This window comes from Trichosurus vulpecula, chromosome 7, assembly GCF_011100635.1.
Source record: "Trichosurus vulpecula isolate mTriVul1 chromosome 7, mTriVul1.pri, whole genome shotgun sequence".
In the NCBI taxonomy this organism is placed as follows: Eukaryota; Metazoa; Chordata; class Mammalia; order Diprotodontia; family Phalangeridae; genus Trichosurus; species Trichosurus vulpecula.
In genome coordinates, this window is record NC_050579.1 from 81633621 (window position 1) to 81921978 (window position 288358).

Here is a 288358-nt window from a genome sequence, read left to right on the forward strand (position 1 = left end):
AGGTTCCTTTCCAGCTATGACATCCTAGGACTCTGGATTGTGAGTCTTCTAGGACCTTATTAATGGCAGTTCTAGCATCTCCTCTAGGAACCAGGAACAAATACTTATCTCCCTTGAGTGGTGAAGGTGCCATCTTGCCTGGAGGCAGAGGACTAATGTACCAGAGGAATGGTTCTCAAACATTTTTAGACCTGAAGACAACCCTGGCAGGACAAAAGACCCACACCATGTGCACTAGAATTAATGGGAAGAATTCAAGAGATACTACTGATCAGGCATATCGAAGTAAATGATTAATTTAAATCATAAGCAAAAATTTCATTGGTGCCCGATTATACCACAGCTTCCCTGAGGACTCTCAGCATTGTGAAGGCATTTTGTGAACCACTGGAGTAAAGATCTCCCAGTGTCCTTTTCCAGTCCTCTGATTCTTGGACTTGGTCTTTTGGTGCCATGCATGCTTCTTAAAATATTGACCTGTTGGAATGGGATGAAGGTTATTCTTTCTCCCCTTTTAAACAAAGGACCAGCAAAGCTGAGGGATATGAGCTGCCCTTGGCTGCAAACTCATTCATTCTCTCTTCTTTTATTATACATTTAAGTGTGTGATTCATAAAATAACACACACTTTTTTATATTACTTTGCCTCTTTTTTCTTTTTTATGCAGGGAGACCTCTACACAGTCAGTGAATAATTATCTCAAAGGTGTGATTTCCTATTCTGCTCTCCATACTCACCCCTCACCCCTCAAACAACTCTCAGCTTCTTTCTTGCCTGCTCTAGTGATCTTATTTCCATGTGGAGGGGCTGAGGTGAGAGTGTGTGCACTTCAAAGCCCTCTAAGCAGGACCTCCAGAGGAGGAGGAGGAGGGGGAGGTAGTGCTGGGGTAGACCTGGCATCAACATCAGAATGTTATCCTAACACCTCTCCAATAATGGGAGCTCGAAGCATAAATGTTTATTCAGGGACAGAGGGCTGGTCCTCCCGATCCCTGTATTATTTTCACTTTTAAAAGCGGGAATGGACAAAGTGTGAAGCAATTTACAACCCCCAACATTCCTCTCCTGCCTTGAACCAATAAGCTACTCTGGTGCCAAGGAAAAATGAAACACGTTTCCCAATGTGTGGTTGAAGTTAGCAGCTCACAATATGTGATTTTAAAAGATTTTATTTAGACCAGGAAACTAAAGCAAGGTTTCTATTTCTTCTTGCTTCCTTCTCTCTCCATAGCATGCATTTTCCCCTTCTCGATCCTCCTTACCAAGCGCTCTCTGTCCATAGTAAGTGCTCAATAAATATCTAAATTAATAAATCAATGTCAAAACTGATCAATGTCTACATTGTCTAGAATGCTGAGACATTGGTTGGTATTTTATCTTATGATATTGGCGATGTTATAAATCTTTGTAGAGTAAGAGTCAGTACTCCCACTCATATTGGTGAATTATATCCCAGTATCGAGGGAAACTCTAAATTGTGAGTCAAGGGAATCTCGGTTCTGACCCCATTGTTGCCCCTAGCTATATGACCTCAGGCAGTAACTTTACCTTTACGGGTCCTCAGTTCCTCATCTGTAAAATGATGGCGTTAGATTAGCTACTTTAGTGCTAAGATTTTGTCAAGCTGACGTTTGGCTAGTCTACTGGGTTCGGAATCTATGGTATAGGCAACAAAAACCATAATAGTAACAAGTCATACTTATTACTATTACTACACTTTAATTATTACTATTATTATTTAATTATTAATATTATTACACTTAAGGATTTATATCTGGCCATCACCAGATGTCTTGACTCTTGTCTTGCCATTGGACTCTGATGCCTCTGGAGGAGAGAGTAAAGCTGATGACTTTGCTCGGCTCTACCTCACTTAAATCTAATTCACTCAAAAGTCAAGGCATCACCCTCATGATGTCATTGGTCCTTTAGCACTTTGCTTTGTGAGAAGTATGGCAGCCCTGCTGTGCACTCTGGATAAGTTACTTAGCTTTTTTTCTCATTTACATAATGCAGAGTTTAGGCTTTGCTCTTCCAAGTCTAAATCTATGAGTCTGTGAGCCTATGGAAGCCAAGACCATGGACTGTGGAGAACAAATGCCTGCTGGGAAAAAAGGCGGCAGCCAGGCCTGGGGATGAGCGGAAAGTCTCTAGTGGGGTCCCCTGAAATAAAATGCCAGCAAATTGGGCAGCTCTTCTTAAAAAAATGCTTTTTGGCCATCTGTTTAGTAAAACCTACAAGCATTTTTGTGCTTGTTATTGGACCACTGAGAATATTAATTATAGGCAAATGATAATAAAAAGCTGAGGCCTGAAAGTCTGCTAATTCTCAGGTTTGTTAGGAAAGGAATATATGGTTGGTGTTAATGTTGAAAGTTAATAGTTAATGTTAATTATTAATAGTTGGTGATAATGCTGAAATGAAATATTCCTTTTTTTTTTTAACGTGCAGGGATTCCTTTAAACCAAAGGCAGTGGTAAAGACTTTAAGAGGTATGTGTTGCAGCACAATGGAAAGAACACTGGCTCTGAAAGAAATGAGATAATATTTGTAAAGTGCTTAGCACAGTATCTGGCATATAGTAGGCCCTATACATATGCTCATTCTCTTTCCTTCACAGAGAACCTGAGTTCAAATCCTGTCTCTGAGGCTTACTACTGGTGAGAGTTGGGGCAAGTCACTTAACCTCCATAGGCTTTGGTTCCCACATCTATACAAAGAGGGATCTGGAGCCTTAAATCTATGATTCTATGACTCTCCTCTCCTTCCCAATCCCTCCCCTCCCCACTTAGTGAAACAGGCATTTGATTGAGATGTGGGCCACAGATATGCTGGTAAATGTTTAATAACAGGATCTCTGAAAGAAAAAAAGAAGCATTTACCCATGACACACTTTCAAATTTAATCTGTCCAATTAAATTTTCTCCATCACTTTCTTAAGCCTATACAATCAACAAAACAATAAATCAAGCCTTGATTTGAAGTATTTGCTGGTTTTCAAGGTATAAATGTTCAAATTGAAAATTTAACAATTGGCTTTCCTGAGCCTGTAGGAAGTAACTCCAACATACCCCTGGCTTGGCCAAGCCTTATGAATTTGGATTGTTATGGGTTTCTGTGGCTTGTATGCTTTAAGGTAGAGCAACACAAAGATTGGGAGTAGAGGGGAAGGGGTGGGTAATATGTTGGCTATCCAAGGTGACTACCAATTTTGAGAACCTTGGAGAGATGAAATTGTTTCTGAAATCTGGTCCTTTCCTACCCTGCCTGGGGATTGGAGTTGACGGCTATTGAGGGTTCAGGTTTTAGCACTTGGTGATTTCAGAATTAAACATGTTTCCCTGGTGCTTGGGGATCTCGGAATGGAACATGTTATCCTGGCTCCTCAGGACAGGATGAGGATGATGTAAAGCTATTCTAGCCAGAACTGACAGGGATTGATGTTCTGTGGGATCCCTGAGCCAAACTTATCATGATCTATACCCTAGAGGTATCCTCAGAATATGAATAGTTTAAGGAATGTAGGAGTGTCAAAGGACTCTTCACTGGGTACTTTCCATAGGTGCCAGCCAGTGTATTGTCCTCATTAACAGACAGTACTTGTGCTAGTTTGTGTGTCTTGGAGGATGGGGTTAGGGGAGCCTTTTTTTCTCAGCACTGTGTAAGTTTTTAAGATATAATTGAATAGGGATAGTGGCATTTGGATGAATTTATGAGCAGATTATAGCAGAACATTAAAGGAATCCAGATGCTTCCTACATACTCTGGAATCTCTTAACACTTATTGTGTCTCTTGTGTATAGTATAAGAGAAAGAGAGTTCAGTATCTGGGAGCATCTTTCTTGGGCTTCATCCAAGAAGCTTAAGTTCCTAAACCACAAGAAAAACCTCGAGTGATTAAGTTCAGTGACCTGAAATTCAGTCTTCCTCCCCATCCAATGACCCTAAGAGGCCAAAGACTAATTATAGTAAGACAAACCAGTACCCCTTTTTGAGAATTATGAAGATTCTCATAGGATCATAGAGTTAGAGGTGGAAGGTCATTTAATCCAACCCCTTCATTTTTTGATTTTTTTATTTTTGGAGGCAACTGGGGTTAAGAGACTTGCCCAGGGTCACATAGGTAGTAAGTATCTGAGGCCAGTTTTGAACTCAGATCCTCCTGACTCCAGGGCCGATGCTCTATCCACTGTGCCACCTAGTTGCCCCTGATCCAACCTCTTTAAATGTACAAATAAGGAAACTGAGGTCTGAAAATGTTAAGTGGCTTGCCTAAGTACATTTAGGATATATCTGAGGAAGGATTCAACTCCAGATGATGTCGACTCCATGTCAGTACGGCACTTTGGAATTTTCTTTCTTTTTGGCTGCTGAATACAAGTGACTTAATTCACATCCTTAATCTATCCTTAGAGCTGTGAGCTCTGGAAAGCCCTGCCACTGGGGGTTCTCATGCAATCAATAGGAAAAGATAAGCAGGGCTAGCTTTTCCCACATAGAGAGGTGAATCCTAAGACCTGTCAATGGAAGACTAATAAAAACCATTACCAGCCCTCTCCTTCAAACTTTAAATCTCTGCTATTGCAGTTATTATTGACTTAGCCTATGAAAGCAAATCAATTCAATTCAAAAGCCTTTATTAAATACCTACTACGTGTCAGGCACTGTATTAAGTGCTGGTCAAGAAGGCTGCTTTGCCAGTTTAAGTATTTTTTTTAACAAAAAATTATTTTAAAACAAATAAGTAAATAAACAAAAATAAATGAATGAAATAAAAATATTTTACAACTACTTTTAATAGTTCCTGCTATGTGTATATATCTATGTAAGGCTGCAAGCGAAATGAAAAGTTTTCATGAACTTATGGAAGTTGGGTATAAAACACACACATACACACATACAACTATAGTACAAAACAGTATACAACAGGCGTTCAAGCAAAATGAGAACCAAGGCAGTTAAGATTATTACTGACTGGGGGATGGGTGAGGATGTCACTGGAAGGTTTCTTGGAGGAGGTGGCATTGTACTTGAGGTTTTTAAAATTATGGAAGAATTCATTCAAGCTAGGATTGAGAATTTCAGGCAAAGGGAAAGAGTGTGAGCAAATACCCTTTGCTATTTAAGATGTTTACCAATGATACTGGTGAAGATACCTTCGTCATACCTTCGATCATGTAATTTGCTCATCAAATAGCTGACAGTAGGCTGGGAGGGACACTGTCTGAATGATAGAATCAAGATCTAATTAGAATGTTGGGTCACATATAATAAGATAAAATTAAATGGAGGATAGATTTATAGGGCTACATTTAGGTTAAAAAAAAAAACAACTTCCCAAGTGTCTGACATAGGAAGTAAGTCTAGAAAGAAGTTCATGTAAAATCGTGGGAATTGAATTGGCCTTCCAACTTCATATGAGCCAGTGCAGCTGGATGGCGTCCCAAGCAACCAATGGCTGATCATTCAGAGAAACGTCCTGATTGGTCCAAGCTGAGGGACCTCAGCGATAATCTCACTGTCCTCTTACTTTGTCAGACCACTTCTGATGTTCAGTTTCAGGTGCCGCACTTTAAGAAAATCTTTACTAAGCTGGAGAGTGCCCAAGGTCAGGGGACTAGGATGGCACAGTGCCTTGACCTCCTTCATGCCATAGAAGCATGGTAGGAAGCACTGGGAGAAGAGAAGATGAGGGGCTGGCTTCAAATATTCAAAAATTTGCTATATGGAAGAGGGATTAGATCAGTTCTGTTTGCCTTTGGATGGTAGAACTAGGAATGATGAGTAGAAATTCTAGAGAGGAAGATTTCAACTCAGTGAAAGGAAAAATCCCCTTAACAATTAGGAAAATAAAAAAAATTAAAAATTAGGAAAGTCAAAACAATTAGAGCTACGGGAGGTGGAGACCTCTCAGTGAAGCGAATAAGCGTTTATACAGCACTTACTATGTGTCAGGCATGGTGCTGAGCACTTTTTACAAATATCTCATTTAATCCTCACAACAATCCTGCAAGGTAGGTGCCATTATTATCCCTGTTTTATAGGTGGGGAAACAGGCGAACAGAGTGACTTGCCCAGAGTCACACAGCTAGTAAGTGTCAAGGTCACATTTGAACCCAGGTCTTCCTAACTCTATCCACTGTGCCACCCAGTTCCTTATGTGCCACCTAGCTCAATTCCCTGATAATACAGATTTAGAAATTATCTGTGTGGAGGTGATAGTTGAAGCTGCGGGAGTAAGATTGTAAAAGATTTAGGTAGAAGAGACATACAGCTTAAAACGTATACACAGGTATGGCCAATTTTATGCCTACGTGTTATGAACTGAAGGACCCTGGAAGGTTCCCCTCCCCAAGAATAATTCCAACCTCATCCCTTTCCCAACCTGAAATTCTTTGTATCAAACCATTGTCCATGAGAAAGAAAACTGAAAATGCACACATGCTTCCTGAGAGAATTAGCATGAGAAGAATGTCTTAACTCTTTAGCCCGCAGCAGCCCAGGGACACCAAGAGAGGCATGGCTTAGTGATTGAACAAGGTTTGGGGCTTGCGGCCTAACTGGGGAATATTGGTCTGGGCTGGGGTCCTATGCAAGGGGATGTTGGTACTGAGGGATAATGGGTGGAAATAGGGGACTGCAAGGGTTGGGGTAGTTGGAAACTGAAGACAAATCTTCCCTTCACAGTTTTGTCCATGACTTGTCCTATTCAAAAATATGGATAAGAAATGGACTTATGATTTCATTGCTAAGGGAATATTTGGATAATGAAACATCTCTGACCAGTGTAGACCTTTTCTGCAACTTACAGGCATAGAGAAATTATCTATATCACCGTACAGTTAGGTAACTTGCCCAGGGTACACAGTCAGTATTTGTCAGAGTTAGAACTTGAACCCAGGCTTCCAGGGTTCAAGGACCTGCTCTCTATCCATTACCCTTTCTGTATTTGAATTGACACAGTCTCTAGGCAAAACCACAGAGTGGACAAAGCCGTTTTCTGGAGACCTCGCCTACTTCTGCCATACTGGCAATATTCACCCTTATCCTCTGTATGCTCAGCATGAGGTTGAGGTATAGAGGAATGCTTTGTTCTTCTCTTTCCCCCCTCAGACTTCCCTTGTCTCATCACCTCAGCTCTTCTGTTCTTGTTATATTGATCGATCAATCAACAAACATCTATTAAGTGCTTACAATGTGCCAGGCGATAGAAATGTAAAGACAAATATGAAAGTCCCTGCTCTCAAAGACTTTTCATTCAGTTGGGGCAGGATAAGATGTACACATGTAATTATATGCAAAATATACTTGAAAATTCAAGTTAACTTTGGGATGGGGTAGGGTGCAGGCCTCTGGCAGAATTGGGAAGGATCTCATGTGGGAGGCAGCACTGGAAAACTGAACTTGGGGAGTCCATGAACCAGAAGGAGTATATTCCAGGCACAGGGGGCCAGCTATGCAAAGACACAGAGACGAGAGATGGAATGTCATGTGTGAAGGATAAGTGACTGGGTCATGGAGTGTGTCAAGAGGAGTCATGTAATATATCCAGAAAGATAGATCAGAGCCTGGTTGTAAAGGGTTTCAGAGGAAGTGACAATGGTGTAGTGAGGAATTGATCTGATCTCTCTCTCTCTCTCTCTCTCTCTCTCTCTCTCTCTCAGTCTCTCCATATAAACACACACACACACATATGAGCATTTTAATTGAGTTACAGCACTAGATAATTAGGTATGGATCTCCCCTTAGCCTGATCACATATATGCCTCTCTTGTTCTCTGTCATTAATGTGTTGAGTGCCCATGGCCAAACCACTCCACTTCTCTTTGTGTGAATTTTCTCATCTGTAAAATGAGGGAATTAGGCTAAGTTGTCTCTAAATAGCTTCTAACTCTAGAATTCTATGATTGTGATGCCCCACAGGTGGCTCGGTGGTTAGACTGTTGTCCTTGGCATTGGTAGAGAAGCTCGAGCTCAGATCTGGACTCTGACACTTCCAGATGTGTGAAGCTGGGCAGGTCATTCAACCTTTCTCAGCCTCAGTTTCCTCATCCGTAACGGGGGAGGGGTACCTACCTCACAAGGTTGTGATGGTCCTATATGTGTGTGTCCAGTGGTATGTATGTATACATATACGCGTACATATATAGTAGCAGCTAGCATTTACACGATGCTTTAAGATTTGCAAAGTTTTATATATAACATGTAATATGTATGTATATACAAGTTATATGTATATTTGTATATAGACATAATGTCACAAATGTTAAAGCGCCATGTAAATGCTAGCTGTTACATGTAATATAGAAAATTATTTTTGTTATATATTGTATCATTTGATCATCACGACAACCTTGTGAGGTAGGTGCAATTATTTTATTATTATGCAACTTTATAAACCTCAAAATGCCACATAAATGCTAGCTGTTACAATTATTATTATAGATGAGGGAACTTACATTATATATATATATTTTATATAATTATACTATGTATAATCATACATTTATATATATGTGTACATACATGTGTATACACACATATATACATTTATGTCTTTGCAAACCTCAAAGTGCTGGGTAAATGCTAGCTGTTATTATTACAGATGAGGGAACTTACATTATATATACATTTTATATAATTATACATTTATATATGTGTGTGTACATACATACATATGCACACACATATATACATTTATGTCTTTGTAAGCCTCAAAGTGCCATATAAACGCTGTTATAATTATTATTATAAACGAGGAAACTTATATTATATATACATTTAATATAATTATACTATATATAATTATAAATATATGTACATACATACGTATGCATACACATATGTACATTTATATGTCTTTGCAAACCTCAAAGTGCCATGTAAACGCTAGCTGTTACAATTATTACTATAGATGAGGAAACCGAAATCCAGAGAGATGAATTAGATTGTGAGTTTCTTAGTGGGGGCAGAGATTGTCTTTCTTTTGCCTTTTTTGGTACGCCCAGTGCTTAACACAGTGCCTGGCACATAGCAGGCGCTTACCAAATATTTATTGGCTGACTGACTTGATTTTTTATTTGCCAAAAGCAGTGGTGGATGGGCACTCTCGCTCCCCGATCTTGCCTTGGGCTCAGTGTTTCTCTTCGTGGACACAGGGATCAATGTGATGACTTAGTTTCCCAGAATCGCAGAGTAGGGAGATCACCTCATTTGGCTGAGGAAACCGAGGTTCAAAGAACTGACATTTAGTAGCAGGAGGCAGCTCAGTGGTGCAGTGGATAGAATGCTGGGCCTAGTTCAAATCTGGCTTCAGATGCTTACTAGCTGTGTGACCCTGAGCAAGTCATTTAACCCCTGTTTGCCTCAGTTTCTTCTTCTGCAAAATGGGGATAATAATGGCACCTGCCTCCCAGGGTTTCTGGGAGGATCAAATGAGATAATAATTTTAAAAGAGCTTAGCACAGTGCTAGGCACACAGTGAGCACTATATAAATGTTAGCTCTTATTATTATTAATTCCCTCAGTTTCCATGTTGTAGAATTATAAAAGCAATATTTTGTTTTGATACGGGGTTTTGTCAATTTAGCCATCACCATATACAATTTGTGACCAACCAATTATTGCACCTTAACACGCCTTTCCATAAATTTGGCTTCAGATTCCTTTTAAAAATGATGGTAATTGAGTGGCCCTCTCAGTCCTCCTAAACCAGTTGTAAGCGCGCGCGTACACACACACATGTAAAGGACCTGATGTAGGAGCTCACCCGAATCTGAGAAGGTTGAAATGTTCCTTGCTTAATGTTTCTATAGGGAGTATGGGTGTGAAAGTAACTGCAAGAAACATTGGATTATAGATTCCAGGCCACCAAGTGAAACTTTTCCAAAGGAGTCTCCTATCATTCCAAAGCCTCCAGAAACTACTTTGCCATATCCCCTGAGGAACCACAGGTTCAAAAACACTCCATCAGGAAGGGAACCTACCGGTCATATGGTCCACCTCCCTTCGGTATTTGAACACACTCCTTCCAACTCCAAGTCTAGAGTCCTAGCCAATATGCATACTGCCTACTTGTCCTATTCTCACATTAAAATGTAAGCTCTTCAAGTTTAGGAATTATTTTGCTTTTTGTATTTGAATTCCAAGGGCTTAGCACAGTGCCTGGTACTTGGTAGGCGCTTGATAAATGCTCCTTGATTGATTGATCAATTACATACTTTGTTTTGTTATTTGTTCCTGGGTTCTTCTGAGTTTTTTTTCATCCTCTGCATTTTCTGTGTGATAAAATAAAAGCTATCTTTACTTAGAAATTTCCTCTGAACTGTCCTGGTTTCTTTTAGGGCCTCGGAAGAGTGCTGCCTCTCATTGTGTAAATCATTGCTATCCCAGCAGTCAGTTCTGAAGTTCAGAGACCCAGCGAGCCAATTAAGAGGGGTGAAAAAAAGATGGTCATGAGCCTAGAGCAAGGTGGAACAGAGGGGAAAGTCTGCCCCCTCCAAGTAGACAGAGTGATTCTATATGGAGCCGCCACCCATGTATAAACCCTGACACAAAGCCCTAAGGGGAAATAAATAATTTCTTAGGTCGACTTGTAAGCTTCACTAAGTGTCAAGTTTGGCAACCACTTAGCAGCTTTATTGACTTTTCTTCCTCTGACCTAGAGTGTAGAGAAGCAAAGGTGGGGCACTCTCCTCCAAGGAGAATAATAACTCACATTTATGTAGCACCTTAAGGTTTGTAAAGTACTCTACGTACATTATCCTTTGTTATTGAAGATATATGTTGTATGTAGACAACTAACAGAAATATATGACTCAAAGCCATTCCCTAATACTTAAGTGGTGAAGGAATATGAATAAACAGCTCTCAAACAAAGAATCGCAAACGAATGACAATCATATGAAAGAATGCTCCAAATCATTAATAATATGAGAAATACAAAACAAAATCACCCTGGGATTTTACCTTATACCCAGCAAGTTGGCAAAGATGACAGATGACAGGAATAGTTAGTGTTGGAGGGGTTGCAGAAAGACAGACACTGATGCATTGTTGGTGGAGCTGTAAATTATAGAACTCTTCTGAAAAGCAATTTGGAATTATGCAAATAAAGTAGCTAAAATAGCTTACCTTTGACTCAGAGATTCCACTGTTAGAATGTGCTGGGATGGAAGTCACTCTCAAAAAGAAGGGCACCATATACATAAAAATATTTACAGCAGCATTTTTGTATGGAAGCAAAAAACTGTAAACCAATGGATAACCATTGACTAGAAAATGAATTAGCAGATTGTGGTTCATGAATATAGTGGAATATTATTATACTATAAGAAATGGAGAATATATTGAATACAGAGAAACATGGAAAGACTTAGGTGAATTGAAGCAAAGTGAACAGAGCCAAGAAAATAACACAGACAATGACTACAACAATGAAATAGAAATTACAACTACGAAACAATGCAAAAAGGAATGTTGTGGAAGTTATAAAGAACAAGTTTGCCCCCAAAGAAGAAATATGAAAAAAATCTCGTTTGCTCCTTTCAGAGATGGAAGGAGAAGGAGGAGGGATACATGCACACAGAACATTGCATATCTCTATCTCTGTCTCTATCTCTATCTCTGTCTCTATGTCTATCTCTTTATTTATATCATTAGTTTAAAAAATGCATTCATCAATTTTGCTGAATTTTTTTTCTTCTCTTCATCCTCTTTTTAAAAAATCTTTTTTTTAAATAAGGGAAGACTTTCTGAATGGGGAAGGAGAGCCGTGCAAAAGGAAATCTATGGTATGGATTGATAAAAATCTTTTTTAAATTTTTAAAAAATATCATTCAAGCCTTGCATGAACCCTATAGGAGAGGTGCTGTCATATTCCCATTTTCCAGATTAGGAAATTGAGGTTTGGAGTTTAAATAACTTGTCCAGAATCACATGCCTGGTAAGTGGCAGAACTGAGACAGGAATCAAGTCTTCCTGACTCTCTATTCCATGATGTAACGTAGCTTCTAGAGCATCTAGGAAGAATTAAGAAGGAACAAGGTGTGATGGAAAGAGTCTTGGAAACAATAATCAAGAAGCCTAAGTTTGAGTCTCAGTGCTCCTATTTGCTAGTAGTTTGAACCTAAGTAAGCCACTTAATAGCATTGTGCCTCAGTTTCCTCATCTGTCAGACGGACGGGTTGTACAAGACAAATGGGTCCCTTACAGCTCCAGCCATCTATGCATCTATTTAGAAGGAAAGTGACCTTAAGCTTTCTTTCTCGGGGGAAGTGTGACATTAAAGGAAAGACGACTGGACTGGGGGAGTCATGAGATCTCTGTCCAAGCTTTGGCGATGTCATTAACTTTTACTATGGCTAGGTGACTTTGGGAAAATCACTAAATATTTTAGGGTCTCCTTCTAGATGAATGGGGCCCAGTTTTGTCATGAGTCTTCTCTGATTGGTGCACTTTGGTGTCACTCCCTTGAATGTCTTTGGTCCTATTGGGTATTATGACTTCACAATTACTATCACAATCAATATTGTAATTGTAGAGGGCTAGCAATTTAATAATTACAGCATCAAATAGAATAGAAATAGAATAGAAACATATCTCATAAATTAATCTTAAAATCTGTTTATATGATCCTTAGGGTTATTATTTCTGGCAATCCTCCTTACTATAACACATCTTACAGTAGTATTTACCTATGTGCTTCCACTAAATATCCTAATAGATCTGCTGTGACTATGAAGAATTGTAGCAATTACCTTCATTATAGAGAGAATATGTAATTAGTAAATTGAATAGATTTTAACACTATTTTGGGAAACTGTTGATGGCAGCAATTGCAATGTTGCCGTATCTGGGCGCCATTGCTTTTGTGCGTCTGTGTTTGTATATTAATTATATACCTCAACAGCTGCCACTAAGTGTAAGACAAACCAGTTTTTCTTTTCTTTTTATTCTTTCCTCCCAGGAGACCTAGGCTCACCCTCTGTCACAAAGAAATAGCATTTCCCAATTCTGCAGAAGTTCATCCAGTGTCCATTTGAAGCTTTCCAAGGCCATCTGAGGGGTCACAGAGATGGGAGTCCTCATCCCCTTTTCCTCAGTCTCACGCAGATCAATTCATCTCCCCCCACCCCCAACACACACACACACACACACACACACACACACACACACACACACACCCCTTGGGGAATTCCTTGTGGGAACTGTCTATCAGAAATGTTTACCCTCTTCCCCACCCAAGAGTGTCTGTTGCTATCTTGTGAGGGAACCTGGATGTTATCATTCCTGGCCCCCCTCCCCTTCTACCCAAGTCAAAGAGCTGGCAACTGAACCAATAAATAAAGCACTCAGGAGAAAGTGGATGCAAAGGAAGCTGGGGAAGGAGAGAAAAACCTGCTTAGACCAGACCCACTAGGGATGCCATCTTTCGTCCTAGATGAGCCACCGGTATTCCATACAGTTCCTGTCTAGTCGCCATCCATTACTATGCATGTCATACAGCCAGCAATTAGAGATATAATTAAGTCTCTGCCTTTAGTCCTCCCTCTCTCCATCCCTGCCAGTGAAAGGCAATGTCTCCACCCTACACTCACCAATGTGCCTTCCAGGCCCAGCTCAGATAATCACTGGGGAGTTGCCAGTCTTTTTACCCGTGTTCCCTAATCCTTTAGGCCACAGATGTTCTTCATCTGTCTGTGTGAGTACATGGGGAGCGGTAGTGGGAAGGAGGGGGGAAAGAGACGGAAAGAGGAGGGGAAGGAGAATATTCTCCCAGGAAGCCAGTGTGGCATCATGTTTGGATCTAGCATTTATAGAACACCTACTATGTGCCAAGCACTGCACTAAGCACTTTACAAATATTATCTCATTTGATCCTCACGAACAATCCTGGAAGGCAGGTGCTTTATTATCTCCATTTTACAGATGAGGGAACCGAGGCAAACACTGGTTAAGTGACTTGCCCAGAGTTGTGCAATTCTTGAGATTCAAGAAAAATCATCCTTAGTGAGAGAGCTAAGATCCTGGTCTCAGGTGACACGCAGGCTCCCGACAGGCTTCGGGGCGTTTCCAGGGGGAGCATATTCCCCCGGAACTGTAGGGAATCTGGCTTCAGGCCCACCACTGATCCCACAGGTATCAATACTAACAGCTAGAATGTGTCTTGAATTGTGCAGTAGCTCTTGAACCACTTAATTCTAATCCTTGGGTTCTTAACTCTTTTTTTTTTGTAGAAGGCACCTGTTGATTTGACTTTTTCGACATTTTGTGATACTTCAGCAGTCGGGTAAAGCCTATGGAAACCTCGGAATAATGTGGTTTTGCATATATGTATGTATATGTCTATATATACACACTCATACACAAATATATGTATAATGTGTGTATATGTATATGTAATATATATGTATGTTTACACACACATACATAGCATTACAAAGGAAAACAATTATGTTGAAATACAGTTATCAGCAAGTTTTTTTTAAAACCAAGTTCACAGACCCTGGGTTAAGAACCCATGTAACCCATCTCCTGGACCTTGCTTCTTTCCTAGAAGGGAAACTGGCACAAAAGCTGAGAGGGCTGAGAGCAAGGCTTTGGGTGTGGAGAATGGAAAAGAAAGAATTAGTGAAAATTTCCCAGCCTCCGTGGGAAGCTGGAAATGTAAAGGCACATTGTTGTAGGTGGAAACAAAACCAGAGATGATTTTTTAAAATGTCAGTCTTTTAATCTTTCCTAAACTAATTTAGAGAACAGCAAAAGGACTTGGCTATCATTAAGGTCTAACCGGACAATTCACATTTTAAAGAATATGAACGAGTTTTGAGTTATCATAAAATTATTGTATAATATTACATAAGAGACAAGAGAAAGAAGTCAGAGGAGGTTGCACGTAATAGCTGGAGGGCCCTGGGTATACATTCACTCTCAGGAGTGGTTGGTTTACCCTTAAGCCTTATGCTAGCGCTCCCCCAAATGAGAATTTTTTTTAAACAAAAAGTTCTCAAGAACTTCTGATTTATTTGGTTTCTATGTTGTGGAGGTATGTGTGTGTGTGTGTGTGTGTGTGTGTGTGTGACCTCTACCACATCTATGTAAATTTTCATTTTCAATGGACATCATTCCCCCAACATAGTGGAAAAAGACCTAGGTTCAAGCCCTACTTTGAACACATTCTAGGTATGTAACCTTGGGCCAGTGAAAGAACTTAGCTGAAAAAGTCTCCCACCGCATCTGGGGCCATCTGTAGTAATCCTGATCTATATCTTGCCATTGGACCCAGATGGCTTCAGAGGAGAGAGTGAAACTGGTGATTTTGCATAGTCCTGCCTCACTTAAATCCAGTTCACTTGCACGTTGTGATATCACCTCCCTGATATTATGGTTCTCTTCCAGAATGACGAACTAATAAGAACAACAACAACGTGAACCAGGCAACTCTCTAAGACTGCTGGTTGCAGGTAAGTTGCCACTTTGCATGGATAGATGGAGTTTCCTCATTGGAACTCTCTTATCTCATTGAAATCACAGGTTAGGAGGGAAAAGGAAAATCACCACATGGTTACCCAGTTGCTCGAACTCATTTCAAATCCAGGGCTAGTTTTCAGGATCCTAGTTTTCAGATCAGAGACATTTTTTTAGGGGAGCTTCAAATAAGGCTGAGTGGAATAGTGAAAAGAACCCCAGGCTTTGGGTCAGGAAGACCTGGGTTTAAATCCTGCCTTGCTAGTTATGGGATCCTGAGCAAGTCAAATGAACCCATCTGTAAAATGGAGTTACAATTGTATCTACTTTAGAAGATGTCGATGCTCATTAAAAGTTAATGTATGTAAATCACTTTGTGAGCCTTCAAGCATGATAAAAATGTTAGCTATTATTGTTATTATCCAGTTTCTGAGGGGTTTGGTTCTTAAGTCTGTAATGCATGAAAGTAGGATTTTCCAGATTTTCCCAAGGGTCAAACGACAGTACTAAGAACCTTTAACTCACCTCGCTGAGGTCATGGTCCTCCTCGAGAACAAAGGGCAAGCAACAACAATGGCTATTCTTCTTCCAAAGTTGCGCTTAGCTGTTTTAGTTTCTTCCTTTTCTTCTCTGATTCCCCTCAAGAAGACCTCTAGCTTCTGTCATTGGATTCAGTGGAAGGACACATCTTTTGGGAAGATGGAGACAGAGGTTGCAGGGCACCAGAGGAAGGCGCCTGAAAGCCAAATGAAACCCATCTTGAGTCAATGCTACTCAAGAGAGGGAAGGACTTAGGACCACCATTTGAATCATAGAGTTGGTTGAATTTGTGCCCTTCACCCTTGAGAGCTAATCATTATGGGATCAGTTTTCTTGAGCTCATTTCTCTGAATTGAAAGATGGTGGAAAATTGGTATATCTTTGGAAGAGGGTGCTCAAAGCAAGATTCCTACTCCTTCTTTCTCCCTTCCTTATAAGAAAGGGCAACACCCGACTTCTGCAATGGGCTGTGGGAGGAATGCAGGACAGAGCACAGAAGTACATGTAACCGGCCCATTTTTGGTTAGCTACAGCCTAGAAAGATATCACCAAGGGTCAGCAATACCTGTTCCACAAGGCTTTGTTAGGCCTTATTTCTTTACCAAAGGGAATTTAAATCAAACCAAATTAAAACACAACAACCAAACAAAGTCTTTCCCTTTTCTCTTCTCCAACTCCAACCATTGCTCCCCATCCTCTCCCCTCCCCTTTACTCAAAACTAGGGCAAACCTTGAATCATTTCGTGGTTAAACATGGACCAGAAATGTTCTTTCTGTTTTGTTTTGGTACAGGCCTATGATTTCCCTAGGGGTAAGGACCTCCTCATTGAGGAAACTCTCTCTACCAATGCAGATTCATGTGTAAAGCACACACAATTAGTCAACAAGCTATTAAGTACCTACTATGTGCTAGAAACATAGAGAAGGGCAAAAAACCCACAAAAAACCCCAGCCTCTTTTCTTAAGGAGCTCACAGCCTAATGGTAGCATGTAGCAAACCTATTAGCATTATATAAATGTTAAATCTTATTTTTATTAGAGTTACCTATGAGCATACAGGGGTTAAGTGACTTGCCCAGTGTCTCATAGCCAGTATATATCTATATCTGTATCTGTATCTGTATCTGTACCTGTATCTATGTCTATGTCTATATCTATATCTATATCCATATCTACATCCATATCTATATCTATATTCATATCTATGTATCTATATCTGTGTCTATATCTGTATCTATATCATCTATATCCAAATCTATATCATGTATATATGTGTCTATATATGTGTATATGTGTGTGTGTACACACACACACACACACACACACACACACATATATATCATTGGTGGGATTTGAACTCACACCTTCCTCATTATCCTCTATGTCACATTACATGATCGGGACCAGAAATGAACTGTGACAAAAAGAATCGAGTCTACCCTTTCTTTCCCTATCCTCCCACTGCTGTCAAAGGCCCTAACTATATTTTTGATGCTCAGGACCCTTAGATCATTATGACTACATCTGTCTTTCCCAAACTCGGCTGTATTCCCCACCACTGTAGACATTTACAGTCACGCTGAGGATTATCCAAGTGTGTTTACCAAAGAAGTTTATTGAGAAGCATCTGTTTCATTTAGCCTAGAATTAAAAATAATAATAATAATCATAATCATACAGTCAAAACAGAATATCTACCCCCTGGGGGTGATACTAAAATTAGGTTGGGCAATTAGGCCCTGGCTTCACTACATCAACTGTATTTTAATGAATAATTGAAAAAAAAGAGAAAAAAATCTTGCTGGTTGCCTTGTCTATACCAAATCTCCTAATGAGATTTGCTGAGCCTTACTGCCAGCAACAGAAGGAACCTGTGCCAGCCATGTATCCAAACGAGCATGATTTAATTCCCCAGCACAAAACAGACCGTGCTTTTCTCGAGCCACATTTAGCAGTCGCTTCTAATGGAGCACATTAAACAGGGTTTCTCATCAAAACATAACTGGCTCCCAGGCATTCTGGACACAATCTGAACACTCCCATAGGCCTGAGGACACCATATTTGATAGTTTCCTGTACCAAAAAGAAAAAAGAAAATATCCTACCCCCAAGAAAATAGAACACTCAAGGGGAGAAGTAAAGTGTGGAGTGAGGAAGAAAATTCACATCTATACCCCACCCCTCTGCTTGCTTATTTTGAGAGACTGTGGTTTTCAGCTTATTATAGATAAACTGAAACTAGAAAAAAAATTAGGGTCTATGAATTTCCTTTGTCTGCTTTATAAAAGGCCTTGGTTTCTTTTCAATTAAGATGAAGATTTCAAGTATGAAAACCGCTGAATCTTTAAGAATTTATAATAAGCCCTCTGAGTAGGGCTTTTAGGGGAAGATAATTAAAGGGGATGGGGAAGAGAACAGTAGAAGGTCAGAAGGGTGAAGGGAGAAAGCATCCAGCAGACTCCTACTTGACTGATAACCCTCCTCTTTGGGCCATGATATATTTTTGGAGCTGGTGTCCATCCTATAAGAGGCCTTTCTTGGTTCCCCCCAGTTGTTAATGCTCCCCCACCCCCTCAAAAATTACTTCACATTTGGTACCATGCAAAAAGCACTAACTCCAGAGTCAAAGGCCTTGGTTTCAAATCCTGATTTTGACACTTACTACTTGTGTTACCTTGGACAAGTCAATTAACTTCCCCAGGCCTGTTTCTTCATCTGTAAAATGAAGAGGTTGGACCAGATGGCCTCTGCCATTCCTTCCAGCTCTGGCTTTATAATCCTATATATTTTGTCTATTTATCTGTGTACATGTTGTTTCTCACTGGTAGAAATATAAACTTTTTAAGACCAGGAATTATTTTGTTTTTGTCTCTATATGCAAAGGGTGTTCTGGTAACTGTTTAACAACCGGTTCTCTGAAAATAAAAAGTAAACACAGTGGACTTTAAAAAATGTAGTCTATATTATTAACTTCCCCCCACCCCCAACACTTTCTTAAGTTTAAACAATCAACAAAACAGTAACTCAAACCCTGATTTGGAGTATTTGCTGAGATCCAAGGTATAAATGCTTATACTGAAAATTTAACAACTGACTTTCTTGAAACTGTGCCAGTGCCAGCTGTCTGTATCCTTAGCACTTAGTGTAGTGCCTGGAACATAGTAGGTGTTTTATAAGTGCTTTTTCAGTGGAATTGAATTGGTAAGGATACTGAGGCCTAAAGTCACAGAGCTGGTTAGATACCTAGCTGGGGTGAGAATATCAATCTCCTGAATTCTAACCCAGTGCTTTTTTTTTTCAAGATAGTATTTGTGCTCCCTCAAAGTGTAAAGTAATCCTAATTCAGATTCTCTTCTGCAGCTCCCTGGTAACAACCCATGATCTAAGTTTAAATTCTGCTTGTTGACTCCATTTGGGATTTTCTTGGTAGTTAATGGAGTGGTTTGCCATTTCCTTCTCTAGCTCAATTTGCAGATGAGGAAACTGAGGCAAACAGGGTTAAGTGCCTGAGGCTGGATTTGAACTCAGGTCTTCCTGATTCTAGGTCTAACACTCTATCCACCCAGCCACCTAGCTTTCCACTAAATTCTGTGGCTCCACGCAAAGCTTTAAGGCGTTCCTCCCTTTGCATACACAAGCATGCTTGTCATTATAATAAGAGGTTCTCCATAATTTTCAATTTGAATCTCAAGCTTCAAAGTTCATTTGAGTGACAGCTTCATCTATGCTGCTACCATCACTACCATACCATAACTGTCACTTATAGTTAGTTGGAAATAATGGTGATACAGTGCATAGAGAACTGGGCTTGGAGTCAGGAAGACCTTACTTAGCTCACAACTAGCCCAAGATCTTTACTAGCAAGTCACTTAACCACAGTTTGCCTCAGTTTCCTTTTCTGTAAAATGAGAATAATAATAGTTTGTGAGGCTCAAATGAGATAACACATTGTAAAGCATTTTCCAGATCTTAAAACCTTATACAAAATGGTAGCTAGCTACAATGGCTAGGGGCCAATAGTTGCAATAAAGTGTTGGCCGTCAGGAAGAGAGGAAGTTTACCCAGTACGGTAGTAGCATGGAAGGAACGATGGACTTTAGACCTGGGTTTGAAACCTGCCTCTGGCCATAATTGGTGGTATGACGGAGGGGCAGTCAATTCACCCCAGTTTGTTTGACTATAATATCAGAAAGTTTGACTATGTGAACTTGGAGGCCTTCTAGCTCTATATCCCATGATCAATGACTTGGGGATGAAGAGGACGGGGAGCAAGAAAAGCCATGATGATTTCAACCAAATTTGTGTTAAGTGGGTTCCATGCTTTGGGGGTGTGGAAGAGGCACAGAATCTAAACTTGGGACCCTTGTTCCATGATATTGAAATTGTCTTCACATTCAGTTCATCACAGGCCATGCAGATAATGGCATTTCTCCTATCTATCCCACTGATTCTGTCTGCAATTTCTTTTCTGAAGCTGAATTATATTAAAGGGGAGGCCGGTTTGCTACCAGGCCAATAGTTAATGTATTCCCCAATGGGAAAACCGTCTAGCATTCAGCCAGCCCTCTCCAGATTTACATTTTAAATGCAGAGCTCTAGGATAATTCCTTTTATTAGGGGAAAAAAAATCTCCACAGTATGTGTTGAAATCTAAATAAACGGCATGTGCTTGGATGTTACACACAAACACACGGGCACACAGGAACATGCATACACACAAAACAACCATCAAAGGCCCATTGGTTTGACACTTTGTCAGCGGCCACCAGTGGGAAGAAGCCAAGCAAATGCATTTCCAACTGCAAATTATCCAACAGTTGGGGATACACCAATTATGTTCTTTGAATAAATTAGTCAGGAAATTTAGATAGGAGGTTTGGGGGGGTATTTGAGAATATGCATGTATTTTTTAAAGGTGGGGTGTTTGCATGAGTGAGTGCTCAAAATAAGTATTTGTTTCTCTATTACGGTTTGTTTTCCCTAGTTGCTAATTCATGGGGAAAGAAGTCTTCCACCCAGATAGATGCTGAAATGTAAATAAGGAAGGAGAGGCTTCAAATTTTGTGTCAAAGACTTCAAAACACTTCTCATAATTTAACTTAATAGACTTTAACAATGTGGAAGCCAAATAAAGTGCCCCGGCCTGGAGTCCTCACACGTTTAGGCAAAGAAGTGGCTTTTGCAGCTGACTCTGGCTCCATTATTTCTACTAATTACATATTCATCTGCTGTAAGGAGCAGTTTTCCACTGGTTGAGCTGAAAATTGTTTGTACAAAATCAAATATAAAAAGCATTACAGTTGAACCCAATTTTTGAGTGCAATTATATATCAAACCAACACAATCTTGCATTCATATCAGGCTCCAATCAGTAACCTGAGGGTACATGGCGTTCAAGAAGGGATAAATAAACAGCATGAATGCTAGGAGCTATAGACAAGGCTACTGGCATTTTTTAAATGTGCTTCAAAAGTGAGTTTAATGAAGGGGCCGAGTTGTTTCTTTTGCCTTTGACAATTAAACCTACTTAATGTGAGGGGTCAGAGTGGATAATTGGGGAGTTGAAAGCTGGAGAGGTGACTTTACCACAAATTATGGCTCTTGCAAAGATACCCATGTGTTTCCTTTCCCATCATCCAAACTCTGGTTGAAAGGATGTCTTTGGTAAAGTACCCCCTAGCCCTGAGTTTGCTTCACCAAGCTGCCGCAGGTAGTTTAAGCAGTCTGTTCTCTTCCTTAACGGGGTGCTGATATAAAAAAGAGAAGCAGGCATCTTTGGAACAAACAGATCCTTCCTGGCACTTCAGCAAATAGGAAACACCAGTGGTCTCAAGATGGGTACTGGGAGAAAGGCAAAGGGTGTATGTATGGAGCAGGTGGGCTAGAGAGTGGGAGGGCTTTGTAAATGCTGCCCACTTAGTATCTGAGCCTTCTCTCACAGTTCAGTGTTCAAGCCAGACTAAATTAGCAGCCCCTCTCCCTCCCTCCTTTCCTCCTTCTCTCTCTTCTCTTTTGCTCCCTCCCTCCCTCCCCTCCCATCACTCAAGTCATGTCTGTTTACCCTCAGTAAATGACTAAATGTAGACAACTGTCTGCTTGGACTGTGGTGGCATTGGCACACACATACCAGACAAGCAGATTGTTGTGGGAAACTGTGACTGAAGCATCCTGATATACGAGAACCAGTTATCATGGGAATTGTTGTTTCTCGAGCTATAATAAATAGTTGCCATATGCTAAGCACAGATGCTGCCTTGAAAGGCAGCCCCGGATTGGTAGAACCTGGTTTCTCCAGAGTCTGGGACCTTTATTCAATGCATGATTCTTTGCAATCTTGGGCTGAACTCTGTCTGACTCATTGTATGGAAAGGTAGCTCATTCTCTGTTTTGGAAGACTCAGGTTAGAACCTAAGGCACATCATTTTGAATATTCTGTACACAAAAAAAAAACATGCAGAAGGAGAAATCAGAAGACTCTTGTAGGATTATGATGTTGTTCCTTGTGGTTGGGGTCCAATCCTTTGCAGAGGTAGGTGTGAAATCCTGAAGCCTTTATTAGAAACAATTCTCCTAGCCTTTTGGGACACTTGCAGATATGTATAGCATAATCCAAAGAAGCACGGGATAGAATTATTAATTATTCTTTTTGTCACTGCTCGGAGGGACAGGGAGCCAGAAAGACTCCAGGTTTAAATCCTTTTTCTGACACGTGAACTTGCTGTGTGAACATGGTGGTCCCATAATCACCCAGATAACCGTCTAAGGCTGAAAGTTAAAGACATTTTGTCAAGAGACATTTCTGAACAAGTGAAATTACAGGTCTGTATACTTGGACACAGAAAAGGAGCTTGGGGGCATTTCAGGACCCTGGTTCTTCATATGATCTCCAAGATCCCCTTAGCAGAGAGATTAAAGAGAAACAGATGAGGTAGCCAGAGATTATGAGGTAATTTGAGATTATTTGAAATTATATTATTTGAAAGTACTTTAAAATCATTGATTAAAAAACCCCAATGACGACCATGAATTGAAAAAATTGGCCCGATCCCTTCTTCCCTCTCTCTCTTAAACCAATTCTCAACAAGTATTTATTACTTACTGTTTATTAATCAACTGCTATGTACCAAGCACCGTGCTATGCTCTTCTTGCTCTCTAGGAGCAACCTACCTATTGCTAGTAGGACTCAGTTCTTTTCAGGTTGGCTTGCTCAGGTTTCTTTTTCTTTTTTTAATTGAAATCACACTCATTTCTGAAGAATCTTTCTCACAGTTTAGAGGTAGGATATATATCTATACTGCATATATTGCCTGTGTGAATTTTGTTGCAAAGATTCAATACCTTCCATTAGATAATGTTGTACTCAATTCCATTAAAAAGCTGGGTGCAACTATATCATTGCTGTAATAGACAGTACAATATTTTTTATCAAAGTTCACATTTTGACTATTGATTGAGCCTATAAATGCTCTTCAGTCAAGCAGCTTGTTGTGGATTTTAATTTTTTTTCTGAAAAATATACAAAAGAAAAATGATTTTTCTGACTATTAGGAAAAGTTCATTGTTGCAAATTTCTTGTTGAAAAAGTCAAAGTGAGAAAAAAATTCAGAAAAGTCCATATTGTCGCTAGGATCTAAGCATTGTGTTCCTCAAATCAGACCAAAATTTGAAGAGTCTTTTCTTAGAGGAAGAGAAACTCCTCTGTCTCTCCCCCTTCCCCTCTCTAATGATGGGTCCTTACTTGTTGACTCTGAAGATCTCCTTTCATTTATAATCAGATTTAGGAAATATTTTTGTCTGCAGAAACTGAAAGTGTTCAAGCAGGCACTCCAGGCTTTCTTTCTACCCAGGCCTCAAATTCCTTCCAAGTACATTCTGTCACCTGAGGTGATACATCTGCTTCTGGTATTGTCACGTCCATTTTTGTAGCCATGGAAACTAAGTGATGTGTCCAAAGTTAGAAGAGGAGGAGGCTGGGGAGGGGAAGAGCTGGGGTATGAACCCTGAACCCTGATTTTCGCTTTTACCTACTCAGAAAGACTGAATTTTCACCCTTTTACCAGCACAAATTTCTTTAAAAACCTCCCAAACCCAACCTCAAATATCAAATTTACTGCTGGATTCTAAACATCAGTTTAGCATTTGAGTCTTGGGCAAGTTTCTGTAAGAAAACGATAATTAAGCCCCCCTTTTTTAAAATGACATTTTCCTATAGATCTGCTGCAGTGGTAAGGTTTTGTTTGTGTACTAAGCCTGCTATATGGTCATTTCACAGTCAATGGATGCTGAATAATTTTAAAAGATTTTCTCATTGAACCTAGCAGAAATACTTCTTCAAAGGCAATGCAAAAATCAATGCCGACCTACTAGTGTAAGTAGTGACCTACTATTGTTAAGAAGCAAGTCTTTCTCTAATTGCCTTAATTCTTTTAATTCTCCCTACCTTCGCTAACAAGAGCCACTCAATCCCTAGGAAAGTTACTCAGCAATTTCTTTTAGCCTTAGTTTCTTTTTCTGTAACATGAGAGGAATCAGAATTAGGTCTAAGATTCCTTATAGTTTAAAATTCTATTATTCTATGATTATATACTTAAGAGCTGTGTAACCACAGGCAAATCCCTTTAGCTCTCAGACTCAGTTTCCCCATCTGTAAAATGATAATGTCTGAACTACTGGTTTCTATGAAGAAAGCTCCATGTAAACCTTAAAATGCTCTATTAATGTGAATTTACAGTAATAGTAATAGTACTCTTTAGGAGTAGTAAGACTTTGTATCAGTAGTCATCATCTTCACAAAGTTTTTGGGAGTTTGGGTAGTGGTATTTCTCTACAAAGTCCTGCTCCAGTCATGGCATGGTGGTGACTCTTTTATAGGTTCTTCTATGCTAGATAGGCTTTTAGCAGTATTGGCAATGGATTGAGTCACCTAGAAAGAGCAGGGTTCAAATACCACACACTACCTGTGTGACCTTGGGGAAGTCACTTAACTTACCTTGATCTCCATTTACTCATCTGTAAAATGAGGGAGTTGGAGGTGGCCGTGAGGTCCCTTCCACTTCTAAATCTATGACCCGATGAACCTAAGCTTGCAACCAGTAGGGTGACCATTAGGTGACAAATCCTTTGGCCAGGGTACCCCATAAATTGTGATAGTAATAACAATGCCTGACAGAGGCCAATACTCTAGTGCAGGGCTGTCCAAAATGCAGTCCACTGGCTGCATATGGCCTGCAGTGCGATTTATGTGGCTGACCTACAAGCATAGAAATTTATATAAATGCTTTAGTAAATGAAGCTACCACAGAGCTCTCAATGAAATGGCAAATCAAAATATATTGTCTGTTGTTTCAATAAAAACCTAAGGTTGGACAGCCCCGCTCTAGGGGATCACCGATCTCACTGATGTTGGCATATCCTTCAGAAATGTAATGCTGCATCTGTGCCTACTCAATTTGTGTATCTCTTGTGTGTGTGCATCTGTGTGTGTTGGGGGTGGGGGGCCCCAGGAATCAGGGGCTACAGTCTTGCATGTAGTAGATGCTCATATTCATTGAATTAATATGAATAAAAATAACTGTCTCCTATCTATCTGAGAAGTAATTTTTCTAGAAGAAAGTTATATTTGGTCTGATTCTTCATTTGCCTACTTTTTTGGGGAAACATATTTACACAAGCCAAGTGATGCTACTCATGAACACACACACATACACATACATATTGTCTCTTCACTAGATTATCTTTAGGGAAAAGGGTAATGCTATTCCTCTTTCTATTCCTTGCTTTCCACAGTGTGACCAAAGATAAGACATTTTATAAAGGTGACATATGTCTAACAGACTGAAAGATAATATTGAAAGAGTCACAGGCTTCTCTGAGCTCAGGGACTACAACTAGTGGAGAGCTTCAGCCGGCAATAGGGGCATGTCTGTGCCTCTGCTGGTGACTGCTACAGAAGCTTGGGCAGTGAGGCTAATGGGATCTCTCAGCAATGAAGGCATTGTCTCTACTGTGCACCTCAAAGCTTCTGGACAGTAAGCAGGCCCCAAGCTGCTGGCATGGACAGTCTGACAGACCATAGGACTCATTCATTGTGCTCTCTCTCCCTCTTTCTTTCTTTCTTTCTTTCTTTCTTTCTTTCTTTCTTTCTTTCTTTCTTTCTTTCTTTCTTTCTTTCTTTCTTTCTTTCTTTCTTTCTTTCTTTCTTTTTCTTTTCCTTCCTTCCTTCCTTTCTTTCTTCCTTCCTTCCTTCCTTCCTCCCTTCCTTCCTCTGTGGCCACTGTCCTTAACCTGGAATCTATAGACAGGTCCAGGGATAGATTTCAGGGAGTCCATGAACTGAGATGGGGGGAAATGACACCTTTTTTCTACTAACCTTTAACCGAAATTTAGCATTTTTTCAATTAATTTGACAATTAAAATTTAAAAATAAAAATTTAATTTAAAAATCTAAATTAAAGAAATTATTCTGGAAAGGAGTCCATAGGCTTTACCTGACTTCCACAGGAGTTCATGATGTAAAAAACAAACAAACAAACAAACAAACATGAAGAAACTCCTTCTCTATGGCTTAGGAAAGGGTTTCTTTGGGATTTTGGGAAGGAATTTTATAGAATTCCCTACCAAAGAAGAAAAATGGATTGTTTTTAGTGGCTCCCCAATGGAAAACAAACATAGAAAATACTTAGATCTGGCCCTTTGTAATCATAGCCTTCATAACCTTTCCTGTCTTCTCTCCCTACCTTCTTCACCATGGACCTAATGTGGACGATAACTGTGCCATTTTACTTACCCTGCTCTCATTTGGTTTTCCCTTGTCTTGGAGCCTCTGTCCTCCAGATCAGGAATAGGTTCCCTCAGCCACCCTCATTATTTCTGTCTCTTAAAAATCCTTACCTTTCTTCCAAGGCCCTACTTAAATGCTACTTCTCCCATGAAGATGTCTCTGATCCTCCTAGGTAGAATTCTCCCTCTTAAATTCATAACAATGTCTGGACCTGTCTTTGGCACTAATTGGAGTTCACTTTGTGTTCAAGTGCCCAAGATCATAGTTTTAGAACTGAAAGGGACCTCTGAGGCCATCTAGTGCAATCTCCTCATTTTATTGAAACTGAGGCCCATAGAGGTTTGGTGACTTGACCACACAGGTAGTTAGAATCAGAGGTGGGATTTTAACCCAGGACCTCAGAATCCAGAACCAGCATCCTTTTTACTCTATTGTAGCTGCCTCCTTATTTGTTTCTCGTATACATATCTTATCCCCCCTATTCCATTGTAAACCCCTTAAAGAAAGAGACTGTGACTTTACTTTTTTGGTATCTCTAGTACCTAAAACAGGGCATCTGTAGGTGCTTTCCCAAATGGTTTTTGAAATGAATTAAATTGTACTGAAGTGGCAGCAATATTGAATTGGGACAGCTAGAAAGTGGTAAATTGAACAATGAACTAGGAAAAACTAGGATTTATTAGTTTCTCCTATGCACCAATCTTCATAACTTCTATTCAGTTAACTGTAATTTCCCAGGCCTACAGCCTTTCAGAATTCAGGTCATAAAAACACAAACAAAAGGCCTGCTTTGAGGTTTTGGCTAATATGGTCTGTGGTGATGTCTTTTTCTTTTTCACCAGAAATAAAATTTTAAAGCAACTTATTTTTTGACATGACAGCCTAAATTGTGTAACATCTCCTGGGTGGGCAAGGACTCTATCAGCTCTACTATGTTCAGAACCACTGATCAGGTTTAATCATGCTTTGCCATCACTTTTTTTTCTTTTTAAAAAATATATTTTTATTGAAATCTTTTGTGTTTAAATCACCTATGTTTCCCCCACGTCTCTCCCTCCAAAATGTCATCCCTCCATAACAAAAAACAAAAAAAAGGAAAAGATTGTCAAAACCAGTCAAATGTCAAAAAAGTCTAACATGATATGTGGTGTTCTAGCTACATACTTCTTCAAAGGAGTAGGGGGAAGCATCTTCTTATGTCTTTTGCTGCAAGTAAAGCTTGTATATTATCATTTCTTGGAATTCAGTTTTGATTGTATTGTTTTCTTTCCACTTACATCGTTGCAGTCATTTTGCATGTTGTTTTCCTGGTTTTGCTTACTTCATTTCACATCAGTTTACCCGAATCTTTTTCATGATTCTGTCTATTCATCATTTCTTACAGCATGGTAATAACCCAGTGCTTTCTTGTGCCATATTTTTTTAGTCAATGGGCAACTTATTTTGTTTCTAGTTTTTTGTTACAGTCAAAAGGGCTGCCATAAACATTTTGATGTATGTTCACCATCATTTTTTTAGCCTGTGCCGTGTGTGTGTGTGTGTGTGTGTGTGTGTGTGTGTGTGTGTGTGTGTTTTTGTAGGAGGGTGGGGGTGGGCGGGAGGGCAAGGTAATCTTTTGTGGATTGAGATAGTTTGTTATTTTGAAACCATTTGTGCCTGTAAAGTCTTTGCTCTCAGAGCCATTGTTCCACGCAAATGCCTGGAGTTCCACCACCACCTTAGACAACAGGAAAGCATCCACCTGTTTGGTTTCCCACCATCATTAGGCTGTTTACCCCAGGTCACTTGGTTGTAGGGGAGGGGTGTCAGGGGCCACTCCCCTTTCTTCTGCAGCTGCACCACAATACCATTTCAGAACCGGTAGCCAAGCAGAATGTAACTGTTTCCAAGGGGGTGGGCAATATCTGACAGCAGGTTTTCCACTCCAATAGTAAGCTATACTGTGTAGGTGGAGAGCCACCCATACCAAGTAGGGCCACAGCTGTGCTCCTGTGGTTGCCTGTGGCATGTAGTTTGGGGAAATGATGCTTCAAGTGATCAGGTGGCAGGGTGGATCATGGCAGGAATCCAAACAGGTGGGGATGTCCCCAGCTATGGCAATTCACCACTGAAGCAGGGATCTGAGTTAGCTCAAAGCTCTTCCTTTCTGTATTCTTTGGAAGGCTTGGTGGGTGGGTTCCAGCCCAGGATGATCTGTGTCTGGGAGAAAACAGGAAAGCCATTCTTCAGGGCTGATGTGCTCAGTTCACTGACATGAAACCAGCTTTTTAAAAAATGAATCAGAATTTTGCTCTATAGGGCCTGGAACATAGTAGCACTTAATAAATTGTCTACTATCTATCTATCTATCTATCTATCTATCCATCTATCCATCTGTCTATCCATCCATCTATCATCTATCTATCCATCTATCTATCCATCCATCCATTATCTATCTATCTATCCATCTATCTACTTGTCCACATGATTCTCTGTCTCTGTCTTTGTCTCTCTTGAGCAGCAGCAGCAGCAGCAGCAGCAGCAGCAGCAGCAGCAGCAGCAGCAGAGTGGCTATTGCTCACTACCAGCTTTGTACTGGTAAATGTTTAACTGGCTCTCCCAAAAATGCAGACACATATATAAGAGGGCTATCTCCTGCATGTAGCATGGGGGTGTCATTGTGTGGCTCAAAAGGAGGCAGAATAGATATCTGTAGCCTCTTCTCCCCCCACCCTTCTCTATGGGAGACTATTTCCTGTCAGGTGGAGGAAGCAGGAGGTTGGGGCTAGAGGCCTCTCTGCTCTCCTGAGAGAAGGGAGTAATGGACTAGAATTATATCTGTTTCCTTAAATATTATTAGTCTAAGGAATATGATTTTCAGGTTTAAGCTAATTTCTGATTCTTGTTTATTATTAGGAAGAAACAGGAGTCCAGGCTTTATATCCAAGGCTCAACTCCTTTCTCATCAAACACCAGTTTTGTAAAGAATACACATAGCAATTATCAAAGAAGCCTGTTTATTTCAATTTGAGAACAAAATAAATTCAGTGAAAGTATACATAAGAGAATATATACCAGACAATACAGAGTGAAGGAGCCCTCCCATTGAGAGTGATGTAATTAACAGAGAGACAGAGAGAGAGAGAGAGAGAGAGAGAGAGAGAGAGAGAGAGAGAGAGAGAGAGAGAGAGAAAGAGAGTTTTGTATCTTATCCAAGGAGAAGTTCCCCAAAGTCTAGTATGGCAAGTTGGGGATAAAGACTTGATAGAGACTGCCAGCTCCTCTCAAGTCTTCCTGCAGTCTTTTCCTTCACCTATCTGAAGTGGGCATCTCCCATCTTCTCTTGGGGAACCAGAAGCCCCTGAAATCCAAAGAGACTTAATAGCAACTTGAACAGAGTGGAAAGAAGCCTGAAGAGCTCTCCTCTCTCCTGTTTTCATCAATTCTGCCTCACCCTTCACACAGGTACATTGAGATACACACTTTCACGTGCATTTGCATACGCAGACATATATGTTAATAATGCAAATAAAACTTCAGAAGTGTGTCGAATACTATATCTATACTCAATACACTAAAGTTTTATTATATGTACTTACTTTATACACATGTGTAACATACTTTTAAGTTTTGTTATATATATACTACATATGCATATACTCAACACACTTTTAAGTTTTATTATATATCATATATACTCACTATATATGTTAACACACTTTTAAGTTTTATTACATATTTTATATTTTCACTTTATATCTATGTAACACACGTAAGTTTTATTATATGTTATATACTCACTTTATATATGCAACACACATAATTTTTATTATATATTTTATATACTTTATATATAACATACATAAATTTTATTATATGTTTTATAATTACTTTATATATAACACATAAGTTTTATTATATATTATATACTCACTTTATATATATAACACACATGAGTTTTATTATGTCATATACTCACTTTATGTATATATAAACACACGAGTTTTATTATATATCTTATATACTCACTTTATGTATATATAAAACACATAATCTTTATTATATGTCATATACTCACTTTATATATAACACTTTTAAGTTTTATATGTATATTACATATATATACTCAACATACTTTTAAGCTTTATTTGCATTACTAACATTTTTTTCCATCACTTTCTGAAGTCTAGACAATTAGCAAAACTAATCAATCAAGCCCTGATTTCCAAGGTGTAAATGCTCACACTGAAAATTTAACAACTGGCTCCCCTGAACTCCTCTGGGTCAGTTTCCTCATCTGTAAAGCAGAATTGGGTTAGATGATCCCTAAAATCTCTTCTAGTTCTAAATCTCAAGACCTAATGCAGATTCAGTTGTTCCTTGGACTCCCACATCCCCCAGTTTATCCTTTAGAATTCAAACTCCTTGAGGGCAGGAACATCTTCCTGTATAATTGTACGTCTTCATTAAGTACATTAATTGTATGCACTGCCAAAAGAAGAGAATTCCATTAAGGTGTGGTATAATGAACCACATTGGAGTTGCCTGCCATAGTTCACCAGCACAGTGCCTGGCAAGCAGTGCAGACTTAATAAATGCTTGTTAAATGAATGTGTAGCACCATCTGCAAGCTCTCACAGATGAATGAGATAGGTAAGAGAGTTTGGGGCTGTATTACACCGGCTTTGACGAGGTCTCACTGGGAAACAAGGAAGAGACAGTTTAATAGAGGGGGAAACAATCAGGCTCCTCCGGGGGTAACCTCAGAAAGCAGAATGGACTGAGCCCAATTGGAAGAAGGGCCCAGCTGATAGCAGATTCTCCACTTTCCTTTGGAAGCAAAGTGGCTGAAGAGACATTGAGAAACAAAACAACAAAACAAAACTATGTTCTATTTTGCTACCCAACGCTGCTGGTGGTATTTTGCAACCTTATTCTCTTTTCATAAATTAGCTCATTCTCGCATCTATGGATATGTTGTTGAGATCAGAGCAGGCACCAAAGGATGGCCCTGAGGAATCTCGTTTTTCACAATAGGACTCTGCAATTCTAGCATGGGAGGTTAAGACCTCCTAAGAGTCTGAGTCACAGTTTTATGAATGGTCCAACTCTTCCAAGCAGAACCGTAAAACTGGGACTCACTTAGATTCCCCCATTGGAATATGGTGCTGTTGAGGGTGTGAGCATAGGACCAAGAGGCTAAACTCTACCCAGAGAGGAGAACACAGACCTCTGAGCTTCACAGTGACACCTAGTGTTTCAAATGGATAAATTTGTGAATTCCAGCTAAGCACTGACCCTAGCTCCTGTTTAATAGTGAAAAGGGGCATTCTTTGGATTATATTGCATTAATTCTCTTCCCCTTTCCCCCTCCTAGCATATAAAATCATACTATTGGGATTGGAGACGGAGTGTCTAACCATCTCCCCTCCACATCATCCTGTCACCTCTGCCTTTGCCCAGGAGGGTCTTCCCCAAAGCACTGAGTGGCAGAGGAAAACTAGGGGAAGTGTTGTGGGAATTTCCCAGCAGAAAGAAGGCCAACACAAGAATCTCAGCATTGCCCACATTTCCTCCATCTCAGCAGCAGCCAGGGTTCTTTTTTTGGTATACACCTTATAGCTCTCTTTCCTTTTTAGCACTTAAAGACCAAAAGATGGATCTTCTCAAATGCCCTTGAAATGCTGGTCAAAGACAAGTGGTGAAGGTTTAAGGTGGAAGGGAAAGGTGAGATTCTAAGATATCCAATTAAAATTGTAGCCAGTAATTGTTCAGGATGATAGAATTTATGCTTTTGACTAAGATTTGAAATATGCGTATTAGAGTACAAGAATTTAAATCCATACTGAGTCCAAAACACCCTTATTACCTAGTCTGAAGACTTTTGAAAGTGATTTAGTAAACAATAAATGTTTTTTCATTTATTTTAATTTCATTGAAAACATTCCATGTTTTCCCTTAAAACAATAAAATCTTATGTAAGTAGTGTTCTTAATTTAATACACTCATTCCTACCAAAAAAAACCACTAAGAAAGCCACAAAATTTATATTCTATAAACAAAATTTGTCATATTTGAAAACAAAATATTAATTTTCAGTTAATTTTGTGTCCTCCTTGGGCATTTAGGTAAATCCTAATAATAATTCTTGCAATAATTTTATAATATACTCTTTTACTTCATTTTTTGCTATTTTATTTATTAGTAAGACAGTTTACTACATCAAATGTTTCCCATTAACTGCATTAATTAATAGTGGCTGCTAAAAAAGACTCTACCAGAAGAAGAAAATTACATTTGACTGTAATAAAATGAACCACATTTGGGTTGCTTGCCCTAGTTCACAAGTTTTAAGAACATAAGCATTCTTTCATTTGTTCATAATGTACTGAAGTTGCCACTAACATTGGTGCAGTAAAACAGCTAGACCATTAAACACAAGCAATGGGTGGAGAATAGGAGGACAGAACAATATAATACAATAAAAGGCGTGGTCCCTACCCTTACAGAGCTTCCAGTTGAGGTCAAATAAGGTACATGCACAGACAATACCTAGACTATCTGGCTAAACATATGCAAGACAAGAGGCAACTGTAATGCCTCACAATGAGGAGGTCCAATGGTCCGGGGAAGTCTTCTGCGGGAGGCTTGGTTTCTTGGAGAAGCCATACTGGGAGCCTGGTTTTTGAAGAATGGGAGTGAAGTAAGCCTGGCATTAGAGAGAGTCAGGTCTTCCCACAGAAGATGGAGTGGGTTTCACAAAGAGCTAGAGGCAGTCTGGAGAATGTGGGGAGCAGCAAACCAGTCTGTCTGGGAAGGAGTCAATGGTTGATGCAGTAATTGAAAAGGAACAAGCTATAGCTGAAAGGGTGGACTGGTGGTTATCCCCTTGCACATTTTGAAAAGGAATATTGAGAAAATAATGACTGGAGAGCTGCCATGTTTAGGGGGACGATTGTGCCAGTGTTCTCTTAAACTAAACAAAGCCCAGTCAGGATCAGAGCAATACTGTTCATATTTGTATGTATTCGCAGATGTAATTTCTTCATTTCTTGCCTGGGGTGGGGTTTGTTTGGCATTTTCATTTAATGCTAGGAATTAACTCCTTAAGCAGATTTAGTATAATACTCAGGGTTCTTGCCACCCACTAGCAAACAAAGGGATGCTCTCTCTTTTCCTTTCAGACACAGAGAGTTGGGCTAAGAGGGCCATCTTTTCAGTGCTGGGCAAGGCAAATTTGGAAAAGGCTTAAAGCAGGCATCGTGTGTTTTGGCAAATGAGGTGAACTGAGTCTATTGAGAGAGGCCAGCTTGTCATTTTCTTCTGTGGCTGTCTTTCAGGGACGTTTGCTTTCCAACGAATTTGTTAAATTAGATTATATGCACCCCACGTACTCTGTATTCCTCACACTTCTGCAAGTAAAACTCTTCCCTTTGCCCTGACATCCATGAGGCTTTGGCCTGAAGAAGGACCTGACAGAGGTTATGATGATTATCTGAACAGATCCCACAATTAGCCTTCAGTATCTGGTTTTGACTCTGCAGAAGGCCTTGGTAATTTGGCCTATTTTAGCAAATGAGACCAGATAACCAGATGCATTCTTTCCTTGTCAAGTGTAATAAAAATATGCTTTGCCCTTTCATAATGCAAAAATTGAACCTTTGGCACATTGAAGTATTCCCAGATGTTTTATAGTTTATTCTATCATGGAAGCACATAGGACCCAATGCAATGTCAGAACTTTAAGACACAAAGGGACATTATCTTCCTCCCTCTCCCTCAATTTCAGAGAGAAGGGGAAGGATTCTGGAGAGGTCATGTGCTCAGTCACACTGGTAGTAAGTGTCAGAGTGAGATGGAAACCCAGTCTTTGGATCCCAAATCCGCCTTCTTTCTAGACACCACAACATGGCTATTAGAAATTATGGTGGGGCAACTAGAAGTACAGTAAGTAGAGCACCAGCCCTGGAATCAGGAGGACCTGAGTTCAAATCTGGCCTCAGACACTTGACATACTTATTACCTGTGTGACCTTGGGCAAGTCACTTAATCCTAATTACCCTGCCTTCTCCCTTCCCCCCCCCCAAAAAAATGATGGCAAATCTCTTTAAGGCCTATCACTTTAAAATCTAGGAATTTTGAGAAGCTCTTTCTATACCAAACTATAAGTAAAGAAACTATGATTACTTCTGTAAACTGAAGTACAGCTAGATGAAATAATCCTTCCTTACCTCTAAAACTAGACTGAATTCATGAAATGAACAGAACCTAAGATTTCCGAGTATCAGTTCCCAATTTGAAAACAAAGAAAGGGAGAGAGAGAAAGAGAGAGAGAGAGAGAGAGAGAGAGAGAGAGAGAGAGAGAGAGTGATGGGCTACATTTTACTCCATTCTTGTGCCTAGAACTCCTGTTAATATGATGAGTAGGGACAGAGGCTGAAGTAGTTTTAATCACTGCCTTTTTTCAAAGTCAGTGAGTCAGTCAACAACCATGTATTACGTGCCTACTATGTGCCATGCACTGTGATAAGCATAGGGCACCGGGCTAACAGTGTTTCCAGTCATATGATAGGTGATTACCCCCTACTTGGGGGCTGCTAGCTTATTGCTCCCTAATATGATCATGGGCTGTGTATGAGCTTCTCTCAAGTGCTCTCCGCCCTCAAGTTAAAGATACTGGAATTAACTCCATGGGCCTGTGGGAATGGTATTGCATACCTCCCAGCTGCAAACATATCCAGGGGACCTTATGGTGCCTTAGAGCAAAGGGTTTTCCCAGGATTACAGTCAATGTAACAGCTCCTGTTAATAGTTAATAATAGCCTATTTGTTCCCATCAAACTAGCTCTCCAAAAAAGCATCAGGAGTGGACAGATGTTCCATCCGCCACGCCACGGAGCCTGCATCTTGGCCAGTTGGTAATCTGGAGTTGGAACTCCCTTGGAAAGGCTGAGCGCCCTCAGATCTTAGGAACCAGCCTGCAGTTTTGGAAAGGTTTCATTCTGGAGTCACGCGCCGGGCGCCAGGCAGACATAAATAAGCTTTCCCACCCTTTGGCCCTCGACTTGTCGTCAATGGAGCTCAGGCAAAAGTGCTTCAGCCCTGGTGGGGAAGGGGCCACCACTGAAGGAAGGTGTGTGCGTGTGTGTGTATATGTGTGTGTGTGCGTGGGGGGGGGCGGGTGTTGGAGGTAGAGAGAAACAGGAGAAAAAGAAGGTGGGGGGAGCAAGAAAAGGTTGAGCCTACCCCACCCCACCCCACCCCAGAGCTGCCATTCCAGAGCACAGATAAAAGTGAAACCTGAGCGGAGAATGTTTTCGGTGCCACCGGCAATCAAGGGTTCTGTTGCCACAGTAACGGGAACACTTCATCAGCTCCGCGAACAGATGGTCAGTGAGCAACAGGCAGCATATGTTCCAATAAGCCCTGACATCAGCACAGATGGAGGGTGGGCAGGAGGCTGGCTCTGAAACATAACCTGACATTTCCTTCTCATTTGGTGCTGCATTGTTAGAGCTCGCACAGGAAGATTAGCAGGGAAAAGTGAAGAGCGTGAACGGGAATCTGCTCAAGCCCCGATTACTAACACTTCAGTGCAGTCTTAGAGTTTTACTTAACCAGAGTGCAACATTGTTAACAACACCCGGCAACACAAAGGGCCCTAACGATGGGGGCTTTATTTTCCTCGCGGGCAGGTTTTCCCCGAGAACGCTAATTAGCAGGCAGGCATTGCCACCTTCTAGGTATGCACCGGCTCCGACCGATGCCACCGATTGCTGTGGCTTCTTATGGCAGGCACCCAAACCTCCACATGGGATCGAGAGCGGACTAAATCTCCCTAACACATTTAAGGCTCTTTGGTTGGGGGAGGGCGAAAGAAGGATGGGGAATGCTGAAATTATCCTAGAACACTAAGAAAGTTTAAAGTGTTAGTTACTAACCACAATCTTGGGGAAGTGGATTCAAGCCAAGTCACTAAGCATTTATTAAGCACCTACTATGTGCCGGGCCCTGTCCTAAGCACCAAAGATGCAAAAAAAGAGCAAAAGTCAGCCTTTGCTCTTAAGGAGTTCACAGTCTGAGACAAATGTGTAAAAACTATGTACAAAAATATACAAACATAACACATATTCACAAACACATAATTGTTCATCTTTTGTTTAGAAGAGGATCAATGACATCACGGGGTGATGACTTGAGTATGAACTGGATTTAAGCGAGGCAAAGTTGCACAAAGTCTTACTCACTCTTCCAGTAATTGAAGTCTAGTGGCAAGATAGAACACAAGATAACTGGCAATGGCCTGAGTTGCAACGGATGACCTCAGCATCTTTGATGTCTAACCAAGCTCTAAGCGTTCCATATTGACTGCTTCACAGCCATTGGAACAATTTTTTCTCATACACCCATTCTGGTGGAAGTCTTCACAAGCTTGGGGTAGACATTCCCCTCTTCTCCCCCATATACACACATACATAGACACGCATACACACAGATATATCTATATAGCACTAAGGGGGATTAGGAATGATTGCTTGTTGAAGGTAGGATTTTGGCTGTGACTTGAGTTTTTTGAGCTTGGCCGAGACAAACACAGGTCCCAAGTCTGAAATAGACTTGTTCCAAAGATAGACCTTTGTTAGTTCTCAGAGAGCCACCTCCTTCCAGACTGTGGAACTTTGGCTGATTTGGGTGTGGAACACAGACAGAAGACCCCACAGTGTAAGCAAGTCAGTGGGGAGCGATGGAAGGATGCTGCGTATGCAATTGGAGGACCTGGGTTTAAAATCCCATTCTGCTATTTTCTGTCTGTGTGAACGTGGGCAAATCCCTTAAGTCAATTTCCACATCTGTAAAACAAAGGGGATGACCTCAGAGGTTCCCTTCCAGCTCTGATGATCTATGACTTATGAGAAGTAGGTCCCATGATGCAGTGGAAGGGCCAATGGATTCCAGTTCTAGCCTTGCCACCTGCTACCTTTGTGACTTTGGGCAAATCACTTAACCTGTGGGACTTAGTTCCTTATTTGTAAAATAAGAGGATTGGTGTGTATATCTTGTAGATGTGTTATTCATATGTTGTCTCTTCCATTATAATGTAATCTCTTTGAGGGCAGGGAATATTTTGGGGGTACTTTGTTTGTATCCCTAGTGCCTGGAACATAGTAAGGTCTTAATAAATGTTTGTTGACTGACTGGCCTAGGTTCCTGCCAACTCTAAATCTGTGATAGTCTGACTCATAGACAGCATTTGGGCTCATCGTCTGCCTTTGGATAAAATCTCAAAATACAGGGTGTCCCTTTAGTGCAGTTTTTACCCTAAGACTTTTGGGACACCCCCTATTGGTTTCCCTGCAGTCTGATGACATAATTTTACATTTATATAGACTTTTGTGATTGATTTCAAAACACTTTGCTCATGACAACTCTGTTAGGCAGGTGGTGTAAGTATTAACTATTGTTTTCAACTCGAAAATTATTCCCTTTCATGCACTCTTTGCTTTAGCCAAACTGGCCAACTTAGGACATTCCATATATAGGACAGACATTCCATATTACCACCCCCTTTCCCATCGGTTGTCTTCTAGGATTGTAATGTTCCACCTCCTCCTCTTGTCCTCTGGGAACCCCTAGTTGACTTTGAGACTCAGGCTCAAGTTCCATCTCTTTTGAGAGACATTTGCTAAGTACCCCAGGTAGGCCTCACCCTCAAACTACTATGTATTTATTTGGTATATGTCCTATATTTGCTTTTCTGTGACCCTGGATACCCTCAGTAGATTAAGCTCCTTGAGGGCTGACACACTGTCTTACTTTTATATATCCCCTGTTGAGACCCAGTATAGTGCCTGACACATGGTAGGTACTTAGGAAATTCTCATAGATTGATTGATTAGTGGTTAAACTGTGATTCAAGCTCAGATTTGCCTCCCCCAATCCAGAGTTCCTGTTACTGTCACAACTGGAAAATGTCACCCCTTTTAGCTTACTCCTAACACTTTCAATGCCTCCTGGTAGAGATTCTCAAGCTGCTTAAAGACAACAAAACAGGCTTTAAAAAAAAAAGGCCAAACTATCTTGAGGGCTAGGGGAAGATAAAGGAATGGATAGGATCTTTGCTTGAGGTAGACAGAAAAATGTGAACAGATAATAAATAAAAGACAGAGCCACTTCATTCCTACTTTATTTCTGTTTTTTCCCACCACAGAATGTAATCTCCAGACTGCAAAGGATTTGGTAAATTAAAGAAACATTTATTAACCACCTGCATATACAAGGCACTGTGCTTTGTATACTGGTATATACTGGTAATATAAAAGCTAAACCGTGATACAAGCCATGTCCTCAAGCAACTTAAAATGCAACCTCTTCATTACTTCAAGATTCTGGGATTTTGTTAGTGTGGGTATTCTCTCCACTGTGCCGATGACAGCCCCTCCCCCCCTCCACAAGTTAGGAGATGGTCTTCAAGAGTATCTATGGATGAATAAATCGTTATCCTGTAGGCATCTTGGCGAGCCTTTCCAGATTTAGCTAGCTGGGTCCTCAGTTGACAGATATATATTCCAACATTGGAGCCATTCTCAAAGCCTGTTCAGCTTGTTAGGACCTGCCTGCATTTGTGCTTTACTGACAATGTCTTTGAGAACCCAGGGTCATCTTTATAGCAGAATAGTAACTGGAGTGGGACAACTGGAGTTTTGCCTGATATGGATAAATTTATAAGGTGTCAGTTTGGCACCATGGGTATGTTGGAAGCAGCTTTGTTCTACTTTGGGATGTGATGTGAAAACTGTAGGGCCGCTAACATTCTGGGCTCATTTCCTCTACCAGAACATGGGGAAATCAGACATCTCCTCTTTCCTGGGACCACTAGGACTTCAATACTGTGGCCATTTTCTGCCCGGAGGGAGGTTATGGATGTGTGAGTGGTGGGCTTCTCCCAGTCTTCAAACCTCTACACTAGAGACAGGCTAGGTACCTGGGCACAAGAAACATGGAATCAATCCTCCTCCAAATGCTGGGCTCCAGAGGGTCAGCAGCCTATTTCTCTGCCCACTGGGACATACTCAGCTTCCCCATCCCACATTAATGCATAGTCAGCCAGCATCCTTGGACTTTCAGAGAAGCAGCACCTAGGCCCTGGCTGTAGGGGAACAAAGGCAGGGGAGAGTGGACATTTGATAAGAATTGAGGGCATCTGTCATAAGCTGCCACCTCCTTCCTTGGGTCTAGCCCTTTCCTTTATAAAAAAAGTCTTAAATCACAAAGCTGGATATATTTATTTCTCTTAAACGAACCCAAGAAATAATTACACAATAGTAAATCTAATTTCTGTTCAACAATGATTTGATTCATAAACACTTGAAATTTACATAATTTCAATGAATATACTTTCATTTTAAAATACTGTAAAAGGCCCCCCATTTCTAATATCAGTCTTCTTTCTATGCAACCACACTTTAAAAAGTTAGAAACTGAACATTATAAGGATACCTGTCATTTTTTAAAACCTGAAGTTTAAATATCATTGCTTCCCCACTATTATTCAGGAAAATCCACAAACTGACAGATAATACTAGGTATTGAGGCAAATTGGTGGGTCTTGAAAGCCTTCCCACCATTTCCCCTCTGCTTCCAGGCCTCTCCAAGAGCAAAGTTGGACACTGGTGTCCAATGGATGCCACTTACAGGCACTAAGAGGATGCTATGTGTCCCAGAAGGAGGCGCTTTCTTCCCTCTTTCGCTTCCCTTCCCCATAGAGAGCAGGTAAGACCACCGAAGCAGATCTGCTAGGCCTGGACCCAGTTGTGGGTCAAGCTCCCATTTCCACTCCTACTCTCACTGCCTTTAGGCTTCAGTCGAAGATCCTAGCTCTTTGGAACCCCCTACTCTGGAGCCAGCGTTCACCCACCATTAACTTGAAGGGGGTGAGAAATGTGGTTAGCTGGAAGAGAATATTGGATATTTCTCTTCCCATGCTTGCTGTCTCAGTCTATTCAAGCATGTCCTTGAAAGTACCTGGTTAACGAGAATAATTATTTAAAATAGGAAGTTATCATTCTATAGCTCTTTTCCCTTTTGCAGTCAAACTCCTGGCAAAGACCATCTATTTTCTTTTCCTTTCTTCTTATTCACCTCCCAACCCCTTGCAATCTGACTTCCAGCCTCACCAGTCTACTGAAACTTCTCTCTCTAAAGTTTTCAGTGATCTTTTAACTGCTAAATCTTACTTCTTGTCTTTTGTGTCCTTTCTACAGCTTGTGACACTGTTGAACATTCCTCCTTCCTGGATATTTTCTCTTTCCTTAGCTCCAATTATACTGCTTTCCCTGGTTCTCCTCATTCTCAGTCACCTTTGCTAGTTTATTATCCATGTCCTGTCTTCCAACCATGGGCACCTGCAAGACTTGGTCCTGAGCCCTTGCATTAAGTGGGCACTAAATAAACCAAGTAAATTCAATCCAAAAAAGCATTTATTAAATGCCTACTGTATATATCTCAGGCACTGTGCTAAGTGCTGGGGATACAAAGAAGGCAAAAAACAGTCTTTGTTCTCAAGGAAATCATAGTCTGATGGAAGAGTTTAATGAATGTTCATTCAACAAGCATTTATTATTTTTCAATAGAATTAGAGGCTACCGGGTGATCTGCAGAGGTGTCAAAGACTGTAGAGGTCAAAACAGGTAGCCTTCTTAGATCTCCCTTATTCTTAAAGCAACAACAAACAATTTTCCTTTAACTATGCAACCTTGGACATCTCTCCTCCTTTTCACTGCTAGGATCCTAAAAAGAGTAATTCATACTCTCTGCTCCACTTTTTCAACCCCCGTACATCCCTTTAAAAACCATAAATCTTGCTTCTATCCTCATCACTCTATTGAAAGGACTTCCTCCAGGATCTCTAGTGATCTTCTCATAGGCAAGTCCACTGGCTTTTTTCTGTCCCCATTCTGCTTGGCCTCTCCAGCATTTGATGTTATTGATCAAACCCTCTTTATACTGGATAATTTTTCCTCCCTCGACTTCAATGGCACTTTGTTCTTCACCGATACCACCTCTCTGCTCCTAATCTGTCACCTTACTTTACTTCTCCTCCTTATTCTGGTCTATTAAGTAAGGGTACTTGCCCCCCTCCAAGATTCTGTGTTTGGTTCTCTTCTCCCTCTGTACTTTTATTTTCTAATGATCTTATCTACTCATGTGGCTTCAGGGTGGATGGTAGGGATTAAAAAAATCCCTATTTTTATACCCTCCCCCATTCCCCTATCTCTCAGTCTCTGCCTGCTGGATAACTATACCTAGATGTTCTGCTTGTATCCCAGACTCAATTATATCCTAAACCAAGATTATCTTTTCTTAAACATCTCTCCCAAACTTCTCAATTACTACTGTTGTTTCCATCTTGCCAGATTTGGCAATTTGAAATGGGAAGGTTCCTAGTGGAGTGCTGTATGGCTCTGTCCTTGGTTATAGTCTGTTCAAAAAATTTTTTTAGTGAAACATAAAGATACACATGGCATACTTAGCAAATTTGTAGCTGACACAAAGCTAGGAGAGATAGCTAATAGATTAGATAGCAAACTTAGAAATCCAAAATGATCTTGAAAGTTTGGAATAGTGTATGTAAATATGTGTGTGTGCCTAAAGCTAATGATGAAATTTGATAATGATAAATATAAATCCCTAGTTGGATTAAAACATCACCTATACAAGTATAGATGTGCATTGAAAGCAGTTCATGTGAAAAAGACCTGAGATTTTCATGGATTGCAAGCTCTGTACGTCGATAGCATGAGGAGGAGACCAAAAACACCTAATGTAATCTTGGTCTTCATAAAGAGGCTAGTGTCTAGAGTAAAGGAGGTGGTAGGCTGACTACATTTTGTGCTGGTCAGGACACACCTGGCATACTGTGGTCAGTCTGGCTACCATGTGTGCATTCAGAGGAATCCAGGATGGTGAGGGGACTCAGAACCATGGCACGTTAAAAAAAAACCCCAGCAGAAAAATGACAAAACTGTCTAGTATCAACGTTTAGGAACCTTGGGTTTAAAAATATGATTACACAATTTATAGGAAGATTTAAGAAAGGCTGAAGGAACTAGGGCTTTTTAGTAGAGAGATATCTTAGAGGATAGCTGTCTTTGAATATGGGAAATGGAAGAGAAATGAGATTTTTCTCGTGGGCCCCAAGGGGCCAAAGAGGCATTATGTTAGACACTGGAGATACAAAGACAAAAAGCGAAACGGCACTGGCCTCAAGACGCTTACATTCTACTGGAAGTTAACAGGCTGGAAGATATTGACTTAAAAGAAAGAAAAACTTCACGATTAGAGCCATCAAAAAATGAAATGGGCTCCTTCTGGAGCAGGGAATTCTTCATTACTGGAGGTCTTTGAGAAGAAACGATCTGTCAATAAACAAACATTTATTAAGCTACTAGTATGTGCTGGGTGCTGTTTTAGGTGATAGGGATACAAATATACTAAAAATGAAAACATTTCTCTTTTTGCATTTACATTTTTTTGGGGAAGGGAGAATAACATGTACAGATATACGTCTGTACAGAATACACACACACACACACACACACACACACACACACACACACACACACACAGAGTCTCTAGAGCTTATTTCTACCTTCACGGCATTTCTTATACGTGTCTCCTGTTCACCGACACAGCCACCACCCTTAGTTCAGACCCTCATCACGTCTCACCTGGACTATTACAATTGCCTTCTAATTGGTCTCCCCACTTCAGATTTCTCCCTGTTCCAATCTATCCTCCACCCAGCTGCCAAAGGGAGTTTCCTGAAGTGCAGGTCTGTCTGTGCCACTTGGCGATTCAATAAACCCCACTGGCTCTAGGATCAAATTAGTAGAGTATCCATTTGGCACAGTTGTGTGACTTCCTCCTGGCCCATTCAGCAGTATGTGAGTAATAGAGGAAGCTGATAGGGAGAATAATCTAGGTCTGGGGTCTTGTAAAGGATGAGTATCTGTTGGACAAGGGGGTGAGGGATTCTGTGGTTAGACAGAATGTTAAGAGTTTTTGATCAGGGAAGTAGAATGCAGAAACTTGATAGTTTTGGAGTATTGCAGAGGAGGTCCCTGCTCAGGTGTAAGTTAGCCCACATGACCACTGAGATCCTTCCTATTCCTCCAGTTCTATGATTAAGATGCCTGTCAGTCGTTGTGTAGTGGCTGCCACTGGTGTCAAACTGAGATCTGCTCAGCACTCAAAGACCATTCCATTGTATCTTTATGGCCATCTTTCTATCCCAGACCCGTCCTAACCTGCATGTTTTTAGAAGGTAATCTGCCTCAGTTAGCTAGTTGTTTCTGAGCTCAATGATAACAATAGCAACATTGGCCTGAATGTGATCTTTCTTTGGCCAATAAATTATAGCCTGGATATAGACTGTCTTATGTACAAGAACAGAGGTTTCATAGGATTCAGAGCTAAAACAACTCATATTTACAAAGCATTTTCAGGTTTACAAAGCGTCTTCCTCATAAAAACCTTTCAAGCAAGTAATATGTTGCTTATTGTCCCCGTTTTACAGATAAGGGCATTGAGGCCCAGAGTAGTAAAGTGAATTCTTTAACAAATCCACATCACCTGACTTGAAAGCCAGTCTTCTTTCTAGAACATCATACCCTATCCCATAAGAGACGTCGTTAGTGACGTCTAGTCCAGGGGTGGGGAACCTGTTGTCTCAAGGTCACATATGACCTTCTAGGTCCTCAGGTGCGGCTTTTGACTAAGTCCAAGTTTTACAGAACAAATCCTTTTACTAAGGGGACTTGTTCTGCGAAGTTTGGATTCAGTCAAAGGGCCACATTTGAGGACCTAGAGGGCCATAGGTCTAGTCTTATCCCCTCATTTTATTTTATTTTTCTTCTTCTTGCTGTTTTTACTCAGAACCTCTGTTTCCTGTCTTCTTACTCAGTTTTCAAGCCTTTGGGCAAGGGAGGATAACATTTTATGTTTCTATCACTTCTTTGTTCAAAAACCGACCTTCTTCTATCTGACCATGACTTCTTACCATTCCATCCCTCCTGTTGCTTCACCCCTTTCAAACCTACTGTTTGCCCTTGTCCCTTCAGTCCTTCCACTCAGCACTTTCTCAAGCCATCACCCATGCTCTGACTTCAGTTCCCTTCTGCACCCCCATAGTTAATGAATTGAATTCTGCACTGTCCTCTACTCTAGAATTCCTCATCCCCTTATTCATCTCTTACCAACCCCAGGCTAGATTACTCCCACCATGTGCCTCCTCAGCTCCTACTCACATGCTGCTGAATGGGCCCAGAGGAAATCACACAACTATACCTATCCTAAAACTGGGCCCTCACTGCTGCTAGGTAATCCTTGTATTCCTCTTTAGTCGATTCTGTCTCACTCCTTGCTTCTGACCTTACCACTCCACTGAAACTGCTCCCTTCAAAGTTACCGATGATCACTTAATTGTTGCATCTGTTGGTTCTTTCTCAGTCCTTGTCCTTCTCTATCTAGCTGCTGCATTTGGCCCTCCGGATCCCCCTGTCCTCATAGAATCTGTCTCCTTCTTGGGTTTCAGGACACTACTTTCTCTTGGTTCTCCTCCTGTCTGATCACTCTTGGTCAGCTTTGTTGATTCATCATCCGCATCAACCCCCTTAACTGAGGAGGATCCCCAAGCCACTTGTTTTACAAATAAGGAAACTGAATCCCGTGGAGATAAGGTGGCTTGCCTAGCATCATGGAGTTAGTAAGTGGCAGAATTGGAATTGGAACCTGAGTCTCCTGACTCCAAATCTTGTGCCCTTTTATATTATATTATACCACCCTGGGTCTTATCCCTCCCCAAAGAATGTCACCAGCAGATTTCTGCTTTGGCTGGACTTGTTCCAGTGCAGATCTTCCTATTTTGCCAAGAGTTGCCCATGTTGAGATACCTTCGAAGCCCTGCCTTTGGGCCAAACATCAGGGAAATCAATTTATAGATCAAAAATTATTATGGAAGAGGCCCACAGCCGGCAGTGCTCGGAGTTCTTCTTTCCATAACAAATCAGGTTAAAAATCCATCCAGCAGTCTTGAATGGCCAGAGGGAAAAACTCAATTTGTTTAAAAACAAATTTCCTAGGTTGCTTGGGGGTTGTGCCCCCTGGGCAAAGACTATCTTTGCATGTACTACATGATGCCAAGCACACCACTGGTGCTCAGTGAATAATAACCACAGACAATTATAGCTTCAGGAAGAGAAGCTGCTCCAAGTGGATGAAGCATCATCGTTATGATTTTGAAAAGAACCTTTGGCTTGTTTTGTGGGTTTATTGGTGGTGAACATTAAACAGCAAAGAAGCCTGCCCCAGCACTACCCATTGGTAATGTGGGGGATGTTCTCTTTAAAAAAGGCCTTCTGAGGTGCCTGGGAGATTAGCTTGGGCAAATCCAGGAAGCAGGTATAAGTAGTTATACGCAGACAAATCCAGAACTAGCCCCAAGCACATCACCCATTGATTTGGCACTGGCAAGGAAGGAATTGTTCCACAAAGAGGATTTTCTAAATAGCTTCCTTGTCAAGTGCCCAAACTGTTACTATTTTTACTATTTTCATTGCAAACTTTCTGTTACTCACTTCCTTGACTTCCTAAAGGAAGTACATGGAACATCATTTAATCTTTTTTTGATCGGCTCAAGGTTGTTTTAGGCCACAGTTTTAGACCAGGTATTGGGCTGTAAGATGGCTCTCTGGGGTTACTGTGGTGATTAGTTTCTACCCTAGATTGCTGTAATGTGGAGTTCCTATGTCTCCTTTTTACTCCCTCAATATCAGATTGTCACTGGTTCTGGCAGCCTGCTGGTCTCTAACTGTAGGGCTTCCCTCCATCCTGGGTTCTCATTTGTTGCTTCTAATCTGATGTCATTTGAGAAAATAGATGATCAACCTTGTCAGATTTGTGCCAGAAATACGAGCAAAGGGTTTCTGATTGAAGGCATGAGCTCTCCTATAAAGGGAGGAGGTACCTCTGAGAGGAGGTACTCTAGCGTATCTCCCAAATTTGCAGATGGAGTTGGGGGAGGTAAGAGGGTCTGGAAAGGAGAGGGGTGGTAACTGTTCGCAGGTTTAAAGGTACTCTATACGTCTATGCTCCCAAAGCAAGCCCCAAATGGTGACCTTACTTTAATAGCCAGTAGACAAAATTAGCTCAAAGCAAAGACATTTATTAAAATGGCATAAGAAGGGTAATTCTAACACATCCCCCATCATAAACCTGGGATATTTTCTCCCACAAATACAGCATTTGGGGGATGAATGAGCAAAAACTTAAAGAAGTAGTCCAACTTAAATAGAAACAAGTTCTTCTGGTGGCATGTTGATTTAGAAAACCACAAATCAACATTATCTATGTAATATTATATTTTTATATATTTTGTTAAATATTTCCCAGTTACATTTTAATCTAATTCTGGCCACACTTGAGAGTTTTTCCAGGGAGTTTGACATTGGTAGTGAGGCATACCAGAAGAGAACACAGGTATCCAAGGTAATTCATGTTCAGTACATCAGAACCCTGATGTTTTTTCTCTTCTTGTGATGTCCTCACACTGTTCCTTCCCGGTGCTAGGAGGGTCACTTAGCTTGGCTTCTCAGCTCTGAGCTAAGTTTGACTCTTGATTTTAAAGTTTAGCATTCTCTTCAATCCATAGTGGGCTCTCTTCTCTGCTGCCAGAGGTCATGCTACTTGAAGACACAGTCTTCCTCCCCTGACTTTATCTATGTTTTTTACACTTAGTTTAACATATTGACACTTTGTTACCATGGTTATCTTGCCCCTTACTCTCTGTGATTAAGTACATCAATTGGACTGGAGATGTGAGCAGGGAAGGGCCCAAAGCAATCAACTCCTCCCCACTCACACTGTTAAAATGAATGGGCTTTTTTTTGGGGGGGAGAGGATGTCCAAATCTTAAGCATGTAAAATTCTACTTATGAAGATTAGCAACTCATCTATAACTTAAAACTTATAGTCTTGGAGATCTGCCTAGAGTAGAGTGAGTGGTTAAGTGACTTGCCTGTGGTCTCATGGCCAATATGTGGTAGAGGCAGGGTTGAATCAAGTCTTCTTGACTCCGAGATTAGCTTTCTCATGCCATATTGCCTCTCATGCATGGGCTTTCGTGTATGGAGTTTGTGTCTCTATTTGGGCAGTTAAAATGTCTTTTAAAATAACAATAATAATAGTAATAATTATTACTTTCTGGTTCTTGGCTAGTTTCTAGATATCTGAAATTGCCAAATAAATGGCTTCCTCATAATGTGAGTGTTAAAAATAGATGTAGGAGTATCTGTTCATCTAGGTTTAAGGAAACAACAAATTATAAGAATTGTTTCATTTGCATCAAATCACTTCCTTTTAAAGATAGTGTTTCTGATTTTAAGGATAGGAATTTTATAAAACTGCTTACCCCAGGTTTGGGCAAAGGTAGCAAATTTTGCAGAGTTTCACAGAAGTTTTGTAAAAATTTCACTTGTGATAAATAAAAAAGCAAAGATATTTACTCATACATTTGTTTTTGATGAATAAAACAAATTAGAACCTGAACATATTTAGGTCATCAGTGGAAAATAAATTAGTTTACATTTTTATTTATTTAATATAGTAAGATGCATGGTCAAATCCATATAATTAGGACATTGTGTGAAAGAAATCCTTTTGGAATTTAGGCATATCTGAATCTGCCTGGCCCAAGGCTGCATATGGTCAAAACTATGGATCGTAGTTGTCTTAACTGGTTGTTATTCCTAGTGTGACACGTGGGGATCTTCCCCAAATGATGAATCATAGTTAGATGTGTGCTAATTTGCCCACGGCCAAATCAACATTGCTTACATTTAGTGTTCAAGCCAAGGAAGGATGAAGTGGAAAGAAGAAGGTGATGGCATAAGGCCAGGCACTGGGGTCAGTAGGGCTGTTCTTAAAAGGGCTTTCAGCTTATTTCTTCCTTTCGTGTAGTTATTTATGGGATTCAGAGGCTTTTTCAGGGAATAGGAGTCTCTTTATAAGGATGTTTGTGAATCAGAACGGAGGATATGGGGGGCGGGGCCTAGGGATTGTTGAACATCTCACTTTTTTCATAGGATGGGGTTGAAATTGTTGACCATGGCCAACATGGGTGTTCCTAAAGCATGGCATTAATGTTGAGACCTCCAAAGTCTAAGCTGATTCTAAGAGCCCCTATGGATGCTAGTCCAGAAATGGATAAAGAAGAAACTGAGGCCAATTACATGCTATTATTTAAGCAATTTTTTTTTTCTAAAAAAGAATGAGAATATCACGGGTTATGTACTCATATGTATGTTTGGGGAAGGGAATCTTATAAGGGGCAGGAAAAAAAATTGAAGACCAGATAATGTCTAGTATTAGTGGAATTTCTTTCACTTTCTACTCTATTGAATTATTGACTTAAATAACCTTTCCCACACTACCCTCCATTCTGGTGGATGAGATTGGTGTTGCCCTTCTCTTTAGATTTACTGGGATTAGATTTAATAGGAAGATGGAAACACATGAAAGTCAATGTGGCATGGGGGATAGAGAGCTAACCTGGAGGTGAAGACCCAGCTTCAAGCCCTGTCTCTTACACAGACTGGCTTTGTCATCCTGGGAGAGTCACCAAACCTCTCAGGCAAGAGCTTAACTCGCAGAGTAGGTGGTGCCAGTGAAATTATAGATTAAACCCCAGAAATGGGAGTGTGAAATTCCCCTGAAGTGTGTGTTTGTGTGTGTATATGTGTGTGTGTGTGTGTGTGTGTAAGCCAAGTAGGGAAGATGGGTCTAGTCCTTGACTATGGAACTTACTTCCTTATTAATCTTATTGAGACTTCTAAAGGTGCTATACATTTTTCCCACTATGGATGAAAAAGCTCCTACTAAGTGTCTACTCTGTGGGAGGCACTGGGGATACAAGTACAGAGGTGAGATAGTACCTGCCTTCAAGGAGTTTACATCCTAACAGGAAGACAGCACATGTAGGGGAAGGGAATTTTAGTCTGGGGAGGGTCATAAGGATGGTGAGTTGATGTACAGGGCAGTCCATTATCATGCCCTTTTCATAAGGAATGGTAATATTGAGTTGATTTCTATTCTCAGGAGATCCAGAGATGGAAAGTATATGTGTGTGTTGGGGGGTGGGGTTAAGGGAAGAGGAAGGTATGTGTGATGGCAGGACAGATGATGAGATGTTCCAGGTGCTTGTGAAGTATGGTCTGGGGCCATCTAGGTATCATGAGTTACGTGAATTTGCTTTCACTCTCGCACTAGTCAGAACAGCTCAACCCCAGGGAAGAGTTCCAAAAGTATTTTAAATTTCACCTTTTTTCCTCCTCCTCCTCCCCCAACCTCACTCTTTTTACACGAGATTTGTTGAAAATCATTTCCCCACTGAATTAAGCTTTCCTATAACCGAGTTAGTTATCCTCTCCTTCTTTGATTTCTGACCATTCCAAAAACCATACCAAAAACAAGTTTGCCTGAAACATCTTGGATCACTGTATTCTCTTTCCTGCTACTTCTCTCCCTTTTCTCCAACTGTCTCCTACTCTTGCCCAACCATCCAGTCATCTTTGATTCTACACATTGTTCCACCCTGAAGATGGCACCATGTTAGAGCACCCCAGAGGACAAATCCTCCTTCTTCACCTTTTTGTGGGTTTCCAGTATAAACCTCCCACAGCCCTGACTTCACTGCATGAGATCAGGAGAACAGACACCTTCTGTCCTGGGATCAGTGGTTATAATCACGTTGTGTTATGTGTACAGACCTGCCTATCTGTGTTGGTCTCTGGGACACTGCTTCTGGCCAGCCCTCTTTGGAACCTATCTGTTGTCTCTTGTCTGTGCTAAATTTGTCAGTACCAGCTGATACTCATCAACCCTAGATAAGTGAGACAGGCCTGAAAAGCAGATGGCTACAGCAGCTCTGGAGCAAGCCATACTCAACTCTGCTGCTTCTCCTCTCTGTGGAATCTGCTCTGGCCACATCAGATGTCCTCTGTTTCCCGACTCCTGGTGGCTAATTGGTTGAACCTGCTACTGTCCTGATCTCTCCTGACTACAGTGAACCAGCCCTGTTTACTTAGAAACAGTTCTCTGTTTGTTGCTAGCCTATGAATTGCTTAGCTTGGTTCTGGTCTCTGGACCTAGGATACTCCTTTGCCCTTTCCTATGGTAGCTGACCCTCTGGCCAAGACTTCTTGACAGTATAGAACCTCAATATCTGCTAGACCCTCTGCATCAAGCTGTATTCTTGTTTCAAGCTTCTTCTAGCCTTCTCCATTGTACTGCTGCCCAAAACCCACTGTGACATGAGCCTACACATGCTGATTTAATGAACACCTGCCCAACACCATCTGGATTACTATAGGACTCACTTTATTTAAGGACAGGGCTCAAAGGCGATGGACTAAACACGCAAGTCAGGGCAATACTGCAGGGTTAAATAATTGTGCATTGGTCTTTTCAGCCACAATCATGCACATGGGAAATTAGAAGTTAAATGTATTGTGTTTATTCTGATGAATCTGCAATTTATTTCATTGATGTGTATACTCACTCCATTGCTGCTGATCACAACTTCTCTGTATATTAAAAAAAAATATATACATATATATTTATCTTGAATTTGATAAACAACAAATAAAATGGACTCTATATATATTATATGTGTATTAGAACTAAAAGAGAGTTACAACTGAAGGTGTGTGTTCAGTATAGCTTTTCTTTAAATAGATAATAAATTCAACCTGTAGCTTTCAAAGCTCTCCTCCTTATCTGTGATTTTTATTCTGGCCTTCCTTCTCTTCTATGCAATTTTAAAAAGATGCCTCAATGATCCTCTTTTCTTTCTTTCTTTTATTTCTACCCTCTTATCTCCCCCACTTCCTCCCAACTCCTCCCCAATGAGGAAACAGAGAGAAAAATCTTTCTATATGTTCTTGTCCTACGAGACTGTGTCTATGTGACTACTGTATCTATGAGTCTGTGTCTCTCTGTAAAACCTCCATAGGGAATCTACCTAATGTGTTGGGGGTCTTTATTTCATTGTTTCCAATGTATCAGTCAGATGATCAGTCTGTTATCCCTTGTTCTTACTACATGACAGAGGAAGGGTGGGTGATATATGGAGAAAGGATTTGGTACCCATGAGATCTGTGCTCAAAACCTGCCTCTGATCCTCACTGGCTATGTGAGTATATCACTGTAGCTCTTTGAGCCTCAGTTCATTATTTTTAAATTAAAATTTTTTAATGAGCAAAAATTGATTGACTTTGCTTTCCTTCATCACTACTGGGGAAAAGCAGAAAATCAAAACCCTTGTAATGAATGTACATAGTCACACAAAACAAATTCAGTCATTTGAAACTCAGTTTCTTTATCTGTAAAATGGGGATCTAGTACCCACCTCATAGGGTTATCATGGGGCTCAAATGAAAGAACATATCAAGAGTACTGTTTATTTTAACATCACAATGCTATAAAATGTCAGCGACTATTATGATATACCTGAAAGCTTTTCTGATCATGGCACCAGAGTGCTTAAAGATGCTAAAAGTTTTGTTTGGGACGCAGAATCAGCACTTCAGCCACTGGATTCACATACTAAGTAGCCTACAGCACATTACTAAGGATGCCTTTCATGCACCATGTTAGCCACTCACATACTTATTAATGGAATAGACCGAAAGACGAAAGACCTCCCACCAGGGAGGTACTGGGTATCATATGGTGAAGAATAGATCCCTAATATTAAGGTTCTGGTGGCTGTGTGGAAGGAAGTTTCTATCTGAAGACTGACTAATTTCAAACTAAAAGCTCAGCAAGAAAAAGGGCATGTAGGTGGCATAGTGAATAGAGCACCAGGCCACTCAGGAGAACCTGAGTTCAAATCCAGCTTCAGACACTTACTAGCTATGTCCTCCTGGGCAAGTCACTTAACCTTGTTTGCTTCTGTTTCCTCATCTGTAAAATGAGCTGGAGAAGGAAACCTCACATGAGGTCACAAAGCTGGGCATGATTGAAACAATGAAACAACAAAACCAGCAAGAAAGGGGCTAGTAGGAAGCAACCGGGTGGTACCATGGATAGAGCACAGGACTTAGAGTCTAGGAGACCAGGGTTCAAATCCAGCCTCACACACTTACTAGCTATCTGACCCTGGGCAAATCCCTTACCTTCTGTCTGCCTCAGTTTTCTCATCTGTATGATAGGGAGAACAATAGCACCTACCTTCCAGGATTGTTGTGAGAATAAAATGAGATATTTGTAAAGTGCTTTGCAAACTTTCAAGCACAACATAAATTCTAGTTACTATTAGAATTGTTATTATAGTGGAAAAAAATGGGCCTTGGCAGTGAGGAGACCTTAGTTAAACCTTCCTGACCCTGAGTTTCTTATTAGGTTGTGAGCTCCTTCAAGGCAGGGATTGTTCGTGCTTTTCTCTGCACCTCAGCACAGGGTCTGGCACACAGCAAGCACTTAACACATGTTTATTGTTACTTCCTCATCAGTAAAGTGAGAAGGTTGGACTAGGTGGTTTCTGGGGTGATTTATTTGTACGATGCTGGCCAAGTCGCAGCTTTCTGTAAGTTTTAGTTTCTTTGTCTAAAAGATAGAGAGGCTAACAATACTGTCCCTAACTTATCTCATTGGGTTGCCGCGAAAAAAGCACCTTGTAAATTTTTTTAAGGCTACACTATCTGTTGCTCCCAATCATATCTCTTCCCATTTTACTTTAGGGTCCACAAAAGCCAGAGTGAGCTGTCCAGCCTGGAGGGGTGGGGCGGGGAGTGAAACAGAGATGTAATTGCGAAACCCAGATCATGATGTTAGGTTGGTTTAGATTGTTTACCTGAAACATAACTGATTATAGTCTGTGCCTTGAGGTCCTGTGCTATAAGGTAAAGTAGTTTTGCAACCTAACTTCCTGACTGATCATAAGTAGTTCTGAAGACCTTTTATACTGAAGGGATACTGGAATCATGTGATCAGGAAAGGTCCCAGCCTCCAAAGTTTGTTCATTCATTGGTTTAATATACATTTAAAATTTTTTAATTTTTGGAATAAAACAAGCATTCCCAACATAGTATAATAAAAAGATGATTGCATATGAAAACTGCACTTCTGTTATGTATAAATTGCTATTCCTTTTAAATATATAATAAAGTTATCATGTAAATTTCATTTTTCCTTGTTTACCCCACCCCCTAGAGATGGCTACCATTAGACACAAATAGGTAGATACATGTAAAGTTATTCTATACATACTTCTATTTATCAGTTCTTTCTCTGGATGAAGATAGTCTTTTTTGCTGTATGTCCTTTATGGTTAATTTGGGTCAAAACTCAAACTCATGTTGAGTTGGTTAATAAGCATTTATTAAGTGCCTACTAGGTGCCAGACACAGAGAAAAATATAGAATAGAAAGGTACTATCAAAGACAGTGTCTTCTGTTGGAAGTACCTTTGCCTGTTTCTTGCAGAGTCACCATACCTCAAAGAGAAGGGAGAGATCATGAAGAATGATTGTCACTTGGCACCAGGACCTTTCCTTAGACAATTTCAGTCTCCATATGCATATATTTGGGTTAGTGTGCAGGCACACACCCGGGTCCCTATTAATACTTAATTATTCACTTTGTGGATTATGACTCTAGACTTCATCTTCCAGTAGTAAACTGATAGATACCCAGAGACTGAAAAACAAATTTAAGTATTAGCTGAGGCAAACCATAATTATAGAAAGATAAATCTGCTTGCAGAAAAAAGCCTAAAATCAATTTCAGTTGAATAAACAGCCGCTGAACACATGTTGTGCCCACAAGGTACCGTTCCAAATTCACAAAGGTAAAATTTGAATTATTGGCTGATTTGGATTATTTCTCAAAAAGCAGCCCCACATTGGCATTAATAATCGAAAGCAGACTCTGTGTGCATTTTGGTAAGTTTACTAGACCAGGTGAAAGATGGAGTATAAGAGGTTTTCAGTTTATGTGTCCTGCTTTCTAAATGACTCTAATTTCCCCTCTAACAAGATAGATGTGGGTAATATAATGGTTAGTTCTCTCCATTCCTGACACCATGACTGCATTAACGTAGCCTACCAAAGTGTTAGCTTTTGGGCTGCCATATTACACTGTTGACTCATATTGAGATTGAAGTCTACTAAAACTTCCAAGCTTTTGTCACAGAAATAGCTGCCGATCCATACCTCCTACTCATACCTCCCTCCCACCCCATACTTTATTTGTGAAGTTAATTTTTGGAATTCGGGTGTTTTAGATTTATCCCCACTAAATTTCATCTTATTTGATTCAGCCCACTGTTTTAGGTTGTCAAGATTTTTTTTTTTGGTATTAGATTCAGTCCCCCCTGCCCCCAAGCACCATACAATCTGCAAACTTGATAAGCATATCATCTATGCCTCCATCTAAGTCATTGACAAAAACGTTGAACAGCAAAAAGGGCAAGAAGAGATCCCTGAGACACTCCACTAGCCTTCCTTCCCAACTGATGTTGAATCATTAAATGACTGTTCTCTGGGTCTTGTCTTCAACCAGGTTCAAATCTCCCTAATTGTATTGTCATCTAACCCATATCTCTCCATCTTATCTAAAGGCTTAGCATGAGAGGGTTTAAAAAATATTTTGCTGATATTTAGGTTTGTGAAGTCTATAGCAGGCAGTTAGTTGGCACAGTGGGTAGAGTGCTAGACCTGGAGGTCAGCAAGACCTGAGTTCAAATTTGGCCTGAGACACTTACTAGCTGTGTAACCTTGGGCAAGTCACTTAACTTCTGTCTGCCTCAGTAAAATCTGTAAAATAGGGATAATAATAAGCACCTATTTCCCAAGGTTGTTGTGGGGATAAGATCTATCTATCTATATATGTGTGTATGTATTTGCTGTTCCAAATATTTTAATAAGAATTCTTTGCAAGGCATTTAAATCATCAGTTTGTGAGGATAAACTCCATTGGAGAGAGAGAATACAGAATTCATGGAGCTTGAGGAATTTTCTCGATTTTGGGTAAGATCTGAGAGTCTGCTGTTTTCTGATCAGCCTTACACTGCTCTGTAATCTTGTATTTCTCTTTTTCTGTGTCCAAAATCTCTCCTTCTTGGGGTGTCTAGGTTTACATGGCTTCTTCTTTTTCTTCTCCTTGAAGTAAGCATCTGTAAGACTATTTGGAATTTTTACACCCAAAAGGTTAACCTTGGTAGAGGTGTTAATGATAGATTTCTGATGGGTCCTTTGCAGAGAAACATGGCTGATGGTTGGAAGTCCAGTTACCAGTATCAAGCCACTAAGCAGCCGCTTACTCCCATAGCAGCCAATAAGCTTGAACAGAACTCTGCCCAGGGTGATGCTAGCTTGGAGTGTCCTTACATGCTGGGTGAAGGGCTCTTTGCCATGATAACAGCTTTCTAGGCACATCCTCAATAGGATAATACCTAGGCATTTTGTGAATCTTGACCACTTGGCTTCCTCCATTCTTATCAATACCAACTGGCTTTGAGATAGTAGCAGGTATCTCATTTTTTCTTCTTCTTTCAATCTGGGTTTTTTGGTGCAGCATATTTCTACTTGTTATTTCTGGCTCACCAGGAATACATCACAGACCACAAGTATCTACTGATCCCTCAGGCCAAGATGGGGTTCCAGCTGCAATACTTTCAAGGCTTTCCCACCACATTTTTGTTCCTTTTTGTTCTTTTCCTTTATTTTCTTTTGAACCTTTATGTTTCCTTTTGGTCCTTTTGGGTTTTTGGTCAACCATCTTGAAAGAAGGGAAAGAGTTGAGATAATATTTATAAAGTATTTTACAAACTTCAAATCGTAATATAAATGCTTACTATTATTATCATAGTATTCTTCTGTTTTACCAATCTAGTTACCTTGTGGGAAAAAAAGTTATTCTGGAATAATCTTTTCTTGATGAAGCCATGCTGGCTCTTAGTAATTGCTGCTTCCCTTTCCAAGTGCTCAAAAAGCAACCCCCAATGATGTGTTCTAGACTTTTGATGGGAATGAGTCAAGCTCAGGGGTCTATAGTTTCCAGACTCCCATCCACTCTTCTGGTTTGAAGCCTAGGACATATGCCCTTCTCTGCTGCAGCTCTCACCTCTACAGGAAGACCCTGATGCCTATTATAGAGTTTAATATGTTCATTGGTCTTTCTTCTGTCCTCCTCTGTCACATTCTTCCACCCTCCAACCAACCTCTGAACACAAGTGAGGACTCCCCTCTGCTTTATCATATTATCAATGCTATTCTTTCAGGTGACCTCCATTTTCCCCAATAACTTGGAGAATAAAAACACATCCTGTACATCTTTCACTTTCTCTTCACACCAGACACACCTGTACATACAGCTTTGCCTGGGCTGAGGCACAGGGAGGCTAATAACTAGCCTAAAATAGATTTTGGACTAGAATCTGGGTCTTGTCATTGACCCTTGAGTCAGTGCACGTTTTACTCCACAATCTGCCTTTCTAGACATCTCCGAGTGTCCTGGCAAAAGCTATGGTAGTCCCACCTTGTGGATTGTGGCTAGAATAAAAGAGGTTTCCAGTTGCATAGCTGCTTAATTAGGGCATGGCAAAGCCACAGGTCCTTGGTTTCTACACTTGCTTTCGCTTTTGTTTGTTCGTGGTGGTTTCCCGCATGGATTCCCCGGGCATTCCTCCTGAGAGTGGTACACTGATAGCAACAAATTCTAAGTGTGATAAATAAGATACAGAAGGCAACAGAATGAAGATGAACTACAGTTCAGCGAGGCAAGCAGACCAGAGCATCTCCAGTTCTTAAGCTCCGGAGTCCTTATCTTTCTCTCCGACTCACTCTTACTCCATCATGGTGGAAGGGAGGGAGAGGAGAAAAGCCCAGGGAGAGGAGAAGGAGAAAGCGGGTGCTTTATAATGAAGGCATATTGTAACATTTCTCTCCAGGTGGTACTTTGTTAGCAGCAATTAGCTCTTCATTGATCTTTGAAGGGCTAATTCTTATGTGGTTTGCAAGGGCCCTAGAAGGTCTGAGTGTTGAGTGGGTGCACTTTAAAAGTATTTGTGGAAAAAAAAAAGAGTGGAGCTGTAAGAAATTTACAATACAATGAGGTAATCTCCTCTGCACCCCAGTTAGCGGGCATTAGCCATAGCGGTAATTTGTTTTTATTCCTGTTATTATCCCCTTGGGGCACTAATGGTCACTTTATTAATTAGTTCAAAATTGCATTGTAGGTCAAATGGCAGCTCTTTCCATTGTGGCAAATTGCTCCTGGGACAGACAGCCCAGTAAATGGAAATGTTTCTGCAAAATAGGACCTGAGGTTTTGCTTTTGAGCTAACGAGCCCAGGAGGCCAGCTGCACTTCCAGGGGACACAGAAGGGATTTGAGATGGGAGCTTTTCTCCAAATCCACTTTTAGGCAGTCAGAGATCCATAGAACTATATTTCCACATTAAAATGTCTAATCCCGGGCTGATTGTATTTTGTGGTGCTTTGCTATCTGAGGTTTTGCTGAAAGAAGCTAATGATTTCATGTGGAGTGGGTTGACTATTTATTATTTATTTTGGTCTTTCACTGTTTCTCCCTTTCTCTAAATGCAAACTCATTGCCATTAGTATGGCTGCTTTCTCTTCTCAAAGGCTCTAGCCTCTTCCCTCCTAAGCTCCCCTCTTCTCTAGCCCCATCAAATTGCTTCTCTTTATTTGTTTGTGTGGTCTTAAAGATAAGGTTGATGGCTAGGGGAAAGCAGGGTTGGCTCTGGTCTCCATCTGCTATAGACTCACTGTGTGGCCTTGGGAAAGTCACCCCTATGGTCTGATTCTTGCTTGAAAGGGGTCAATTTACATACTAAGAATTATACTCCTGTATTTAGGTGTTACTAAACATCGAGTACACCAACCCAATCCATATTATTCATTCATGCATTTGACAAACATTTATCAGAGAGCCTATCTCAAGTCATCCAACTCTGGGCCTCAGTTTCTTGTGAGGAAGTCTACTGATGAGGAAGCAGAACTAGATCAGGGATCCTTAACCTGGGGCCCATGAAAATTTTTTTTTTTTAGCATTTTGTTAACTGTATTCCAATATAATTGGTTTCCTTTGGAATCCTATTTTTTTTATGTATTTAAAAACATTTGGAGGAGTCCATAGGCTAGACTGCCAAAGGAATCTGTGACAGAGAAAAAAACCCATTAAGTCTGTGATCTTACAATCTATTCCATTCCACTCCCATCTAATAAAATCCAATTCAATCCAATCCAACAAGCATTGATTAAGCACCTACCATGTTGGAGGCACTGTGCTATGTCTGGGAATACAAATTGAAAAACAATTCCTGCACACAAGGAATTCATATTCTATTGGAGAGATAAACATGTAAAACATGTAAAAAGATGTAAAAAGTAACATACACACATATATGTATTTATGAATGTATGTGTAGGCACACACATAACATACATGAATATATGGGGTGTGTGTGTATACACACATACATCTATCTATCTATAATTTGAGGACAGGGCAAGGCGATGATCTGGGTACTAAGGGTGAATACAAAGATAAATGAAATGAGTCACTACTCACTCATTGTTAAACTAGATTACAACACAGCAGAATGGTGATTTGAGGCCATATTATCATTCAGTAGAATAAAGACTATTTCAGCATAGCTCTTCTCAGGGACCAGTATATCTTTTACTGCAAAAGCAATGCTTAGCAATGCTGTCAATGGAAGATCCTCTCATTCTGTCTAGACCCCTAGGAAATCTGGGGGAACAGTGTATCCGATTTCTGCAAACTGGAAGTATGTTCAGAGTCGTGAGCAGAGGTACTGGGGACCAGCTTGTATGAAGTAACCATAAACTGGTCTTTTTACAATCCACCAGAGTCTCAAGGTCTATACCTTTTCCTTGATGGATACAGTGAGAAAGTTTTGGATTTTTCCCCAAATCAAGAACCAAGAAGATGAAGCCTTTAGGCACTTTGATTTTCAGCCAAGTCTTGAACAAAGTCTATGAAGAGCCTTGGAACTACTCTAAGCTCCATAACTATCTTACCTACCCTCTTTCCAATGTTATTTCTGCTTCCTTTGGACCTAGGGGACTGATTTTCAAAATCAGTATAGTGGAAGCCCTTTATGGATTTGGTCATGCTGTGAGTCAAATTATGCTATACAAATATGACTATAGGCAATAAAATCCCCATATAACAGTTTATTTTAGAGATGATGTGCCGTGATGGGTCAAGTCAAGAAGACTTGGGTTCAAATCCTACCCTTGACACATGGACCTGGGCCTAGCTGGACCTGGGCAAGTCAATTAACCTCTAAGTACCTCCAGGCAACTTTCTAAGACTGTAAAGTATAAGAGCTTCCACTGCTAATGTGTATTCTATAGAGTTTCCACACTAGAAGATCTTTAAATTGATGAAATTACCGGTGTAGACAAAGATTAAAAAAAATCTTACAAGAAAGATCATACAGGTAGTATGGCTTACATTGAATAGGGTAAGGTTTGGGTTAAAATCCTACTTCTTAAATATCCTACCGATATACTGGGCAAATAAATAATCTAACCTTTAAGTGTCATATGGAATTCTCTAAGACTATAATTTACAAATGAGTCATTGATATGCATTGGTAGATTGAGTTTTTACTGGGAGTTGCCCCATACTGATGAAATCACAAGTCCAGACCAACCAAGAAAGCAAGGAAACAAGTAAACAAACAAACAAAAACAACGTGAAGATCTTTGATTAGTCCCCTGACACCAATGATGTAATTGAATTTTCTTTCTCATGACACTTGGCTAAGTATTTTCCAACATAATGAATTTTCATTTAGTGAGAAAAACAAGTCAAACTCAACATAGAGCTTAAGAAGAAGAAAAAGAAAAATGTAAGCAGGCAATTAGAGAGGCAGCTTGGGTTACTGGATGGAGTGTTGAACTGGGAGTCAGATGACTGGGTTCATATCTGGTGTCAGGTACTTGCTAGAAATATGATCCGTCTCAAACTGTCTGAGCCTCTGTTTCCTCATCTACATGGATACTTGTACCACCTATCTCATGGGGCTGTTGTGAGAAGAGGACTTTGCAAACTTTAAAGTGTTACATAAATATGAGTTATTTTTAATGTCTTAGGAGCTTTTCCAGTAAGACAGGCTCCAGGAATAGTTTTGGCTCAGACTGTTTTGATTTTGAGAACAAGGGACCAGAGCAAAATTTGTATGGTCAACCTAGTGGGAAAAAAATGAAGTCATACGCAAGCACAGAACCTCCTAAACAAAGTAAGGAACTGGTTTTTCAAGTTTAATAGAAGTTTATGGAAAATATATGAAACTTATTAGAAAGAACTGGGTTTTTTGTTTGTTTGCTTGTTTTTTGCCTTTGTCATGGCTGTGTCTGCAATGTGGAGTAGCTATTCCATTGAATAATGGATTTCTCTTTAAGGGAGCTCTTTCTGGTAGGATTTTTCAAGAAAAGATTTTCAAACAGAGACCAACTAATTTAATTCAACGATCCTTTTTTTAAAGTACCCTACTATGTACAAAGTACTTCCGGTAGGCACAGGGGATATAGAGACAAAAATGAAAAACACTATTCCCCTTCATGGAGCTTATATACTATTAGGCTGGAAATGTGACTTTTAAACAGGTTAAGGAAATATAAGATCATTTCAGGAGGTGGAGAGCATTAATAACTGGGTAGATGAAGAAAGGCTTCCTTTAAGACAAACCACCTGTGCCTCAAGGAGTTAGGGATTCTAAGAGGCATAGGTAAGGAGGAGATATATTTTAGCCACAGGGGATTATGCATAGGCATGGAGGTGAGAAATTTAATGCTGAGTTTTGGTAAGAGTAAGTACATTAGTTTGGCTGGAATATAAAGCTCTTCACAACCTGGCCCTTTCATATCTTTCCTTTTATTTTATTTTATTTTCCATATATTATACTCCACCTTCCCCCACCCCATGCTAGGATCCAGCAAAGCTGGCCTTTTTGTTGTTTTTCATCCACAACACTCCATCTCCTGACTGTGCATTTCTGCTGGCTGTCCCTGGGACTTGGAAGGCTGTTCCTCATCACCTCTGCCCCCAGGCTTCCCTGGCTTCTCTCATGAGTCAGCTAAAAGACTCACCTTCTACAGAAGGCCTTTCCTAGTCCTTCATCTCTCCCCTCCCTCTCAAAACCTTCCTTTCCCTGTGGGATTTCCTCCCGTTTACAACATACAATGTCTTTATAAGCACATAGTTGTTTGCATGTTGTCCTCACCATTAGAATGTGAGTTTTTTTGAGAGCAGGACCACTTATTGCCAGCATTTAGCACAGCACATAGTAAAGACTTAATAAATGCTAGTTGACTGATTGGATACTCAAGTCAAACTTTTTTGAGCAATTATGGATTTTATTTAGAAAACTCTGTAAGGTCCTAGGACTTGATGAATGAAGTGCAGTGCCACCCACAAAAGTAGCCTTTGGAGAACCTTGGCATCTAGAAACAATCCCACTTTGACTTGGATTTTGTACTAAATCTCATCCATGTCTGTGGAAGACAGCTTTGGCAAGAATACCCAGTGTACCAAAAGTCTTAGTGCAGTAAATTTTTTAAAAAAATTTGCTTTGAACTTAAATATATAAAGACAAAAAAGGGAGAACTTTCCATAACCATAGCACAACATAAAAAGAGGACTCAATATAAAACAGTGAATTTCCATTTAACACTGTTTACTTTTTTTTTTTTTTAAAACTTTGTATTAAGAACTACACATTGTTTTCAAAGCTACCCGGTTTTTCTGTGCTTCCTTCTTAATTTTCTTTAGTTCTCTGCTGTGTACTTTTTATTATTTTCCTCCCTCCCTCCTCACCCTGCCCTAGAGATGGCTACCATTAGACACAAATATGTATGTATATGTAAAACCATACTATACACACTTCTTTTTATCAGTCCTTTTTCTGGAAGTGGATAGCATCTTCCTTCACAGGTCCTTTGTAGTTGATTTAACTATGTGTAATACTCAAAATGACTTAGTCATTTCGTGTTTTTAGAACAACATTGCTATTATTGTGTACAACATTCAGTTGGTCCTGCTAATTTCACTCTTCATTATTTCATGCAAATCTTTCCATGATTTTCTAAAATCAACCAGATCATCATTTCGTACAGCACAGTAGCACTCCATCACAATCATATGCCACAGCTTGTTTAGCCATTTCCCAATTGATGGGCATTCCCTAAATTTCCAGTTCTTTGCCACCACAAAGAGTGCTGCTATAAATATTTCAGACCATTTAAGTTCTTCTCCTTTTCCCTTAATCATCTTGGTAAGCAGACCTCATAGTGGTATTGCTGGGTCACAGTTTTACAACTCTCTGGGAATAATTCCAGATTGCTTTCAAAAATGGTTGGATGAGTTTCCCAGTTTTTCCACATTCCCCTCTAACATTCACTTTCCTCTTCTATCATTTTAGCCAATTTAATAGATATAAAATGATGTCTCAAAGTTGTCTTAGTTTCCATTTCTCTAATCAATAATGATTTAGAGCATTTTATGTGCCTATATATAATTTCGATTTCGTCATCAAAAAGTGTCTGTTCATACCCTTTGGCCATTTATCAATTGGGGAATGATTTGTATTCTTAAAAATTTGAGATATGGACCTGTATCTGAGAAACTTTCTATAAAAATTTTCTTCCAATTTTCTGCTTTCTTTCTAATCTTGACTACATTGGTTTTATTTATATCCCAAAAGCTTAAATCTTTACATTTGCCAAACACAAGGTTACTATAATCATTTGCCACTGTGTCTATTCTGTTCCACTGACCTACCTTTCTATTTCTTAGCCAGTACTAGATAGTTAAATTACTGCGTTGTAATATAGTTTAAGATCTGGTACTGCTAAATCTCCTTCCTTTACATTTTTCATTAGTTTCTTCTGATATTCTTGATCTTTTGTTCTTACAAATGAATTTTGTTATTATTTTCTCTTAGTACAATAATTTTTTGGTATTTTAACTGGGATGGCATTGAATAAATAGGTTACTCTACGTAAAATTGCCATTTTTATTATATTGTCTCTGCCTGCAATTATTATTTCTCCAATTATTCAAATCTGCTTTATTTGTGTAAAATCTTTTATAATTATGTTCCTGTAGTTCCTAGGTTTCTTTTGGCAGATATACTACCAGGTATTTTATATAGTCTACAGTTATTTCAAATGGGGAATCTCTTACTATCTCTTCTTTCAGGATTTTGTTGGTGAACTATAGAAATGCTTATGATTTATGTGGGTTTATTTTATATCCTGCTAATCTGCTAAAATTATTAATTGTTTCAACTAACTTTTTAATTGAATCTTTAGTTCCAAGGACATCATCATATCATCTGCAAAAAGAGAGAGTTTTATTACCTCGTTGCCCATTCTGATTCCATCAATTTTTTTCTCCTTTTGTTGCTGTTGCTAGGATTTTAACTCTGTTTGTATCTCTCATTTTAAAATGTGTTTCCTGTAAACAACATATTGTTGGATTCCGATTTTAAATCCATTTTGCTATCCATTTCCATTTTACAGGTGAGTTAATCTCATTCACATTTAAAGTTATAATTACTATCTGTGTATTTCCCTCCATCCTATTTTTCCTTGCTATTATCCTTTTCAGCCTCCCTTTTTACCCTATCCCTCCTCACAATCTAATTTACTTCTAAACATTAATCTGCACCCTATTAAAGAACACCTACCTTATCTCCTCCTCTTACTCTTCTTTAATCTACCTAGCCCTCTGAGTCCCTCCTTTATCCTCCCCCCCTTCTCCTATTGAGCTACACAACCTTCAAAAAGTCCTGCCCTTATCCTATCCCTTGGCTCTCCTATTTCTTTATAAATTTAGAAGCTTTTTCATACCCTTCCAGATGTATTATTCCCTCTTTAACCCAGTTCCAATGAGAATAAAATTCCAGCATTACCAGCCCTCCATCCCTACCTGTTTCCTTTGTAACAGTTCTTCCTTTCATATCTTGTTTGTCTGAGATAATTGCTCCATTCTATTTCTTTCTACCCAATTTTATTTTTTAGAATCATCTCATCATATTCAGCTCAATCCCAAGCCTTCTATTTGTGTATGCTCTTTCAAACTGCCCAAGTAATGTTAACATTCTTAAGAGTACAGATAACATTTTCCCACAAAACAGTTTGACCTTATTGAGTCCCTTATAATTGGTCTTTAATGTTTACCTTATGTTTCTCCTGGATCTTATATGTCATATTGAGTTCTGGTCTTTTTGTTATAACTACCTGAAAGTCTTTCAATTCATTAAATATCCATTTTTTCCTCCTTCAGGATTTTACTCAGCTTTGCTGGGTAAGTTGTTCTTGGTTGCAAACCCAACTACTTTGCTCTTCAAAATATAATGTTCTAAGCGCTTTGGTCTTTTAATGTAGAAGCTGCTAGATCTTGTGGTATCTTTACTCTAGCCCCATAGTATTTACATTTTTTCTTCTTGTTGCTTGTATCTTCTCCTTGACCTGGGAGCTTTGAAACTTGGTTATAATATTCCTGTGAGTTTTCATCTTGGGATCTCTTTCAGTTGGTAATCAGTGAACTTTTTTCTACTTTTACTTTACCCTCTCATTCTAGAATGTTAGGGCAATTTTCCTTAATAATTTTTGTAATATTGCACCTAGACTCCTTTTTTGATCGTAACTTTCAGGTAGTCCAACAGTTCTTATACTGTCTCTCCTCAATCTGTTTTCCAGATCAGTTGTTTTTCTAATGAGATGTTTCACATCCTCTTCTATTTTTTCAATCTTTTGATTTTGTTTTATTATTTCTTGTTGTCTTATAATGTCATAGCTTCCCCTTGTCCAATTCCAGTTTTTAAAGAGTTATTTTCTTCCTTAAGTTTTTAGAGCTCTTTTTTCAATTGGTTGACTTTTCATAATTTTCTTGGATTGCTCTTAGTTTTCTTCCCTTTAATCTTTTCTCAACCTCTCTTATTTAATTTTAAAAGTCCTTTTTAAGCTCTTCCAAGAACTCTTTTTGTGCTTATGACCATTTGATATTTTTCTTTGAAGTAGGAGTGGTCTTTTTAACTTCACTACCTTCTTTTGAGTATGAACACAGATGTTCTCTATCCTCATAGTAGCTATCTATGGTTGGGTTCGTTTTCCTTTGTTTGTTCATCTTTTTTTTTTATTATTTTTAGTGACTGTAGGTTCTAGTCCTGAGTTGTGCCTCAGGCTTCAGGTTTTTCTTACTATAGTTTTCTGAGCTCTGTCTGGGGGCCCTACCTTGGGTACTCCTCTGTATCTTTAAGCCATGGCTAGGGCCCCCAGCCACACTGCCCCTTTCAAATCCTCCTGTGGCTGAAAACTTCAGCTCTCTCCTCTCCTGCAGCTACTCCACTCTTCTTCAAGTGCCTGCAGTCGGCAGAGTTCCTGCCCCTCTATGTGTGTGCTCACTCCTCCTCGCCCACAGCTGCAGCTTGGGACCGTGTCTGGTCAGCACAGCTAAGCCTGGTGTCCCATGACAGTGAAGGGTCCTTTAATCTTCCCCAACTCAACTGTTCTATCCTCACACTGTCCATGAAGTGAAAGTTCCTGAATCTGAGGCTACTGCTTGTCTGTTGATTCAGTGGAGTCTGCCTGGAGGTGTTTGCACTTCAATGGGCCAGGTTTCTACTCCTAGAGGTCAGGTCTTTCCTGGGGGCCTCTCAGGTTGTCTTGAAGGACAACTGCTTTACCTCAACTTTTATTTATTTCTGTTCCTCTAAGTTCGCTTTGAGGCAGTGTTTTGTCTTGTTTGTGGGAGAGTTTTTGGATGTGGAATACCACATCTTCCCAGAATGCTCTCCCTTAGTGAAGTTTTAACCTCCTTTATGCCACACTTACTTATGTGGACAATTGAGTGGTGCACTACTGGGGCTGGAGTCAGGAAGACTCATCTTTCCAAATTCAAATCTGGCCTCAGACACTTACTAGCTAACTTGTTGGGTAAGTCACTTAATCCTGGTTGCCTCAGTTTCCTATAAAATGAGCTGGAGAAAGAAATGGCAGTATCTTTGGCAAGAAAACTATAAATGGGGTCATGAACAGTCTGACATGAGTGAAATGACTGAACAACAAAATGCCTCACTTTACCATTCTGATTAATGAATAGAGAGGGCCATCAAACAAAGTCATCTATGTTGTTAAATCTTTCAACAAAAAAAAGGCAACCAAGAGAAAATCAATAACTACTCAGCCATATACCTACTTTCTAGCACTGTAGCATACCCAGGATAGCCCGCTAGCACAGGTTCTTTAATCTGCTTTTAAAGGAAAGCAACTTTAAAGGGGTCAACAATCTTCTTTAATTACATTCACTATTTCAGGGGAAAAGTAAACCCCCTGAATGTCAGAGAAAAATTCAAGCAGAGAAAATACGAGTGGAGAAATTAGCATAAAGACCAACAGACAGGGCTCTGCCTGAATAAAAGTAGTATTGGTATACGCTTTACATACACCACTGGATCAAGAGAGCTTCTACACCTGAGCAGTCCGAGGTCTGAACATAGGGCTACTCAGAGCCTCAACCAGGGAATCAAAAGATCCTTCTCCAAAGCGAACCCCCAAAGCAAAAGCTCACCTCTTAGAATATACACCCTGTCAGTTAATAGGTTCAGAGCCAGAAGGCATCACAGGACTCAGTGCCTAATCAACTTAGTACCAAAAGGTGTGAAAGCCTGCCTACAAGCAAGCCGCCCCCTTAGCAAGCCCCTCCCCCAATGGGCTCAGGATGTATTACAGCTGTGAGCTGGGCCGGAGCTCAAAGCAGGTCACATAGGCTTATTAATGGATAGGGAAGATCTTCCTATTCCATTGACATTACACATGTATATAAAGTTGTTATGAGAACATACTCATAGGCTGAGGGCAGCCTTGATGAGAGCATTAGAAGGAAACAATCAGCCTCTCACAAGGGATATCCAGGAGTGGATATGCTATAAATCTTTACCACCATACAAATGATTGAAAGATCATTTCTTTCCACTCTGTACTTATCATTGGTTGACTATTAAAAAGTCTTTAATTCTACAGAACAAACTTTCTCCTTGAGGTTTCTACTCCAACAAGGCGCCTCCCATCTGTATGTCAAAACTATATAAGATGCACAAATGAAAAGAAGAAAAAAAAACCCTATCCTGTCCTTGCCAATCTTTGATAAAGCCTTTGCTGATTCTTCTCTCAGATTCTCCATAGATTTCCTATTGTTCTGGTTCAATCACTGTCCAGCTGGTGCTATAGAGGACTGTGAAAGTTTACTTAAATAATTCATCTATGTAGCAAAACAGGCAGCAAGGTGGTGTAGTGGATAGAATGCCAGGCCTGGAATCAGGAAGATTCATCTTCATGAGTTCACATCTGGCCTCAGACACTTATTAGCTGTGTGACCCTGGGCAAGTCACTTAACCTTGTATGCCTCAGTTTCCTCATCTGTAAAATGAGCTGGAGAAGGAAATGGCAAACCACTCCAGTATCTTTACCAAGAAAAGCCCAAAAGGGGTCAAAAAGAGGCAGACATGACATTTTTCCACACTGCCTGTGTTACAGAGTTACTGTCTCATGGTACAGAACTCTGAAAGACCTTATCTAAATGGTAAGGCTAACACAGTTGTGTGATCTTCTGAGAGATAAGCAGAAGGAATGACTCAATTATCCTTGCCCACAGCACCCTGAATGCTTGGAGGGGGAAAAGACCCCAAGCTTAAACTATCAGTGTGGCTCTGAGGAAATGGCTTTGGGGCCATGAGTATTCTTAGAATGGATGCAAGTTCCTACTTGTGGGAGGGAAGCAGCTGCTGGAGGCAGGGGCCACCCTGGCAGGAAAGGTAAACTCAGATGTGGGGATACAGAACGCCTCAGCCTAAGCCATGAGTTACTTCGAGGCACTGTCCCTGCCTCAGTGAGATAAGAATTTCTTGGATTCACCCGATTGGTCTAGGTAGGAGTAGGAGGAGAAGGGACTGGAGGGAAGAAGAGAAGAGCTTCAATCAGGTGACTGAGGCAACTAGAACAGAAAACTGAGAGACTTTGGGTGGAGATAAGACTGAGCTCCCTAAGGAGGTTCTGGCCTCCTAGGGGAGGCTGTTTTTAAGAATAGAGGCTACACCATCAAATCCATTTGCTCCAGAAGCTTCCATTAGAAATGGAAATGTGTTACGAAGACTGGACCATATTTTAAGATACTACGTATTTTAGGGAATTATGATTTCAAAAAGGAATTTCAAAGGAAATATTTGTAGAATTTAGAGATCATTTAGCGCCAGTTCAGTTCAATTAAAAATCAGTAAGAATTTATTAAATACCTTGATATGTGCCAGGGATAAAACTGCAATAATGAATCAGTTCTTACCCTCAAGGGGGTTTACAATCAATTAGTCCTGACTCCACAGTTTTATAGATGAGGACTTAGGCCCAGAGTGGCTACCTAAATTCCCTAAGGTCACTGAGGAAGTAAATAGCAGGGCTTGGATTTAAACATAGATAATCTGATTACAATCCTGTGCTCTTCCCGAGGTTTCCCAAATGAAAATGTTGATATCAAAGTGTTTTGAACCTATAACCAACCTTCTGATCTGGAATGACTACTGGACTACCATTGTGTCACAAGGTCACATCCTTGTTCTATTTTTAGGTGGCCTGGTTTAGTCCTTGGCACAAGAGTTACATCTAAAGCAGGGCTGTCCAACCTTAGGTTTTTATTGAAACAATAGATGATATATTTTGATTTGCCATTTTAGTCAGAGCTCTGCCATAGCTCGGCTTCATTTACTAAAGCATTTATTTAAATTTCTATGCTTGTAGGCAGGTCACATAAATCACACTGCAGGCCGAATTTTGGACAGCCCTGATCTAAAGAATAGTACTTAATTACTGACCAAAGTTACTCTGCTAAAAATGAACGGTTCCCAACACAACTCTCAAATGAGAGTAAAGGCTTCTTAAAGAAGAAAAAGTATATATTTTTACAATTGCTTTTTGGGATATCTCATACCTAATGAAAGAATAGCTTTAAATTTCATCAAGATATTCAAGAAAATACCTGTTTTCAGTTTCTGTTTTCCAAGAAACCCAACTCATTCTGGTGTGGATTTCTACCAAGAGGTAGTTTGTTTAACATGCGTAGGCGGGGCCTGACACCTCACTAGCACTGTGGGCCTTGTAGTTCAGAGGGACAAGCATTTCCCTTTCAGTCCTCTAAGTAATTTGGGATGATCTCAGTCTTTGAGCCAGAAGGCTGACTTGAGTCATGCCCAAGAGGCCTTAAAGGGACACACACACACACACACACACACACACACACACACACACACACACACACACACACAGTTTGCTTCATGTAGACTTGGGGGAAGAAGCTGAGACAGAAAAGGGATAACAGGTGAAGGGAGAAACTAAAAGGCAAGAATGAAGGGAAGGTCATGCCCTCCCCACCTCAAGGGATCTCAAAACAGAAGACTTGGGTTGATGTTACTGGCTGTTCGCATCTCTTCAAAGATGAGGAAAGTTCTAAAATCAAGTCTGTTCTTCCCCCAACTTCCCCTCCCTGTGCTTGGCCACAGGGAGTACAACAGATATTCTGCTACACTCTTTATACTTCTTTGTCTAAATGCCTCTTAAATCCTGATTTAGAGATAAACATAGATTTAAATTAGGACAGAGAGTTAAACTGCTGGCTGAATGGTAAGGATATTCCTAACTGGGGACTCTGAGCCACTGTGATTGTACTGCTAACTTTTTATCCAATAAAGCCATAAAACAGAAGAGGAAGAGACAGCATGGACCTGAAAGACTATTACATTGGCTCTAAGCCTAGTGGGTAGAGCAAGCTCTGGGCCTGGAATCAGGAAGACTTACCTTCCTCAGTTCAAATCTGGCCTTAGGCGCTCATTAGCTGTGTGACTCACGGCAAGTCACTTAACCCTTTTTGCTTCAGTTTCTCCATTTGTAAAATGAGCCGGAGAAGGAAATGGTGAACCATTCCAGTATCTTTGCCAAGAAAACCCCAAATGGGGTCATGAGGAGTTGAACATGACTGAAACGATTAAAGAACAACACGGCCAAAAAAGCAAGCTAACTGTTTGGACAAATATGATTAAATATCCATAGAGAAAGGGGGTAGGGAGGTGTGGTAACCAGAGGAAAAAACAAAATTACACCCTAAACCACCCCCAGGGAGGAGACTAGGAAGGATTCAGCTCTGCCCCTATCCAGCAGAAAGGAGGAACCAGAAACGTTTGAGCACAACCAGGCATCTCAATCTTCTACAGCTATGCCCACGAGTTACACATGAAGAGGCTAGAAAATTGGTTGCTAAAGCAACTTCGAATGTTTCAGGGGACAAAGTGAATTCTCTGTTAATTGGGGGCTGATAATCCAGCGTGTGGATTATCCAGGATTTTCATCATTTTTCTTTTTCTCCCTGCCTTTATTTAAGAGTAGGAAACCTGGAAGAGAGAGTTATTTAAGTCAGTTGAGCCATTTTTAGCAGCTCTTAAAAGATAAAGGACTTAAAAAGATTCTATCAATATGAATAGCAAAATGGAATACAAACTATCTCTGAAGGTTTAAATGTGAATGTTACACAGAAGACAATGGAGAAGTGTGAGGTCAGGGTGATCAAGCTGCGACCTAGATGCATAGAGGAACTTGGGAAGAGGATGGCAGTAACAGACGTCATCAAGGAATTGTATGATAGAGACATATGCTGGTCCTATGGTAGGAGCCAGGGCACTCTACTGACACTCTCTCAACAACTGGGGAAATTGAGGAAAGCCTCTGGAGCACCGGGCAGTCCCTTCCTATGGTGAGGTTAGGAGAGGATGTGGGCAAGAGTCAGACAGAATGGATGGGTCAGGATCTGCAGTGCTGGAGGTAGTACCCACAATGATGATGATACAGAGACACTTGAGGAATGGAGTACGAATTGTATACAGTCTATCTTACACAGAGCTGCTCATCCACCCTTGGTATCCACCTTCCATCTATCATTTGTTCATAAATTGTTCTATCCCTAAGTCTGATATGTTCCATGTTCTCCTGATTTCTTGTGAAATCTCTCTTTATATCTAGCCCTCCCTCACTCAAATTAAAGTCAAGTGCAAGTCACACCATCATTTCCTTGATGTCATGGTCCTCTTCAAGAACGAAGGACAAACATAACAACCTTTATATCTAGGTCATGTATCCATTTTGACCTTATCTTGGTAAGTGGTATAAGATATTGGTCTATACCCAATTTCTACCAAACTTCTTTCTAGTTTTCCCAACATTTTTTTAACCAAATAATGAATTCTTATCCCCAAAGCTTAAATCTTTACATTTGTCAAACACAAGGTTACTATAATCATTTGCTACTGTGTATTGTATGTCTGTCTACTGTTCTACTGACCTACCTTTCTATTTCTTAGCCAGTACCAGATAGTTTTGATAATTACTGCCTTATAATACAGTTTAAGATCTGGTATTGCTAAACCTCCTTTCTTTCTTTATTTTTTTCATTAGTTCCTTTGATATTTTTGACTTCCTCTGGTGGCATGGGCAGATGAGAACAATTTGTTCCAATGGCCATGAAGATGGTTGAAGCAGGAGCGCTTAGGGCTTGGTCAGACGTTGAAGACACTAAGCTCATCCGCTGCATCCCAGGCAATTGCCAGTTGTACCGACAACAGAAGTCCTTTTCGTCTAGCCACTGGACTTTGAAGACTCTGGAAGAGAGGATGAGGCTGATGATTTTGTGCAACTCTGCGTCACTTAAATCCAATTCATGCATGAGTCAAGACTTGACGTCATTGGTTCTCTTTGAAAATGAAAGATGAACAAGCAACCCCTAAGTGCTAAATAAAATAAAATAAAAGGTAGTTCCTGCTTTCTGGGAACTTAACATCTAATGGGGAAGATGTATGTGCAGGTATATATCTTTCCTGTGTATATGTATATATACGTAATTATATATGTATGTGTACACATACACATAATAGATATACATATACACATCACACACATATACAAATAAGCATTATACAAATGCTTGTAGAATATAATAAAGGCAAAGGGGGAAGGGTAGCCAGAAAAGTTTCTGTAAGCCATATGGCGAGGGAAATCACTTAGATCTGGGGTAATTTTGTGCTTCATGGAGATAGCCTGGGAGGTGGACCCTAAAGGAAGAGAAGGATTTTACCAGGCAGCGATAAGGAGGATGTGTGATCCAGTAAGAGTTCCCTGCCCCCAGGGAGTTTACATTCTAATGAGGGAGACAACATGCAAACAACTATGTACATACAAGATGTATACAGAGTAGATGGAAGATGTTTATCTTTTTTTTTTAAGAGGACCAATGACATTATGGGTGATGTCTTGACTCGTGGGTGAATTGATTTAAATGAGGCAGAGTTGCATAAAGTTGTCAGCCTCACTCTTTCCTCCAGAGTCATTGAAGTCCAGTGGCAGGACAAAAATCAAGACAACTGGCAATGGCCCCTGATGCAGCAGATGACCTTGGTGTCTTCAATGCCTGACCAAGTCCTAAGGCTCCACATTTCCTGCTTCATGGTCTTTGGACCATGGACCATTCCCATCGGCCCATTCCACCAGGGGAAGTCTTCACATGCTTGAGGTAGACATCCTCCCCACCCCCAACCCACCGCCAAGTTAATTACCCTCACTCTGGTTTAGCCCTCTGCTGAGATGGTTTTGCTTGCTGTGGCCTCTTCGGATGCTAGAGCTTCCTGGAACCACAGGGGAGAATTTGGTGAAGTGGGCCACCAAAGGTGGATGAGCAGCTCAGCAAGCCCTCCCCCCAGAGGCGCTAGTGCTCCTTGAACACCAAATACACCCTAGATGGAAGATAATCTCAGAGGAAAGGCACTGAAATCCACATCTGATCCCACTACTCTCCTAACCAATAAACTCCAGGGGCTCCCTATTACCTACAAGATCAAATATAAAACCCCAGGTTTGGCCTGTCTGTCATCTTGGGACAGGCCTTTCTCTTTCATTTTGTTTTTTTTTTTTAAATAATTGGTGTTTAAAGGTGTTGTTCTCAACAAATCTCCGTATAGGAAGGCATTCATTCCAAAGGGCTCTTTTCTTTCTTATATCTAAACCAACTTTAGCTTTCAAAACAAAGGGTACTAATAGCATATAAAAATGCATTTTTGAAGTAGAGAACTCCTTCTGTTAAATCAGGGATTTAAATGTTAAATCTCCTATCCTGCGTCTGAAGTCCCCTTGTGCTTGGTGCTATAGACCAGTGCCTAGGTAGTCACATATAAGTTGAGCTTGCAAGAGAGGCCCTGTGGTTTTGAGGCTAGGACAAAGACTTGAAAGCCCAGAAGGCCACTCAGTGGATTAACCTGGGCCAGGCCTCTCAACTCCCTAGCTCCATAGAAAAAATAGAGATGCTAGGTTAGAGTCAGTCAGTCAACAAGCATTTATTAACATGCCTTAAGTGATCAACTAGCTGGAAAAAATAAGGCTTTATTGAGAAAAGGTTAAGGATTATGGGCTGCTTAATCTAGAGGTTTATTACAGGTTTCAAGAATTTACCTGCTGTACTTAGAGAATCTCTGATGTGGTGAGAATTCTTGTTTTATTAGCACCTATCACGGATTTCATGGGTGGTCTTTTAGAGTTGCTGGGGCTAAAAGAAAAAAAAAACACAACTTAACACCCTGCATTAGACCCAGTAACAAGCATCTCTGAACTCAGTAGGCTGGTCCTCATGACTGGGTCCATTCTAGATGGCCTCCCAACTTGGTGGCACCTGTTGGAACTGGCATTACATTTGAGGACCCAGAGTCACCTCTAAGCCATGGAGGATGCTGTTAGGGGAGGGTGTTCATGTATATGGTGGGTTTTTATGAGGCAGATGCTGAGCAGCCAGTACTTAGGTCACAGGTACTGAAAACGAGAGGATGTCGAACTATGTTATAGCATGAAAGATTTTGGTTAGAAAACTTGTATACTAAGACCCTAGAACAGGCCCTTAAGGATGTTGTAGAGTTTTTGTTCCTGGGGATATTTAAGGAAAGAATAGGCAATTATGTGTCCCGGATGGTGTAAGCCTTTTTGAAGGATCACTGATATTCTCAATGCCCTTCATTGCTCCAGGATGCTGTGACTGACAGAGCTGTACCTGGAGATTTTTTGTTCCTGGAGAAAATACTCCAAACTGGGAATGGGGCATACGGCATGAAGTGTGCCCTCAGTGAAAGGGCATGGGTGGGCAGCACCAGTGAACATTTTCTCTTATGGGGGTAGAGAAAGATCCCAGAATGTGAGTTGGGGAATAGGCTAGGTTGGCAGAGAGCTCACCTCAATCTGACTTCTGGTATTTTATTATTTTAACTAATTGTTCTTTCTCTAAACTCTTTTGTTTACTGCTGAAGGCCTACATGTGTTGCCAGCACCCTTTAAATTCAGTACTTTTAGGCAAAACCACAGTTGTCCCATCTTAATCATGGTACTCATGACTAGCTTCCAACTTGCCTTAGGTTTTTTTTTTTGAGGGGGGGAAGGCAGGGCAATTGTGGTTAAGTGACTTACCCAAGGTCAGACAGCTAGTAAGTGTGTCAAGTGTCCAAGGCTGGATTTGAACTCAGGTCCGCCTGACTCCAGGGCCGGTGCTTTACTCACTGCGCCACCCAGCTGCCCTGCCCCCATCTTGCCTTGGGAATAGAGTGCCTGGAGACAGGAAGACCAAAGGTCAAATCCTGTCTTAGACATTTATTAGCTTTGTAGCCATGGACGAATCGCAACTTCTATGAGCCTCAATTTCCCCATCTATAAAGTGGGGATAATAATAGCTAGTTGGCACGATGCATGGAGTCAGGAAAACCTGAGTTCAAATCTGGCTTCCGACACCTACTACCTGTGTGACCCTGAATAAGCCACTTAATTTCTGCCTGCCTCGCTTTCCTCAACTGTAAAACCAGGATAGTATCACCTGCTTCATAGAGATGTTGTGAGCATCAGATGAGATATTTGTAAAGCACTTACCACATTGCCTGGCACAAAGTAGGCACTTAATAGGTACTTGTTCCTTCCTCTTCCCCTTCCCAAACAGGGTTGCTTCAAAGACCAAAACACTATATAAATAAAAAAATCCTAAAACCCTATACTAAATTAAAAAACCCACAACTTTAAAAGCTCTTAGCACACTGTCAGGTACCTAATAGGCATTAAATAAATAGTAACTATTATTATTATATAAATGCTCCCTATTATTATGCTGTTGTTTAAAAAAATTCCTTGCGAAGGGCAGAAGTGTAATACAATTTTAACCCATAAAGTAAAGGTCAGTTGTTCGTAGTTGGAGAAGACCTAGTGGGAAAAGGTGTGGATGGCAGCCAGGGGACTGCCTAACAGGCTTTTCAGAGCCTCATTCCACCTTTCACTAAATGTCACTGTGTAAGCAGCTCTCCTCCTCCTGAACTAAGCCTGTACCAAGGAGCTGGGGCAGCCGAGGTACAGGTTTAGCTCCAATGAGCGGAATGGGGTGTTATTTACCACTGGCTTGTATGATGTGCTAACGTGTTTGCTCGGGCCAAGATGCTCACGTCCTTCACTGGCTTAAGTTCTAGATTCCAGGCAACTCCAGAGATTAATTTTCCCCTGGCAGCTCTACACCCCATGGAAGCACAGCTGATTCTTTTTCCTGAGAAGACAGTAGTGTGAGGTGGCTGCCTGGAGAGGGCTTTTTCATTTGAAAGACAAATAAAAGTAGGTTAATTGGTACTTTTGCACTTTTTTAGGGTATATTCTCCAGAACTATTGAGCAGGAAGGAGCATTTCTGAAAGCCTTTATCTTCTAGTCCCTGGAGGTGCTTGTTAAGAAAGGTGAAAGCAGGGGGGTGGAGCCAAGATGGCGGCTGGAAAGCAGGAACTTGCTTAAGCTTTCTCCAAACACCTATAAAAAAATGGCTCTGAACAAATTCTAGAGCTGCAGAATGCACAAAATAGCAAAGGGAAGCAGGGCTCCAGCCCAGGACAGCCTGGATGGTCACTGGGTAAGGTCTATCGCACGGAGCTGGAGCAGAGTGGAGTGGAGCACAGCCCAACGTGAGCCATGCCCGGACCAACCAGACCAGGAGCTGGGTGGAACAGGCTGTAGGGCCCTGAATCATTGAGCTGTGGCAGTTACCAGACTTCTCAACCCACAAACGCCAAAGACAACAGAGCAGGTTAGTGGGAAAAACTGCTGGGACAGAGTAAAAAGAGTTCTCTGTAGACCAATATTCCGGGGGTGGTGGAAGTGGTGCAGCTCTGAGCTACAGATGCACTTGCTTCTGGCCCCAGGCCCACCTGGTGGGAAGAATTAAGTGGCAGATCAGAGCGGGAGTGCAGAGCCTGCTTGGATCTGAGTCACGGTCTGGGTTGGCAGTTCTCAGGGGAGGAGGAGCACTGGTGTGGCAGAGCTTGCTGTGTAGAAATAAGCTCTGAAAATAGCAGCGCAGCCTCTCAAGCTTGGGACAAAGTACTCTCTACAAGCAGTCATACCCTGACAAAAAGCTCAAGGGTCAAGTAGTTGGCTGGGAACATGGCCAGGCATCGAAAATGGACTCAGATTCAGACTCAGACTTTGGAATCTTTTTTTGGTGACAAAGAAGGCCAAAACATACAGCCAGAAGAAGTCAACAAAGTCAAAGAGCCTACATCAAAAGCCTCCAAGAAAAACATGAATTGGTCTCAGGCCATGGAAGAGCTCAAAAAGGAATTTGAAAAGCAAGTAAGAGAAGTAGAGGAAAAATTGGGAAGAGAAATGAGAGTGATGTGAGAAAACCATGAAAAACAAGTCCATGACTTGCTAAAGAAGACCCAAAAAATACTGAAGAAAATAACACCTTAAAAAATAGACTAATTCAAATGACAAAAGAGCTCCAAAAAGCCAAAGAGGAGAAGAATGCCTTGTAAAGCAGAATTAGCCAAATAGAAAAGGAGGTCCAAAAGACCACTGAAGAAAATACCACCTTAAAAATTAGATTGGAGCAAGTGGAAACTAGTGACTTTATGAGAAATCAAGATATCATAAAACAGAACCAAAGGAATGAAAAAATGGAAGACAACATGAAATATCTCATTGGAAAAACCACTGACCTGGAAAATAGATCCAGAAGAGATAATTTAAAAATTATTGGACTACCTGAAAACCATGATCAAAAAAAGAGCCTAGAATCTTTCAAGAAATTATCAAGGAAAACTGCCCTGATATTCTAGAGCCAGAGGGTACAATAGAAATTGAAAGAACCCACCGATTGCCTCCTGAAAAAGATCCCCAAAAGAAAACTTCTAGGAATATTGTCGCCAAATTCCAGAGCTTCCAGATCAAGGAGAAAATACTGCAGGCAGCCAGAAAGAAACAATTTGAGTATTGCGGAAACACAATCAGGATAACATAAGGTCAGTGGAGCTAGGATTAAAACCAAGAATCACCTACCCAGCAAAACTGAGTATCATGCTCCAAGGCAAAATATGGATTTTCAATAAAATAGAGGACTTTCAAGCTTTCTCAGTGAAAAGACCAGAGCTGAATAGAAAATTTGACTTTCAAACACAAGAATCAAGAGAAGCATGAAAAGGTAAACAAGAAAGAGAAATCATAAGGGACTTCCTAAAGTTGAACTGTTTTGTTTAATTCCTATGTAGAAAGACGATGTGTGTAATTCATGAGACCTCAATATTTGGGTAGCTGAAGGGAATACACATACACACACACACACACACACACACAGACAGAGGGCACAGGGTGAGTTGAATATGAAGGGATGATATCTAAAAAAATAAAATAAATTTAAGGCATGAGAGAGGAATATATTGAAAGAGGGAGAAAGGAAGAGATAGAATGGGGTAAAGTATCTCACATAAAAGTGGCAAGAAGAAGCAGTTTTGTTGGAAGGGAAGAGGGGGCAGATGAGGGGGAATGAGTGAATCTTGCTCTCATCAGATTTGACCTGAGGAGGGAATACCATACACACTCAATTGGGTATCTTACTCCACAGGAAAGAAGGGGGAAGGGGATAAAAAAGGAGGGACAATAGAAGGAAGGGCAGATAGGGGGAGGAGGTAATGAAAAGCAAACACTTTCAAAAAGGGACAGGGTCAAGGGAGAAAATTGGATAGGTTGGAGCAAAATGTAGTGAGTCTGTCACAACATCAGTATTGTGGAAGGGTTTTACATAATGATACATGTGTGGCATATGTTGAATTGCTTGCCTTCTTAGGGAGGGTGGGTGGGGAGGGAAGAGGGGAGAGAATTTGGAACTCAAAAGTTTTAAAAGCAGTTGTTCAAAAAAAGTTGTTTGTGCCTGCAACTGGGAAATAAGATACACAGGTAATGGGGCATAGAAATCTATCCTGCCCTATAAGAAAGTAAGGGAAAAGGAGATGGTGGGGAGTGGGGTGACAGAAGGGAGGGCTGACTGGGGAATGGGGCAATCAGAATATACGCCATCTTGGAGTGGGGGGGAGGGTAGAAATGGGGAGAAGATTTGTAATTCAAAATCTTGTGGAAATCAATGCTTAAAACTAAAAATATTAAATAAATAATAAAATTAAAAAAAAAGAATGGTGAAAGCAGGTTACAGTAGACAGCAGGTCAATACCCACAGGCTAAGTTTTAGTTTATGTGAAATTCCCCCTTAGAGAAAGCTCAAAAAGGGCGGCTGGATGGTACAGTGGGCAGCTCGGTGGGGCAGTGGTGAGGGTGCTGGTCCTGGAGTCAGGAGGACCTGAGTCTACCTTCAACACTAGCTATGTGACCCTGGGCAAGTCACTTAACCCCAAATGCCTCAACAACAACAACAAAATAAATTATTGATGTTTAAGTAAGATCTAGGATGATGCCACTTGACCAAGAAGCCTGGGCTGGGTATTGACAGCAACAGCTACAGAGAGGTCTCTGGGAAGATTCATTTAGAGGTGAGGGGGTTAGAGGCAGTTCATTTTTATTTTTTCTACATGAATTCTCAACACATGGGTCTATGAAACAGTGTTATTCATGCCTTATATCAGACTTTCCCATAGACCTTTTCCTGCTTTGCCAGAGGATTTGAGGAAATCTGAGGTTAAGGGAATTAGCCTGATTTCACAGCAGACAATGGTAAAAGCAAAGTCCATGTGTTTTAATTTCAGTTTTTACTTTTGTCAATAGATACTTAAAAACTGTGTTTGTAAATACAAAGAAGCAGCCTGATTTTTTAATAGATAGAGAACTGGCCTCAGAGTCAAGAAGGTTTGGATGTTATAGATCTAGAGATAGTATAGATTATTATTAGCTATCATAGATTTAGAGATAAATGTATGATTTGGAGCTGGAGGGACCACAGAAGCCATCTGGTTCAACTCACTTATTTTGTAGATTTTCCCCACAGAGGTTAAATGACTTTTCCCAAGACTGTTCATATAATAAGCATTAAAGACACCACTTGAACCCAGGCCCTCTCACTCTAGAGTCAGTACTTTCCCTACTTTACTACACTATCTTCTAGCAGTCTGGAGTTAGCAGGCAGAAGGACCAGGTGATCTTACATGTTTCTATTATTTCTATTCTACTTTTGGTATTATCCATGATAACCTCCTAAAAGGTTCAGCAACCATTGCTTTATTTTTTTTAGAACAGTATTTTATTTTTTCCCAATTGCATGTCAAGACAATTTTTACCAATCATTTTTACAAGATTTTGAGCTACAGATATTTTTCCCTCCCCTCCCCTTTTCCTAAAATGGTAGGCAATTTGATATAGGTTATATATGTGCGATTATGTAAAACATATTTCCATATTTGTCACAGTTGTCAAAGAAGAAACCTATCAAAAGGAAAGAAACACAAAGAAAGTAAAGTAAGTGGAAAAAAGTATGCTTTGATCTGCCTTCAGAGTCCACCAGCTCTTTACCCGGATGTGCATAGCATTTTCCATCATGGGTCCATTATACTTTTGTTGGATCATTGTGTGGCTAAGAAGAGCTACGTCATTCATAGTTGATTATCATACAATGTTGCTGATGCTGTGTACCATGTTTTCCTCATTCTACTTTGCATCAGTTCATACAAGTCTTTCCAGGTTTTTCTGAAATCTGCCTGCTCATAATTTCACATTGCACAATAGTACTCCATTACATTCATACACCACAACTTGTTCAGCCATGCCCCAATTGATGGGCATCCCCTCAGTTTCCAATATTTTCCCACCTTGAAAAGAGTCCTATAAATATTTTTGTACATGCAGGTCCTTTCCCCTATACAGACCTAGTTATTGTTGGATCAAAGAGTATGCACAGTTTGGTTGTTCTTTGGGCATAGTTCCAAATTGCTCTCCCAAACCATTGCTTTAAAAAGGGGAATTAAATGAATGAAAATTTCTTCAGTACCTGCATGAGGAAGGGCCACTTGACAGAGATGCTGATCATTTGGATTGGCAAAGTGATTAGATAGCATGATAGATATCATTTGTTTTCCCTGATAGAATGTAAGCCCCGCAAGAGCAAGGATTGTTTCATTTTTGCCTTGAATCTCTAATATATTGTATGATGCTTGGCACATGATAAGGACCTATGGATATTGATTGATACAAAAAAACCAATATCTCAGCCTCAGTTTGGCTACTTTTCTAGGTAAAATAGTCATTTTAAAATAAGTTTCAATAAGTGAAAATGAGGTCAACTTGGGAAACTGAGATCCATGAGACCAGAATGAGTCCCGTTAAGCCCTTCTCCAGTCTCCACCCATCAAGAGACCTGGGTTTGAATCCTGCCATACACATTTGTTGTCTAGGGAACTGGGTATGTCACTTAAAGTTCTCAGTGCCTCACCATCCCCACCTGTAATATGAAGTTTAAGATAAGCAAAGCAGTTTCTGCATAGTACCCTTGTGTGGTTAGTGAATTATTATTCCAATTTATATTTGTATTGCCTCACAGGGGTGCTTTGAGGAAAGTGTTTTGCAGAGTCGAAAGTACATTTTAAGTACATTTACACTGAGTAAGAGTTTTATGAAGAGCAAGAAAAGAGTAGAAAAAAGATGGAGCCAAGATGAAAAGGAATAGGGAGATATGACCTAGGACTCAGACTTCCACCGAATCAAATATAAATATAAACTAAAAAGATTCACAAAATGTGCTGAGTAATTCTTTTTCTCTGTGGTAACAGGCTCTTCTCAGGCCGGATGATGATGCTATTATGAGAAAACTTTTTCCTGTGACATTCAATTAAAAATGCCCACATTTTTTTTCTGTTCATTTTCCTACCACCCACATTAATTTCCTGAAATGTGTGAGCATATTAACTTGGGAAAACAAGAAAGGCATTTCAGAAGAATTGGCAAAGGCCATCATTTCCAACTGCTTTTTCTATTAAATCACCTCTCCATATAACTGGCTAGAGTTTTATTTGCTTTCCATTGAAACATAGAGTACCGGCTGTGGGCCTGGAAGCAGGTGACCCAACCAGGAGGGTCAAAGATCTGATCCAAATTACAAATCCCTTAAAACAATCTCTTAACAAATCTCTTAAACAAATTACAAATCATCTTTAAATCCACTGGGGAGAAGAGAGATTCTACTTGGTGATACTGCTTATAAGTCAGATGCTAAAGAGAAGAAACATCTTCAATATATTTTACTGCTGAGTTGAAATCTTAAAATTAAGTGAGATTAGCACACATTAAATAGTATTGTCAGGGGGTGAACCTAGCACAGGATCAGATCTTACAAAAATGAAGTTTCTTCCCTAGCTCTTTCATTTTTAAGCTTTAATAGTAAAATGAGGTGGCCTTCAATGAGGTGCTCAATTTAGAAAAAATTAAAGATATATTTGACCGAGTGTGAAGGCATAACCAACACTGAGTTATCCATTATATACTATTTAAAAGACACAACTAAGGCAAAGGAGCTAGGATTACAACCAAAAATCACTTACCTGATGAAATTAAGCATAATACTTCAAGGGGAAAAATGGTCATTCAAAGAAATAGAAGGATTTCAAGATTTCATAAGGAGAAAACCAGAATTGAACAAAAAATATGACCCAAAGACTCAAGAGAAGCCTAAAGAGGTAAAAGGGAAAAGAAAACATAAAAGATTCAATGGAGCTGAACTGTTTACATTCCTGCATGGGAAGATGACACTTGGAATTCTTAAAAATTGTACCAGTAATAGTACAGCTAGAAGGAATATACATACAGAGGGTATGGTATAAGGTGAATTGGAGGGAATGACATAAAAAAATTAAAGGATGAGGAGGAGGAGTACACTGGGTGCAGAAGGAAGAGAGAGGTAGAATGGGGTAAATTATTTGACATGAGGCATGAAAAACCTATTATAGTGGAGGGAAAGATGGAAGGGTGGGTGATGAGCACCACTTGGGTGGGAGTCATCACTTGAACCATATTTTCATCAGTATTGGCTCAAAGAGGGAACACTATACACAATCAGTTGAATATAGAAATCTATGTTACCTGATAGGAAAGTAGGAAAGGAGGAGATTAAGTAGATGGGGGTGGGGAGTTGTGGAGAACTTACAGGAGAAGGCAGACTGGGGGAGGTGGTAGACAGAAGCAAAACACTGTCAAGGAGGGAAAGGTGAAAGGAGAGAGAGAACAAACAGAAGGAAAAATAGGATGGAGGGAAATACACAGTTAGTAATCATAACTGTGAATGTGAATGGGATGAACTCTTCCATAAAATGGAAGCAGATAGCAGAGTGGATCCAAACCCAGAATCCTATAATATGTTGTTTACAAGAAACACACTTGAAAGAGAGAGAGATACACATGGAGTGAAGGTAAGCGTCCGAAGCAGAATCTATCTAGGCTTCAGCCGAAGTTAAAAAAAAAAAAAGCAGGGGTAGCTATCCTGATTTCAGATAAAGCAAAAGCAAAAATAGATCTAATTAAAAGAGATAAGGAAGGAAACTATATCTTGTTAAAAGGTACCATGGAAAATGAAGTGATGTCAATACTGAACAATATATGCGCCAAGTGGTATAGCATTCAAATTCTTTTTTTTATACATTGGCATTTATTATTTAAGTTCAAGAACAGGTTATGAAGGGGGGCGGGGCTAGAGGACGGGAGCAGGGAGGAGACAGGGAGACAAGAGCCTCTTATCTGTGTCTGCCCTAGATGGTGTCGATCCTGATTTCTGAGCCTTGGTCCAGGGCACACAATGAAGCACATGATAAAATGAGGTTCCAGGGGGTACAGGTTTAGGAAAATATCAGGGGGGTGGGGAGTGGCCAGAGTTACACATCCAACCAGAGGTGGGGGCTGGGATTCTCCTTGGAACAGCAGCACCATTTCTTTTTTAGGAATTGAAGCATGGTGATTAGTTCCATCCCACTTATTTTGGCTCTTATAAAACATTCTTGTACTTGCTAGGTGGCGCAGTGAGTAGAGTACCGGCCCTGGAGTCAGGAGGACCTGAGTTCAAATCTGGCCTCAGACATTGGACACACTTTCTAGCTGTGTGACCGTGGGCAAGTCACTTAACTCCAATTGCCCAGCCTTCCTCCTTGCAAGAAGAATTTTTAAAAAAGCCTTTGTGCTAAAGAAGACTTCTTGTACATTGCTTCTAGTTTTTTTGAATATGCATCCAACTTGTTGGCTGCCTGCACAAGAGCTGCTACTTGCTTCTCATCTTATGGGTATATATGGGTAAAATGTGGTACCCAGGCCTGAAAAGGATACTTCCCACATGGCCTTGTTGGGAAAGCATAGAGCCAAACTATTTTCTTCCTTGTTCCAGCCTACCAAAGTAGCTTTTGGGCTGCCATATTACCCTGTTGACTCATATTGAGGTTGAAATCTACTAAAACTTCCAAGCTTTTGTCCCAGAAATAGTTGCCTATTAATACCTCCTACCCATACCTCCCTCCCATCCCAGCCTTCATTTGTGAAGTTAATTTTTGAAATTCAAGGGGTTAGATTTATCCCTACTAAATTTCATCATATTTGATTTAGCCCACTGCTTTAGCTTGTCAAGATTTTTTTTTGGTATTAGATTCAGTCCCTGCCCCCCCCCCCCCCGATTGCACCATGCAATCTGCAAATTTGACAAGTATATCATCTATGCCTCCATCTAAGTTATTGACAAAAATGTTGAATAGCAAAAAGGGCAAGAAGAGATCCCTGAGACACTCCACTAGTCATCCTTCCTAGCTGATGTTGAATCATTAAATGACTGTTCTCTGGGTCATGTCTTCAACCAGGTCCAAATCTCCCTAATTGTATTGGAGAACATGTCCTGGCACAGCCCCATGATGTCTGCCTCAGAGGGCTCTGTGGCCTCCTTGGCCATCTATACCATGGCATTGTCTAGGCCAGGGAAGGGAGGAAGGAGAAAGAATGGAGGGAAGGATTGGGATGGGGGAGGAGGGGGAAAGAGAGGGGAAGGGAGGGGAGAAAAAGGGTAGCATTCAAATTCTTAAAGAAGTTAAGTGAGTTACAGAAGAAATAGACAGCAAAACTATATCAGTGGGGGATCTCAACTGTCTCCTCTCAAAACTTGATAAATCCAACCAAAAAATAAACAAGAAAGAAACTAAGGTGGTCAATATAATATTAGAAAAGTTAAGTGGGTCAATGAACAAACCATAGAAACAATCAATAATTTCATCAAAGAGAATGACAACAATGAGACAACATCCCAAAATTTATGGGATGCAGCCAAAGCAATACTTAGAAGAAAATTTATTTCTCCAAATTGTTAGATCAACAAAATAGAGAAAGAGCAGATCAATGAATTGGGCATGCAACTAAAAAAACTAGAAAAAGAACAACCCTAAATTAAAAATCCCCAATTGAGTGCCAAATTGGAAATCATGAAAATCAAAAGTGAGATTAATAAAATTGAAAGAAAAAACTACTGAGCTAATAAATAAAACTAGGAGCTGGTTTTTATGAAAAAAAAAACCCCTTAATAATATAGACAAGCCATTGATTAATATGATTAAAAAAAGAAAGAAGAAAACCAAATACCTAGTATCAAAAATGAAAAAAAGTGAAATCACCATCAATGAAGAAGAGATTAAAGCAATATGTCAATAAATCTGACAATCTGAGCAAAATCAATGAATATTTATAAATATATAAATTACAAAAATATAAAACATAGATCAACAGATCAGGAAATAGAATGCCTAACTAATTCTACCTTAGAAAAAGAAATTGGACAAGCCATTAATGAATTCCCTAAGAAGAAATCCCCAGAGCCAGCTGGGTTCACAAGTGAATTCTACTAAACACTTAAAGAACAATTAATTCTAATACTATATAAACTGCTTGGAAAAATAGGCAAAGAGGGAGTCCTACCAAATTCCTTTTATGACACAAATATAGTGCTGATATCTAAACCAGCAGGAGCTAAAACAGAGAAAAAAATTATAGACCAGTTTTCCTATTGAATATTGATGCAAAAATTTTGAACAAAATACTAGCAAGGTGGTTACAGCAACATATCACAAGGATTATACACTATGACTGGTTGGGATTTATATTAGAAATGCAAGGTTTGTTCAATGTTAGGAAAACTATCAACATAATTGACTATATCAATAACAAAACCAACAGAAATCACATGTTTACCTCAATAGATGCTAAAGAAGCTTTTGACAAAATACAGCAACTATTCCTATTAAAAACACTAGATAGCATAGGAATAATATTCCTTAAAATGATAAGCAGTATCTATCTAAAACCATTAGCAAGCATTATCTGTAATGGGGATAAGCTAGAAGCCCTCCCAATAAGATCAAGGGTGAAGCAAGGATGCCCATTATCACCACTATTATTCAAATAGTACTAGAAATGTTACCTATAGCAATTAGAGAAGAAAACGAACTTGAAGGAATTAGTATAGGCAATGAAGGAACAAAACTAACACTTTTTGCAAATTATATGATGACATACTTAGAGAACCCTAAAGAATCAACTAAAACACTATTTAAAATAATTAACAACTTTAGCAAAGTTGCAGGATATAAGATGAACCCACTAAATCATCAGCATTCTTTATATGACCAATAAAGCCAAGCAACAAGAGATAGAAAGAGAAATTCCATTTAAAATAATTGTAAATAATGTAAAATATTTGGGAGTCTACCTGCCAAGACAAACCCAGGAACTATATGAACACAATTACAAAACACTTTTCACACAAACAAAGTAAGATCAAAACAATTGGAAAAATATCAATTGCTCATGGATAGGTTGAGCCAATATAATAAAAATTACAATTCTACCTAAGTTAATTTATTTATTCAGTACCATGCCAATCAAACTACTAAGAATTATTTGATAGAGTTAGAAAAAATAACAATAAAATTCACCTGGAAGAACAAAAGGTCAAGAATATCAAGGGAACTAGTGAAAAAAGTACAAAGGAAGGTAGCCTAGCAACACCAGATCTCAAACTATATTCTAAAGCAGTAATCATCACAACTATCTGGTACTGGCTAAGAAATAGAATGTAGATCAGTGGAACACATTAGGTACATAAGACACAGTAGTAAATGATCATAGTAACCTAGTGTTTGGTAAAGCCAAAGACTCCAGACTTTCAGATGAGAACTCACTATTTGAAAAAATTGTTGGGAAAACTGGAAAACAATAGGGTGCAAACTAGGCACCATATATCCAGATAAGGTCAAAATGGGTATATGATTTAGACATAAATGATGATGCCATAAGCAAATTAGAAGAGTAAAGAATAATCTACCTGTCAGATCTATGGAAAAGGGAGGAATTCATGACCAAACAAGAGATAGCATTACAAAATATAAAATAGATAGCTTTGGTTATATTAAATTATAATTTTTTTGCACAAACAAAACCAGTACAACCAAGATTAGAAGGAAAACAGAAAGCTGGGAAACAATCTTTACAGCAAGTATCTCTGATAAAGGCCTCATTTCTCAAATATGTAGAGAACTGAGTCAAATTTATAAGAATACAAGTCATTCCCCAGTTGATAAATGATCAAAGTAGATGAACAGGCAGTTTTCAGATAAAGAAATCAAAGTTATCTATAGTCATATGGAGAAGTGCTCTAAATCACTTTTGATTAGAGAAAGGCAAATTAAAACAAATCTGAGGTACCACCTCATACCTATCAGATTGGTTAATATGACAAAAAAGGAAAATGATAAATGTTGAAGAGGATGTAGGAAAACTGGGACACTAATACACTTTTGGAGCTGTGAACTTATCCAACCATCCTGGAGAGCAAGTTGGAACTATGCTCAAAGGGCAGCCGAACTGTGCATAAGCTTTGATGCAGCCCTACCACTACTAGGCCTGTATCCTGAAGAGATCATAAAAAAGGGAAAAGGATCTACATGGGCAAAAATTATTTATAGCACCCCTTTTCGGGTGGGAAAACATTGGAAATTAAGGGCATGCCCATCAACTGGGGAATGGCTGAATAAGCTGTAGTAAATGAATGTAATGGCATACTATTGTGCAGTAAGAAATGATGAACAGGCAGATTTCAGAAAATCCTGGAAAGACTTGTATGAACTGATGCAAAGTGAAATGAGCATAACCAGGAAAACATTGTACACAATATATGAAGATCAACTATGAATGACTTAGTTCTTCTCAGCAACACACTGGTCGAAGACAAGTACAAAGAACCCATGATAGAAAATGCTGTTCCTATCCAGATAAAGAACTGATGGACTCTGGATGCAGATCGAAGCATACTTTTTTTTTAATTTACTTTCCTTTCTTTATGTTTTTTTCCTTCTGATCTGTTTCTTCTTTCACAATTGTGACTAATATGGAAATATGTTTTACATGATACCACATGCATAACCTATATCAAATTGCCTACCATTTTAGGGGAAGAATAATTTGGAACTCAAAATCCTGTAAAAATGAATGCTAAAAATTGTCGACATGTAATTGGGAAAAAAATTAAAATACTATTAAAATTTTAAAAAAAGAAAGAAAAATAAAAGTCACAACTAGGGGCCAAATTACTCTTGCATTCCAATTTTGATCTCCTAGTAAAGGAGTCAAGAGGTCAGGCAGCAGTTGGATACCTAATATCTGGAAGATGATGATGGCAAAGGCAGTCAGCATTCTGAAGTGTTTGATCTTTGGGCATTGCCAATTGGCATGTTTCCAAGTTCCTTTTTTTTTTGTTTCCCTTTTAGGCCAGAAGAGTGTGTAAAAAGCCTAAGTGTGTGTAAAAGCCTAAGAAATGAAGATCAATATAATTCTGAAAGTATACCTTGTTTTTTGAAGTTCAAATAGCTTTGCCAGGTAAAGAAGGTGAAAGTCAACTTTTTTCTTTCTTATGAAAAACCGTATCAAATCAGCAGTAACTCAGCAGATCTGATTCAGAGAATGAATGGCTGGCCTGCTGCATGCCTTTGTCATCTCCAGAACAATAAACAGATTGCATGCTAGAGGAGCTGGGTCTTGCTGGAAGGATTCTCATAAATGAGGGGAAAACCTCTGGTTTTAACACCAGGAAATGCCAGCCAGCAGCCTCTCGGTTTCCTGGAATTCCTGCAACAATTTGAAACAAATCAGCCTCAGGCGGAGCATTCATATTACAAACATTTTCAGCGTTTCTGTAAATCTAAAAAAGATACTCATTACCCAAAGAAAGGTCAGTGCTAGTTTGAAGAATCTCTAAATTCCCAGTTTATAAACAGGAATGCTCTTGGTCATCACAAAAGACTCAGAAACAGAATGAAAAGGATGCATTTTCTGGTAAGTCAGCAGTAATGCTTTTGGTTCAACATAAGAAAGAAAAAAAATGTAAAATGTTTGCCAATTGCTGGCCACTCTCATCACCGTTTGACTAAATTTCACGGTCAATTTTGTAAAGCTAGCCATGAGTCCTAGGGTTCTTCTTACTGCTTTACAAAGTGCTTCCAGGAACATTTGGAAAACGTAAGCCAAGAGAGAAAAGGCACGCTTCGGCTTTTGCTAATGTAACTAGGAAACAGATGGTTTGGGGCTATGGGCCATACCCCTGGGTGTTCGACATTGCATCAAACAAGAGGGGATTAAAACATCAGGGCCCCTGAGAAGCAAACAGGACTTTTAGGAAGGTGAACACAGCACCTGGTAGAAGCAAACCAGATGTCCATTCTCTTCATGCACAGAGGAGTTACAACAACTGCGAACTCTTGCAGCCTTCAAAGTAGAGACAAAAGTGGTTCATTTCATCCCTTTCTATTGAATGATGCAGGGTCTGGTTGCATAACAATATCATTGTTAACACAATGGCAAAGCTGCCTTTCAGATCTTCCTTTCCTGAACCAGACTCTCTGGGATAAAGGAGCCTTAAACAGTCTTAACCCAAATGTAAAGAAAGAACAAGGAAAGAAAAAAAAAACGGATCCTTTCTACTAGGATGTGACTTTAATAAATCAAGGCCAAACAATATATTAGGTGTGGTCAGCTAATGCTTAGGATGGCATTGTTTCAATCACACATGGTCACTGAGGAGTTCCGCCACGTAATAATATCTTTCTGGGTGGGCTTTTCATTTTTTAATTTTGTTGCATAACTATTTTCTTACAATGATTGGAAATTATAGCACCTGCTTGCTTACTTTTTTCCTGCTAAAAAGTAGTAGTTGCCTAGAAGTGTTTGAAAATCTAACCAAAAGTTTAAAGTAACAGATAACAAAAGAAATGAATGTCATCAGCCTGTTGATAGTTCATATTCATTCCTTGAATGTCAGCACTGAAGGGAAGATCAGATTCATTGGAAAGTATTTCCCAAATAAATCTTTTAGGCTTCTGAATTTATATATCTATATCTATATCTATGTCTGTATCTATATCTGTATCTATATCTATATCTAACCTCAGTTTTGCTACACTTATTTCCTGCGTGGTCTTGGGCAAATTGCTTGCCCTCTCTGGGGCCCAGGTTCCTCATCTAGAAAATGAGAGACTTGAATTAAATGTCCTCTGAGGTCCCTTCCAGCTTTAAATCTATGATCCCAAGTCTCCTTTGCTTAACAAAGAAGCCACATTGCCATAGTAGGGTGTCAAGAAAGGGGAAAAAAACACCAAACAACAAAAACCTGGTTTATGGAGTCGAGAGGCCTGGATTTGAGAGCTGGCTTTGAGGGTAACTAGTTATGTGACTGTAGGTAAAGCACTTCATTCTTCTGGGGCTCAGTTTCCTAACTGATAAAATAAGAGATCTCCGGTCCCTTCTCACCATAAAATTCTATTCAAGCTGCTATAAAAACCAAAACCAAATAAATGAATTTCCACAATTGGCCTATTGGGCTTTTGCATTGTCTGTTGTTGTGCATAGGTGGTTGAAGAGGAAAATCTAGCTACTTTGAATGGGCTACAGCCTTTTGGGAACAGGCAGTGATGAATTGGGCAAAAGACTTGACTAGTGAAGAAATGGCTCATGCCTTTTTCTGAGATGCCCCACCCCCCTTTAGAGACTTGTACCTATGGAAGGGGACATTTGCTTATATATCTTTGCTTTTCATGTAAACTTCACAATACAATGGTTTATGCCATAAGGACTTTCTTCAGTCTATTTTTATTCTTCCTGCCGATGCTCTAGCAGGGGTGGGGAACCTTTGGCCTTATGGCCACGTGTGGTCTTCTAAATCCTTACATACAGCCTTTTGACTGAATCCAAATTTAAAATTTGGATTCAGTCAAAAGGCTGCACTTTTGTTCTATAAAATTTGGATTCAGTCAGTAAGGATTTAGAAGGCTACGTGTGGCTTTAAGGCCAAAAGTTCTGCATCCCTGTGCTACAGTGCTATGTTTTCACATAATAATAATAAAAATAGCCGACACGTGGAATTTCAAGGTTTGCAAAACACTTTTTACACATTATTGTATTTGAGCCTCCAAACAACCTTCTGAGCTAAGGGGTATCATTATCTTCTCTGTTGTAGAGATAAAAAAACAGGATGAGACTATGATCTCAGGGGCAGCTAGGTGGCGCAGTGAGTAGAGCACCCGGCCCTGGAGTCAGGAGGACCTGAGTTCAAATCCAGACTCAGACACTTGACACACTAGCTGTGTGACCTTGGGTAAGTCACTTAACCCCAATTGCCCTGCCTTCCCCTCTCCAAAAAGGAAGAAAAAAAAGGAGAATATGATCTCAAACAATGGAATGTTACAACTCCAGTTGTAACTTTTTTCTTTCTTATGGAAGCAAGAGACCATGAAACACCTATTCCCATTAGTCCTACTTGTGAGGGTAGAAAAGGGAAAGTCAAGGAATAATTTTAAAAAGGAAAATGTGCTTCTGATGACAAAAATAGCGATAGTGAAAGTGATTAATACAAGAGCTGTTACCAAGAACAACAATGAATTGAGACTGCTACTTCTAGAAAGGTTTTTGTGTTTTTGTTTTAGTTTTAGAAACTAGTTCTTCCTAGCTCACCTAGGCTGTTTCTAAAAACTTCAAGACTGATTCTGTTATTGATTACTATGGGAGCTTTGTTTGACCTGCTTCATTTGCAAACTGGGCCAGTTTGCCACTTCTTGGGCAGCCCGGTGGCTCCCTAATCTTGGGGGCTCACTATTTTGATGCCAGACTTGGTTTGGGCACCTGATCAGCTCAGAACTCCTAAGCTCAAGAGACCCATTGGATGATGCATCCTCCCCAGTAGCAGGGAATACAGGCATATATCATCATGCCTAGCTTTCAGAAAGAACAGGGAACAGGGTTTTGTAGTGACCCACACAGATGGCAGGATGTTTATCTTTTTGGCATGGCCAAGAATGCTTGAAGTGTGGACTAGCCTTGCTCTGAGAATGTGATGGGGCTTGAAGAACCCCTCTCCACTCTCCAAGTTACTGAAGGAATTGTGTTCCCTTAAAAGAAAAGAAGAATTTGATATAAAAGTTAAAGAAGAAAAAAATGCTCTGAGGAGGCAGAGAAGAATCTTCACCTTTTAGGCACTTGGGCACATTACTGAGAGGAGAAAGATAAGAAGGATTTCCAGGCATTTGGAAACAGAGAAGAGATTTAAAGCTTTTACCTACAAGATGGACTCACTGAGAAGGAAGTAGCTGCTTGACCTCCAAGAAATGATGCTGTGGATTCCTGGGTGCTTTCAGGTGAGAGATGATCCAGAAGGGGGCACAGGAAGAGTAGTAGGGGTTAATGACTCCCTACCTCAGTAGGAGCTAAACAGAGCTATAACTAGGAGAAGGCTTTGCTACAAGGCACTGAAATTTAGAGGATGCTGACAGCATTTCATTACTTCAGCAGGTAGAAACAACTTAGCTTAGCACCTAGTTAGCAAGAATAATGAGTTAAAACAGGAAGCTACCAGATGGTGTGCTTCCTTCCCTCTACTGCCAGGTAAAGTGGCCTGGTTAGTGAGTGAGTCAATTCTCACCTGAGCCCTCTCCATCTAGCTGATCCCGGACTCTCAGATCATGCTTTATCCCTTCTGGCCATCTAATGGGACACCAAAGCCTACCCTGCCAGAGCATCTTGCCTTCTGGGGTGCGGCCGTACGCATAACTCCATTAGCCTACTTTTCACCTCTTTCTCAGAAGACAATAATCAAATCAACCTTACATTACCCCAGCTTCAATATCCTATCCTACAGGTACTACGGACACTGTTACTGTCATTTGTGAAGAGTCTGTGAGAAGATTAACACTTTGTCCGCCTGGAGAGGCTATTTACTGTTGTGCCTGAAGAGAGACTATTTGAGCACAGAGATAAAAGGATTCAGAGAACTTTCCTGAGAGACTGAGTTATCTCTCAGACATAATTCTTGATTTCAACTCTGTCCTCATCTTCATCATGCCCTGCCCAGGATCAACTCATTGCCAGATAAACTCATTATCAGGAATATTGTTTCAACTTTGCTACTCTTCTACCTCTTTGATTGGAGGGCAGAGTAAAAAACTCCTTCCTCCCATAGCCTTCTTTATAGAGGGCTCAAAAATGGTAGCATTCCTTCATTAGCCACCATCACTTTGCTTGGTTTTATCTCCATCATCATCACCATCATGATACACCTCCCCCCTCCATGCTGAGTACCCTCTGGCAATCCCCTTTTTCAGATTTCTTTTGTGTATTGACCTTCCCTATTAGACTCTAAGCTTTTTGAGGGTAGGGGCTGTCTTTCTTTCTCTTATTTGTATCCCTAGAGCTTAGCACAGTGCTTGGTACATAGTAGGTTTTTAATAAATGTTTATCATATCATACCATAGGCAAGTTACTTAACCCGAATCTCAATTTACTTATCTGTAAAAATGGAAATATATATATATATATATATATATATATATATATATATATATATATATATATATATATGTAGTGCCTACCTCACAGGGTTATTATGAGGCTTGATTTAGGTAATATATACAGTATAAAGCGCTTTGCAAAGCTCTATAAAGCACTTTGCAAAGCTATATAAAGTGCTGTATAAATGTCAGCTATTACTTCCAGGATGATTACCTAGGACATGACAGAGAACTTCCTAAGACTTATCAGATATGATGACTACAAGCCACTTCTGGCAATTCAAGTGGGATAAAAGATACTACTAGGAGGATACTGAGGTCTATGAAGACTTATTTTCTCACTCGTGATCTTTCTTGACTTTCTGCAACATCACACTTGATCATCTCCTTTTAGATAATTTCTCTTCTCCAGGGTTTCATGACATCACTCTCTCCTGGCTCTTCTCTTTGTCACTGTTACTTGGTTTCTTCTGCTGGTTCTTTATTGATATCATATTCTCTAACTGTGGGTGCCCCCAAGGCTCTGACTGAGTCCCCTTTTCTTTTCATTTTATATCATCTCACTTGGCAATCTCATTCGTTTCTATGGGTTTAATTATCTCTATGCAAATTATTCCCAGATCAACACATCTATCTTTAGTTTCCCTGTAGGGCTAATCACATCCCTCCAATTGACTCTTCTTCTTGTTCAGCTGTTTTCAGTTGTGCCTGACTCTTCGTGACCCATTTGGTGTTTTCTTGGCAAAGATACTGTAGTGGTTTGTGATTTCCTTCTCCAGTTCATTTTACAAATGAGGAACTAAGGCAAACAGGGTTAAATGACTTGCCCAGGGTCACATAGCTAGTAAGTGTCAGGTCAGACTTGAGCTCAGAAAGATGAGTCTTTCTGATTTCAGGCCTACCACTCTATCCATTATGCCACCTAGCTGCCCAATTGCTTCTTGGACATTCCAAAACAGGTGTCCCATAGAGTTCTCAATCTATCCAAAACAGATTTCATCTTTCCATCCCCAATCCTCCTCCCTTCTGAATTTTATTACTATTGAGGGAATCACCATCCTCTCTCACACCAAAGGCCACAAACTCAGTGTCACCCTTGATTCCTTCCTCTTCCTCACCCCACATATCCAATTTATTGCCAAATCTTGTCCTTTCTACTGTCACATCTCTCCTATGTGTTCCTTTTTGGCTGCCCATATAGCCACAACTCTAGTACAAGGCCTCATCATCTCCCACCTGGACTACTGCAATACTGCCTAAAGATTCTCCCCACTCCAATCCACATTCAGCTGCCAAGATAATTTTTCCAAGGCATAGGTTTGACCACATCATCCGCCTGCTTGAGGAGCTCCAGTGTCTCCCTATTACTTTGAGGACCAAATACAATCCTCTGAGATTTCAAGCTCTTTATAACCTGCCTCCTTCTCACCTTTCCAATCTTCTCACCTCTTACCTCCCTTCCATGAACTCTATGGTTCTGATACATTTTTTTGGCTTACTTGACATCCCTCAGACACAACATTCTGGCTCCTGTCTTTATCCCCCCATGCCCAGAAAGATTTGCCCTTTCACCTTTGCCTCTCGGTTTTCTTAGATTCCTTCAAGATCACCCAAGTGCAACCTTCTGCCTGGTCACCTCAGCTGCTACTTTCAAATACTCTGCATCTTATATGTACCTAGTTATTTTCATGTTGTCTCCATCATTACGATATACTCAAGAGCAAGGATTAGAGGATTTCCTTTGGCCCTTTGAATCCTCAGTCCTTAGGACGGTGCCTATCACAAAGCAAATGCTTAATAAATGCTTATCAATTGTGTAAGGAACTGACGACCCTAGGAATACAGTTGCTAGTTTAACTATTGCTATCTATTGATAGAAGGCAAGGGCTTCAGAAGAGAAAGTAAGATTTGGAAAATCAAGAGCTATGAAAGGGATCTGGGATTCTGGACCATGGATTAAAATATAGGAATGATGAGCTCCTGTCCTGGGATGGGGAACACCTAACAAGGACTGGGAAATATGTATCTGCTAGAGTCTTACAGGTCTCTCAAAAGGTATTTAAATTGAAATGGAAGAAGAGGGAAGGATAAAAAGACATATCTTTATTCATGAAGGTAAAATAAAGAATAAATACAATCTAACAACAGGATAGAGATGTAATCTATAGGAGACAAAACCCAAGAAGGGAGCCAGGAATAAAATTAATATAAAGTAGGAATAATAAGAAAGGTGAACTAGAGACTCAAAAACAAGGAGAAACATTTGACCTTATAGGTATCACTGGGGCAAATAGGATTCATGAAGGGGAATAAGGCTCTGGAAGGTTATATCCAGAGCCATAGTTGACAGTTTTTTTGTGTCTGGTCATAAAAAGGATTTGGATGAAAAAAACCAAATCAGCATGGTGGTACAGCGGGCAGGGTGGCGGATCTGAAGTAGGGAAAATTCAGGTTCAAATCTGGCCTAAGACACTTATTAGTTGTGTGACCCTTTACCTGCCTGCCTCAGTTTCTTCATCTGTAAAATAGGGAACACAACACCTCAGGATTATTGTGACAAATGAGATACATGTAAACCACTTTGCCAACTTTAAAGCTTTATATAAATGCTAGCTACTACTACCATTATACAACTGAGACTGTCAGGTTAAGACTTACTAGTAAGTGACTACAATGGGGGAGGAGCTACTGAAGGTTATTCTAACTAGTTATTCTTGTTAGTTAAAATCAGTTGTTTCTATGTCGCTGAAGTGCTGCAAGTGCTCTGGACAAAGTCACAACTGTCACAACAGAGTTTAATACATAACTAGGCTGGGGCAATTGGGAATTTGACCCAGAGGCCTGAAATTTAGAGACTTGCAACAACACTAAACAACTGAGTTTAGCAAAAGGTGGGCAGTGGTATTGCATATTAAGAATATATATTCATGGGGCAGCTAGGTGGCGCAGTGAGTAGAGCACTGGCCCTGGAGTCAGGAGGACCTGAGTTCAAATGCAGCCTCGGACACTTGACACATGTACTAGCTGTGTGACCTTGGGCAAGTCACTTAACCCCAATTGCCCTGCCCTGCCCCCCCCCAAGAATATATATTCATGTGAAGACACTTTGTAACTAGAAGGGCAAAGCATAGTGGAAAGTAATGGAACAAAATTCAATGAAAGGATAAATAGAGGCCACCTTGTCACCAGACCAGAAAAAAGAGAAGAAATCAGAATCCCGGCATGGAGGGATGATATAGTAGTGATGGGAGAACACTTCAAAGATTGATTGGCACCTAGTGGAGAAGTGGTGATTTCACCTTATTGAGTGGAAAGTTGAGCATAGTCAAACACACAAAATTTTGGGAAGATTTCAAAGGTATCAGAGAAAGAATGGACGGGAGGGGCTTGTGGACTAAAATGCCATAGGGACATCAGCTCAGGAAGGATAGGAACTCTTGATAACACATTATCTGAAAGAAAATTTTATTGATGACTCCTTGATTTTTACACAAATAATTTCTTGACGTACCACAAACAAATAAAATTGATTGACAAAATCATTTCTGGCACCACTCTCTACTGAGAGATATGAAGTGTATTTCATCATTGGCTGTGATTATCATAGGTTCTGTCAGAGAGTAGAAAACCCTTTTAACTTCTCTATCATTGCTCAGTACCTTAAAAAGGTCTTGCAGTTACTTTGTAAAAAATGTTTATTGGGATTAATGGAACAAAATTATAAGGTAAAAAATACTGTCATTTGTCATCTGTAATGTTGGACACAGCAGCTTTTCAAGGTTCCGTTTGGTTCTAAATCTATGATCCTATGTGGACTCCTTAAGAACTGAAACAGGAGGAAAGATCTTATTCCAGCCTGATTAAAAACGTGCATACATTTTTGCATGGAGTACTCACAGGCTGGATTATGAAAATTATTTATTTTTAATTGCGCTAATATGGGAATGTAGTTTTAAAAGTCCATCAGTCATGTCAAGACATAATTTTTAGGCCAATAGGGGACAACTTTCAACATACATGTTACCAGGGAACACCTGATGTATGAGAGATTCCTCTTTTTTCCTCCCTCTTCTTTTCACTTTGCCTTTCTTTCCTTCTTCCACTCCCTTTTTTACCCTCTCCTATTTTTCCCTTCCTCCCTCACTGTGCCTTCAATCTTCCATGAGTACACAGAGAAGCTTAGCTCCTTGGATGGTAAGCAGAACTCAAGAGTTTAAGTTCTCTTGCCTCAAAGAGAAGACATCTCTATGAAAAGTGAAAATTTCTATCATATATGAGCATACTTTCCCTGACTACACCAAATTACAATGCTCTTTCCTTCTCAGAACTGCTGTTAACCCTTAAAATAAATTCCAAATAACATATCACTTAATTATATATGCTCACCTAACTGCTGTGTTATTAGTATTAGATTCCTCCTGTCCTTCAACTAAATTGTATGCTAGAGGGCAGAAGCTATGCCTTATACTTTTAACTCTTATCTCCCATGACATAATTCTGGGCATGTCATAGGCATGACTGACAGATGATGTTAGCATCATATGCAAGTAATTCTTTACTAGTCTTGCTTCTTAGAACTTTCTACTCACATTTTCATGCCATTTACACTTGACCGTGGAGTCAATATTATACTTTACACGCAAATTTCTATTTGTTATTGTTTTCAAATACTTTTCAGTAACACAGTATAGTGGATAGAGGGTTTGGCTAGGGTTCAGGTGGACATGAGTTCAAATTCTGCCTCTGGTACTTAGTGGCTGGGTGATCCTAGGCAAGTCACTTCACCTCATTTGCCTCAAGTAACTGCCTAGGACTTACTAAGTCACACTTGGCTGTACATCACAGATCATTCCCATACTGCCATAAAAACTTTTGAAGGTGATAAAGAACATTGGGAATTAGCACCTCTTTTTGCTCTATCACTACAGAGGAGGCAGTGGCTAAGCTCAAGTCTCTTCAGATATTTCACTGTACAGAAATGACATACAGGAAGAAAGGGGCTTTTAATGTGAAGTTTAACTTGAAACCTTACCCCAAAGCTGAATAAACTAGTGACTGCTTGCTGAAAAAAAACTATTTTTGTACACTTTTACTTAAAAGCAATGGCTGACAAATTAGAATAGAGAAGACAGTACACAAATATAATGGTATTTTTAAGTGAACACCATCTTTCTTAAATAATTTTTTGATTTGGCTTATAGATAGTAGAATTAAACAGGTATATTTTTCTTTGCTCAACTTCCAAATTTTAAAATGTTTTCTTCATCTGTAAGGTTTCTGCTCCATCCTGGTAGCATTATGGTGTCATCTGGGCCATCTAGAACACAAACAACATGAAGTAAGATGTACTAGAGTCTTAAAGTGAAGAATACACGTGAAGGGGGGTGTGTCTGTGGGGTGGGGGGAGGAGGGGCTGAGCCTCCCAACAGTTAAGATCTCAAACAGACAATTTAGGTTCTTGTAGTAATGTCCCTGGGAAGAGCAGGAGTCTGTTAATACTGAGTAAAACAGTGAGCTAACAAATAGTTTAGCAAAATATTGGGCTACTGAAAGAATGCATCATCGTCATCATCACAATGATAATAATTTAAAAGGTACTTTAAAATTGGCAAAGTGTGTTACAGACATTATCCTCAAAACAAGCCTGCAAGGTGGGTACGACAGGCATTATATCCGCCATTTTCCCAATAAGGAAATTGAAGTTGAGGGATGGGGAGGGGAGGAAGATGGAAAGAACAAGTTAAGTGACTGGTTCATCTTCATGTTTTTAATGATCCTTTTTATAATTAAATTTTCTTTCTTATTATGAACTTAATGATCATTAACAAAACAAACATGCAATTTTCAAAGAAAAAGAAGACTGTATACGACTTGTGAACCTGTTATATACAATTTGTTTTTTTAAAAAGGGGGGTGGTGGTGGTGGTGGTGGTGGCTTCATTTAGTCATGTCTGTTTGTGATTCCATGGACCATACTGTCCATGAGGTTTTCTTGGCAAAGATACTGGAATGGTTTGATATATCCTTCTCCAGCGGATTAAAGGAAACAGAGGTTAAGTGACTTGCTCAGGATTACATAGCAAGTAAGTGTCTGGGGCCAGATTTGAACTCGGGCCTTCCTGACTCCAGGCTCAGTGCTCTATCCACTGAGCCACCTAGCTGCCCCGTAAAAAAAGTGTACTGTATGTTTAATTTAACAAGGTAGCAACACAATTGCTCTTTGTGTCCCCTTCTTTTTTCTTCTATGTATTTTTAAAATTTTATTTATTTTTAATTTATGGAATAAAACAAGCATTTCCATAATACAGTATAATTTAAAAAAAGATGACTTGCATGTGAAACTGCAAATGTACTATGCGCAACTTGCTATTCCTCTTAAATATATAATAAAGTTATTATGTAAATTTTTAAACATTTCATCGTTGCTCTTTTCTTTCTTTTGTTCTTCTCCCTTCTCTCTTCATACACTCCTTCTTTCCCCCCCCAAGAAGTAGTCAAGGAAAGCAAATCAACATTTTGGTCCTGTCTGAGAATGTGTGCCTGATGCTGTTCCTCCTCTGGCCTAGCACTTCTCTGCCAAGAGATAGGAGGCACCCTTCATCATCGGTCTTTCAAAATCATGACTGATTCATGTTATCAGGTTCTGGAAGTTCTTTCAAAGTTGTTTATTAATCCAAGAATCTGACTGCCTTCTAAATTATCCAAAGAAATAGTATCTTGTATTCAGTATAATTTTAGTGGAAAGTATATTTTATCCCATTTGAAGTTTTTGAATTGAAGTGTGGTATACACAGTAACTCAATTAGTTCTACATACTTAGGACCTTAAGAGAGGCATATGGTGGGCACGAGCAGGTTATATCATACAAACAAGGAATTATGAAGGAAAAGCGGTACAAAGGAGGTCATCAAAGAAATGAAGGCTTGAAAAAGGAGATGGGCTGCTTGAGATGGGTGAGAGTGAGGGACAGCTAATAGAGATAAACTGGCATCCTTGTCATTTCAGGAGATACAAGGAAGGCTCTCAACACAACAGATTAGGTAGACCTGCAGTGGTGAACTTAAGGCCAAGAGTCACCAGGGTGGGTATGCATGGGTGCAACATGCACCACTGTGGGGGAATACCCACATTGATGAAATCACAAAGCACTGAGGTAGCCAAAGAATTTAAAAGTCAGAAGGCACCCCAGAGATTATGTCCAACAGCCTCACCTCTGAGATAAGGGAGCTGCTCGAGGAGGTCACAGAGCAAGTTAACTTCAGAACTAGAGCAAGGGCCTGTTTAGAGATTCTGAGTCCATGCTCTTTCTGTTGTCCCAAGCTGTCTCTGATTCATGAGAACACCTGCTTTCCTTACTCTTTATTAACTAACAGTGTGAAGCAATGGGATTGTGGAGAAGTTAGAACAGTTATGCCAATGAAATGGTCTACTTAATAGGCCTGTGTTGGGCTCAGAGACTATGATTATCTAGAAAAATGATTTTAAAGGAATTAATATGGTGGTATTTTTAAAGAGCATGAAATGGCTGGTGTACATCAACAACATATAAATGGAAACTCCAGAAAATAAACTTATGGAAGCCATAGAAATTTCAAATAAACATACAGGCAACTGAGACATTTATAACAAAGAATGATCAGAAATGTAAGGAAAAATGACCAAGTTCCAAAACTTATGATTTCTACAGGATTTATGTGACCCATATGAAAGTAGTTAGGTATGCAAATATTCTTAAGAAAAGGAATTACAGGAAGTGTATAATCAGGATATTTCATACTTTGGAAATACAAAGGTATTAAAATGTCTGGGGAATATACTGTTTTAAAAATGAAAGATGGGATTTTAATACAAGCTGAAGCCTGAAACTATACATACTTGGGTTTATTAAATGCAGAGCCACAAATGGGTTTATTTTTAAAGCTAGAAACAACTAGAAGGGGACTTCTTTTCTTGAAGGATAGGAGACATTTCTTCACAAGTCAAAGACAAAAGGCAAAAACATTTGTATGAGTCTTTCAAACTGCCAGGCAACTCAGAGAACCATGAGCATATCAGAGCTGAGGGTACCTCAGAGATCATTTCTATTTCCACTGTTTATCTCCATTTATCTTTACCAGTGAGGAAACTGAGGCCCTGAGAAGTTAAGTGACTCACCCAAGTTCACAAAACTCGTGAGAGGCAGAGCTGAGACTATCTGGTCTCCTAACTCCTAAGCTAATATTTTTCCTCCCAAATCAATATTCTGCCTCTCCTTTCCCTGTTGTTTAGACTTTTTTTGGACTTGATACTGTGACCCTGAAATGTTTTCAATGAAAAGGGTAAAGGATTATTATCTTTAAAAAGAGTATTTTAAAAATTCTGAACTTAATACAAAAAATCCCATGAGAATTTCCATATATAGAGTATTGCATATAAAACCATGGGTCTCCATTCCACAGTTTGTTTTTTTTAAAGTGTATAATAAATCCAACACATTACCTTCTTTTTTTAAAATTCAAATTTATTTTATTTTTTAGTTTTAGATTCTCTCCCTCTCCCACCCATTGAGAAGGCGAGAAATACAAAACCGTTACAGATAGGAAATCATGCAAAACAAATTTCTGCATTAGCCATGACCTGAAAAAAGAAAAGGGGGGGAGAGGGAGGGGGAGAGAGAGAAGGAAAGGGGGGGAGAGTAAGGGGGGGAGGGGGGGAGAGAGCGAGAGACAGCGAAAGAGAGAGCGAGAGAGAGCGAGTGAGTGAGAGAGAAAGAGGGAGAGGGAGAAAGAGAGAGGGAGGAAGGGAGGGAAGAAGAGGGAGAGGGAGAAACAACAACCAACAAACCAAACATGCTTCAGTCTGTACTTCGAGTCCATCAGTCCTCTCTGGATGGGGACAGCATTCTTCATCACCAGTCCTTTGGAACTGTGGTGGGTCATTATGTCGATCAGAGTTACCAAATCTTTCACAGTTAATTATCTTTACAATATTGCTGTTACTGTGTAAATCGTTCTCCTGGTTCTGTTCACTTCACTTTGCATCAGTTCATATAAGTCCTTCTTATAGGTTTTTCTGAAACCCTCCCTTTCATCATTTCTTGCAGCACAATATTATATTCCATTAATACATAACCATAACTTGTTTATCCATTCTCTTATTGATAGGATCCCCTCAGTTTCCAATTCTTTGCCACCACAAAAAGAGCTGCTTTAAATATTTATGTGCGTATCTTTTTCCTTTGATCTCTTTGGGGTATAGACCTAGGAGTAATATTGCTGAGTCAAAGGATATGCACAGTTTAACAGCCTTTTGGGCATAGTTCCAATGGCTTTCAGGGATGGCTGGACTAGTTCACAACAGTGCATGAGAATACCTATTTTCCCACATTCCCTCCAATATGCATCATTTTCTTTTTGTTACCTTAAGTAATCTGATGGGTGTGAGGTGGTACTTCAGAGTTGCTGTAATTTGCATTTCTCTAAATATTAGTGATTTAGAGCATTTTTTTCATATGACTATTGATAGTTTTGATTTCTTCCTCTGGAAACTGCCTGTTCATATTCCTTTATCATTTAACAGCTGGGGAATGGCTCTTATTCTTACAAATTTGGCTCAGTTCCCTACACATTTAACACTCCTTTTTTGGGGGCATCACTATTGCTAGCCTTCATCTCTCTCCTACTCTCATGCTTCTTCCTAAAGCCTACCACCAATCAAAACAAACAAACCCTTGTAATAAAAAAGACCTGGTCAAACAAAATGAATCCATACAGTGGCCATGGATGAAAATCTTTATCTCCTCCTGCAAAGTGACTTAATGATTCCTTTGTGAAGAGGTGGATAACATGTTTCATTACAGGTCTCTTACAGTTGTTGTTTGATCAGAGGTCTTAAGTTTTTCAATGTTGTTGTTCTTGACAATCTTATTATTTTCTCCTGGTTCTACTCACTTCACCCTGTAGGTCACAGAATCTTCATCTCTTCCAAGAATTCTGGTTGAATTTTTGCCCAAGCTGTGTTTTACTTTGAGGTTTTGCTTGTAGATATTTTGGAGTCATTCTCTTTGTATCTCGAGTGTCCCTGTTACCATAATAGGTTTTTATGGTAGGAGTTTTTTTTTTTTTTTGGCTCATTTTTCTTGCTTAATTCCTAACTTCAGACTTGGCATTAGGGCTAGGCTCTGCATACTTCTGCTGGGAATGTCTACATTGGTTTAGTCACTGTTTCATTTGGGGTACTGAGGATATCAGAGGCATCTCTGGCTGAGGACCTGCAAGTTCTGAATGCCCCTAAAGTGGTCCGATCCAGGGTACAATCTGATTGCTGACCCCCTGGTTTGAGCTTTACAAGTTCCTGTCCTAGTCCTGACCAAAAGGTCTATAGGGTTGCCCCTTGTTGGAGTTCCAGTAGATGGCTGCTGGACTCAGCTGTTATCAGCCAGCTGGAAAGCTCTGCTGGTTCAGTGATAGGACAGTATTTGGCTTCCCTTCAATCTGGGGTTCTTGACTTGCTTATTCTTCTACAACCTTCAGAATGGACCAGAAGTTGGAAGTGAGACCCCATTCTGTTCTGGAGCTGTAACTCACACAGATGTTGATTATTTCTCAACTTGCTTCTCAATGTTCCTTGCTGGGTACACAGCCTAGGGCCTGTAACCACACTTAATCCTGGAATACCACCCTTAGGGGCAGGTCTTCTCCTTAGTCTACCCTGGATCTGGGACTTGGAACTAGGTAGTAAGCAACAATTGGCATCTGTTCTTGCACCCTACACAAACTGAGGCTTCCCTAGACTGAATCTGGGACCTCTTCTCGCTCTGTTGCATACAGAACTTCTTTCTGCTTTGGAGTGCTCCACGTGACACACTCCTGGCTAGACCCTGTCCCCAGAGTCCATAGACCTCTTTGTTTGTCTATTTGGACCTGGGCTAGGAAAATAACTTGCTGTGATGTTTTTCTTGGATTTCCCAATTAGGATTCTGTCTGGTATATTTTCTAGATCTGTTTGGAGGAGCTGTGGGCATGCGTATGTGTGTGTGTGTGTGTGTGGGGGGAGGGACACAAGATGGTGGGTTGCTGTTCTTTTTCCTGCTACATCTTGGCTTTATATCCCAATAGGTTTATAAATTAGGATTTCTACTACTATTGTTCAACAACTTCTTTACCAATTTTCTATCTAAAGTACTTCATGCCCGACTCTGTATCACAGAACCAAATTCTATCTTTTCCTAACAACACACCACCATGTATTCTTGGTATACAAATAATTAATGAAAATGAGTAATAAAAAACGGAAAATGAGTCACAGTGGGATGACTCATAGTTAATATTTCATAGCAGCCAGTTCTCATATGGATGAAGCCAAATAATTTTTGTTTAACCTCTATTCCAGCCCTAGCATTTGTGAAGCACTCCCACTTTTTTGGGAGGGGGGCAGTGAGGAGGGTTCCAACCTGTGATTTCATTAGTGTAGGGAACTCCCAGTGTGTAAAGTCCCTCTATCAATGCAGATGAGCAGGCAACTTACCTGCAATGAACTGTTTAAGAGTTATCTGGGCCACTGAGAAATATTGTGACTTCCCCATGGTTTCACAGTTATAATGTGTCAGAGGAAGTTCTTGCACCCAAGTATTCATGACTCTAAGACCAGTCATTTATCCACTCTGCCATACTGCTTTTAGTGCATTAAGCACTAAGCGAGCAAATAGGTGAAGGTTTTAGTTCTCTCTCTCTCTCTCTCTAGGATATTGAAGTAGAAATAATCTTCCTGTTGTGTGAAGAAAGTTTTCAAGGAGATTTGATACAACATAACATTAAAATAAGCCAAGAATACTTTTAAAACATGTTTAGCTGCTTAAATGACATTCTAATTAACTGCTTAAATTACAATTCCCAGTAACTTAGAACTGCAGAATGTTAGAGATGAAAGGAACCTGAGGGTCCAGTATAGCTAACTCTTTGACCAATACATATACATCCCTTCTATACAATCCCTGAGAAGTGGCCATCTAGCCTCTGCTTAATGGAATGATTTTTCTTTAAATTTTCCAGGTATATTTTTGCAGCCCCTATTTCATTATTTTTTTTAACACTATCAGTCAGACAGCATTATTTTTATTAATTTGCCCCAAATAAGGATGCTATTGAGAGTAAATGTTTTAGATAATCGTTTTATAGTGAATTTCTTTCCATAAATTTGAGTCATCTCGTATTATGTTGAGAATACTTTCATATATCCAGGATAAGTTTTTAAGATATTATTGGAACAATTTAAAATGAACATTTAAATTTATTACTGACTGTAAAAAGCACTGTTTTGAATTAATTTATAAGCACTAACAGATTGGTACAAAGACAAAGTACAAAATATAGCAGAAGCTGTATGTGTGTAATGTGTATTTTATGTTCTGACCTACCAGATTAGTAAATCTACCCAATGGTCTAAATTGCTTTTATATCTTCCTTAACACTGTGGTAATAACAAACTTACAACTCAAAACTCCTTCACTAGAGTCAGCCACTAAATTTAAGAATGATTTCCTGAGGAGATTTGCTGATTAGCACTTTTCTTTGAGCTCTAAACAAAGTATGTATTTGGCTCCAGTGCAGAAAGGGCAGGGGAATACTAAATATTAAAAATGAATAAAAATACTGACTAGCATTATATAATGATAGTGTCCATTTACCTTCCAAAGACACTTGGCTTACATATTTTCAAAGGAATATGTGCTGAAGGCCTGCCAATACTACAGGTTCTTTATATACTCGCAACCATCCTAGTCTTCTTTTCTACAATACAGATAGATGCCTGGGCTAAATCCCACAAGGGAGTAAATGACACTGGTTTAGCTAACTTACTGACCCATTCTCATTAAGCAAAAATTATACCGCACTTCCTTTTCTCTCCTATGAAGTTTAGTGGCAATGTTTCTATTATAATTATGGGCTGGCAAGTTTCAGTGGTAAAGGGATTATATATTGCCCTATTGATATTACTGCTCTTAAGTCACTTGAACTGTTTGGCAAGATTTTAATATATAGCATTGCTGAAACCTGTGTGAAACAATTTAAATTCATACTATAAACAGGCTCAAGGAAGAATATCTAAAATCTACCCAGGCCTTAGATGAATTCCAACTAACACAGTTCATATAGTCAACAAAAATCCTATGAAGGAAAACAGAAAGTACTAAAACAAATATCACCACTAGATATCTGTCTAGCTCTTTTCACCTAAAGATCTCAAAGCACTTAGCAAATATTGACTCAGTAGCCCTGAAAATGATTAGGAGCAAATTGAATTATTTTCATTTTTATTCTGAAGTGACTGACAGGGTCAGCGACTTTTTGAGTTTCGACTTTGTATCCCAACTATCTTTATCTTTGGAGTAAAATCATTAACCAGTTTAGACTTAATTAACATATGTTGACAGACCATGATATTTAAATGCTTTTAAGACTTCGCTCTAAAAGACAAAATACAGAAAGTTGTAAAATTATAGAGTTAAGCTGAAAGTGACCTTAGGGATGGCCTAGTCCAGGCTCCTCATTTTACACGAAGAAAGCAAGTCTCAGAGTTGAAGGGAGTACTATTTCATTTTGGCCCAGAGTACTATTTTTTTAAACAGTCTGAAAGTAGATGCCATTTATTTACCTGGGAGTGTGCTGGAATCCTCTTCTCTTCTGGCTTTGCTCTTCTGACCTATATCTTCTACCTAAGAGATATGTACAAAAATGAAATCCAAACCTTACAATTCAGTCACTCAAAATAGTTCAATCAGGAAAAATAGCACATAGCTAAGTATTTACCAAAAACATATATTTGGGGAGTAGTACTTTATTTTTTTTCAGTTGCTGCCACCTGTCACTATCATTCCCCCCACAATTATCCTAAGATCTATAAAGTGGGAAGCAATTAATTAAAAGAGGTAGAACTGTTGGTGGAAAGAGTAGAGCTGAAGCTTTTCCCTTTAGGAAACACAGACAAAATTGTTCCTGTTAACACCAATCCCAACCATCTGCATTATATCTAGACATTTACTGCTGCCAATGACTTTTGGAACTGAAAATTTAGATGCAGATGGCTTTCAGGTAGAAATTTTGCCAAGTAGGGGAAAAACAATGTGAGGCTTTCCACAGTCCCTACAGTATTCCTTCCTTCCATTCCTATAATTCAATCACCTTTTGCTTTCTTGATAGGGAGTATTTGGAAGAGAATTCTGGTGTAAGAGTTCCAACCTGCAAGGAACAGCATGATGTGAATTTAATAAAAAGGGTGAAATTTTTAAAAATCTAGTGACTTTCTGACCAATGACATTCTCCAAGCGTGGTTATGCTAATAATCCTTTGACAGCAGATACATAGCTCCTGGGCCCATATTTAAAGGACTCCCAATTTAGTAGAGCTTACATAGATATTTGAAAACCCAGGGTCAACTTCCATAACACAATGTGACACCTCAGAGGAGGGATTTAGTGAAATTTAACATTTAATATATAAGCAGAAGTCTTACAGGGCACATGTTAATTCAGGAGGTAGTTATCCAAAGTACACTCTCTTCCTGGGTTACAACCTTTTGGCTGGTTTCGCTGCTAGATCACACCTCCACCAGGGGTTGTATAGAAGGGGAAACTTAAATCTAGCGAACTGTCACTTGTTAGCATCTCTGGCAAAAGGTTGTTAAGGCATAGGGTTAAAAAAAAAGGCCTAACATGAGGTTTCCAAGTGATTTACTAATTTCAGTTATACCATCTCAATCTCCCATTACCATGGCTAATCAAGATCTATAAAAATGTCTGCACAAACCCCCTTCTACCTTGTAAAGTATTAACAGAAACACGAAAATCCACAGGAAGATTGGTGAAAGGGTAGTTACCATGTGTGGGATCTCACAGATCATTTATCACCAGCTGGCCAATGCAAAGGTATCTAACAGCAGGGAAAAGGTTAAGCATTTCTCACTTCAGCTGTAATTTTGTTCTCTGACCACCAGTTAGCATTTAAAAAGTTCTAAGTAGGCTTTGATGTTTAACACCTCTCTGAGGTTAATAGGGATGATGGAGTTCACACCTCGGTGGCTACCATTGTTTACAGGGAGAAAGTTTTCTGCCAGGCCTTGCTTAACAATGGATGATAGCCACACATTTACTCAGGAATGGTCCCCTTGGCCAGAAAAGACCATCCAACGCCTGTGATTTCCACGTTTAATTCCCCTTACCCAGCCAAAGGGAGCAGGCTTAACCCTTACCAACACTGGGACTGGAAAACTCAGAGCCTCGGAGGGCTGGCCATCAAAGGGTAACTATTTTTACCCCACAATGTTGATTTTGGAGGAGAGGCTAGTTCTTTTGTTGGCACAAACAAACCCCACTTCCAACACTGCTCTAGGAATACAGATATCAGCCTAGAATCTGGTCCTTCTTTGCTTTTCCATTGTGAATTCTATGAAACGTCACTGAGAAAGAAGCTCAAAGGACGGGAGAACTGTGATAGGCAAAATTCAACAGAAGATGATCCTGTGACTGCAGTTTTCAGAAAAGACTTTCTTCACAGAAGCTAAAACCAGACAAGAAAATTTTTTGAACAAAATATTCACTGCTTAATCCTAGCACAATATTCCATATAGTATGTACCTCATCCAGCTACCTGGATGGGTACAGGGAAGTCTGGATGTGGAAACCTTCTCCACTGATGCAGATCAGCAACTGTGTCACTTGCCTGGGAGACTGAGGTAACAGTAACAACAACAGCAACTCACATGTATGTGGCATTTTGAGTCTGGAAAAGCAATTTACATACACTTTTTCATTTGGGTCTCACAACAGCCCTGTGAAATAGGTACTATTATTGTGTTCATCTTGACAGATGGAGAAGCTGAAGCTCAGGAGCCCCATCAGTGAGTTGAAAAAACAAAACAAACACAGGAAAAAAGAATTGTATATTCACCATCATATGGGAAAACACAATTAGAATGCTCGCTGGCATTCCTAACACGAGGTTTACAGCTCTCCCAGCACTTCTTAACTCTTTGACACGATACTAACCTAGTATGGAATACTGGCATTTTTGCTTTCAATCTGAAGATCTCGCAGGGCTAAATTTTCCAGGCCTCTATTTAACCAGCACTTCCATCCCGGGGATATGCTTTTGTGTCAAGACTGTTGCCCTTCTCCCAATAGGGTAAAAGCAGATTTCTTCAAAACTCAAAGCACTCCTTGTTAAATTTCAGCCAAGTCCTTGGATTCTAGCTCCTGAGGTCGTTCATGTTTCATTGTTCCTAAGCAACAAGGAGGAGCACCTTAGACAACACCTGCCCCCTCTCGCCGGCAGCCAGAGCACCTAAGCCCTGTTGGCACCGATGCCCAGATCTGACAAATGTTTCTCAGAATCCAGTTATCCCTCTCGACATTTTTAAAAATCAAACTTGTAATATGATGTAGTGAGACTTGGGAAGGGCAAAGACCCACACGGCTGATGGGTGAAAAATGATCTGCTGAAAATACGTCTGTAAATACAAGAAAATCTTCAGGAGATAAGAATGAATTTGTGAATTCAAACATTCTGACACCTTTCCTTTCCTCCAAAAGTTTAACTTTTCAATTCTCTGTTAAATCTCTACACTGAAAACCAGAAAACTATGTTGAATATTTGAGTTGAATTTCTGTAGTCCCAGAATAGAACTACCTGCCCAGTAAGGGTGCAATAAATATTTGATAGCAAGGTGGACACAACAGGTTGACAGACAGCGATATTATTCCCTCTGTCTTATACTTTATTAACTGGACAGAACTAATTAGTGTGGTATACTCTTGAGTGTTTAAGAACGGCAACAACAACCAGGGAATTAGACTTCAGGTTCAGTAGCTGCCTACAATATGGGTTTCTGCAACAGCCACACACCTAAGTACTTCTTTCCGAACTTAAAATGATGGAGCTGAGACTCTTGCTGAAGGTTTCCTATTTCTGAATGGGATCACCATCTGGAGAGTTTTCTAGAAGACTGCACTGGGCATGAGCAATAGATATAATAAAAGAAATGTGTAATAATTTATAATTATAGATAGATGAGATTAACAAAAAAATCACTGGAAATGAGACCTTACTAAAGGGCTAAAACAAGTGAGATCAAATGATAACAGATAGTATTGCTAAAAATGATTAAAGTTAAAACACAAATCCTTCTTTCTCCATGATTCTTTTCCTTCTCTCCCTCCCTTACTCCTTTTCCCTCTCCCTTTCTTCTTTCTTTCCTCTCTCTCTTTCTGTCGCTGTCTCTCTCTGTCTCTGTGTCTGTCTCTCTCTTTCTTTCCTTCCCTCCCTCCCTTCTTTCCTTCTGTTAACTCTGACTTCATGGGTGTAGGGAAGTTCGGATGTAGGAACTTTCTCCACTGATGCAGATCAGCAGCTGTGTCACTTGCCTGGGAGACTGAGGTAATAGCAGCAAAAACTCACATTTATGTGGCATTTTAAGTCTCAAAAAGCAATTTACATACACTTTTTCATTTGAGTCTCACAACAACCCTGTGAAATAGGTACTATCACCGTGCTCATTTGGACAGAAACTGAAGCTCAGGAGCCCCATCAGTGATTTGCCCAGGGTCATCCAATAGGCAAGACTTGAATTTCTGACTTCAAGCCCCAGCATTCCTAACTCCTGAGCCAGACTGTCTCTGAGGTTAAGTGACTTGCCATTGTTCATAGAGGCAGGATGTGAACCTGGGCTTTCCTGACTCCTGTCCACCACCCCGTGACTTCTCTTAATAGTCTATAAATTTAACATTCACAAATATATTGGTAAATGATGTGCTCCTGGTTACAATCACTTTATTAGGTGATTTTGTTTAACTGTTCTCAGGAATTTCCTGTGTGTGGCAGGTTTGTCTGAACATTTGCTGGCTAGTATTTCTTGCGTCAAAACAAAATGTATCAATAACAAATAACTTTTTTTAAAGGAAAGAAGAAATTGTTGGGAAGATATTGTGAGCTTGGCATGCAATAAGTAGAATACAGGCCATGATCTTAATCAACCCTGGTAGAGCACTATGTTTGAAGACTCATAATACCTACAAGACCAAGAATTTTTTAAAAAAGATATACACATAAATATTCACACATATGTATGTAGCTATGTAAATTTGACCATACCTTATAAACAACTTATGATGACCTTTTATGACACTTACTTTGCAGAATGCCTTGTATATGAATAGGCACTTGATGTTTGAATTGAATTATCATAGGAAAAATAAGAATAATGAAAAATTGCCTTGTTCTCTCTAGAAGTTCCCAATATCATACAGGTTGAGCAAATTAGTCCTGTAGCACGTATAACAAGATGGCAGTCTCACTCTTTTCTTCTCTAGGGTAGCATGGCATTCACCACTAAACTCTTAGAAGCCAACCATTACATACTACTCTAAGTTCTGAAACTACATATTAATAGACTGAGCAACGATAATCTTAGGGCTATAGCTAAGACTGGCTATAATGAACCCGTAGGTCATTTATATCAGCAATGTCAAATTCACAGTTAATTTGTGGTTTTCTAATTCAGTATGTGGTCAGCAGGGATCTGTTTCTATTTAAGTTTGGCACCATTTACCTACATGACTTGGCTTGCACAGTGACTGCTGGACATGTTTACGTGGATGCCACAGAGACATATGGATGTCTGTATGTCCAAAATGGAGCTCATTATATTTCTCCTCAAACCCATCCCTCCTCCAAATTTCCTTTTTGCCCTGGTTTAGGGTACCACCCTTCTAGGTATGGAGGTCCTCAACCTTGAGGTCGTTCTGAACTCTTCTCCCTCCATCACTACCTATATCGAAACGGTTCCCAAGTCTTGCTGATTGTTCCTCCACAACATCTCACATTTGTCCTTTTCTCTTCACTTATATAGCCTCTACCCCAGTTCAAGTTCTCAGAAATTCTCACCTAAACTAGTACATTAGACTTCTAAATGATCTCTCTGCTTCCAGTAGCTTTCCTCTCTTCCCAATCCATTCTCCACAGAGCTGCCCAGTTATTATTGGAGAAACATAGGTCTTACCATGTCACTCCCTACTCAAAAATATTCAGTGATTCTTAATACCTTTAAGATAAAACATTGCCATTTTCAGCCTGATTTTTAAAACCCTCTACAATTTAACTTCCACACATACTTTTCTAGTGTTACTACATATTACTCCCTTTTATGCACTCTTTATTCTAGTTAAACTAAAAGATGTTCGCCTTACGCAACATTCCATCTTTCCTCTTTGAGGCTTTGCAAAGGTAGTGTTCTGTATTTAAAATAGACTCTAACTCCATCAAAGAATGCTAGTGTCAAAAAGATGGGTTTTTGCTTCGGAGAGAAGCTTGGGATCATTAAAAGCATGATACGATTTCCCAAGTGCAATCCAGCCTGCTCTCTTTCTTCTGTTCAATTTTGGGTGCAGTTCATTATTTGCAGTGCCTTAACAATGAATGTATGGGCTGTCCATCCAACTCTATATCATGATTTGGGTAATAAATATTCTTCATATGCTTGGTTTCCCTTATCCCTTGCCCCTCCTCAACACTCGGACAATTAGGTTGAATGCTTTTAGGGCAAGAAAAAAATTTGGGTGGGATCTGATCCTGTGACTGTGAGGAAATCCTGGTGTGGAAAAGCTCTCTATCAATGCAGATTAGAAACTTCTCTTTAACTTATGGCCTTAGAGAGCTGCCTTGGGTATTGGGAAGTTAAGTGAGTTGCCCATAGTCACATAGCCAGTGTACGCCAGGGAAAGGACTTGGACCCACGTAATGGTTATTCCAAGGACGGCCCTCAATCTAATATATCAGGTTGTCTCTCAAGTGAAAATTTACCTCATTTAGGAGACTTTGCAATGTACTGGGGCCTGGGTCAATGACCACAAAAAGGAACCTCTGGAGGACCTCACTGTCTCTATAGGATATTCCTTTTCTAGGTGGCTTCTGAGCTGGGAATCCTTCAAGACAATGGCATACATCTTTGGACAGTGTAGTTCTCCTAGTTTTATGCTTTGATACTTAATCAGGGCTCTCATCATCCTTTTTTGTATCTTTTAGGTAATCTGTGATAATTTTTACATATGGATGGGAGACAGCTGTTGGGAGAGAAGCTTTAAGGCGGTATTTTGTTCTGCTGAATCAAAGGTCTTTTGATAGTTAACAAACAATAACCCTAAAGGGAATCTCATATCTTTTGTACTGTTCAGTCAGCTGGGTGACTTTAAAGATGGAGTATGCTGTAGAATATTCCTTGTGGAAGCCTGTCTGTTCCCATTCATATCTTTGTCAAGGATGCCCTTGTTATGTGTGTAGACTACTCTCATAAAGATTTTGTAGGGACAGGAGAACACCTATTCTGTATCCTTATGGGATCGGTGGCTACTGATATTGTCTCATTTACTTTTAGTAATAATATCTTTTCTTCTAAGCATTTGTTATTATCCTCTCTTCTGTTAGATATTTTGAGTCAGTCTCTCAATGACCCCCAAACTGTGTTGCCTCCAGATTGAACATACACTGTACTTTGTCTAGTCCTGATACTTTCCTCCTCTTGGTTTTCCTTAGTGCCACTTCTACCTTCTCATGCAGCAAACTGAAATTTGGTTCTTGTGGCAGTGATGGGAAGAACAGTTTCTTACATTAACCTTGAACTATCTTTTCCATTTCCACCTGTTTACTGTATCCTTTGCAATTTCATCTCTAAATGCTCTTGATAAGATCTAGCTTAACTTGATCTTTTATTAAGCTTAAATGTGTTTTTCCCCTCCACTATTCCTTGAGATAATTCTGCCTGCAATTTCCCACCAAGCTCCTCTATAATATTTTATAGAGCTGATACTCTAAGTCACCTCTCCCTTGGACTACTGCAACAGCCTCTTAATTGATCTCCTTACTTCCAGTCTTCTCCTTCCCCAAACTATCCTCCACACAGTAATTAAATTTAACATTATTAAGATGCTGATCTGATGATATCACATTGGTTCTCTATTAGGGTAAAAAATATATAACCATTGTTTGGGTATTTAACGCTCTCCAAAATCTGGCTCCTATTGACTTCTCCAGATTTATTTCATATTTTTTCTCTTCACACACCCAGGTAGTGATACCTCTTCAAATCCCTAGCTTCCTTCAAGGTTTCCGGCTTGTCTCACTTGTTAGCAATGTCTCTATATACTGATACAATAATACACCAAAACCTCTGATCCAATCCAACAAACATTTATTGCAAGGCGTGATGCTGGGAGCGAGGGAATCAGATGTATTCTCCGCATCTTTAAGGAGCATGTATTAGAGAAAAATACTAATAAAGCAAGCATTTATATAGTACTATTTTTTGTTGTTGTTCAGTCCTTTCAGTCGTGTCTGACTCCTCCTGACCCCATTTGGGGTTTTCTTGGCAAAGATACTGCAGCAGTTTGCCATTTCCTTCTCCAGCTCATCTGACACATGAGGAAGTGAGGCAAACAGGGTGAAGTGACTTGCCCAAGGTCACACAGCTAATACGTGTCTGAGGCCAGATCTGAACTGAGAAAGAGGAGTCTTCCTGCCTCTAAGCCTGGCACTCTGTTCACTGTACCACCTAGCTGCCCCATTTGACTATTTACAATGTTCTTTACGAATATTTCATTTGATATTCACAACAACCCTCTGGGGACAGATGCTGTCATTATAATAATTAACCCAATTATTATGATATAATAATAATACTTAATATAATCTACAATTATAGATCAGGAAATTAAGGCTGAGAGAGAGGTTAAGTAACCTGCCTAGGATCATGTGGCTAGTGTCTGAGGCAGGATTTGAACTCAGGTCTTTCTGATTTCAAATTTAATGCTCTGTCCCAGGCTATTTAGCTGCTTCTAATCTAAAATAAATTGATATTTTAGACACACATATGTTACATCTCGCTTTGTATTAAAACAAGAAACAAACTATATCCATGGCAATTATATTCCAAAATGTCATGCTTTCCAGTGATACAGTATTCCAGAAAAAGTGGTCTTCCTCATTTGCTTTTAGGGCCGGTGACACATTCACTAATCATTTCCTGTCTACTGCTCGGCTACTGAACTGTCCTGCTGAGTGAGTTAAAATAATTCAATATGTATCTGAATTAATGTAAAGAAAGTCTTTTCCTCCAGTCTCAGTTATATGCCAGTAACATAAACATACAGATGATCGAGTTTCATTTTTGCCTTTGTAAGTTTGGTGCTTAGTGTAGAGCTTGGTGTGGAGCTTGGCGCATAGCTGATAATCAATGTTTATTGACTGGCTGCTGGTTATTTGATAAAGGAGAAATCATACTTATATTCATGCTGCATCAGAATTCAGAGAAGAATGTTGCTAAGCACAATGAATTAAACCATCTGAAAGCCATGCTGGATAGCTGGTGGCATTATGTGGCAAGTCTCTGAAGGTTAAATTAGTTTAAGTGAATCTCTAAAATAACTTTAAATCCAAACCTTTGCATTTTTCCCTTTCCTATTTTTAATAATGGAACATTTAGAATGCTTTGCATGACCTGTGTTTAAAATGAAAGCTGCACTTGGTTTTAGTTAGGTATCACATTAACAATTTCTGAAACATTTACAAGTTTTTAAGGTCATAATGTAAAAAGCTAAATCATGATTTACACTGAAAATAACGATGTCTTTGCACAGTACTACTATTTGAAAGGATAAAATTATAAATTTGGAGTAATTTGAAAGTCTATAGAGTTAGACTGTTGACAACTGTTTCAAATTTAGGTTTAAAATGTAGATGTGAGGTTCTCCATGTATTTAAAGTGCAAATTACTGTGTACCCAAGTCAGCTTACCATCTGCATTAAAACCAGATATCATCTGCATTACAGATGTAAAATGTAAAGGATTTGTTTTTATTTCCCAGATTACACTGTAAGGCTTTTACACAGTATAAGCCAAGTCACGGAAAAACTCAGAATAGTGTTATTCGTGTGCTGTATTTTATTAGGATTGAGTTAAAAGGACATATGTGCATATGACTATTAAAAGAGTTTTCTATCATTTAAACACAAAATTATAACAAAATGGGAAGATTATATTTAGCAGGGTGATAAAAAAAATAATAAACTATGAAAAGACCAAAGTACATATGGAATTTATCTGTGTATCTACCATACTAAGGAATGTAAATTAGATATATATAAATTGTAAGCATGTCTGATGCCATCTTATGAATTTAATTTTTACCTGAAGGACCAGTTTCAAATCTAGACGGCCCAAGGTCTCTCCACTGGTGTCCTTGGTTGGGATTATGATACAAAGGTGAAAAACGAGGCTGATGTGATCTCTGGAAACTGGATCCCCATCTTCTGCTTTCTGACTCTATGAGGACATAGATTTATTATATTAACATCTATCAAATGTTATGTTCAAAATTATAGATCATGTACAACATAGTCTGGTAAGGTAGTATCTAGCTGTATAATGAAGTAGGACTCTTAACATTACTGAAAAATAGGGGAGCTCTATCATTAACTAACTGATCACAGATATCCCAGATATGATCACCAGAGGGTACATTCCCTCCCTGAAGCCCCCAGAAATTTTCACTGAGGTGGAGAGTGCAGCCAGAAGACATTGCGTATAATACGGTGACTGCTGTTAGCAGGAAATCTCCACCCCCACTCTTCCCCATGTCTCCACTGGTAGGCCTTTATTAGTAGGACCACTTCCCTTCCTTCCATTTGAGGCCTCAAGGGAGAGTGCAGAGTAGTGTTTCACTTCCAAAAATTTGGTTACCCTTATTCTAAAGGATATTAGTGCCTTTATAGAAATTTTAAACTTAGAAAGAACTCTAGTTGATATTTGCCTGGTCCTATTACTTCTATTCATCCCATGTACTAAACACTTTTTTTTGGGGGGGGAGGCAGGGCAATTGGGGTTAAGTGACTTGCCCAAGGTCACACAGCTAGTAAGTATGTTAAGTGTCTGAGGCTGGATCTGAACTCAGGTCCTCCTGACTCCAGGGCCGGTACTCAACTCACTGTGCCACCTAGCTGCCTCTGTACTTTGGTTATGTTCTTCATTGATTTATACCGATCCTTCTCTAGCCTTAAAAACTACTGTAACATGATAAGGTAACAAAGAAAAGCAACCCAAGAAGACAAGGGGGTTCATCTCAACATAACTCTAAGCAATCCAATTATAAATTATTGAAGCAGCTCCTGGGTATGTGGTACAGTATCTAGCATAGTGTCAAACCAAAGAGATATTTTAAAAATAAATGCTTTTTGAGGATAGTGAGGGCTGAGGATAAAAAGCTAACCATTCACACTTGTAAGAGGTTATTTGCTTGATTCCACCCATCTCCAGACAGGTAACCATTTCCTCATTCGTGGAGAATAAGATAACAGGATTAAAAGAATTCTTTTCATTCCCATACCTCTCATGTCATCTGCCTTTTCTTAACAAGCAGAACAAAATGGTTTCCTAATAAACAAATGTCAGAGTGGAAAGTAATAGTGCTATTGTGCTATACAAAAGTGTGGTTGTTAGTGGACCAAGTACCACCTTGAGAGTTGTACACTGAAAACTCCTCTTTCTGGCTAGCCCATTGGCAGTAGAAGAAAAGGGAAGAAGAATCTAATAGACTCTTAGTAGTAGAAAAGGAAAGAAATATAACTAAGTGAGCTTTCCTCTCCTTTACCAGTGAGAACACTCATTCCTTAACCCTCACCCTCAAGATGAAGTTTTTTATTGATTTAATAATTCCTATTCTTTCTCTCAGGGGACTGAAATTTTCCAGAAGACTGGCCATTCTTAAGTTCTCCAAGTGGCTAGGGAAGTAGGATTTGTGAGAAGTGTTCTTTTATTCCATCTGCAAAAAGAAGAAAATGGAGCTGTTGTAATTATTGGCATAATAAGTGCCTTAATTTCGGAGGAACCTACAGAAAGAGGTGGGAAGGTCTTTCTCTGAATGTTATTTAAAAAAAAATTATGATTAATGGAAGGTGAATGGTTCCTTTCTGAACATGTTTTACTATAGGACCAGAACTTAACCTTGAATCACTAGTTATACACCTACAATTTTATTTCAGGTCTTTCCTTTAATTTATCAGTCTTTCATTACTATTTTTTTTCACACCCAAGGGAATTAGGGTTTTTTGTAATAATTCCTTAAACACTTATTTTAGTGGCAAAGCTAATATCCAACAATGTCAACCTCTGATGAATTCATTCCCTCGCTGTCTGCTTTGAAGAGCTCGGTTGTGCTTCATGCAGGCCTTGCAAATAAATGATTTTAGGTTCTGGAACTCAGTCAGCCAACATTTCTGCAAAAGACAAGGACTTAAATTAGTGCTATGCTATATGTCAAAGTAGGGCACATCCGATAGTAGTAGCTCTGATAACCTGTGTTAAAGTTGCTACAATTAAAAAGCTAGTACTTGAATCATGGATTCAATCTGGTGATTTGCCTCAAGGCCAACCACAACCTGTTTTAGTCCCAGGTTTTCAGCGTTCCTGAAGCATTTGCTTAGGAAAAAAAGTAGAGTTTTTAAGGCAAGCCTTTGTTCCTCAAACTCTCCAAGTGAGGAATAATGGAAATAGGACCCTGATTCCACTTTGCTGATGTTGAAAAAGGGGGCCATAATTAGGAAGGATGTCCATGTTTACGATGGATGGCTAGGAACATTCATATTCTACTGCTAGAGATAAAATTCTTGGTGTAAGACAGACAATAAAAAAAAGTTTTTGACTAGAAAGTTTCCATTAACCAGGGATGAAAGTCAGAAGGAAAAAAAGGCACAGGATCACAAGATTCATGGGATCATAGTTTTAGAGCTGCAAGAGCCATCACAGGACATCTAGTTTAAACCTTTCACTTTAAAGATGAGGAAACGGAGACTCAGGGAGGTTAAATGACCTGTCCAAGGTTAGAAAGTAGTAAGGATCAGAGGTAGGATTGATCTGAATCTAGGTCCTCTCTTCCAGATCTGGGTCTTTTTCCATTGTACCATCTTAAATGCACTGTACCAAGATGGCCTTGGGTATAAGGAAGACTTGAATTCAAGTTTAATTTAATCATTCAGTTTCTCAAAGAAATTCTCTGAGAATCGAAGTTGCTGAGCTACTGACCTACACTGGAAGAAGAAATCACTTCTTTAGTCTCTCCCTGGACTACAGTACAGTATCAGAGGAATTCCTCCCCATCAAAGGGTGGTTTTTCCTTTGGACAGTTATCTGGGGCTCAAGGTACCCCTAAAACTCATGAGTCCCTACTGATGTGTTAATAATCATATTTACATATTTAGCTCAAAGGAAAGATATTTACTTAATGAAATTTCTGTCAATAAGCATTTATTAAGCATTTACTACATGCCAAGCATTGTGCTAAGGACAGGAGATACAAAGAAAGGTAAAGGACTGTGCAGAGACAAAATGAAAACAACTTTGTACAAAGAAGCTATAAAAGGAAAGATAAATAGGAAGTAATCAACAGAGGTAGGGTACTAGAATTAAGAGGGATTAGGGAAGGTAGGATTTTAGCTGAGACTTAAAAGAAACCAGGGAAGTCAGGAGGTAGATGTGAGGAGGGAGAGCATTCCAGATAATGAGGTCACCGAGTGGAAAAGCCCAGAGTCAAGAGATAGAGTAGCAAGGAGGACAGTATCACTGGATAGAAAAGTACATGCCTGATGGGGTGTAAGGGGTAGGAAGACTAGAAACTATATGTATGTGTGGGAGAGCTAGGTTATGGAGGACTTTGAATGCCAAAGGATTTTGTCTTTGGTTGGGAGGTGACAGAGAGCAATGGGAGTTTACTGGCGGGGGTGAGGAGGTGGAGGGGTCCTGAAGGGAGGGCGGGTAACAAGGTCAGACCTGCACTTAAGGAAAATCACTTTAGCAGATGAATGGAGGATGGGTTGGAGCAGGGGGAGATTTGAGGCAAGCAGATCCACCTCCAGGCTATTGCAATGGTCTAGGCATGAAGAGATGAGGGCCTTCACTAGAATAGTAGCAGCACTGATTGATAGTAAGGAAACAAGGATATACCTAGGTTGTGAGACTGAGTGACTGTCAGGGTCCTTCAACAGTAATAAAGAAGTTTGGAAGTTGAGAGGTTTTTGGGAAAGATAATGAGTTCAGTTTTGGATACGAGTTTACGATTATATATTTATATCTCTAGGTAGATGTAGACATATGCATATGTCTATCTATGTATATGGGTGTATGTGTACACAGTTTGAGATGTCTAACAGGCAGCTGGAGATGTGAGACTAGAGGTCAGCAGAGAGGTCAGGGCTGGACAAGTAGATTTGTGAAATATCAGCATGGAGATAAATAACAGAATTCATGAAACTTAATAAGATCTAGAGCCTTGTGGGACCCTTACAGTAAGTGAGCATGACCTGGGTGAAAATCCAGCAAAGGTGCCTGACAAGGATTTGTCAGATAAGAGGGAGAAGAACTGAGGGAGGAGTGTCCTGAAACCTAGAGAGAAAAGGGTGACAGCAGTGTCAAAGGCTGTGGAAAGATCCACAAGTATGGGAAATGAGAAAAGGCCACTGGGCTATCAATAGCCATATGAAAATATGCTCTAAATCACACATAATTAGAGAAATGCAAATTAGAACAACTCTGAGGTGCCCATCAGATCGGCAAAGTTGACATAAAGGAAAATGACAAATGCTGGAGTGACTGTTGGAAAACAGGTACTGTAATGCGCTGCTGGAGCTGGAACTAGTCCAACCATCTGTTTGGAACTATGCCCAAAAAGCTATTCAACTGTGCATACTCTGACCCAGTGTACTAGGTCTATACCACATAGAGACTGAATAAAGAGGAAAAGGACCCATATGTACAAAAATATTTATAGCAATTATTTTTGTGGTACCAAAGAATTGGAAACCAAGCGGATGCCCATCAACTGGGGAATGGCTGAATAAACTATGGTCTACGAAAGTGATTAAATACTATTGTGCTATAAGAAATGATGAAGGGAGGTTTTCAGAAAAGCCTGTGAAGACTTGTATGAACTGTTACAAAGTGAAATAAGCAGAACCAGGAGAACATTGTAGACAGTAAGAACCATATTTAAACAACAATCAAATGTGGAAGACTTAGTTACTCTGATCAATACAATGATTTATGACAACTCCAAAGGACTTATGATGAAACATGCTATCCACCTCCAAATATAGAACTGACGGACTTGGAGTACAGCCTGGAACACTCTCTCTTTTCTTCTTTCCTTCCTTTCCTTCTTTCTTCACTCTTTTTCTTTCCTAATATAAGAATTTGTTTTGTATGACTACATTTTTGTAATGGATTTTGTTTCTTCTCAATAGGTAGAGGAGGTAAAGGAGGAAGGAGAGAATTCAGAAGTAAAACTGGATTTAAAAAAATTTAAAAAAAGCTCTGGAGGAGAAGGAGAAGGAGGAGGAGGAGGAGAGAAAGGGCCTTTAGAACTGGAAATTAAGAGATTATTGGTAATTTTGGAGAGAGCAGTTTCAGTTGAATGATGAGGTCAGAAACAAGACTATAGAGAATTAAGAAAAGAATGGGAGAAGAAATGGAAGAACTCCTTCGAAATGGCCTCTTCAAAGAGCTCAAAAGAGACAAGAGATGATAGTAGGGATGGAAAGATCAAATGGGCATTATAGGCAGGAGGAAGCAGCAGACAGGGAAAGACTGAAGAAGAGTGAGACAGTAGGGATGATAGAGGTGGGATCTGCTGGAGGCAATGGGATGGAGTGGGATCGCTTGTGCAGCTAGGGAGAGGGGTTTACCTTGGCAAGGAGAATGGCCATGTCTCCACATGAAGCAGGAGTGAAGGAGGATATAATGGCAGAAGGTATCTGAGTGATATGAGATGAGGAGGAGGGGAGAAGAGAGAGCTCTCTTGGCAAATGGGCTTCATTTTTTTTTTCAATAAAATGAGGCAAGGTTCTCATCTGAGAAGGTGGTGGGAGGGGAGCCATGGGAGATTTGAGGAAGGATGAAAAAGTCGGGAGGAAATAAGTGGGATAGTGAGTTAAATGAGGATATAAAAAAGGATCATCTAATAGCAGTGAGGGCCAACCTGAGTTCATGTAACATAAATTTGCAGTGATCCCAATCAGCACCATTTGTGATTTTTTTTCCACTTTCAATCAGCAGTACAGGTATAGGCATGAAGGCAAAAAAAGGTGAGAAGTGATCCAAGGCTAGGCTTGACAGGGCACCCTCAGTGATAGGATAAGAGGCCAAGGAAGCCAAGAGGGCAGTATGTAGAGTTGAACTGGTTTACTAAGTGGTAAAGATGGGGAGAGGAGGAGAGAGTGGCCAGTGTAGAGGTGATGGCCTGGGAGATAAGTGAGGGGTCGAGAGATTGGAAGTTATGGTGTGGACAAAGAGCCGAGTTTAGTAATCGAAGACAGAGGGAGAGGTAGAAAGTTAACAGATTTTGGTCATATAAGGAAATTTAAGAGTTCATGAAGACTGAGGTGATATATTAGTAGGTGATGAAAAGAACAAGTATGACCATTTTTATGTGTGTGGCTGAAGTGAGGTAGAGGAATAGGTCATGGGAAATGAGTAGATTGAAGAATTGGGAGGTTAGGATGTTTGGGAGTATCCACATGCATATTGAAGCCCCCTAGTATGAGGGTTGGGAAGAAGAAAGATTGTGATCCAGGTACTGAACTCATTGAGGAAGGAAGGAAAGTGTCCTGGAAGTCTGCAGACAACAGCTACCAGGATTTTGATTGGGTGGTAGATGTGGACTGCATGAACCTCAAAGGAGGAGAGTGATGGTGGCAGGGGCAGAGTCTGGAAGTGGCAGTGGGGGGCAAGGAATATTCCGACTCCCCCACCTTAACCGGTAAGTCAAGGGAATGAGTGAAAGTGCAGCTAATGCTGGAATGGATAGCCAGGGAGGTTATGTCATCAGGAGGGAGTCAAGTCTCTGTGAGAGCCAGAAGAAGGAAGGACTTAGAAAGGAAAAGATTTAAGACTGAAAGTAAGTTTGTTGCTTATGGAGTAGGCATCTCAGAGGGCACAGTGAAAGGGAAGGGTAGTGTTTAGTTGGCTTTTTGGGGGTGGTGGGTTGAAGGAAATGGGCGTAAGGAATTGAATAGAAAGAGACAGAGTTTGGGGTTTGAATAGTAAGACATATCTCTACAATAAAACTAGGATGTACTCTACCACAAACTACCTAGCATCAGCAGCAAGAATGGAGTTTCCTGCATCAATAGAGAGAGGTTTCTTTCCAGTTTTTAGTGCCCTGAATGAATGAAATCACAGCTTGATATTAAAAAAAATAAAGTGTCAAGACACAAGGAGAATTTGTTTCTCTCAAAGTATTTTGCATATTAGCAGATGCTCAAATATTTTTATTAAATAAATGAAAAGTATTCGAGACTATTTAGCTAATTTGGTAGCACAGCCAATGCTTTGGCAATAAGAATCTTCTACTCTGCAATTATCCTTTAGGATAATTATATCCTAATATAAGGATGATATCCTTTAGGAAAAATCAGATAACACAATGACCCCCCTCCTTTACTTTTTGTGACTGGATCTCTGATTGGGGGTACAGAAGAAAAAGCCCTGGACCTAGAGTCAAAGGGCTTAAGTTTCAATTCTGCTTCTGACACATTACTTCTATGACAATTCACTTATCCTCTATGGGCCTCAGTTTCTTTACCTGTAAAACGAGGTGACTGGATTAGATGGCCTTTGTGGTCTCTTCCAGCCCTACTGCTATGATCCCTATGATCTGTGATCCCTATTTATTGGTTTTGGGAACTCTTTCTACCTATACAGATCCACACCTGTCCTGCAACGTATAGCTGAAAAGAGTTGTCTGGGGGCAGGGAGAGGGGAAGTGATTTCCCTGGGGTCACATAACCAGAATTTGTTAGAAGTGGGAAATGAATACATCTTCCTGACTCAGAAGCTTGCTTTCTATCCATTATGAAATCATAATTCCTTTAAAAAGCATTTTCAAATATCATAACAATGATAATGTGTTCACCTGGGCATCTACAAGTTGGTTACAGTTCATCATCCTAAAGCTTCTGGTTTGCAGGTTCATCAAATGACTACACCAAAGTCACACATGACAGTAACACATCCGGAAGTGAACCAGATCTATTGATGTGTAGGATCATGCCTGGTATGCTAATGATATAAAGATGAGAACATATGATCCCGAAACCTTGTGTCAGTACTGACAACATTGTCCTACAGTACCGTCCCTTTCTTTAAGACTTTGTTTGGAAGTCTTCCAGGAAACATGTATCAATTGGACTTATAAAGGTGGAATAGCAGTAACAAACAGCAACATAAGATTGCAGGCAAGGCCCCCAATTAAACTTGCAGACTAGACTGTAAGGAATCTTTTCAAGTAATAAGCAACTTCTCCAAAAGTGAGTGTGATTATATTGGAAGCTGCACTGGAGATATATGTAGCATTTTTTTCTAAAAAGGAAGAATTCTATATACTTGAAAATGTCTAAATATGACAGAGATTGATGAGCACCATTCACCTGGGCCAACAGCAGAATTTCTAATGTCTTGAATACTATTTAAACATTACGGCAGAAGCTATCATAGATATACATCTCATACTTCTGGTTTTTATGGAATGATAAATTTTATAGCAGCAATGATAGTAAAAAAAATAAACCAGTATCAAAAGAAGAGTAAGCTATTATTTGTGTACATGTTATTATTCATGTATATATTTTTACAGCTAGGGAATATGATTCTCCTCAAAATAGATGTTTCTAATACATGTGTTTGGTTTCCTCAAGTAATATAAAATAAAATGGATCAGACTGTACTGTCTATTCAATGAAACCTAGTTTCATTCAATTATAAAATGTGCATACATGTCACAATGTGGTTGTGCCAACCAAATGAGATAATATAGATAAGGGAACTTGCATTATAAACTGATGTACGATCCTTGGTTTCTCCATTTATAAAACAAGGTATTTATTATACTAAGCACCTAAGGGGGAAAAGTATCTTAAAATTAAGGGGTCAATATCTATTGTTATTCTCAGATAAAAGGCTGGTTTTTTTTTAGCAGCTTAAAATATCATTAATGAAACAATAAGGTATCAATCATTCTGAAAGGCTTCCTGAGCATCTACTGGCATTGGAGTATGTGAACTTACATTGCCTTCAAGAAGTTCCTCCACAGAACAGCCTCTGTGTGATTGCTGGTACTTCTGTTGAAAAAGTTTTCCATCAAACATCTTCCAAGCCATCAAATCGTCCATTCTCAATGGAAACCCACAGGCACTGTTGGCCAGAATCAAAGTGGTCAGGCCCCTGATGAAGAGAGAGCCAAGCTGCACAGCTCTGGAGTCAACATGGGTGAGCTGTTGAAAAGACACATGGAACAAATTTGTCCTTATTTTGGAATTACAAATCAATCTGCGTAAATATTGGCATGACATACTGACATTATGTTCCAAACAGGTCTGCTCTATAACCTGACAATAATAAAAGCTCTTCCAAGGCAAGTAGATGTGACTGTTAAAAGCAGAATTAGGATCCTTTGGGCTTTATGAGTGACTGATTTTGACCCTTCTATTTCTCCGTACCCCGAACCTTCCTAACTTAATCTCCTATTACTGCCCTCCACGTACTAGGTTATTCCTGACCTTGAATCATCATGAGGTAGAGAGTGTTGAGAGCAGGACTGATCTTGATTGATTGAGGGGTGGATTTGGGAAGAGCCTAAGAATTATCCCAAATGACTAGCATACTTATTGTAAAAATGTTCAAGCAAGCACTTAATAGGGAGTAGTAAGGCTCACATGATAGAGACTGAAGTTTCAGATGAGGAAAAGGAAGAGTTACAAACCGCTTTGAAATAATTAACACGTGGAGTAGACCGTTCTCCTTTGGCAAAGAGATTGTAATCCTGGAATTGAGTATAGAGGAAGTAGAAAGTCTATTTGATAAATATTACAGCTGTTACAATTTTCATAATAAGGAGGAAAAAAAGTATGTTGCAGTATGGTTGTTCTGGAAAGCTTTTAGAGTGGGAATGAGCAGAACCATTCAAATATAACTGAAAAAGACAAATAGTCATAGTGGAAAAGGAAAAAATGGACTTAAGGACTAGATAGAATAAAAAAGAGCCATGTGGTTCCACGGGCAAGAAAATAAAGCTTTAAGCTCATCAGGAATTAAGGGCAGAAGTTGCAGAGATGGTTTTACAGGGCATCATGGCAAGAACAAGAAAGAAGTCAAAGAGCCAAGCTCATATTGGAGCTCCACTGAAACTCACTGAGTTAGGAGGAAAGTTAGGCATGAAAACACCTCTAGGAAGAATGCCTCAGGTTGTTGAATCCTCCCCGAGAGAGCTCCTAGGGTATGTTCTCTAGTGAAGCCTTTTGGAGAGGAGAGAGAGGAAATGGTTGAGGGATGCTTCCTGGGAAAAGGAGCTAAGGGATTGAAGAGAACCAAGTTAAATGCAGAGCTGAGAAAACTTCCAATCTATAGTGGAATTGATTGAATGGCTCCTTTGCTGCAGGCTACAAACACATCCAACTCTTCTCTACCCCTAAAAACAAAGCCAAACAAAAAAACCACTTCTTACTAGACCCTACTATCCCCTCTACATCTCTCCTTCCTTTCACAGCCACATTCTAATAAAAATGTTTCTATATTCATTGCCTCTGCTTCTCCTCTGACTCATTTCTCAACCCTGTGCAATTTGGCTTGTGACTTCATCAATCAATTAGAAATGCTATCCCCAAAGTTACTAATGATTGTTTAATTGCCAGGTCTTCAGGTCTACTCACAGTCCTCGATCTTCTTGATTTCACCGTAGGATTTGACACCATTGATGCTCTTCTCATCTCTGGGATTCTGTATTGCTCTCTCTCAGCTCTCTCTTCCTTAACTAGCCCTATAGGCTAATTAAGCTGAACATATCTGAAACCAGAACTTATAACCTTTAAACTGAACCTGCCCTGCCTCTTCCAAACTTCACTATTTCTGTTGAGGGGACACCACTATTCTTCCACTCAACCAGAATGGCAACCTCACACACCCTCAACTTTCATTCACCCCACATATCCAATCTATTGCCAAGTCTTGTCTCTTCTACCTTCAAATCTTTCCCATCCATTCCCTTTCCTATATGTACATAGTCTTTACTCTTGATGAGATCTTTATCACCTTTCACCTGTACTATTAGAATGGTCTTCTAATTGGTTTCCTTTGCCTCAAGTCTCACTCTACTTTAAGCCGGGTTCTACACAGGCGCCAAAGTGATTTTTCTCAAAGCCCAGTTCAGACCATCTCAGTTCCTTACTCAGTAAATTCGAGTGGTTCCCTATTACTTCTTGGACCAAATAAAAACTTTGACATTTAAATCCATTCATGACCTGTTCCCAAACTACTTTTCCAAGCTAATTGCATATTACTCTCCTTTATGCACACAAGGGGGCAGCTCAGTGGTGCAGTGAGATAGAACACTGGCCTTGGAATCAGGAAGACTCATTTTCATGCATTCAAATATGGCCTCACAAACGTAACAACTGTGTGACCCTGGGCAAGTCACTTAACCTTGTTTACCTCAGTTCTTCATCTGTAAAATGAGCTGGAGAAGGAAATGGCAAACGACTCCAGCGTCTTTGCCAAAAACAAAACAAAACCCAAATGGAGTCATGAAGAGTTGGACACAATTGAAATGACTCAACAACAACATATATACACTAGTCCAGATACTGTTCCTGATTATATAGTATTCCATTTTCTCTCTCCAATTCCCCCTAATGGGGGCATTACCACAAAACTCAATCAATTTTAATGAAACCACTTTTAAAAACAAAAGAGAATAAATATCAAAGAAGAATTTTTACATCCATCCATCTATCTATCTATCTGTCTAATTATCACTGGCTCTTGCTATCTCATCCAGACTTGAAGTGCAGAGGCCATTTATGGGCCATTATGGGTATTTCTGATTAGCATGGGAGCTTTGATCTATTCTGTCTCCAACATGGGCCAGTTTTCTTCTTCTTAGGCAACCCTAACTCTAATCTTCCTGCTCCCAGGTGTTTACTATATATTTAATGTCAAACTTAGTATAGACACCTGGTCAGCTTAGCCCACAGCAGCTCAGAACTCCAGAGCTCAAGAGATTCACCAGCTTGGTAGCAAGGTTTATAGCCTTGCAGAACCATGCCTGATGAAAGAATTATTTTACAGTAATTGATTTTAATAAAAATTCCTTGAATATCTACTGTGTGTGAAAGACTGTGCTCAGAGTTGTGAAGAAGACACTATTTCTGTCCTCAGGGAACTTAAGGTCAAGCAGGAGAAATGAAAAAAACAACACAAAAATCTAGAACACGAGGTATAATGCCAAGGTGCAATAAGGAGGGACAAAGCAGGGAGAATACTTTTGGGGAGAGCAGGGACTTCTAAAACAAAAGTTCTCCTGTAACCTCCGCCTTTCCCATGGAGGTAGCCCACTGGCAAGAAACAAGGTCTGGCAATTAATAGAGAGAAAAGGTAGAAAAAACTTAAACAAACCATGAATTCACCACAAACTCATATCACAGTGGAGTTGATCTAGAATATAACTCTGTATATGAATTCTTAATTTATTACCTTGCAAGCCCTTTCTTAAGGAAAACAAGTCACTTAATTTTTAACTGAAGGAATACATTGACTTCAGCTTATAGAATATGTTATCACTGCTGAGAGACTATTAAACATAAAAGAACAGGTCCAGTATTTTTCCCAAATTTAGAAAATATCATTAAAGCATTTTAAGACTTCTTTGGAAGGCAATAAAGGTTTTATATATATACACACACACACACACATACACACATACATATATATGTATATATACACACATACATATACATATACACACACACACTATATATAATGCTCTTCATACATGTATGTGTATACACACATATAAAATCTACCTAGGCTAGCAAAGAAAAGGATATAAAAAGAAGCAGTCACACAAAGAATCTCGGGAGAACACTTTATAAGAGTATCACAACATTTGGGCATGAATTTCTTAAGAGCTAAACAATGGGGTTGGTGGAGCACCACCCTACATAGGGTTAAAATTCTGGGTCTTGGGCTTGCCAATACTTTTTAGGTGCTCCAAGACTGGGGTTAAGTAAGGGTGTAAGTCTAGAAGCTGGAAGGATAAATCCCATTTTCTTCTCAGAAGGAACTGATTCAGATCCAGGAACAAGCATCATAAGAAAGAACAAAATTGTGGAAGTGACCATGGAGCTATAAATCACCTTCTCAGAATGTATTAGAGTAAGTCTTTAGAAATGGATGTAATAAGCATCATTTACATAAACTAGCTGAAAGTGAGCTGCATCACCACACGTGATCAGTATGGGGAAATATTCCATTGACATTTCTTGCAATACTTTCTTGAATTCCCATTGTGAATCTGGGCCTCACTAATGCAATGAATGTGATGACTTTGTCTTGTCAGGTTGTTGAAAGCTAGTTTCTCAGGGTACCCTATTCTTATTTAGTTATTTCCTGGGCCATTTTATTAATCTCATAAGAAGGATCATCATTTCATTTCCAGAATTATTCAATAAACACTTCTCAATATATCTGCTTTTTTTTTAATCCCAAAGTTAATGTCTACAACTCACTTCCAAATAGCAAGGAGTTAAGCACTATGATGTTATAAATACCTTCACTCTCAATGTCAAATTTGTCTGTAGCTTTTTGATTCAATGTGCCAACATTTAATAACAGCTGAACGATGAATGATAAAAGCATTTATTAGGTGCTTACAATGTTCCAGGCACTGTGCAAAGATGAAACCAAATACACACAGCACAGTGTGCTTCAATTTACACAACCTCCTCACCCCCCCACCCCTACCCCGCCCTTATATGTTCTCATAAGATTTTTATGTCTTAGGTTTTTGTAAAGTGTGGTTCACCTGTATCTAATCCAACTGTAAAGGCCGTTAAATATCATCCATCTGCTAGTGGGTTCTGTAGACACCTGAATCAAATGGAAGTAATAACAAACCAGCTGCAGACTGCAGGAGCAGATTATCTGCCTGACACACCCTCATAGTGTACCAGAGCTAATAACCAAATGAAGATCAAGGACCAGCACCGGATTTCAGCTTAGTGAAGATCAGCACGTATACCTTGCTCTGCAAAATGTACTCATTTTGGTGTGTAAGTTTATATGTAAATATAAAAAGTGCACATATTGTCTAATTTTACAATTCTTTCAGTAATTTCATTTTGGTGATCCTCGATACTCAAGAGTCTAAGATGGCAGAGTGAACATCAGTTGTGGGAGGTCCCACCAAGTTTGTCTGATGAACTCAGATCCTTGAAGTACTCAAGTGCAACACAAGGTTATTTATTACTCATCTGTGCATGAATTTCTTTAAAGTCAAAAAAATGGGATTGAGAGATAAGGGGGCTTTCCAAACAAGTTGCTCAGAGGAGTGGCTTTGTGATTTCATTGGTGTTTACACTCCACCTTCTAACATAAGTCACAATTTCCTTATGACTTAGTAGATGGTTTACAAAGGTTGATGGATATGACCAAAAATTAAATCACTTTGGGACCAACATTGTGATGGCTCTCTTTAAATTTAGGTTGGTTCTCATATACAAGACACTAAGAATGTTACTTAATGGTCACTGAATTTCTATAAAACCAAAAAACAGGGTTGGGAAATGCAACATTCTAGATAAGGTTTCATACTCAAGATCTTGGCCTTTCCAAACCGTTTCAAGAATCTGAGCATGTTAACATTACTGGCCAATTATATCTGAGTCATTTATGATGCATGATGTAGTGGAAAAATCATTGGCTTTGGAGACAGAGGACTCCTAGGTTTTAATCTCAGCTCTTTTATTTAATACCTGAGTGACTTTGGGTAGGTGTTAAGCTCTTTGGATTAGTTTTGGCAGCTGCAGGATAAAGGAGTTGGCCCTAGACAATCTCTAAAGTTCCTTTAGGTCTAAATGCTATAGTTTTGGGAACTTCTGTATCTTAGAGTGCTAAAGAACAGGGGGCTTTTGAGCCCTATCTACTAAAATATGTTAACACTATTAATGAATGCTTATTTTCAAGGATATGCTTTCTTTATAGCTTTGTCACTGACTTACTATGTGAAAGTGGGCAAATCTTTCACCCTTCTATATGCCAGATGTCCCCATAGGTGAAATCACTGCCCCACTGCAGAGGGCTGTTGCAAAGAACAACAAATATAATTGATAGTTCAGTGTTTTGCAAATAGTAGATTTGTGCTCTAGAAAGAAGTAGAAGACAACAGCTTTTGTTTCATGAGCCAACAGGGACGCAAGAAAAATATGAGATTATGTGGCATATACACTGGGTTGGAACTGCTGCCTTTGGAGCCCCACTGTCCTGATTGGTGATTGCTTCTCCCAGACTGCTATTTCAGGAAAGCCCCTTTCATGCTTCACTTGGCTCCCTACTCTCCAGACACCTCTGCCATCACCTCACCAACCACCCTGCCACCCACACCGTAACTCCCACCTGTGGCCCCACTCTCCTGCCTGGTGACCACCACTATTTCAGGAAAGCCCTTGCCTTGCTCCCTGCTCCTTGCTCTGTCCCTGCTCTCCAGCCATTTCCTCCACACCTTTGCTAACTGCCTTGCTGAAACCCATGCATTTTCTCTCCCCTGACCACCCCCCACCCAACTTCTGGAGCTATGAAACATGATCATATCAACTCTGTCATTGGCTTCTTGGGAGCAGAGATTGTCTTTGCTTCTCTATTTGTATCCCCAGTATTGAGCACAGTACTTGGCATGCAGAGCATTTCAATAAATGCTTTTTCATTAATTAAGTAGGAAGGACATTGATAAATTGGAGGGCAACCAGAGGAGGGTGACCAGGCTAGTGAAAGGTCTTGAGTTAGTGCTAATACTAATAATAATGATAGAAGAGTAGTGGTAGTAGCAGCAGCAGTAGTAGTAATATCATATACTACTTTAAAGTTTGCAAAGCTCTTTACAAATATTGCCTCATGTTATGCTCACAAGAACCCTGGGAGGCAGGTGCTATAATTATCCTCATTTTACAGATGAAGAAACTGCACCTGAGATTAAGTGACCCACTCAGGGTCAAACAGCTAGTGTTTGAGGCCAGATTTGAACTCTGGTCTTCCTGACTCTGGGCCTGGCACTTTATCCACTGCACTGCCTAGCTGCCCCATGAGGATTAGTTCAAGGACTGAAAATGTTTAACATGTAGAAGCAAGGGCTTAGTCTTCAAGTATCTGAAGGGCTTGTCCCATGGCAGGTGGATTATCCTTGCTCTGCTTGGCCCCAGAGGACAGATACTAGGAGCAACAGATGGAAATTCCAAAGAGGCCTGACATGAGGAAAATCATCTTAACAAGAAGAGCCATCCAAAAGTGGAGTGGACTGCCTTAAGATGTAGCAGGCGCCTCCTCACGAAGACCTTTAAGAGAAGGCTGGGGGACCACAAGTCGAGGGTACTATAGAAGGAATTTTTATTTATGTCAAGATTTCAGGTTAGACTAGGTAACCTACAAAGGCCACTCCAATTATAAGATTCTGCATTTCTTGAATAATAAACAGAGCTGAGACTGGGGGGAGGCAAAGGTAAGTCGTGTACTCAGGTACAACATGGTGGATGCTCTTTAATGCTACTTTTTGTAAATGCGTATGAGAAAATACTGCTCTCCATGGCATGGAAGCATTTATTTTGTAATAAGTCAAAAATACATTTGAGAGCTCAAATTCTCTAACACAATGGGATAGTAACTTTAAATCTTTGCTTAAGGCAAACAAGGCAGCTAGGCAGCACAGTGGATACAGCACTAGACCTGGAGTCAGGAAGACCCCAGTTCAGATTTGGCCTCAGGCACTTACTAGCTGTGTAACCTTGGGCAAGCCACTTGACCGCAGTCTGTAAAATGAGCTGGAGAAGGAAATGGCATACTACTTAAGGATCTTTGCCAAGAAAACCCCAGATGGGGTCATGAAGAGTCAGACATGTCTGAAACATCTGAACAGCAACAATAAGGCAAACAAATGCCTTGCCCTAACTTTGATTTGGCTTGTGACAAAGCCTCACCAATGAGCGGGAGCCAAGAAGTGTGGACTAGTGGCGAAAAAGCACTTGGCTGGGAGCCACAAAACTTGGGTTCTAACCTTAGCCCAGGAAATCACTGTAAAATGACTAGGTCTATTCAGGTAACCTGTGCTTCCTCCATGGATGCTCCAGCAAGGGGACGGGTTAACATTCTACAGGAAGGTAGAGACAACATGACATTCATACTTCTCCAGTGTTCATCTAACAGGCAAAAGGTCTTTGGTTCAAAACTAGGCAAATCATACCCTTTCTTCCCATACAGCTTAATACCTCTAAGTACTAAGTATACCGTGATAATGTAAAGTAAACAGTTTCTTACTGGAAATTCTGCCCTTGTAATTAAGATTATAATGAATGTCTTTTTAAAAAGGTAAGAGAGACCATAGACTTTACCTAAGTGATAGGCAGTGTTCCCTCTTGTTTCTTAAGATATTAGCGCTCTGTGATCACAGCTGCTTATCAGTATGTATAATGTATAAAAACCTCACAACCTAAAAACAAATATCCTTCCACTCAACTGCTTCTGTTACAGGTCAGAACTTGCCAGTTCCTGAGAATATTAATCAATGCAAGAGAAGAAATGAAAATAAACAAAATCTTATCGAGGGCAACTTGAACTGCTGAAACAGAAACCAAACCAGCGTTAGCACGATCCAAAGCTGCCTGAGCATTTCCTAAATAAACTGGTTCCTTTCGAGTTCATGTGAGCTCACACAGAATACAGGTAGATTTATGATGATCACCACTTGGCTGCTTAAAAACTGTCTTGGCCCTTCATTACTGGGCTCTACCTTTTCACCTTTCCCCCAAACAATTAAACATGTAACTGTGCCTAAAATAGGTGAAAACACATAATGCAGTGAACAGATCCTGTCCTAAAGGTAGGAAAAAAGAGAGACCAAGTTATGCTATCTTTAGGGGTGACATAACCAAGTGACTAAAATGGAGCAGTAACAATATTATTTATGTGGTACTTCTCATCTAAGAACTTAAGAGGGCTTTATAAATATTACTTCATTAGTTCATAACTCCAATGAACATATTTTCTGAACCAAAAGACTAGACCCACGCTCTAACAAAGTATGTATATATATTTTATATACATGTACACATATGATATATATGTATATACACATATATTTATTTACTCATTTTTAACCAAGTACACTTTGTTTTCCTGAAGTACAGAGAATTTGGATTATGTCAATCAAACAACCAACAAACATTTACAAAGTGCTTCTTACTCTCATGAGGTAGCTGGTGGCATAATATACATACGGTGCTGGGCCTGGGAGTCCTGAATTAAAATCTGGCCTCAGAGACTTCCTAGCTGTGTGACCCTTGGCAAGTCACTTCACCTCTGTTTGCTTCATGTTCCTCACCTGTAAAATGGGGATAATAACAGTGCCTACTGCCCGGGGTTACCATACTTGTAAAGTACAACGCGGGGCACAAAGCAGGTACTTAATAAATGTTAGCTGGTATTATTATCATTGCTACTCTGTGCCAGGTACTGGGCTAGGTGCCAGGCATATAAAAACAAAAATGGAAGTTTCTCCCTTCAAGGAGCTTAGGAACCAGGCCTGGGGAGAAAAGAGGTCTACGTGTGCGTGCGTAACATATACATACACACACATTCATTCATTTGTTTATCAGCGAGGAGGCACAGTGGAGAGAGTGCCAGGCTTGGAGTCAAGAAAGCCTGAGTTCAAATTTGACCTCCCTCAGACACTTAGTAGCTGTGTGACCCCGGGCAAGTCACTTAACCCTTTTTGCCCAAGTTCCTTGTCTGTAGAACACACTGGAGAAGGAAATGGCCAACCACTCCAGGGTCTCTGCTCATAAAGAACCGGACACGACTGAAAAACAAGCGAACAACAATAACAAGGACAAAAAACCTACACACATATAAATATATATGCACATACATATACACACAAGATAGTGGGGGGAGGAAGGGAGTAAACATTTATAGCACCCACTACGTGCTGGGTACTGTGCTAAGCATTTTTCAAAAAATTAAATATTACTTTCTCTGAGTCTCACAACACTAGAAGGCAGGTCAGATGCTATGACTGCCCCTGTTTTATAGGTGAAGAAACTGAGGCAGATAGAAGTTTGCCGGGATCACACAGTTAGTAAGCATGTTAGGCTGGATTTGAACTCAGGCCTTCCTGACTGCAGGCCCAACACTTTCTCCACTGTGCTCCCAGCTACCTGTGAAGGTATCAGTGTCTGAGAAGATCAGGAAAGACCATCTGGAAAGGTGGTACTTGAGCAGAGCTTTGAAGGAAACCAGAGATTTGAAGAAGTGGAGGTAAGGGACAGAGGAAAAGGGAAAAGGTCAATCTAATCGCCCCACAGTGTACCTGAAAGGGGAGAAAGGTGTAAGAAGGCTGGAAAGGTAGGATGGGGACAGGCTGTGTAAATGCCAAACAGAGGAGTTTATAGTTGATCTGAGAAGTGATAGGGGGCCAATGGAGTTCTCAGAGTAGCAGAGGGTGATGGAAAATCACTTGGACAGATATACTGCCTGATCTATAGCCCTTCCACTGTATAACAGTAAGAAATAACCAGATATGACTGAGGAAACAAAGGAGCAGAGCACTAAAGCAGCTGCCTATTTGGTCTCAGTAGCCCAGCTGAATTGCTCCTGCACACAGCTGCCAGAGGTTCTCCTAATGCACAGGCCTGCCGATGGCACTCTCCTACTCCGTCAACTCCAATGGCCATGTATTGACTCTGTGATGAAATACAAACTCCTCTGTTTGGCAGTTAAAGCCCTTATGACCTGGCTCCAACCTAATTAACCATCAGAGCCCCTTCATTCACTCTACTGTCTAGCTATCCTGGCCTTCTCACTATTCCCTACGATGGCATCCCATCTTCCATCATCCATAGTGTCTGTATAGGGTGTCTCACGTGCTGGGGAATGTCCTCCCTCATCACCTCCACTTGTTGGGGTCTCTGGCTCTCTTCAAAATTCAGCTGAAGTACCACCTTCTACACAAAGCCCTTCCTGATTACTTTGGCAATACAAAATATATGTATTTTGACTTATTACAAAATAAATACTGACAGGCCATGGAAAGCAGCATTTACTCATATGCATTTACAAAAAGTAACATTAAAGAGTGCCCTCCCTAGATCGTCTTTTGTATATTGTCTGTACACACTTAGATGTGCACGTGGTGTCTCCTCCATTAGAATGTAAGCTCTCTGAGGGCAGGGTCTGTTTCATTCTTTGCTTGTGTGTCCTCAGCACTTAGCACAGTGCCTAAAAGAAAGAAGGCACTAAATAAACAAGTGCTGATTAACTTCATCAAGGCCACAACACAAGTCAGTGGTAGTCATGGGAGTTTGGAAAAACTTGTTTCTTAGCTTCTCATTCAATGGACCATCCATAGATTATAAAAAGTCAGATTTAAACTATGGACTCCTACCTATCTCACTGACTTGTTATATGGAAAGTGTCAAGAGTGTTGTCAAAATGTGGGCTATTATAAGGACATGGCTTTCTTTTGTTTCTTTTTTTTTTTTTGGAGGGGGGAAGGCCGGGCAATTGGTGTTAAGTGACTTGTCCAAGGTCACATGGCTAGTAAGTATGTCAAGTGTCATAGGTCTATTTGAACTCAGGTCCTCCTGACTCCAGGGCTGGTGCTCTACTCACTGCACCACCTAACTTCCCCTTTTTTGTTTCTTAGGGTCCAAAGAGTAATGTGCATTCTTGAAGAAAAGTCAGATTCCATTTTCCAGAAATTCTACGAATATAATTTATTTTAGTCCAATACATGTTGACATTTTAAAGGACCTTCCTTTCCCATTCATATTATTCCTCAATGATTTTATGTTCAAAGAGAAGAAAAAAATTCTGTGAAATTTGTGGGCTATGTAAAATTTTGGTGGGCAAATGAACTTTTCTGTCACATCAAATATGTTGTCTATTATAGACCACTAGTCCTGTTTGTGGCCCAACTCTCATAGCCACTGTTTGGGGAGGCAACTCTGGTGGTCAAGTGGTCCACCCACAGGGAAGGCAAATTAGCCTAGCTGAAGCACAAGGCACCCTGAGGGAGGGACAGGGGGCAGCGTGTACCAGCCAAGTCAAGTCACCACCATCTTGACCACCACCTCTCCTCAGACCCCAACAGGGACAGCCCAAGACCATGAATCCAAGAGTCTTTCAATTAACAGTGTTTCCAGCCCAGTGTCAAATGATTCAACATCAGAAATGAATATGATTTTGTCAGTGGAAATAACATGAAAACATCTTCTTTGTCACTGTACCCTAAAGCCCACAGAACCTTTCCACCTAACTTGCAGCTGCAACCTTCTATATCTGTTGTGTCTCTTCTTAGAATGTAAAGCTCTTGAGAGTCAGGACTCTCAATTTTTTATTTGTATCACCAGCATTTAGCATAGTATATATAGTCAGTACTTAATAAATGTGTCATTCATTCATTCATTATAACAATACTGTCCTAGGAGAAATAACCAACTGTGAAATAAGAGGAAAATAGAGCACATATCATTTAGTAATAATTACTATTTCTTGAATCAAAAAAACCAGAGTAGGCTTTGGAATAAATATATCATGTAAGTTGAGAGATAACTGCAAAGTAAAGTTAAGATGAAAGAAGGGTAGCTCTCCATATCAAAGTTGCTAAGTAAATCCTGGCTTACCAGTTAGGACCAATTAACTCAAGCCAAGGGACTCTAGGAAAGGTCTGGTCTTTTGCTCATCTCTTGGACTTGTCAAATGAAATTAATAAACAAAAACAGCCAATATTTTGGAAACAGGCTTTAAGATGCTTTGGGGATAAAAGACTAAAGGTAATGCTGAGCTCTTCCTGCTTAGGCAGGGCAGCATGACTGAAAAGAAGAGTTCTCTCAAAGGCATCTGATGGGACCATGGAGACTTGAAAAACCAGTTCTTAATGTTCCTAATGCCTCACTGTAAATATTTAACAGTAAACAGTTCAACTGTTTGGTGTTTATATGCAAAGGAAGGTTCACTTACTGAGGTTTATTAGCAGTTGGGCAAAACGATACTTGTGTGGAACAAAACTGCTCTTCTAAGTAAGCCCAAACACTGAAGCTTCGCTAAACAAAGTTTCCAATACTACCTTAGCAGTGTGCCTATGCCATAAAGGGGTGGAAATCCAAACACTGTGAGAACACTATAAATAAGGTATCAGTAAGTAGTCAGGGAAACAAAAACAAGCCCTTCTGATTTTTGAGGCACAAAGGAAAAACCTTTTCTCCATGACAAGACTTTGATTTATAGCTTTATGTAAATTTCTTAAAAGATTTATAAAAGAAACTTCTTTTTCTTTTCCAGATTGGAGGGTATAGGTGTTCTGGTGATGCAGAACATTGAAATAGTTAAAATAATGGTAGGCTGAAGCAGGTGTATAGTGAACTTTAGGAACTGGTTTAACTTTTATTTATATTCAAGCTGTTGATCAATCCTTCCTGAGTCAGGATGAAAGAAGTTCAAAGTCTTAGGTGAAAGTTTATTTTAAAAGATGATTTACAGGGAACAAAGACCAGTAAGACCGTTTAAAAAAAAAGTAGGCTAACCATCTGGTTAGCTGTAATACACCTAGAAGTTGTACTCAGTTGATTAAAAAAAAAAGATTATTTTGCACTTAATATTTTACTTTTCCTCTTTCATAAAAGCCATTATTTCATGGTTTTTTAGCATTTTTCTCTTTACAACTAATACTTACATTTGCTATCAACTATTTCTGCGCATTTACCAATATAATTTAAACTTGAAAAGTAGTTTACTTACTCTTCACAGAGCTTCAACAGGGGGAGCTATGTACCAAGATCTAAATAAATACCATCTATAGGCCCTAAAGAAATATCATCCTTTGCTCAATTCTTCTGTAACTAGCCTATAACCTGAAAGCATTCACCAACTTTAATTTCCCATGACATTCCCATGAAAAAATTAGCCTGACTGTTCTAGCTCATGTGGTGAAAGAAGACACAGAAGTCCATTTTCATTGCTGTGGTATGGTAGAAAAATGGGACAGACTTGAAGAAAAGAAACCCGAGTTCAAATCCCAGCTCTGACTCCTGCATGACTAGAGTAAGTTATATAATATAATACTTAGATTACCTATTTTAGGGGTTGTTGTAAGGAAAGTGCTTTGTAAACCTTTAAATGTTGGTTATAGAAATGTAAACTAATTTACTATTTTCTGTTGGCTAGAGCTCCAAAAGTTATCAAAGTATCTGCTGGAGCCATCTTGAAAAAAAAGAAGGGTGAATTCTTCCAAAGATTGAGTCTTAGGGTCCCAGCCCTTCCTCTCCTTTCTGGCTTCTCTGAAGGTACTTCTTCTTTTCTCCTACCTATCACCATATTTAGTACACAGGCAGTTTAGGTAAGACAATTAAGTGTTACAATAGTGTGAAAGGAGTTGAGAGTAAATAGTTGAGGCAAGTTCAATGTTATCACGAATGTCCTGGGTTCCTAAACTAAAACCCTGGTCTAAGAATGGAACCTGGTAGTAAGCAGAGATGTGATTTGTGTAGCTTCATCACTGTCTGTACTTCATTCTGGTGCATACTGTGTGGGTTTAGCAGCTACACAAGGCTTGAGCTGGCTGGACACAAATATCTGTGAACAATATCACTCCTTTCCCCCTCAACTCACCAACCCACCAATTACAATGAAGAAAGGGCAAGGCTTCAAACACCACTGTTCACATTTTCCAGCCTCTACTGGTCTTTCCCTAGTACCTGCTGCACTCACTCTTTGCACTGGTCTCCCCCCCACACCAAGTAATACTCTTCCTTGTACTCTATACCACCAAGTCATGGGCCATCTCTGTACCACTGAACTCCAGTATACTGGCAGTAACCTTATGATCCAGCATCTTTTCCTCATCTGCTGTACCACCAATGGTGGGAGAGGCAGAGAGAGCTCCAGCCTATGCAACCCACTGGTACTTCTTTCTACTGTCTTACTCCACAGTGCCCTAACTCTCTGACAAGTTCCATGATTGTTTCTGTGCTTAGCACAGAAGTAGCCTAAAGAAAGGTTAGTATAAGACCCAAATATGCTCTAACATATTTATAGGTGAAATTGAAAGAACAACAAACACTAGCGGGATGGAACATATTTGTCAGCCTTTCTATAAAGTAATCTTTCCTCATTATGGATAATTATGAATTCACCATATTTGGGCCTGATGTGCTATACAAGAAAATTATACACAAGAAAATAAATGGAAATGGTACACAAGAAATCAAAATGAGGAAAAAATGATTAGACAATTTTCAAGATATCTCAAAGATCCCAAAGAGTGGAAACAATTACAGATAATATTACCAAAAAAGGGGGCACAAGTGACATCTACAACTAGACCTATGTCTAGACACTGACCTATGTGCCAATCTTCTCAACTCTATAAAAGCTCAATCAGAATGATTTTTGTTCATATTGTCTACGAAGATGGGAAGGGAAACAGCCACGTGCCATCTTGCAAAGGACCATGCTAGGAACTGAGGGAATACAAAGACAAAACAAAAACCAGCCTCTGCCTTTGTGGAGCTCACATTCTTTCAGATTTCTGTAGACGACTCTCTAGAGCAGATTGCATCTTCAAAGTCACATAACTGACCAAGGCATTCCATATAAAAGATCCTATTATATTATGGGATATACATATTTGTCAAATACAAAAAAATCATTTGATTTGATAGAGAAGAAAAATGTCTTAAAGGCTCTCCCCTCCAAAAAGGTGTCTTCCACTACTGGTTTACATAATAAAAATTTTATTGATGGATAAGACCAAAGGGAAAAAAAAAGGTTACTCAAAAATCCTGTATTGATAGATGACAGATGGAGCATTTATTAAGTACTTATTATGTGTCAGGCACTGTGCTAAAGACTGGGGGTACAAATAACAAGAGAGCAAGACAGTCCTTGTCCTCAGTTCTAATGGCAGAACATCACCGGTAAAGAAAGAAAGGAGAAGGGGGTGGGGGATACACGGGCAACCTGGTTTAGAGCTGTCTGGGAACTAAGGTGGGGGTCTTCTTACAGGCAAAATAAGATGAAAGCTTGCCTATCAGAGCCCAGGGATCCATGGAGGCAGAATTCTGGGAGTTCATGAGGATGGCTGGAATGGAGACAGCATGGTTTGGAAATGGGCAGGAAGTGATGTGGAGGCCTGGTTCTGGACAGGACAAGGCAAAAGCTTCAAGGACCTAGGAGCAGGGTGCAGGTAGTTTCAACGGTAGAGAGTTGAGATTCAATTCCACTCAAAAGCATTTACTAAGCATCTGCTCAGTGAAAGGCACTACACAAAGACAAAAACTAAACAGCCCTTGCCCTCGAGCAGTTTGCATTCTAGTGGGGGAGGAGGAATCTATGGACCCAGATAAATACGATCCAGGTTAGGAGATGAGGGGGAGCAAGGGAGACGTCCATCAAAGTGCCATGGACAAATCTGAGGAAGGAAGGAAAAAGCACTGATGAGGAAGCACCAGAATGGAACCTTACAGGAGGTGAAGATTCACAAAGGCAGAGATGAGAAGGAAATACATTCCAGGCATGGAGACAGCTTTGGGGAGTGGAGGAGCTGAAGATGAAGAGCTGTGCGGACAATAGCTAGTATCAAGTCTGGCTGGAATAGTAGCCTGGAGCCCGACTGTGGAAGGCCTGAAATGCCTGGCCAAGGGATCTTCATTTTATCCTAGAGGCAACAGGGATTCACTGAAATTATTGGAGCAGACAAATGATAATATAAGATCAATGCTGTAGGTGATCATAGATCCAACGAAGTCTAATAATAAAAGTGTTTTATTTCCTTGTATTTATATTTTCCCCTTATATACTAAACTTCCTTATACACTGATACTTTGCTCTAATGTAATGGCAACATAGCACATTATAACTGGAAAAACATCATAATAAGGTTTGTATGTATTTTTTTATACTTATATGTGTACATTTTGTCCCTTCTGTTTTTAAGCCCCTTGACAGAAGGGGCTGTTCCACTTTTTTTGTGTCCCCAGCATTTAGTACTGTGCCTGGCACATAGGAAGGAAGGAAACAAGCACTTATCAAGTGCCTATTATGTGCCAGGCACTTTGCTAAGCACTTCAAAAATATCTCATTTGATCCTCACGAAAACCCTGGGAGGTAGGGGAGTATGGGTGCGGTAATGGGAGCACATCCATTTTACAGTAGAGGAAACTGAGACAGACAGCACAGTGACACCAGATCATACTACTAGTAAGAATCTGAGGCTGGATTTGAACTCAAGTCTTCCAGACTCCAGACTCAGCTCTATCTACTGTCTCTTAGCTACCCACACAGTAGGTGCTTAATAAATGTTTAATGACTGATTAAACAAGGCAGCATAGGAAGAGGTTAATAAATGTTTAATGACTGATTGCTCAATCGAGGCAGTCTCAGTAATCTTCCCTCTAAACACAACGGGGCAGGAACCATTTGCTATTCCCACTGCCCCTGGGATTAGTCACAAACTCCTTTACCTGGCTATCATCTCATGATGTCACTGGTCCTCTCAGAAAATGAGGGAACAACCACCACGATGGAGAGAGCAGTTACGTTAATGGTGAGTCACCTGGAAAGGCCCAAGTTTTTAAATCAGTCGTATGGACACACTTGAGTTTTCTGTTTGTGCTTAAGCTTCTTCTCCAAGAATTAATCCCCCCTCCCCCGAACACACACAACAAGAGATAGGGAATACAGGTGTTGCTTGCCCTGAGCTTATGTGCCTCCCCTCATTCATCTTCTACCACTCTTCAAATGCTCTGTGCAAGGACAGCTAAAAAAAGATTTATTCTTGAAAGAGTGGTAAAGATCCAAGCCCAGGCTCACAGATTTTGCTGTATTCTTCTAGCCTGTGAGAACTAGCCACAGTGGGGGAAAAAAAAAACAAAACCAAACCCAACTGTGTTAGATTTCTACTTAGGAGGGTGCCTTTAAGACCCTCACATTTGTGGTCGTGGTCCTGACTTGTGGGCAGATTCCTGGTTGTTTATTCATGGAGCCTGCTGGGCCTCCCGCTCACTGGGAGTCTGGGATTTGTGATGATGCATGGATGTTTGGGTTGCCTATCCAAAGCCTGCAGTGCATTGCACTCACTGCATTTGGGGCTGCTGGGTGACACCTGTTCCCGCATATGCTTGCAATAAACCTTGCTTCTAAGTCTCCCGTAGTCATTTTCCGCACTTCTTGATTCAAATTCAAGCTCTGATTGATTTGTCCATCAGGTTAACACCTTCGAAGCACTGAACAATCTCCCCCTAACCTTAGTAACTAGGACTGAAGGCAATCACGTTACCCACGTTTCACGTATTTGAGCTGTGTGAAACCCTGTTCCCTAATCTCATCCTGCTTCTCTCTTGTTTCTGTGCCTTTTCTCAGTCCATCTGCACAAATAGAATGGCCCCTCTCACCACTATCTCTGAGTGCTGAAATCCTTCCTTTTTCTTCAAGGTCCAGTTCAAGTAGCATCTCTCTGGTGCAGTATTCCTTGATGTCCCCATATTTAAATCATGACTTAGATGTTGCTCCCTTTCATAGCACTTTGGAACTCTCCTTTGCATTTATATTTTAATTTTTGTAAGATACCTATGTGAGTGCGGTATATCATTACCCATATATACTTGTAAACTTCTTTAGGGCAAACACTATTTTTAATTTCATTTTTGTATCCTTAATGCCTAGCACAGTCCCTCACACCCAGTAAGTGCTTAAAAAATGCTTGTTGAATTTAATGGTGAAATGAATGGAAGCCAAGATAAAGTCAAGATGTGATTCGGAGGATGTCTGTAACTCTTCTGTACATTAGGCTGTACTAGTCCCATGAATATTACTGAAATAAACCATATCTATAAAATAGCAAGATTCCCAGCCCTTATGAAGAAAAATCAAATTTCCACTCTGGCAGAGCAGATTGAATTGTCTAAGGCATTCTGGAGCCCTGGCAGGTCTGACAAGGTCTAATTGGCTCTAATTAGAACTCCTACAAGCTGTAACATTCTTTAGTCTGCAACCCAATGGCACTCAAAAAGAGAAAAAAAAAATTCTTTCCAGCCTTTGAAAACATCAAAGAAATAATTTCCAGGCTGATCCTTGCAACCAAATACCCAGTGATCAGCTGGAAAATTCAATGAAGCTATAAAGTGGCTTTTGGAAAATAAGGCTCAGAAGTGATAACAATGGTCAATAAATAGGAAAATCGAATTCCTCCAAATTCTTACAGATTATTTTTTTGGTAAGAGAAGAACAAAAGGGCGTGAGAATGAAGGAAGGGGAAAATATACTGGCTTAGTATAAAACATATCAATGGAGGGGAAGCTTCATATGAAAAAGGGAAGTGACTCAGTGGCTTTGGAGAGAGTTCCTGAAGAAGCACAAAGAAGAGAGAAAGCCATTTTCTTACTTTGAAAAAAAGGAGGGGAGGAGACAAAAAGTACCAATGACTCAGGAAGCTGAATGAGAGGGTAGGAGAGTAAGATTGAATCATTTCACAAAGCATTCTACTCACTGGAGAGGGAGGGAGGAGTTGGATTTTCTAATCAATGCATGAAATAGGATTTCCATTTCTAGAACTAGAAAATCATCTGGTTGAAAGAATGAGAAAGAAGAGATTTAGGAGTTTACCAGTGGAGTTTATCATGACTAGGGTTATGGAAACTCTAATTTTGAATTTAAGGAATAAGCCTCAGGCTATGAGAATAATAATATAAAAATAAAAGCAGAAATGCCCACCTAATGTTCTGCAGAGTCCTGGTGTTCCATATTATATGAATGAAGTTCTTTGAGAATATTTCAGTGTTAGCAAAGGTTGGGGGTGGAGGAGGTAGGGGTCATTTAGGAATCAAAACAAACCTGCATTGTCAGCAGGATTCCTACTGAGCTGGTGCCAGGGTGAACTTGTAGTGTGGACTTTTCTTAAGGTGGAAGTAAAGAGAATCTGTGTGGAAAGATGGGAGAGGGTTGCAAGGGGGGAGAAGGGAGGTGGAAACCAAGTCTTTAAGTCACTCTCTTCACTCACTGCAGCCCTGTTGATCCCCCCTCTACCCTGTGCCTGATATACACACAAAATCTTCTTTGCTCTGTAACTTGGTCCCCATCCCCCTTTTCCCCACCTCCCATCCCTTCAGATGCCCTTGCCAATACTATGCCTTCATTATGTATACATTCTATCTTGCCCCTTCTCCCACAACCTGTGTCTGATATAACACATATTTCATGAAAACCCCTCATACTCCGTGTCTCATAAACACACACATATGCCTACATATATAAAGGGGCACAGGTGTATATGTACATATATGTGTATATTTGAATGGCCTGACTAATATATTACCATAGAAGATGAAGGTGCTCTTATCAATGTATCTTATTATAGCTGGGTTTGTTTAGTTTTTATTTTGCAAATCATAAATGTGAGAGGCACATATGGTGTGAGTAAATCAAATACAAATATGGTGTGAAGAAGAAGATGTAAGGGGTGAAAGGCACATCGATAAGAGCATCTCCGTCTTCTATGAGAATATATTGGTTGGGCCGTTCAAATACAGGATGACAACCTCACTGATAGGGATATCCAGTACATATATAGGGTGTCTGCAAAACTGTAGTGCAGTTTTAAGCTATTAAAATTGTAAACTTTAAGCTATTAAAACTTAAAACCACACTAAGACTTTTGGGACATTCTATAGGTGTCTGTGTATATATGTGCATATACGTCTGTATGTATATACACATGTGGGTGTATGCCAACATGCAGACACAGACATATACATATACACACACACATGTATATGCATATCCACATACTCTACTTCCAGATGCATACTTTTTCCCATCCCCCTTCACACCCTATGTCTGACACATACACCACCATCCCCCTCATATGCAAGGTTTGACACAAATATCTTCCACCATCTTTCCTTGAACAGTATCTGATGAAGATATATCATGGCCTCCTTTCATACCATGTATTTCTCATATACACCATCATTCCTCTTTATAAATTCTGTGCTTGATGCAGAGCCTACCATCCCCCTCCACCTTGTATTTGACAAATATGTTCCAACATCTTCCTAAATACTGTGTTCTTTTCCCCTTTATACTCCTCCCAAACTTCCCTTATCAACCTTTATCTTGGGAATATTCCATATATCCCAGGTATCATCTGGAACACCATTTGCCAAAGTATTCTGTGGTTAAATTAGTTCGGTAAACTGTGGTCAACAGTGATGTGGCACTGATTTGTTTCTAAGTAGGAGAATGATTGGATCCAAGTGGTATTTTAGCTTCAGCTTAAGTGCAAAATAGACTGGAACATAGAAAGACTTAAAAATAGGAAGACCAGTTTCAAATACATCATAACCATATTTACTAACTCCATTATGCCAAGGTTATGAAGAGAGGCAGAGGTAGGTTAAAGGTATCTTATAAAAATTGGAATATAGGCACCCAACAGTGTTAATTTTTTTTGTCTTGTTCTGATTTCATCTGTGGGGTCACCTCCTGGTGTGAGAAACTCCCTCTACAAATGCAGATCATAAAATATCCCATAATTTACAGTCTTAAATAGTTGCCTGGAGCACTGGGAGGTTAGGTAACTTGCCCAAGATCACAAGGCAAGTAAATGTCAAAACTGACTTCAAACCTAGGTTTTGAATTGACCCCCAGTTCAACCAACATCTACCCACTGTACTATGATGCTTCTCATGCTGGTTTCAAAGGGCTGGGGATAATATGGTACAGTTTGGCTGTAATGCCTAAATGATTGCAAAATGGCCTTGGCTGAGATAATATTATACGACACATACTTTTTTGAGTGCAGACTATGAGGTTATTTAGAACTACCGGTTCTACCAAATAGTATCACTGCCTTAGAAAAAAAATCTTACAAAAGAAGAGTAGTGTTTGTGTTGGGTTGTTTTGCCAATGCCTTCCCAGATGCTTTGCTTTAACAAGGGTAAATCGTGGAATGGGCGATAATGCTTTGAGGGTTAGGGAAAGGCAGCCCTCTTCAGCTGATTTTTAGGAACTTTAAAATGAAATTTCTCACCTACTTTTCTGCCTCAGGGGCTGGATAACCTCCCCCTCACTTAATAACAAAGTCCCAGTACCCAGCCCAGCCTTGAGATGATGAGCCAAAACAAATTTCCTGTGAAATAGCTACCAGTTTAGCTGCCCCCAAATCACCAAGGACAACTATTCTTCTTAAGAATAATTAGGACAAGAGAAATTTCAGATTTTACAACTAGAAATGGAAGCAGGATGTAGAAGAGCATAATAATTAGTGCAGAAGCAAAGGTACTGTAACCAATACCCAAGTGGAGAAGGGCTTGAAGAGAGAGAAAAAGAGAGAGGGCAGGAAAAGAAATGCCTTAAACCTAGGAGGAGTGCCTCTTGTTTCTTCTGTTGTACTGGAGGTTAGAAGTATAAGCGCTGAGAAAAAAGGGGGAACGCTGGTTGTTCAGCTCTCCACCCCCACTTCCTACATCTGATTCAAATTTCTTATTTTTACCAATAGAGCTCTTCATACTGTACTTTCCTTCATTTTCTATTTCATTTCCTGCTCTTCCTATTTCTAACTTACTGTCATCATAGAACCACTCTTTAATTGCCCTCATGCAACTTCCTGTTTTCTATAAACCTTCTCTGATTACTAAATCAAGTCCCACTGTAGCATAAAATGCCTTCACAAAACCTACTTCCTTTCCTTTTTCTCTTCATTATCTTGCTTATCTAATTTAAACCTGGAAGTAAGCAGAAGCTCTCAAGCCTTGAGTTTTTTGGTTATGAGGGTACAGTAGGAGTCTGGGAAGAACTTCAGTACAATTCTATGCAGTAAAAGCATTCCCCTCCAATGGAATTCCATAGTTGTCCGTTATCTCATTGGACTGTGTAAGGGCTGGCAAACCCGGTGGGTAACTTCTGCTTTTGAGGAGACAACCTTGGTAGGGAATAGGATCAGGATTTAGGAAACATGCATTCTAGTTTTAGCTTCTTTACTGATTAATGGTGGAAACTTAGTTGGGAATCTCAATTATCTTTACATGTCTAGCAATATCTTAATTTATCAAGCAGTAAAATAGAGAATACTGCTTCCAGCCTCTTCAAAGGAATGATGTGGGAAATAACTGGATAAGGACTCTTAAGAACTGCTTATACCTATACTGCAAGGAACTATCATGATTATAAAATCTAACTATGAAAAATTAAAGAATCCATACATATAGGGATAATAAATTTGTGCTACAATAAATGTTTCCTTTTGGGAAATATAGGCATAACTTGGAGATATTGCAGGTTTGGTTCTGAACCACCACAATAAAGCGAGTATCACAATAAAGTAAATCACAACAAATTTTTGTTTCCCAGTGCATATAAAAGCTATGTTTGTACTATACTGTAGCCTATACATGTGTAATAGTGTTATGTCTAAAAAAACAATGTGCATACCTTAATTAAAATATTTTATCGCTAAAAAATGCTATCATCTGAGCCTTCAGCAAGTCGTAATCTTTTTGCTGGTGGAAGGTCTTGCCTAGGTGTTGATGGCTACCAACTGATCAGGGTGGTGGTTCCTAAAGGTTGGGATAGCTGTGGCAATTTCTTAAAATAAGACAACAATGAAGTGTGCTACACAGATTGACTCTTCTTAGGGGCCACTGTAGGGTTATTAATTGGCCAGATTTCCAGACTGTTGTGTCTCAGGAAATAGGGAGGCCAGAGGAAATGGCAGGTTGGTGGAACAGTCAGAGCACATACAACACTTATTGATTTAGTATGTTGTCTTATATTGGCATAGTTCTTGGTGCCCCAATTACAATAGTAACATCAGAGATCACTGATCACAGATCACCATAACAGATATAATAATAATGAAAAACTTTTAAATATTGTAAGAATTATGCAAATGTGACACAGAGACACACAGTAAACACAGGCTGTTGGAACAACGGTGCCGATAAGATTTCCTCCATGCAGGGTTGCCACAAACCTTCATTTTGTAAAAAATGCAGTACTTGCAAAGCACAATAAAATGAGGTGTGCCTATATCTTTTCATTAACCTATAGAGCTGACTGCTTTCTGATAGTCTAAAAGTCTGCCAACACATAAGCCACAAATATTTCTCTGTTGCTTTAGGCTTTGGACTAACTGATAACTTTCCTGTTCTATCATTAACTTTAATTTGAAGTAGAAAAACAGGAGATTAGCACTGGAAGGGAAATCAGTCCAATGATCCAAATATGTGGGGATAGTCCAATCCTCTCTTATTATAGATGAGAAAATGGAAGGCTAAGGAACAAAGAAACTTGGCCCACGGTCACATAGCTAGCTGTAGAACTTGGGACCATAATTCAAGTCTCCTCACAGGCCAGTGCACTGCCTTGCATCTTAGATAAGTGTATTCTGTTAGAATTATTTCATTCTCAATTGCTACTTATGGTTTTTACTTTCTCTGCCACTCACAAACAAAACTTGTCATTTAAGCCTAGCTCACATTCTAAGAAGCTGAAAAAATATTGAATGTTACACTCTAGCCCACCGGTGGGGAATCTGCGGCCTTGAGGCCACATTTGGCTCTCTAGGTCCTCAAGTGCAGTCCTTTGACTGAATCCAAACTTCACAGAACAAATCCCCTTAATAAAAGGATCTGTTCTGTAAAAATTGGACTCAGTCAAAAGGTCTAATCTGAGGACCTAGAAGGCCACAGGTTCCCCAAACTTGCTCTAGCCATTTACAAAGTGAGTTCAGGTACTGTTTCCATAAAGCTCTTTTCCAGATGTAGGGAGGAAGAATGAGTGACTTTGTGGGCCAAGCACAAAACAGGGATCCAGCGCCTTTTTCTCTCATCCAAATTCTGGATAGAATGTTGTAATAGGTAGGTGACCAAAAAAACCCTCTACTCAAACTTATTTCTCTTCCCATAGAGATTGTGAGGGGGCACACTAGTTTGAATTGGGGCTCCTTGACTGGATATAAATTATCAACCAAGTAGACCTAAAGGACGAATTTAGGCATGTTGGCAAGTTAAGGCTGTGTATTATGCCTATTATAACAAAATGTCCCTAAGGAGACTCAGATGGTTTCCAGACAAAGTTAGCATCTTGAGAGAGCCTCAAATGAGCAGTGCCGTTTTCTTTTTCTTTAAGACAAACGATCACAAATACCATGATATGGCCCAACAGTCATTCCATCAGTGCTCCCCTACTCTGATCCAACTCCTAAGGACTGTTCCATTTGGAAGGCTCCCTGTTCAACAGTCTGGCTCCCTTTGAGCTTTGCCTCACCCTACCATCTGCCTCATGTAGTGAAAGCCTAGGCAGATGTGAAACTCACATTCCTGTCAGGGGGTAACAATGGCCTCACTGACAGGTGCAGGCAGCCCAGAGCAGATGATGGGCAGGTGCGTGTGCCACCGCTTACTTTCTGCTGGCTCCTTCTCCTTTCCCCTCCCCCACGCCCCGCCCTCTGGGCAACACCTGCCACTTGGGACACAGGTCAGCCCTAAAACTTGATGAAGTGAAGCCACACCCCAGCCAGGCAAACACGACATTCCCTAACCTTCCTCTATTTCTTGTTCCTTTTCACAATCACCTCTTTCAAGCTAATATAAAGAGCTCCTTTTAAAGAACAAGTGGAGATGCTCATAGGCACACTGTTAGCTAATCAACCCATAAGAGAAATTGTGATCTCCTTCCTGCTGAAGAATACTCAGGCACCACATTTCTTCTGCTCTTTCTTTAAATCAGTGCTTACCCATTTGTTCCCATTAGTACCTGGTCCCATCCTGTTTTGACCTAAGGTCTTATTCTGCAAGGAAGATGTACAGAATATTTTGCCTCAGGTCCTGCCTTTGGGCAATGGAATTTACTTCCAAAGACATTAGTATGTGGATTTTTACTTCCCCCAAATGCCAAAAACCTTTCTTACACCCCAAATTAACTGGAATATAAATGTATTGCAGAACTGTGGCTCCTCTCTATAACCATATTTTAATTTTGTTTTTTGCTTCTTTTTTCCTTAATTGGTTAAGGCTGCACACGACTTTTCACCACAGACTAAGAATCATATCCTCACCATCATCATATGCAGACCAAGGTGTTTATTTTTCAGTTGTCGGTCTTGATTTTTTTTCAACTGCCATTCATTTCATTTCCCATCATACTGTTATTTTACAGGCACTGCTAGGAATCTGTCAGAAAAATACCCCATTGAACAGTGTTGACAGATGAGAAGTTTAAACTGCCAAACACATCAGGGGACTTTATAGTTCTAGAAGGCTCCAAATAGGTTCATGCATGTTTCTCCCACACCTCTGGTTTGACAGTAAGGAAGAGCTCCTTGCCTAGACCAGAACAGCTTGGACCCAGCAGGGATTTTAATAGATATTATAAGACATGCCTTCATATCAGATCATTTTGTTTGGGGACTTGATTTTTCAGAGAAAAATTCTGTGGATGATATTCCTTGAGTTAAATTCCCTGAGGCAGGGCATGTTTCATGAAGGACAGATAGGGGAGAGTCCCTGTCCTTGGAGCTTCTTTCCTCTGTACTATTTAAAAGTATAACTTTTACCAATGTTCAGGGCTTTGGGTAAAGCTCATTTTCTGATAGGCTTCACCTGAAAACTGGATGAGAAGGAACTGAGGGAAATTCAGGAAACCACATGGATTCTCAAAATTCCTTAATAAAATGATATAATTCCACAATTCTTGATTCCCATCCAGTTAAAAACCAATGATCTAGCAGTGATGCTGGTCAAAGTTAATTGAAGAAACTATTGTTGAGCATAAAAATCTTAGGCTGGTTCAGCCCTTACATCCATTCTTATCCTAAGCATCTGTAACTTGTTCAGTTGCTTCAGTCATGTCTGCCTCTTTGTAACGCCATTTGGGGTTTTCTGGACAAAGATACTACAGTGGTTTGCCATTTCCTTCTGTAGCTCATTTTACAGATGAGGAAACTGAGGCAAATAGGATTCAAGGGTCACACAGTTAGAAAGTGTCTTGGGTTGGATTTGAACTTAGGGAGATGGCACCTGCTATTAAATATCTACTATGTGCCAAGCACTACACTAGGCCTAATGTGGGAGACAAAGAAGTTGTTCCTGTTCTCAAAGAGCTTAAAAATTGAGTTGGGGTGAATAAGCACGTTTAAAATTGTCAAAGATATGAAAAAGTATATATAATGAAGGGCCAGAATGCACGGGATAGCCAATAAAAAAAATAATTACCATCAGCACTTATGAAGTACCTGTATACAAAGCACTGGGCTAAGCAATGGGGGAGGTGCAAAATTTAGATGGTTTCTGAACTTGAGGATCACCTTATGGTCTAGAGATGGGGTGGGAGTGGGGTGGGGGTTAAGACCATAATGCACAAGCATAACAAAAATAATATTATATGGCAAGTGTGGCTCTGGAGTCAGAAGACCTGGGTTCAAATCTCACCTCTCACTATGACCCTGGGCAAGTCACTTGACCTACCTGGGCCTCAATTTCCTCATTTGTAAAATGAGGACCATGAGCCTTCAAGGTCCCTTCCAGCTCTAAGTCTATGAATTTAGACAATCCTATTGGACTTACAAAACAAAGTACTATGGGCTGTCTGAGGGGAAAGTAATTACAGAAGGACTGTGTAGGTTTCAGGGATGAGATGTTTGACTTGGCTTTAAAAGACATGTAGGAATTCAATAAGGAAGGGGAGAAGAGGGAGAATTTCTGGCATAGAGAAATACTGAGAGAAAATATGGTCTGAACTGGGGGTTGGAAGTGGGGTCTAGTCTGGATGAAACATGGTCTCTATGTGAAGGGAAGCAGATAATAATTCTAAAAATAACTGACCAAAACTGACATTATATAGCGCATGATATCATTATCTCATTTGATTCTTACAATAACCCTATAATATAGATGCCAGAGTAATTATGCCCATTTTATAGATAAGGATATTGTAGAGTGATTAGATGTCTGTGTGTAAGGAGGATTTTGTTATCCTTTTAGAGCTCAGTTTCTCAGGATCCATGGCCATGACAATGTCAAGTTTCCAGGTGTTAGATAATAACTCTCAGAATAGTCCCAAGGATCCTAGAGAGTAATTCCCAGAATCACAGTGATAGGCAATCCTACCGAGGCTGCGTCATGAGATATGGGGGTGACATAACTGATATTTACTATGCTTGCACAGAATGACGATATTGCTGAAGTTAATCTGTGAGCTTAATATTGGCAAGACACCTTCTTTGTCTGTTGCCCTATAAAGCAAGTGGGCACTGGTCAGTGAGTGGGGAAAGCACAGGCGATCTGTGTGTGTGCCTCAACTAGCCCCCATTGAGGCTTGAGGGGAGTCTGTGTGTGCTCTGACTGGCTCCCATCAAAGCTTGAGGGGATTTAGGGGAATGCACAAGCTGTGTGTTGTCTCAATTGACCCCACAGACGTAGGGGTAGTTGCCCCCACTTCTTGACAGTCCCTGTGAGAAGGGTTACTAGGGAATGCTGTAGGAGCTTGTTTGTACTCATTATTAACAACCTTCAGAGAAGACTAGACTAGAATAAAGCTGATTATTAACCCCTCTGAAGCTGTCTGCCTGTCTGACCAGATCAAGAGTGAACCTGTTAGGGGCTGGAGTCCGAAACCTCCAGTGCCTCCTGTGTATTATCTGTGAAACAATGTCTTAACCAGAGTCACCCAATGAATCACTTTCAGACCCAAGATTTGAATGCAAGGTTTCCTGACTCAAAGCCTAGCACTCTTTCCATTATGGCAAGCTTACTCTCTTTAGTAATATAAGAGAAGTCTGAAGAGTAGAATGATACCAGAGAGTGGAGGGCCTTGAATAACAAATGAGAGAGTGTGATTAGTCTGTTAGTAAAAGGTAGACCCTGAAGATTTTTAAGCAGAGGAGTGACATAAACATATTTATCTGTAAGAACTCCTCTGTATACAGGGAACTGAGTCAAATTTATAGGAATACAAGTCATTCCCCAATTGAGAAATGGTCAAAGGATATGAACAGGCAGTTTTCAGAGGAAGAAATTAAAGATATCCATAGTCATATGAAAAAATGCTCTAAATCACTATTATTAGAGAAATGCAAATCAAAACAACTCTTAGGTACCACATCTCTCTGGTCAGATTGGCTAACATGACAAAACAGGAAAATCATAAATGCTGGAGAGGATGCAGGAAAATTGGAATATTGTTACATTATTGGTGGAGTTGTGGACTGATCCAGCCATTCTGGAGAGCAATTTGGAACTATGCCCAAAGAAATGCCACAAAAAATGTGCATACCCTTTGACCCAGCAATACCACTTCTAGGGCTGTATCCCAAAGAGATCACACAAGTGGGAAATGGACCAGTATGTACAAAAATATTTACAGCAGCTCTTTTTGTGGTGGCAAAGAACTGGAAATCAAGGGGATGCCCATCAATTGGGAATGGCTGAACAAGCTGTGGTATATGAAGGTAATGGAATACTATTATTCTATAAGAAATGGGGATGATACGAACTTCGTAATGGCCTGGAAAGACTTATACAAACTGATGCTGAGTGAGGGGAGCAGAACCAGGAGAACGTTATATATGATTACAGACACATGGTATCTGTAAGGACTAACTTTGATAGACTTGGCTCTTCTCATCAATGCAAGGTTCAAAGACAGCTCCAAAAGACTCATGATGGAAAAAGCTATGCACATCCTGAGAAAGAATTATGGAGTCTGAATGCAGATTGAGGCAAACTATTTGCTCTTTTTTTCCCTTCTTTTTTGGTTTTGCTTCTTCTTTCTAATGATTCATTCCATTGGTTATGATTCTTCTTTACAAGCAGACTATTATGTAAATAAGTTCAATGTGAAGGTATATGTAGAACCTATGTTGGATTACATGCCATTTTGGTGGGGGGAAGACAGGGAGGGAGAGAAAATTTGGAACTCAAAAACTTGTAGAACTAAGTGTTGTAAACTAAAAATAAAAGATAAATAAAAAAGAACTCTGACAGAGGTGTATAAAAGATGGGTTTAGTTGGACTAGATAGACATTGGGGTCCCTTCCAACTCAGATTTTATACCAGGGTGATCAGAAAGGAGAAAAATCCTTTTCAACTGCAATTAAGAATTCTGATAGTACTGTCTCTCCTGCTGGAACCTCCAGGGAGATGCCCATTTCTATGGCTAATGCCTATCCTAGATATATAGGCCTAGCAGGGTAATTTCTGGATCAAAGAGTATGGATTTCTTAGTCACTTTATTTGCATAGATCCAAAATGCTTTCCAGAATGGGTGGGCCAATTTACAACTCCACCAATAGTATATCAATGTGCCGGTCTTTCCACAATTCCTCCGATATTGACTATTCTTATCTTTTTGCCCCATTTGCCAATTTGCTGGGTATGATATGAAACCACAGAGTAGAACTGACTTTCATTTCTCTTACTATTAGTGATTTGGTACATTCATTCACATGGTTGTTAACAGTTTGCAATTATGCTGAGAATATTTTTTAAATATCTCTTGTCCATTTATCTATTGGAGAATGGCTTGTATAGTCAACCTTTTATTCTTCCTTGATTGACTATCCTGATCCAGACCTTCTTCAAGCCTCAGCTTGAATGCCTTCTTCTTCAGGATGCTGTTTCCAGCCTACCAGCTGCTGCAGTCTTTCCTTATAAGGCGACCCTGGGAGGTGAGAGCCATCTCCAGTTGTCCTGGTCTATATCTCACCATTGGACCCAGATGCTTCTGGAGGAGAAAATGAGGCTGATGACTTTGCACAGCCCTCCATCGCTTACCTCCAATTCACTTGTATGTCATGGCATCACCTCCTGGATGTCATGGTCCTCTTCGAGAATGAAGGACAAAGAATAACGAACAACAATTACCCTGGGAGGTAAGTGCTATTATTATCTCTACTTTAGATGAAGAAACTTAAACAAGTAGAATAGAAGTGAGCTGGTCAATGTCTGGGACAGCACTGGAACTCAGGTCTTCATGACCCCAATTCTAGCACTCTAGACTATCTAGTCCTGTCAGTTTGTTGATCTTCCCCCCAAATTTCCCCATTTTTCTAGATTAAAACATGATTATGACATGACAGCTTGCAGCCTTGGATTTATCCTTAACTCTGCCTTCTCCCTCATTCCCATAACAAATTAATTGCTAAGTCTTGACATCTCTCATATCTCTCCCCTTCTCTCTACTTACAGAGCTACCACCCTAGTTCATCAACTGCTGACCAACTGCCACCAATGAGCAGATAAACCCAAGAGCCACCAGAAGCGGCAGTGCCCCACAGACTGTGGTCCTGCTTCTAGCCTAGCTCTGACACCCATCATACTGGAAATCTGGCCTGGCAACTGCTTCTACAGGTGCTGTAACCACAGTTACTGAGAACTCTTCCCAAAGTCCTTTGCACTGTTTAATGACTCAATGTAAGAAAATGGTAGGATTTTATCAGTGGAAATGACAGTAGAGGTGATGCATTACCATCTGCTTTGCCACAGCACCCTATGGATTATGGGACTTGTCCATCTGACTTGCAGCTGAAACCTTCCATATTAGAATGTGAGCTCCTTGAGGGAAAGGACTATGTCTCTTCTCTCTCTCTCTCTGTCTCTCTCAATTCAACTGACATTTATTAAGTCTTGCTTCAGGATGCTAAGTCCTGGGGGATACAATGAGGAAAAGAACTTCACAGTCTCTGCTCTAAAGAAGCTTACAATCTAGCAAGGGAATGAGAAGTGTATATACACATAACTAATCAGGAGACAAAATAATGGAAAACAGCAGCTTATATAACCTTCTGCTGGATAATAGTAATTTTACTGTAAATATAGCCATATGATGCTTTTATTTTTATTTTTTTGCTTTGGGCAGATTTAGTGTTCTTTCCATTCTACAATCATTCATAATTAATTCAGTAGGGCACAAATTATACATACACACACATGCACATGTACAAACATAAAAATACAGGTATAGACATGTATATATGGGTTTCCTCCCCTCTTCCCCCCCCCCCCAAATTGTATTTGAGCTGTTGGGACAAGAAAAGTAATAACAGGACAGAGGGCCAGAGTACATTTTTTGGATTCCTGTTCAGCCACACCAGGGAGCAGTGTATGACCATAAGCACAAATGGCTTAATTACTTTGTTATCAAGAAAAGGAGTTTTCAAATCAGTTCAGTAGGCTCAAAATTTGATGTGTCCCTAAGCAATGAGAACAAAGAATAGGGGCTTCTAATGAAGCTCTGCTCCTGATATGGCTCTTTTTCTGACTGCTTGCTCCATTCTCAACTCTTACTGTACAAACAATAGTAATGAACAAGGAGACCAGACGCTTCCTACTTACCTCTAAATAAAAGCACATTGGGGGCTAATTAATACATAACCAAGAAAGATAAATTCTGTTTTAGCTTCGAGACACTTTTATGAAAACAGGTCCCTTTGAATCAATCAACCAATAAGTACTTATTAAATATCTATGATGAACTGGGCACTGTAATAGGTACTGGGCATATAGATATAAATGAAATTATCCCTGACTTCAAAGAGTTTACATTATATTGGGAAGACTTAATACTAGTGCCTTCCCTCTGGGATTACCTTCATTTCATCCTGCATATATCTTGTTTGTACATAGCTGTTTACATATTGTCTCCCCCATTGGAATGTGAACTTCCTGAGGTTAGGGACTATTTTTTTTTTTGCCTTTCTTTACACCCCTCCCCCAGGGCCCAGTACAGTGCCTGACATACAATAAGCTGCTTAACTTATTAAGATAATATGTATGTAAATAAATATATAAAATAAATACAAGGTAATTTTTTTGGAGGGTGGCCACTAGCAATTTCTTTTGGGCGGGAAGGATCAGGAAAAGCTTCACATAGAAGGCAGTACTTAAGAGTTTTGTAGGAAACAAAGGATTCTAAGAAATACTTTATAACTGGCTTTAAATGAACACTGGCATTGTCGGCATAAGAATTTGGATGATTCATGCAACTCAGTTATGGTACATCAGAGCCAGCATTATTCTGTGGAAAAAGTGTTGATCTGGAGTCAGAGGGCCTTCAGTCTAAATGCAGTCCGCTACTTGCCACCTGTTTAACCTCTCTGAGGTTCAGTTTCCTCATTTACGAAACAAGGGGGTTGGACTGGATTGCCTCTAAGGTCCTTTCCAACCCTAAGCCTATGATTCTAAGAAGGGCAAAATCCTGCTGTGTTTGTTAATGTAAAAATTCCTCAAGGTTAGGTCTAAGTCTAGTGAGAGTGGTTCTGTCCTTGACAATACAGAAGCTTCTTTAGAAAAGATTTTCCCCCATGGTATTTTTATTCTGCCATTTGCAGGCCTTTATCATGGCATGAAAGTGACTTATGATTATTGGAGACTGTATTTACAGACTGAAAGCTCTTGGGGGTATCAGGACACTTGAAAGGCTTTGAAGACAGACCCACTGCAGGCCCATCAAGGCCCTGTCCTCGGACCTCTTCTCTTTTCTCTCTAGGTATTCTCATTGGTTCCCATGGACTCAATCTCTCTCTGCAGATGACTCTCAAACCTACATATCCAACCCATCCAACCCGTATCTCTCTCCTAAGTTCCTGTTCTCCATTGCTAATTGCCAGCTGTATATCCATCTCTACCTATATGTTCCATAGGCATCACAAACTTGATATGTACAAAATAGAACTCATTGTCTTGTCCCTAAAACTAGTCCCTGCTCCTAACTTTCCTATTTCTGTCAAGAACACCACTATTCTTCCAGTTACCCAGGTTCATAATCTGGAAATCACCTATGACTCTTCATTCTCATTCGCCCTCATATCCAATCAGCTGCCAAGTCTTGTCTGAATCTCTGTCTCTCTACTCATACAGCCACTACCCTAGTTCACGACCTCATCACTCCTTGCCTAGACTACTGCAATAGCCTCTTAATTGATCTGTCCTTTCTCCAATCCATTCTGCACATTATCTGATAAATTAATATTCATAAAGCATCGTTCTGAGTGTTTCACTTCTCTGCTCATGGAACTTCAATGGCTTTCTCTACTGCCTGACATGTAAAGCTCCTCACAGTCTGGTATCATTCTATCTTTTCAGGCCGATTACACATTACTCTCCTTCCTACCCTCTACATGTCCTTGATATTATCTGTACATGACATTCTGTCTTCTATCTCAATTCTCTTGCTCCAATGGTGAGGAGTTTGACTCCTCTATAAATGATATAGAAATGCCTACTCTCTGTCATAGTCTAAGAATTCTAGGGGTGAAACTCTCTGAGAGGGTAGGGGAGAGTCAGGGTCAGAGAGATCATTATCCAACTACTTTACTATTATTTAGTCTTTTATAGAATGGAATTAGGCAGAAAGCATCTTGAGACTGAAGGACCTTGAGTACATACTGAGCACTATAGTATTTTGTGTAATTTGTAAAATTAATTGTTTTTAAAATCTAGAATAAGTTTTTTTGATATTGAAAATTAAAAAAAAATCTTTCCATCCCAGTTATTTATGATCCTGCTTCTTCTGCAATGCTGGGAGTACTTATTCTCTTAATCCTTGCCTCCTCAGCTCATCTCCTATGGGAATAATGGCGCCATACAGAATCACAGACCTAGAGCTGGCAGGGACCTCAGAAACCATTTGGTTCAGAAAGGCTGAATTAGACTCATGGTGCTGTAGTTTAAATTCCACTTCTGTCACTTATTACTTGAATGACTTTGGGCAAGTAAAATAACTACTCCGGGCCTCAGTTTCTTCACATGTGAAATGAGGTTATTGGACAAGACAACCTCTAAGGTCCCTTTTTAGGAAACTCGTTTTAAAGTGTGACAAAGGGGTGGGATTTGAATACACTCCATCTGGTTCCCCATCCAGAGTTCAGTCCTTATACCATAAGGCCTTCCCTGGTTTTCAGCCCCATCCCCTAACATATTTTGTATACACTTATCCACATATATGTTGTACCCCTCTGGTAGAACCAGGGACTGCCTCACCTGTGTCTTTATATCCCAGTGTCTGGTATGTAGGAGGAATAGGCCCCGATTTAAAGGGGTTTATATTCCACTGGTTGGAATATAACACTTAAGAAGATACATAGAGATGTGATTCTCCAAGGAAGGAGAGAGCACTTATAACTAGAGGATCAGAAAAGACTTGCTCTAGGACGGAGGACTTGAATTGAACCTTGAGGTAAGTCGGGAATTCTAGGAAGTAGAAGTAGAATAATCTATACATAGGCACAAATACTGGGAATGAAATATCATGTTGAGAGAACAGCAGGTGGGCCGTGTGTGTGTATATTACATATGTATACATATGTGTATGTGTGCATATGTGTATAAGAACACATATGCCTATATACATACATATATACACATGTGTGTATATATGTCTATATGTATGTATGTGTGTTCCTAGAGGCAATCAGGAGCCACTGAAGGTTTTTAAACTGTAGAGCAGAATTTTAATTATTCTGTTTAATGTTACAGTTAACTTGGAATTTAGGTAAAGAACTTCTAAATACTCTTGAATTAAAGTAACTGATTTAATTTTATAACTGAGATTTATGGATGTGATACCTTTTGGGATAGTACTACATTTACATTAGATATTGAGGCATTCTCTTCCTTAAAATTCACTCTTTGTAAGATAAATCTCCTTTTCTTTTAGTCTGTATGGTTAATATCCTTGTACTTAGGGACAGGCTTCCTCAGCCTCTCTCCTAGAATGGTCAATAGTGAATAAACATTTATTAAGCGAAGTGTTGGGGATACAAAAGGAGATAAAAGACAGTCCCCGCCTGCAAGGACCTCGAGGAGACAACATGAGAACAAATACGTACAAACAAGCTATGTAACAAAGGAAATAATTAAGAGGGAGGGCCCTAGAGTTAAGAAGGGCTGGGAAAGCCCTCCTATAAAAGAAGGGATTTAAGTTGGGACTTAAAGGAAGCCAGGGAGGTTAGTGGTTAGAAAGGAAGAGGGGAAAAGTTGCAGGCGTGGAGGACAGAGAGAATGCCCAGAGCCAAGAGATGATGGAATGTCTTATTTGTGGAGCAGCCAGGAGGCCAGTGCCACTGGATCGAAGAGTACATGTCAAGGAGTAAGGTATAAGAAGACTGGAAAAGTAGAAGGTGGCTAGGTTATATACCAAACAGAGCATTCTGACTTGAGGCAAGAAGACCTACCAACAGGCTACTGCAAGAGTCCAAGTGTGAGGTGGTGAGAACCCTTTAACCTCTAAATCTATGAAGTCAGAAGAGCATAAGGTTCTATCTTGGGAACCAAGGAGATAAAGACTGAAAGTGCTAATAAACAAAAGGTAGTTTGGACAATGCTTTGTAAAAGACTTAAGACAAAGCTGAAAATTAGAGTATGAAAAAGAGAAGATAACTTAGACACTTCACTGCATTGCTGGAAGAATGACTTTATTAATAAGATGTAAAGGAACTGAATATGGATGCAGAAATACCTTTATTTCAATACTTCAGGGATAATGCCAGCTCTATAGATACTCCTTCCACTAACACTAACGGGGTCATCTTTAATAGGTCAGTTGCTACCAAACTATTCATTATCTTATGGCAAACCTGGTAGTGAGATTCTTCAAACTAAGCTAGGCTAATCCACAGACAACAGATATATAGTCCATGATTAGACTTATACTTGAGGCCTTTCCAGGCTGGGAGGACCAGCCAGAGCTTGCATTCCACTAGCTTAGATGTCAAGAACAATAAGCCACTGGAGCAGGACTTTAGTGGAATCTGTGGTACAAAAATGTGCTTTATAACTATAATTTATTATGATAATTATTAAAAAGCTATGTAGAAATGAACTGGATTTAAGAGGTTATTTACTTATATAGACAAGTATATATTAAATATATATGTATATACACACACAAAAGTATACACACACAGACAGACACACACAAGCTTATTAAACTCACTGAGCTGTAATTACAAAGCAAGGTTTGCAATTCCTCCATGATGGGCTTTGACATTTACTACCATAAAAGCCAGAAATAAATAGAGACAGTAAGAAATCGCCTGTAGGTAGGTAGGTAGACTTTGAGACAAAGGATCAGACCAAGAAGAATCTAACTGTGGAGGAATAGAGACAGGCAGAGAAGATCCACATAGCCAAAGACTGAGGTGGCATCAGTGGTGCAGTAAAAATGAGAGGACATATGTAGTTAGGAGCAGCAATTTTCAGGTTATAAACAGAGTAAGATATGGATTTTTAAAAACAGGAACCTAGCTGAAATATTCTGATTGTTCCGATCCTCCAAGATGAAATACACTTACTTCTTTATTAAAGAAGTATTTATAGAGTGCTATAACAGCAACTACACTGGCATACCCAGGATGCCTGCTAGCACAACTTCTTAGGTCTGCTTTTCTAGGAAAGACTGCTCAAAGGGGTTAACAATTCTACTTTTTTTCTTTGTAAAAATTTTTCATATTTTACTATTTAATATTTTAGTTTTCAACATTGATTTCCACAAGATTTTGAGTTACAAATTTTCTCCCCATTTCTACCCTCCCCCCACTCCAAGATAGCATATATTCTGATTGCCCTATTCCCCAGTCAGCCCTCCCTTCTGTCATCCCACTGCCCCACCCCCATTCCCTTTCCCCTTAGTTTCTTGTAGGGCAGGATAGATTTCTATGCTCCATTCCCTATATATCTTATTTCCCAGTTGCATGCAAAAACAACTCTTTTTTTTGAGCATCTGATTTTAAAACTTTGAGTTCCAAATTCTCTCCCCTCTTCCCTTCCTACCCACCCTCCCTAAGAAGGCAAGTAATTCAACATAGGCTACACATGTATCATTATGCAAAACACTTCTGTTGTGGAAGACTAACTGTATTTCCCTCCATCCTATCCTGTCTCCCCTTATTCAATTTTCTCCCTTGACCCTGTCCCTTTTCAAAAGCATTTGCTTTTGATTACTTCCTCTCCCTATCTGTCTTCCCTTCTATCATCCCCCTATTTTTATCCCCTTCCCCCCACTTTCTTGTGGGGTAAGATACCCAATTGAGTGTGTATGTTATTCCCTCCTCTAGTCAAATCCAATGAGAGCAAGATTGACTCATTCCCCCTCACCTGCCCCTTCTTCCCTTCCAACAGAACTGCTTTTTCTTGCCGCTTTTATGTGAGATGATTTACCCTATTCTATCTCTCCCTTTCTCCCTCTCTCAATATATTCCTCTCCTACCTCTTAACTTTATTTTTTAGATATCATCCCTTCATATTCAACTCACCCTGTGCCCTCTGTGTGTGTGTGTGTGTGTGTATATACACACATATATATGTGTATACACACACACACACACACATATATATGTATGTATGTATGTATGTATATGTATGTATGTATATTCCCTTCAATGACCCTAATACTGAGAAAGGTCTCATGAATTACACACATCTTTCCATGTAGGAATGTAAACAAAACAGTTCAACTTTAGCAAGTCCCTTATGATTTCTCTTTCTTGTTTACCTTTTCATGCTTCTCTTGATTCTTGTATTTGAAAGTCAAGTTTTCTATTCAGCTCAGGTCTTTTCATTGAGAAAGCTTGAAAGTCCCCTATTTTATTGAAAGTCCATATTTTGCCTTGGAGCATCATACTCAGTTTTGCTGGGTAGGTGACTCTTGGTTTTAACCCTAGCTCCTTTGACCCCCAGAGTATCATATTCCAAGCCCTTTGATCCCTTAATGTAGAAGCTGCTAGATCTTGTGTTATCCTGATTGTGTTTCCACAATACTCAAATTGTTTCTTTCTAGCTGCTTGCAGTATTTTTATCTTGACCTGGGAACTCTGGAATTTAGTGACAATATTCCTAGGGGTTTTCTTTTTGGGATCTTTTTAAAGAGGTGATTGGTAGATTCTTTCAATTTCTATTTTACCCTCTGGCTCTAGAATATCAGGCAGTTCTCCTTGATAATTTCTTGAAAGATGATGTCTAGGCTCTTTTTTTGATCATGGCTTTCAGGTAGTCCAATAATTTTTAAATTATCTCTCCTGGATCTATTCTCCAGGTGAGTGGTTTTTCCAATGTGATATTTCACATTGTCTTTCATTTTTTCATTTCTTTGGTTCTGTTTTATGATATCTTGGTTTCTCATAAAGTCACTAGCCTCCACTTGCTCCAATATAATTTTTAAGGTGGTATTTTCTTCAGTGGTCTTTTGGACCTCCTTTTCCATTTGGCTAATTCTACCTTTCAAGTCATTCTTCTCCTCATTGACTTTTTGGAGTTCTTTTGCCATTTAGGTTAGTCTATTTTTTAGGGTGTTATTTTCTTTAGTATTTTTTTGGGTCTCCTTTAGCAAGTCATTGACTTGTTTTTCATGGTTTTCTTGCATCACTCTCATTTCTCTTCCCGATTTTTCCTCTATTTCTCTTACTTGCTTTTCCAAATCCTTTTTGAGCTCTTCTATGGCCTGAGACTGATTCATATTTTTCTTGGGAGGCTTCTGGTGTAGGCTCTTTGACTTTGTTGACTTCTTCTGGCTGTATGTTTTGCTCTACTTTGTCACCAAAAAAAGATTTAATAGTCTGTGTCCTTTTTCACTGCCTGTTCATGTTCCCAGCCAATTACTTGACCCTTGAGCTTTTTGTCAGGGTATGACTGCTTGTAGAGTAAAGAGTACTTTGTCCCAAGCTTTAGGGGCTGTGCTGCTGTTTTCAGAGTTATTTCTACTCCACTTTCACTGCAAGCACTGCCCTCCTCCCCCAAGAACTGCCAACCAGGACTGCGACCCAGATCTAAGCAGGGCAAAGCAACAGAACCTGCCTCTGCGCCAGCAAAGCACTCATTGCACTCCCGCTCTGATCTACTGCTTGATTTTTCCCACCGTATGGGCCAGCGACTCTGGAAGCAGCTGAAGCTGGAGCTCTGGAAGCAGCTGCAGGAGCTTCCTGCTGCTGCCACTGTGCCACCTCCACCACCCACAGGGCTGGGACTGAACCACTCTCACCCCGATCCAGCAGTTTTCTCACTAACCTCTCTGTGGTCTTTGGTGTTTGTGGGTTGAGAAGTCTGGTAACAGCCACAGCTCAGTGACTCATGGCCCTCAGGCCTGCTCTGTCAGACTCCCGGTCCGGCTGGTTCTGGTGTGGCCCACGCTGGGCTGTGCTCTGCTCCCAGCACTATGCGACAGATCCTTTCCAGTGACTATCCAGGCTGTCTTGGGCTGGAAACCTACTTCCCTCTGCTATTTTGTGGGTTTTGCAGCTCTAGAATCTGTTCAGAGCCATTTTTTACAGGTGTTCAGAGGGATTTGGGGGAGAGCTTAAGCGAGTCCCTGCTTTCCAGCCGCCATCTTGTCCCCCAACAATCCTACTTTTAATTACATTCACTAGTTCAGGGGAAGGGTCAGCACCCTGAATGTCAGAGAAAATACAAGCAGAGAAATACGCATAAAGACCAACAGACAAGGCTCTGACTGCCTGAATCAAAGCAACATTGCTATACACTTTACACATACCACTGGACCAAGAGAGCCTTTACATCTGAGCAGTTGGGGGTCTGAACATATGGGTACTCAGAGTCTCGACCAGGAAATCAAAAGATCCTTCTCATAATCAAACCCCCAAAGCAAAATACCAACTCAGAGTATATATACAATTCTCAGAGCAAGAAGGCCTCACAACTCTCATGACTCAGTGCCTAATCAACTTAGTACCAAAAAAGTGTGGAAGCTTTCCTACAAGCAAGCTTCCCCTAAGCAAGCTTCCCTTAATGGGCCCCACGTGAGGCCTATTAGCAGGCAGGGAAGTCCTTCATATCCCATTAACATTATAAGTGTTCAATGTATATAACACTGAACAGGGATTCAAAAGAAATATAATAAAATCCTTTTCTTCCAGGACCTAACCAATCTAACTGATATATATGACATACACAGATAAGACAGATAACAATTCAAAACATTACATCATTCAGTGTCAAAATAAGTGCTATGTACAATAAGGATTGTGTTTTCCTATGGAACTAATACATTATACTTTAAACTATTTGCTAAGAACTGAAACAATACCATAGGTCAGGGCTGAGGACTTAGAACAGAATCTACTTAGAAACCTATTAAAAAACAGTCTTAGCATAGGAAACACGGTGAAGTAAGTACTCAATAAATATTTGATTGGATGAATGAGGTAATATATATGTATATATATATACTAGCCATTTCCCCCAATGTTACCCACCCAAACGGTAGGCTCAAAGAATATGAAATAGCTTCATTCTGATGTTAAATGAAACATTATTTGTACAGATTCACTGATATGATCGGATAATGGGTTTAGTTGTTATACCATGATCTATTAACAAAATAAAAATCAAATGACTTTAGCACATGAAATCTATAAAAAGGTCCCTCTAAACTTTCCCCTTGAAATAGCAGCTGTAATAAAGGAGGAAAAAAGGTTGAAAGAAAGCTGGGGCTCTTGGCCATTCCAGGGTTATGATTAGAGCCATGATAATCGATATGTGTCTGTACCTGTAAGCCTGAGAGTTGAGCAGCTGATTTTCCTCGGAGGCACAAAGTCTGAGCAATAAAAGCATTTAAGTCCTCCAGGGAGAAAGTACCCACCTGAAAGGAAGAGAGAAAATAAAATCCTAGCTTTAAGCTATGGGGAAAAAATACCACATCTTCTTGCAAACAGGTTTTAATTCCTACATGTGATCACAAATATACTCTATATTCAGACCTGAAGGGCTAATAAAATGCATACCAGCAACAAGGAACATGGATAAAGGTAAATATAGTCCCACCTTTCCCAGCTCCAAATCTTCGGCTCCATGTTACATACACTCTCTCCTGTTATGCACCCAATTCAAAAGGCTTTCAGGCTGTTCCCTTCTTTTCTTTTGGCTTCTTCTAAATGGTCTTTTCACCAATAATGCTGGCAATTCTGGGGTGAACCCAGAATGACCTTGAGTATCCCAAATAAATTCTTGGACCAACTTTGCTCTGGTTCAGCCTGGAGCCTCAGGGTTGATCTTAAAACCAAATCAGTGTTCCAGGGGTGCTCCAGAATTAAGTTAATTCACAATTGGGCTAGATCTACTAGAATGAATCAACACACGCACTCTTTCTTCTCCCTATCTTATCTAGAACCTGACCTATGGGCCCTGGGGATGCTAGTATGGGAGCAAACCTTCATCCTAGAATGGTGAGCAAAACAGAATTTATTTTAATTGTCTCTCCTTTGACACTTGACTATTATTCTGTTTTCTATATCATGAAGAAAAGCAGCAAGGTGGTTCAGTGGACAGAGTGCTGGACTTGGAATCAGGAAGAATCGAGTCCAAATCAGTGTCTCAGACACTTACCAGCTGTGTGACCTTGGACACGTTCCTTAACCTCTGTTTGCCTCACCTGTAAAATGGGAATACTAGCAGCACCGCCCTCCCAGAGATGCTGTAAGGACCAAACGCTGTCTTCCTGGGGCATGTAATTTACCTCTCTGAATTTCAGCTTCCTCATCTATGAAATAAGGCAGTTTGACGTGATGGCTTCTAATGTCTCTTGCAACTCCAAATCTACAATCCTCCAAGTTAATGCAACACTGATAGATATTAAGTTTTAGATGCTGAAGGGCCCTTGACGTAGCAATTGCTTTCAGCAATCACTGGCAGGCAGCAGCCTCTCTTCTCATTGTTAACTGTCTTAACATTGAGTGGGAAGTTTTCTTGAGGAGACAATGAGGTAAAATAAAAATGGCAGATGAGTGCGACTCAACAAACATCTGTGAAGCTGGGTCTAGACAGACAAATGCCACAGGTCTAGAAAGAATGAAAGACCTGGAGGTTTGGAAGAGATCTTAGGGACTGGCTGGGCCAACCCTTCTGTGAAAGGAATCCCCACTATAACATACCTGACAAAAGGACTGGGACAAGACTGGCCCTTGTCCAATCTTGTGGTCCCATGATCTTTCAAATACTTTGGACAGTGGCTCAGTAATCACACTGGCCAGCTGTTTCAGCACCTGAGGAGGTGATCCAGCTGGACCAGGTGACTTGATTCATCCCGGGCAGTTAGGTGCTCTCTTACTCTCTCCTTACCTATTTTGGGTATCAACACCCTGCTAGTCATTTAGTTTTGTCATTTCCAATGCAAAGGACCATGCTTGATTTCAAAGAGCTAATATTCTGCTGGAGGGGCCCAACAGGTACATGAGTTTGGAACTAGAAAGTAAATGCAAATTAACACAAAACAATTTTAAGAGGGAGAAATTATTTTGGTTAAAAAAATTTCTAAGTTTTCACTTGCCTCACAGAGTTCTTGGAACTATTCACCCAGACTGACCATGAAGCCCTGCTAACTTGTGAAGTGGGGAGCTCCTTCAATTCCTCCCAGAAGAAACCACCAGAGCACCCTCTTGCAAAATAATTCCCTCTCAACACAGATATATTGATTTTATTTGTTTTTAATTGAGAGGTATTCAGTGGCAAGGTAAAACATAAGAGAAGAGAGGAAGAAAACTTATGGAAAATACCCATCTATAGCAATTTGCAGGCAAAAAATGTTTAATATGCTCATTCCCAGATAAAAATAACCCCACTATAAATCAGGAAGACTTTTCATTAGGGACTCCTGCTGACCCCCACCATGAAAAACCTCTTCCCTTGGGAAGGTCTGCTAAACTTTGCATAAAAGAAGGTAGGGTAATGGATATCAGGAACAGTGTAACATTGCAAAGTACTTTTAGCATTCATTATTTCCACCCAAGCGGAAGATATTGATTGGCTGCTAAGATCTGATAATATTCTTTCCAAACCCATCTCTACCGTCTCCTATTTTTATTCCAAGGCAGGTGTCACCTTTGTGAAAATGACAGCAACTATAATTATTTCAGGGAGGAATGGAAAAATCTGCAAATGCATACATAGCATTTGTGGCCAAGAAAAAAAATCAACCAGAAAATGCTTTCCCAAATCAAATAAACCCCCATTGCTCTGCATTTAGGCTGAACTTGAGTTAGCTTTTAATTCTGTTTTTTCTGTTATTAGCCAGTTTCACAGAGAGCTGATTTAAAATATCAACCTGGGCAAAAAGGAAAACTATTTCACATATATTTCCTTCCCACCAACCAAGCAAATGCCTTATTTTACTTATACTCTTGTAGTTCCGTAAAGTTAAAACACAGAATGGAGTCTCAAAGATTCTACCACCAAATGAGATAATGATTTTAGAGCATTTAGCAGAGTGCCTGTCACACAGTATGCACTCTATATGTTAGCTATTATTATTATCATTATTCTAAGTAATATCCAAATTTCTACACATGTATATACTGGCTGATATCATTGTTAAAAGATGCATGCTGTGCCAAACTCATTGAGAAACAATGCGAAATACATACATGTTGTGGTACAAGTATTATTTTTCAGAAGATTTTAAAAAGAAATTCTCTTAATATGTCTGACCATGGGCAAGGCACTTAATCTCACTGCCAGCAGGCAATTCACTAAGAATAAAAGTTTTCTGTGAGTCAAAGACTTGACTTGGTAGAGGGAGTTTCCACACTGAAAGTTCCCTAATTAAAAAGTTCTCACCTTGGCTACCCTCCCTCTATTATGGTAAGGACTGCTGTTTCAGTTAACTCAAAAAGTGAGACCAGATAAAAATAACTAGTTCTTAAAAATAGTTTCTCCTAATCTCAGCAACATATAATTTGATTTTAGAGTCCACTTAAAATCTTTGAGCTAACTTTTTTTAAAAATTAATTTACCTTTTATTAATTATAAGATGGCTAGTACTTACCCTCATGGAAAAAAAATGGACCTTCCTGACCTAAGTCAATACATTGATTTAGTAAGCGTAGTTATGATCTTCTCAAAATTTTGTGGTTTAAAAAAAAGTATGCTTCTTATTTTTATTACAATCTATTTTAAAAAATAAACTCTTAAGAAGCTAATCTACCACTGGACCTCTTATATAGCAACTCATGCTAAAGTGATTTTGTTTAAAAGTAAATTTTAAGGGAAAACAAAGATATAAATGATAGAATTTTTTTTCAGTTCCTTGTCTTGCTTCAGGCATATGAAAGTTACCACTGAAAAACAGTTATACTAGTATCTTGGGTTTCCATACTGTAACTAATTTTAATTATAATATATAATGATAAAAATCTTAAAATCCCATTTAAAAAAGATCTTCTCTTGGCCATTTTTAGTTTAAGGGGTTAGACCATGGTGCTAATGAATTGAAATCAAACATCTAGACTGGTTAATTTCACAAAGTAAAATTCTGTGGCATGGCCACATACTGTACTACTAACTATATCCAGCTGTCTTACAAATGCCTGTCCATTTAGTCATAAGGAAAACAACCAAATTAAAGAGTCTGAGCCACTCCATACAGTCTATCCCTACTTCTGGAATGACAGTTCCAAGTGTTGTTCTGTTAGTCCTGCTGCTGAAGCGTTATCTTGGCATATGAACAGTACACATATGCATTTTTCATGAGTCAAAAGAGATTGCTTATTCTTTTTTTTTTTTACCCTCTTCCAAATTCCATGAAAACTCACCCAAAGAGATTTTACTTTAGCAAACTGTAAGGTTGGATGGAAAATACGAAATACTAAAATATAAACATGTAATACTGACATGTATATAATATGCATTTTATGTACAGGTTGATATGCATATGCAGAGTGCTTATGTAAATACATATTGTAGGCAAAACTGTAACATAAAAGTTAAGCTGATATAGCTATATTTTCGGAAACATGAGGTAACTGCACTCACTGCCAGTACAACCTAGCTACTGGATCTAATGCCCAATTTGAATAACTTTTTCTAAATAAAACCGGTAATTTGTAAAGTGATTTCAGGGTGGTGGCAAATAAGAAGTGTGCTTTTTAAAAATCCATACAATTCTGAAAAGATCATAGCTACACTTAATAAATCATTATATTGATTTAGGTCAAGAAGGTGCATTTTTTTTTCCCCATGAGGTTAAGTACTAATTTTCTTATAACTAACAGAAGGTAAACTGATTAAAAAAAAAGATTAGATATTTTAAGTGGGCTCTGAAGTCAAATTATATATTGCTGATATTAGGAGAAACTATTAAAAAACTAATTATTTTTATCTGGTCTCACTTTTTGAATTAACCAAAACAGCAATCATATTATAATAACATGAACCAATAATATGAGGTATTATTATGAATAATACAGCAACCAAATATCTAAATCATTTAAACCCTACCTTCTCCCCATTTTTGCAAACATTTAAATATTGAATTAAGTGACTACTTTTAAGATATGCAGGGGCAATGGGCAACTAGGAAGGGAAAACCAGTACTAGTTACTGGATCTAATGCCCCATTTGAATAACTTCCTCTAAAGAAAACTGGTAATTTGTAAAGTGAATTCAGGGTACTGGCAAGTTTACATGAAAAACAGAATTATATGACTTTCTATTATGATCAAATGAGAATTTAATGGCTATAATGTAGTAGAACTGTCATGGTTAGGGATCAGGCGAGTTGACAAGGTGGCCTGAAGGGGTCATGGGAGCGGATGAAAATGTTTCAGTGAGCCAGAAGAGCAGACGCTTGGTTGGGGTTTTTTGTTGTTGTTGTTATGACAAGTTAGAGACACAAAAACCTGCTTTAAAAAAAAACCCAGCTGAGATGCTGAACAAGAGAGAAGCAGGCATATGCTTTAATATTTTCTTTGTTAAGATGCCTAAAGAGCGTGAGTGGAAATTTTATTAAAACTACAACCTGGATGATTTTCCTAGAGTCTGGTTTATGGACATACGCTAATGCTAAAGATCTAGGAGGAAATCAACTAGTCAGTAAAAACAGCAACATCCCACAATGCAACATTCTCTAAGAATGAGGGCCAAAAGCAGCCTGAAGCATCAGTTCTCAAAGCAGTCTTAGGTTTTACCTGCCAAAGGAGGTAGATCAAGAGACAGCATAGGGCTGCAAGAGAGTTTTCGAAAGCCTGAAGTTCTTCTCTTTCGTTCCAAAGGTGAAAGCAGGCCAGGAAGGTGTTATAACGCTGGGCTTGTATCTCTGCCTCTTGGCTCAGCCATAACGTTCTCAAACTAGGTGTTCCACCTATTTGAAAACAAGTCCATTTACCATTCTTCTCAGAACTAGCAAGTTAAAGCATGCCTCTTCCAGAAATACAATGAAAGGAAACAAATCTCTCATTCTGGACTTACTTAATGCCTTACAGCTTGCAAGAGCTGGAAAATGAATGAGTATTTTTAAAAACTTTTTTCAAGATCAAAAACATGCTCTATTCACAAGCATTTCACTGAACACGATCACATTTTTTATAGAACTATTTATTCCTGAAGAATATGTATTTCTTTTAATGCCTAAATGGGTATATTTAATAACATTTGGAGTCTCCATAATGTTTTCCCCACCTTTTTTGTTGAAGGTGGGGAACTGGGGTTGGGAATCTGGACTGGTATGTAGAGCTCCTAGCATAGGAAACTCACTCCATGAATGCAGATCCAACTGGGCCTGAGAGGTTAAATCAAACAAATTAGAGTTATATAGATTAACTGGTATCAGAACTAAAGAGAAGATTTCCAGAAGTTTGCCTTGCTAATTCTCACTTTTCTCTCCTGTATGTCCAAAACTCTAAACCGGGGATGGGGAACCTGTGGCCTCGAGGCCACATGTGGCCCTAAAGGTCCTCAAGTGTGGCCCTTTGACTGAATCCAAACTTCCCAGAACAAATCACCTTAATAGAAGGATTTGTTCTGCAAAACTGGGACTCAGTAAAAAGGCTGCACCCAAGGACCTAGAAGGCCACATGTGGCCTAGAGGCTGTAGGTTCCCTACCCCTGAGTCTAAACCATTACAAAACCAGTAATATTTAATATGAAACTTTTAGCAACAGGCAAATAGGCCATACATAATAAATATATTAGATATATTTATATCACATTATATAGAAATCAGAGTGAAATAAAATGTTTCCATTTACATTCTACAGAAACCACTACAAACAAACACCATTAAATGCCAAGAACATATCATATTCAGTTATGTTTAAAAATTCCAAATGGAGATACTGACATAGTAGATCAGCCTCAGTATTGCTGCCATATTACAGCCATCTTGCTTTTGCTTGTTAAGCAAACAGAAAGGTGCCAGTTTTAAGATCAGGCAGATTAAGCTGTAATTGATAACACATCTCTGTTTATTAGAAGCAGCTGCAGTCTTCAGTTAGAAACACTTGGCCATAATAAATGGTTAAAGTGTTATGATGCTGAGATCTAGATGTTACACGTGTTTACTAAGCAAACAAAGTCCACTAACCAAATGGTATCAACGTTAAATCAATCTAACAAGAAAATTCTTCTACTTTTTCCTTTAATATCTACAATATTTATTTTTAATATTCTTAGCAGTACGTTTCCTTCTACCAAAGAAACTTTTTCATTGTTCATTTGACAAAACCAAAAAAAGGGTGTATTTTCTCTTTTCTCTTGAAAAATGAGACAAAACTAAAGACAAAAAGGGAAGAAATTACAGTGGTACAAAGGAGATAAAGATAAAAGTATTTCAAAATAAGGGTCAAATGTGATTTTTTAGTAATGAGGTCTAATAATTAAATATTACAGAAAAGAAATTATAGATGCTTCATTTTTTTCAATCACTTTAAGTATACTAGGCAAGGCATTTAAGAACCAATTCCTATTATGAGAAAAGGATGGCTAGGCAATAGACTTTATTTTAGAAGTGTGGAGAATAATAATTTCCTTTTCCTTCAAACTATCAAAACTAAAAGGAAAATCCAAATCCCAAAAAGAATGCTTGGTACCATAACTTAAAGAATACTAGGTTTGTAATAAAAAACGGACACACCCAATCCTTGGGTTCAAATCCAAACCCTAGTACTTACATGTGTATAACTTTGGGCAGGTCACTAAATGTCTGTGGGTCTTAGTTCCCTCATTTGTAGAACTGGAAGATTAGACTCAAGTCTAGGGCCTCTTACAATCTTTTAAGAGTGAGTGAAAGATTATTGTAACTACACAAGACAACATTTGCAAAGGTGCTCATGGGGGTAGAATAGCGACTATTCTTTATTTCCATGAAAAGAAAACTGGATCATTAATATTTAGAATTAGAAAGAATCTCAGAGATGACACTTAGATGGAAGAAGCAAGAGACTTCAGGATATTAGGAAGAAATTTGTTACTGTAAGGTTTTCAGACACTGGTGCAAGTTTAGTAGTTTTTGCTTTGCGTAAAGCCAAATATTCAGTTTTGCTCATTTTCCCATTGAATTGACTCATTAAAAAAGGTGGCATCATCTTCACTCCTCAGCCGTCTCACAAACTACTGTGCCACCTAAACTAGAAAACAAGTTATGGATCTCCCCCTCTACCCCACCCTCCATCAGTGGTTGCCACAATCGTTAGTTCTATCTAGAAGCAGCTCCAGCCACGCTTTACCCCACCTTCCCAGCATCTTTCCAGCTGCCATGCCTTAACTCAAGTACCCTCTGTCTGTCATCCTCCTTCATCTTCTAGCTCTGGAACCATACTCAAATGAACTCTATCGTTGCTCTTGGAAAGGGTATGCCAATCTACTCCCCTATGACTCCACTCAACATCCTCGTAACTTTCCAAACCAAAATATCCTTTCCTGGCCACTACTCCTTTATATATGTTCAATTTCCCTGTTAGGATGTAAGGTTCTTAATGGCAGGGGCAGTCTTTACTTTTTAAATTTGTATCCTCAGTGTTCAACATAGTGTTTCCAATGAAGCAAATATTTAGTAAATACTCCTCTCTTCACTCCCTCCCTTTTTTCTTTCCTTCCTTCCTTCCTTTGGACATACTTTTTAGAACATACCTGAACAAAGTGACTGAAATAAATATTCTTTTGGAAAAAAAAAACCCAGCACTATCTTATTTACCACGACACAATACAATGTATGCTTATTTTTTCCCTCTTTCTTTTCGTCTTAAAAAAAAGAGATACTACTTGTTAAATATGGAATGGCTGTCTGGGAGAGGTAGGATGAATGATCCTGGGGGGACTATGGCGATGTAAAAAAACAAAAGACATCAATAAAAACTTATTTTTTAAAAAGGCAGACAAATGAAACAAAAAAAAAAGAAGCTAAGATTTCAGGTTTGAAAGCCTTACCCTTTGTGGCAATGTAAATCCTATCAAATTATATTACTTCTAAGTATGTTATCACAGAATTATATGACAAAAATAGGAGATAGGCCGGTCTGGTCATGTGGCTGGAGTAAGGGGTGACAGGTGGATGGTCAGTGTGCTCTGTTGTAATGTTAGAAGTTAGAAGAAATAGAGAAAGGCCTCCAGAATGCTGAGTGGACTTCCTGTGTCCAACTTTCAGGAGGATGTAGATGAGAGTCACACAACGATGGGCAGTCATGGTTGGGCTATAATCTGCAACCCTCAAGAGAGGACTCCTGAATCAGTTTTGTAATAGATCCATTTGAGTACATTCAACAAATATTTACTAACTAATGTCAGTCAATAAGCATTAATTAAGCTCTTACTGTGGGCCAGACACTGTGCTAACAGTCCCTACTATGTATATTTATTTGTTAAGGAGCTAAGATGACCAAATAGTCATGACAAAATTCTATCTGAATTAAGTATTAAGTAGGAAAAATCATTCTTAAAACAATGAATTTTCTTTTTTTTTTTTTTGGAGGAGGAAACGATGCCATAAGTCCTTCAGAATGCACAGATAATTCTCAGAATCCCTAACTTTTACACTCCCTTTCTTTCTGAATGGTATAAGATAATGGTGTCACTCTCAAACAGAAATGGGGACCACTAAACAGTAAATAAGGATCCCTGCAGGCTGCATATTGACTTAGTTTTTAAATGTAATGTTATCTATGTTTTATTGTATTTTTATTGATTTTGTTAAATACTTTTGACCTATATTTTCATCTGGTTCATCCATACTCAGAGTATGATGGTAGAACGAGGCCTGAGGGCTTCATGTTTGGCATCTCTGGTGTAAAACACCAACACTTAGCAATTTCTGGTCTCCTGGTTAAGATAATCTCACTGTTCCATCTTCGGACTCTCACTTTCACTTGCTATCCCCCATGCCTGGAACTTTCTCCTCCTTCATCTCCACTTCTTATTTTCCTGGTTTCCATCAAGTCTCAGTTAAAACCCCACCTTCTCCAAGAAATCTTTCCCAATTCTTTAATACAAGTGCCTTCTCTGTTGATTATTTCCAATCTGTCTTGTATGTAGTTGCTTGCATGTAGTCTCTCATTAGACTATAAGTTTCTTGAGGGCAGGGACTGTCTTTTACCTTTCTTTGTGTCCCAAGAACTTAGTACAGTGCCTGATACATGTTGTTTTTGTTGTTGCTCAGTAGTGTCTGACTCTTCATGAACCTGTGGACCATATTGTTCATGAGATTTTTTTGGCAAAGGCACTGGAGTAGTTTGCCTTCTCCTTCTCCAGGGAATTAAGGCAAGCAGAGGTTAAGTGACTTGTCCGAAGTCACACAGCAAGTAAGTGTCTGTGGCCGAGTGTTTCAAGTTGGGTCTTCCTGACTCAGGCCCAGAGCTCTATCCACTGAACCATCTAGCTGCCTCCATGATTTTTCCTTTCTCCATATTAACAATGTCAACCATCTTCATTAGGAGGATAAGTGATATTCTTTGGACTTATCTGAAGATAGGCCAGTTTGCCTCAACCGTGCATCCCATACCTAAAAGTTATTTTTGACTTCGGAGTGATAAAATGTAAAGCACAAAGACCACCAGACACACGAGAACTCTTAGTAAAGAATACCAATCTAAAATAAGCATTTTGTTAGAAATTGCTGAACTTGATGGGTATTGTAAGGAGGGTCTGCAAAGGGAGAACGCAGCTAGAATTTAAGAGTTTGGTGTGGCAGAAACCCCCAGGATATCTGGGTCATGGGAAAAGAGACAAGCTTTTCCAGTAAAATCAAAGGTGGCCCCTCTACTTATTCCTATAGCATAGGAGATGTTTGGGAAGTAGAAATGCTGCTAATAATAAGTTAAAGGCCTAAAGAAGCAACTTGGTCTTTAGGTCACTCACTAGCACACCATCAAAAATACATCAGCTTGAAAACCTTAATTACATAATTTAGCAAAAAGTCTTTTCCCCCCCTCTCCTTGAATAGCCAGACAGGAAAGCCTAGGGTTTTTTTTTTTTTTCACAGAGAGTATTGTAGAGCAGCAAGCAGAAGGGTGGGGCAAAGAAGGTCATTTCTATGACTGACAGCTTTGAAAACTCTCTAGAGCAGCATGGAAGGATGTAACCCCAGGGTGGAGGGTTGCTGGACGTGCCTCATTAGTAACAAAGCAACTGTTTCGTTTATGTTTTTACAGCTATAAACACAAGTCAACTGAAGAAAGACACTCCAAGACTCTATGCCATGTCATTTCTGTGTGCTTTTTATATGGAAATAAGTGTTTTAATAGCTGTGTTTAAGAGTTATCTTATGGATATTCTCCTTGCATATTCCTAGGGTGAGAAAACCACAAAACTGACTAGTTTAGGCCTCTCTCAGGATGTGAGAGGTGATACTTCTAAATAAACATGCAAAGATCTTATTCCTCAAATTCATTTGTGGGGGGATTTAATTCATAAATTCAATTTAAATTAATATTTATTTAGTGTTCTCTATGGATTCAGAATTCTTGGCCCAAGCAAAACAAAACAAAACAAACCCCAAATGCTCACATGCATACTAAATCTTTAGTCTGGCTGGTTAAGCCTCAATAGCTTATTTATAATAAGCAAATAATTCATTCAGATATAAACTGGGTAGAATGCATTAACATCTCAATATCATTAAACTCTGCATTTACACGGATGTGCTGTATAATTTCATGCTTGTGAAACTACATTATTACACTGCTTAGAATATTTACTGCATTCGAAATTCACAAAGAATGTGGTTTTAAAAATCGTGCCAGGCAAAATCTAAATCCTTGTGCTATGGCTCTGTGGCACTACACTCTGGGAAGCATCAAGATTTAATAGGATTTCTATTTAAAGTCTTCCAAGAAAACAGAACTATAGAAATTTTAAGCTCATTTTTTTCTTTTTAGATGATGATTGGGTAAGCTCATTTTAAAGACAAAGAAATCATATTATCTTGAATGCACCCATTCTAACTTAATTGAGTGCACAAGCAGTATTTAACAATTTAAAAACACACATTCACACTTAAAAACTTCAAAGATTTGACAAGAGCATTTTTACACAGGATAATAGAGTTAGAACTAGAAGGAAACTTAGAGGTCATTGAGTCCAACTCCTTCACTTTTACAGATGAAGAAATTGAGTCATGCAAGGATTAAATGACCCGTCCCAGGTCACACAGCTAGTAAGGGGCTGATACAGGATTCAAACTCAGGTCTTCCTAATGTCAAGTCCAATGCTTTAACCACTCTCCGCTTATGCCACCCATCTGCCTAGGTATCAAAATGAAAAGCTTTAACAATATTATATGGGAGCGAGTTGAGACATCAGAATTTTGAAATACCCACTTTGTAGTAAAAGATAAGCATACATTAAAACAGGTAGTTTCTTTAGGCCATGTTTTATTTACCATCATCTCATCACTTTGTAAAAAACAAACAAAAAACCAAAACCTAGCTGCCTTTAGCAATGCTATAAAAACTTCTCATCAGTCAAAATGTCCTTAAGTCACCAGGAAATCATGTTAAGTTCAATTATTATTTCCTTAAAAGAATTCTGACCACTAAAAAGGGGTTGTGCAGAATTAGGTTTTCTAAAACTGAAATTATAAATAAAGTTCACGATGTCTTTTTAAAAACTGTAGGAAAGAAGAGAACAGTATCGAACACATATACCCACTTCTTTGAGAATAATCTCTAAATTCTCCAGGCAGTGATAGTGACTTCAAGTGTATTCATTCTGCGGTAAAGTTCCTCCCTTTTCGGTGGGTATGAGTATATACAAGTCCTTGAGGCATCTGTATAGGATACAGCAACATTTGACAAGGTTTTTTGGGGAGGAGGGGTTGAAGGAGGGGCAAGGTAGGTATATATGTGAGGTAATGTCCAGTGCACATGGAGATGTTCTAAGAGGTGTATTCAGACAAGTGAGGCTAGTTACAAGCTTTACTCTCTTGTTTACAAGAGAGGTGATTTTTCATAACAAAGTAAAAATAATGAAATATTAGATATTAATGTCTATATAGCTACATATATTAATTCACACACATATAAACCTGTGAATACATGTGCATGAATAGACTATTTGAATAAAATATGCTAACAATGAGAAACAATTTGCTTTTTGTGCTCACTGGTCAATATAGGTTCTTCCCTTCCCTAATTTTGTTCAAAAGCAGTTATAGTTTCTGTTTGGCTTTACTTAGAAAGGAAGCACTAAATCTTGTTCAAAACCATGATCTACTAGAGGAAAGAGGCACCCCCCCTTTTTAACAGAGAAGGGTTTTTGATCACTTGTGTTAGATTCCTCAGTAAGAGACTATGTAATTAAAAGACCATGCTCATCAAAGACCCACTTCCCAGAAGAATGGGGCGGGGGGTGGCGGTGGGGTGGGGAACCTTAAGATTTTAATTCTAAAACATTTGTCTTTGCAATTTGTGAATATTTTAGTTGATTCTATCTCCTTGAAATAACTGATCTGAAGACATATAGTGTGTACTTGGTAGGTCTGGCCTTGCCTGGAAATAGGAAATTAAACTAAATGACCTCTTAGTATTCCTTTCAACCCTTGGATTCTGTATACAAGGTGTGCACTAGCACTGAAGGCTCTTCATTATTCTAAAATAACTATTTGGGTTGTCTGGAAAATCAGATCAGCACTGGAAAATAATCAGCTCCAATGGTCGCAATCTCAATGATTTACTACAAGAAGCAAACGATATACAAGTTTAATATTTATATCATTTCATTAAAACCATGTGCCTTGACACTGATTGAGGACAGTGATGAATAATTACTCGTTTTCTTTAATTCACAATTATAATGTTAAGGTGTAACTGTACACTGTTGACCACCCTTCCCACACAGACTTTGGGTGACCCTCCTCTTTCCCAGTTTTCCTTAGTCTGTACATGTTGGAGTCCTTTGTCTCAGTCTCCTTTGCTAGATCATTATCTATATCCTCTGACTGCCTGTGTTTTCCAGGGCTTTGTCCTAGGCTCTCTTCTCTTTCTCTACCCTCTCTCTTGATGATCTCATTAGCTCCCATGGATTCAATGTTCATCTCTATGCAGATAACCCAAATCTAGTCTCTTTCCAGCACTTCAGGACTGCCTAATGGACATTTTAAACTGTTTCTTCCTGTAGGCTTTTCAAACTCATTATATCTAAAATAGAACTCATTGTTTTCTCTTCTAAAACCATTTCTCTTCTAAATTGCCTTCCTTGTGTTAAGGGCACCACCATGTTTTCAGGCATTCAGGTTCATAACCTAGGAGCCATCCTTCAATCTTCTTCACCCTCCACTTTTAAAAGTTGTCGATTCTTACTGATTTTTCCTACAGACGAGATCTTGCATCTGACTTTTTCTCTATTTGCAGTTCAATTCAGGTTCTTCTTACTTCTTGCCTGGAATATTGCAACAGCCTCTCAATCGGACTCCTGGCCTCCTGCCTCTGTTTCCTTTCCAGCCTCTTTCTGCTTTTCATTCTCCACACAGATGCCAAAATAATCTTCCTAAAACACAAGCCTAACAATGCCACCTTCCTGCTCCAGAAGTTCCTGTGGCTCCCTACTGACTCTAAGGATAAATTAGAAACTACTTGGCTTAGGTTTTAAAGCCTTTCACCAGTCTATCTTTCCAGTCTTATTATATATCCTTTTCCTTCATGCTCTCTACAGTTCAGCCAAACTGTCCTAAAATACCAAACTTGGGCATTCCATGTGTGCGTGTGTGTGTGTGTGTGTGCGCGCGCGCACGCAACTGGGGTTAAGTGACTTGCCCAGGGTCACACGGCTAGCTAGTAAGTGTCTAAGGCAGGATTTTAATTTAGGCCCTCTTGACTCCTGGGCTGGTGCTCTATCCATTGCATCACCTAGCTGTCCCTTACTCTCTAAAGCTATTTTTAAAAGGATATCTCCAATACACTGATATACAGCCTCCTCAATTTTGCCTCTTAGCATCCCTAGCTTTTTCAGGGCTCAGCTCATATGTCACCTCCTACAAGAAACCTACCTAATTGATAGTGCCCTCTCCCTCCTCAAATGATCACATTTTACATGGTATGTCCCCCAAGTGAAGTATAAGCTTCTTGAGGGCAGGTTGCGATGTATTTTTCCCCTTCGTATTCCTAGTGCCAACCACAGTGCTTTACACACAAAAGGCATTTAATAAATGCTTGTTAAACTGAATTGGTTTCTTGGTATTTTTTCAAAGGATAAAAAGATGGAAAATAAATGTCTTATATAAGCCCTTTCTACAATCGTAGTTTTTTTAAAAAGTACTTCTTGTAATAAAAATAAAATGAAATGTCTGCACTTCTAAATAACTTATTTCGAGATAGCTACTTTTTTTGGTTTGGTCTAACTTTGACTGATGGAATACAGAATAGGAAAAAATTCCCTAGGACAACTTCACTCCAAATAAGGTCCTTATTTGGTGACTTACACTCATGCAGTGGAAAAAAAAAAACCCAAAGAGTGACATGAAAGAATCTAACCCATACAAATATGGAACGCCAAAATTTTAGAAAAATATTTCTTCTCTGAGAGATTGACAACAGACCACTAAAAATAAACACCAAAATGCGCATGCCTTTCTCTTCTTTAAGTTTCTGGTCTATATGCAGAGTGGTAAAACTGTGTGGTCTCAAACTCTTAGCTGTTTTCTCATATTAAGAATTTGTGAAAAATTTGCTCTCTAAAGTGAAGTTCTGCCTAGCCCTAGAGGTGCTCTGCTTTTCCTTGTTCCAAGGCAAATTTCCCCTAGTAGTGATGAGATCCTTTATCATGAAATGAATCACTTCTTCCAGTTGCGGGGGAGGGGATATTTTCCTCTATTTTTTTACTCTCAGTTCCTGATATGTCTGTAAGACAAGTTCCAAAAGCAAAGTTTCAGTTTCTCCCAAGTATCAGTGCTGGATAGATCCTCTATGGAAGATTTACTGAAAGGCATGGATGAAAAATAGAGTACAAGAAGGCAGTGAAGAGTCCCCACAATGCTGAGATGGCAGATTTGCCAAAGTACTTGAGGATGTGGAGAAGCACTCATCTCAATTCAGTACAGGCTCTGAAACAATGTTTGGAGCCCTTCAGAGCATATGTAAATACTGCGATTATGTGGTTGGGCAGGGGATTGTGCATGACCACATTCATCCCATCTTCACATTACCCTTAGGCTCTCAAATGGGGCAATGGATCTGTGCTTATATTCAGTGCTGACTGCTTTATGGCAGTGCTACACATTACATAGGCATGAGAGAATCTAATGCATACAAATACAGAATGTCAATAATTTGGGAAAATATTTGGGAAAGGCAATTATTTTTTCCCCACATATAAAAGCAGAGAGGCTTACTTACAAATAATTTATGTAGCATACTCCTCAGCATGGCTAAATATGAGCTGCATTTTCTGACACTCCAGATATATGTATATATGTATTTATGTATGTATATATACACACACACAGAGGTATCTATATCTAGCTAGCTAGCTAATCTATTAGAATGACTTAAATTACTTCCAGGTCTAGAACTCTGTATAAATGGTAAACAAATAAATTATTACCAACTTATTAGACCCAATTTATATAGGGAGCGCCCACTTTATGCAAATCTGATCTGTGAAAATCCAGATTTATAAAAAATATAAACCAACAGGAGATTATTCGCTTGATGAAGGGATTACTATCATTGCAGGCAGTCATCATGGCATGCCTTTAAGTAGCCACTTCCTCACGCATTTAATACATGATACAAACTTAAAAATTGGATTTACACACAAAAATGTCTACTATTTCTACTGCATAAATAAGGTGCATCTATAATGTCTCATTCAAGAAATTCACTGCCATCTCTATAAATCACCCAATAAAACAGGTAAATAAAATACAAATATTTGGAGTAAGGCAAAAGTCAAGAGAATGGATGTCATTTATTTATAACCACTACTGGAAGAAACTTAGTTAAACTTTTACCTACAAACAGTAAGTTAAATATGTTTTCCTCTATTGTGTTTATGTTTTATTCTTAACCGCTGCCTCTTTCTCCAGATATTCTGGGAAGGTCAGGAAATGGCATCCCCACATATCCTACTAGCTGATGCTCTCACTACTTGAAAGAATGGGGCATTTCAAGGAATAAGAAATTCACATGATTCCATGGCAGATTTAATCTGTGTTGGAAGCATCTTATTTCCTGTTAAAGGGACAGAAGGTGCTTTCTTAGGCATTGGGGTTAAACACTTGCTCTTTAAAAACCTCACCTGGCTTCTGGACTTCAATACACATGATAGTCTATAGGGCTGACAAGAGGGTTTGTCAAATGTGGCTTTTACTGGGATTAAGTCGTTTCAGGTGGTACTTGGGGAGAGGGCTGAGGAGGGACAGAGGGAAACTAACTAAGCCCCAGGCTCTGACCAAACATAAAGACAAGGCATTCATCTTATCAGGTGTATAGTCTGGGAAGGTAGAGTTTTCTGTCCTCTGCTGGCCAGAATGGCACCTTCGGGACTGTTTTGTGAAGGAGAACAAATGTAATAGAAAAGGTAAGTGCAAACTGGACTGTGGGAGACATGTCAGTACCCAGAATCCTGGGGGATAATATCATTTGGTCAGGAAGAAAGAACCCTTGCAGATTTCTCTGAATCTTCACAACCAGTGACATTTAACATTCAAATATTTTATGTACTATCTGTCATGTGGAAGAGGGATTACACTTGTTCTACTTGGTTCCAAAGGACAGAACTAAGAGTAGTGGATGGAAATTATGACTTAGGGTTTGGTTCAATACATGAAAAAACTTCCTCATGATAAAACTGTGTAAAAACAAAACAGGTTGCCTTCAGTTGTCAGTGATATTGTAAAGAGGACTCCCGCTTCTGGCAGGCACTGACCCAGATGACCTGTGGGATTCTCTCTAAATTTATTCTCTACTAGAGAATAACATAGAAAATGCTACTTGATACTTACAGTTCTTCACAACCTGGGCCCAATGTCCTCCTTCTGTCTTTTTGTCTGGTGGCGAGCTAAAAAACCAGAGTAGAGGGAAGCGTATTCAGTCACCTCCATGGTCTTGGCCGCTAACTTTGTGATGAGGGAGGGCTCTCCTACCTGGTTTGCAGACTGGCATCTTATTCACAGAGCCAGGTCAGACTGTGTCCCTTTGAACGAGGTCAGGAGATTTGGCTCTGGAGATTGGAGATGCCATCTGTTAGCCTACCTTCCCAGCCTTGTTACATACTACTCTTCTTCATGTACACTGCAGTGTGTGTCAACTGGATTATAACCCAGCCAAACTGACCTCCCTCTTCTTCAGCACTGGTCTCCCCTCTGTATTTCTGCACTGGCTGCTCCCCATGCCTGTAATGCACTCCTTCCTCACCGCCATCTTCTCGAATCCTCAATTTCTTTCAAGGATCAGTTCAATCATCACCTTTTACAAGAAGCTTTTTTTGATCTACCAAGCTGGTAGTGCTTTCCTCCCAAAATTATTTTGCATCTATTTTTTAAAAGTTTTAAATAATATTTTATTTTTCCCCAATTATATATAAAAACAACTTTTAAAATTCATTATTTTTTTTTAAGTTTTGAATACCAAATTCTATCCTTCCCTTTTCTTCCCCCTCTTGAAGAGGAAGTAATCTGATATGGGCTATACAAGTGCAATCCCATAAAACATTTCCATACTAGTCATTTTGTCTTGCATCTATTTTGTATTATGTGCATTTTATCTCTACTGACTAGACTGTAAGTTCCTCAAGGGCAAGGACTATCCACTTTTGTCTTTTTATCATCAGTGCCAAGCACAGGGCTTGACACAGAGAAGGTACTAAATAAATGGTTGTTGATTGATTAATCCTTTCTAACACTGAGATCCACCCCACCTCCCCGTCTGATTTTGAATACCCAGCTGCTAGAAGAGCCTCACATAACCTAGGAACACTTTGGAGTGGCTCTGGGTAAGAGAGACATGGGTTAGAATCTAGGCCTGCCAGATGCTAGGCGTGCGGCACTGGGCCAGCTCTAAGGACTAGAAGGTACTAGGAATGCCATTTCAAGTTTAAACAAACCCAATCAAGAATCCTCTCTAGAACATCCTGAGTGGCCATCCAGCTTTTGTCTGAAGATTCCTAGTAAAGTGGAACCTATTATCTGGGGCAACATATTCCTTTTGAATAGCTTCAATCAGTCATGACTGATTGACTCAATGACGAAACACGATGTACTTGCTACATGCAAAGCACTGTGCTAAGAAAAGCAGAGGCGAGACAAAGAGAAACTCGAGAGAGTGCCTGCTTTCTAGGAGTTCACATTCTAATAGGGAGAGAACACTCAAAGGGTTCCAACTACGAGTCAGACAGAAAGGCCTCTTCGTCCTTAAGGTAGAGTGGCAAAGCAGATGATCTTTATTTGCTTTCATGTAATTTCTGTTAATAAAATCATATCTGTTTCTGATGTTGAACTATTTGCCAATGCCAAGGATTTTGGTGGCAAGAATCTTGTTTTCTAGACCTTTAGCAGCCGTGGCTGCAGCTGACAGGCTGTGTCTCTACAAGTGTGTTCCACTGGATGAAGGCTTCGAGGACTGGGCCAGAAGCAGAGCCAGGAGTCTTCCCGTTATTGCTGGATTTACTTGCCTATTAGTGGCAACTGTTTGGCAGCTAGTGCTCATGATGACAGCGATGGGAGCCTTTCTCCCCAAAGACTGCTCCCCTCAATGATGGCTGTGGGGAGCCAAGCTGGAAGCAGGGCTAGCGGTCTAGAGGGTACTTTGGTTTTTGAGATATTAGAAAGTTTTTCCTTATATCAACCTTAAATCTCACTACTAACCCTTTTTCCATATGGCAGCTCTTAAAATGCTTGAAGGAAGGTATCAAGTCTCCTCTAAAGTCTGCTCTTCTCCAACCTACATATCTCCAGTTCTTTTTACACATGGCAGTCACCTTCCACTGGATACAATCTAGCTTATCAATGTCCTTCCAAAACTGTGGTGCCGGAACTGAACACAATACTTACGATACGGTCTGGCCAGGGCAGAATTCAGCAGGACCTTACAGATATACTTTTTCTGTTTATATGTGGCATCTTCATTTATCTTTGTGTTCCCAGTTCTTTGTACATGACAGTAGGTAGTTGGGGTATACAGGTGTTGAAGGAGGACTAGCATTGTGGTGTGAGGGCAAAATGCCAATAAACTATCTAGGCAGACAGGCTAAGCCAGGTAACTGATAGGCCACAACCTGTTGGTGAGTTAAGAGGATGTCGACACCCAAGCATGTTAAGACTTCCCCTGGAGGAATGGGCAGATGAGAGCAATTTATTCTAATGGCTACGAAAGAGGCTGAAGCAGGCACTGTGGAGGCTTAGAGCTTGGTCAGATATGGAAGATGCCAAGGTCATCCACTGTATCCTGTGCCATCACCAGTCATCATGACTTTTTTCTTACCACTGGACTTTGGTGACTCTAGAAGAGACAGTGAAGCTGACAACTTTGTGCAACTCTGCCTCACTTAAATCCAATTCATGGCAAATCAAGATGTCATTGGTCTTCTTCAAAACCAGGACAAAACAACAACAGGTAATTAATTAATTCTGGCTCAAAAGATGGGTATATTCACACTAATACACTATTAGCAGAGACATGAATTGGTCCAACCATTCTGGAAAGTCTTTTGGAGCCAAGCAAAGGAAGTAATTAAAATGTCCATACTCTTTGATTCCACTGAGAGGAATATACTCTAAGGAGGTCAATGATGAAAACATAGTTCCCACAGGCACCAAAATATTTATATCAGTAGCAAAGAACTGGAAACAAAGTGGAGGCCCATTAATTAGGAAATGGCTAAACAAATTGCTGCACATCACTGCAATGAATTACTTTCCATCTACATTGTATAAGTCTTGTTTGTACAGTTTTTTTATATTGTTTCCTCTATTAGAATGTGAGTGCCTTCCTTTGTATTCCTAGAACAGTAATTGGCACATAGTAAGTGCTTAATAAACGCTTATCGACTGACAGTTGACTATTACTGAATGATGAAATATAATGAATACAATGAAGCAGAAAAGACTTATCCGAACTGAGGCAAAATGAAGTAATCAGAACCAAGAGTACAATGTACACAATGACTGCAAGAACATACATAAATCAAAAGAACATCTATAAAACAACTTGATCTTTTTTTCCAAGATAACCTATAACTATTAATGATCAGTCTTTGGATTTGGGTATTAGATCAGGTCTGAAGCCACCCGTCTTAAAGTCTAGTGCACACCTCTCCATGCTCTCCACAAGAACAGTATAAGAGACAATGTCTAAAACTGTGCTGAGAACTAGGTAGAGAATATTTACTGCAGCAGTCCACCCCCACCCCCCACCTCTCACATTAACTTTATCAACAAAAAGGAAAGAAGGTTAGTCTGGCACACCTGTTCTTGAGAAAGCCAGGCTAACTTACCGTAATCACTATTTCTTTTTTCTAGATGTTCACTAACCTTCCCTTTCATAATGTCTCCAATGACTTTGCCAGGAAAGTCAAACTCACTGGTTTATAAATTGCTGACTCCATTCTCTTTCCTGTTTTGAAAATTATTCCAACATTTGCCCTTCTCTGAGAACGCAGCAGTCTTCAAGGTTTCTATGATCTTTCAAAGATCCCTGCCTGGATCAGCAATCTTACCTGCCAGGTTTTTTTCTTCCTTTCAATAGTCTGGGATGTGGTTCACTTAGCTCTGTTAAGGTCAGATAGCTGTTGTCTTATATCTCCCTCCTTAAGCTGGGTTTCTACACCCAGGTAGCCACTTTTTGTTCCCTCCTTTCTAGTTGAAAGCCTGTTCTTTTTGACATATAAAACAGAGACAAAATAAGAGTTGAGTAATTCTTCCTTTTCTTCATGGTTTATCTTTCCATTAAACCTGAACAATATGTTCCACTCTCTTTTTTAACCTTTTGTTTTCCCCAATAAATTTATCTTGTTTCTCCCCACTGCTCCCCTACTGTCTTTTAGTTTTTAGCATCACTTCCCAACCTCAGCTCATTCTGAATACTGTCCCTCATCTCTTGCCAAAACTTAGCCCTGAATGACTCTAACCATCTTACCTCCTTGGCTTCTACTCACAAGTGGGTGAAGGCAGCTACAGGAAATATCACAACTGTGCCGATTGGGTACTTTACAAATTCAAGTTATCCAACCTTAACTGGGCCTTCACTGAAGCAAGATAGTCCTTTTATTTCTAATTGATTCTCTGTCTCACTCCCCACAGAAGCTATTCAAAACCTTTTCTTCCCTCTTCTAGCCTCCCCAAACTCCCTCTTCCTCCTCTCTCTCAGCTTTCCTGAGAACTGAGGCTCGTTTTTCTCCCATTCTCTTCATCTCAAAACCCCTTCACATCATCTCCCACTCTCCTCCTTTCCCCAAATCTCTGAAAAAGTTGTGGTATTTCTCTTGGGCCAAGGTCAAATCCACTACATGTACATAGGATCTCATCCCTACCCATCTTTTTCAGGAGACAGCATCCTCAACAGTCCCCCCCCCCTTCAATCTTCAACTCTTCCCTATATATTGATTCCTCTTCTACTGTCTTCAAACATGCCCAAATTTCTCTCCTCCCTAAAAACCTTCCACTAGACTCTACTATCCCTTCAAGCTGTGGTCCTAAACGTCTCCTCTCTTTCTCAGTCAAACTCCTTGAAAAAAGTTGTCTATAATTACTGCTTCTACTTCCTCTTCCCTCCATTACTCCTCAGTTCTTTGTAATCGGATTTCTGACTTCACCACTCCAACTGAAACAACTCTTTGCAAAGTTACCAATAATCTCTTAATGGCCAAATCTGATGATCTCTTCTCAATTCTCATCTTTCTCAACCACTCTTCAGACTCTGACACTGATGATCACTCCCTTCTTCTGTCTCCTCGTTTTCACTCTACCTGGCTGACTGCTCATACACAATCTTCTCTGTTAGCTCTTCATCCAGATCACACCATCTAACTGTGGGTGTTTCTCATTTTATCCTAGGCCTTCTTCTCCCTCTATATTTTTTTGGGAATCTCAGCAGTTTCTCTGGTTTTAACTGTTATTTCTATGCAGATGAGTTGCAGATACACACACACACATAAAAATACAGTATAATAATTTATATTATAATATTAATATATTATAATTTAAAATATAATAATTTCATGTGTACGTATGTACCTATGTGTGCATAGATATATATCTGTGACATACATGTGGATATAAATTTATATAACTCATGTATATTTACATGTGTATATGTATGTGCAGATATAGATATATACACACATATATATGAGATTCTCTCTCTCTCTGTCTCTTTTTCTCTCCCTCCCTCTCCTTACTCTTCCCCTGAATTTCATTTCTGTACCATCAATGGCCAATTTGAACCTAATGTCCTGGAGACATCTCAAACTCAATATGTGTAAAACGTAACTCATCTTTCCCCTCAAATTCTCCTCTCTTCCAAACTTCATCATTTCTATGAAAGGTGCCATCATTCTTCCAGTCTCCTAGGTTTATAACTTTGGCATTATGCTGGACTCCTCACTCTTTCTCAGCCAACTGATCGAGTCAGTTGACAAATCTTGCTGTTTCCACAACAGCTCTTGAATCTGACCACTCTTCACACTCATGCAGCCTGATGCCAAAATAATTCTCCTTAAGCTGACCAGATCTGACCATGTAACTCCCCTATTTGGTTGCTTCCAGAGGTTTCATTTTTCCATTAGAATAAAATATAAACTCTGTTGTTTGCTTTTAAAGCCCTATACAACCTGGCCCCAATTCATTTTTCCAGCCTCACCAGACATTACTTGCATACTTTTCCGTACTCTGCAGTCCACACAAACTGGTGTTCTCTCTCTTCTTCGCATATGACACTCTACCATCTTCATATAGCCATTCCTACCTTCTTGGAAAGCACTCTCTCCTTACTCCTCAGAGTTTCTCTTTTCCTTTAAGATGCAGCTCAAGCATGATCTTCTGTATAAGGCCTTTCAGAATTCCCAACAAAATACCTCATATTTAAGTACTTTGTATTTATTCACTATATATATATGTATATATAGATACCTGACATACATACATAATCATACATATAAATATTATTTTAAAATAACAGGGGGAAGTCTCCCCAATTTGAATATAAGCTCCTAATGAGTAAGGTTTGTTTCATTCTTTGTATTTATATCCCCAGTGCCTACCACAATACCTGATACATAGTAGGTGCTTAATAAAATGTCTGTTAATTCACACTCAACACTATTCTTACAGGACTGTGCTATACTTTTGTGTTTACTCTTCACTATCTGCCCTTATTTCCATCCTTTGTATCTGTTTGGTATTAAAGTTTGTAGACGAGCTCCCTGTACGTGCGCACCAGTTTCTTTAGGCCTCTTCCTCTTCTACCCCTCATTAGAATGGTTTCTCTTTGTATATTCAAAATTTCATCACTAAGAATTTCCCCATCTCTCCTAGGCTGATCTGCCCTTATAGTTTTAGGCCATGGGATACTACTTATCCTTTTCTCTGGAAACCTTTGAAATCTCAAAAAACGCAGGGTATAGGTCAGACAAGACTCAGCTTTTTCCTCCTGCTCCATCATAATTTCTAATAGTGTTCCTTTCCTTATCTTCAGTAATAATTACTAGCATTTATAAGGAGCCTTAAGGTTTGCAAAGTGCTTTACAAATATCACAATGATCTGATCCTCATAATAACTCTGGGAAGTAGGGGCATTATTAATCCCATTTTACAGATGATGAAACTGAAGTACACGAAAGTCAAACAACATGCCCAGGGTCACCCAGCTAGAAAAGGTCTCAGGCCGGATTTGGGCTTAGGCCTTCCTGACACTCTCCCAGCTGCCTCTTCTCCCCACAGTCCCCGTCATTTCTACTTTAGCAATCAGATTTGTTTCCTTGTTGATAGGTCCAGAAATCGCAGTTGCTCTTTTTGCTTTTTCTACTTTTTGAAGGATTCAATTGTTATTAAATTATCAGACGCTCTGCTTTTGGCAGAGATATCTCTAACAGATGTCTAGATGACGGAAGTCCCTCATGACGGCTGTACCATAACTTTGGGACTTTATTATAATGTATTTCCCAAACTCCTTCTCTGTTTTGTTTTCTATTCAGGGAGTCTCTAGAATATTTTCATGACAATATTGCTTATCTTTCTGCTTCGCTAGTGATCTTCCCCAAAATGTTCTCCATGATATTTGCCCCTATTTGGTTTCTGGATTTTTCCTGGAATTCTATTTCATCCTCAGACTCTTTTACATGTGCTATTTCTTTAGAACAAAGTATACTCTTCAAGAATTATATTCAGTCACGTCTCAACTCAACAAGGCTCAGCGATGCCTATGGAAGGCAGTATGTTATGTATAGACATCTGAAGCCACAGATTCTATTGCTGGTCCTTTCTTGGACTTTTCCTTTTGTGAATTTCTGGACATTTCTACTACTATTCTTCCTATATTGTAAGTATTCTCTATGATCTCTAGCCTGGTAGATATGTAGACAGTTTTATTCCTCTCCCTTCTCTTTTCATTTAAAACCCTTCTAATTGGTTTTGTGAGGCTCAAGGCAAATACATTTTTACTAGCCCTTGTTAGGTATACTTAATCCACGGTCATGAACCCAACTCTCCGATATTTTAAGCCCTGGTTAAGGAATTTAAATCTCCATTTTCAGACACTATTTTCTTAACCATCTATACCTAAAAAACAAAGAGAGGACTGGATAATGTTTCTAAGATCCCTTCCAATTCCAAAATGCATGATTCCATGAATCATAACCTATTTTTTTCTCCCTTCTTCCCTACCTCCAAAATTTCCTTTCTTAGCCCCATTTTCTCAACCCCAATGTAAGAATTCAGTTCAACATGATATGGTATTTTTTTACTGATTTGAAGGCTAAAAGTCTCAGTAACGTATGGGTATCTTATATTTTAACATCTGGTCTTTTCTTGTGAAGGAGTCATATTGGAGCTACAGAATATGTGATAAATACATTAATACGAAATACTTCTAATAAAGTTAATTTTGATCCTACCTGGAATATCTAGTTTTATGGGCTGTACCAGTTCCGGCTGCTTCAGCTGATTCCCAAAGTACACAAACCACTCCTTTATTATAGGACGGGATCTGCAAGCACCTAAATGAAGACAGTTGAATCAAAATGGATACATGAGTATTGACATTCATTACAGTTGCAAGTGTGATGAAAATACTTGGTGTTTTCTATCTAGATTTTGTAGCCACAGCAGGCCTACAGTCAGGTCCTATTGCTATTGTTGAGTTGTTTCAGTCATATCTGACTCTTTGTGACCCCATCTGGGGTTTTCTTGGCAGAGATACTGGAGTGGTTTGCCATTTCCTTCTCCAACTCATTTTACAGATGAGGAAACTGAGGCAAACAGGGTTAAGTGACTTGCCCAGGGTTACATGGCTAATAAGTATCTGAGGTTTGATCTGAACTCATGAAGATGAATCTTCCTGATTCCAAGCCCTGTGCTCTATTTAATGTGCCACCTAGCAGCCCACAGTTAGGTCATTAGGTATTCTTTTTGAATTCCCATATCTAAGTGTGATAAAGTTTTTTTTTTTTCAGCAAGACAATATTTGACATTCTGCTCTGAGAAATGTGATGCTTAACAAGGCTTGGATGTGGAAATCACAGTAGGAAGATCTAGGTTCAAGTCCTGCTCAACCATATACTAGCTAGGTGGCACTGAGCAAGTCACTTAATTTCTCTCAGTCTTAAGTTTCTTTTCCTGTAAAACTGGTCCAATAACATTGGCCTTATAATAGAGTTATGAGGTTTGTGAACATGAAAACACTCTCTAAACCCCAGAGTGTTATACTTTGTGTTACACTTTAAGATACTATTTTTTAAATTATTGTTGTTATGGGATATTTTAAAAGAAGTTAAAAATTTGAAGTCCTAAAACCTTGGCTAGTTTTTCCAGTGAGAAAACATTTTTGAGATACAGTATAAAAGAAGGGGAAGATACAAGTCTAAGACACCAAACAATATGAAGAAAACACAAAATATGTCAATAATTGTTTTGGTCAATAATCTCTCCTTGTTTGAGCAATTTGCCTTTTTTTAGTCAACAAGCTTTTCTTGATGGCCTCTTCATACCTAAATGGCCTTCTAATAAATGTCTCATTAAAACGATTTGGTACCAGTTAGGAAATAGAGAGGTTTATCACAGATTAGGTATGTGACAGAAGCAAATGAGCACAGTAATCTGGTGTTTGATAAATCCAAAGATTCCAGTTATGGATATGGTATATCTCATACATATTTAGTTATAAGTCAGATAGCAAGGTCCAGGGGTTCTCAGGGTGTAACAACAAAGCAGATGATGACACAATTTCTTTATTGGGTTTTCCATGAATAAAACCATACATTTGTTCATTCACTATTCAACAAAAGCTGTTGGGAAAACTGGAAACAGGTCTGGCAGAAACTCAGTGTAGACTAACATCACACTATATACGAAGATAAACTCCAAATGGGTACATGATTTAGACACAGTAGACGGTATCATAAGCAAATTAAAGCACCATGGAAGAAAGTACCTGTTTGATCTATAGACAGGGGAAGAGTTCATGACCAAACAACAGACAGAGATTCATAGGAGGTAAAATGAACAATTTTGAATATATAAAATTAAAAAGGTTTTGCACAAACAAAACCAATGTGGATAAAATTAGAAGAAAATCATGAAATTGAAGGGAAAATCTTTGTAACAAATTTCTCTGATAAAAGTCTCATTTCTAAGATATAGAAGGGAAGTAAGTAAAATTTATAAGAATAAAAGCCATTCCTCAATTGCCAATGGTCAATGGATATGAATAGGCAGTTTTCAGAGGAAGAAATCCAAGCTGTCAATACTCATGTGAAAAATGCTCTACATCACAACTAGAGAAATGCACATTAAAATAAGTCTGAGATACTGCTTCACATCTATCAGACTGGCAAAGCTAATTAAAAAGGAAAATGACAAATGCTGGTGAGGCTATGGGAAAACAGGTACTTTGATGTACTACTGGTATAGCTGTGAACTGACCCAACTAGTCTGGAAAGCAACTTGGAACTATCCCTCAAAATCTAATAAACTGGGCACACCCTGTGACCTAGTGATACCACTACTAGGTCTATGCCCCCAAAGAAATCAAAGAAAGAGGAAAAAAAAAGACCCACATGCAAAAATAACTGTTGCAGCTCTTTTTGTGGTAGCAAAGAATTAAAAACTGAGGCAATGCTCATCAATTAGGGAACGGCTGAACAAGCTATGGTATATAAAGGTAAGGAATAGTATTTTGTGGTAAGAAATAATGAAGAAGGGGTTTTAGAAGAACCTGAGAAGACTTGTATGGATCGATGCAAAGTGAAGTAAGCATAACCAGGAAAACAATTTCTACAATAATAACAATACTGTGAAAAGCTAGACAACTTTGAAACATTTAGGAACTCTAATCAACACAATGACCAACCATAATTTCAAAGGACTCAAGAAGAAACATGACATCTACCTCCAGAGAACTGACAGACTCAGAGTAGAGACTGAAGTATATGTTCTTAGCTATGTTTGTCTCCTAAATGTGTGCCTCCCTACTACTGTATTTTAAGCTCATGCCTATTCTCTTTCACCTTTGACTCTGTGTTTTCTTTGGAAAATGAGCTCCATGTTTCTGAGAGAGAAATACTTTGGAACAACTATTGCTGCTATTCCATTTGAGCAAATGCCTTTTCTAAAAGCTAACTGGGTCTGCTGGCTGGCTGAATTTGAGTAGTAACACAAAGGGTTATCCCTCTGGGAACCCTAAGTGCCAAAGCCAGGATAAATATGGGGTTATAAGTAAAGAGATGGCAAATACACAAATAATGTTATTATTTAAGATTTATTGTACTTGACAGTCCTCCACTAAAACTCTACTCTAATACTTCATTGTAGTATAGAGGTAACAAAAAAGTAGACAGACTATGAGTGTGAGGCCACTGACCAGTATAGCAAAAGTAAGAGGTGATGCATTTTTTTAGCCACGGAAAGTCCTTGTGGAGGGATTGTGATATCTATGTTTGGTGTAATAACAACACTAATAGCTAGCATTTATATAGCACCTACTATGTGGCAGGTATTATAGAATGCACTTTACAAATAATGTCTCGTTTGATCCTTATAACAACCATGGCTGGTTATTATTATCATCACCATTTTACAGTTGAGGAAACTGAGGTAAACAGAAATTAAATGATTTGCCCAAGGTCACACAGATAGTAGTATCTAAGGCTAGATGAGAACTCAGGTGTTCCTGACACTGGGCCCACTGTTCTTGGCCTTGATAGTATTTTTGCAAAGCATTTTATGATCATGTCTAGATCAGAACAGATGAAGAAGCCCACTGTATTAAGGTGGGCTGAGCAACAAAGTAGGAATTAAAAGCTATCTTTTATTGGTCTGCTACGAAGACACTGGCTTTCTGTGACAGTCAACATGTAACAGAATTATACATCAAAGTTTTCTTCTCTATAGATAGGAGGCAAAAATATGAAAAATCACCCTACAAAATTAAATATATATATATGTATATATATATATTTTAAGATAAATTTGGTAGACTATATGACATTGTCACAATAAATCCTAGCTAGCTATAAAAGTAGATTTAACCTTCGAGTTTTAGTTTGTATTATGGAAATTCTGGTCTGGTATCCATTTCCTCTATAACCACAAATGATTCAATTAGAAATTTTCTTTTCCCTACAAGCCTCCAGAGTCTGTTGTCATTTCTGAAGGCAAAGACTCCTGCATATACAATAACTTTTGACAACATAAATGTGAGGGCCAATTTAATCTACTAATCTTAAAAAATGAGAATAATTCCATCATTTACAATAGTCAGCTAAGTGTTCATGCTATACTGCATACTATTTTAATTGTTAGCAGTAATATAGGCGCACATATTTTCAGGTTATTTCCTTAAAAAAGGACAATTTAGTTCTGGATTATAACAGAAAATGTTGCCTTGAGCAGTCAATAGGGTTAATAAAGGCTTTATCCTAACTTGAACTTTGCCTTCTGTCCACATGCAAGATGCAATAGGAAAACAAAACATTTGAATCCTCACTGAAAAGACAAGGAGATATGTATGTTGTATGTATATCTCCACACATACACATGTATATGTATGCTGCTTCCATGACTATAACTTATACCATTTATAGGATGTAAACATCCAGATGAAAACTTAAAAAATTAATCAAATATCCAAATACTTTGCCAGCATAATGTCAAGCCTCTTTGTATTTGGAAAAATTCAGGTACGTGATTTTTTTCAATCCTTATCCAAATTGTTGCTATCTTGTAGACACTACTTCATTTCCAACATTTTTCTTTTAAAAAACATGCCTGAGTTTCCTCTATCCTTAAAAAATCCTCACTAGATTCTACTATTATTGCTAGCTATCTTCCTATATCTCTTCTCACTTTCTTAGCAGAACTCCTTGAGAAAAATAATCTATAGTAAGTACCCTCACTTTCCCTCTTCTCACTCTGCAGTGGGGCTTCTGACCTCATCATTCCACAACTGCTCTTTCCAAGGTTACTAATAATCTCTTAATTGCCAAAATCTAATGGTGTTTTCTCAGTCCTCATCTTTCTCGATCTCTCTGTAGCATTGGATTTTAATCTTTTAATCTCCTCCTCCTGGACTCTCTTTTCTTTGGGTTTTCATGTCACTAGTTCTCCACCACCTATCTGGATGTTTATCCACATCATAACCATTAACTGTGGGTATCCCTCAAGACTCTGTCCTTGGCCCCTCTTTTTTGTTCTCTCTATATTATTTAATTTTGTGATCTCTTCAGCTCCCATGGGTTCAATTATCATCTTTAAGATGATGATTTCCAGTCTAGATATCTAGTACTAGTCTCTCCATCTCCCATCTCCATGTTCCCCATGTCCCTCATGCTTGGAATGCTTCCTATTTTCACCTATACCTCTTAGAATCTCTGGCTTCCTGCAAGACTCTTCACATGTAACCTTCTATAGGAGTCTGTGCCTCTCTTCTGCCCTTCCCCCACCTCCCAGCTACTAATGCCTTTCCCTCTAAAGTTACCTACCATCAATTCCATGTTATCTTATAGGTGCCTACTGATATTCATACTCTTGCCCTCTTTAGGATGTAGGCTCCTTAAGGGCAGGGGCAGTTTTTCTTTTTCTTTATATCTCTACCACTTACCCCTGGGCTTGGCACATAGTACACATTTAATAAATGCTTGTTGTTTTAAAGCAGTACTTTTTGTAGTGGCAAGGAAGCCAGTTGATTGAGGAATAACTAAACAAATGTGATATGTGAATAACAGAATATTAAGAAGCAATGAATCTGAAGAACACAGAGAAGCATGGTAATTCTTATGTGAAATGATACAAACTGAGTTATCAGAACCAGAAAAATTATATACATGATGACCATAATTTAAATGGAAGGAAAAGCAACAAAAAAAATGGAATGTTACATAGATCAAGTCTAACTGTAAAGTAGAAACAGGAAAGCTGCACTTTCCTCACTTCTTTGCAGAGGGGAAGGTATGGATATAGAACAATGTAGGTACTATCAGACTCAAATTATATACTGTTAACTACTTTTTTTCCCCTGTTGGTTTAAAAATCATTTATTACAAGGGTTAGCTCTCTGGGTAGGAGAGGAAAAAGTGATGTATTTGGAAATAAAGATGATGTTAAGGCAAAAGATAGCAATAAAAATAAAAAATACAGATTTTACAGAGAGGAAAAATTAAGTTTCCATATTTGTCCTTACACAAACGTGGTTGTGATTTGAAAATTCTACTCAATTTTGAATTGTCCAAGCATTTAAAAACAAAACACAAGGATTCCTTGTAAGGGTATTTGAAAAAAAAATTATCGTTATGTAACAAGGGACTGGGACTGTTCAATTAGAGCCTTGTCCTTATGAGCATGCTCTGCTTGATGGGGTGCTTGTGCTTGGACCCTAATTCTAACAGCCTCTACTTGGGTGCCTGTGCCAGAACTCCAATTCCAAAACACATCTAGTTCTCAAAACATATTCTCTCCCAAGCAGTCTCTCTCTAGCTAAAGGGCAGCATGCCCCAAGTTATCTCTGCTTCTTCCTCAGTAAGCAGCTATGCCTAATTATAGATTGATCCCTGGATGCTGATAATTGACTATATGCTGAGTCTAACACATATCCTAGACATAGTCAAATGTATACTCCCTTACATTAATCTTGACTAACAAGACACTTGATGGAACTGAGCAGAATATCTCCAGGTAGCCCTGACCACTTGGTGACTTAGTGACGTTTCACAGTCAAAACCACATCTCCTCCTAGCCCCACCTTGGGCTATTTCCCAGTGAACTCTGGGTAAGATACCTGCATAGTAGATACAAAAAGTGCATGTTCCTTTAAGAACTAACCACTCCTTAACCACACCTTAACCACTCCCTAATCCCACCCCAAAACACCTAACTGACATGTTTCCCAACAACTTCCCAAAAGTTTCCAACCCTTTTACTCTCAAAACCTCTAGTCACACTGTTCATGCACATAGATTATACCTTCCTTAAACTTTCTTGCTTTTCCTTTCTGGTAGACTTTGATTAAAGTCCCTTTAAAACTGCACATACCTTATTTCTTTCTAGTTCTGACCTGACACTTTTTCTTACCCTCTTCAACTTGACTTTTCCATCTTGTAACCTAAACAACAAAATACTTTTCTGTCTCCCACCCTCCTGCTCCTCCAAAGAGACTGGAGTCAGGGAGGGATAGAAAGATAGAGATAATGGACACTACAGGGTGTCAGATTACACAGCACACAGAAACACAAACACACAGAACAGACACAGACAGAAAACAACAGAAAGCTCAGAGAGGATTCTTAGAAATCCTTTGCACAAATTAGACATTTCTTGGCCCTCAGGAATGTAATGGAGGCCAGATGCCATGCTTTTTTGGGGTCTTGGAGACCATGCTTTAAAATGACCTGGGGTGAATCTTGGGGGATGGAAGGAGATTGGCCCATGCTTATTGCCTGTAAGCCTTAAAAATAAAAAATAAAGGGGTACCTGAAGCGCCTGAAGCTAGCTCGACCGACTAGCGTCCTAGAGGGTGAGCAAAACCGTAATTTTTCCCTGAAACGAGGTGTCTCTTGTCAGAAGAAGGGAAGTATGCTGAGGTCTGTCAGAGGCCAAACCCGAGCCTTCCGAAGGCTCTACCCAAACGTCCCTGCAAGCAATGCCTAGGTTGCTTGAGGGGAGAAAACCACAGGGGGAGGGAAGAGGAGGCTTATCTTGACTCGGAGAAAGCTTGGGACCTTGAGCTGTTCCAACCATGTTGAGGGGGAAAAATGCAGGGATTCAGGGATCCCAAACTAAAGTTCCCAGGTCAAGGTTGCCTGGAATGAATTCATGGACCCAAGCATTCTTTAAGTCAAGGAGGCAAAGATTTATTGCACTTTACAGCCAGCAAGAGTTCTTAGAAACTGCAACCATAGACGGGTGCACGGGGAATTTTTATAGAAGGTTTTAGGGGGCTAAAGGGGGGAAACATGTCAGTTAGGTGTTTTGGGGTGGGATTAGGGAGTGGTTAAGGTGTGGTTAAGGAGTGGTTAGTTCTTAAAGGAACATGCACTTTTTGTATCTACTATGCAGGTATCTTACCCAGAGTTCACTGGGAAATAGCCCAAGGTGGGGCTAGGAGGAGATGTGGTTTTGACTGTGAAACGTCACTAAGTCACCAAGTGGTCAGGGCTACCTGGAGATATTCTGCTCAGTTCCATCAAGTGTCTTGTTAGTCAAGATTAATGTAAGGGAGTATACATTTGACTATGTCTAGGATATGTGTTAGACTCAGCATATAGTCAATTATCAGCATCCGGGGATCAATCTATAATTAGGCATAGCTGCTTACTGAGGAAGAAGCAGAGATAACTTGGGGCATGCTGCCCTTTAGCTAGAGAGAGACTGCTTGGGAGAGAATATGTTTTGAGAACTAGGTGTGTTTTGGAATTGGAGTTCTGGCACAGGCACCTAAGTAGAGGCTGTTAGAATTAGGGTCCAAGCACAAGCACCACATCATGCTGATATAATCCCCATATGGGCTTCGGAACACAGGTATTGTTTTAAGTCTGTTTGAAGAAGAGAAGCCTCTCAATGGCTTCTGAGCCAGAACTAAGAATGTTTACAAATGGCTCTAAGCAGATGATTTGGGCTCTCTCTTTTATCTGGATGCATTTAAGTGAGGAGTGCCATAAGCCTCTGGGTAGGGAAAGAGTTCCTCACCTAGGCCACCAGGCAAGCTGTGTATATGGTATCGTTGTTTTCTCATGTTTGCCGTGTTTGTTCTTTCCTGCTCTTAGGCGAAGGAGTATTGGACAAGGCTAGGACTTTATGAGCTTCTAAAGGTCAGGAGAGCTGGGGGTCCATGTTTGATTTTAAAGACAGCTGAAACCAGAGAGAAGTGAAGTCCTGGGCAACCTGCCTGAACCAACATAAAAGTGAATAGAAGCAGATAAGAAGAGACAACAATTCATCCACCAGCTAGGTTGAGTTGGCAAGTGAAATTGGTAGGGTGAGTGGTTTATTCAAACAGCTTTCAATTAGAGCTAATTCCCCCCAGGCACCAAGGTGATATAGGGGAGAGTGAGCCTCTGGGTGTTGAGGAAGAATGCTTTGTGACTTCTAGGCTTGCAATGTAAATACTCTTTTGTAAAAGTTAATTGACATTAACTGGTTAAATGACACTGGAGTGATATTGTGAAGGAACACAGCAGAATGGGAGCTTAAGTTAAAGGCATTTGACAGATATCCTCAGCTCCTCAGTGATAGCCCTAGATCTCTGAGGGAGAAATGTAGCCTGGCTCTGCAGGACCCAATTCTCCAGCGAGAATTTGAGTTGGGATAATAGTCCTCAGAGTTTATAAGGTCTACACTTAAAGAAAATAGACAGTCCTGTGACTTGGATGGTCTAAGGCAGGGCTGTCCAACCTTAGGTTTTTATTGAAACAACAGACAATATATTTTGATTTGCCATTTTAAGTGAGAGCTCTGCGGTAGCTTGACTTCATTTACTGTAGCATTTATGTACATTTCTATGCTTGTAGGCTGCCACACAAATCGCACTGTGGGCCACATGCGGCCCATGAGCCGCATTTTGGATAGCCCTGGTCTAACGGCAGTTTTGCAAAGGAGTCAATGAACTTGGTAGTGTTTCTGTTTATTTAAATTGTGCCAACTACCTCACATTCCCAAACTCTCCAACTTTCCCTTGACCATATATGAGAATTCATGATTAAGACTCATATAACTGGATAAAATGATAAAAAAAAAGGTCTTATCATTTTTTAGTTCTGTTAAGGAACTGCCCTTATGTTAAATTGTCCTTATGGACTATTTCTATTAACTGGAAAATGTGGTATTTCTATTACTTTTAGCTAGCTAGCTGTGGCTAAGATCAACAAAAGAGGCAACGGATATACTTTTTGCACATTCTAGATTCCCTTACTGCTCAATAACTTTCAAAGTTACAAAAAGTGGTTTACGCATTTATTTAATCAGGTAGGATTAAAAATGGGGTCAGGAAGACAGTGAAGAGATGTATGTAAGGGTCTGGGACCTCCTGTGTGCCTGTAGTTTTATTTTCTTTTTGGCTACCTTGCTGTCTAGTGTATAGTATACATTCAACTGAGCATATGGGGAGTGAATAACAGATGCAACTCAAATACCACAATGGAGAGGTACAATCTGATCAGCACAACTGTAGCACACACACAACAAATATTCTTTTTTCCTCTTTTCCTCTTTAAAAATCAGTGCCTTTCATTTTGTTTTTACATCACATTTATTTCCCAATGTGACCCTTTCATCCCCCTTCTCTCAAGGGCATTGAACCTTCCGTTATAACAAAGAAAAACAGTTTAATAAAACAAATGCAAAAGTAAACACATCTGACAGCATATGCAACATTCCACGAGCTCAGACTGTCACATCTCTACTGGGAAGAGGAACCAAGAAATGTTATTCAAACAGCATCATGTAATTCAGGATTTTAAATACCAAGCTAGTGCTTTAATGGATCAGTGCCTGAGAGTTCAAAGTTGTAGAAGTTAAAAAGTAAGCTGATCAAGGATCCATTTGTACAAAAATATTTATAGCTGTTGTTTTCATAGTAGACCTAAAGTGGAAACTAAGGTGGTGCTACCTCATGCCACCTACCTCCACCCAGAGAAGTGAGAGGCAGAATGAGACATGCATTTTTAGACAGGGCCAGTGTGGGAATTTGTTTTTTAAGTGTTGAGTTTGAGGAGGGGCAGTAGAAAGGAAAAACAATTTAAAACATTTTTAAATTAAAAAAAAAAGCAGATCAGAGGAAGAATGACATACCATAAAAGAGTCTGCGCCTTGTTTCAGGACAGACAAAAGAAATTTAAGTGAGTTGAGGAAAGCTTTGGATTTTTTTTCCAATCATAATTAATCAACAGAGTAGTATTATTTAAACTTTAGAATATCTATCACCTGCCTGAAATTAAAGCAGTTGAGATATCTCGTCGTTTTTAAGACACTCAGCTCAAATTCCTTTCTAGGAATCTCCCCCACTTTCCAAAAATTTCTTTCACTGAGATTACACTGCATCTGTCTATAGCTTGTAAGCACATAATTGCTTGTATGTTATCTTTTCCATTAGATCCTTGAGAGCAAGGACTACATTTTTGCCTTTCTTTGTATATCCCAAGCTAAACAATGCCTGGCACATACTAAGTGTTTAATAAATACCTACTGACTGACCGACTGACTGATTTTAGTCACTGAGTCACCTCTAAAAATGTAAATATTCCTAAAGAGGCAATATATGTATCAACTTTTAGCCATCACTGCCAAACTGATAATTATGTGAAAGCAGATTTATTTTTGATGGTGGAAAGAAGAAATAAATACTAAAAATAGGACCCTGTTGGGCAAGGGCTGGCCTGCTGGGAGGGACTTTGGCAGTCCAGGGAGCAGTATATGAAAGTATGACTTGAAGGTAGGACAAGAGTACACCAAAGACAAACTTGAACCAGTTGCAGTTTTCCCCACTTGCTAAGTTCACCATAAACTAAACAAGGTGCGATGCCTGCTCCTCTAGAGTCTACTATCTAAAATTCTAAACAACAGTGGTAATGTCTCATTATATGCAGCTCTTCACTTTAATGGTTCTACCTAGTATTAATGCGTTACTAATCAATGCATGAACAAACAAAAATTAATCAAACATATAAAAGTTAATCAAACATAACTTTTCAGGTCCTATGATGAAATCATCCTCAGAATCTACTTTGGCTACATGTAAAATACAATAAATTTTATTTAAGTACTATTTTAACCTAATTTACATAAGCTTAATACTGAAGCTTTTTCTTCCAACCCAGGTTAGAGTTATGCCTCCCTTAAATAAAAATCAAATAATACTTTAAATGTATTAGGAAAGCTTATTATCACAAATAATAATATTGTGAGTTTTTCTGGAGTCAAATCCTTCAAATGGAAAAAATAACTTCTTAGTTTTTTGTTTTTTGAACCAAATCGGTATTTTCATCTTTTGGGTTTGCTTAAGAAAGGGTATGCCTGTTTACTGGAAGCAAAATCTAAAATGATATTCTAAAAGACAAGAGTGATTTCTAGAGTTTTATTGAAGCCTTTTGTTTTAACATCTCAATCATTTCCAGATTTCCCATAAACACACATATGATACTCTTTAAAAGTTTTAACTCACAAAAGATTATTTTCTGCTGAGGCATTTAAGAAAGGGAAAATGTGTTATGAAAAGAAAATGTAGAAAATATCAAAATGAATGAATGAATGAAAAAAAGCACTGTTTACGGGTTTATGCTGTGCCAGGAATAAACAGGAAAAAAAATTATGTGCATGAACTCTCCTTTTTTTGTTCCTCAATCAGCCGAAAAAAAGAGACATTTCTTGAACAGTGAGCCCTTCCCTTTAGGTGATGAAATCTTTGGCATACAAAGAAGTAAATAAAAAGTACCCAGGTTATAACTGACTATCATATTATGTTCTGCGATGCTATTTTTTCCAGTAAATCTACTTCATATACAAGTCACTTTTCCTTTAAAGTTGTCAAGTGTCTGTTTTCCAGTTTCTATAGATTGGTGTAGTTGAGTGGAAGGAGCCCAAGCACCAGGGTTCTGGACTCCACCTCTGCTACTTACTGGCTTTGTGACCTTGGGCAAGGCATTTAATCTCTCTGAATCTGTTTCCTCCAGATCAGTCAACAATCAATCAACAAGCATTTATTAAGTATCTATTACATGCCAGGCACCGTGCTAGGCATCAGGGATGCAAAGAGAGAAGTGAAACAGTCCTTGCCCTCAAGGAACTTACATTCAATTGGCAGACACAACATGTACTTATGTATAAATATAAGCAAAATATATACAAAATAGAAATGCTAATTTTTTTGAAAGGAGAGAGGGAAGGCACTAGATGCTTTATGTAAGTGAGGTGGAAGAAATGAGGAATTTTAAGTGATAAATAAAAGGAGGGAGTGCATTCCAGGCACTCCTAAAGATGGGAGAAAGAACATCATGGCAAGTGTGAGCCTGGTTGTGAAGTGAGTTAAATGCCAAACAGAGGTGTGTGTGTGTGTGTGTGTGTGTGTGTGTGTGTGTGTGTATACATACATACATACATACATACATACATACATATATATATATATATATGTATATTTGATTCTAAATATAATACAGAGTCACTGGAGTTTATTGAGCAGGAGAATGAAATGAAAGACCTATACTTTACTATAATCATTTTTGCAGTGGTGGAGTGAATGAGCTAAAAAGGGGGATGAGGCACAGAGACCAATTAGGAAGCTACTGGGATAGTCTGGATGAGGTAATGAATTCCCGAACTTGGGTTGTGTGAACAGAGAGAAGGGGATGGAGTCAATAAATGTTAGGGAGGCAGAGGACTCTAAGATTCCTTCCAGATGGAAATTTATGACTATTATTTACTTCACCATCACATTAGGAAGACCCTATTTTGGTAGAAAGAACATTCAACTTAGTATTAGAAGATTCCTGGCTATGTGACTCAGGGCAAGTCCATCAACCTGCTGGAGACCATGAGCAAAGGGCTTTGTAAACTAAAATGCACTATAAATATTGGTTAACATTATTATTGATAATAATAAAATATCTGATATTTACCTAGTGCTTTATGATCTACTAAGCAGTTTTTGCATATTATTACATGACTTTCAAAGCAACCCTTCATGTATTACTGGGTCAATTTTGCAGATGAAGAAACTGAGATTCAGTGAAATAAAGGGACTTTCCCAAAGGTCATATAACTAGTATGAGTGAGAGACTGGATCTAACCCAAATCGACCACATTTTCCACCAGGACCTCTCTAAAAACATCATTTCTTCACAAATTTAATTAAGGTATGAATTTAATTAATAATTATAACATTAAGACTTAGTATAAGCAAAGGGCACTTAAGAAACAACATGAACAAGCAACAATATGAACTACTACCAGCAATAATTTATTTTCAAAGCATGGTATGTAGGCAGTCAAAAGCAATGAGAGAATAATTTATAGACTCTTTAAGAGCTGGAAGGACCAAAGGGACCTAGGAAGGCAACAGCCAATTTAGAAAGGAAGGACATTAATAAAAAATGTTTTCCCTAAACTTGCAGAGGTTGTGATAACTTACACAGTACAAAGAAGCAATGGAATAGGATGGAAAAATAGATAGACAAAAAAGCATTGCATTGGTACCCCTGAAATAGAAAAAGAACTAGGGGAAGGCCTCTGGTGAGCTGGGTGAGTCCTCTACAAGGGATTTGCAAAAAAGAATAAATTCTCAAATCAAATAGGCTGAGAGGGTGTGAATAACTTGGGAGATGCACCAGTAGAAGAAGTACCCACACTACTGATACTGAAGTTGTCCTCAAAAGAATTTATATTCATAAAAATATAAAATAAAAATATATCAGCTAATCTCATAAAATGTTTTAAATCGATTTTGCTATTTTCATCCTATTTGAGGAAATGTTTTGATAGGAAAAGAAATTTTTCTCGACAAAGATCACATCATTTTTTAATTAATACAGTTTATTCTCAATTATGCACAGGAAGGCACAGATGACCTGCAAGAACAGAGGTCAAAAGTAATTTAAATGTTATTTTCTATATTTCATTATGTGAGTTATTTTTCTTATTATTACTTTTCTTGTTATGTTTTAGTGAGGGGAAACATTAAAAGAGTCTGAATTTTGTGAGCAGTGGGAAAAGTATTTGGGAAATCTGGGTACTACAAAGAATCAAGCTGAAGATTTAAAAGGTGGCTCCAGAAAACCAACAGACAGATATTCAAGAGTTGACTACACTTAGATATTTCTAACATCGCCACCTTTGGATTTGCTAACATGTTTATTTTCTGGTTATAATATTTATACTACAATATACTAGTACACTTTGACAAGAGCAGCTGTTAGTCGACATCCTGTGGAGGAAGGGGTTCTTAACCTGGGACAGATTTTAGGGTTTCGTGGATTTGGATGGGGAAAAAAATTAATTCTTTATTTCTATTAACCTTTAATTTAAATTTAGCATTTCCTTCAATTATGGATGCAGGCAACAAACACTGCTCTGAGGAATGGTCCACACTGCTAAAGGGATCTATGACACAAAAAAGATTAAGAAACCCTGCTATAGAGGACACTCTCTTCAGTGCTGAAATACAGGTTTCTTCAGCCACACTCCATGTAAAAACCAATTGTCACAAACTGACCATGTGGTACTAATCAGGGTCTCTATTAGCACCAGGGCTTTGAATTGGAGGTAGATTCTGGGTTACCAAAGATATGGCTGGCTCTGAACACAGGGTGTTCCTGAGCTTCTTTTGCCCCACCTTCACCCTTTAAACTATGGCCATTGGGCCTTGTTCGACATATAAATGTGATTATGGTCACCATTACATTTACTGTCACCATTCCTGGAGATATTTCTTATTTTCCTTGCTTGTACACAATGAGAGGTGAGAGAGATTAATATACTATTACATGAATAACTAATTATTAATTTGTGACCCACTCTTTTTGTTTCATGTGTGTTAAAACCCAAATCCTGAAAAGGTCAGTCAATCTCCGAAGGGCATGGCTGAGTGAGATTTGCTCCTAGTCCTCAAGGTACATGCTTGTTGAGCGGGACCCCACCCAACTGGGAAACCTAATTTCTATTTAGAGTATAAAGAGAATCCAGTTTGGGTGACCCTTTGTTCCTGATCCCTTCCATTAGAGTGTAGGCCTGCAGAAGTGGGGAACCTTTGGCCTCGAGGCCACATGTGGCCCCCTAGGTCCTCAAGTGTGGCCCTTTGACTGAATCCAAATTTCCCAGAACAAATCCCCTTAATAAAAAGGTTTGTTCTGTAAAAGTTGGACTCAGTGAAAAGGTCCCACCCAAGGACCTACAAGACCACAGGAGGCCTTGAGGCTGCAAACTTCTCACCAGTGGGAAGGGCAACCCAGCACATGAAGGAGAAAACTAGACAGAGAGGTCCAGATGAAAATGGCTTCCCCTATCCAGATGCCTTGACGCTGCTGAGTTTCGTGATCAAGCTATGTTCTCAGCAGGAGGAGGTGAAGACTTTTAGCAACCTCTTCATTAAATGTCCACCAATCAGGGCTGACTTTCATTTGTCAGGAGAGTTTCCTTCCAGAAGGAATTTAAGGTTTTTCAGGGTCACCCTTGAGATCTGTAGTTACTGACAGAAATCACTGACCATCCATTTACTGATTGCTGGCTAGCCTAATTAATAAATTGATTATTAATTACACAGAAAGCAAAATTTAATTATACGAAATAATGAGAATATTTTAACCTTCACTGACATATATGTGTCTCTATATAGCATTTCTATATAGAGACACATGTACATATACATGGAGACAGACAGACAAAGAGGCAGACATCATTTTGTTAAAAAATTTGGCAGGATTTGTGATGACATTGTTATGGGACAGATACTCTCCTTGAGGAAACTTCCTCTACTAAGGCAGAACTGGGGACTGGACTGGGGGCAGTGAAGATGGAGAAAATACTATGAGACCCAGTGAGATCCCGGATAGAATCCCACCTCTGATATTGTTAACTTTTTATTTATTTATTTATTTTTAAAATTTATTTAATATATTTAGTTTTCAGCATTGATTTTCACAAAGGTTTGAATTACAAATTTTTCCCTGTTTCTACCCTCCCCCGACTCCAAGATGGCATATATTCTAGTTGCCCCATTCCCCAGTCAGCCCTCCCATCTGTCACCCCACTCCCCTCCCATCCCCCTTTCCCTTCTTCTCTTGTAGGGCAAGATACATTTCTATGCCCCACTGCCTGTGTATCTTATTTCCTAGTTGCATGAAAAAACTTTTCTTTTGTTGTTGTTGTTTTTGAATGTCTGTTTTTAAAACTCTGAGTTCCAAATTCTCTCCCCTCTTCCCTCCCCACCCACCCTCCCTAAGAAGGCAAGCAATTCAACATAGGCCACATGTGTATCATTATGTAAAACCCTTCCACAATACTCATGTTGTGAAAGACTACCTATATTTTGCTCCCTCCTATCCTGTCCCCCTTTATTCAATTTTCTCTCTTGACCCTGTCCCTTTTTGAAAGTGTTTGCTTTTGACTACCTCCTTCCCCCATCTGCCCTCCTGCCTATCATCCCCTTTTTTTATCCCCTTCCTCCATCTTTCCTGTGGGGTAAGATACCCAATTGAATGTATATGGTATTCCCTCCTCAGATCAAATCCAATGAGAGCAAGATTTACTCATTCCCCCTCACCTGCCCGCTCTTCCCTTCCTACAGAACCACTTTTTCTTGCCACTTTTATGCGAGATAATTTACCCCATTCTATGTCTCCCTTTCTCCCTCTCTCAATATATTCCTCTCTTATCCCTTAAATTGATTTTATTTTTTTAGATATCATCCCTTCATATTACTTACCCTGTGCCCTTTGTGTGTGTGTGTGTATACATATATTCATACATACCTACATATATACATACATAGACACAAACATATGTATATATATGTATACACATATATATATATATATGCATATTCCTTTCAGCTACTATGATATTGAGGTCTCATGAATCATACACATCATCTTTCTATGTAGGAATGTAAACAAAACAGTTCAACTTTAGTAAGTCCCTTATGATTTCTCTTTCTTGTTTACCTTTTCATGCTTCTCTTGATTCTTCCGTTTGAAAGTCAAATTTTCTATTCAGCTCTGGTCTTTTCACTGAGAAAGCTTGAAAGTCCTCTATTTTATTGAAAATCCATATTTTGCCTTGGAGCATGATACTCAGTTTTGCTGGGTAGGTGATTCTTGGTTTTAATCCTAGCTCCATTGACCTCCGGAATATCATATTCTAAGCCCTTCGGTGCCTTAATGTGGAAGCTGCCAGATTCTGTGTTATCCTGATTGTTTTCCCACAATATTCAAATTGTTTCTTTCTGGCTGCTTGCAGGATTTTCTCCTTGACCTGGGAGCTCTGGAATTTGGCGACAATGTTCCTAGGAGTTTTCTTTTTGGGATCTATTTGAGGAGGCGATCTGTGGATTTTTTTCAATTTCTATTTTACCCTCTGGCTCTAGAATATCAGGGCAATTCTCCGTGATAATTTCTTGAAAGATGATATTTAGGCTCTTTCTTTGATCATGGCTTTCAGGTAGTCCAATAATTTTTAAATTATCTCTCCTGGATCTATTTTCTAGGTCAGTGGTTTTTCCAATGAGATATTTGACATTGTCTTCCATTTTTTCATTCCTTTGGTTCTGTTTTATAATACCTTGATTTCTCATCAAGTCACTAGCTTCCACTTGCTCCAATCTAATTTTTAAGGTAGTATTTTCTTCAGTGGTCTTTTGGACCTCCTTTTCCATTTGGCTAATTCTGCCTTTCAAGGCATTCTTCTCCTCACTGGCTTTTTGGAGCTCTTTTGCCATTTGAGTTAGTCTATTTTTTAAAGTGTTGTTTTCTTCAATATTTTTTTCAGTATTTTTTTGGGTCTCCTTTAGCAAGTCATTTTCTTGTTTTTCATGGTTTTCTTGCATCATTCTTATTTCTCGTCCCAATTTTTCCTTTCCTTCTCTAACTTGCTTTTCCAAATCCTTTTTGATCTCTTCCATGGCTTGAGACCAGTTCATGTTTTTCTTGGAGGCTTTTGGTGTAAACTCTAGGACTTTGTTGACTTCTTCAGGCCGTATGTTTTGGTCGTCTTTGTCACCAAAGAAAGATTCCAAAGTCTGAGACTGAATCTGGGTGTGTTTTTGCTGCCTGGCCATGTTCCCAGCCAACTTACTTGACCCTTGAGTTTTTCAGCGGGGTATGACTGCTTGTAGAGCAAGGAGTACTTTGTTCCAAGCTTGAGGGGATGCACCGTTGATTTCAGAGCTATTTCTATACAGCCAGCTCTGCCACACCAGCACTCCTCCTTCCTCAAGAACCACCAACCCAGCCCTGATGCAAATCTTCAGCAGGCTCTGCACTCCTGCTCTGATCTGCCACTTAATTCCTCCCACCACGTGGGCCTGGGGCCAGAAGTAACTGCAGCTGTAGTTCTGTAGCTGCACCTCCCCTGCTGCCCCTGGGGCAGTGGCTGAACCTCCAGTTCTGTCCCCCGCAGCTTTTCCCACTAACCTTCTCTGTTGTCTTTGGTGTTTGTGGGTTGAGAAGTCTGGTAACTGCCACAGCTCACTGATTCAGGGTGCTAGGGCCTGTCCTGCCCGGCTCCTGGTCTGGTTGGTCCTGCTGCCTCCCGCACTGAGCTCTGCTCCCCTCCACTCCGTGCGCCATAGACCTCATCCAGCGACCATCCAGGCTGTCCTGGGCTGGATCCCTGCTTCCCTCTGCTATTTTGTGGGTTCTGCAGTTCTAGAATTTGTTCAGAGCCCTGATATTGTTAACTAAAAAAAAAAAAGGCAATGCCTTTAAACAGCCTTGAGAAGAAAAAAATTGCCAGATATTTTGTAAAATTATTTTATAAAAATACTTTGAGACTAAATATTGTCCCTTTAATAGTAAACATATCTTGTACTCTTAGAAAAGAAAAAGATGTGATGTTTTTCAAAATTGATCTCCTTTTAAAGAATGTAAATGTAACAGGCTGTAGAAAAAAATGTATTTAATGAATTTTGATTGCTTACTAATTATATGTAATGCCTCATAGAATTTATCCTAAATTTTATACAGATGTAAGCAGTAATATCAGTGAAAGATTTTACCAAAAAATTAAACCCCATTTAATTGCCTCCATATACTAAAAGAATGCACTAGAGTAGATCAGGCCAGCTTCTTACACTTCAGCTTTATGCAGCACCGTCAAGTCTTACCTATACTGTCTTCCAATAAGAGTGAGTAAATATGCTGCCGAGCAGGACGGAAAATAAGTGCCTGGCCAGGGAGTTCTGGGTCAAGTTCATCTTCCAATGTGTTGCTGCATTCAATTTCTCCACTGCTTAGGATATTGTAGACAAGGTAGTTCTCAGCTCGGACATGTTGTTCCTTAGCTACCTGTTTGAAGAAAAACAAAACAAAGTTGATTCTCTTTTTGACAATAAATTAGTAACTAAAAAAGGGCAGATCTGTGCCCCAAAGTCAATCAGACACAATCTTGGAATCCTGAAAAAAGGGACCAATTAATCATACCATCTTCAGATCTCATTAACTACAATATGAAGAGTTTAATCTAGAAGGATGATTCCCCGTAAAGGAGGTTATCACCCCTTCCAGGTATTTGCATGCTGCATTAAGAGTAAGTTCACAGCTTGCTATACAAAATATAGATCCATGAAGTCTTTGATTTGTGAACTGAAGATGTAAATGCTAGGCAAATTGTGAATATCATAAATTTTGTGAATGAGAGATGGGCTTTTTGGTGTTATATAAAATAATATGGTGGTCTTGTTAAAGTTAATACTTAGCTGCAGATGAGTTATAAAGACATTTGAGTGTGTTCTCCCTCTACTGAGTCTAGATAAAATGCAAAGACAAATTCACTGGTACTGTTTCTTCAGAGCAAGAAAGTGAGACTAGTAATTTGAAGGTCAGCAATATGTAAAAATAGATTTTAAAGTTATTTTAATCCATTATCGTATTGTGTTAACTTGATAATCTGAAAAATTGAAGATGACCAAGAAATGGCAAATACTTTGACACAGATTTAAAAGACAGAAAACTTTTCACAAAGTCTTGTCTTGTTCTCTTTTCAGAGCACAATTACAAAATTTGTTTTCCTGTTTTTTTGTCTTTTCTCATTGGCCTCATTTTAATTATTTCAAAAGAGATAAACATTTTCATTATTCTTCTTGGAAAAGCATAATTACTTGGTAGGCTGGACACCAGCTAAAATTTCAGTTCTGGCTAACATAGCAAGAAATGTGATATTCTCTTCTGCTGCTGCAGAGAAGAGAGGATGTTAGTCTTTTACTTCATTTTAATCAACCAAATCTTAAATTCAACATGCACAAAATTGAACTCATCTTTCCCTCCCAAATGCTCCCTACTGCCAAATTTCCCTGTTCTTGTCAAGGGCACCACAATCTTCCTAGTCACCCAGGCTCACAACCCTGGTGTCACTGACTTTCTCTTACCTCACCACCTCCATACCTCATCTGTTGCCAAAGGCTTGTCGATTTCACCTTTGCAACATCTCTTGAATCCTAGCGGAGGCCTTATCACCTCGTGCTTAGACTACTGCAATAGTCTGCTTGCTAGTGGGCCTACCAGCCATGCTCTTTCTCCCCTCTCCAGTCCACCCCCTACTCAACTGTCAAATCGATCTTTCTAAAGTACAAGTCTAATCACGTCACTCCTCACCTGAACACCCCATCCCTACCCACTAATGAACTCCAGTAGCACCTATGATCTCTAGGATCAAACAGAAAATCCTATTTGGTGTTCAAAGCCCTTCATAATTGTTCCTCCACCCCAATCTTCTTACATTTTACACTCCACCATGTATTATTCTTCAATCCAGTGGCACAGGCCTCCTTGTCATTCCTCAAACAAGACCCTACATTTTTCAATTGGGCATTTTCACTGACTATTCCTTGTGACTAGAGTTCTCTCCCTTCCTCATTTCTGCCTCCTTGCTTCCTTCAAATCCTACTTAAATATCACCTTCTAAAGGAGGCCTTTCCCAATTCCTCATAATTTTAGTGCCTTTTCCTCTACTGATTATTTCCAATTTATCCTGTATATTATTTGCTTGTCCATATTTATTTGCATATTGCCTCCCTGATAAGAACTGTGAGCTCGAGGGCAGGGACCATCTTTTACTTTTCTGTTTCCTCAATACCTGGCTCGTAGTTTAAAAAATATTTATTGATTGACTCATCCAGTAAGATGCTTTTCGTGCCTGTCCTCAAATTTAGATATATCCCATTTTGATGATACAGACATTTTAACATAATCATTAAATTAAAAGAGGTGTAGAGAATGGTGGTGTTTGAGCTGCATCTTGATGGGAATAAGATGAGGTAAATTAAACATATGTAAAATAGACTCAAAGAAATTTTGCAGGGTGAGCACTAATAACTTCACTGATCAGGAAAAGACTCTTGTAGGAGGTGCCACTTAAGCTGATTTTGAATGATTATGGATCTCCATTAAAAGGCTCTGCAATATTTCAGAGCTTAATGTCATACCACGCTATCCAAAAGCAGGAACATGTAGAGGACATCATCAACTACATGGAATCCTTCTTCGACCTTGATTCTGCAGGGGATCTCCTCCTGGATAGTGTCGAACAACTCTGGGGAGCAAACGTCTCCCCAACTTATGCATTGTTTGTCTTTCAAGGAATAAATGGGGGATACTTTTTGGAAGACAGACTTTGAGGTGGTTTGTCCCCTGAATAAATTTGTTTTTTAACAATAAATAATAAGCAAATGGGTTCTTGTATTGTCCCAATCTTTCAGTCAATGTGTGATGGTACCATGGAATGTCTTTTGCAAAATCTTCAAGGATGTCCTTGGTGCATGTATAGATTATTTTCATGAGATTTTGTGTAGGTAGGAAAGTAGGAATATCAACGTATTCTCTAGACAAGATCTCAAATGAAAAATTTATTAGAACTTTACTAAATGTCATGGCGCAATGGAAAAAAATGCCAGTCTTAAGAGTTAGAAGAATGAAGTCTGAGTCTCAACTTGTATAACCATGGGAAAATTGCTTAACTTCTCTAAATTTTAGTTTTCTCATCTAGAAAATGAGGAAGCTGATTTTGGAAAAATTTGAAACTATACTAGAAAAGTGACTAAACTATCCATATCCTTTGACCCATTGATTTCACTACTGGATGAAGTCCTTTAAGACCATCATGGAGCAGGAAATATATATACCTAACCCCACCCACCCAAAAAAAAACAACCCAACAACCTGATAGCAGTACTTCAAACTGTAGAATATGAATATAATGGAATAGTACTAAGCCATAAGAAATGACAAACAGGAGAAATTCAGAGACACTTGGGCAGACTTGCATGAGTATTTATATAGTAAAAGACTTTCCTCAGGACAACTCTAGGAGATAGTGACATACTTACTCTCCCTATTTCACAGATGAGGGCAGTGAGGCTCAAAGATGCTAACTGATTTGTCCATGGACACCGGTATTAAGTTTCAGAGCTACTGCCAAAATCAGGTTTATTTGTGTACTGTTTCTGACTCTGGTGCTAGTTGCACTATGCTGTTATATCTTGTATGTAATAGCCAGTTCACATTTCACATACTGTAAAAAACTGATTACAAACACCAGCAATCCAGGAACCACTGTCAACTTCATGAGTTAATACATCTCTAACCCCAGTTTTCCTAAAGAAAATGCTATCAGAATGTGATCAAAATAATACAACTATAAGCTCTAAATGATTTAAAATATAGTGATCCTAATTATTTTTCTGTAGGAAATCAGAGAAGGCAGATTTATTTGATGCTATTTATTTCTTCCCCCTCCCCCATGTGTTGACCTAATAATACAAAATTGTTTTAATTATGGTGTCAATGGGGAAAGTTTTAGGAAAACACACAGCCTCTGAATTAGGTCCCAGTTAAATTGTAATTGGAGTAATTTGTTGAATTGTTCATTCAACAAATATTTAGAGTCTATTATGTGCAAGGAATGTGAACATTTCTTGCTTGATTAATGGACTGAATGGAAAAGTTGGTGTTTAGTTCATCAGGTGTACTCTATAATATAAATCTAGATTTGAAAACTTTTCAGTCTTTGAAGAATTTTATCATCATCATAATCTCATTTTGCTAAGCACCTTCTAACAGCAGGCCATTGTTCTTGTAGCTACAGATTCACTGTGGTTTGAAATTATTCTCATTGTGAAACACCAGCAAAGAACAAGATCAAAAAGGGAGAAAGAGATGATACCTCTTCAATAAATGCTTCAAGATAAGTAATATGTGATGGTTTATTACACCTTTTCCCTATAGCAAATCTTTCAATGTTAAGTCTTCAATTCTTCCCTCTCCTTCACCCCTCATATCCAGTTAGTTGCCAAGTCCGTCAATTATGTTTCTACATCTTTACCATCCTACCCTTCTCTCCATTCATACAATCACCTCAGTTCAGGCACTTATCATCTCTCTCCTTGACCAACGCAGTAGCTTAATTGGCTTCCCTTCTTCCAGTCTCTCCCCTCTCTAATCTAACAACCACAAAGCTGGCAAATTAATATCCCTAAAGCACAGATCTGAACATATGTTCAGTAATGGGTGCCACAGTTTAAGAAAGACATTAATTAGCTGGAGAGTGGCCAAGAGGGTGACAAGGATGGTGAAGAGCCTTGAGTCCATTTCATATGAGGCTCAGTTGAAGAAACTGGGCATATTTAGCCTAGAGAAGACTTAGAAGCGGCAAGAAGGCTGCCTCAAAGCATCTGAAGGACTGTTGTTATAGGGAAGAGGCACTAAATATGTTCTTTTTGCCCCAGAGGGCAGTACTGGGATAATGGGCATAAGTTTCCAAAAAGCAAATTTAGGATTGAAATTGGGAAAAACTTCCAAATAATTAGGGCTGTCCAAAAGCAGATTTGGGCTGTTTCCCCTCACTGGAGTCTCTCAAACAGAGGCTTGGACACTTGCTAGGTATTTCTTTGTGGGGATTTTTTTGGTGTCTATGTTAGACTAGCTGTTGAGGCTCCTTCCAGATCTCAAGTTCTATGATACTTCCTTGTTCTAAAGGCAAATCACTGTTAGGTCTCGAATACAGCATAAACTCTCATTTACCATCCCTTCCGCTAATTCACATTTCTCCTCTTTCTATTCCCTGCATTCTGGCCCTAAGAGCCTGTCTGTTGTTCCCTGTACACAACATTCCCCTCCTGCCTCCATGCCTTTGTATACAGTGTTCTCCAAACTAGGAATACTTCCCCTCTTCACCTACATCTACTGGAATCCCTCACTCCAATGCTCAATGCCACCTTCTATACATGGCCTCCATCACCCCAGTAATTGAGGTTCACTCTCACCGAAGCACTTTGTGTGTTTTGTATTTAATCGTCATTGTTCATGATGTTTCTCCCAGGGAGAAGTAAGCTCCCTGAGGACAGGCCTGTTTTCATTTTTGTTTGTATCCCCACTGCCAAAATCAGAACCTGGCACATACAATGTGCTTAATAAATAAATGCTTGTTGAATTCCTAGGTGACCTTGCCTATTCTGCTAATATTTAGAGGTCCCTTATTTAATCTCCTCTCTACCTCAAAACATTTCTGTCTCTGTACCAATTCTCTGATCTTGTCTCAGAGAAAAAGGTACCTCTCCTTTTTTTCTAAAATCTTTTCACCTATATTCTGTCCCATTCCCCTCCAGCTTCTTGTAGACCTTGTTTCGTCTCCACCACCTCCCACCTCCCCCATCTTCAAACTCCATTTACCAGCTTCTTCCCCTGTCTACAAACAAGTACATGTCTCCCTCTCTTGACCCAAACTCTCACCTGCTATTGCAGCTACCCAGCTCTCAATTGTTTCTCCTTCCTTCCACTGCCAAACATTTTAGACATGTGGTTTGTACCTACTGCATGCATTTCCTCAGTTCCCCCTTGTTTCTTAATATCCTACAATCTGACCTTCAACCCACTATGCTAATGAAACTGAATTCTCAAAGATCTCCAACGATTTCCCAATTGCCAAATCCAATGTTTTTCCTCCCTCTCTCTTACTACTACGTGCCATCCCCTTCATCTGGAAAGTTTCTAATCCCTTCATGACATTACAAGACATGATCCTGGTTGTTCCCCTACCTCCACGAAAACCTTCTTATTATTTTCTCTTCTATCTCCTGACCCTTAAATGTGACCATTTTCTAAATTTAGTTCTCAGCCCTCTGTTATTCTGCACTCTGTAGTCTCTTTCTTGGGGGTATCATTCACTTTCTCAGGCCTCAAAAATCTTTATTCAAATGATTCTCAAATTTGTATTTCTAGCCCTAACCTCTTTCTTGATATCCAATACTGCATCTTCAAATGTTTACCAAAGAGTTCCAGCTGGACGTTTTGCTGGCACCTTAAACCTGATATGCCTAAAACCAAACAAATAATTATTCTGAAAAAAAGCTGCATCTACCTTCCTTACTTCTGCATGCTTAAATTCCTCCTAGACCCTTTCTCTCACCACCTAGTTATCTAATCAGTTACCATTCCCTTCCAATTCTTCTTTTGTAACGTCTTTCACATCCCAATTTATGCCCTTCTCCCTCATATCTGAAACCACAGCTATCATCCTATCCCATCCATCTTCTTGCCTCTGGTATCTCCCTTTTCCAGGCCACCGAACACAACATCACCATCTTCTGAAAACATCACTTTCTTCAAGTAACTCCTCTCAACAAAGGCCTTCAAGGTTTCCCATGACCTGCAGAATAAATGCCAAATATCTTAGCCTGACTTCCAATACCCTATATGCTCTCATCCCAAACCACATTTCCAACCAATCTTTCATAGCTCTCCTACAAAAATTCTAACTCAAAATTCCCCTGGGGAACCCCGATTGTTCTCTTCATTATTCCTCTAACTCATCCAGTGCATTCTGGCCTCTGTACTTTTCACTCATGCCATACTCCCTACCTGGAATCCATCCTCTGTCTATTCAAATTCCACCCATCCACCCATCCTAAAAGTTGAAGTACTATCTCATCAAGAAGATTTTCCTTCCCATAATAGCCCAAGGTGATAGCTCCCTCTATGGAAGTTCTATTTTCTATACTATTCTTCATTATTAAATACTACCTTGTATTTTTAATAAACATTTCATGTGCACATGTCTCATCTCTCTAACTAACATCTCTCTAAACTTTAAGGTCTTTGAGAGCACAGACCTTACTTTTTTGTGTGTATCCCTCTCACCCTTAAAGGACCCAAAACATTGCCTTGAACATGGCAGGTATACAACAAATATTTGTCGATTGACATTTTTAGTCACCACGTATTAAATTTTGGGTGAATATATCCAGGTACCTGTAAGATCTCTGGGTCTGAACACATGGTTGCTTCTTGCTTGTCTGATGTTTCCAAGCTGGGTTTCTGGAGAAGCCAGGGAGACTGTTGCCCTGGAAGGAGATAGGATGCCACCCCTCTACAAAACACAGCTTTATTTCGTCCCAAAGGTAACATCTCTTCCAGGTCTTTCACCCCCTGCTGCAAGTGGAGTACCCTAGCTATGTAGTCTGCCACAGCTAGGATTGTGTTGGCTCTTTTGTCACTGTTCTGTTTAGCAGAGGAATAACCAGACAGGCATTTTTGCCGAAAACTTTCCAACATGCCTTCTGGAACTGTATCATTGCCCAGCAGGCAGGCCAAAAGAGGAAGATCTGTTATGTTGAGACCCAGGCTATAGCAAAGGTTCTCTCTTGAGAACATAACAGTAACAAGACGGTCAAGCTCGAGCTTACTAATAGAAAAGTAAGGGCATGTATTAAAGATGAGATAGTCGGTATCTTCTCCAAGAATTCCCAGACAGTTATTTTGGAGACCATAAGAAGCCACTTCATAGTCTGCTTCTTTTAATGAACACACAGTTTCCTGACCGAGAGATTTTAAAGCAAAACGTGTAAATGTGGCCAGTCCTGAGGGAATGAAGAACATATCTCTGCCTGGTTGCCGCCTATGGGTCTTCACGAACTGAAAGATTCTAGATATCTCCTTGTTGTTTCTGAGTCTCCGTTTCACCCATTCATGTCTCTTATTCTGCTCGACTACACCATCAAAGAAGAACACCAATTTGATGCCTGCTGTAGTAAAAGCTTTAATGAAATCTTCTAAGACAGAAAGATATTCCAGCCACTGGCCACCACAAACCCAAGATTCTGGTGTGTACCAATGTCTAAGACAGCACATGGCATCAACAACGATTACAGGAGTGCATCCAGGCTGGCGAAGTTGGTATTTTTCTGCCATTTCTTTCAAATTTACTACTGTACATACACTGGGACAGGCATTTGCCACAAATCCATGTAAACCTCTCACACCCATTGTTGAAGTCTTGGTATTAATCTGAAAATAAATATAAATATGGTTAATCATTCATTTGGTTGATGCAGCCAAAAAAAAGTATCTTTCAAGTCCAATACACAATAATATACAATCTATATACAAAGTTTATCTTCCACTGAGGGGTAGCTTTCCCTGAGACAAAATTATGTACTGGTTTAGAGCTTTCAGAGGTTTCTGACAGAAAATGAAGAATACCATATTAACTAGAAACTTTATATAGATAAAATACAGCTATTAAAGCTCAAAACTGCACTAAGATCCTCTACAATTACTTGGGTTGGAATTCGGGAAGGACAATGGTAATCATTTAAGATCTCCATTAAAGCTACTGCTTCAACAAGTTCTGAAGCCAAAAACTAGAAGAGAAATATACTTTTCAAAAAGTCAATGTCTCAATTCTAGGCATTTTGAATAGGGTGATTAAAAAAAAAGCCATTTTGCCAAGTGATTGTCATAACTAAGGAATATAAGATCATAGATCTAAAACTAAAAGGACCTCAGAGGCCACCTATCCCTCATTTTACAGATGAGGAAATTAAGGTCAAGAGATATTAAATGACTTGCCCAAGGTCACAAAGATAAGTAATCTTTAGAGGTGGAATATGAACCTTGGAATTCACAGTTGGTGCTATTTCCATTTCCCATAAAATAACAGCATAGAACCTAACTTATGTGGGAAACTGGTCCATTTTTTTTTCCATTTAGAAAAAAAAAAAACCTTAGAATTCAGCATTTGAAAAAAATTTTAAGCAGTCCATTCACATTATATACATTCAATCAGATAATAATGGTCCATCAATTGTCAGACAGCATACTACTAAAATTTTTATTCTCAGCCTAATGATCATTTAATTAAGGATTAGGTCTCCCATAGGGGCTCTTGTCATATCAGAAAGATGTTTTTTAGAACAATATTTAGGAACCAAAGAATAAATCCAAGTACATTTTATAATTTTGCTAAATTTAGTAACAACTTTTGATATGCTAATAGTTCCTAAGAAGAGCAACTAACAGTTGAAAAAGCCACTGAGTTAAGCAAAGGTGCCAAAAGGAAATATTAACTATTACCCATGACATATAAGCAAAGGCATGAATAAATTCTTGACATTAACAATGTGTTAGACATCTCAGCGACAATGACAGTATGATACTTAGTACTTAGTATACTTCTTTCAAAACCTGAAAGTATGTTGAAATCTCAATATAACAATTATACATAATCTATATATGTATATCTATATGTGTATGTGTGTGTGTATTTGTATCTAACTATACACACACATGCATACATACATTCATAAAACTAAATTCCCAATGTGGTAGAATTTAGTATAAGAAGATCTCAGATTCCATTCAAATATACTACACTGTAGAATAATCTCACATATAAACTGGGCTGTTGCATGGAACTGGGGGCATAAATCTTATCTTTTACTGAGGCTATTTCTAAAAGGGGAATATTGTTGGTAATTTATGTTCACAATACCTTGGCACAATAAATACAGGGTAAGGTGTTATCTTCATTTAAGAAGGGATGCAGGGACCAGAAGAAAGTTAGTAAGTGAATTAGGCCATGTAAGAACCGAAAACAGTCATCTGGTCTCTTGAGTCAAATCATGTAAACTTAATCTATTTCTTTTAATAAATAGACAAAAAATTAAAGTAGTTGAATGTTCACAAATCTGGGTTCTGACTCTCATTGCTTCCTACTCACTCCAACATGTGGAGTCTCTCTCAAGGAAATGGGATGGCCTCAAACAGAGCATGAAGCCATAGGAATCTGGCCCCTATTATAACTATGGAGCTTATCCTGCTCCCATAGTTACTTGGCAGTGATGCTTAAGATGCAAATGAAGCCAACACAAACACTGTGGAGATAAATTTGGGAGATGGAGCAAAAATAAAACCCTCACTCACTCCCACCTTTTAGAGAAACACTGGCTCTCATTTGGGCTGTAGCTTCTGTCACATTTGGGTTGGCTGCCTTTCTTCACTAATAAAGGGATTTTTGTTTCAAGTATTTTCTACTGAAAACTGCAAGTGACAACACTGAATTTCTGAAAACATTCTCCTCTTTATTTTGCAAGGAGACAGGCTCAGTCTTTTGCTTTGATTTTATTCAAATGTTTTCCTCCTTTCTCAACCCAGTGAAAAAATTCACTGAATGTTTTAATTAAGCAGGTACGAGTTTTTCCTGTCTTTCACACTGCTGATTTCTCACATTTTGAATCACAAATTACTGCAGGAGTGTTACATTACAATGTGCTCTACAATGGCATTTAAAAAGAAAAATTTGGATAGGAAAGGGTTGGGAACTTGGGACATTAAAAGGTGCCTTTGGGTACTTCTGCTCCTCCAAAGCTTAAAATATTGGCCCCCTTCATCCTTTAAGTGCAGTTTCCAAACACCAACTTTGTGTTGTGGGAAATGAAATGTTTTAAGATGATAGAGAAAAACTGTGGCTATTACTATTGCCAAAAAAGATATGTTTTCTTTTTTAAGCCTTTCACTACTAAAGGCAAATCACTAGGGCTTTGCTCTTGCATACGCTAGTAAATGTGGCATGACAAATATATGGATATATAATATGTATATATACACATACATATATGTATACACAGTTACTGTAGAATGACTGAGGGCTGACACCGAACAAGTGGCAGAGTAAGTGAAATACTGTTTCTTCTCTATTCTATCCTGTTCTATGAATATTCCGTGGAAGAAAATTCTATGGGAAGCAGGATAGTGTGGTGCAGGGGTGGGGATAGAGAACCTATCTCAGAGTCAGAAAGACTTGGGTTAAAGTTCCACCCCTGACACACACTATACATACATGTACAGGCTCTCTCAGATTGTAAGCTCCTTGAGGGCAGGATCTGTATTTTGCCCCTGCCCAGTGCTTAGCACAGTACCTGGCATGTAGTGGGCACTTGATATATGTTTATTGATTGCTTGGTAAAAGCTATGTGACCCTAAACAAGTGGTTTAACTCTTAATGCTCTAGACAACTCTCGAACTTCCAGCTGTCTCCTTAAACTTGAAGATAAACTACAGAGAAGGTGCTGATTTGAATTAGTAGAGGAAGGTTCCTCACAGAGTTCCCTTTGCCAATGAAATCACAGGTCCAGTTCCTTTTTATGGATAATTTTAGTGCCATGAGTAAAAATGTCCCGTAAGGGATACCTAGGGGATACTACTGAATAGAACTCTGGAAATCTTTGGGAGAAAAAGCCCCAACCCAAAAACCTATGACTCATTAGGATCAGAAGATCCTGTTAGAAAGACAGCTAGATAAAGAGTAACCATGAATAAATTATAGAGTAATAGCACTTTAGAGACAGGATCTAAGATCCCAATCACTACATTAATCCTCTCATTCCATATATGAAGAAACTGAGGCTTGAGAGGTTAAGTGACCTGAATAAAACAAGAGAGCAAAACCAAACAATTCAAAAACACTTATCCAGAAAAATTTCGTAAATAATCTACACTGAGTCAGTCTTCCTGAGTATCCAGAAATTACTTAGAAAAGAAGCTCTTAACAGGGGATATGTAGATTTTTTTCAGGGAGGGCTGAGAACATAAAAAATTTTTTTTGACAACTGCATGTCAATATAAATGGCTTCTTTTGTAATCTTGTGTTTTATTTTATGCATTTAGAAAACAATATTCTAAGAAAAGGTCCATAGACTTCACCAGACTGCTAAGAGGGTACATGGCACAAAACCCCTAACTTAGAAGAATTTAAGAAAAATTGTATGGTCAATCTGAGTCATTCTAGAAGCTGGCAAAGACATTCACCAGATAAAGAGTGTGGATTGGTGCCTGCAGAACTACAGGTACATGTGCAGCCAGTAAAACTGAAGAGATGCGCAATTATAGACCTAATGAGTCAAAGCTGGAAAAAGTTGGTGTACATAGTGAAACATTCGAAACTGCATGTGCTTATTTTATTAAAACAAGCAAATATATTCATCAGTGATTAAAATAACCAGAATATTGCTCTTATAGTTAAATAAAATGTTTTACACATATATGTATATATGTATACACACATATATCTATATTTCTTTCTTTCTTGGTGATAACAATCCTCCCCATATCATGACAAAAAATATTTCCAAATATTTCCATCAAAATGTTTATCTCCCAATGGCCCTAACCCTAAATGTGTTTCAATTAATTTTGCCATTATCTCAGAAAACAATGGTGACTGTATTCTGTTGATAAAAATAGCTAAAAAAAAAATCACTAATTTGACATTAAAGTTGTATCTAGCTCTAAAAGGTAAAACAAAATATTTTTCTCTCCCCCTAAGGCCCCAACCCTTTGACTGTAACAAACTGAACCTTATCTTCCGATCTAAGTCAGCTTATCCCACTCCTTATCGAGGTCTTTCTCCTATGGACTACATCCCATTCTATGCATGACCTTGCTAATGCAGTCATTTCTCCTCTCTCATACAGTTTTAATTTCTTCTTTTCTACTGGTTCTGTTCTGTTGCAACCTTAGGTTCAGGTCTTCCTAAACCTAAAAAAAAAGTTCTTCTTTTGATTATTCTACCCCTTTGGGTGCATTTCTCCTTTATCCTGCCTATCACTGCCAAACACATATGCATCCAAGACCTCCATTTCTTTCTTACTACTCACCCACTCCTCAAATTCTTGCAATGATGTGTCTTCCATTCTCATCACTCTACAAAAACTACTATCTCAAAGATCACCAGTGACTTTACTGCCAAATTCAAAGGTCTTTTCTCAGTCCTGACTATCCTTGACTTCTCTGTAACATCTGATCACGTTGTCCATTCTCCCTCCTTTTTATTTTTGTCCTTCTTGGCTTTAGTGAGAACACATACAGCTCTAATTCTATGACCTTGTGATACTCAACACTCCTCTGCTTTTCTCTTTAATTGATCTCTTCCTCAGGTTTCTAAGGCCTTAATAGGTATCACCCAAGGTTTGCCTGTCTTGGCCCTATTATATTCTCTGACTATACTTCCTCACCTCTCTGCCCACCAGCAATCCTTCCCATCCCCACTTCAGCTATTACCTTTATTTATGCTCATGACTCCAGATCTCTACCTCTAGTTTTGACCTTTCTTCTGAGCTCTAGACCTATGTTTTCAAATGCTTAATAGAATCAGTCAATGCAATAAGCATTTATTAATGCTTATTATGTGCAAACACTATAATAAGTCCTAGGATATAAAGAAACGTTAAAAGAAAAAACAAATCAACTAAGAAGCATACATTCTAATGAGAGATACAATATGTAAAAAAACTAGGCATATAACTATATACAAAGTAGATGGAAGGAAATCTGAAAGTGGATGGCATTAGAAGCTGAAAGGACCGGGAAAGGCCTCCTGCAAAAGGTGGGCTTTGAGCTGAACCTTGAAGAAAAGCAGGGAAACTAAGGAGCAGAGATGAGGGGACAGAACACTGCAGACCTGGAAGACAGCCATTAAAAAGGCATGAGATAAGAAATAGAGTATTATGCTTGAAGAACAGGAAGTAGAATAGTGCAGCTGGATCATAGAAAATAAAGAAAACAAAGTGTAAGAAGGATGGAAAGGTAGGAAGAGGCAAAGTTGCAGAGTATTTCAAGGCCAAACAAATGACTTTATATGTGATCCCGGAGGTAAGAGGGAACCCTTGGAACTCAATGAGGGGGAAGGGGCAGTGATAAGGTCAGACCTACACTTTGGAAAAATCACCTGGGTAGCTCAGTGCAAATAGATTGGAGTGGGAAGAGGCACAAGGCAGGCAGTAAAGTCAAAAGGCTATTATCCAGGTGATAGGTAATGAGGGCATGAACCAGCATACTGGCAGTATGAATTGGAGAAAAGGGAACTTAAAGGGGTGGGGCATGTTGGGAAGGTAGAAATGTTAAAGAACACTGGCAATGAATTGAATAGGTGGGATGAGTGAAAGTGAGTTTAGGATAACAATGATATTGGAGGACTGGGTGATTGGGAGGAGGATAGTGGTGCCTTAATGACTATCTAACAACTTTGGAAGAGGGGAAAGTTTTTGGGGAAAGATATTAAGTTATATTTTGGACACAGTAAGTTTAAGATGCCCAGAGGATATGTAGTTAGAGATGTCCAAGGGGAAGTTGGAGATGTGTGATTGCAGCTTAGAAAAGAGACAAGAGGTGCATCTTTAGAGGTAATAATTGAATCCATGAGGGCTGATCACCAAGTGAAACAGTGTAGAAGGGCCCAGGACAGAGACTAGAGGGATAACCATGTTTTCGTGAGTATGACCTGGCTGAAGAAAGAGCAAAAAAGGCTGAGGAAGGGTTGGCTGGAGAACCAAGGGAGGGCAATATAATGAGAGAGTATCCAGAAGAAAGTGAAAGTGTCAAATGAAGCAGAGAAATCAAGGAAGATCAGGACTGAGAAAAGATCATTAGATTTGGGAATTAGGAAATCTCTAGTAACTTTGGAGAGGGCAGTTTCAGTCAAATGATGATTACACTGTAAGCTGGATTGAAAAGCATTTTAGAATAGAGAGTGAGAAGAGCAGAAACAGCAAGCTCAGACAACTCTTTCAAGGAGTTTTTAGTTAAAACTCCTTGGGAGTTTAGGGAAGGAATGGTATAGGATGATACCTGGTGGGGATGGTAGGATCAAGTAAATAGGAGACAGTGGGAGAGATATGTGAAAGAGATAAGATGAAGAGAAAGGGAAAAGTTTGGGGATGCTTTTTGTTCAAATTTTAATACAAGGTCATCATCTGAATATGTGGGGAGAAAGAGTGCTCTTAGAGGCTTGAGGAGAGGCAATGAGGTTTGAAATGACTGCTGTGGAGAGTGGGATAAAGAACTGATTATTCTACAAAATGCTAACAACGCATATACAAATAAACAAAAATAATATGATTTGAAGGGAGAGGACTGAGAAAATCAGAAAATTTTTCATGTAGGGACGTAGCACCTTAAGTGAGCTTCAAGCTTTGGGTTCTTAAGAGGCAGAGATGATGAAGAAGTATGTTCCAGGCATGGGGCAAAAGCACAGAGACAGGAGATGGAATGTCCAATCCAATAAACTATATTTTCAGCTACTTGAAGGCAAGGGCTTAAGTCTTATCTGTCTTTTTATTTCCCCTAGTCTTCAGCACTGTAATACACACACACACACACACACACACACACACACACACATATCATAGGATTATAGATTTAGAGCTGGAAGGGACCTTAGAGGTCATGTAATCCATCATACCCCCTTATTTTACAGATAAGAGAACCTCCATGGGACAAGAACATTTGACAAAAGCAAAACATTATGGTTTACAGTATGAGAAAAAAGATAGGAAAACTATATTTAAAAAGATGAAAGAATTTTAAAAAACATGAATCTAGAATCATTTGGATAAGCAGTCATACACATTTCAATAGGCCTGAGGGCATCACTGTATGAATGCACAGTAAGAACAATGTTCATAATAATGTTCCCAAATTATCTAAAAACAAACCAAATCACATTCAATATATTCTGTATATAAAGGTGTAAATGATTTGGAACTTAGAAGACTGAGACCACAAAGGCAACTCCAAGATTATTCCAGGAGAAGAATCATCCCTGGTGGTGAACGTTGAAAGATTCAAAAGGGCTGACTTCTGCTACTCCAAGTTGCAAGCATCCGAGATGGTGAGAGCCAGAAAAAAAGGCAGCAAGTCAAGGAAGAATGATGTAAGATAACTGACTAAAACAAGAGACACTTTTTAGAAAGATTTCAAATCAGAAATCATTAAGTTTTACTAAATTTTGTTACCCTGAACAACTCGTACTCTTAGGATTCTAGATAACCAAAGTTTTACTATATTTACACAAAGGCCTTCAAAATAATTTACACAGAACTCCATAATGCTGGTGTTTAAGGATCAAATTAGCATGCCTTTCTACCTCTGAACTTTTTACTCATAGCTTTTCTTCCACTTGGAATGCCCTTCCCTGACAATTCTCCACCAAAATCTTCCTAATCCTACAAGGTCCAAATTCCACCTTAATAAGTATATTGATATTATAACAAGTTTTTATTATGTGTGCTTATGTTTTGGGGAACACGGCAATAGCATCTACATTTGGAGTCAAAAAACCAGGGTTTGAATCCTGGTTCTGACAGTTAGTAGCTGTGTAACCTTAGATTGTTACTTAACCCTTGAGTTTGTTTCCTCATCTGTAAAACTAAGATGGTTATACATGCTGAGTACTACCTATCTTGAAGGGTTGCTATAAGGATCCAATATGATAATATAGGCAAAGTACTTTGTAAACTGTGATGCACTATATCAAGGTTAGTTTTGATGATAAGGATGACCATCTGAGACATAGGGAATTATAATTATCTGTATTATAATGAGCTATAATTAAAGTAGGTTCTATGTTCTTTGTAACACTTAATACTCTTTGGAGGAAAAACCAGAAACTGGTTTTAACTTCCAGCCCTGCACTGATTATGGTAGAGAATTTTCAGCTGGTCACTTAACCTATTCAGTTTCCTTTTTAAAAAAAAAGATAAAATTTGCTTCTCAGAATTTGAGGATTCTAAGTAAGTGTTCCTCAGTTATAAAGTTGTTTAAAACATACTTATATGTTATCAAATGTTTATTCTTAAGTAGGCATTGACATTTTACCATATACATCTTTATGTGCATAATTTTTGCATGTTGTCCTCTCATCATTCACATACCATCTCAACAAAAACAGACATATAAAAATGAAATGAAAAGTCATTTTCCACTTCTGCTTTTTGTATTTCTATAAAACTCAATTGCTAGTAGTCTCATTTTCAATTTAAATAAAGGGAAGAACCCAATACATACTTACTGAAATGAATTATAATGATATATAAAGCTAGTTTCCAGAAAATGTAAGCTCTTTGGGGACAGGGGCTGACTTTTGCCTTTCTTTACAATCCCAGTACTTGTTACGTTATAGGCACTCAATAAGTGCCAGTTGACTGACTTTTTCCATTTGCTAAACTATCATTCTACTGATCTTTACTTGAAGGAGGTGGCAACCCAGTAATGAAATAATGCTAGCAAGGTTATTTCACCAGCAAAGGAGTTCTTCCAACTCACCACTATTGCCTTCCCTCTGAGATGACCTCCCATTTACACTGTATACATCTTTATGTGCATAATTTTTGCATTGTGAGCTCCATAAAAAGGGCTATGCTTTTGTCTTTGTATCCCTACCGTTCCCTTCACACAGTGGCTGTCACATAACTAATGCTTGTTGACTGACTGACTGAACTTTTTAACGTGATAAATAGAATACTGCCAAAAGCTGCCAAAAGCTGTGAAAATGACTGGTTTTGTTTTAAAGTCAGAAATCCAAGTTATTGTTAGCTAAATGAAAAAATGCTCCAAATCACAAATAATCAGAGAAATATAAATTAAAGCAACTTGAAGGTTCTACTTCACATGTGCCTACAAGATTAGTGAGATGACAAAAAAAGGAATTGACAAATTTAGAGGGGCCTCAGAAAAACTAGTACATTAATACACTACTGGTGGAGTTGTGGATTAGTCTAAACTGTCTGGAAAGGAATTTAGAACTACAGCTCAAAAGGTACTAAACTACGAATGTCTTTTAACCAAGCATTATCACCCCTAGGTCTGCACCCTCAAAGAGACTGAAGAAAGAAGAATTTGGAGATTGATGAACAAATTTTGGTATATGAATATAATGTCAAAGTATAAGTGAGCAGAGCTGGAGAATAATTGACACAGTAACACCACTGTAAAGATAGTTTTCAAAGACTTAAGAACTTGAATCAACTCGATGACCAACCACAATTTCATTAGACCTAGGATGAAACACAATGATCACCTCCAGACAGACAAGACATAGGGTGCAGATTGAGAAATATTTTTTTTGGACATGGTCCATTTGGGAATTTGTTTTGCTTGACTGTCATGAGGGTTTTGTTTTTCTTTCCTTTTTTTTTTTTAAATGGGGGGGGGAATAGATTTGTGTTCAAATGAAAAAAAATTATCAAAAAAAAAAAGGAAATGCCTAGTTTCCAATCTGCTTCATTAGGTACCCTGCTGCAAAGATTTGTATGAACATAATATTATCATCATCTCACTGGCTTTACCCACTCCTAGTCATACGGGGACTGAAAAAAAAAGTTCTACAATAATGGAGTTCTACAATATAATTACATAATTATAATTCCGGTATACCTCAAATCATCATCTTTATCATCACAACTAACATTTACATGGCGCATTACGGTTTACAAAGTACTTAGTCTACATTGTTTTATTTGATTCTTACAATAACCCTTCGAAACAGGTAGCATACAAATAACTTAATGGACATTAACTTGGACATTGAGAGGTGTCCTGGACAGGGAAAGACATTCATTCATTCATTTATTTATTTATATATGTGGTAGCAACAGATGATTCAGGGATACGATTATGGGAGGCAGGGCAATGTTCTCAAGGACACAAGTACAGTTACGGTAAGAAGGGGGTTGAGAGAGAAGGGGTGGGTAGTATAGATTCCCAGGTAAAAGACCTGGGTTCAAATCAAGCTCTATTAGTGAGGGCAGCAAACGTCGCCTCCCCGAGGGGCTTCGATTTCCAATCATTCCAAAGCGCTGTAGGTCACAGTGCACAACAGGAGGGCGGGGCAAGGTCTGAGATGAGGAGGTAGGACATCCCGTGTCAGAGATGGGGGGGTCAAAGGGCACAGCCAGGGAGGAAGGACCGGGGATGGGAGGGAGGTATTAAGAGAACACAGTTGGGGATCAGGAGGTCAGAGACGAGGTTCTCGGATCTTCCCCCGCCCCAACACTGCTAGGAGGGGTGAAGTGGAGGGGGGGGTCGTCTGGAGGGAAATGGGGAGGAGGGGTGGGGAAGGGATTGGCACGCGGCAGACACGCACGCACCGAAGGTCCGCATGCAGAAGAGGGAAAGCACCGCAGGGGAGCCAACCCGCGGAGACCTGGCCCTACCTAGCGACAGCATCAAGGTCCAGTCTGTGACTTACACCTCGCTCTCCCTCCCCAGGCACCGCCGGGCCCGTCGAGGCTCCACTTCCGCTTCCGCTCGGGGGAGCCCTCCTCCTCAGCCTCGCGCCCCGCGCCGGGATGGCGAGTGCGCAGGCGCAGATGGTGCTCGGTTCCCTTGGCAACGGGTTGCTCCGGCTAGGAGGAAGAGAGGGGACGAGAGACTCTTCTGCTTGTGTGTGTGTGTGTGTGTGTGTGTGTGTGTGTGTGTGTGTCCATTTTGACCTCGTTTACGCCTGTTTTTGATGTCTTCGTAACTCTTAACGCCGAAAAGGCCGACCCTCTGAGGGTTAACGTAGAGCTGTTGGCCCGGGAGAAGCTTCCATGCGAGACTTTGAGTTCAGGGGCTTCTTCCTGTCAGTAGTTGGTCGCTCCGTAAGCATTTATTAAGCGCTTACTTCGTTCCAGGCCCTTATGTTGAGCTCTGGGGATACAAATAAAGGCAAAAAAGGGGGGAGGACAGCCCCTGACTTCAAGGAGATCGCATTCTAACGGGGAAGAAAATATGCAAAAAAATTCTGTATAAAAGAGATACATATGGGGCAAATTGGAAGTCATCCCATAAGAAAGGCACTAGCGTTAGGGAGGACATGAAAACGATCTAGAAGAAGGTGGGATTTTCTTTTCTGAGAATACAGTCTTGTGGTGGGGCACCTTGTTCATCAGTTTTCCCTGGAGGTAAACTGAGGCATCTCAAACTCAAAGTTAATAATAGCCAGCATTTATCTAGTACCAACTACCTGATTAAGCGCTTTACAATTATTACGTCATTTAATCCTCACAACAATCCTGGGAGGCTGGCACTATTATTATTCTTATTTTACCAGTGTGGAAATGGAGGCAAACAGAAATTAAACGATTTACTAAAAGTTTCTCAGGTAATAAGTGTCTGAGGTCACATTTGAACTCAGATTTTCCTTATTTCAGACCCAGCATTTTATCTTCTGTGCTACCTAGCTGCCCTAGACATATCCTAAGTTAAACATTAAAGTCCTAGTTAATGTCCTAGACGTTGAGTATCCTAAACAGAACTTTCCCTCCAAGTCTCACCACTTCCAAACAGCTAAAACGGATCTTGAGAATGAGAAGGGACTTTAGAGAAAATTTAGTCTATTTTTTTTTGCATGCCAAAACAACTTTTTTTTAATTGAACATCTGCTTTTAAAACTTTGAGTTCCAAATTCTCTCTCCTCTTCCCTCCCCACCCACCCTCCCTAAGAAGGCAAACAATTCAACATAGGTCACACGTGTATCATTATACAAAACCCTTCCACAATACTCATGTTGTGAAAGACTACCTATATTTTGCTCCCTCCTATCCTGTCCCCCTTTATTCAATTTTCTCCCTTGACCCTGTCCCTTTTTGAAAGTGTTTGCTTTTGACTACCTCCTTCCCCCATCTGCCCTCCTTTCTATCATCCCCTTTTTTTATCCCCTTCTTCCATCTTTCCTGTGGGGTAAGATACCCGATTGAGTGTGTATGTTATTCCCTCCTCAGGTCAAATCTCATGAGAGCAAGATTCACTCATTCCCCCCTCACCTGCCCCCTCTTCCTTCCCAACAGAACTGCTTTTTGACACTTTTATGTGAGATAATTCACCCCATTCTATCTCTCCCTTTCTACCTCTCTCAATATATTCCTCTCTCATCCCTTAATTTGATATTGTTTTTTGATATCATCCCTTCATATTCAACTCACCCTGTGCCCTCAGTCTATATATATACATATATATGTATATATATACACACACATATATGTACATATACACACATACACACACATATATACATATATACATACATACACACACACACACACACATATATATATATATATATATATATATTCCCTTCAGCTGCCCTAACCCTAACACTGAGGTCTCATGAATTATACACATCATCTTTCCATGTAGGAATGTAAACAAAACAGTTCAACTTTAGTAAATCCCTTATGATTTCTCTTTCTTGTTTACCTTTTCATGCTTCTCTTGATTCTTGTGTTTGAAAGTCAAACTTTCTTTTCAGCTCCGGTCTTTTCACTGAGAAAGTTTGAAAGTCCTCTATTTTATTGAAAGTCCCTATTTTGCCTTGGAGCTTTGTACTCAGTATGCTGGGTAGGTGATTCTTGGTTTTAATCCTAGCTCCATTGACCTCCGGAATATCATATTCCAAGCCCTTCAATCCCTTAATGTAGAAGCTGCTTGATCGTGCATTATCCTGATTGTGTTTCCACAATACTAAAATTGTTTCTTTCTATCTGCCTGCAGTATTTTCTCCTTGATCTGGAAGCTCTAGAATTTGGTGACAGTATTCCTAGGGGTTTTCTTTTTGGGATCTTTTTCAGGAGGCAATCGGTGGATTCTTTCAATTTCTATTTTATCCTCTGGCTCTAGAATATCAGGCAGTTCTCCTTGATAATTTCTTGAAAGATGATGTCTAGGCTCTTTATTTGATCATGGCTTTCAGGTGGTCCAATAATTTTTAAATTATCTCTCCTGGATCTATTTTCTAGGTCAGTGGTTTTTCCAATGAGATATTTCACATTGTCTTCCATTTTTTCATTCCTTTGGTTCTGTTTTATAATATCTTGATTTCTCATCAAGTCACTAGCTTCCACTTGCTCCAATCTAATTTTTAAGGTAGTATTCTCTTCAGTGGTCTTTTGGACCTCCTTTTCCATTTGGCTAATTCTGCCTTTCAAGGCATTCTTCTCCTCATTGGCTTTTTGGAGCTCTTTTGCCATTTGAGTTAGCCTACTTTTTAAGGTGTTATTTTCTTCAGTATTTTTTTGGGTCTCCTTTAGCAAGTCATTGACTTGTTTTTCATGGTTTTCTCGCATCATTCTCATTTGTCTTCCCAATTTTTCCTCTACTTCTCTTACTTGCTTTTCCAAATGCTTTTTGAGCTCTTCTGTGGCCTGAGACCAATTCATGTTTTTCTTGGAGGCTTTTGATGTAGCCTTTTTGACTTTGTTGACCTTCTTCTGGCTGTATGTTTTGGTGTTCTTTGTCACCAAAAAAAAAGATTCCAAAGTCTGAGTCTGAATCTGAGTCCATTTTCGATGCCTGGCTATGTTCCCAGCCAACTACTTGACCCTTGAGCTTTTTGTCAGGGTACTGCTGCTTGTAGAGTAGAGAGTACTTTGCCCTAAGCTTGAGGGGCTGTGCTGCTGTTTTGAGAGCTACTTCTACACAGCAAGTTCTGCCACACTAGTGCTCCTTCTCCCCCAAGAACTGCCAACCAGGATTGTGGCCCAGATCCGGGCAGGGCAAAATAGGCTTTGCACTCCTGCTCTAATCAGCCTCTTAATTCCTCCCACTAGATGGGCTTGGGGCTGGAAGCAACTGCAGCTGTAGCTCTGGAAGCAGCCTCAGATCTGTACTACCTCGGGCCACCCCTGGGACGGTGACCTACCACCAACTCCTTTCACTCTGTCCCAGCAGCTTTTCCCACTAACCTGCTCTGTTGTCTTTGGCATTTGTGGGTTAAGAAGTCTGGTAATTGCCACAGCTCACTGATTCAGGGCCCTACGGCCTGTTCCCCTGGCTCCTGGTCTGGTTGGTCCTGGTATGGTCCATGCTGGGCTGTGCTTCACTCCACTCCCAGCTCCATGAGATAGACCCTTCCCAGCAACCATCCAGGCTGGCCTGGGCTGGAGCCCTGCTTCCCTTTGCTATTTCATGGGTTCTGCAGCTCTAGACTTTGTTCAGAGCCATGTTTGGAGGGACCTGGTGGAGGTGGGGGGGGAGCTTAAGCAAGTCCCTGCTTTCCAGCTGCCATCTTGGCTCCACCCCCTCAATTTAGTCCACTTTTAAAGATGAGGGAACAGGTTTTGAGAAGTTAAGTGAATTGTCAAAGGTCGAATACTACTGGATAGTGGCAGAGCTGAATCTTAGATATTGTAACTAGCCACCTCCCCTGTCCCTCAATGTTTTGAGACCTCTTATCACACCTGCTGTGATTTGAATCTAAAACTTAATAAGAATGCATGTGGTCATCTGAGAAGGTTTTGATCCTGTCCATGCCATGTCTTTTGTATATTCTCACCTTTCTAGGCTTTCATGACACTGTTTTTCCTCTGGTTCTCCCCCTGCCTAACAGTTCTTTCTCAGTCTCCTTTGCTACATCTTCATCTCAAACTCTCTTACTAACTCTAGGTGTCCCCCTAGTCTATGTCTTTAGCCCTCTTCTCTTTTCCCACTATACTCTCTCACTTGGTGATCTCATTGGCTCTCATGGGTTGAATGATTACCTCTATGCAGATGTTTACCATGTATATACATACATATATACATTTACACATATCTATATATATCCAGTCCTAATCTCTCTCCCGAGCTTCAGACCCAGCATTAAACTACCTTTCTGACCTCTCAAATCAAATGTCTGGTGGGCATTTCAAATTCAACGTGTCTAAGAACTTTCCAAACAGAAAATTCCCCCCAAGCCCTGTCCTCCTCTCAACCTTTCTTTCTCCTAGTTACCCAGGCTCACAACCTCTATGTCATCTTTGACTCCTCACACCCTACATATCCAATCTATTTGTCAATTCTTGCCCTATGTTTTTAACTTCACAACAGCTCTTTCATAGTCTCCTTTTTCTTCATTCATATAACCACCACTCAAAGTCAGGCCCTCTTTACCTCACCTGGACTACTGCAATAGTCATCTGATTGTACTCCCTTTCTCAAGTCTCTTCCCATTCCAACCCAGCCTCCATTTGAATTGATTCTAAATTGATCTTCCCTAAAGCACAAGTCTGACCATGAACTATCCCCATTCCCCATTCATTAAACTCCAGTGGCTTCCGATTACCTCCAGAATCAAATTTTAAATACTCTGTTTTCTAAAGCCCTTCATACTCTGTCTGCTTCCACCTTCCCCAAGCTACTAGTGTGTTCTCTAAATCTACCTTCCACCTACCATGAATCTACCTTGTATATACCTTGTATATAATTATTTATGCATATGTCATCTTTCCCATTCGAAGATCAGGTTCCTGAGTGTATCACATGTGAATATTTTTGAGGCAGAATATGGAATGTTGGGTTTGAAAAACAGCTACCAAGTCGTAGAGTGTTCAAAGGAGGGTAATGTGAAAGAAGTCTGGAAATGTAATTTGGAGTCAGATCATGAAAAGTTTTAAAAGACAGGTTAAAGGATTTTTTTTAACCTCAAAGGTACTGACAATTTTTAAACAGAGGACTGACATGGTCAAACACATGCCTCGGGAAGATTATTTTGGAAGTTCTATGTAGGATGAATTAGTAAGGAAAAAGACTAGAGGCAAGGAGGCCAATTAAGAGGCTATTTTAATGGTGTAGATTAGAACTCATAAGGGCCTGAATTAGTATGAGAATTGTGTTTAAGTGCAGAGAACAGGATAGATGCGAGAAATGTTGTAGAGGAAGAATTGATAGGACTTGGCAGTTGATTGGATAGGAGGAATAAGGAGAAGGTAAGAGTCTAGGTAGGATAGCTGAGGTTATGATAGTAGTGTCCTCAACAGATAAAGAGATATTTGGATGAGGAAAGAATGTAGGGGTTAGGCAGCAAAATAGATACATTCAAATTATGGTTATAGGGGGTAGTGTCAAGTGAAGTTTTCTTTTTAGTTTTTAAATTTTTTTTTCAATAGGAAAGTTCTGAGTATGTTTGAAGATCTTCCTGGTCAATGGAGATGGATTAAAGATACTGAACTAATTGTTTAAAACTCCTCAAGGCAGGGGACTGTGTCCTACCAAGCTAGTTTTCTGACTATCCCCAGAATAAACCATGCTCATTTCTATCTTTGTGTCTTTGCTCATGCTGGCTGCCCCCTTTACTTCTTTACCACCTTTACTTTGATTATTCTCCCCCTTCTAATCCACCTATCTAAATTTTACCCTTCTAGCTCTACCTCTACTCAGGCTTTTCTATTACCTCTAGTAGCACATTCTATCTATACTACTCATTTTGGTTATGTCATCATACTTTGCTCTGAGTTGTAATTTAAGCATGTCATGAGTGTTATATCCTGCTTCCTCAACTAGATTGGAAGCTCCTGGAAGGCAAGCAATATGTCTTATTTAGCATTATACACTTCTAACTACCTAACATAGTGCCTTGCACATAGTGGACATTCGATAAATGTTTGAAGAATTGAATTGACTGACATTTCTTTGCCATTTCACGCAAAATCTTGTAGAATGTTGGGCCCATAGTAGGCGTTCAACAATTATTTACTGAATTGACTTAAATTACTACAGAATAATTGGAGTCATTGGTAGCTCTTTACCAATGAATAGCCTAGATTCTTGGTGTTTAAGGAGTTCTGCCATCTTGAGCTTGAGTAAACAATTCCACAGTTTGTAGTCCTGATCTTAATGGTGAATACTGGCTAGAATTGCTAGCTCTGGGTTCTACTGTGAAGTGACAATATTTACATAACATAAAGAATTACTATTATGCATAGTCTTCAGAGTTTCTCTATTATTTAGGCATTTGAACTACATGTATATGAAATTCTTTATATATGTGAGTGTATACACACACCCACACCCACACCATATACATATACATATATATTAATAGTGCAATACTGCAGTTATTGTTGGTTTTATCCAATTATGAATACAATTTCTGAAATTCTGAAGCAGTTTGGGACTCAAATGACATCGGCAAGGATCAAGTGCTTGGCTTTTCTTATACATTGCATGAGGATCTTTCTTTTAATAGAGTATTGCCAAAAGAATAACACAATATGTGAGCTTGTAAAAAATGCTTAGTAAATATGCACAGACAAAAATATAAAGAAAGATTATAAAAGAAAATCTGACAATATTTTTAAACAAATTCCTTAAGATTATGCTATCTTATATTGGCCTGTAATGCCAATCAGTGGTAAAGCAAACTAGCAAATATCAGAGAAAATGTTTTCCTTAAAAGAAGACAAAAATAATAATGACATATTGATATGACACTAAATCCTGAAAGACCCACAAATTCCATTCAGATTTCCAATATACACAAAGTTCACTCGTCTGCCATGGAGTGAAGTGTGATGGTTGGTTTAAATAGTGCACAACAAACACTACATAAAGACAAAAATACACAAGAAACAAATACGTGTATATTCCTACTAAGTAGGCAGGATGCAATTACTCAAGGTAAAACTTAACCAAAAAGCTTCTCTTAAGGATTTACTCATATGAAAAGAGTCCTGAGATCTTTAATGCCTACAAATATTTAGCACCCACTTCAGTTTTGTATCCCAGCTTAAAGAAACCACCACCTACATGTTGCCTCTAGCATCAGGTTAAAGCATTGGTTCAATAGCAGCTGAAAATGAAGTACACTAACAATAGAAACACTAAGACCTCTGGTGGTATCTAGAAGGAATTAGCATAGTTATCAATAGCATTTATTGAGTGGCCACACATGCACATGCTGCCTTTGCTCCCACAAATTGGGTGACTTCTCCAGGAGCTTAAAGTTGATAATAAATGGCAAATTTGCCTGTGGTAGAACTGGCACTCATTAGATATTATTTGTTTTCCAAGATACACTGAAAAGCCTGTCTTAAACTAGGTATCAGCTGTCTCCCTGGTACTGCTAGCACCATCATTCAAATGGATGTGTTATAACCTGTTTGCATGGCTCATGGTGCAAAGAATGAAATGTTGTCTTCTGTTGATGTTATTATTTAGAAGGACAAAGAATGTGATTCCTTCTACTTGTGTCATTTTAGAATGGGAATCCTGTTGTAGCTAATCCTTATCTGAATTGAAGATTAAAGATTAATAAAAACAGTGGTGCTGAAGTATTACAGTTAAAGTGTCCAAACTGCCCCCTAACTCTACCGGGTCTTCTCCTGTTGAGATAGTATTGATCTGACAGAATATAATTTGAAAGTTCTTTGTGATAATTACTAGTAATAGTTGATGAACATGGCTTACTCTACAGTTCCTATTTTAGTGAAAGAAAAAAAAGACAATTTTGAAAACAAATCTTGGTAGTGACCCACTGTGCTCTATCCTGTGCATCTTGGTGGGAGGTGACAGGGAGGGGGAAGAAGGTTAGGAAAAGCAATAGAATGAGGAAGAATGAATTTTAAAAGAAGGGATTTCATGCTTTAAAAGGTATTTTTGTTGTCTTGGACTACCTGGGTTTAAAAATTTGTTGATTGGGTGTGAGGAGAAGGAGGAAACCTAACTTACCTAAATCTCTCTCTCTCTCTCTCTCTCTCTCTCTCTCTCTCTCTCTCTCCCCCCCCCCCCCCAATACTTTCACTGTTTTTGGAGTCCTTTTTCTCTGTCCATTTATTGGAGTAGGGCTTTGCAAAAAGTGGTTTCCTAGCAGCAGAATGCAGAAGGCCCATTCATATTACAATGGACAGAGAGGAAAGAAAGAGCCTGGTTTGTTTAAACTGCTTCTGTCTTCATTCACAGCCTGATGTCCATGTGCATTGTGACATCCACAATGGGACTAAAGGACTCATTGTGGTAGAAAACAAATCAAAATAGAATAAGAGATACTAAGATAAAAGAGTCCTGCAACAAAATTGTTCAGAAAAATCTAAGTCTTACATCTGAGATTTATGTTACCTTTTGGCTACTTGGCCTATTGACCAGTGTTGATAATAACCACTAGAGTTTAATAAACAAAACAATAAATGGAACTTTAGGCTCTACATGGAAAGGTTTGGGGTATGTTCAGTTGCCTCGGAAGCGGTTTAATAATTATTACTCTTTGCATATTCAACATTCGACAGCCTGTACTCCACTTTGCTAAAAAAAAAAAAAGATATGTTTCTTACATTAAGGAAAATGACAGACTTCTATATCCGACGTGGGCAAACAACGTTTTCAACACAGATGCCCCCACCCGTCCACCCCCTGCCCTGAAACAACAAGATGCTTGCAATAGTCCACTCCCAAGTCGACAGGCAACAGGTGGAAGGTTGAATAACTTCACACGTTTTTCGGGAGAGGGGGTGGGGAGGTTAAGGAAAAAGGAAGGCGGGAGGGAGGGCTTTGGGGAGCCGATTTAAGGATTAGATCAGATGTTATTGCTAGTGAAAAATTAAACAGCGCAGTGCTCTGGGGAGGACAGATTAATATATTTAGTGAGTCTGCGCACACAAAGGCTGCTCATTGTAGCCACGTCTGAATGCCTGTGAATAGGATGGAACATATGCAGCCTGTCACCGCAGGTGCCCACATCTGTTCTTCTTCGGGCAGATGCTCACAGAAAAGGGAGATGGGGGTGGGAGGCAAGGGAAGAACAGCATTTAGTAAAGCATCAGGAGCCTGCCCAGTCCGATCCAGACTCACCCCCCACCCCCACCCCCACCCCCTTCCATAATCACCTTCACTCCTTGGGAAGGGATTTAAACGGTGAGGTGCAGCTCAAGTTAGGTATGGTACATGAAGAGAAGAGGAAACAATAAACCACCAAACCAAAGCACTTGGAAGCCTAAGAGCCCAGGAAATAGGGGACTAGGGAAAAACTGGAACTAGGAATGAGAATGACACACCTACTGAAGGCCACCTCGGAGTTCCATTTTAGGGCTTTCATATCCATAGGATGTTTCTTAGACAACTTATTTTTAACTTTCCACCTACTCCTTGACTCATGAGTTTAAAGTCTCTGTATGCACCAGCTCCTTGCCAGCAAAGCTTTCCATTAGGCTTTAAGCATGAGATAGTGTGACCTGATTGATTTGTATCCTTTGAGATTTTGGGAGCAACAGGTGTTTTTCTACTTTATCCAGAAAGACACAGAACCTGGAAGGTGAGTGTTAGGCTCTGGATTTGAAGAAGGGGGGGGGGGTGGGGAACCAACTTGTTGCCATACATTTAGCTCTCCATAACAAAAGCCTTTCCATAAGAACAGAATGGATTTGTATGTAATCTCTGCAATACATTGAGATCTCAAATAATCTTAAGGAAACAAATCCAAATGAGATAGCAAAAAGTGCATAAGACTGAAATACATCACACCTAGGTTCTAGTCTGGCTCCTTCACATACTAGTTGCGTGATGTCTGGGCCTCACTAACTGTAAAATGAGCAAGGTGTTAGACTCTAAAATGAAGTTTCTGGGCTAGATGATTTCTAATGTTGCTTACAGGGGTGACATTGGATTTAGAAAGACTTGTATTTTAATCCCACCTCTGACTTGGTAGCTGTGTGACTCTGGGCAAGTCATTTAATTTCTCAGAGTCTAGTTTCTTATCTGTAATGGAATAATACCTGTAGTAGCTACCTCATAGGTGTGTGTGTGTGTGTGTGTGTGTGTGTCTCAAATGATATTAAATAACTAAAAGACTGTTCAAGGCATTCTAAAAGTCTCAGTGCAGTTTTAATAGCTGTCACCTTTCTATCTTATTCATCCTTCTCCTCTCCCCACTCCTTCCTTCGTCTATTTGTAAACAAGAAAGGTTTTCAGTTTCCCTAAGTCTATTATTTTATATCTGAGCCAGGTCATTTAAGTAACTTCAGTCCTACAGAGAGTTAGAGGCATGGATGGTGGTGTGAAAGCACTGATGGAGAGTGAAACTGTGAAAGGTTGAGGGGGAAAAGAAGGCTACATTTTAGAGTTTTACTTGGAAATACGTAATCATAAGTTGTTCATTCTGTTAATTAGGTATCCCAAATTTCATCGATATCTTGAAGGTCAAGATAACTTTATTTGTTGAGAGTGTGTTTTCTCTTTGCAAACAGTAAGGTGATGGACATGTCACTAGCACAAATTGGGACTATACTGAAATCCTGTTCCCCTTTTATCTCCTCTGCCTCTATCTCTACCTTCAATCATTTATGAATGGTAAATCTAATTCATAATCAATGTGTCTCTCTATACTTTAATATTTGTCAAAGAAAGATTTATGTAGAAGGTAAAGGAATATGTCATCTCCATCTCTGAATCTGGGATTGTATGAATATATTACAGATCCCTTTAGACAATTTTTCAGGACTGAACTTCAAGGCCCTTTGGAGCTAAATCGATCAGAATTTCTTTAGGCCAATCTACACAATCTTTGTACCCTCCTGTAACCTTTGCAACCTCTTCCTCAGGCAAAACCACTCCTCAGGACACAGGAAACAGGAGGCTAGGGAGCTCCTGGTTCCATATTTTAGAAGTAGGCTGTGGTCCTTTCTTCTATTCCTTCTCATGGGACCCCTGACAATCAGAAGCAACCAGCTAACACGAGAGCAAAAAGAATTATGGACTGTCTGACTATGCTTCTAGGATGAGGGAGGAGAGGCTAAAAGTCCTGGGGCATAGATCACTTTTATCATTGAGATAAAAGAGAAGCAAAATCTTTCCCTGATGTTTAGTCATAATAATGACGATTACACAAATGATAAGCTCCTAGCATTCACTGGGTGTTAGAAATAGTGTGTGTGTGTGTGTGTGTGTGTGTGTGTGTGTGTGTGTGTGTTTTCGAGTATATATGTGAATACTGACAGGTCACACTGGTAAGCCTGGGTTATATGATAACCCGTTTGTGGGGAGATGTCGATCACTCCCGGCTCCCCCCTCCCCCACTCCTTTCCCTTTCCCTTCTTAGTCTCTCTGTCTTTTCTCCCTTCCTCTCTCTGGTTTTATTTTTTTTAAGTCGCCCGGAGGTATGTGTAATCCTGAGCACATCATATTCACCAAATTCGCCCTGAGGAACTGGCAGATGTTCCCCTGGCAGACATCGGCACGCGACTGACCTCAACCCTTGCAAGAATATTCGCTCCATATAATCCCCATACCACTTCCAGCACCCCACCCCCATAACAATATTACCACCACCACAACAATAACACTGCTCCAGAACACCTAGCCCCCAATAACTTGCCATCTCTGCCGAATCGCTACTCTTTCCAAATAAGAAATTACAAAGCAAATCCTACCAGAACAAACAATAGACCCTACCTAGCCTGCTTCCCTGCCTCAAAGATCCCCGCATATTCAATCAGTAAAACACAGAGGGGCCACTTTCAGATTTGCACAGGAAAGGGCTGAAGAGCAGCTGGCTGCAGTAATCTGATCTAGAAACAAAGGAATGCCCTGTCAGTTCTCTAGGATCACAGGTAAACACACAAGCTTTGTTATGAAAATGAGGGGCTAGGATAGGGATGGAGCAGATGATTCGCGATTTGGTTGGAGGGGGGAGAAGGAGGAGAAGAAGGAGAAGAAGAAGAGGAGGAGGGAGGAAAGGGAGGGGGAAAGCCACCGAGCTGCCGCTTATCCATCATCTGCGCTCTCGGTAGGCCAGCTGAGCCACGCGACTCGCCCTTTCTCATTCAAATCAGCACATGCCTTTGCAACTTTCTACAAACCTACTAGCTAAACTTCTTAATGTCCCAGCTTACCGAAAAACCCAAGTAAAAGAACCACGCCAAAATACACTGCGTAAATAGTACCATTGCATTGTCTTCTATCTCCCTCCCTCCCTGGGCGAGGATTGTAACACTCGAGCTCATCCTTCCCTATTCTGGCCACTACCCTCCGCTCCCACCAGGGGAGGGGAAAAAAGATTAGATTACAGCATCAGTGATCATAACATTCTGAGGGAATTTAACTGTATTCTTTTTCCACTCCGATGATCTTCGGTGACCCATTGTGAAGTTAGATGGGAAAGCCTTAAAAGATAGAAATTACAGTCTTCTAAGGTCGGAAAAATGTGCACAGAGGATAATTCCCTGTTCTCCTTTCTTCCCTCTCCTTCTGCCCCTCCCTCCCCCAGGACTCACACAAACCTGTCAAGCACCACCGAATAGCGTCTGGTGGGTGTCTGTGCTACTATTTCCAGTCTCCATCAAACACATGTACACATACCGCATTGAACTCAATATCACGGAAAAGTCAGACATCAAAAAAGGTGTCCCCCGACTCTGCTTTGCCTTATTGGTCGCTTATTGTGTTTATCCTCTTTTTCTACTGCCCCCAACAAAATGGACCCCTTAAGTATATGAACCAGGATCCATCTTGCCACTGACATGAATGAGTTGAATATACAAGGAAGTCGATATTTAAGATAAAATCCAACCATATACTATGTCTATCATTAACATGGTGTCTGATTGGTCCAATGTGTGTGTTGAGGGAGGGTAATGGGGGATGGTGAAAAGAGTGGGGGAGGTCTCTGTCCATATGCTCCTGGCTTGCAGTCATCTAAACATAACCTTAAGAAATAACTATACTTACAATCCATAGTTCAATACAAGTAGAGGGTACTATATACCCTGTATATAGTATTTTGTTCACTCTCACAAACATGTATATGAGCATCAATATGTAGTTAGAAAGTTGAACTCTTCCACTGCTATAAAATATCAAAATGACTGTTGAAAACTATATTTTGATGGGAAATTTGATGATAATACAAATTAAGATAGTTTGGGGTCCCTCTTTTCAATCAACTTTGCATTTTTTGATAAACACAAGATTGACTAATTAAAAATGTCTAACTTCCTAGTTCTGAACTCCACTCTGTCTTTTTAAGGGGAGAGAGAGAGAGGGGGAGAAAGAGAGAGAGGAGAGAGAGAGAGAGAGAGAGAGAGAGAGAGAGAGAGAGAGAGACTTATTTTGAGATGAACTTTTTGATATTCAGTTTTTAGTGACCCTGAAAGAACACAAAATACCCACTTCTACAGAATCTCTTACACAGAAAACTGAACCTGTAACTGTTGGGAAGCCCATTTTGGGGATAATGGTCTTCACTCTTCTCCAACTAGGTGGGGGAAGAGAGGCTTTCTTTGGCTTGGGGGAAGGAAGATTCCAATAGGTGTATTTTAGCTAGAATTACTGAGACCAGAGTGACAGGAAATATTATTTGGTTGTGATGATCATTTTGGCTGGTAATTTTCATGATGGGTTTCAGAAAGTGCAAAAATGATAGGCAAGTAGATATATGCAGGTACCAGAGAAGAATAGACTCATTAACTTTGTGGTAGTTGTGGTTACAGTACAACCTGAAATCAGTGCACCTCCAGGGCTGTGGTTATCGCTGGAACCTGGCCTGATAATCTGAGGGATCCAGGCCATTGTCAGTGTGTGGCTTTCAAGAAGAAAGCAAAACCCCTCTCTCCATTCCGATGTGACTGATGCCTTCTAAACCTTAATGAGTTTCACTTAGTACAGTAAATTTGCTGAGAGATCAAAAAGTATTTAAAAGAAAGTTTTCAGCACTTTCTTAATGACCAAGGTAAGGATTTATGGGGGGGGGGGCGGTGACAATTCTGGCTGCTGAGGCAAATACCATGCCAGGTCTATTTAACATACTTTAACTTAAGACCCTTTTGCATGGCGGGGGGTGGGGGGGGGGGGGTGGGGGGGGCTCTGAGTTCTTCGTTATGGGAGTATAGAGACATGCAGTTGGGGAGTGAAAAAACGCCATTTGGTTAGGAGCAGATGGCTGGCTAGGGGGCTGATCGCGTCTAAAGGCGTGTCATCCCCCTTCAGCTCGAATCCCTAAGGGCTCCCCTTGTCTTCACAATCAATGAAAATTAAAGTGCAAAGAAAGGATGAATAGTTAGACCTCGAGTCCCTCCTTTGTTCATCCCAGCTACTGGTGGGCAGGAGTTAAACTACAACAGCCTCCTATAGAAACACTTAAGTTAAACAGTCTCCCCGTTAGGCCAGCATCTGAAAAGGGGGAGGGGAGGCACAGAGACAAGGGAGAAGGGGGGAGAGAGAAGGGAAAGGAGAAGGAGAGAAGAAGAGAGGGAGAGAACGGGGAGAGAGAGAGAGAGAGAGAGAGAGAGAGAGAGAGAGAGAGAGAGTGAGAGAGAGAGAGAGAAGGAGGGAGAAAGGAGAAAGGAAAGGAAGGGAGGGGGGAGGAAGGGAGGGAGGAGGTAAAGCAAAGTTTAAAAAAAAGACGAAGAAAAAAAGAGCTTTCTGCTTGATTTCCCCAATACAGAATCGCGTGGCATAAATTAAGTTGGGAAAGAATGAACGCTTTGGGCAGGATTCTGATGGATTTTACGATGCCTTTCAGTTACGCTTTGCCGCAGTAATCGAGAAATCTGTGCGCCGTCAATTTAACAAATACTTGATACTGAGGGGGGTTTGTTAAAGATTTGGGGGCAAGGGTTTTTTTTTAAGGTTTAAGCCCTTGCGCGTGGAACTTTTTATTTCCAGTTTTTTAAACAGGTATGCAAATGAATCCATTTCTATCCTGATCATCCGATTAAAAGATTTGAAATTATATACCACTACTTATCTCGATACATAACCAACCTTATCCCTAGAGAAGGTTTTACGCTTACACACACACACACACACACACACACACATCCACTCCACACACCCATTCCTTCCTTCTTTCCACTCAACATTTCAACTATGGGTACCACTCGGGATACATAATCTCCCCATTTGACAGTAATAGCTGATATAGGTAGGTAGGTAGGTAGGTAGAAAGGTAGAATTACTTATGCTTTGATGTAGAAGGCAGACAGATCTGTAATGAACACTCCTAAAAAGTGTCGATCTAATTAAAAGAAAGATGTTGACACTAGATGGCAAGAGTAAATTACATTTCGCTCTAGCTGGAGCTGTTTAGTCATCTACAGGTTAACACTTCCCTACAAGCTCTTACAGCACCTCAAAGAGGTAGGGAAGGTCCAATTACCAAAGCTACGAACGTGGCAATTTATAAGAAAGCACCATTAGTGCTAAGTCAAACCTAAAAGTAGGTAAGGACAGAAATAATTCTCTCCTGATGCCAAATTTGCTATCCACACCTTACTCCTTAAAAATTAAATGCACATTATTTATGGCAGAGTCTGTATTCAACCTCAGTAGATCAGGTTTTTTTTAAGGCTAAAGTTTACAAAAGTGTGGGTCCCATTTAGACTTCTCAGGTATCTGGGCAGCCCGGTGGCAATAGGGATGCTTTCAATTCCGGGTTATAGTTACAGTCGCCAACTAGCCAGGATGGGCAGCCATGAATGAATTCATCAAGTGATTTTCTTTTAATTGGTATTACCAGTAATTTTACTTTAAGAAGTGTTTGAGAATTTTTCCCCATGCATTGTACGATAATTTGTGATCAAGACATCTGCTTCAATGAAAGTCACATTTTGCCATGCAAATGCACGTTTCCACCCAATAAAGTGGCCATAATAAAGCTTTTAGGGAGGCATATACCTACAGTGAGGTTATTGTAGCCAGCTACACACACTGGCTTAATCTGTGTTGAAATGATCTGTTACAATTAAAATGACATTTACTGAGACAGTTACACCTTGCATCCTAATGAACTCCTATAGGTGTTGTTAAGAGGGAGGGTGGGGGTGGGGAAGAGGAGAGAATCCAAAGTTTATACCCGATTCCAAAGTTTTATATTGGAGTTATGGATCTGAGTCCACACTTTTTTTCCTCCTCAAATCTCATTTTCCAAGCATAAGATTTCCCCCTCCACCCCCCTTTTAGAGAAATTATGTGATATGTATTATATATGTGTTACCGTCACTACCAATAAACTCGTTTCCCCTTAAAAAAAAGCAAAACAAAAGTTCTAGTGTCTGATGGATGTGTAAAAAAAAAAATAAGGTGACGGTTGGTGTAAAGAGGTTCTCTTTTTTTTTGGCTGGAAGGGATCTCTTTAAAATATGTGCCGGACATTGTTGCAGAGGCAGTATCGTGCGCCGAGGGGAGCTCTTTCTCTCTCTGGTATTGTGCAGGGAGCAGGTGCTGTCTGCATTACCATACAGCTGAGAGTACAAAGAGCCAACTGATTCAGCCCTCGCACAATAACAAACTGCCTTAATGACAGCCACGCGAACGACACACACCAAACTCACTTTTTACCAAGCTGAAGGAGGCGGGGGGGGGGGGGGGGAAGACCCAGGAGGGAGTGAGAAAGAGAAACGAAGGAAGATGGAGGTAGTGGATAATAATCGCGCGGGGTAAGCTTAGGGTTCTCGACTTCCCTGGTGGCGTGAAACAAGTCGCCTCGCCCCTCCTCTTCACATATATGGTAATTCGTGGGAAGGAAGGAGAACCTCCAGAGGAGGAAGGTGGTTGGTGTGGAGGGTAGGGGGTAAGGGGTAGGTGGCAGAAAGTAAAAATCCCTTTTTCTCGGTTATTCCATTCAGTAGCCCCATCACGTGATTTCCCTCCATCCTCCTCGATTTTGGGGTGAATCTCCCATGGGGTCTTGTCTTAGAAGTTCCCAAACTTTGAGAAACTATGGTTGATCTTGTTTCCAACTTTCGCTACACTTCTTCCCATCTCCCACGCCCAGGATTCAGAGAGCTTTCCTTTTAAACGCTCTGGATGAGGGCTGGAACAGATTTAGGTTCACAAATCCTGAAGCTGATGTATTTCTGAATAATGAATAACCACCCCCCCCCTCCGCGCGCGCGTACACACACGCACACCACACACACACACACACACACATATACACACAGACACACACACAGACATACACACACACACGCACGCACTTTCTCTGAAGCTACGGGTATCCTTGGGCGGTTGCAAGTAGGAGTGGGGGGCGCCTTGGCTACTGGAGAATTTCGAGAGGCAATTTCCAGATCTCAGAAGTTGGAAGTTGTTTTCCTGCTGGAAAAGAGTGGTAGCGTGTTGCTTTCTCCACTGTTTCCTTGTGTGTCTGTGTGTGTTTGTTGCCGGGAAGGGAGAGGGAGGGAATACGAGGGAGAAGGGATGGGGGGGGCGGTGTTACCATCTCCCGAGAGCAGAAGGGGGATTCTTGCGGTGAAAATTTTGCAGGAATGTAAATGAGTGCGTTTTGTGTTATGTGAGGAAGAAGGAGGGGTGGAGGTAGGGGAGAAGTGGAGGATCGGAGGGGGTGAGGGGTGGGGGAAGTAGGGGAGGAGGAGGATTGCACATTTTACAGCTCACTGACCATTTGGCGATCCATTGAGAGGAGGGTTTGGAAAAGTGGCTCCTTTGTGACAGCTCTCGCCAGATTGGGGGGCTGCTCATTTGCATCTCATTAACCATGCAGGCGGCCGGCGGGATATAAGGGCGGCAGGCGCCGGGCGAGAGTCAGATCCTCAGCGCTTCACACTCGGTGAGAGACCCAGGCAGGCAGAGAGCAAAGATCACATACAAGAAGAGACCCGGGGCCAACAAGCAGGCGCATACATTTCGCTATTTAAGACATCGAAACACTCTGATTTTGTGTGTGGTTCTTTTTTTTTTCTTTTGTTATTGCTTGGATTCATAAAACAAAACAAAACAAAACAAAAAACCCCGAACAGCCCGAATCTTTGCTGTGGCTAAGGAGATAAGAGTCGAGTGATCTCTGACAAATCGCTGCTGCTGCCGCTGCCGCTGCTGCTGCTTGACATCTACCGGCCACAATCCACAGCGGCCAGAGAACTGCGCGCACACACACCCGCACACAAAACAACAACCAGCCACCCCTCTCCCTTCTTCCGAAGCCACCGGGGATTATCACCTCGCCTATAGGGATTTCCAGATCGCCGTTTTTTAATCTTGCTTGTGAAGAAGCCTCTTCGCTGTTCTCTTGGGAATTAAGCTAAACATTTGGCGTCTTGCTCTCTCTCTCTTTTTTTTGGTGGGCAAGAAGCGCAAGGCGAAGACAGAAGAAAAAAGAGCCCTATCTCCTTGTGGATTGGAAGAGACAAGAGGAAAGCCAAAAGCTGACATTCAGAATATTATATATACGTATATACACATATATTTTCAAAACAATCTCTCCCCCTCTTTTTTTTTTTTTTTTGCCATCCACTACAGCTGTCAGTCACCGAAAGGGCGTGTATCTAAAGCAACCACAACACTCACAGAAAAGAGAGAGAGAAGAGGTTCTTGCAAAAGGAAAACCCTGACTCCACCAGCCTGGGACGAGAGATTTCTTCTCTCCAGGCTTTTGAAATAATTTTTTTCCCCTTTAATCCTCTCTAATCTTAAGAAAAAGAGAGGAGGGGGGAGAAGGAAGAGCAGACAAGAGATAAAATCAAGTCAGCCCACCATGGGACGTCAGTCCATGCTGACCTTTGCAGTCTTCTCCGCGCTGCTTTGCCAGGTAAGTGTCTTGGTTCGACTTCTTAGGAAAAAACTCTGAAAAGAAGGGGAGCTTGTTGTTGTTGGGGTTGGCCTGAGGTTCTACTGTATTGGTCGGGTTTGAGGGAAGGATAGAAGAGGAACACAGGTAATGTAAACTGTTGCTGTTACGAACAACTGTAAATCTAGAGACGATTGTCCCCAACATCTACGGGTCAAAACATTAGCATTAGCTGCAACACCCGCACATTCTCTGGGATTCGAGGTTTGGAAAGGGTCGGATGGGTTAGTCTAAGCTCATTTCTTCTCAGCTTGGTTGCTTTTGGAGGTGGAGGGGTGTGTGTGTGTGTGTGTGTGTGTGTGTGTGTGTGTGTGTGTGTGTGTGTGTGTGTGTGTGTGTGTGTGGGCGCGAGGGGCTCCTAGGAATCATTCCGCCCTGTCGGTGTACCAAACTGACAAACTCCCTTGATCCCTGGAGGGTCCTGCCTTCCTGACTCCTTTTCTTCCTCTTTCCCCCTGCAGGTTTGGAGTTCCGGGGTGTTTGAGCTGAAGCTTCAAGAGTTCGTCAATAAGAAGGGGCTCCTGGGGAACCGCAACTGCTGCCGCGGGGGCAGCGGGGGAGGAAGCGCGAGCGCCGCTTCTGGCTCAGGGCTGCTGCAGTGCGATTGCAAGACTTTCTTCCGTGTGTGTCTAAAACACTACCAGGCCAGCGTGTCCCCGGAGCCTCCGTGCACCTACGGCAGCGCGGTCACCCCGGTGCTAGGGGCCAACTCCTTCAGTGTCCCTGACAGCTCCAGCAACGCAGACCCAGCCTTTAGCAACCCAATCCGCTTCCCCTTCGGCTTCACCTGGCCAGTAAGTGTGTTTTTTTTTTTTAATTTTTTTTTTTACTCTCCATTTAAAACCATCAAGGCCATGATGGATGAAGCCTAAAATAAAAGGGAAGGGTACATTGCCTAAGGTGATAGGACAAGGACGGGCAAGGACAAGACTGTACTAGTTCTCATTCAGCGAGGTGAGGGTTAGGGGGAGGGTGGGGATCCAAGGGCTAAGTGCATTGGAAAACTGTGAATGATGGACGTGTGGGAACAGAATGAAGGGGGCACACTTATGAAGGGTGAGAAGGGGGTTCTGGTCTCAGGATTTATAAGAATTTACTAAGCTGCCCGAGAAGGATATCTCTTGAAGAAAGAGTAGATGAAGTGTAGGTTTTAAACACTTGGGGAAAACAAAGCAAAACAACGCAGAATCCTCTAGATTTCTACGTTATCTTGTCTCTTCTAAAAATGAAATCTCCTAAATGGGAAAGTTTTGATTTCACCTCCTTCTTAGAAGCTGGTTGAATAATTATCTACACAGCGTTGAATTCCCAAAGGTTTCATTTTCCAGCCCCCATCTCCTTCCCCCCGACCTTCTACCCCCCTCCGTTTCAGTGTGTGATCCTGGGTAAACTAAGCATAAAGATTAATGACAACTGCCCTCAAGTCTCATCCACCCCGCCCCCTCTCCAACTCCCCCTCCCTTCTCTCTTAAAAAAAAAAAAAAGCACAATATCCTGTACTAACAGGCTGAAAAAACATGCCAGGAAACTACTCTTCAAAAAGTTCTTCCATTTCCTTGAGAAAAGTGAAAACAGGCAAAAGACATCATATAGAGAGACCCTACTCAACATATGAATGTGTTCATACCTACCTTCCTTTTGTTGACTTAGTCTTGCATCTTTGATGATTTTTTCCCTAATATTTTCCTGCAGTTATTTAATTTTGTCTTCCTTTTCCTCAAGGGCACTTTCTCACTTATCATCGAAGCTCTGCACACAGATTCACCAGATGATCTCACTACAGGTAAATATTTATGCCTGCAGGTTTCTGGATTAATACAGATTTGACCTCATTCTGCTTTGCCTCTGAAATAAACACCTCTCTCCTATTTTTACCCGTTCTCTTCCAACCCTAAACTCTTCCAAACCCAATCTCATTCACCTTGAAACTTTGGGGGGAAAATTTGGCCTTATGCCTCTTTTTTGTCAAGCAGGGCTAACCTATAGCATCTTCTTTTGGTAGAAAACCCTGATCGCCTGATTAGCCGACTGGCCACACAGCGGCACCTGACGGTAGGGGAAGAGTGGTCTCAGGACCTGCACAGTAGCAGTCGAACTGATCTCAAGTACTCCTACCGATTTGTCTGTGATGAGCATTACTACGGTGAGGGCTGCTCAGTCTTCTGCAGACCCAGAGATGATGCCTTTGGCCACTTCACGTGTGGGGAGCGAGGAGAGAAGGTCTGCAATCCTGGTTGGAAAGGCCAGTACTGCACTGAACGTGAGTGTCTTTTCCCTGAGAGGAAAATCAACCTCCCAGCCCTTTTGGATCAGCATATACAGGGACTGTTCACAAAGTTCTGGGGGAATAATCCAGAGTCATGGAATCAAGGGACTTTGGGGATCAATCTAGTCCAATCCCTTCATTTGAGAATTTAGTGAACAGCTAGAAAAGAAGATTTTAGGAATGAGTGCAAGAAGCTAGGAAATAAGCTTATCTAACCCCTCTGTGTGCATTTTTGTGAATGTTTTTAAAGCTCCTATGGAAAACATAGGTCATTATTTTCTCCTGTATAGGTCCTGTCATAGCGCCTTATGTGTCAGGATCTCTATGCCCTTTGTTATATATACACACCAAGTAGCTGTATATGTTTATACTTCTATCTCTGTACATACACATAAAGAGATGGGTGCACTCATCCAAAGAGGGCATTCATGTGTGTATTCTCTACACACATATTATTTCCAATGTTTTAAGGTGTAGGTAAACTCTCCACTGACTGCTGGCAGTATTCATGAATTTCTGTGGCTAAAAATATGTTACTTGTAGACTCTCCAAATTTAGTGAGGCTCATCTACCCGCAACAGGCTGGCCCTTACTCAAAACCTTTTCAGCTTGGTAAGCTCCAACAGGGCAGAATCTTTCAAACCCAGGGTCACTTCCCCACCAAGAAGAGGCATCAGAGGAGGATCCTCTTCAGTGCATCCTTATCTCCATGTACAAACCTTATTTGTGTGGTTTTCTTTAGATGGCCCAGTCAGTGTAAAAAATTTTATGGGGCCAGTGTGTACACATGCACAATGTAATGTTACAGAACCTGCATGCCCTTTAGCAGGTTTAGATGCATGCACAAGGAAAGGGACTATCCTGGCACAATTGTAGTGAAACCACTCTACCTGCCAGATTACTTGCTATTTAAATGTCACGTGGTTAGCTCCTACCTCCACAGGGTATGGCATGACAGCTCTAGAGCTAAGCAATAGGAGTGCCGGAAGTGGAGAAAGCAGGATTTGAAGGGAGGGTAGGGACTGGGCAATGAGGAAAGCTGGTTTTTGAGTCTAGTTCCGCTGGGCTTCTACCAATAAACTCCACTGCACGCTTGGCCTTTGAGACCCCAGTGGTGGCTGCAGCTTGCAAAGCAACCCAGTTCTTCCCGGATCTGAACAGCCTCTACCCCTCCCAACCTCCTAGAAGGGATCAGATTACCCCTGCACAGTCAGGAGCCAGGTCCTAGCGCCACTATCCAGAGTCACTCTGACGGTCCCTCCACCCTCCTCCCCTTGCTTTTAGGAGGACCTTTAATCAGCTGTTCTAAGGCCACAGACCCTGCCTGTCCTGTGTCCAAAGGAGCTCCTCTGCATTTGGAGTGTGGTGTGGGGTGTGTGTGTGTGTGTGTGTGTGTGTGTGGTTTTAGGGGTAAGGATGAGGAGGCCAACCTGCTGTATTCCCCATTAAGTGGGGAAGGGGAGCTGTAAATTAGCAAGTACATGCTACTGTGCCACATATTCACAATTCCTTGGATTTGGAAAATATTGTATTAATATATAGATCATTTTAAAGTTCTACATTGTCCCTAGTTGGCTTTGTTGAATTAAAATTTACAGAGCTTCTTAATGAATTCCATAACCTGGCAAAGTAAATCAGCTCAAAATGCTGCAGCCCCCTTCCTCTACCCCTTCCCAGACTCTTTCTATGTCTCTCTGCTCCCCCCTCTTCTCATCGCTTTCCCGGTAGGGTAGCCATAAACTTAAACTATTTTTTTTTCTTATTCAAATTTGTAAGTCTCTCCTTTTTCCCTCCCCCCATTGCGCGTGCCATAGATTAGATCTCTACTGGGATAGGCTGTCAGGGAAGGCAGGCCTTGCTCTCATTGGTTTAAGGGATGTGTGTATGTGTGTACATGCTGAGTATGTATGTATGGGAAGGGGAGGGGGAATGTGTGTTGGGGGGAGGGGGCTGGTATTGTTGCACTGGGGCAGCTGCTGGGAGAGAATAGACAATAGGGCAGCTGTCTTGCCCTGGCACCCTGCATACCAGCTGTCCACTCTTATCTACACACACTTTCTGGGATATTAAGAGGTGGAGCTTTGTGCATAGAATTGGGTGGGGGGGAAAGAGGGGGAAAAGACTTCTGACCCTCTCTTAAAAGAAAGGAGGTTGGGGTTTTTGGAGCCCCTTTTTGTCTATGTGCAACTGTATTAAGAAGAATGCTCATCCCTAGTGATAAGTAAAGTTCTCAGTTACTAGGCAAGCTAGATAAATACAGCACGTTTGGGAGATTAGCTCAGCTGGTATTAACTAACTGAACTGGGGAAGAGGGTTTGTCCCAAAACATAAAACAGCAGAAACCATCAGTATTTTGAGGAAGTACTTTGAGGATGAACTTACTGTGTATCTTACTTGCTTTTAGCAATCTGCTTGCCAGGATGTGATGAGCAACATGGATTCTGTGACAAGCCTGGAGAATGCAAGTAAGTTTCCAAAAGTTGTTTTTCTTTCTTTCTTTTCTTCCTCCCTTCCTTCCTTCTTCCTCCTTTCTTTCTTCTTTCCTCCTTTCTTTCTTTCCTCTTTTCTCTCTTTCTTCCATTCTCTCTTCTTTTTCTCTCTCCTTCTTTCTCTCCTTCCCTCCCTCCAATCACTCCCTTTCCTTTCCTTCCCTCCCTCCCTCCTTCCTTCCTTCCTTCTTTCCTTCCTTTCTCTTCCCCCCTCTTCCTTATGGGTTAAGTTGGCTTGAAAGGTCATTTGAGAAACTCAGAAGGATAATTCTGGTAGTTATATATTAGAAACATTAATCTTAATTTAATATTGATATATTTATAGGATTGTATGAAGCCATTTATTTATTATTTGTCTAAGATTTGCCTAAGATTAAGGTCTGTGGGAATTTATCAATGGAAGTATAAAAAAGATTACTAAGGAAAAGAGTGGTCACTTTCTTGGTCAATAGTATGTTATATGACTTCTGGTATCAATTTTCAATCTGACTTTTTATTTTCTTCTTCTTTTAAAAAATTTAGGTGTAGAGTTGGCTGGCAGGGTCGATACTGTGACGAGTGCATCAGATACCCAGGCTGCCTCCATGGGACCTGTCAACAGCCTTGGCAGTGTAATTGCCAGGAAGGCTGGGGAGGTCTTTTCTGTAACCAAGGTGAGTTGTCTATCATATGCCTATAAACTCTTCCTTCAGCCCATTTGAGAAGAATGTTTCTGGATTTAACATTTGTCTTCCTCCTCCCCAACCCTTTTCTTCTGAGTGTAGACCTTAACTACTGTACTCATCACAAGCCTTGCAAGAATGGAGCGACTTGCACCAACACTGGTCAAGGAAGCTATACTTGCTCTTGTCGTCCAGGATATACTGGCGCCAACTGTGAGATTGAGATCAATGAATGTGATGCCAACCCTTGCAAAAACGGAGGAAGCTGCACAGTAAGTTGAAGTCCACAACAAAATGGAATGCTGATCTCGTGTGGGGAAGCCCTGTTTGAGAATGAGTGAGTGGGCTTTTGTAGGTGCAACCTGAAACAATGTTTTCCTTTTTCATCCATAGGATCTCGAAAACAGCTATTCCTGTACTTGTCCACCTGGCTTCTATGGTAAGAATTGTGAGCTGAGTGCCATGACGTGTGCCGATGGCCCTTGCTTCAATGGAGGCCGATGCACAGATAACCCTGATGGAGGATACACCTGTCACTGCCCAGTGGGTTACTCTGGCTTTAACTGTGAAAAGAAAATTGACTACTGCAGCAGCTCACCTTGTTCCAATGGTAAAAAGAAATCTAAGAATCTAGGGGTGGGGGTCGGGCAATATTTTTAAAGGCCTGCCATTAGGAAGTAAAACTAAAATGAAGAGGTTTCAGAAGTGCGTTGGTGTTTGCTTTCAAGCCAAACTTATATTTTTATCCTATGCTGCCTTGTGTTTGTAAAGTGCTTTTTTCAAAGCAGTCTAGTGATTTTTATAAATATTTTCTTCAGAATCCCCGCAATATCCTTGGGAAATGGGATGGAAGCGATATTTTAATTTTGTAGAGAAGGAAAATGAAGCAGAAATAAGTAAAATGACTTATTCAAGGTCACATGGAAAATTAGGTGAATGAGTCTTGAGGCCAGGTCTCATTCTATTAAGCCACATTGTGATAGCAGCAGAATCACTTTTCTTTTGGAGGGAAGCCTAGCTCTGTAGTCTTCTGTCACCCCAAAATAGCAATCTGGTGTGCTAGTATATGAGAACCAAGGAAGGAAATGTGGTCTGTTTACAGTCAGCCTCATTTTACTGTCTGAGCTTTCCAAAGCAAACAAACAGGGTGAAAAGCTGGGGAGAAGAATTAAGGTAGAAATAGTTCTACCAGCCTCATTAATTTCCTTTATTAGAGTCACTGGATTAAAGGGAACCTTTATGAAAATAAAATAAAAAAACCCCAAATCATTTTGACTTTACATTCAGCATGCAAGCTAGAGGGTCATGGCTGGCCTTTCTGAGGTCATTATCTTACTGGTGCTTTTCTCTGTTCATGTTATTGGAGTATCTGAATGTGTTGAACAATTTATACGATGGTAGAGTGATACATAGACTCTTCTTCATCTGATGTATTCCAGGAGCCCAGTGTGTTGATCTTGGGAATTCTTACCTATGCCAATGCCAGGCTGGTTTCACTGGGAGACACTGTGACAACAATATGGATGATTGCGCTTCCTTCCCTTGCGTGAACGGGGGTACCTGCCAAGATGGAGTAAATGACTACTCTTGCACCTGCCCCCCAGGATACACAGGGAAAAACTGCAGTGCCCCCGTCAGTAAATGCGAACATGGCCCCTGCCACAATGGGGCAACCTGCCATGAGAGAAACAACCGCTACGTGTGCGAGTGTGCCAGGGGCTACGGAGGACTCAACTGTCAGTTTTTGCTCCCTGAGCCTCCTGTGGTGGTGATTCCAGACAAATTCATAGAAGGCCAGAATGGGCAATTCCCTTGGATTGCTGTCTGTGCTGGCATCATTCTGGTCCTTATGCTACTGTTGGGGTGTGCCGCTGTGGTAGTCTGCGTGCGGCTGAAGCTCCAGAAACGGCAGCCCCCGGCTGACGCGTGCCGGGGAGAGACTGAAACCATGAACAATCTGGCCAACTGTCAGCGGGAAAAGGACATTTCAGTTAGTGTCATCGGCACTGCGCAAATCAAGAACACCAACAAGAAAGCGGATTTCCATGGGGAAAACAACTCAGATAAAAATGGCTTCAAGACTCGCTATCAAACAGTGGATTATAATTTGGTACATGATCTCAAGAATGAAGACCCTTCCAGGGAGGAGCACGGCAAGTGTGAAGCCAAGTATGAGACACATGACCCTGGAGTGGAAGACAAGAGTACCACACCACTGAAAGGGTAAGTCCCTGAATGGCCTGGGCTTGGGTCTTCCAGAGATGAGGCTGGGTGAAGAAGCTGGGTGGTATCAGAATAGTGGCGCTGATGTGTTTTACTCTTAGCTGTGGGAGTTTCTTTAATCTTGTTTTTCCTTACGTGGCATTTATGATTTTCAGTGGTGAAGCATCAGAACGGAAAAGGCCAGAATCTGTATACTCCACTTCTAAAGATACAAAGTACCAGTCAGTATATGTCATATCAGAAGAAAAAGATGAGTGCATCATAGCAACTGAGGTGAGTAGATTGGCTTGTTCAAGCATGTTAAGAAGCCCTATTAACCTTTTGGAGAGAGCAACAGGGATGAGTTCAAAGGATGATTATATTTTTGAATAACAATTCTTTTTCTGCTTCTTTTAGGTGTAAAAATGTCAAAATTTCTGTTTCTCTTAAATAAATTCCAAGGATATATGCCCCAACGAATGCTGCTGAAAGAGGAAAGGGAGATCCCTTCACGGACTGCTGCTGAGAAACTAAATTCAGACTGAGCTGGTTCTCTTCCTGAAATTAGCAAGTGACTGCAAAATGAGCTGGACACCAGGCTGGGTTGGTGTTCAAGGAAACCTGTTGCACTGCCTTTTTAATGACTTTTCCCGTTGCACTATGGACAGTTGCTTTTTAAAAAATATATATATTTAAATGAATGGACTTAATTACTACATAAGAAGCATGCACTGCCTGAAGTGTATATTTTGGATTCTTATGAGCCAGTCTTTTCTTGAATTAGAAACACAAACACTGCCTTTATCGTCCTTTTTGATACTAAAATGTGTTTTTCTAGGTGGAAAAAAATGTGTGTTATTTTTTTGGATTTGTAAAAATATTTTCACGATATCTGTAAAGCTTGAGTATTTTGTGATGTTCATTTTTTATAATTTAAATTTTTTGGTAAATATGTACAAAGGCACTTCGGGTCTATGTGACTATATTTTTTTGTATATAAATGTATTTATGGAATATTGTGCAAATGTTATTTGAGGTTTTTTTTTACTGTTTTGTTAATGAAGAAATTCATTTTTAAAATATTTTTCCAAAATAAATATTATGAATGAAAAAAAGAAAGCTATTTTTCTAACCATCAATTTTCCACGCAGACTCACTCTCTACATTGGCCTCTCTGAAAACAAAAATTATCTGTTTTAAAAAATCTCTTATGTAGTTTCATTGGATTTATTAAAAGCAACTTTTCTCATTGCTTCAAGTTCCCTTCAAAGAAACCCTCCAATGCTACCATTAAGATAATTTAATGAGATCATGCACAGTCATTTTCAGTTGATTGATTCTGCCAAACAACCCTAGTTGACTTCTTGAGAATATCAACAGGCACATGTTTCTTCTCACTGTCATGTTTTATTGATGCTGAAAAATTTCAGGGGACAAGCCCACTTTCCCTTTGAATCTTTTAGAAAAATTTATTTTGTTTTATTTAAAGAAGTTGAGCAAAACCTTGCATGGGATCAAATACTTCTGTGGTACTTTTATGTTGCCATGGCAAAGGTTTTGTTGACATTCTGGAAAGATCCTTTTTAAAAAAAATTGTTTTATTTACGTAAGAGTTATTTGAATTCTGATTTAGTCAGGATAGCAGGGTAATAGAATGTAGTACACTAATTGTTAGTATACAGACCCCTGTAAACAAACAAAATTTTGAAACAGGCTATTCTCATTCATAAAATCTGGGGCTTCCATAAAGTGATTATACATTATTGTTAATTAAGTAAGTCCAACCTTTACACATCACATTGAGGGAACATGCAGGCATGTAAATGTTTCCAGGTATGCAATTTATTTTGAGTAAATTGGCAATGGTATTCTGGTGGGAATGGAAGTTGGCTGACGGAGAATGGATGAGGGGAGACCACTGGAGAAAGAGAGAGTTTCTTAGGCATGATGAAGGGAGGAAAGGAGGCTTAGATCATTCTCCTTTTGTCTCTTTCCCTCTTCATATGTTACCCTTGTATTATTAGTCCCAGCTGCACAGGCGGAAATGGATAGAATATGAAGGTTGGAGGGAAAGTCTGAAATCTTAGCAGGAAGGAAAAGAGAAGGGATTAGCAGCTATATGTAATTTATTCTCCTCTGGATTTTGGCAAGAGACAATTTGCAAATATAATTGAGGCAACATGCAATAAGAAAATAAAAATGATAAAATGCAAAACCAGGCAAAACTCTATGGCACTGGGCCTATCATCCTAAACCTATGTAATTGATCACACCTAATGTTTATACCTATACTGAGAAGTTACTCCATCTTTGGGACTTTCCCTGCCAATTGTTTTCTAAGTAATGGCCTAAAGGCAGGTACTTTTGGTGATGTCTCTTCATCCATGGAAAAATGGCAGTCATGATATTTGGTAAGCACAGAGTTTGAGTTAAAATGTACCAGGGATTCTCCACTTTAAACCTGCCTTTTTAAAAAAACTTCACTAGTTAGAGTAGATAATGCCTGGTTCCCCTGACTTTAATCCTGAGGACCCTGGTTAGTAACCATTGCTTCTTTCACCAGCCCAAACCATTTGGTGAAAGTGGTTCATCAGTTCTTATGAATATATGGCATCATGTGTCTGAGCACATACTTGGTGCTTTTCATGGGAGGAATTTTAAGCTAATTCTTAGATGGTTTCACTTTTGACTTTCTAACCTTCTTGCAAAGCCAGGGAATAGCTTCATTTTTCATCTGAGGGTAACCAAAGTGACTTTTCCAAAGAGCAAATCAGTAGAAAAGTAAGCTTAGTGCTCAGGCCTTAAGAAGCTTAATCTGTGTTTCTAACTGCAAGGTCATGTATCTGTAGTTTTTCGTCGCAGATTGGAATTAGGTTGTAGGGGAACTCAAATGAGCCCATTAGATTTGCTCTGTCTGTTCCTATAGGGCAGAACTAGGAAAAACTGGTGGAAGTTGAGATGTAGGCCTAGGCAGAAAAAAAATAAACCCTTCCTTATAGAATTGTCTAAAAGCCAAAAGGGATTTCTCATCAGGTAGTGTGTTCTTCATTACTTGAAGATCTTCAAGAAGAAACTGAATGACCACTTTTCAGGAATGTTTTAGAAGGGATTTGTTTTCAGGTAAAGCTTGGACAAGTGGACACCTCTGTGGTCCCTTTGAATCCTGAGACTTGGTGAGTCTATGTATCTAGTTTAAAAATTGCAAAGAAAACACTGGTGTTTATTTAGCAGTCACCATCTACAAGACCAAAGCACTTTACCATATTCCAACCATTTGAAACTCAAATACTCCTGTGAGCTAAGAAGAAAAATTACTGATTCAGTTAAGAGTTTGGGTACATTTCACTGTAGAAATAAAAAGCCTGAAATACAGTGACAGCCAGGAGTGTAGAAATCATGTCCTTTGTTTTGCTTCTCTCGTGATACCAAACAATGTCTTTGCCAAAAGCAGCCCTTAGACATGACTTTACAATGTCATGTGTACTTTTTTTTTAAGTGTTGAGAGGATTGGGGGTGGGGGAGGGAAAAGAACTCACTGTAAAGCAAGGAGCAGAGGACCACAGAGTGTCCTAATCACTTATGTGGGGCTGCTGAACTAGCAACAGCAGTCTGGTAGATTACAAGTTTTCTGGGGACTTTGAAACGTATTGCACCTAGTTGGTGATCATCAGAACAGAGTGAGGCTTAGTTGGCCGACATTTTATCAGGATAACCTGTTCTGGTGTCTTTTCATGGAGCAATGAGGCATGTTGTGAAGTGTGGCATTGCTTATATTGTGAGCTTCTCAGGAATCCCTAAGCTTGGTGTTGATGATGGTATTGAATGGTGTTGCTCCTGTCATGCTTCTGGAGAAGACCTTTGTGCTCATCGGTGGACATAGGTTTGCTTGCATATGCATACTCAGATACATATAGAACAAGGAAGCAGGGTGTAACAGAAAGAGCATCCTCCCAGGAATCAGAAGCTATGGGTTCAAGTCTCTGCCACTTACTAGGTATATGACCTTGGGCAAGTCACTGCTTTCTAGGCCCAAGTTCCCTCATATGTAAAAAGAGGGGAGTTGGACTAGATGGCCCCTGAGGTGTCTCCCAGCTTAGGACCTATAATCCTATTAAAGACAGGACCTAGTGAATAGAGAACTAGCTCTAAGGTGGGGAAGATATGAGTTCAAGTCATGCCTCTGACATATATTGACTGTGTGACCCTGGGCAAGTCATTTCACTTTTCAGTACTCTTGGCAATCCTCTAAGACTATACGTAGCTGATCAGGTGCAACCTGCATTAATAGAAAGTATTTCCTCATCTCGAAAATCTCTATACCAATGAAATTACATGTCTAGGTAAGTATACTTCTTTTTATGAGTTGTATTTTAAGACCAAAGCTAAGAAACTAAATAAGGAACTTAGGGGATACTTTTTTCAGGACTGAGGTAGAGGTAGGAACATGAGTGAGGCATAGCCTTCTAGAGAACATTTTACAAGTTTCCCCCTCTAGGTGGATCTGAACTGGTGACCAGTTTAAGTGTTATAATAAAATTAGTAAATATTTTGACAGGTTTGAATTTTTAACTGATGACCTTAAACATAGTACAAAATTGAATAATGTCCTGGGTGATTCTCAACCAAAACGGAATATCAGACACTGAGATAATGAAGGTGTTGGGGGAAAAACCCAGGGATTCAGGGATCCCAAACCAAAGTTCCCAGGGTGAGGCCTCCTGGAATGAATTCTTGGACCCAAGCAATCTTTAAGTCAAGTTTGCAAAAGTTTATTTTCATGCTTACAGCCGGCAAGGGTTCTTAGGGAACCTGCAACCATAGAGGGGTGCGGGGGGGAGTTTTTATAAAGGGTTAAAAGGGGAAACATGTCAGTTTGGTGTTTGGGGTGGGATTAGGGAGTGGTTAAGGCATGTTTAGGAAGTGGTTAGTTCTTAAAGGAACATGCACATTTAGTATCTACTGCACAGGCATATTACCCAGAGTTCTCTAGGAAATAGCCCACAGGGGGGTTACTGGGGGTGTGGTTTTTACCATGAAACATCAATAAGTTCACTACTTGTCGGGGCTAAAGGGGAATCTCTATTTAGTTTCTAATCTAATGTTTTGTTAGACAAAATCCTATGTCTAGGAAACATGTTAGAAAGGTCAGTGAATAGTAAATATGGTTATGACTCAGTGTAGAGTCAATTATTAGCATTTGGAAATCAATCTATAATTGGGCATAGCTGCTTACTAAGGAAGAAGCAGAGGTAAGTTTTGGGGCATGCTGTCTTTTAGCTAGAGAGAGACAGCCTGGGACGGAATATGTTTTGAGAACTGGATGTGTTTTGGAATTGGGGTTCAGGCACAGGCACTCAAGCAGAGGCTGTTAGAATTTAGGGTCCAAGCACAAGCACCTCATCAAGGGTACCTGATTGCATTTTTCAGGTTTTACAGCCAGGATGCAGGGTAGGAGGGCCACTGCTTGGTATCTGTGTTTCTAAAGCACTTTATAAACAGAACTTCCTCAATCTGTCTTGTATTTCCAATAGAAAGAGTATTTCCATGTTAACTTTGTAGATGAGCTTCTAAATACAAGAGCTTCTAAATACAAGATAAAAGCTCCCCATACAAACAGTTCAGGGACAAAAACTGAGTGTTTTGGGTTTTTTGAAAACAAGAATAATGAATTATAGGGATTTACAAGGGTGAGAACTAACAGACAAGTTGGAATCCTATGGGATATTTGGAAGCTCTTCCATAGTTCAGAATAGTTTCCTTTTAGGTATGATATGAATGACCAAGGATTTGAACTGTGAGTCAGTCACGGGACCTGAGTGTGCTCCTGGTGGGTCTAGCGGCTAGGATTTGGAACTTCCATTGCTGAGGCCTGGCTTTGATTCTCAGTCAAGTGTGACTTTGAGAAGCAATGTGGGTTAGTGGATAGATCACAAGACTTGGAGTCAAGGAAGACCTGGGTTCTATTCCTGCCTCAGACACTTACTATATGTGTGACCACAGGAGAGCTGCTCAACCTCTCCCAGGTCACAGTTTTCTCATCTGTCAAACAAAGGAGTCAGATTAGATGGCCCCTGAGGTCCTTTCCTATCTCTTCTTCCCTTGGCATCTATTAGAAAGCCATTTTACTTCCTGCAGGCCTTAGTTTCCTCATCTGTAAAAAAAAGGGTTGAACTAAATGACTTCTGAAGTCCCTTCTGGGTCTACTCCTGTTATTCTATTAACGTTTTTTTAAAACAGAGATCAAGATGAGAGGAAGTAAGCTTAAACTGCAACATGAAGGCAGAAGGAAGAACTTGGTACTTATTAGACAGTAAGAGCTATCAGCAGGTAACTAAGAGAAACTGTTAAATCTTCTATAGAGGCCTGAAAAAACAGGAAAACTTCTCATCTTTATGAATGACTTCCAAGTTTGTAACGTGTTATAGTCTGCCCACACACACCATGTTCTTTGGTGATGCTCGATTAAGTTCTTTGGAGACAAGTCATTCAGTTGATCAATGAGCATTTATTAAGTGCTTACTTCATTCTATGCAGTGTGCTAAGTTCAGGGGATACAAAGAAAGGCACACATACACACACTGCCCCATCCCAACTACCTCCATTACTTTGGATGCGACCTCCTCTTGTGAGTTTATGCAGGGACATGGATAACAATTGCCCAGAATGGGCAGGCATGAATGGGTTGTTATTGGCATCTTTGAAGGGACTCTCCACATGAGTGAGATCAACAATTCATTTAAATATTTGACTAATGTTCATCATGTTGAATCACTGAGGGGGATACCCACAATAATGAGATCATTGGAAGACTGGAGTTAATGGTTTAAGTACACCTGAACAGGAATACCAAGTGATGGGACTTTGAGATGACTTCTTAAAGTCCTTTACAGATGGCCTAATGATTTCTATCTCTGAAGGGGATTCTAGAATTTATTATCTGAACTGGTTCAGATTGAATCAGTTAAAGAGTTATGGTAAAAATCAGTAAAGATTTTTACAAGTTTGAATTTTTGACTGATGACCTTAAACATAGTACAAAATTAAAAAAAAAAAACAAAAAACAACTGGTTGTGTAATTATAGGCATGGTTACAATCTTCTGTTTTCATCTATAGACCGGAAAGTCTTACTGAGATCTCAATGAATTCATTCATAATATTTAACTTATTCTGTGCTGTAGTTTAAAGAACCCTGAGTCTGAAGTCAGGAAATCTGGGTTTGAATTCAGGCTCTATTTGCTACTAGCTATATGACTTGGACAAGTAACTTCAGCTTTCTGGGCTTCATCTGTCACATGAGGGAACTTGGATTAGCTGACCTCACTTCCCTAGAGTCCTTTAAAAATCTAAAGCATTTGATGCTAGAACAGAAGATGTCTCTTCTTTTGATTCATGGGCACTCCTACTTAGAGACCGAAATAGATGGCTTCTTGAGGTCCCTTTGAAAGGAAGCATGATAGGGTGAAAAGAGTTAGATTTTGAATCAGGAGAGATGTGGGCTCCAATCCCAGCTCTTATATTTACCAATTGGGTGACTTTGGGTGAGTCATTCAACATTTGTGAGTCCCAGTTTCTTACTCAAAATATAAACAGTAATTACAGTCTATCTACCTTGCAGAGTTCTGAGGAAAGTGCTTTGTAAACCTTACTGCTCAATACAAATATGAGTTATTATTATTTCATAACTAGGCACAGAAAAACTTGGATTATTTGAATAAAAGCATGCAGAAGAGGCAGAAATAGGTCCTAAAGTTTTTTTTTTGGCTCTTTACTTCTCACTCTAAATTCCAGATGACACAAGAGAAGTTAATTCAAGCAGTCAGCAAGATAACTAAGGACCAGGTCTAGGTCTAGATGGCCTTTTTGCAATGTCAGTGCTCTTAGACCTCCTATATTACTTAAGGACTCCATATCCTGCCTTGTTTATAAACTTGTGGTTTACAGTGTAGATTCTACACTCTAGTGTGTAGACTCTGCACACTTAGAAAGTTTCTATCTATGAGTGAGCCTTGTCTGGCTGTCACATAACATCTAGGGCAGTGACTAATACAGAAACTCCAGAGATGTCCATCATAGAATGGGGTGCTGCTCTTACAAAACCTTGGGGTCATAGAGCTTGATGCCTCTTCCTATCAGACCTCTGTGTACCAACTCTTAGAGTCCTCAGTGCCAAGAGAGATGTCAAGATAGCCTTGCCATCAGATGATCCTTAATTCCTCCTGGGGTTCCCTACAGGCTACCCAGTGCTATGCTCCCTAGCTTTCCACATCAGCTTGCAGGAGCACCTGACCTCAGCAATTCCCATAAACCTTAGCAAAGGTCTCATCTTGCTACTAATTCTGCCCTTGTAGAACTCTAGAGGCATTTGAAGCATGGGCCCTTCAGCAGCTAGCTACTTGCTCCACAAGCCCCCAGGCCACAGAAGGAAGTGGATATGAATTGTGATTGCCCACTGGCTAAAAGGTTTTTATACTAGTTGCTATAGTGGATCCACATGAGAGGATGGTTTGTTCTTGTAGGCACCTGCCTCAGTCCCATTCTGCCCAAGCAGCAGAAGTGATAGAAGGATGATTCAGTGAGAAGAGTCCTAGAAATATAGTTGGGACCCATGGCCTTGACTCTACGAAGTGAATATGTTTTACCTACTATCCCTGTGATAATGGAAAAATCACTTCGCCTAAGTTCATTTGTCTGTAAGATGAAGACTGGACTAGGTGACTCTTTAGGTCTCTTACAGCTGTATGTGCATGCAAAGATGGACATCCCTGGAGTTTCTGCATTAGTATTGGTCCTATGTGCTATGTGGTAGCCAGACGAATGTCCCCTGGAGGCAGAAATTGTTTCTACTCATATGATCCTATGACATTCTTCTGCCTCATTTTCAACATTAGACTCCCCCCACCCAAACCACCCATTTATCCCCCTCTCGTGATAAAGCAGCAGCAGCAGCAGCAGATAGCAGTCCTGGCCTTTAGATTACAGGAAGAACTTTTCAATATTGACTCTCAGCATATCCCCAACATGTTAAGATGATATTGAGCAACACAGAAAAAGCTTTTGATAAAATATAACAACCATTCCTATTACAAAGACTAGAGAGCACAGGAATAAATGGAGTTTTACTTAAAATGATAAGCAGCATCTATCTAAAGCCATCAGCAGGCATTATATATAATGGGGATAAGCTAGAAGCATTTCCAGTAAGATCAGGGGTGAAACAAGGATGTCCATTATCACCACTGTTATTCAATATTGTACTAGAAATGTTAGCTTTAGCAATAAGAGAAGAAAAAGAAATTGAAGGAATTAGAATAGGCAATGAAGAAACAAAATTATCTCTCTGCAGATGATATGATGGTAGAATCTACTAAAACACTACTTGAAATAATTAACAACTTGAAATAATTAACAACTTTAGCAAAGTTACAGGATATAAAAATAAATCCACATAAATCACCAGCATTTCTATATATTACTAACAAAGCCCAGCAGCAAGATATAGAAAGAGAAATTCCATTTAAAGTAACTGTAGACAATATAAAATATTTGGGAGTCTACCTGCCAAGACAACCCCAGGGCCTGTATGAACACAATTACAAAACACTTTTCACAGAAATAAAGTCAGATCAGTTGCTCATGGGTAGGCTGAGCTAATGAAATAAAAATGACAATTCTATCTAAATTAATTTACTTATTCAGTGCCATACAAATCAAACTACCAAAAATTATTTAATAGAGCTAGAAAAAATAATCACAAAATTCATCTGGAAGAACAAAAGGTCCAAAATGTCAAGGGTGTTAATGAAAAGAAATGCAAGGGAAGGTGGCCTAGCTATGCCAGATCTAAAACTGCATTATAAAGTGGCAATCATCAAAATTACTTGGTACTGGCTAAGAAATGGAATGGTAGATCAGTGGAATATGTTAGATACACAAGACACCATAGTCAATGACTATAGTAATCTACTGTTTGATAAGCCCAAAGACTCCAGCTTCTGTGACAAGAACTCACTATTTGACAAAAACTGTTGGGAAAACTGGAAAACAGTATGGCAGAAACTAGGCATAGAGCAACATCTCACACTATATACCAAGATAAGGTCAAGATGGGGACATGATTTAGACATAAAGGGTCATACTATAAGCAAATTAGGAAAGCAAGGGATAGTTTACCTGTCAGAGCTATGGAGAAGGGAAGAATTTATGATCAAACAAGAGATAGAAAAGATTATGAAATGCAAAATGGATAAATTTGATCACATTAAGTTAAAAAGTTTTTGCACAAACAAAGCTAACGTAACCAAGATTAGAAGGGAAGCAGAAAGCTGGGAAACAATTTTTATTGCCAGTGTCTCTGATAAAAGCTTCATTTCGACTTTATATAGAAGACTGAATCAAACTTATAAGAATACAAGTAATTACCAATTGGTAAATGGTCAAAGGATATGAACAGGAAGTTTTCAAATGAAGAAATTAAAGCTATCTAGAGTCATATGAAAAAAATGCCTTAAATCACTATTGACTAGAGAAATGCAAATTAAAACAACTCTGAGGTACCACCTCAGACTAATATGATAGAAAAGATAAATGATAAATGTTGGAGAAGATGTGGGAAAATTGGAACACTAATGCATTGTTGGTGGAGTTGTGAACTGATCCTACCATTCTGGAGAGTAATTTGGAGCTATGCCCAAAGAGCTATCAAGCTGTGCATACCCTTTGATCCAGCAATACCACTACTAGGTATGTATCCCAAAGACATCACAAAAAAGGGGAAAAGACCCGCATGTATAAAAATATTTATAGCAGTTCTTTTTGTGCGGGCAAAGAATTGGAAATTGAGGGGTTCCTCATCAATTGGGGAATGGCTGAACCAGTTGTGGCATATGAATGTAATACTATCACGGAATGATATGGAATACTATGTGGAATACTATCATGCTATAAGAAATGATGAGCAGGCAGATTTCAGAAAAACCTGGAAAGACTTACATGAACTGATACTGGGTGAAGTGAGCAGAACCAGGAGAATATTGTACACAGTAACAGCCACAGTGTGCAAGGACTGACTTTGATAGACTTAGCTCTTCTTGGCAATGCAATGATCTAAGACAATTCCAAAAGGCTCATGATGGAAAAAGCTACTCACATCCAGAGAAAGAACTATAGGCTCTGAATGTAGATTGAAGCTCACTATGTTTTCTTTCTCTCTCTTTTTTTTCTTTCTTGTGGATTTTCCCTTTTGTTCTGATTCTTCTTTTACAACATGACTAATGTGGAAAAGATGATATTAAGCCACTTGAAGGAGTGGCCTGTGGACTAGATATGGCTCCACCCAATCAGCCTGCTCTTATAATGCCACATTTCTGGCCAGTACCTGTAGATAGGAGCATTTGGGGGTTCTCCTTTGTCTCAGTTTTTGTCGATGTACTATTTTAATTTTTAAAATGATTATATCATTTGTATCTAGAGAATTGAAAGTAACACCCATGGCTACACTTCCCCCATATTGTTTCTGTAAAGACAGTAAGAATACACATCTCACTCCTTGCTTTCTCATTTCATTTTTTAATCTAAGCTAAGGAGAGGAAAATGTGTTGGACGCCATGATGACCTGTCATTTGGATCATTTATTTTAAAGTTGATCATTATCACTATTCCTTTCCTTAATTACATTTTTTTGTTCTTATGTTAAATTCATTTCCAAATAATGATGATGGTAATAATAGTAATAATAGCTAACATTTTCCAGGAACTGGGCTAAGTGCTTTATTATTACGATCTCATTTGGTCCTCACAACAATATTGGGAGGTGCTTTTATTATTCTCATTTTACAAACAAGAACACTGAGGCACACAGGAGTTGCCCAGGGTCACAGAGCTAGTGAGTGCCTGAGGCCAGTCTTCCTCTACCCAGGGAGTCATGCTTTGTAACAGAGAATAAGAAAAGCTCCACCAAATTCATCAATTCATCATCATCTGTATCTCAGAGTAATGCGATGTTCCAAACCTCGGCAAAAAAGGGACAGAGGTGCATTTCCTTATCTCTTCTCCATGGCCAACCTTGGTCATTGTAATTACCCAGCATTCCATTTTTGTTGTTTTTGTCTATTTCTGTTTCTGCAAACATTGTATTTTTCTAGCTCTATTTACTTCACTCTGTCTCAGTTCATATAACACTTAGCTCCAATTTTAAAAGAGTTTTTAAAATTTTTGTTAGTGTTAGGCCACTATGCTATCAAATCTTGGGCTTATTTATATATGGGGATCCTGGGACCCCCAAGTACACAGAGTGTATTTTGGGGGAAAAAGTTGGCAAACATTGGTCTCAAGTGGCGGTTTGAATTACATTTCTTGTTTTGGCACAACATTTAGAATCAGTTTCATGTTAAAGGAAATGACCTGAGATGTGTCTTTGATAGCATCAGTTGTGTTTCCAAGTTTCTCTCATGCTACACTTATTTATCCAGATATATTAGGGAAAGGAAGGAAGTCAGTCTAGTACCAAACAGGTGCTTACCATGTAAATTGCTCATTATCAAGAATTGTAACCACTATTTCTTCAAGAATTAGACTGGATTAGTGAAATTCAAAGGAGATATGAATATAAACTATGACTTAAAATATAGAAAGCATGAGCCCAAGTTCAAAGTATTCAAAATTTAAAATAAATTAAAAAGAATGTCTCATAGGCAAAGAAAAGAATTTTTTTTTTAAAATGGTGGTTTTTGTATAAGGATAATGGCAAGAAATTAGGTCTCTTCATTTTTAAAGGCTAGAAAACTTTTACATTAGGAGATGAAGGAAATAGTGACAGAAATTCTCCACATTTTTTTTGGGGGGGCTTAAATTATGCCAATAATGGCATTTATTCTCTATTTAGCTTGGCTATGGTAGCTGAAATTCTGATTTTCAAATGCCGTTGCAGAATATTCAGAAACATTCCATTCTTCAATTTGATTATATTCTCAGGAAAAGGGGAGAAAATTTATTCTTAGTTATACGCCGATGGATTATACATTTGTGGATAATGTGGAGTAGATTTTAAATCTCAGTCTTTATTTGCTCTGTTACACAGAATGCCTCACTGGGTGGATGCAAGGAATAAAAATGACTTTTAGTGTATTAATGACCTGAGGACCCCAAATCCTTGTCTTGTGACCAAGAAATTAATATGTTACTGGAAGAACTAATCATATTGATATTGAACCAGAAGACAATAGGAAAATGCAGCGAAAGGAAAGAATGGCTCACACTCTCTCCTTGGGGAAGTAAACACAGGAGTGGGTAGAGTTGGTTTTATTGTGTCCAAAGGCAACAAGAAATGCAATTTCAAAAAGAGTTGGTAGAATTGATTTTATTGTGTGTCCAAAGGCAGCAAGAAATATCATTTCATGAGACATTTTGTTGTTTTGTAATTAAGCACTCACTATGAGTGTTCGGGGGTGGGGAGAGAACCCCACCCGCCAACCAACCAATCCTGGTACTCACTCCAGCAGCACATAAATTAAAATGAGAATGAAGCAGCTCAGTGAATACAGTGCTGAACCTAGAGCCGGGAAGATCTGAGTTTAGATCTGAGCCTTGGACATTTAGTAGCTGTGTGACTCTGGATGGATCACTTAACTTCACCGAGCCTCAGTTTCCTCACTTGTAAAATAGGCATAATAATAGTACCCACCTCAAAGGGTTTTGTTGTTTTTTTTTTTTTGGCTGAGGATCAAATATGTAAAATGCTTTGCAAACCTTAAAATACTGTATAAATGCTAGCTATCACCATCATCTTCATTATTACCTGTATCATCTAGATTTTCCCTTATAACAAAGATTTTTTTTAAAGAAGAAAAAATCAATACAACTAACCACCACATTGAAAATATCTGTTGTTCTATACCTCTCTCTCTGTCTCTCTCTGTCTCTCTCTTTGTCTCTGTCTCTCTCTCTCTCTCTCTCTCTCTCTCTCTCTCTCTCTCTCTCTCTCTCTCTCTTTCTCTAGGCACCTCTGCAAAGGAGTAGGTTTCCTCCTGGCAGCAGGCTTATTTTTTTTATAATTCTATAACATTCAGTTTTGCATATATGTTCTCTGGCTCACTATTTCATATCCAAGCTGCTACATTTTCCCCCTCATGGTTCTAGGTGTACCCCTCAGGGATGGGGTGTCTCTTTTCTCTGCCATTAGCTTGAGCCTCCATTCTCCCCCACTATCAGGCAATAGTAATTAGTGCTCTGGTTTTATTTAATTACTTAACATCAATTAGCTTTTTACAAAGGGACACTTCGGACATATAAACAAAATAGAAATATAAACACTTTCCCCCGATATCTTGGAGGCTTACTCTTTTCTGCACCATCTCAGATTCTGGGGGAAATAGGCTCCGACTTAGCAAGTTTTTGTGCAGCTTTGGTCCCATCAAGTTCACATCCAAATGTGGCATCAATGCCAGATGAATCCTGTTCTTCTTAAGGATGCTCTTTGCTCTTTGGGGCATTGATTCAGTGCTGACTACAAAACATGGCGTGGACTCCCAGACTCCAAAGTTCCAGATTCTCTAAGTTTGGCTGGATTGCTCTCTTGACCTTTCTAAACTCACAAGGTTATTGTGTTTAAGTTGCTTTACTTCAAATGAAAGAACAATCACTGGGGCAATAAACCAAAGCCCTTTTTAACAGTGACATGTATCAGCCTCAGACGGGGTCTCCCCTTACAGCGTTGTCTAACAGGAGGTCAGCTAAAGAAAAGTCAAAGAAGATGAGGCCTGACTAAGAGAGGAAGGCTGCAGGCTGACCAATGCCTTTTTAAAGCGCCCTAAGTTCTTGTTCTGCTTCTAATGCTGAAGAGGCTGCTATTCAACACACGATTAGCAGATCAGAAACAGTTATACAATGTCTATGCATTCTCCAAAGTCTCTCCAAGGCACTTCCATTACACGTTATTATTATTCTCTCCGGCCTCTTCTACGTGGGAGATTGAATCAACAACCCACTACACTTGCTTATAGGGACTGGGTTTGTGGCCAGTCTCGTTACATATATATCTATATTACATTATATCTATATACCCCAAAACCAGACATAGACACACAGACATACACCACATCATCCCAAAACGGGAGCATCTGGATGACCTCATCATCTTTGTAGACCTCTCTTTCACTTGGGCTTTATACTGAATATCCCTCCATGACTGTGGCAAATTACACCATGGGTCCCACCACGATTGCAGATAATGAACAACTATATTTTACTGTTTGAATCTTCAGGGATGTCCTGAAGCCATCCCAAACTGGTTTAATTGTCAAATTTTCTGAAGTCATTGAGCTCATCATTTCTCATAGCAGAGTAATACTCCATTCTGAACATATACCACAATTTGGTTAGCCATTCCTCAATTGAGGGGCATCCCTAAAATTTCCAGTTCTTTGCCACCACAAATTTTTAGTGTGAGCATTTACACCTCAGAAATTAGCCAATGAAATATAAGGCACGGCTTGATTTTCTGTTTTTTTTTTTTTAAATAATGGAGAAAATGTTAATAATCCTAATTAAACTGAGCCAATTGTTAAATATTTACCAGCACAATAGATTTGACTTTTTGCCCTATGGAAGACCCCTGGGGGTCATCACCTAAGTTTCACGTAAGTTTCTTTCCTTCCATAGACAAGGGCTCTGGACTGTTGTGCAACGGTATTGGGTGTGAGCACACACAAAGCTATGAAGCCCCCAAGGAGGTGTGGCTTGCTGTAAAAGGGCCCAGGGGGTGGATAGCTTGTGTGCAGAGCTGGCCATCTTTCTGCCGCAGGAAGTGTGATTTTTGGTGACAGCTGGCTCATTCTTCAACTGCAGCCAGGCATAAACCCCAGGGGAATGAGAAGGTGATGGTACTCACGGTGGGTGTGGGGTGGGTGTGGGTGTGTGTGAAGGGAAAGGATTCTCTCCTCATCAGGAAGGGTTCATTGTTAGCCTTACCTACCTGGCTACAAAAGGGAAAGTTAAAGCCAAGGTTTTTAGGATATTAACAGGGTTGAATAATCTCCACAAAGCAGTCTTTAAGCAACAATTTGAGGCATGGTACACACGGATGAGATTCTGCTCCTTCTCTATAACCTATGCCCTTCCCCCAGGAGGTGATTTCAGGCTGTAGAAGAAAGATCATAATATTTGATGTTTGAAGGCCTGGGTTCAATTCTGCCACTTAAAACCTGTGTGAATAACCTGTCCGAGCCTCATCTGCAAAACTGGACTAGACGACCTTGAAGATTCTTTTCAGCCCAAAATCCTATGAAAAAAATAATCCTTCAGGTCACCAGGCAAATGTTCACTTGCATATCAAGGGTGGTTTGATCTTGATTCCCTACACAGACCAAAGCAAGTGGAGATTTGGGACAATAATCCAGATAATTTAGGTGACTGGAGGTAAAAGGAATAATGCCTTTTTTGTTTTGTTTTGTCCAGATGGACTGTTTACACGGATCGAACTCACTCCTGGCTTTTGTGGGTATCAATGGGCGAGTGCTGACAGAGAAGCCAAGTCCCGGGAAGACACAACACAGCTTGCCCTTTCTGTGGGGCAGGTGGACTGTTCATCCTGAATCACAGCTGGCCTGTGATTGATACTGCCAGGATGGTGCTGAGGGGAGGCTGCAGCTGGCCCCTCTGCTTGCCTCCCTCTAGCTTTCTTCTCCAAGCCAGAGGAGGCCCCACAACGATGCAGCCAAAGCTGCCATGGAGCTAGCTCTCTATTAAATGGAAAAGTAAGCTCTTTTCAAAGATTGTTTAGAGGACTAGTGGTGACTCAGCAAGTCCACCCCCTCATTTTATCCCCTAGTCTTATGCAAGCACAGACAGGGTGACTTTTGTAGCCACAGGAAACTGCAGTACCAGTAACAGTAGTGGCAGCTGGGCTGGGACAGGGGATTGGGAGAGTAGCTATCTGAATCCCGGGTTCTCTCTCAGGACTTGCTGTGTGACCCCTCAGAGATCTCTAAGGTCACTTCCAACTTCTAAATCCTGTGTTTTGAAGTTATTAGCCACTCTGTGCCTTAATTTATTACCAACCATCAAGACGGTGATAATATACGTACTATTTTTGTTAGAGGGGGATTATCCAAATGGGCCAAACAGTGAACTCAAATATCCCCACATGAATCTAAGGGACCACTAATCAGCTTTAATTGGTCATTCTGGAGCCAGGGACATGCAGTACAAAGTTTCTACCCTCCTTCCTGCTTTCTCCCCCCAGCATTCAGTAAAGGCCTGGCCTAGTCCTGGCGTATGTGAGGAGAAAACAGAGACCCTGGGACTTCTTGAGACTCAAGTTGCCAATCCTGCGGAGAGTGAGAGAGCAGCGCAGGGCTTGGCTGGGGGGAAGATTTCTATTTGAATTCTTCCTTCTTGCTAACTAGGTGCTCAGCTTAATTGTTTCTGTCTGTTGGGTTATAAATGTTGTCAGTACTCTCTAAATATTTGTGCCCTGAGGAAAAAAAACAAAACAAAACCTCTCATTGCCCTGCCCTAGTTACAGCCCTGGCACTAATTCATTACCCTCCTAGATATGGACTAGATATATGAGCCTCCTTTTGCCTCATTCTTATTATATCTTATTATATATCTTCCAGCTGGTATGGCACCAGGCTAGAAGGGATAATGCAGTGGCAACCCTGCCAGCCTGACTTCTCGCTCTAACAGGAAGTGGCTGGCCAGAGACCAGATTGATTTCCTTGCTCATGAACCCGATGGAATCAACAGCACAATCGCTCCATCTCCTCAGCAGCCAGATTCATAGGATTATGACTGAATACTTGAGATCTTATAGGTCACATAGTCTAATCCTGTCATTTTCTATATGAAGCCTTTCTAGATAGGATACCTACTCCTCGAGAGCACGGACTGTTCATTGGTGTCTTTGAATCTCCAGTGCCTGACACAAGCTACCTCACACAGTATAGGCACTTAAAAAATGCTTGGGGGTTGGTTGATTGACTATCCGGGCTGCCAGACAACAGGTTGATACCCTGGACTTCATCAGTTTAGAACCAGAAGAAAACTCTGAAGCTATCTACTTCAACCCTTTCATTTTACACATGAAAAAAACTGAAACCCAGGGGTGGTTAAGTGACTTGTCCAAATTCACACAGGTAGTTATTAGAGGTGGGATTGGAACCCAGGTCCTCTGAATACAAACTGGTGCCTATGTCTATGCATATGGCACATCTTTCCATTAGAGATCTTGGTGTTCACTTATGTTAGTGCTGTGGAAGGAGTGCTGGACCCAGACCACAAGTTCTACATTCAAATTTCATCTCTGATGCCACCTGTATAACCTTGGGCAAAATATTTAACCTCTCTGAGCCTAAATGGACATAGTAATACTTACACTATGTTCTTCATAATGTTGTCATAAGGAACACACATTATAAACCTTCAGATGCTATAAAACGTGAACTGTGATTATATTGTTCACTATTTTGGAGCCTAGGAAGTAGAGTCCAGAAAATTAAAGAACCAATCATCCCTTTTGACCTATAGGATCATGGAAAAATAGTTTATGTTAATACTGTTTGTAGTATCTAAAACGCAGATATTTGCCATATGCATGATGCAGCCTTTATTTGTTGTGAATTGGGCTAAACACAAACAAGAGCTAATGTCTGTATGGAGAAAGACAATTAGTAAGCTCAAGAATTATACTCTTTATTCTTCTTTTGTGAAATTTAGTAATTTATTAGTGTAAATAAGACTTTATACCTTGATTAGAAATACCAGTATAACTAAGTATTGGCTGAACCTAGGAAATAAAATATGCATAAAATTCATAAATATAATATTAAAAGTCTTTAGTGTCTAATGTTACATTTTTATTAATGGCTACTAATAGCTCTTGGGTGCTAGATGGCACAGTGAAGAAGATATTGGGCATGGAATCAGGAAGATGAGTCTTTCTGAGTTCAAATCTAGCCTTAGACACTTACTAGCTGTGTGACCCTGGGCAAATCACTTAACCCTGTTTGCCTCAGTTGCCTCATCTGTAAAATGAGCTGGAGAAGGAAATGGCAAACTATTCCAGTATCTTTGCCAAGAAAACCCCAAATGGGGTCATGAAGAATTGGACGCAACTGAAGTGACTGAAGGACAACAATGAATGGCACCTGTCTCTGCAATGATTAGTTTTGACATTAGAAATGTAACCATATTTTCTACTGCTTACCTAGCACTGTGTATTAGACCTCTCTTAGGCATTTCATTTATGTATGATTTTTGTATTACAGTTTCTCACACTTATTTGCAAGCAGATTCCCTTACTAGATTAGAAACTCCATAAAGGAAAGGATAATTCCTTATTTAAAAAAATTCTTTGCACACAGTAGGAGCTTAATTAATTTTTAGTGAAATAAAATAATTAACAAATTGGATAATTTTAAAAGTGCTCAGCTTTGGTCTTTAGTTAAAATAAATGCTGTATGCACATAGCATAATTAGCTAGAAAATTAAGATGGAGTTTTTCTTTTTTAGGAAAAAATATATCTATAATAATAGTATTACCACTGCTACATATACTTGGTATTTACACAGCATTTTATACCCTCCAACACACTTGGAGGGACACTATGACAACATGGCAAAGTAGATAGAGTGTGAGTTCAAAACCTGCTTCTGGCCCTTAGCTATACAATTACTAAAATGTTGCTCAACCCCTGTCTAAGATCTCGCTTCCTTATCTTAAAGCAGAGATGAAAATCGTGGTACTAACCTCATAAGGTTGTTGCAAAACTCAAATGAGATATCTATATATAGATGTCAGTTATAACTCATTAAATCCTTACAACATCTCTGGTATTACCATTCCCATTTTAAAGCTGAGTAAGGTATATGGACAGGACCTATGATTTCATTGATAAAGGGAACTCTGAGCTAAGGAAATCCCTCTACCAATGCAGGTTGGTACCTCTACAACTTAGATAGTTGCCTAGAGCACTTGGAGGTTCAGTGACTCACCCAAGGTCACATAGCCAGAGACAAGGCTTGAACCCAGACCTTCTTGGCTTTGAAGTCTGCTCTGTCTTTACTATTATTGAGTTAATTAAATCAAAAAGAAGGCTAAGAGATTTGCTTATGGTCATGCGATTAGTTTCTAGAACCCTAAAATGTCAAAGATGAAAGGGACTTTAAAAGTTATTTCTTTTAATCCCCTAACTTTGTACATGAATAGATTAAGGCTTTGAGCATATGCGGGGTGATATTAAGGGATGGGGAAGGGAGAGAATGGATAAAAAATTCTACCTACTTCATGATTTTTCTATGTCATTTGGGATAGGGAGAAGACAAGGCAGAGGTATTGAATAACTAAGTGAATGAAAACCATTTGTCCATCACTTTACCAAGTGTCAGATATGTAGTGTTTGGGGACTAAATGCTAAGTGCTGGGATACAAATAGAAAAAAGTGAGACAGTCACTGCTGTTAAGAAATTTACACTCTAATTGAGGCAGATAATACCTAAGAGAATTCAGGTGAAGAGCAGAAGACCCAGGGATGTTGCACGTACAGAAGTGGAGAGAATAGCTAAACTGGGAGTCCTTGGGATAATGAGAAGGTAGGGAATGACCACTTGCTCCATTAGTGAAGGAGTTGTGAAATGTTCTCTCTCTTTAAAGGCATTTCCCCATAATGCATCTGAACAGAGTGGTTTATTTTCAGAGGAAGGAGAGTAGCGTGCATAATTTATTATGCAATAAACATTTGTTAAATTCCTGTAAAGTGAAAGGCAGAGAGCTAGGTGCACAAATATGAAAAATGGCACAGTCTTTGCCTAGCAATAGTCAGATTTATGAATTTGTTGTTGTTGTTCAGTCATGTCCAACTCCCTGTGACCCCACTGGGTTTTCTTGGCAAAGGTAGCAGTTTGTCGTCTCCTTCTCCAGCTCATTTTACAGATGAGGAAAGTGAGATAAACAGGGTTAAGTGACTTGCCCAGGATCACATAGCTAGGAAGTATCTGAGGCCAGATTTGAATTCAGGAAGATGAGTCTTCCTGACGCCAAGCCAAGTGCTCTATCTGCTGCACCATCTAGCTACTTATGAATTAGGAAGACTATTTTGTCAGGTTTTTAAAGAATAAATTAGAAAGGAGAGAGACTGGAAGTAGGATGAGTAACTAATAACTGTTAGAATTGATTAATTAATTAATGTTATGGAACACTTATGTAATATCATATTAACTAAGACTGTTAGAAAATCCAAGCAAGAGATGATGAGAGTCTAAATTTGGGTGGTAGCAGTGGGAAAAGAGAGAAGGGGATGTATGTGAGAGATATTGCTGGAGTCTAATCAATAGGATTTGGCAATTGACCAAATTTATCATCCATTGATAGTGAATCAAAAGTGATTGATATTTTGAGCTTGGGTGATTGGGAGGTGGTACCATTAATAGAAATAGAGTGGCTGGGTCAAAGAGCAGGTTTTTGAGGAAAGATGGAGTTCAGTTTTGGACATGCTGAATTTGAGGGGCATACTTGTGGGTAGCACTCTGGAAGGTACTTTATCCTCTTTGCTCCTTCCTCCTTTGTGGAAGGGGCAAAGCTGAATCTCATGTAGATTTTGGTTATTTCCACCCAGCCCTCTTTCCTTACTTGTATCTTAGGCTAGTGATTTAATTAGTCACACCTTGTTGCAAAATCTAGCTTACTTTTAGCTTAGGCCAACATAATGGCCCCTAGCATTTTACATTTTTATGTAATTTACAATTTTACATTTTTATTTACAATATTAGGGCCTTTAGGTCCTAGGTTCCTTTCTCTGCTGTTTCATGTAGTTTATATCTGATGAAAAGTTATTGGTTCAATTTTAATAGCTCAGAGCCCCCAGTAAGGAATATTTCTAGAATTCAGACAGAGGTTTGTTTCTTTCTTCTAATTTAAAGTTTTGTGCATCTCTAGATAACCCATGACCTCTTTATGATTGAGGCAAAATTGGTATATGGGAAATGTTAGGGAAAAAATCAAGCAGAGTATGTTATTATATCACTTACCAGACAAGCATGGAGAGAGGAAAGTTGGGAAAAGAGCAGACTCTTTGGGGAGAATTTCTCTGAGTTCTTTAATGAGTGAATACAAGTAGTAACTTTAAGTTGAGTTATTTGTTCTGAGATTCTTCCAGGGTCCAATGGTCTGCTTTTATCTCTCTTTTTCCTTTGGTACCTCAGCGCTCCCTTCAGTTTCCTGTTTCAGTCGTTGCCCCTGTGCCGCTGATTCCTTCTAGCTCAGCTTGTTAAGTCCTGGGCAGAGCATAACAAAAATGAGAACTGAGGCTAACAGATTTGGTAACTAAAAAGTCATTTGTGAAAACATGCCCTAGGAAAAGGCAATTTCAATGGAGTAATGAGTTGATAGTGACAAAGTAGTGGCTAGAGGCACCTATGAGTGTTTCTAGAAGTTTATTAGTAAAGGGGAAAAGAGAAGGTAGAGTAAAGCAAACACTGGGAAAAATTAAGGGTTTTTAAAAAATTAAAATGGAAGACTATATGTTTTTAGGTAGAGGACAAGGAACCAGTAGAGGAAGAGAGCAGAGAGAGAGAGAGAGAGAGAGAGAGAGGGAGAGGGAGGGGGAGAGAGAGAGAGAGAGAGAGAGAGGGGGGGGGGAGGGGAGGGAGAGGGAGGGAGAGAGAATACTTGTTTTTTCAAGGAATAAGCAGTTTGTAGTTTGATTTCTCATAACTTGTCTTGGAGGTCTGATACATTTCAGTTACTCTTCCTTACATGGTACAGACAACTGTATCATGCACTGACTTGAATGGAGCAATTCCTCTTCCTTGACCCCCTCCCAAACTCCCCCATCTATTAGCCTGAGTGCCTGAAATTCACATCATTGCCTGATAGTCCTTAAGATACTTTTAGGGAAACTTCATTTAAACTTGAGGTAAGACATTAAGTAATGAGATATTAAAATATTATTTAGCTAGAGGGTTAGCACAACTTAGTTAACCTGATTTTTCTCTTACTGCCTATTATTACCTAGCTGAGATCTGGTTTCCTCTGCCCCACTCCCAAATACAGACTAGGCTTAATTTTGGTTAGGGAGATCAGGTTGAGATAATGGAGCACCTCAAGGCCATGGAAAGTCAGAGGGTAGCAGCAGGATGACCCTGGGCACTGGTACTTAGTAATTTTAAAAAGTTAACAGGCTTTCTCCACCCCCCATCGTTTCCATCTCCTTGCTCCTCCTCAACACAGCCCCCCCACCAAGGAAAAAAAAACAAAAATGCATAAGTAAGCAAAATAAATGTTACATGTAAAAAATGTATGTCTCTTTTTGCACATTAAGTCCCTTACAGCTGTCAGAAGGTAGGTAGATTTTTCATCATTAGTCCTCTGGAATCATAGTTGGCCGTTGTGTTGAGCAGATTTCTTAAGTTCTCAATTTTAAAGTTATTTGGTTTGACAATATTGTCATTATAGCATAAACCGTTTCCCTGGTTCTGCTCTCTTTACTTTGCATCAGCTCATAAAAGTCTTTTCAGGTTTCTCCAAAACTGTCCACTTCATCAATTCTTATGGTGTCACATAAGTATTCCATAACATTAATATACTATATTTTGTTCAGCCACATCCCAATTGGTGGGTGTCCTTTAGTTTCTAGGTCTTTGCCACCACAAAAGAGCTTTTCTGTACATTTTTACGCCTTTTTGTAGATCTGGGTCCATTTTCTCTTTTTAAATCTCTTTGGGATATATAAGGCCAGGCCTGGTTTCAAGCATCCAAGAAAGAAGACCATTTTGGAAAGAGTGGACCCTTTAGATATGGCAAGCTTGATTGAAACAATACATTTTTTTAAAAATGTCATTCTAATTTACATCAGTAACACCAGTAACATCTAAGTTCTAGCCTCATTTTACAGAAGTCAGTTGAGTGTCCTTGAGTAAGGACAGCTTGTATACAAAAACATAGAGATTTCTTTCAGCATAAAAGCAGTATCAAGTCTAGAAAATATTTTTGATAACTTTCCTTGTCAGAAGAGTGACTCCCCACAGCCCACCCTACAGCCCCATATTATCTTCCTGACATTTTTTTGAGGCATAAACACACCTGTTTAGAATGACCATCTGTCTTAGAGAGAAGAAATTATTCCCCTGATACTTTTTCACCTTAATTCATCTTAAATCAAAGCAATCACACAGTTCTTCCCTGTCCTTCCACAGTGATGGTATGTCACAGCTGCAGAAATTCTAACCCTAAGTTGGAAACTTGGAGTTCGCTGAGAGCCTTACCTTGGGTAAGGCTGTTATTAAATGGCTTGGTAGGTCTAGCTTCTGTCTCTTTAAGGTAGCAGCTGGTTTCCTTTTTCTCTGGAGACAAGACTCAAGGGGACAAGGTCTTCAAGTATTTGATGGGCTGTCACATGGAAGAGGGATTATACTTGCTCTGTTTGGCTTCAGAGAGTGGAACCAGGAGCAATGGGTAGAAGGTGCAAAGAGTCAGATTTAGGATTGATTTTAGAAAAAAGCCAAACTCCCTTGCAATTAGAGCTGTCCATAAATGGAGTGGCCTGCCCCTGGAGGTAGTGAGTTCCCCTGCCTTGAATTTCTTCAAGCAGAGTCTGGATGACCACTTGTCAGGTATGTTATTGTGGGAATTCTTTTTTTCAGATATGGGTTAGATTAACTGGCTCACAAATTCTGGGATTTTTGTGAATATGTTTTACTTCACTGACAAGGAAGATCTGGTTGCTGAAGTGGAAATGATGGGAACTTGGGGAAAAATAACCATTTCCTCTGAGGTTTTGTGATGGAGAAAGAGGGGAAAGTCAGATGTTGTCTAACTTTGGATTTTGGTAGGACAAATTTCAAAAGATACAAAGAAAAGAAAAGACCGATTTTCTATAGGGGGAGAAAAGTCAGGAAGGATAGGGAGGTTTTAGAAATGAAATTCTGAAGACATGAATGGAAAATAATTTTGAGGATGAAGATGGAGAATTGTTCAAAGGGGCATCCAATCCCCTGTCTCCATCCTTTTTCGTTGGTTGTCCTCAATGTCTAGAGTACACTTCTTCCTCACCTCTGCCTCTTGGACCCCTGGTTTCTTTTAAGACTCAGCTCCAGTACCACTTTCTTTGCGATGCCTATTCTGATTCCCTTAGCTCTTAATGTCCCTCCTCCCATAACTACCTTATATTAATTTCGTGTAGATTTGTATATACTTATATGGACATACCTCAATGTGTATATGTGTTATCTCCCCCATGAGAACCCAAGCACCTCAAGTAGAGACTATTTGACTTTTGTCTTTTTATTCTTAGTTTGTATCACAGTGCCTGGCACATAGTATGTACTTAATAAATATTGATTGATTACTTGAGACAGATGTTGAGACAGATGTGGATCCACAGGGAAGTCATCAAACTAAAATAAATTTTAGAAAGATATATATGGAAGATGGAGGCAAGGTGACATAGCACTGTCCTGAAGAAGAGTGTCAAAAGCACTATGAGCTCAGAATAAGCTGATAAAGTTAAGAACAACAAAAGATTGATTTTAAAAAGCTCTACAGGGTACTCCAAAAATTCTCAGTGCAGTTTTGAACTTTAATGTCTCAAAACTGCACTGAGCATTTTGGGTCATCCTTTATTAAAGGATAATGACTCAGAGAAGGATAGGACTATTGCTGGAGTGAACTGGACAATGATGAGAGCAGAGCGAAAAACAGAACCTGCTCAATTCATTTGCTTGTTTTCTCAGCCAAAGAGAATGAGCTTCAGACTGAAAAGGACAGGACAAAAATGGCTAATAGGGAGTCGATGCTCAAGCTATATGGGATAGTCAAGACATCACCCTCATGATGTCATTGGTCCTCTCCAAGAATGAAGGATCATCACCATCATCATCATTAACAGCAAGAACAACAATGGGGAAATAGTAAGGGACATTGATATCTCTTTTTTATCGACATTGATGAAAGTCACCAGGCCCATATGAACTACACCCCAACGGATGTTGAAAGAAATGACAGATTTAATTACCGAGATATGGTCAAGTAATCTTTGGGAAATGCTAGAGGCTTTGAGGTTCTGTAGGACTAGAAAAGGGTAAATATCACCCTAAATTTCAAAAGAGGAAAGAGACTGGAGTCTGCCAACTATAGGATTGACTTTGATTCCTAATTCGATAGGTGATCAAGGAATAAGTGATCTTATAAGGAGTTAGCATGGCTTCGTCAAAAGGTCATGCTACACTGACCTTTACTACACTCCTTGCTAGACTGATGGATCGAGGGCATGCTGTAGATAGAGTTTACTTAAATTTTAGCAAAGCCCTTTGCAAGGTTTCTCATGTTGTTACGGAGACATGTGAAATAGGTGATGATAGAATTGGATAGATTTGACACTGACTTGATAACTGTTAGACTCCAGTGGTAGCCATTAATGGTTTAATGTCATTTTGGAAGGAGGTCTCCAGTGGAATGCCTCTGACTTATTTTTGGTCCTTTTACTGTTTAGCTATTTATCAATAACTTGAATAAAGGTAAAGATGACATAAATGCTTATTAAATTTGTACCTGATACAAAGTTAGGAAGGATAGCTAACAGTCAAATGACAGAATCAAGATCCAGAAAGATCTTAACAGGATAGAATGTTGAACCAAATCCATGTATTAATCAAGTTAGTCAACAAGCATTTATTAAGCACCTACTATATGCAGCACTTTGCTAAGTATGAGGGCCACAAAGACATACAGTCTCTGTTCTCAGGGACCTCATGGTCTAATCAGGGAGAGAGCATGAAAATAGCTCTGTGCAAACAAACTATATACAGGATGTATTGGAGATAATCACCAGAAGGAAGGCATTAGCATTAAGGATTCAGGAAAGTCTTCCTGTAGAAGGTGGAACTTTAGCTGGCATTTAAAGGAAGCCAGGGAAGCCAGGAGACAGATATGAGGAGGAAGAGCCTGTCCAGGTATGGGGACAACCAGTGAAAATGTCTAGAGAATCGAAATGGAATGTTTTGTTTGTGGAATGGCCAGGTGGCCCTGGTTACTGGATGGTAGAGTACACAGGGCAGGAAGGAGACGAGAAAGGTATAAGACTAGAAAGGTAGGAGGAGGTCAGGTTATGAAATGCCTTGAATATCAAACAGAGGACTTTATATGAGCTCCTGGAGGTGATATCAACCAATCAGAAAACATTTATCTGGCCTTGACTATGTGCAGATATTGGCTGGGTAATGGGGATAGAATAAAAACAAACAAAAATTATCCTCACAATCAAAGGATTTATATTCTATTGGGGAAATAGTATATGCATATAGTGTGTATGAGTACATACAAAATTTGGGATAGAGATTGGATCTGTGAGTTCATTGGTACAGGGAGCTCCTGGATGGTAAAATTCCTTATGCCAATATGGGTAGGCACCTTCTCCACAGTTTATTGTTTTAGAGAGATATCTAGAGCCCTGAGAAGGTAAGTGACTTACCCAGGGTCATACATGTGTCAGAGACAGGACTTCAACCCAGGTCTTCTGAGACTGGCTCTCTATCCGTGACACCATGTTGCCTCTATACAGCAAGATGATTTTTTTTTTTTGAAGAGAATGTGCTGGCAATTGAAGGAATCAGGAAAGTGTTCATATAGAAGGTGACATGAGCTGAGCTTCAAAGGAAATTAGGGAATCTAAAATGTGGAGGTAAGGAGGGAGCACATTTCAGGTATGGGGGAAGCCAGTGCAAAGGCATAGAAATAGGAAATAATAGCATTGTATGTAAGGAAGAGCAAGAAGCCAATTTAGCTGGAAGAGTGCATCAAGGAGAGGCATGTATAATAAAGCTGGAAAGGTAGGCTGGGGCCAAGTTGTGAGGGCCTTTAAATGTCAAACAGAGGTGTTTATATTTGATTTTAGAGGCAATACAGAGCTATTCACTATTGCTTATTGAAGAAAATGAGATTTAATAGAAACAAATGTTGTCTTGCACAGGTTAAAATATTACTATGAGTTGGGGAGGCATGGCTAGATAATTTGTCTGAAAATGTTCTGGATTTTTTTAATAGATTGTAAGAGAAAAGTATGATAATAGCAGTCAAAATATTTAAAGTGAGCATTGAGAAAGGCGTAGAGGCAGTCCCACTGTACTTTGCTTGGGTCAGAACTTATATGGAGGATTGAATTCAGTTCTCTGTGTGCCACATTTTAGGAAAGACAATGATGAGCTGGAGAGTGTCCGGAGAAGGGTAATTAGGATGGCAAAGAGACTCAGGATCATGATGTATGAGGATTAGCTGAAGGAACTGGGGGTGTTTTATCTGTAGGAGAAGACTTGTCTGGAAGAGAATTAGTTGACTAGAAAAGACATTAAATTTTGGATGACTGCTTGTCTAGTCAAGAAGAGATTTTTCTTCAGGTATAGGTTGGACTGGATGGCCCCCGAGGTTCCTTCAGATCTGAGAAGCTGTAATTCCGTGGATTTATTTTGTTTATAATTCTCATTTGATTAGTTATCACCACTAACTGCTTGATGCTGTCAAATGGTTCAGCATCAGAAACAGATGGTCTTATCAATGAAAATGACATTAGAGAAGATGCCCTTCCATTCTAAGGACTGCTGGATGTTATTATCTAACTAGAGTCAATATCTCCCATTATGTGCTATCTCTCTCTCTGTTAGAATGTGAGATCCTTGAGAGTAAGGACTGTCTTATTTTTCTATTTCTATCCCTAGAACTTAGCACAGAATTTTGCATATAGTAAGTTCTAAATTTTTTTTTTCATTCACTACTGTGTTGCTATGCTCAGTTCTTGGCACACAGTAGGCTCTGAATACTTTTCTCTGTTGAGTTTCCATGACATAAAGGGGGTGCTATAAACATCAACCTAAATTCTGACATGGCTTCTGTGAGCTTCTTTTTTGTTCTATTTTCATACATTCCCCTCTCACCCTGTTACCCAGTGTCCCTCTAACGACCCTCCTCTCTTGTCATTTCTGGAGCTATTGTGACACCCAAACTAGAAGCTATATTGGAGTTTTACTTTCTACTGTAATTCTTAACCAAAATGAAAAGGTCACCAGACCATGAAGAACTTACTGAAAGGAATCAGAAAATAGCTACCATAATAAACAATGTCCAACAGGGCGTAGCGGAGACGGACCCCTACTGAAGAAGCAAGAGCCGTAAGTTCTGTTTCTAGGCCTAAAGCAACACTGAGTATGTCATTTAAACTCTCAGTTTCCTCCCCAATAAAAAGAGGCCAATGCCTTGGGCTGCCTATCTGATGAAGTAAATGTGCTTTTAGGAATCCCTGAGAGCTGAGCACAATAAAATCCCATTCTGACACTGCTTTGGGGAAGATACGCATTTGAGGATTTTTATATTACAAGGGTTTTTTTTTTGGGGGGGTTGTTTACAGTCCCAAGAAAACATGATTTAACTTGTCAAATCAAAGATATATGAGTTGACAGTTTGAGATCCATTAAAAATGGCCCCTTCTTTCAAAAACCTATAGCCTGTGTGAAAACCTAGGTTTTAGGTCCTAACATCCACAGAATTTTATGGGTACCATGGAGGGAGAGGGAGAGTTGGCTGACCAAGAACACCTGGGTTCAAGCCCCACTTCAGGCACATGCTGTCTGTACAA

General features: G+C 39.7%; 2 protein-coding genes across 3 annotated transcripts; one reads left to right on the top strand and one right to left on the bottom strand.

Moving 5' to 3' along the window:
- Window positions 1-97532: 97532 nt before the first annotated feature.
- On the bottom strand, window positions 97533-232151 carry FAM120B (family with sequence similarity 120B). 2 transcript variants are annotated; one of them, XM_036767302.1, is made up of 11 exons: window positions 232032-232151; window positions 220015-221049; window positions 212880-213060; window positions 193480-193581; window positions 173139-173311; window positions 167729-167821; window positions 126214-126420; window positions 119268-119376; window positions 117293-117427; window positions 107717-107777; window positions 97533-99401 (listed from the first exon to the last, which is right to left on the bottom strand). In XM_036767302.1, exons 2-11 carry the CDS (start codon window positions 221026-221028, stop codon window positions 99389-99391), a joined length of 2088 nt encoding a protein of 695 aa, XP_036623197.1. In that variant the 5' UTR covers window positions 221029-221049; window positions 232032-232151; the 3' UTR covers window positions 97533-99388. The 2 variants fall into 2 exon arrangements, with proteins under 2 accessions (XP_036623197.1, XP_036623198.1); XM_036767303.1 differs by lacking the exons at window positions 97533-99401; window positions 107717-107777; window positions 117293-117427 and adding an exon at window positions 118832-118922 and having other exon boundaries at window positions 232032-232118.
- A 17852-nt stretch (window positions 232152-250003) lies between these two features.
- DLL1 (delta like canonical Notch ligand 1) lies at window positions 250004-259853 on the top strand. The gene is made up of 11 exons (XM_036768918.1): window positions 250004-251087; window positions 251588-251920; window positions 252849-252909; window positions 253129-253386; window positions 255797-255857; window positions 256404-256534; window positions 256646-256815; window positions 256937-257153; window positions 257983-258766; window positions 258922-259039; window positions 259163-259853. The coding sequence occupies exons 1-11, from the start codon at window positions 251034-251036 to the stop codon at window positions 259166-259168; spliced, it is 2193 nt and encodes a 730-aa protein (XP_036624813.1). The 5' UTR covers window positions 250004-251033; the 3' UTR covers window positions 259169-259853.
- The last annotated feature ends 28505 nt before the right edge of the window (window positions 259854-288358 follow it).

What these genes read in the sequence shown, in the direction of transcription:
- DLL1 (XM_036768918.1), top strand. Translation starts at nt 251,034, where the DNA reads ATGGGACGTCAGTCCATGCTGACCTTTGCAGTCTTCTCCGCGCTGCTT. An exon ending in ACCAGATGATCTCACTACAG is followed by an intron (nt 252,910 to 253,128) that starts GTAAATATTTAT and finishes TTCTTTTGGTAG; the next exon opens with AAAACCCTGATCGCCTGATT. An exon ending in AGTACCACACCACTGAAAGG is followed by an intron (nt 258,767 to 258,921) that starts GTAAGTCCCTGA and finishes TATGATTTTCAG; the next exon opens with TGGTGAAGCATCAGAACGGA.
- FAM120B (XM_036767302.1), bottom strand. Translation starts at nt 221,028, where the DNA reads ATGGGTGTGAGAGGTTTACATGGATTTGTGGCAAATGCCTGTCCCAGT. An exon ending in CTTATTGGAAGACAGTATAG is followed by an intron (nt 193,582 to 212,879) that starts GTAAGACTTGAC and finishes GTCTTCATTTAG; the next exon opens with GTGCTTGCAGATCCCGTCCT. An exon ending in CATAAAACTAGATATTCCAG is followed by an intron (nt 173,312 to 193,479) that starts GTAGGATCAAAA and finishes GTTTTCAAATAG; the next exon opens with GTGGAACACCTAGTTTGAGA.